Source organism: Callionymus lyra, chromosome 12, assembly GCF_982586985.1.
Source record: "Callionymus lyra chromosome 12, fCalLyr1.hap1.1, whole genome shotgun sequence".
In the NCBI taxonomy this organism is placed as follows: Eukaryota; Metazoa; Chordata; class Actinopteri; order Syngnathiformes; family Callionymidae; genus Callionymus; species Callionymus lyra.
This window is the reverse complement of record NC_141829.1, coordinates 18397280-18604431: the sequence shown is the minus strand read 5'-3', so window position 1 is coordinate 18604431 and position 207152 is coordinate 18397280. Positions and strand designations below refer to the sequence as shown.

General features: G+C 36.9%; 7 protein-coding genes across 16 annotated transcripts in view; all 7 read right to left on the bottom strand.

Annotated features, from left to right (window-relative positions):
* Positions 1 to 15702, bottom strand: part of srpx (sushi-repeat containing protein X-linked) — a 21828-nt gene extending 6126 nt beyond the window's left edge. The window contains exons 1-6 of the mRNA XM_087804837.1: positions 15559 to 15702; positions 8911 to 8967; positions 5928 to 6116; positions 3698 to 3874; positions 2088 to 2214; positions 1874 to 1995 (exon numbers count right to left, since the gene is read on the bottom strand). Coding sequence (XP_087660963.1) covers positions 1874 to 1995; positions 2088 to 2214; positions 3698 to 3874; positions 5928 to 6116; positions 8911 to 8967; positions 15559 to 15637 — 751 coding nt within the window. The 5' untranslated portion in view covers positions 15638 to 15702. The remainder of the gene's footprint in view (positions 1 to 1873; positions 1996 to 2087; positions 2215 to 3697; positions 3875 to 5927; positions 6117 to 8910; positions 8968 to 15558) is intronic.
* A 12191-nt stretch (positions 15703 to 27893) lies between these two features.
* On the bottom strand, positions 27894 to 55097 carry gsk3ba (glycogen synthase kinase 3 beta, genome duplicate a). 4 transcript variants are annotated; one of them, XM_087804841.1, is made up of 11 exons: positions 54448 to 55097; positions 47094 to 47287; positions 41424 to 41507; positions 35609 to 35719; positions 34428 to 34558; positions 34229 to 34335; positions 32943 to 33040; positions 32757 to 32864; positions 31036 to 31222; positions 30836 to 30940; positions 27894 to 30025 (listed from the first exon to the last, which is right to left on the bottom strand). In XM_087804841.1, the coding sequence occupies exons 1-10, from the start codon at positions 54533 to 54535 to the stop codon at positions 30837 to 30839; spliced, it is 1212 nt and encodes a 403-aa protein (XP_087660967.1). In that variant the 5' UTR covers positions 54536 to 55097; the 3' UTR covers positions 27894 to 30025; position 30836. The 4 variants fall into 4 exon arrangements, with proteins under 4 accessions (XP_087660967.1, XP_087660965.1, XP_087660968.1 ...); XM_087804839.1 differs by having other exon boundaries at positions 30842 to 30940; XM_087804842.1 differs by having other exon boundaries at positions 32769 to 32864; positions 54448 to 55095.
* A 2483-nt stretch (positions 55098 to 57580) lies between these two features.
* gpr156 (G protein-coupled receptor 156) lies at positions 57581 to 80619 on the bottom strand. Of its 2 annotated transcripts, XM_087804690.1 has the most exons (11): positions 80562 to 80619; positions 76258 to 76373; positions 70799 to 70950; positions 65918 to 66045; positions 65720 to 65849; positions 65531 to 65641; positions 65344 to 65469; positions 63597 to 63692; positions 63285 to 63521; positions 62775 to 62933; positions 57581 to 60658 (listed from the first exon to the last, which is right to left on the bottom strand). In XM_087804690.1, the coding sequence occupies exons 3-11, from the start codon at positions 70913 to 70915 to the stop codon at positions 59585 to 59587; spliced, it is 2178 nt and encodes a 725-aa protein (XP_087660816.1). In that variant the 5' UTR covers positions 70916 to 70950; positions 76258 to 76373; positions 80562 to 80619; the 3' UTR covers positions 57581 to 59584. The 2 variants fall into 2 exon arrangements, with proteins under 2 accessions (XP_087660816.1, XP_087660817.1); XM_087804691.1 differs by lacking the exon at positions 80562 to 80619 and having other exon boundaries at positions 76258 to 76405.
* Positions 67689 to 69107, bottom strand: LOC148068532 (E3 ubiquitin-protein ligase TRIM21-like). Its single transcript, XM_087804524.1, has one exon. It carries the CDS (start codon positions 69105 to 69107, stop codon positions 67689 to 67691), a length of 1419 nt encoding a protein of 472 aa, XP_087660650.1.
* A 782-nt stretch (positions 80620 to 81401) lies between the features above and the next one.
* Positions 81402 to 87559, bottom strand: LOC148068530 (leucine-rich repeat-containing protein 58-like). The gene is made up of 4 exons (XM_087804701.1): positions 86905 to 87559; positions 83977 to 84105; positions 83635 to 83912; positions 81402 to 82356 (listed from the first exon to the last, which is right to left on the bottom strand). Exons 1-4 carry the CDS (start codon positions 87360 to 87362, stop codon positions 82166 to 82168), a joined length of 1056 nt encoding a protein of 351 aa, XP_087660827.1. The 5' UTR covers positions 87363 to 87559; the 3' UTR covers positions 81402 to 82165.
* A 2366-nt stretch (positions 87560 to 89925) lies between these two features.
* fstl1b (follistatin-like 1b) lies at positions 89926 to 120244 on the bottom strand. Its single transcript, XM_087804843.1, has 11 exons — positions 120158 to 120244; positions 119998 to 120054; positions 103111 to 103212; positions 102914 to 103043; positions 100795 to 100827; positions 100586 to 100716; positions 98775 to 98893; positions 98497 to 98609; positions 95578 to 95688; positions 95384 to 95478; positions 89926 to 92019 (listed from the first exon to the last, which is right to left on the bottom strand). The coding sequence occupies exons 2-11, from the start codon at positions 120052 to 120054 to the stop codon at positions 91975 to 91977; spliced, it is 936 nt and encodes a 311-aa protein (XP_087660969.1). The 5' UTR covers positions 120158 to 120244; the 3' UTR covers positions 89926 to 91974.
* An 11585-nt stretch (positions 120245 to 131829) lies between these two features.
* myo1b (myosin IB) lies at positions 131830 to 206868 on the bottom strand. 6 transcript variants are annotated; one of them, XM_087804830.1, is made up of 32 exons: positions 206738 to 206868; positions 195594 to 195740; positions 192432 to 192547; positions 177965 to 178059; positions 172933 to 173037; positions 171271 to 171317; positions 169033 to 169096; positions 164439 to 164537; positions 161762 to 161865; positions 159037 to 159184; positions 158487 to 158605; positions 156889 to 156975; positions 156737 to 156802; positions 153606 to 153710; positions 151366 to 151428; positions 150370 to 150570; positions 150063 to 150289; positions 149187 to 149387; positions 147601 to 147694; positions 145630 to 145779; positions 145486 to 145554; positions 145322 to 145408; positions 144922 to 145008; positions 142762 to 142848; positions 140906 to 140992; positions 138768 to 138842; positions 138557 to 138691; positions 137023 to 137129; positions 136796 to 136928; positions 134570 to 134722; positions 132975 to 133105; positions 131830 to 132898 (listed from the first exon to the last, which is right to left on the bottom strand). In XM_087804830.1, the coding sequence occupies exons 2-32, from the start codon at positions 195717 to 195719 to the stop codon at positions 132766 to 132768; spliced, it is 3501 nt and encodes a 1166-aa protein (XP_087660956.1). In that variant the 5' UTR covers positions 195720 to 195740; positions 206738 to 206868; the 3' UTR covers positions 131830 to 132765. The 6 variants fall into 6 exon arrangements, with proteins under 6 accessions (XP_087660956.1, XP_087660960.1, XP_087660957.1 ...); XM_087804834.1 differs by lacking the exon at positions 140906 to 140992; XM_087804831.1 differs by lacking the exon at positions 142762 to 142848.
* Positions 206869 to 207152: the final 284 nt, after the last annotated feature.

Genomic DNA, 207152 nt, shown 5'->3' with positions numbered 1-207152 from the left:
TTGTGCATTATGAGGTTTCATGAAACAGTTTTGAAAGGTGACGAGATGGAAGTCTCAGCTCCATAATCGCTGAAAGTGATGTGTCGACGAGGCTTCTTGATACATCATGAGCTGTCTCATGATACAGTGTGTTTATTTTGAAAGGCCAATAGGTGTCACTCTCTGCTTTATAATCTTGATCTGGTGTTGATGAAAACATTGTATCATGATACAGTATCTTTTTTTTGAAAGACAACACAAGGCACTCTAATGCTGGGTCTCAAATCGCATACTTCTCTTTGTGCACTGGCGGTTAGTATGCATCAGTTTAGTGTACATACTAACTAGTACGCAAATTCTCCACAGATAGTATGTCTCAAATCAAACACTGTCGCTACACACTAACCGGAAATGACGCAACAGCTTCTTCTTTTACTATTTAACGATGGTTGCAACCAGCTGTTGGAACGCTATCGCCACCTGCTGGCAACACGTTTTGTAAGTTTGGAAGAAGAAATAAAGAAAAAATATTTGCGAGATATTTAAGCTGGTATCAGCACCGAAGACGTGTCATCCTCCTACTGCTGCTGAAAATACACCTGTACGTATATGCATATATATGCATATATATATGACGTAACTTCCGTTTAAAACATCACTAAGATGGCGGCCGTTTAGGGTAGATGGTGTCCATCGAACCATACTCAGTTTTGTGGGCGTTTTAGTACGCCAATTTAGTGTGCATGGCGCACTAAATTTCGCATACTAAGAATTGAGACGCACTTACGCACTCAAAATACTAACTTTGAGTACGCTAGTATGCGATCTGAGACACAGCATATGTCTCAAATCAAACACTGTCGTTACACGCTTACCGGAAATGACGCGACAGCTTCTTCTTCTACTACTATTTAACGATGATTTCAACCAGCTGTAGGAACACTAGCGACACCTGCTGGCAGCACGTTTTGTTTGGATCAAGAAATATGAGAAATTAAATATTCACGAGATATTAACGCAGGTATCAGCACCGAAGACGTAATTCTGCTACTACCGGCTGAAAATGCACCTGTAAGTATGTATCTATATATATGTACATATACAGCTGTTTAGGGTAGAAAGTGATCCCCACTCAGTTTTGTGGGCACTTTAGTACACCAATTTAGTGTGCATAGTGCACTACATTTCGCATACTAAGAATTGAGAAGCACTTATGCACTAAAAATACTAAGTTTAAGTACGCAAGTATGCGATTTGAGACACAGCTCAAGTTTTACGTTTATACAAAGACAGGGCTATCTAGTGGCCTTTCAAAATAATACCAACATTTTTATATTGAATTTAAGAGGATATAAATTGAAAAATATTGAATTGGGAATACTTATTTTTAATAACTGGAATTAGAATCTCAAACTCTATATGTAAAAAAAGAAAAAGAAGGATTCAATTATTTTTGTTCAATTGTTTAAAAAAGTGAAAACCAACCTTTCAATATGGACATTATTTCATCAATTATTCCAAACATTGAAAAAAAATGTTTTAACTTTTGAAGCGTTAAATTTAAACTTTCAATACTGGTATAATAGAAATATATAATTATGATTAATTATTTATAAATAGTATACCATTAAAAAGTGATTTAACGTTTAAATAGATCGTGGTTCTGCTGCGGAGTCTCAGTATCGCCTGAAAGAACCTTGAGACTTTCTAAAGACTGAATTAAATTCAACAAACGAAAAGAGCTTCGAACCGTTTCGAAGAGACAAATTTCTCTTCAATTGAAGCAATTAAAAGCTGTTGTTATTCAATTAGTCGAGGCAAACTGTTAATCCCTTCCCCGAAGACTCGAGAAAGAACAAAAGCTCTTCAAACAGAACTCTGCTCTTGCACTCACCACGCACTCTGACAGTGAAGCGGCAGGATCCTTTGTTCCCGGCTCGGTCGAACACGGTGTAGGACATCTTGTGCAGGGCCTCAGGGAGGTCTGATTTCGGCGCTTTGCCCTTCAGGATGACGCTACAAAAGAAAAAAAACTCCGCTTTTAATCTCTTACCTGAAGGACCGGATAGATGTGGGGGCGAAAAGGACTAGAAGAGGGGGCGACATACTCTGTGAGGATGCCGTCGGCGGTGTCGACTCCCTCAGGTGTGTCCCAGGTGACCCTCGCTGTGAGCTTCCCGGGTTCTGCCCACTTGTCCTTGACACTGGGACACTTGATCTTTGGTGGATCGATGTCTAAGAGAGAGAAAAATATACTACTGTCACGATTCCTACTAATGACATTTTATTTGGTGTTTGAGTCTCCTAATGATGTATTGTCACTAACAGTCTGCCAATCATTCAACCCTTTATGTACGCAGGACTTTCCACAGACCAGCGTCAGTTTGTTTTACAGTTCGGCCCAGTATGACTTACTCCCCTCCCTAGCTCCCTCGTTCGTTGATTGAGATTGTATTTTGAATTTCCTGGAATTTATGGATCTTTTCTGTTTGTCAGCGCTTTTAGTTTCTCGTTATTTGGCGAGTTTTCATTTGTTCATTGACTTGATACTTTGTTCCTCCATTTAAGAAGTTTGTCCGTCCGGCTGCCACTCCGTATCTGGACTTTTTGTTGGATTTGTATTTATTAAAATTTGGACTCTGACTGCGAGATAAGACCTGTTACTTTTGGACTTTTGCTAGAAGTGTGTTTTGTCGTCTTTCGCTCCTGGGCCTACTTTTTCAACATATCTGAACAACGACAAACAAGTGTTTTCACTTCAACAACACTTTCTTGATTTCGATTTTCCAGGAAAACACAACTGGCATTATGCGAAAATGGATACTTCATAAATAATATTTGTTTAAAAAGAGTAATGCGGCCAAAAAAAACTGTGCCAAATGTTTGATATTCTGGGATTAAAGGGTTAACTTTTATAGCAATTTTAACAGCATGACATCTATTAAAGGCATGAAGACTCACACAAAATGATTAAACGGTTGAAGCTGTTCTTTTTGTTGAGGTTTTGATAAATGTTTCAATCGAAATTTTAGGAAGGCAGCATTCCAAAACTAAAATTGTTTTAAATGAAATAAAGACTTAAAATCCTTGACTTGTTGCTAATCAAATATCACACAGGTTAAACACAGGATCATTTTAATAGTGTAGAAAATACAGAATAAAAATAAGTAAATAAATACAAATAAATGAATAAGACGAATTCAAAAATAAATAACATTATTATAAAGACATTATTATTGCCTGAGCTAAAATATGATAACATTATCTCAGTGAATAAAACCAGAATAGTGGGAGAACATAGAGTTGTTCAAGGTGGAACGTCTTTGTTGGTTTTATGTTGTTGCTAAGAAACCACAACAAGCCTTTAAGAGGCTCTTGGTTTTAAATGAATTATTCATCAGGGTCTTATGAGTTAGTCCTCGGGTTCTTCCTTCTCAATTAACAGTAATCAGCTGTAATGTAACAAGCAATAAAATCTCAAATTGAATCTTGTCCGTTAACCTCTGAAGCAGATGCCAGTTAATTTTATACCTCATTACTGCGACCATTTTGACCTTTCTAATGAAGATCGCTGACTAAGCAGGTTATATCTGTTTGAATGTAACTTTAAAGGACTTTGTTTTGGATCATATTGCTGTCGTTTCTTTTTAATATTTCACAAATAAATGTCTCTCTTGCTCACGTTATTATCTGTAAAAATAAGGAGATGTTTTCTTACCCACACAGGTGGGGAGTGCTGCGCTCCACACCTTGTTGTGTTGACAGGTCGCAGTCTTGGAGCCTTTCAGACTGAACCCGGGGCCACAAAAGAAGGTGCAGCGAGAGTTGAAGTAGGATCCGTCCGTGCACTTGTAGCCTCCGTTGACCGGCATGTTCATCTTCTGGCAGCGGATTTCTGTTGGGAAAATAAAATAGAATTGATGTATTAATCAATGTATTTTTTTTTTCAGAAGAAAGAAGACGTCATATGAACCAACATTGATGTTTTAAAATATTTTTAATTAAGAAGTGGTTTTCTCTTCCCGGAGAAGTTGTTTTAGTCAAATTTGGAATTTTATTTTCCACTTTGATTTTACTTTTATTATATTTATTTAGAACTTAACTGATAGAGTGCAATAAACACTTTTTATATATACAGTATATAAAATAAAATAAAAATGTTATCATTTGAATACTTTTTTTTTTCAAATAATTGAACATTTTCAAAAATGAGTTAATTTTGACACATAACGTTTGAAATTATGATTTCAGTAACTAAAAAAAAAGGTTTATAAATTCGATTTTGAATCATTTTTAATTGGTATGTTAGTGCCAACATCTGTGTATTGGATTAAATATATATGTATATATATATATTTTAAAAAAATAATTAATGGATGTTTTTTTCTTTACACAGTTATTACCCAATAATTCTAAAATACATGATTAATATTAATAAATGTATATTGTTGAAAAAGGTTATTCTTAGCCTTTTAAATGCAATATAAACATTTTGGTTTAAGAAAAAAAAACTTTTTTTTAAATTGAATTATTAAAAGAAACGTAACCTTTATTGAATTATATTATTAAAAATAATAATAAAAAAATCTTAAAAACAAGTTTGAGTGTTTGAGTTTGTTTTGTGTTGTACATTTCAAAAAACTGACATTTATATTCAAGAGAAGATTAATATTGCAGATCATTTTTATAATGCTTTGAAATTCTTTCATCATAAAGCAAGAGGGAGCTCAAGTGAAAATACACTCTCACAAACAAAATAAGAAAAAGAGTTTTGGTTTAAATAATAAATCGCTTTGACCTATTTAAAGTTCAAGATCTGCTGGATCTAATTATTTCACCCTGAGACCTCCAGAGGTTCTGAAGGTTTTGTTGATTTTTTAAATCCAGGCAATAATGATCTTTTCCAACGCCTGAGCTGTCAATCATTTTAAAATGCATCACATTAGGTCAACATGGATTTTAGTTTGCTATAAACAATGAAACTCTTTTGCTGGGCTATGAGAGCAAAACTATTTTAGATGGAGATTTTTATTTTCTATCAGGTTGTTAAGCTGCTAGAGTTGCTCCTCAGAGGACTTGAAGTCGTGCTCGAGTGTCGCTGTGTGGCCTGAAGAGATAGTTTTAATTCTAGCAGCTAAATTGGTATTTTTTATTAAATGCAGAGACTGCAGATTAAAAGTTCAGACCGTAGTAAAACAACAAGTTAAAGCTTGTTTCTATGGCAACCATACAATTAGCTATCATATAATGTATCTATCTTTTGTTTGTTTTTAGCGAGGAAATTATTGATAAGCATTTAGCTAACAAGCTAGCAGCTACTTAGCAGCAATGCTAGCTAGCATGCTATAAGACTATGACTGAGAGAATCCCAAGTCATTATTTGATTTTCTTTTTTTTAAAGGATGATTTAAAAAAAATAAAAATGAAATATATATATATATATATATATATATATATATATATATATATATATATATTCAATTTTAGCGACTTGTCTCATTTACTTAACGTCAGAGATTTTTATAGAGAAATATCCAATAATATAATAATAAAAACACTTTTTTTTAAGGCGCCTGTGTTGACACTTAAAGTTCGCCGTACAGATACATTTAAAAAAAGCGAAATACATTAAAACATCATTAAAACATCAAAAATTAAAAGTTGATAAATTGGCTTAATTAACCATTTGTGTCTTTTTCTTAATTGTGTAAACATGAATAAATACAATTATTTTAATAGCATCCTGAAATCAGAATCCCACGACCACCAATAAATATTTCTCTGTATCTCTGTTGCCGAAAACACGTTCCGTCTGCGTGACAAACCACCAGTTGTTGACCTTCAAGCGCGAATCCTTGAAAACCTTCTCAAAGATCAGGAACAAACATTGATACCCAGAGCTGAAGTCAAAGTGATTAAACATCTTCAAGATAAAAGTGATGGTTCACCTCTGCAGGCGTAGTTGGAGGACCAGTGTTTGGTGGCCATGCAGACCACTTCTGGACTCTGGATCTCGTATCCCGCCTTGCAGCGGATCTTGCAGCGTGTTCCCATGACGGTCTTGTAATGTTCTCCTCTGGGGGTGCGACAGCTCACGTCCCCATGTTTCACCTTAATAGGGGCGCACCACGGCGTGCCTGAGGAGGACGAGAAATGACTCATCATCTCTATATAAGAGACTTTTCTGCTTTGAATATGTTGCTGGTGCTGTCCTAGTATTATTATAGCCCTCGTGAGATCACAGTCAAACTGATGATGTAGAAATGTTTCTAAAATGCTAACAAACTTTTTTTTCATTTGTTCTTATTATCATTTTTGATTTAATCTCTAAATATAAGGTTCTTTAGGATTTTCACTTTGATTATGTCCCTATGGTGAGTTTTTCTAACCCCTCAAAATTTGAGTAAATAATGATTAATCTGTTATATAAAATTCTATATGTTTTCTCCTCATCATATTCACATATGGAAGTATATCAGTGCTATCATAATATTGAGAAGTTGAATTTAATTTAATTTCCTTTTTTAAAGCATTGAATTTAATAAATGCTATAGTGAAAGGTTTAATTTGATTTTATTGAATTATTGAGTTAAATAACTTCTACATTTAAAGGTTGCAGGGTTTTTTTTGTTATTGGAATAATCAAATAATTGTATTCAACTATTTTCAAAGTGAATTCATTTTCATTTTACACGTACATTTTAATATTCTAATTCCAATACTTAAAAAAATAATGTTCTAATTTCAAAATATTATAAATCTTAGCCTTTTAAATTCAATATAAAAATGATACGTTGTTTTTTTCCCACTGGCAGAACTCTACTAGAGGGTCTAAGCATGCATGAGGTAGAATCAAATCGACTTCCAAAAATGTCTTCTAGGATCTCTCTGTGTAATGAGTATTAAAAAAGAAGGTAAAGTTACATCAGAGATAGTAAAGCTATACTTGGTATTGACTAGTGGCACTATCTTACCAAGGTTTTATTGACAGACTAGATCAATATAAGGCATTTGATTTTGTTTATTGTTATTTTTCTTGCGAAATTGTTGTTTTCCATCCTATTTTCCGATATTGCTTCTCCACCATAAGCTCGGATCAAATCCTGTAATTTGTCGCCCACTGGCTCAGGACCGACTCGCTTCTATTAACTTCCTGGAAAACTGCAGCTTTCGAATTGTGGTGTAATGAGGTCTGTGATGGGGTTCGTTTTGTTGACGACAGGATGTTTTCACAGACTTTCTAAAAGCTGCTTAAAATCTCTAGAACAGGTATTTATTTTGTAACCACTTTTTTTTAGATTTACTGATCACAGTTCCTGGACATATTATTTGAAAGTTTTCAAGAAATCGGATCTTGGAAAATCGTTTTTTTGGTTAAATAAGAGCAAACCAAAGCAAAGAAATACAAAGGAATAAACAAACAAAAAGAGTTAAAAAATGAAGTTGGATAAACATAACTTAACATAACAATGTCAATCAAATTAATTAACCTTTCATAAAAATACAAATAAAAATATACATACAAAACAACTGTCTAAATATGATCATTATTCACTCAAATGATTTTAGTGGAAATACATATTTATTAATAAAAGGACAATGAGAAAAAGTGGGGAAAGTCCTTCAGTCATATTTATCATCAATACAATAATAAACATAATTGAAAAAACAATAATATTTAACTGTTAACAGACTAAAGATGTAAAATAATTAAAAACATGCAACCGATTTGACTGTATTTATGAGGCCCTCATGTGACCAAGTATGATCATATTTTGTATTCATTTTTTTTAATTAATATTATAAAACCTTTTGCTTCAATTTTGAATTAAATTGAAGAAATGGTGGGGAAAAAAAACACTTTTATTATATTTTATTTATTCTTTCAGTTGTAGCTTATTTAGCTTTGTTGTAAAATGCAATGACAGCATAACATATTTTTATCCTTTCTTTCTTTTAAGGGTTACTCCCTTCTTTCTATTGGCTCTAGTAATGGTTTGATGAAGCTTCATGAAGCAGTGTCAGTAGGTGGCGCCATCAGTTTAAAAATGATGTGATGTTTCATTAGAACAAAGGAAAAAAGTGCAGAGACCGCCATCTAGTGGACTCTAAAAATAATGACACTGCTTCACGAAGCTTCATCAGACCATCTATACCAGTAACTAAATCTCCCTCTTCCTGCGACTAACTTTACATTTTCGAGGGAATTTACGACGACAAACATCTACCCTTTATGTCCTGCCTGATGCATACATTTGTCATTTCCAACATCCCATAATTGTGTAGCCACTCATTGATTGATGTCATAGATTTAAAGTCATTGTTTTTGAGGCAACTCTGGTTTCCTCCCACGGCCCCTCAGGGCAATAAGCTGCGGTGAATTGAATTAAGAAACAGTTAAAACTCTCACGTTGATCGATCGCTTCGGAAAATATTTTGTCATCCCATAATGAGTCCGTGTCAGGAGAAGAAGTGGAAGTGGGCGATGATTTTTCTTCATTTGTAAACTTTTAAATCACTGAAAAAAGTACTTTAATCGCTTCTAAATTTCATGAAATCTACGACTCGAGTCGACCTCCGTTATTGAATCACTCGTCCTCCACCAATCACGTCGTCCCATATTTCTTCCCACTCGAGCCGCGACTCACTGAGCGAGTGTTGGCGAACGTCTCGGCGACCGCAGAGAAAATATTACGTTTACACAAGAGCTCCTTGGTTTTGGCTGCAGGATAATGTTCCACATGGAGCTGCTGACCCCTGAATTTTGGAGCTGGAAGCCACTTTGACGTAACACTAGCAGTTTACGAAAACCGGCACTCGGCAGAAAGTTTTTTAATAACAGAGAAACTTTTTTTTTTTCCCAGAAGGAGGTCAAGCAAGTCTTGCACAAACACTTCATAAAAAAAAAGTTATTTCTCGTTGTTGGTTCACCTTTGTATCTGTGAGAGTAGAAGTCCTCGTCGTCTCCATAGGCGACCTGTCCTGACCCTGGGGGAGCAGGAGAGAAGAGAAGCTGCTACAAGAACACAAACTATGTGCTGCAGATGTCGAGGGAAACGACTTGAGTTTTTTTTTTCTCAAGCGTTGCTCAACTTTGTGCATCTGAACCAGATTTGCGGGAGGGATCGCGATCGCACTCGGCATGTCGAACGAATTATCCGAAGCGGATCATGATCTCTCCCTCTGGGATGGCAGAACAAAAGGTTCTTTCTCTGTGACTTTTTTTTGCTTTCACAGGAAAAGAGACAGAAACACTATAACTACTGAAGCAGGTCTATTGTTTGTTCATTCAAAATTCAACATTTTCTCATTGAAATAAAGTTTTCAAGTTATAGGAAAGTGTCATTTTTAAGTAGAGATGAACTTTAACTAGCATAACCACGGTTCTATGAATGCATGCGAGTTGACCCCTAGTAGCTGAATAAAGGGTTTCTTAATGGGAGTGATCCCCTTTTTTTATAGGTAAAGGTAGCCTGCCACCTACTGGGTGGAAAGTGCATTGTTTTTTTCCCCCCCATTGGTGGAGCTCTCCTAGAGGGCCGAAGCATGTATGATGTAGAATCGATCAATAAATTAATTCCAAAATTTCCTTCTAAGGTGTGTGTTGTGTAATGAGTATTACAAAAAGAAAGTCAAGTTACAACAGAGATACTGTTTCGCAATCTGTCAACACAACACTGTTTACAGAATAAATTCTGTTTAAAACAAAAAATGTTCATGATTTAACTCGAGGAAAAGGAGAAAAATACTTTTATTTTGGGGAGTAAGCATATGTTTTTGTTTGTTTTGGGGAACCATGTCTAGCATGTTTTGAAAAAAAACAAAAACATGACACAAAAGTTGAATATTGAATGAACAATTTCACAAAAGTGACCGTACTTACCTTCATCCGGAAAAGAGCAGCTTCGCTAGATCCGATCGTCTTTGCTAACAACTCATGGCTTAACTTTTGGCTAAATACTTTCCAAAATGTTTTAATAACAGATGCCAAAAAATGCTTCCTTTATTATCTAAATAAATTCTTTATCTAAGGGGAAAAAAACCCTTTAATGTGTTTAGTGTAGATGACAATACTTTTTGAAATCCATTGATGTACTAATGTCTCTTTGTTGTTGGAACTTAAGTTCTTCTTCTATGTTCCTCTCTCAGGATCTAGATCAAATAATCTTTGAGTATTGGCTTTTTCATATATTTATATTTCAATTGTTTTACAGTTAATTATATTTCTTAAAGCAATACCATAGCAAAAAGTAGTATATTCATGTTTACTATAAGTACACTTGTTTTACACAAACATTCATGACGCCAATTTGAAGTATACTTTCGACATACTTAATAACAGTACACTAATGTATACTTATACTTTATGGAATGTACTAAAAGTACAGTATACCAATATTTTCTCCGGGCTTCTGTAAGAGGAACATTTATTTCTATTGATCAATATCTGGTGTCTTTAGAGTGACATCTAGTGGCCTTCCAAAATGTAGACAGTGTATCATGATACAGTATACTTGAATGTATACGTAAAATGTTCCAATTTAGTCCAAAGAAGTATCAAATGAATATTGTTTTAATACATTACAAGTACATATACCTTGTTATTAGTGCTGGTCTGATGAAGCTTCATGAAGCAGTGCCATGTTGTTTAGAGGTCAGTAGGTGGCGCCATCAGTTTGAAAATTATGTTTCATTAGAACAGTCGTTCAAAACAAAGGAAAATAGTACAGATACCGCCATCTAGTGGACTCTGAAAATAATGACACTGCTTCATGAAGCTTCATCAGAACATCACTACTTGTTATACTTCAAGTATACTCCTTTTACTACAGATATTTTGTATCTCAGCCACCAACACTCTTTCTCACAAAACATCAGTTGCTAACCGCTACAACTTTAAGGCTCTCCACGCTATTAAAAATAGTTCTATATTAACCACAAAAGTAAAGTTTATTCCTGACTCTGCTTATAAAGGAATATCAAAAAACTCACTAGTAACCACAGATTTTCCAATGCGAGATCAACATTTGAGTCAGCGACCCAATAGGCGGAAGTGTCGCGGGGTAACTCGGGGTTAGGAATCAATGAAAGCAAACATGATCTCGGGGTGGAGGCGCAGGCGTGAGTCCGGCCTCAGGGTGTTATGAAGCGGAGCGAGCGTGAATGTGTCGTCTGTTGAGGAGCCACAAAGGAAGTGTGTTCGCTCTCCTGCGGGTGAAAAGCATCAGCAGGGCGTTCCTTAATGAAGCTCTTAACTGTCACTGCATCCCCAGTCGGCTCGACGGCTTCCCTGACACTTTCATAAAGAGCCTTCCGGAGAGTCATCAACGCAGCTTCCTCGCCACGCTTTCAACGCCACATATTCGGATCACATGTTCGGATCAGCACCGGGCCACGGCCTCCGCTCTTCGTAGAGCAAAGTTTTAAAATGTAGATAGACTTCAGTAGCAGAGCTTTTCCTGGTTATTTCAATTCTGCAGTCGAAAAAAATCGAGTAAAATTTAGGATATACACTAATATCTTGAAGAATAATGGTTCAACAGCGAGTCAGAGACGGCGGTTTCATTAATTTCCATCATGGCTGGAAAGAAAGAATAATAGTACTATTTGGAAGAGAAAACTGATCCCAACAAGAACTTTTTTTTTGCGGACTCGTCTTAATGACGGTGTTGCAATTACACAGTTCTGACAGTAAGTGGCGCCAAAAACAAATACACCCAACCTAAGTAGTGATGCTTTAAGATGATTTTACTTAACAAGTTATGTGAAAAATAGCTTCACTTGTGTAGAAATATGAGGGGTTTTTTTTAACTGGAATGGAATAAAGTGGTATGTAGAAATATAAAATAAGTTTTAGGCCTATTTTACTCTAGTTAATACGAGAGTAATTTTCAGAATGTCTCAAAAACAAATCAATTTGTTTCTAAGAAATATTACTATATCTTGCTTGTTACTGGTTAAATACATCTTGACATTTTTTTCAAATGCTGAAATGGCTTTTATACTTTTTTTTTTCTTCTTATTCAACTAAATACTATCATTTTAAATTATTTATTGCACTGAGATGCATTTAGCCTGACACCTGCTTATATCCCAGAGTAGCTGGGACACACTCTAAGTAAGTCATTTTTCATTTATATAGCGCTTTTCCAGACCAGGGTCACAAAGCGCTTAAACAATCAAAACAATATTCAATAAAGTATATATTTTAAAGATCAAGATAAAAACTGCTGTAGAGAATCACCCCTGTAGAGTTGACGTAACACTTACAGTTGATGTTTAAGTGGCAATAAGGGTCCCTGGATAAAGTCACAGCCTACCGATAACGCCCTAAATCTTTAAGCCTTAAAATACATAAATCAATCTGGAAATTAAGCACATAATTAAATAATTTTTCTTGCTTTAACGGAAAATTTCACTAAAAACATTTAAGCATTTATGAAAAAAACATACATTTAGTTAATTGAGTTTTACTTTAAGAGTCTGTAAAGGTCAAGAAAACAGTGTTTGCTCAAACAACCGTTATTAAGCTCAACTCTGTAAAGGTCGACTCGTATTTACAAACCAATACAACAAACACGTCAGTCGCTTTTTTTTTTTAATTACACGTAAAAGGAACATGTGTTGAATATTCTATAACAGATTCTGTAATAATCTCTCATGTAGATGTGGAGTTTAATTGGGTGTTCATTTGGAAGAGTTTCAGGAAAAAACTGTGAAAGGTGAAAGAATAAAAACATGGCATTATCAGTTCATCAATTATTCATTTCTCTCGTAATTGGGCCATTTTCTTCTCAAAGCGAACTGTTTGGAATCTTTTGGAATTAAGTATTAATAATAATAAGAGTAGGTTTTGTCACCATAAAAAACTGTGTGAAACTCTCTTTGACAAATATTTTTTTCTTTAATCATTTTATATTTTTGAAAAACAGCATTTTGTAAGGGTGTAAAAAAATGTTTTCAAGATACTGTATAGATGTTCAAAAGCACTGTATCGATTGTTTTCTTCATCTGCTGTCAAATCATAGCTTATTTTTATTACAGCGATCTTATTGTTTATATTTCAATTGTTTCGATTTATTAAATTCAACAATTGGATTTGCAATATCAGACATTTTGATGTTCTAATTAAACTTCCGTTAGCAATTAGTCTCTCCTCTGCCTGAGGACGAGAGGATACAGTCTACTCCAGCAGCTTTTGAAGCTGATTACTTACTAACTTACTTTTGAAGCTGATGTTTGGACATATTTTGGTTTCAAAACAAATGCATTTAACAGGATCAAAACTGTAACAAGTGTTGTGAATTAAATAATACATAATTTATTATCAATTTTTTGTAGAATCAAGAGAAAATATTGCGATATATTGTAAACTTCTTTGACAATATGACAAGATTCAACAGCATCGTCACCTCTCGATCTTATCTCATATTTGTCGGATTTAAAATCATATTTAATTTTTTATCATATTACTTTTATCGTTATCATTTCAGTGTTTATATTAACAAAGTTTGTTTATTTTTGTGTTGCAATTAAACTTCCGACCTCTAGATGGCGGCAGTCATTACATCCGTAAAGAAGCAATGCAATCCTGTGGGATCCTGCCGATGACTGAGGACGAGAGGATGCAGTCGACTCCAGCAGCTTTTAAAAAGCTGATGTTTGGACATATTTTAGTTTCAAAATAAACGAAAGCAGTTATGACTAAGTTTGTCCCCGGGTCTTTTTTAATATTATCATCTGTTGTCACTTATAATAGTTACTCATGTATTTTTCCCATGATATTTTTTTTGAAAGAGTTAACTTGAAAACTGAAGTCAGTGAAGAAGCAGACGTTCTATCTGATGACTCGGCTCAGACCAAAGGTACTACAGCAGCTGACAGTCGATGAACGGTCGAGACTTCTCTCAGCTGGAGACTGAACTGCTGAGTAATGATGATGAATAGTCTTCCCCAGAGTTTTTTTTTCCTGCTTCCCAGAATACTCATGGAAACTATGATAAAGCTTTACGTTCACAAAGTTTGTGAAAGACGACCCTGAAGAGTTTTTCCACAGCGACAAGCCAAAACAACCAAACAGTAGCTTCTTTTTTGTCAGCAGCACGACACTCAAGAGTAAGGCATGCACACACACACACACACACACACACACACACAACTGATAAATGGGCTTCGAGACCCCCAGTGCAAACACAAGACTGTAAAATAGACTTCTCATAAAACGCTCTGTGGTTAAGAGTGTAACCATCAGCTGCTAAAGTTTAGAATATTTGGAGGCAAAAATGTGTTTGTCAGCAGTTCTTGTTTCCGCCCGTGAGGTAGAATACACAACATATGGTCGTTAGATACACACTTGAAGTCGCACACACTCATGTGCGTGGTTCGTTCTACACTGCAGGTCTGTTTCATTGGCTGTCGAAAGAGTTAAAATAGGTTTAAATGTATTTAACAGGATCAAAACTGTAACTAAAGTAAGTGTTTTTTTGTAAGTCAAATTTTTGGTAGAATTTGTTGGATTTAAAATCCTATTTCATTTTTAATATATTTCTTTTATGGTTTACATTTCAATAAAGTATGTATAAAATTAAATAATTCGATTTTTTTTTTTTTACATTTATAATAAATGTGCATATATTAACAGCGTTTGTTCATTTTTGTGTTGCAATTAAACTTCCGACCGTCAGATGGCAGCAGTCATTACGTTCTCCGCAGCTAAAGAAGCAATGAAATCCTGTGGGATCCTGTCGATGACTGAGGACGAGAGGATACAGTCGACTCCTGCAGCTTTTAAAGCTGATGTTTGGACATATTTTGGTTTCAAAACAACTTAAAGCAGTTACGACTTCATCAAGGGTCATCTGGTCTTTAAATTAGAATATATTTTCGACCCTACAGTAGCACAAAATATCGTATCTTTGCCCCTGTATCATGATACGTATTGTATCGCTAGATACTTGTCAGTACATACCCGTACTTTTAAGTCATTTTTAAGAACAACATGGAAAATATTTGTCTAAAACTTCTGTATTTTGTGATTGTTCATTTATTTAAGAAGGTGTTTTTTTTTGTCCAAAGTCACAGTTCCTTCAAAATACATCACTCAAACATCCTTGCAGGAGCCAAGGTCTCAAGGAGCTACTGATATGAGTTCCTGGCTATTTTTCTGGTGTTTAGCTTCATCTTTCCACCCAATAAAAAAAGCATCATTTAAGTTAAACACACATTAGTCAGAATAACTGAATATTAGATGAAAAAAAAAAAGCTTTTGCTATCTTTAAAAAATGTTCTTGACCGTCATCGGATCCGATCTCTGTCAGGAAGTAAAACTGGGGCTGACTTGCGAAACTCATCAGGGAAGCGTCCCCCACATGCACACTGCACTCCCCCCTGACTCCCCTGACTCCCCCTCTACGTAAACACCAGCTCAGACCACCACAGAGAAGCAACTTGGTTTATCACAGAGTCTAAAATCAAACACAAACATCGCTCTCTGATCTTAAGGAAGACGCGTCTTAAACTTCTGATCCGGGTCAAAGGTGAACATGACCCCTCTACCGCACCCCGACCCCGAGTCTGTACCTTCGTATCCGGAGCAGACGCAGACGTGGACCAGCAGAAACAGAAGAGCCCTCATGTCCATAGTGACTCTCTTCGACATGTGAAAGTCCTGCAGGAAAACTTCCAGCACATTCCTGCTTTTCCAAAGTCCCGCCTCTTGATCTACAAAAAAACAAAAAAAAAAAGAAGGGAGGACTTCAAGTCAGGATAGTTGAGGCTCTGCCCGGATCCGTGGTGGACTCATGGTTCCCCAGAACTAGGCTAATCCTGGGTCGTATCACGGCTGTAAGGACCATAAACTGTGGAGATTAAAAGGGAGAGTTTTTGGCTCAGACTCCAGCGTTCATCACCTGCACAGTTACTTTTGATTGTACGTTTATATTGAGACATTCATCCGCCAACAACCTTTGACAAGATTCCAGGTTTATTCTGCGTCTCTGCTCCGACCTTTTGGCAAAGTTTCCTGGATTTATACGGCCCTTAACAGCGTCAAATTTACGGCCTGTGTCCTTTTTTCAGGCCCTTGGTATGATATTCTGTGGCCCTCCATTTAATATCCAAGTTTAGTACAAATACTGCCTAAAGCGCCAAGTCGTTGATAAATAAAACGTAATGTTTTTCACTTTTTTTAAAATTTTATTTGAAATGTTTTTATTACTTTGTTTATACAATTGCTTTTTTTTCTAATCACAAACTATGAAAAACAATGGTTTCATTTTTAAATGTGTTTTTTTGTGTTTAAATGTTCAATTCATAATGAAACAACTAAAAACATCAAAGAAAATATTATTTTTTACCAGTATTTTAATTTGATTTGGCTTAGATGAAAATAGTTATTAACAAACAAAAAACTAAATGAATCAAAAAATGTTTAATCACATCAAAAAGTTATTAAGTTTTCATATCACAGTCCAAAAAGGAAACTCAAAGCACACCACAGGGTGGAGAACAAAAACAAAACAAAAAATGATAATGAAAAAACAAAGAGATCGGTGATTAGAAAAAACACCCGCTGGATAAATCGCTAAAAGAAGGCTCAGCACAAGGAAGAGAAAAAAATAAAAATAAAAGAACTGTAATCCACAAGGGGAGTGTAGAGAACATACATACTAGGGAGTGACGATTAAAATCTGGCGCCTGTTGCCGCAGGAGAGGTGGCTTTGAGCTCTGCTGCCAAGGTGGTTATTGGGTGACGAGCTGCAGCTGCTGTCAGCAACAGGCGCCATGGAACTCAAAAACCAAACAAAGTTATTTGTAAAGCGCCTTTCTAGACCAGGGTCCCAACACGCTTGAACAATCAAAAGCAATACAGTTAAAAATACATACAAATGCAAAAACTCTTAATGGCCAGAACAACATAAGACAAACACAGGAGTCCAAGAAAATCAGGGAAAATCCTGCACAAATAAAAATGTCTTGAGATGTTTCTTGAAGGAGTCAGTAGATCATCAAACACAGAGGGAGAGGAAGATCGTTCCAAAGCTTAGGAGCAACAGCCTGGAAGGATTTCTCTCCTCTGGTCCGGAGGCGTGTTCAGGAACCATCAGTAGATTCTGATCCACAGACCTCAGAGCCCGAGCTGGGGTGTAAGGCTGGATCAGATCACTGTTGTAAGGAGGAGCCTGACCATGAATAGATCTGTAAGTAAGAACCAGAATTTTAAAGTTGATCCTGAAAGAAACTGGCAGCCAGTGAAGAGTTTTAAGAATCTGGAAAATGTGAGTTCTTCTACTTGAGCAGGTCAGAATTCTTGATGCAGAGTTTTGTATTAACTACAGGTTACTGACATCATTAAGTTTAGAGATTTTTCTCAGTTTAAGGAAACAGTTTCTGGTCAGTTTTCACAAATCAGGGCAATCAGATCAGGAAGGAAGTTGACAAGACAAACACACAGGGATCAGGACTTTCACAATAAAATCAGGAAGTTGGAACTGGACATGACAATATGGATACATAAGATGCTATCATGATGTATTCCTACGCCGTGATCAGGAACTAGTTCTTTAAGTACTCCCTTTACTTTTTATTGTCTTGGTTATATTTGTGGTTTAAAATATATGTTTTTGTTTTAACATGTGAACTGTGTGTTTAATCTAAAGTGTATGTATTTAATCCATTTGTTCACTTTCTGTTGGGACTCAAACTTCTCCACATGTGGACAGAATAAAAGAAACATCTTATCTTGTCTTAGTTTGAACAAAAACACATTTACAAGAAAATCCTCGTAAATTGGAACAGCTTCTTTTTAATGGAATGATCCTCGTAAAGTCAAACTCTTTATCGTGATTCAAGATCAAAGGAAATGGATTTCCATTTAAAAGCCACATTTTTTGGTGATTATTAATTTACTTTTATTGCGTTCATCTGTTTGCAAAGCAGCTCGAATAATTATGAACAGATTACGACTATTTCTTAAAGTATTCTGAGTGAATTAAATCTTTATTTGTAATATGTTTCCAAGCCTCGAGCCTCGTAAAGTAAAAAATATAAACTCACTCATCTCTTGTTCTATAAGTATATAAGTATATAAGTTTATAAGTAAGTAATAACACATGTGAGCAACAATGAGTGTTTGTGTCTCGATCGTTTCAATCCTCAAATGATTCCAGGCTCACGACAGCAGGTGAGTTCGAATCCCTTAAACAGCAGTGGAACGACGACCATAACAAGAGTTGAACCTGAAGACACGATAGTTGTCGGTTCCACGCCTGACCTGCACGAGACCTTCGTGTCCCGGCAGCTGCCGGAGACCGACGTGTAATTACAGATCTGATGATTCTCGCAGATGCTTCTCCGCCTTTTTCCTGTCGACGCCGAAGTCAAAGAACTGTTTCGTGTTCGGACTCGCAAAACTACACGTGTTCGAATCCCACTTGAGGAGCGGAAGACATTAGACATTGACAAGTTTATAAGAGAAACCGAACAGAAGTTTATCAGTTTATTGAAACATTAATGATGAAATATAACATTTAAAATGTTGAAACTAAAAAGAAAAATCTATGAGATGCCAGTGTTTTATTTATTAATTTATTTTATTGTATTCTATTATTTCTATGATGAAAGGTGGATTTTTTTAACAATAGAATTTAAAAAAATAATATTTTCTAAATAAAAATTGAATTTTCTTTTCAGTTATTTAAAAATCGTTTTTCTAAATTCAAAATTTTTAATTTCTAGCTTATTAAAATTAAAAAGAATATGTTTATATTAAAAATAAAACTGCATGTGTTTAAAAACGATTCATTTGAAAAAAATATATATATCGATTTTCTTTAATTAAATTATTAAAAGAAAAACATATTCAACCTTTCAATAATTAAATTAAATTATTTTAAATAATAATTAAATCCTTATGTAAAATTCAATGAAATGATTTTAAAGATTCAACGTTTGACAAATTAAATTCGACTATTCAATATTTTCGATATACTTACAAAGAGAAAATGTCCGTCATGTTTCAAAATAGTTTCTTTCTTTTAAAAAAAATAGAGTGACATATTGCAATTACACTTCCCGCCGCTAGATGGCAGTGGGAAACGTTCTTTGACATTAAAGCAGCAACATGTAACATTTTAAACCGTATTAATGTTGAAAAAATTAAAAAAGAAAAAATGATTCATGTAGGAATGTTTCTGACCATAAAACTATTGTAGTGCATACCATTTATTTATTTTTTACCTTTCAAAAACTTTGTTCTTAATATTCTTTACTGCAAGTATTGCTTGTCATAAATAAATAAATTGAACCAATTTTCTTTTTTTTCCACATGCTTGGTTTAAGTTTAGTTTTAAGTTTATACATTATTTTTTTGTAATTTTTTTTGTAATTTTTTGAAGTTTTCTGTGTGGCTGGAGAGACTTCAGATTTCAGGAAAAAAGCGTAAAACACAAAACAAAACAGAGCAGTTTAGCATCTATTTGTGATTTGCTGGGATCTGTTTTTATCTTCTCTTATATAGTATCATTTAAACTGTAAAGGGTTTTGAGATGACCCACTTATGACTTAAAACGTTAATTAACATTAATAAATAAAATAAATATATGCATTTTTTACTTTACTGAATCAGTACTGTATTTTTTATTTACAATTTTCATCCGAAAATATTCCCATCATTTTTGTGTTGCAATTACACTTACCGGCCGCTAGATGGAGTCATTACGTCCTCCACAGCCAAAGGAAAAGTGAGGTCACAGAAATGACTGAGGACAAGAGGATACAGTTGACTCCAGCAGCTTTTAAAGCTGATTTTTTTTTTTTTTTACATATTTTGGTTTCAAAACAAATGAAAGCAGTTACAACTTCGTCAAGAGTCATGCGGTCTGTAAATTATCAGACACCAGACTCAAGTACTCGACAATACTACAAATACATAGTTGTTACTGCAGTATTGCAATCTATATGTATAGCAGATTAACTACAAATAAACTGATCTGATGCTTCAATATTTCGACCAGAAGTTACTAAATGATGTGAACATTTCATTTCCTTACTTGTGATTTTACCTCCTGACTTGTTTTCAATCTAAATCCAAGACGTGCCTCAGAAGTTTCTCTTCATCTTCCTCTGAGCATTGATCTGACTTCACTGCACCTTCTTCCTCTTCCTCACTTTCAATTGTTATCTCGCCCTCCTCCAGCGTAAAGTGCTTCTTCTGCGCTCGTCTCGGGAGATTTCTTTATCGTCTTCCTCGTCGTGATTACTTCTCATCCTTTCTTCCACAGAACAACATTTCTTTTCATGCTGCAGCTTTTTACGTCTTCCACTCATTTCTCGCTTCCTTAGTCCGTAAATCTGTTAGTAATGACTGGCTTATTATCTTATTATCATTATTATCATTATTTTATTATCATTATCTTGTTATATTATTATCATTATTATCATTATTATCATTATTATCATTATTATCATTATTATCATTATCATTATTATTATCATTATCTTATTATCATTATTATCATTATTATTATAATTATCTTATTATCATTATTATAATTATTATTATCATTATCTTATTATCATTATTATCATTATGATTACCATTTTCTTATTATGATTTTCTTATTATCATCATTATCTAATTATCATTATCTTATTGTGATTATCTTATTGTGATTATCCTATTATTTTATTATCATTATTATCATTATTATCATCATTATTTTCTTGTTATCTTATTATCATTATTATAATTATTATTACCATTTTCTTATTATGATTATCTTATTATTATCATTATCTTATTATCATTATCTTATTGTGATTATCTTATTATCTTATTATCATTATTATAATTATTATTATCATTATCTTATTATCTTTATTATCATTATGATTACCATTTTCTTATTATGATTATCTTATTGTCATCATTATCTAATTATCATTATCTTATTGTGATTATCCTATTATTTTATTATCATTATTATCATTATTATCTTGTTATCTTATTATCATTATTATCATTATTATTACCATTTTCTTATTATGATTATCTTATTATCATCATTATCTAATTATCATTATCTTATTGTGATTATCTTATTGTGATTATCCTATTATTTTATTATCATTATTATCATTATTATCATTATTATCATTATTATCATTATTATCTTATTATCTTATTATCATTATTATCATTATTATCATTATTATCTTATTATTTTATTATCATTATTATCATTATTATCATTATTATCTTGTTATCTTATTATCATTATTATCATTATTATTACCATTTTCTTATTATGATTATCTTATTATCATCATTATCTAATTATCATTATCTCATTGTGATTATCTTATTGTGATTATCCTATTATTTTATTATCATTATTATCATTATTATCTTATTATCATTATTATCATTATTATCTTATTATCTTATTATCATTATTATCATTATTATCCTATTATCATTATTATCATTATTATTACCATTTTCTTATTATGATTATCTTATTATCATCATTATCTTATTATCATTATTATCTTATTATCATTATTATCATTATTATCATTATTATCATTATTATCATTATTATCTTATTATCTTATTATCATTATTATCATTATTATTACCATTTTCTTATTATGATTATCTTATTATCATCATTATCTTATTATCATCATTATCTTATTATCATTATTATCTTATTATCATTATTATCATTATTATCATTATTATCATTATTATCTTATTATCTTATTATCTTATTATCTTATTATCTTATTATCATTATTATCATTATTATTACCATTTTCTTATTATGATTATCTTATTATCATCATTATCTTATTATCATTATCTTATTGTGGTTATCTTATTGTGATTATCCTATTATTTTATTATCATTATTATCTTGTTATCATCATTATCTTATTATCATTATCTTATTGTGATTATCTTATTATCTTATTATCATTATTATCTTTTTATCATATGTTCTATTGAATTCAACATTTTTTGTTTCTTTAACTATTTCATTATCTTTGAAAAAATAATTGAATAAAACAGTGTGTAAATTTAAAGGTTGATTTTCCTTTTTTATAGATAATAATTTAATTTAAATCTATGTTTTAAATAGTTTTTTGGGGTTTTCTTTTTACACATAAACTATATTTTACTCACAATAATCTAAAAAATTGTATTTTCTAAATTTAATATTTTTGAATTCAGTATGAAAATGTAAATACAGACAATACCAAATGAGTAGTAATAGTCTGACGAAGCTTCATGAAACAGTGTCATTATTTCCAGAGTCCACTGGATGGCGGTCTCTGCACTGTTTTCCTTTGTTTTTAAACATCACATCATTTTAAACTGATGGCGCCACCTACTGACTCCTAAACAACATGACACTGTTTCATGAAGCTTCATCAAACCATCACTATAAAAGAGCACTTGATAGCTTCTACGTCATCACGTGATCGGCTACGTGTCGTGTGATTGGTTAAAAGTTTGATCGAGTAGCTCTGTGCTCCTTTGATATTTCAATTTAACTAATATTTTTACATTTAATTTTAAAGGCTTAGATTTAAAAAAAAAGTTGAATTATTGGAATGAGAACATCAAACAATTTTTGAAAAAAAATCTTAATTTTAAAAATATTGAAATGTTCTGATTTAATTATTTAAAAAAAGAAAAAAGAAATGTAACATTTCATCATAAAAACTGATTTATTCAACCGTTTGAAAAAAAACGGAAAAAACCTTTAATATAGAGAAAATTGATTCAAATTATTCAATAAAAACCTCAATATCAAACTTATTTTAATAAAACTATTGGGCCTGAGGACGAAAGCGGACATAACAAAAGTTGTCTGTGTCAGCAAAACTTTTCATTTTGCCTCGTCATGAAAAACATTGATCGGCTCAGGAATCTGCTGATGTCAGCGTTTCTCGTCCTGTAAACAATGTCTTGTACTTTTTTTTCCCGTCTTTTACTCTTTTTTAAATACTACAACCCCTTACCCTTGATCTAAATTTGACTATATTTATTTTAACCCTAGCGTTACCTTAGGGTCAATTTATATATTTATTTTAACCCTAGTGTTAGCTTAGGGTCAAGATGACCTGAAGGCCCAAAAACAAATGTGTTTGTGGTATCCCTGGCTTCCATAAATACATATGCAGTGGTGGGTCATTTACCTTGACCCAGAGACAACACAAGGGATACCACAAACACATTTGGACCCGGGTCATCCTGACCCTGAGATAACAGGGATAATTGCGACAAAGCTCAGATGGTAGAGTGGTTGCCTGCAGTCCAAAAGGTTGCAGGTTCAATCCCAGCTCCAGACAAGCTTGTGTCGTTGTGTCCCTGAGCAAGACACTTCACCCTGATGGTGAACTTGGCGCAGGTGTGCAGCCTACTCCCATCAGTATGTGTGAATGGTTGAATTTCCCCTTGCGGGACTAATAAGGGATTCTAAAAAAAAAATAAAAAAAAGTCAATAAAAAAAAAATCCAAATCAACATGTCATCGTAAATCTGAAAAATCAAGCAGACATAAAAAAAAATTATCAACTCTAAACATAACTTGTTAAAGTTCTTATTTTTCAGAAAATGCTGGTCTAACATTTTTTTTAATAAAAAAAACAAACATCACATATAAAGGACATTTTAATTTATTTTGAAAATATATGAATTTTCTTTATTCAATTAAAGAAAAACAATTCAAATTACACATTATTGAAATTAATTATAAAGAAAATAATCCAATGTTTAAAAATATATATATATTTTAACAACAAAAAAGTTAACAAAACTATTAAAATTGATCAAATTTAAAATGATTAAAAAAAACAACCTTCACTGCATTTATTTCTTGTCATGAATATAAATTCAACAAAATAAATCCTATATTCACATTATATTTAACGTTTTTTGTACATCATGACTTTATGATGTTCATCTAAATTAAAACAAAATAAGTGTTACAGTGTCAGAGACGGCAGTTGCCTTTAGTGGCATTTATTTCTATAATGGCGGGAGCACTCGGAGAACCTCTTTGCGTTTATTCTTTCGATTCATTTGATGATTTATAATATTAAAACAAATGTATATTCAAACAACATGTATATTCAATTAAATTTACTTTATGATATCTTACATATATTGCATTATAACTAGTGATGGGCTGATGGAGCAGTGTCATGTTGTTTAGAGGTCAGTAGGTGGCGCTTAAAAATGATGTGATGTTTCTTCATAACGGTTTTTCAAAATAAAGGAAAATAGTTCAGAGACTGCCATCTAGTGGACTCTGAAAAAAATGACACTGCTTCATGAAGCTTCATCAGACCATCACTAAATACAAACCTTTTTCAACATTATTATTATTTTTTATTTAATTTCCACATTGTTGGAATATTAAAGGTATAATTAAAATCATAGGGAGATATTGTGCATCAATAATTATAATTTAACGTGTTGCAGCACAAATAAATGAGGCCAAAAGTGAAAGAGAAAAATAAAGAATGCATTCAAAACATGAAATTAAGTATTTTGTGTGAAACAAACAAGAGCAGTAACTGCAGTATCTGATGATGCAGCACATTTCCTGGAAAAGTGGGTGAGTGTTTGTTTCCTGAAGGAACATCACGTGATTCATCTCTTGTTTTGTTTAAATAAATGAATGTTGTGATATTTTATTGAAAACACTTTCAGTATTTTGTGTAGTTGAGGTTCTCGTAAGATAACAAAGAACATATTAGATAATACTTTATTCAACATTTAAAACCAAAATAGTGTGATTTTATAGGATTTTTTTTTATCGTTTTTGTTTGTCTCCAGTATATTTTGATCAGTTTCAAACACTGTCCAAGCGCCTCACAGTTGAAACTGCAGGCAACACTGACCTCTGCTGGTTAACAATGTAGTTACACGTGAACAGAACGACTGTAGTTGATTTAGATAATAATTACGTTTTATTTTATTTGTGTAGTTATTTTATCAGCGCGAATAATGAGAAAAGAAGACGAACTTAAGGTATAGAAGTAAAAACAATTAACTAACTAACAAAAATACTACTTTTCTGTTAATAGCTTTTTTTATTTGTTGTTCCAATCCATTTGAAAAGTTTATTTTCCGTCAAAGAAAGTATTTATAAAGATAACAATCATGATGAAATGCTCATGTATCGATTCATGTTTTTATCTTGACATGTTTATAAAATGAAATAAAATATCTTTCAATAAGAGGTTTTAGTAGAAAATGTGGTTAAAGTTTCTCCGTTTTTAACGGTATTTTTATTGTATTTTTCAACTGCAAAAAATCTTGTTTACCCAGTTTTTTTTAAGCTTCAGAAATCAATTTGCTTTTGTTCACATTCGTTTGTCGACCAGAATCTGACCTTTTCTTTTGCGGCATTTTTTTTTCTTTTTCATCTATAAATACGTCGATTTCTAAGCAATATTTTTTTTTCAGGCCTTCTTAAAATCCCATTTTTTAAATTTATTTAACATGTTTGTGTTCACATGGTCCGCACGCACATGGACATTGGTTTTGAAGCATTTATCCATATTTTAAGAAATTGGGTTTTGGGAATTTTTAAACATTTTCTTGTGAAAAAAAAGAGACATTTTTCACGATTATTTTATACTTTAAAAAGATCAACTTTTTGAAAAATGTCTAAAATGTGGGTTTACCGGGTCCTCTCAAATCAGAAATTAAATTGTGCTACGCTATCTTTTTTCCTGCATTTTAGACACTTCCGAAAATCCGTTTTCCGAAATGTACGTACAATTTTGATCTACGTCACTTTTCCCAACTTTTTCGCTGGAAAACTGTTATTTTTTCTGTAATGAACCCTCAGTAAAACTGTTTTTTCATGATTTTTTCCACAATTTCAAAAACAAAAATCTGTTTTTTTTTTCTAAATTTTTGACATTGCAGAAAATCCCATTTTTTTTTAAAATTTCTGTAACATTTTTTCATGATCACATGTTCCTCTTGGACCTGAACTTTGGTGTTGCTGTATTTCCTTTCCATTTCTAGAGACTTTACAAGATCTTTTTACGCTATATTTCAATCCAATTTCCCCCTTATTTTAAACCATTTCCATCTCAAAAGAGGAACAAAGAACAGTGATCGACGCGTGTGATTCTCTTCCGGTGAGAGCGACTGAGCTGAAGATGCTTCATGAAGCCTGAAGTGGACGATAAGTGGATGAAGAGACAAAAGATGGCGGCGCGTTCACCGTTTTTGCTGATGATTGAAATCACTTCAACGCTGTGACGTGTGAAGCTGCGAGAGCTTCTTCAGGTTTGAAGGAGACATCGCATCTGGTCCTGACCTTTGACCTCCCACCTACTAGAGCTATATTGCCCAGAAACACCCTGATGGCTCTGGACCGAGACTCTGCTAGAAGACCTAGTTCGGTCCGGGCTCTAACCGATGCTTCTGCCCATAGTATCTCGCTTTAAACAAACATTTATAAATTGCACTCGGAGAGTGAAGTCAGTGCATGAAAGGAGGGGCAGGTGTTCTTCAGAATGTTGTGAACAGGCGGCATGTTGAACAAGAACAGACGGGGAGGGATATAACGGACGTACCTATGAAAGTATATTAACGCATCAGGATATTTATTTATATATGTTTTTATAAAAGATTATTCATTTTTCGAACAATGTAATTGTATTTTATTGAATATAGTAACATATTTAAAGATTTAACTTTTTATTAAAAATAAAAATACATTTATTTTTTTACTTTTTTAAATTGTAATTGAAATCACTCAAAAACAAAAAATCTAAATTCAATTTTTTTTAAAGGATTTTCTGGTGGCAGTTGTGTTAGATTTAATAACAAAAAAAGCAATTTCATTTGAGTTTAGAAAAATGAGTAATGAATGAAGTATATGGAATTAAATAAATAATTTCTAAAAGGAAGTTTTTATTTAAAAATACATGTATTATTTAATTTAATTATTAAAAAAAAATCCATCATTCATGCGTAACATGAATGAATAACAAATGAAATCTTTAAAAGCAACATTTCAATGAAAAGAAAATAGTGCCGCAATCTTTTCCGAATTTTTGAAACAAAATAGTATTTTATTTTATGAATTTTTGACACTTATTTCTGAAATGTAGGTACAATTTGTTTGCGTTTACATGTTTCGCCTCAACACAAACTTTGGTTTTGCTGAATTATTTTAAATTTTAAGAGACATTTATTACATCTTTTGATTATAAGTTATTTGTTTCAGGAATTTTGACCATTCATTAAAAGAAAAAAAATCATCTTCGAACCAGATTTAAATAAAAAAAATTAAAAAGTAGTTTAAAATTTGATTGTCATTATCGGTCATTTTCAATCAGTCAATATATTGATGGCACCGATTGACTTCTGTAGGAGTCGTCTCGCCTGCGGTTAACACAAAACTCTGCAGCGAGACCCGCTCTAGTAGAAGAACTCACATTTCTCCGATCCTTAAAACTCTTCACTGGCTGCCAGTTTCTTTCAGGATTCGTTTAAATATTCTGGTTCTTGCTTTCAGATCTATTCATGGTCAGACTCCTCCTTACATCATTGTTTTTGGTTATTAAAGCGCTTTGTGACCCTGGTGTAAGAAAGGCGCTTAAAAAGGCGCTAAAGTAATTACTTACGTTCTTATTATCCACTCATAATAACTAACTAACATGTATACAGAACTGTACATTTCAAGGAGGCCCAAATTCTTTTTTTTTAATGTTCCAAAAACTGTCCGGAAAGTATCATAGGGAAGTGATCCAGGAAATAAAAATCTTTCTTTACCTTAAAAAGTCCTTTTAAAGTCTTAAAAAAAAACAAAAAAAAACAAGTCAATCTTCCCAAACGGAGCGAAGACGTCGGAAGAAACGACAGCGTTGGGGTCCAGGCTATCCTATGCTTTATTTAATGCAAATTACAGTACCAGGGAACTATTCCTCAGAGCACGCAGATGGAATATTTACAGAACCTTCACAGAACAAAGAAAGAGTGAAATCAAGATTTCAGTCACAAACGGAGGCATTCAAGTAGTAGTACTGAAATAAGGGATGTTCCTGCCTTTGTCTTTTTCAAACCCCCAGTTGTAGCACGTCTTTGTAGCGCCTGTGCTAGTATAAATACATCGTTATTATTCTTTTTTTTTTTGGTAACCTTTGTGTTTTCTTTAATTCCCACTGGAGTCCGGGACGGTGAGGGATGATGGGGGGGACGAGGGGTACACGGTGAGGCAGTTAAAAACGTACTGGTGAAGGATAGCAACTCATTTGTGAGGCGTAATTACAAGCGAAAGCGTCGCGGCTACATGACTCGACCCCTTCAGGTGCTACTGAACCCCACCCGCCCCCCCCCCCCAAGACACCACCACGAGAGAGGACGCTCGAGCTGAACGACGGACTCGAAGAGACGATATTTTCGTACGTCGTGATTTCGGCTTTTGGGTAACCGACGTGTCCCAGAAGCTCATATTTACAAAGACCTTTTTTTTTTCTCCTGTTTTTCGTCTTTCAAAACCACAACCTTCATGCCCAGAAGTCCGTGTCAGGACTGTGGGTTTTGTGCGTCTACTTAAATAAATGGACGAGGAATAATCCGTACAGATGATGATGATGATGATGAAGGGTTCGAAGGTCAAATATCAAGAGGGGGCGGGGCGGGGGGGTGAGGACGGGTGAGGCGAAGGTGTATGAAAGCAAAGGCACTCCAAACTATAGTTACACTATATATGACTAGTTGTCGTTACAATAATACAGCTGTCTTCTACTATACTGTACAGGTAAAGGTTGAACATATGGCTGAGAATAAAGCTGATCATCATGTACAATATACATTAACAACACCAGTGCGACGGGTGACTTTTTCTTTTTTTTTTTCTTCTTGAAGTCAGTGGTCACGAAGACTTCCTCGAGGTCCGGGGAACGAAAACAAAAAAAATAAAAAGAATCTTCACACACTGCCGGTACAAAGAACACAGCGCCATCTACAGCAGGTGGGCCGCCGTGGGGGGTGGGGGGGTTCCTGACAGGTGAGAAAAAAACAAAAAAAAGGGGAGGAGACGGAGGAGGGGACGAGCGACGGATCTAAGATCTATGGTCTTCTTCGCAAATATTGCTCCGCCGGATATGAGCGAAACCATCGTAAGTTTAATATACATATATCTATATATACTTTTTATACAGAAGGAAAAGTAATATATAAACTGTGTGTACGCACATTTCATTATTGTATGTATATATTATACAAGCAAACAGATACATGACACATCCATTGAAAAAAAAAAAAAAAAAAACTGCCCAAGAGTCCAAATAAAAACAGCTTCTACCCATTTTAAAAACCTCAAGAAAAGAAACGATTCAAACCCCTGCTTCTTCTTCTTCTTCTTTTCATCCACAGACATCAGGATCATCATGCATCCATGTGTGTGTGTGTGTGTGTGTGTATGTGTGTGTGTGTGTGTCAGTGTGAGTGTGTGTGAGAGCCTCATGCCTTAAAGTTGGGGTGTGAAGTGAGAGCAGGTGACGCCCCATCTCCGCCCGGATCGTCTCAATCAGGCCATGCACAAACAAATGATGTGAGGGGGTCGGGGGTCAGGGGGTCAAAGGTCACAGGACGCAACATTAGTTCTTGACTGTGAGTGAAGAAAGGGAGTGGAGGGGGGAGGTGTAGGGGGGGGCACAGAGTGTAGGAGGGGAGAGGGGGGGCAGCAAAGGACTTTAAATATAGATTGTCCTTTTTACAAACATTAGCAGGCGAACATGTTCTTCAGTTCAGACGACGAGCTCCTCAGGTGAGGAGGGGCATGTGACAGGTGGTGGGCGGGGGGGGGGAGGGGGTGTAAGGGTGGGCGGGGAGTGGGTCTCACCCCCCTGGCCTAGGGGCAGTCGAGGGCTGAGGGGGGCGGAGGGGCCAATGGGCTGAGGCCGGGACGGGAGGACGATCTGAGGGGCTCAGGAGGTGGAGTTGGACGCCGAGGCGGAGGCCGAGGTGGTGCTGGTCACTCGCTCTGAGCTGCTAACATCTGCAGGGGAGAAGAGGTCAGAGGTGAACCACACGACTGCAGGGGAGTCCGTCCATCAAGGCCAATGTTGACGTCACATGCACTAGACAGTGTTCGATAGAATCTTGCAAATACTTGGGGCACGAGGGGCAACGATACAATATTTTGAGATACTGTAGTAACAAGGATATATTCGTAGTATTGTCGAGTACTTGACTCTGGTGTTGCAGAATTTACAGACCACATGACTCTTGATGAAGTCGTAACTGCCTTTATTTGAATTGTCCAAAGATCAGCTTTTAAAAGCTGCTGGAGTCGACTGTATCCTCTCGTCCTCAGTCAACGCTGTGATCTCATTGTTCCTTTGGCCACAGAGGACGTAATGACCGCTGCCATCTAGCGGCTGGAAGTTTAATTGCAACAGAAATAAATGGGCAGACGCCCATAATATTTGCATTTTAATTGTAAATATATAGATTTTAAAAACTAAAATAAAACAATTGAATTATTTTATACACACTTTATTGAAATATAAAACATAACATAACATTTATGAAATGTTTAAAAACATTTAAAAACTAAAATTTTAAAGACAAAAAAAAAAATTATACAACATCGTAATAACAAAAATACATTTCTACATATAAATAAAAAATGGCATGTATAACTGTATACATTGTCAAATTTATCTTGTAAATTTCACAGCCACATTCAAGCAAATCAAAACTTAGCTGTAAACATGTTAAAAGAAAAATATTGAAATATAAAAGTAGCTCTTTTTTTTTTACGCGCAGACACAATACGACATATAAGAATATGATCTAGACTCACTCTAACCTGTGGTGGCTGAGGAGTTGGTCGGGGTGGAGGCGGCGGCTTGGCTCCTGGCGTGGGCGGGGATCAGGATGGAGGCCAGAGAGGGGTTACTGGAAAGCTCTGCAGGAGCACAAAAAAAAAGAAAAAAAAGAAGGTACATTTAGGAAAGCATCTTGACGGACAGGAATCTCTCGCGTCGCAGACTCTCTCCGCACCTTGAGTGGTGAAGTTGAAGAGCGACGGCTTCTCTCGGCCGTTGGGCAGCTTGACGTTGGGGTCGCGGAGCTCGTCGAAGAAGGAGTGGGCGCAGGCCTCCAGGGGGGTGAGGCGGGCCGTGGGGGTGTACTCCAGCAGGCGAGAGCAAAGGGCGATGGCCTCCGGGGGCGTGCGAGGCCGGAACACCTGGAGAGCAGTTAGACGAGCAGAGTTAAATATCGACAACTCTGCAGCCAGTGAGGAGAAAAAAACGTTTTAATAGGCTTTTAAACAGATGAGGCTATTTATCGTTGACCTCTGCTGCCATCATCTGGCAAGATAGTGCAACTGCACCTCTCAAGTGTGACTGAAAAGGAATAATATGTGATCAGATGTTTAGTAAAGATGCACAGAAATAAATATTGTTCTTTAACTGAGAGCTTTTCTTACTCAAATTTAAGACAATGCAATTCTTCAAATGCTTAATTTAATGACAAACTGATGAAAACATTAATATAACAGAAAATGAACAGTGTAAAATAAAGATTGAATACTTAACAAAATGTTATATATGGAGCTGCCTTCTGTAATATTTGGAACATTTTGCATTTAAGTCACATGTATTTAAACATACTTTCATGTGCAAGATTACTACAAATGAAAAGTATATACAGGTTGTATAAGTATAAGTGTTGATGGATATGCTGATAATGTTAATGTTTATCTATGTTTAGTTTGTTCATAGAAGTGAATATCCTATGCTCTTGAACGCACCCAAGCAACACTGATGTCATTGAACGCATCATAAGAAATTCAGCGATAAAATAGTAACATCAGCCTAAATTCAAATTGCACTTGTTTTCTACTCGCACGTATGTCGACTAAGGGTTGGGATTAAGGAATAGTCCACTAAAAATGGCATTTTCATGTCGACTAAAGATAATTTTCAGACATAGTGTTTCTTGTATTTCCATCAACGTTATTCACATCAACGCATTTTGACTAAAAGCCAAAAATGTAAGGAAGAATCTGGCGATGACATAAATATCACGATACGTGTGACGATACCATATATTGCGATATATAGTAACAACAAAATATTTAAAGCAATTTCTTTTTGGCTTTTACAACACAGGAATTTGCAAATAGTTTAAAAATCAAATGTGAAAGTGTTTGTAGGAAAGTACTTCTCAAAATATTAATAAAAAATGTACATTAACAATAAAGTGCATAAACGTCTCAAACAACCTGGAGCAACATGTAATATCCAGTATCAGTCAGTGTTGAATTTTTCTGCTTTAAATTGTTTTAAAGTCAAAATGAGTCCACACCTCAGCTTTAAAATCTGCTGGACTTCTCGCTGGATATTTATTTACCACTCATTGCTGCCATTTCATCGGTTTTCTTGTTACTTTGGCACGGAGGAAATTACAAATGTTGCCAACTAGTGGCCGGAGGTTTAATTGCACCATCCAAACGAATAAACTTTGGAAACATTTGAGTGTTAATTGTAAAATAAAACATAGAATGATTGTCTTTTACACACACACTATTGAAATATAAACCATAAAATAACTTTGAATTTAAATAAAATAATGTTTTTGTCATCATCTGGCAATAACATCCAGTGCATTCCTAACGTTCAAGTGATGAGTGATGACAGCGATGCATTAAATGATGAATGGATGAGACACACATCACGAGGCGGAGGGTCTGAGAGAAAGTAAAAGGGCTCCTGTACCTGTTGACTCACCTTAGTCCAAGGATGTGCCTTGATCTGAGGGAACTTGAACTCGGTGTAGTTGGGGTTCATCTCTCGGATCTGCTCCCGGGTGGGTGTACCCAAAACCTAAAATAAACACAAAAAAAAACATGACCCTCTTTAAGACTCGGCCGCGGCTCAGAAAGCGTGACGTGGTGACGCTACCTTGATGATCTCCACCAGCTGATCCACGCCGCTGTCGCCGGGGAAGATCGGTTGTCCTAGTAACAGCTCGGCCAGTACGCAGCCGGCTGACCACACATCTGACACATGGAGAGGTCCAGTTACACACCGGCATCAACATCACGTTGAACAAATACCATCAATGTTCTGCTGGATCTCATGTCACATAATCATCGTATTGTGCAAAAACAAAAAGGCTCTAATTCTTGTAAACATTTGTTAGAATGGTGGCCCTGTTGAGGCAGAAACTATCATAGTTTGTGTGTTCATTATATTTGAATAAATATGATTAAACATTACGGTAAATATTCATTGTTTTTCAGATTATGTGAACATTAAAGAACATATTTACATCACAGTGTGTTGCTTCATCTCTTGTCCCCATTTATATTTTATTTGATACTTTTTTTTATTAAAACATGCAAGGTTTAAAACAATAAGAATTGTGACACAATCAGATCTAATAACTTTTTTTATTACATTTTTCTTTATATATATATATATATATATATATAATATAAATAATTGTTGTTGTTGTTGTTATTTATACTAATCTCTTGACGAATTATATATCAAATAAACAACTTCAGAGACCAGTAGTAGTGATGGGTTGATGAAGCCTCATGATACTTGATGATTATCAGCTGTAACATGATACAGTGTCTGAACTTTGTAAGGCCACTAGATGTCACTCTCTGAATTGGTAGATTAGAGTCAAAGATTCTAAAGCAATGAAAAACCTGGCATCATGTTCACTAGTAACCTTTCCAACTGTATCATGATGCATTATCAGCTGTATCATGATATAGTGTCTTAACTTTGAAAGGCCTCTAGATAATACTCTGCTTTAGAATATTTGGCTCTGATATACTGATTCAATGACACTTTGCATTATTTTTTACTAAGAGTGACATCTAATGCACTTTCTAACTGTATCATGATACATCATCAGCTGTATCATGATACAGTGTCTTAACTTTCAAAGCCACTAGATGTCACCCTCCGCTTTAGAATCTTTGGCTCTGATCTAATTCAATGAAACAGTTTTCACTAGTGGCCTTTCCAACTGTATCATGATACATCATCAGCTGCTTCATGAAGCCTCATCAACCCATCACTAACCACTAGATGGCACCGTCAGTTTAATAAATGACGCCTGGTTTGGTCACATATTTAAGCTCCTCCCACGTACGTTACTTTAAGAGCGAGTAAAGAAAAACCCCTATCTTTGATTCTTGCTTGAGTTTGTGATCAACTTTCAAACGCACCGATGCTGGAGGTGTAGTCTGTGGCGCCGAAGATGAGCTCCGGGGCTCGATAATAGCGAGAGCAGATGTACGACACGTTCGGTTCTCCTCGCACCAGCTGCTTGGCACTGCAAACACACAAATCACAGGATCTCAGAACGGATGAGCGTGAGGCGGTGAACGTCCGAGCATCAGTGGCGTTAAACTTCTTCTTCCTCACCTTCCGAAATCACAGAGCTTCAGCACGGCCGTCTCCGGGTCCAGCAGCAGGTTCTGAGGTTTGATGTCCCGATGGCAGATTCCAAACGAGTGGATGTAGGCCAGACTCCTGAAGAGCTGGTACATGTACAACTACACACACACACAAGAGAGCAGGTGAGCCAACACATCAACAAGGGCTGAATAGAAATGAATGTCATCAGATTTGGAAAAATTCAAGACCTTTTAAATCAAAAAGGTAGAAAAAATAAATTAAAAAACAACACTTCCCGGGGGGGAAATTTCAGGTCTTGGAATTCTTTAGACCAAATATTTTCATTTGAAAAAGCCAAGAAAATCAGCAAATCTGAAAATTAGAACTAATAAACATCACAGGATTAGAAAAAAAAAAAAAAAAAAAATCAACACCCCTAAATGTTGTAAAATAAACTAACAAAAAAACAATTTAAGTTCAGGTCACAGAAAAATTCCAACAATTCTTTTTTTTCAATTGCAAAAATTTGAATTACTTCATTCTGAAAATTAAAGAATGAAAGAATAAAATATGTGCAAAATTATAGTTCAGTTCTCTGAAAAACCTCAATGTATTTTACTAAAGTAATGTCTCTTTAAATGAAAGAATAAAAGTTAAAAAATTGCAAAACCGAAGTTCAAGTCTTGGAAAGATTTATTTTTAGTAAAAAAGAAAAAAAAAGAGCCTGAAAAAAAAATAAAAAATGTATGTGCCTTCAGATGATATGAAAACAAATAAATTAGTTTTTCTAAAGTCTCAAAAACCTGGAAAAAAATAAATCTAAAGTAATACCAAAAATCAACGAATCCTAAAATTGAAGAAAAGGCAGCGACACCAAAGTTCATGTCCTGGTGGAGCCTGTGATGCTACTAGCTTTACCATTAGAACTCTTCCAGAGTTACTACACATAACTTGTCTTTAAATGAAAGCTGATGAGAACCTGATCTCAGTGACTTCACTCTGGACGTGAAGATGTTTTTCTCAGTGGATCGACGAGAGCTTTTAGATGTTGAAATCAAATGAGAAAACAGGATCAATAAGACTTGTTCAATTCCCGTTCCTCTCGAGGGTCATTCCGTCCCTTGTATTCGGGGTCACGAGGACCTCAGTGAGTCAACAGTTCTTTATTGATAATGTTGGTTTCCTTCCTTAAAAACATTTGGCAGTACCTTGACGTAAACCATGGGCAGCGTCTGCTTGGCACGGCTGTAGTGTCGGGCCACTCGGTAGACCGTCTCGGGGACGTAGTCCAGAACCAGGTTCAGGTAAACTTCGTCTTTCTGTTGGAAGAAGGACAGAGAACAGGCAATTTAATAAAAAAATAAAAAAAATAGGTTAAGTTACGTTCTTGCCAATATTGATATTGATATGTTTGGCTCCCTCCACTGTTAGAACAGAGTAATTGCATCATTGTGAAATATTTGCCTCCAGCTCTGCAGTGTTGCGTCTCTTTTTGGAAGCTCCAGGAAGTACACTTGGTATTTCACCGAGGATAGAAATGAATGCAACTGTCGTCTCTGGGCATCACTCAAGAGTTGTACTGAAAGTTTTTTTAGTTTTTTTTTTTTAAATGAAACCAATATTACTAGGGATGAACGATATGGTTTCTTTTTTCTTCACCAATATTGCAAATTTTATTTTGGGTCAAAGTAGAGCAGGTCTGCATATTATATTATATAGTTATGAGTAAAATTGGTGTATTCTTTGTTATCCATTTGCTATTTGTTCTTTTTTTGGAATTTTGTTCTCGCTTTTATGAAACTTGTGGCTCCTTCCATCGTCAGTTGTGTACTGGAAGTCTAATCTCCAGTAGTATTAATAAAGTATCCATCGATCCTTCCATTATAATGAATAAAATATCTTTAATTAGCTTTTTAACTGTAAAAATAGAAACCTGCTACAACAAAGGAACATGTAAAAGTATGTTTTTCCCTTTTTAGTGCAAGCAAAAAAGGAAGAAAAAAACGTGTCTTTTTTGTTTTCCTGTCGCTACCTGCTGTAGAGTAAGTTGTTTTTTTTAGTCAATCTGAAAATAGTTCATTAAAAAAATTCATATTTTATAATAAAATGGTTAAGCCCTCGTAAAAATTAAAGTAACCGCCGTCTCCGAGCATCAAAGAGTCTTTGACCAATTTACGAGCCGCTACTCTCTGCCTGCGGACACGACGACTGTCCATTTCTGCGTCAGACCGTCAGTACGTCTCAGTGATTTAAAGGTTTTCACTGGGATCCATTGTTTGGCGGTTTCTCTGCCCCCCCGACAGGAAATGAGCATCACAATGTCCCGTCCTCCTCCGCTGACAGAACATGAGGTCATTTCCTGGATGGATGAGGGTTCAACCCCAGAGACCCCCCTTTTAACCGTTATTCTAGGACTTCCTTCTCCTCGTTCATTCTGGAGCAGATCAAGTCTTAGGTGAGAACCACCATCAGAACTGAGACGTATAGGAGACTGGTTTGTGCTTTTAGTGGCCACACTGAGGTTTGACCTGTAATAACCCCGACTCAAGTGTGTGAGTAATGGAGCTAGAATGAACGATCCACGATCACTATTGTCCTTTGTTGGAAGTACATCAGTGTCATCAGAATATTGAGTCATTTAATTATCATTTGAAATATGACTTTGAAACTGACTATTTTTTTAAACTAAAATGTTATTTTTTTTAAGCATTTCATTCTTTTTTGAATGATTGAAATCAATAATTTCTATATTAAATGGTTGTTTTCTTAATTTAATTAACTTAAATAAATAATTATATTATATATCAAAAGGATCAGACTTGTTTGTATCTAATAATTTATTAAAAACATTTAAAAATGAATTGAATTAAAATTTCAGTTTGATAATAAAATTCCAAGAATTCATACATTTTATTATTTCAATATATATATATTTTTTTAATTCTTAGCATTTTAAATTCAATATAGAAATGTTGGTATAAAACTGCCAAAATTCAACATTTTTCTTGTTACACATGGAGTATGATATTCTAATTCAGATTATTTTTAATTAAATACATTTATTTTAATTTTTTCAATTGTGGCCTTTTTAAAATAAGTATAAAAATGTAATCACTTTGAATTTAATTAAAAAAGCTAGAAGTTAAAAAGATAATTCATGCATTTTCTTTTTTCTTAATTATTAAAAAGTAGAATAGCTAACTATTTGCAAAATAATATATTCATACATATTTTAATGCATTTATTAAATTATTAACTAATAAAAAACGAAAGAAAATATTGACTCTTCAATACAAAAAACGAAGTATAAATATTTGTAAAGGTTAAATTCAAAGGATCATCATCACGACACTGATATACTTCCATACATGCACCTGCAGGGAGCAGCTCTCTTTTCACGTGACGTCGCCGTCATGATTTCCTCGTCGGTCATGGAGCAGAAAAAAGGGTCTCTGATTACATGTGTGATGAATCCCCCCCTCGTCTTCGCCACCCAACCTCTCCTCGGCACCATCAAAGCTATATTTAGCCTAGCAACAGCGATGACTCACTTCCTGTCTCGCTACAAAAGCAGCTTCCTCGGCCCGGCCCACAGATGCGCCGCCAGACGAGGATCCGATTAACCCCTCGTTCAACCCCTGGACAAACAATTCGGCGAAGACGCCTCGCGCCTCCGCGGCGATGGAGACGTCGTCCATTAGACTTGATGAGTCATCTTCAGACCCGGCGAGGGAGGACAGACGCCTCTTGTCTCTTCATCTGATTGCGTTTCACGCGTCTAATTGTACGGATCCAGGAAATGATTCGCAGATAATCATTCGTTCACGGTTACGTCTCGATGAGAGCAACAAGTGTCGTCTCGTTCTGAGTCGGATCGGTTATCGTTGAAGATAACACGCCTGTACAGACAATAACTTCTTAACTATTCACTTTAACATGGATGTCAATGAATTAACCAGGAAGAGGCTTCGTGAAGCAGCTGATGCTGTATCATGATACAGTTTGAAAGACCACCAGATGGCGCTCTCAGTGAACATGATGCCAGGTTTCATTGTATTAGTAGATCAGAGATAATACATCAGAGTGTGACATCTAGTGTCCTTTCAAAATTAAGAGATTGCATTAAGATCAAGCTGATGCTGTATCATGAGGCCTCATCAACACATCACTAGTTACAACTCTGACCCGGCAGGAATGTTCATGTGCAAACTTGTCGTTTGGACAATTTAAACTGTAAATCAAACGCTTATTTTTGTCCAAATTTTCTATGATACAGGTTGTGATTGACTGACGAGGCTTCATGAAGCTTCGTCCTTTATTTGGAACGAAGTAGGTGGCGATCTTAGGTAGAAACCAGAGCAGACTGTAGCATCTTCACAAATGACTGCTTCGTGAAGAGTCATCAGTAATGATGGGTTGATGAGGCCTCATGACACGACATTGGCCGTATCATGACACAACACGGGCTGCATCATGACACAGTGCCTTCATTTCGAAAGATTAATGGAGCGCATTGAAATAGTAGATAAGAGCCAATTATTATAAAGCTATTAAATAGCATAAATTTCACTGAGAGCACCATCTAGTGGTGTTTCAAACTGTATCATGATACAGCATCAGCTGCTTCATGAAGCCCCATCAACCCATCATTATAGACACTGGAGTTCGTCCGTAGAGCACATTATGGAACAAACGTATTTATCTTATAATGAGCAGAAGGACAAATAATTTATGACAGAATCTATATTTAATGACCACCATATAAATAATTCAACACATCTGGTCAAAACAAACCTGGCGCACTGTGAGTTGACACGAGCGTGTCACATGCCGCCACCGCCGACACACCTGACTTTGTGTCACTTTACTCTCATTCCTACGCTCTTATCTAACAATAGCGTACGGCGGCTACAACGAAACGGTGTCGACTTTCAGCGTCTACGTTTTCGGGACCGAAGTAAAAGTTGGAAGCGCCTCATGTCGCCCACCTGTGTCCTCTACCAAGAACCGGCCACGATTCCCAGAGGTCGGCAAAATACACAGCGTAAGGCGAGAGGTGGCGACGTGGGCGGAGCTTACGGCCGGTCTATAATTAACAGACGCCAAAGCAAACAGTGCCCCCTTTTGCAGCAGTCGGCCCCCCTTCCCCTGATCTGCAATCTCTCGGCAGCTTCTGCTGGTGAAAGTGCGACAGGGAGTCGCTCCAAAGTGCAGTGTCATGATTACGACTGCGTGACCTCGCGTTCCTGGGCGTCTATATCCGACAGATGGCAGTTTGTCTGCGACTGAACGCCTGCCTCAGCGCTCCGGTCACCAGGGGAAGACCGGCGGCTGACGAATGGCGAGGCCGGGACCCGTAAAGAGGGAGTTCCCCCCCACACCCCGCCGCCAGTAGTCCGAGGAAACAACGTGGACCCGCTCCTGACGTTCTGTGATACACGATTCATTGAAAATAGCCGAATCATTTTTGGACTGTAGACGTTTATAAAAAGGTTTGTTGGTCATAATAAGAGTTTATTGCACATTAAGTCGTGTCACGTTGTAAAGAAAAGATGAAGAATTCAAAGCTTGACATGATTTTGAAGTTACAAGTAACAGTAACTCTAGTTCTATGAACCCTTTAAACCTTTACCTTTAGTTTCATTAAATCAGACCTGGGCCAAAGTGTCGCCCAGATGCCCTTTGACCGTCTTCATGTGGGCGTAGAACAGAGTAGAACACGAACAGAATGTTTCAAATCAAGTTTGATAGAATATGAAGTACTTTATTTAACTTGCTGTAAAGAATAAACGCAAATACACTAGATTAGTTTGATCAACAAATACAAACTGAGGTTAAAATTAGTTGTCGAGTTTATTTTTTTTTTCCCACCAAAATGATGTACTGGTGTTTTAGTTTTAAGTTTATTTTATTTAATAAGTCATGCTTAGCACTGTGTAATATGTTTATTTATTATTCTAAAAGGTGGACAAAAATAACACTTTTTCAATGTGCACATTTATTGTAATGTTGGTGGATTACAATATTTGTACTTGTCATAATCATTTTTTGACTTTTTTTTAACTCCATTAACTCAAATTACAACTTTCTTTAGTTCTTTGTTTAGGGTGTCGTTTTTCTTCATCCTTTCTTTTCTCGCAATATTCACAGTATTGCGGGGAAAGAAAGGTGCGTTATTTTTTTTTTAAGTTACGTAAATATAATTATTTAATATCCACTTTTTATTGGCATATTTAGGTTTATTGCATGTTGACCCATTTTACTCGTTTTGTTTAAAAAAATATATATACATTTTGCTTCTTCGACATTGACGGCCCCCCAACTAAATTTGAGGTATAAAAATGTGGCCCCTGAAAAATTGAATTGTCCACCCTGGCCTTAATTTATACAACGAAAGTTGCTGATGGAAAATACACTTTACATTGTATACTGTGTGTATATTACATATATATTACATTATTATATCAATCTGATCTAAAGTAAACTGTATTTTAAGCAAGTCAGTAATTTAACATGAAATCATCTTCATGCATCAAGTAGAAAAATATTTTGCTGAGAAATTTTGCTCAAAACAAGCGATTAAAAACAGAATAATAGACTAAAATTATCCATTGACGAGTGAATTATTGCACCTCAGGAAGTAAAGACAAATCCTTCTTCCTGGAAGTTCATGGAAAATGATCTAAACAAAGTTCGGCTCAATCACGCTCTCCTTTTATCATGTTTATTATTCATATGATAAAATAATCCTTCGCTCTCACGAGTAATTACAGAATCGACCGCGAGTGTTTCTGGGACGACCGAGGGAAACTTCTGACTCGAGCCAACACTTACTAGCTTCCGGCGCATCCGACGCCGTTTGTTCTCATCAAAGTGACTCGAGAAGTTGTTTGAACAAGTGATTAAAAAAAAACTCTACAGTTGATCGAGGACGTGAATCTGATCCAATCACCTCGGGGTCGTTTCTTCCAACCTACGTTTTTATTTAACGAAAAACCTGTTAGACGGCGACCTTGGACTGACCTTGTCTCCGCTGGAGTAGAAGAAGTAGCGCAGGCGGACGATGTTGCAGTGGTCCAGCTTCCTCATGATCTGCAGCTCGCGGTTCTGGGGAAACGAAGGAAAAGTGACGTTAAAATCTTTTTTATCTTTGATAAAGAAACTATTAGATTGACAACAATATGATGCAAATTCAATGTCAGCATCATATTCACCAGATAGAGTTAAAACTAAATAATAAGACAGGAAAAAAAGCGCTGAATCAGCAGAAATCTAGGCTTTGATTAACCGATTTAACTAGTTTACTTGAGGGTAAACTTGATGGAAACAAGTGTCTTGACGTGTAGAGTAACAGGTTATTTTATCTTCAGAGTTAAAACGCTATTTTTTTCAAAATAAAACACCTTCTAGATTTTACTCACCATTACTAGTATTTAACTACTTATTTATTCAAGTCTGATTAGATTATTTTCCCCCACTTTCTTTATCACTTAATTGTCCAGATACATTTTTGGTGACAACCTACAGGGGGAGAGAATCTCCCGCTTTTCCCCCCAGACATTTGTAAATCACTCGTCTTCGCTCAAAAGTGTCGATTAAGGACTTTTTTTTAAAGTCTTTAAATCTGTGCAGCAGATGGTTGTCACTGCTCTGATTAAAGTTTTTGGATCAAACACCATTTTTTTTACTTTTAGATAAAAGAAAGAAACATTTTGGATGTTGGACGTGGCCAAAAACACATCCTTTAAAAAGTACTTAATTAAAAACATTTATTTTATTCGTTTTTTTCCCCATCCTACTTGGGTCAAAAACCTGATTTATTTCAACTTTTTTTTCCGTCCAGCTTTCAACTGAACTAACCTCGAAAGCTTCTGTTAAGCATGAAGTGATCAGGAGGTTTGGATTACACTCACGAGTGTGCAGCTTAGATTCCTTATATTTCTGCTGTACATTTGAGAGGGAATTTAACACAAAAAATGCTGAGACAGAGATGGAATGGTTTTATACGAACCATTCAGTTAAATGTTCAGCTCCAGGTTTTTTCCCCACTTCTGTCTAACAAGCGACTCTTTTACTGCCTGGAGTTTATGTCAATCTAACGGAGAGATAATCATCATCATCTCCAATAAAGCGCAATTATCTCGTAAGCGGTTTCAGAAAATCTCCCTCGACTTGCGTTGTTCAAACGCCACGTCACAGTGTGCGGGTCACACACCAGCGCCTCAAACTATTGTACAGTGAAGGCAACACCCTGAGTTTTGTTTTTTTTGGGGTGTGTCCGTCTGCTCCACGACTCTATAGGGAGAGATGGAGGAGTGAGTGGTTGCTCAGACGAGTCGCCTGCCCGAACTATGGCTGAGAACAATTTAGAATACAAAACGTTTTCACTCAAGAGCCATTTCCGAAGAGTTACAGTTGTAATCCGATTATTTTTTTATTGTATTTTATATGAATTGTATTCAAAAATATCCTCAATACAAGCCATAAGGCAGCTGTGGAAAATAATCACCATAGAAGATCTTTATGAATTGTTTTACTTTGACGTACAAGAAACACTTAAAGCTTTTTTTTAAATGATACCCCATTGATATTAAACGACATTTTAATTATATTTTGGTTTATAGTTCAAAAAGTGTATAAAATAGAATAATTTGATCGTTATCCCTGTATCATGATACACAACTTACAGCCATCAAGCCTCAAGTCATTTTATTTCAATATAAACCGTCGTTCCTACAGTATTGCAATATATTGTACCGCTACCCCTGTATCGTTTCCTGTATCGTTATCCCCGTGTTGTGATACACAACGTTACCTCTGTATTGTGATACATACAGTATATTATCGCCAAGTCATTTTAAGTGATTGGCTAAAAATTCCACTAAATAATTGTTCGATGTTGACGACCCAAACCGATGTCAGTATTTAAGATAACTTTATCCTTGGAAAAAATAGTGACGTTTAACCATTGATCAAATATTAACAAACATAAGGAATAAGATCCGTTTATATAGTACAACGAACAAAATAATTTGCGCTATGTTGCGCAGATGAGATTTTAATAAAGCAGAGAGACTAATCTTCATCATCACAACTCAGCGCTTCAAGTTTCTTATTTGTTTATTTAAAGTATGTGTGCCAATAAACCCATATGTAAACATTTACACTGGAGCTCGTCTGCTTTCATTTACAACAGGTGTGATTCACGTCAGTTAATCCAGTTCAAAAATCATGTTTTCGCTTGTTTTTCTGATCGTGGAGAAGAGAATCAAAGGTGTATAGGCAGGGATGCATCATGGGAGGTTGCCGTTTGTGTGCACCATTAGCAAACGTTAGGTTGGATAATTCCTGAAGCTTCATTTCTATTAAAGATGAGACGCCATCTTTGAGTTTTGTGTTGATTAAAGCACTGGAGCAGCTTTTAGAGATTCACCAGGCTTGTTTTTTTGTGTGTAAAGTGAGCTTCTGAAGAGTGAGCGGAACAAGCCTTGAGGTCCAAGTTCATTGTTTACGGTAAATCTTAAAAGGACGCTCTCACAGAAAGACCCAAAGCAGCGAGTGCACGGAAAACATCTTCTGAGCCTCTCAGCGGGAAAAAAAGTGAAACATGGGAAGAAATTAAATCAGTAGAAAATTCCCTTTAATAACATTAAACGTGACGAAAAACCTCAAATTGAATCCCAAATAAACTAAATGTATACAAGTGTATTAAACATCAGATAACGTGACAAATAACAGAAAATTACTTCTTTGTTTTTGTCGTTCTTTGATTCTTTTGAAGAAGATTGAAAGCACATGTGGCAAGTCCCGGGGGCCAAATCTGGCCCACCAAGTCATTTTGTGTGGCCCGCCAGATAGTCGGTTCAAAATTAAAAGTAGATACATGTTCATGTCGTTATTCTGACCTATAAAGAAGTCAGTATTTAAGGCACGATGATGTTGAAGGGAAGACATTTGAGTGATTTGGTGAATGATGACGAATTTTGGATTGAAAAGATAACATCAAACTGTTGTTTGCGAATATGTTTTGACCCCTTGACACACTTTGATTCACAAGAACCATTATTGACCTGTAAGGCTTCAAACCTCTGCCGTTAAATCTATTCTAAATAAGAAGTAAAAAAGCTTGTTGTAATCTAGAGACATGACGAAAGAGAGCGTCTGCTGACTCGGAGCAGCATCTGCTACTTGACACCAGACAACGTGTTATGTTGAACCCACAAGTGTTCAGAACTGCAACCTGCTGCTGCGTTAAAACGCCACCGACCACAGGCACGACAGGATGTGACATCATCCCCCGGGTGGAAGTGCGTCTGAAGCTTAACTGTACATTTTATTTATTTTTTTTTTTTTTAAATAATCTGATGATAAACGGCTCCTTCAGTGTGAAACTGAAATTTGACTGTTTTAAATCCAGGGTAAGAGAAATCTTTGGTGAAACCAGTCGGATTAACGGTTGGAAAATAAAAAAAATAAACGCTCGTCTGCGTGGTTCTCTCTGGACAAGAGAGCTTAACACCATTTATCACGTGCACTTGTTAAACATCCACTTGTTTCCTTCACAAAGTCTCCTTGTTCCCATGAAAGCTTTTGTGTCTCTGGCTTCCATTTTACTGCTGCTGCTGCTGCACAGCGATCTGGACTGACTATAGGGATTAAAAATCATCGGGTTATTATTGGTGGATGCGGAAAATTTAGTGTTTGACCAAAGCTACACTTAAAGACTGAACAACTTAAGCAGCGATTGTGAACATACACTCGTCTTAAAGGCTTTTTTACACTCGTCTGTTATTCTACGGCTTGTTGTTCACAACAGGCGCTGACATTATATGGATTTTCTGCCAAATCAATGGAACCTCGGGCGGAGAAATAAAAAAAAAAAATCATTCGACTTGATTTCAAATGGAACCTGAAAACAAATCGTTTTTGTTTCAATAGTTTTCTATATTTTAAATAATATAGTGATATAGTTCAGAATAATAAATTGTTTTTCAATATTCTTAAACAAATATAAATTAAAGCATAATATATAAAAAATGACACCTAAAGGTATCTTATAATACAAAGTAAGTATATAATACCCAGGGCTGGTTAAGAAACCTTGGTGCTTTTGAGTCACTGGTCGAAATTCTTCTGAAGTCCATAGGACCGAAAATATACTTCAGCTTTTGTTACCAATAGGTTTAAATGGAAGTAATATCGTTTTGCAAATTTTCTATATATACAATAGAAATAATTTCTTATTCATTTTCTTCGGCAAGAAAACAGCTTTGATTGGAAATTTACCGAAGCTTAAAAGCTTTGTACTACGTGTAAAATATTGTTTTGTTTTTTTTGCTAGAATGGATCTTTTGTTCTATTGAGTCAATACTTGGGTGACTTAGGTCAGTCTGTCAAACTGAGCCTAAGAAACCTGGGTGTTTCCTTCCACAAAGAAAATTCTCTAAACTTAGAAAGATGATGTCACCACACGATCTGGAGCTTATAATCCATGCTTTTAGACTATTGTAACAGTTTATTTCGTGTTTGAACAAGAAGAAGCTGTCTCGCCTGCAGTTAATACAAAACTCCGCTCTAGTAGAAGAACTCACATTTCTCTGATCCTTAAAACTCTTCACTGGCTGCCAGCTTCTTTCAGGATCAGCTTTAAAATTCTGGTTCTCACTTTCAGATCTATTCATGATCAGACCTTCTATCAGTGATCTGATCCAGCCTTACACTCCAGCTCGGGCTCTGAGGTCTGCGGATCAGAATCTACTGATGGTTCCTGAACACGCTTCTGGACCAGAGGAGAGAAATCGTTCCAGGCTGTTGCTCCTAAGCTTTGGAACGATCTTCCTCTCTCTTTGCTCTTGATGGATCTACCGACTCCTTCAAGAAACATCTTTTTCATTCTTATTTGTGCAGGCTTTTAACCGATTTTCTGGAACTCCTGTGTTTGTCTTATGTGTCTTGATCTTTAAAGTATATATCTTAACTGTGTATCGTTTTTGATTGTTAAAGCGTTTTGTGACCCTGGTCTAGAAAGGCCCTTTAAAAATAACCTTCACTTACATTCAGTGAAGTTTAAGTTTTAATTTTCTTTAAACTGACTTCTGTTTCGTGGAAACATCGATTGTGGTCCACATAGTTTGACACCTGAACTTTTTTTGTAAAGTCATGACTTTATAAAGTCATTTATTTGACACATGATTTACCGTCATAAACAAATTAAAACGACTTTCCGTTTGTAAGCGACACATTAGCGACGATAAAGGTTGTCAGAGTTTGTAATCTAATAAAGGCTCGGCTGCCGCCGGTAAAACTTTAATGAGAACACACACAGCTGTCCTGCAGGCTCACAGGTCCTACACTTTTATCAGTGAGCTGTGAGCGTAGCACCGGGGACCCTGGGCCCCCCACCCCGACCCACGCAGGACAGCTGCCAGAGCGGCTGTGTGGGCCGGACCGGCCAAACAGAGCTTGACGGACGACTGGGTTTTAATGGGCACACGTTTATTTATAAGAGAGCCGACGACTTAGTGCACTTTCAGGCGGGATGACTCAAGATTTCCCCTTTAATGCCCTTTTCGATTCACGGCTTTCTCCGATCTTGGTGTCCGTGTGAACGAGTCGGACTCATGTTCGCCATGAGTCACGTCCCTCGCTGTCGCGTCGCCCGATTCGAGGGAAGACGCGCTTCAGTGGAATTACCTTAAATCTTTTGTCCTGAAGGACCTTCTTGATGGCCACGAGCTCTCCGGAGTCACACAGCTTGGCCTGGTAGACGACACCGAACGAGCCGTTGCCGATGACCTTCGTGTCGGTGTAGCTCACTTCCTGTGGTCGGTCTGGGCCTTGGCCCGGAGTCGCGACGACCGACGTTACCTTGCTGCCATCTTTGTCCCCTGAAAGGACAGGGAGGGACATTTAGAATCACAATAGCAAGAACTTCATGCAACTTCATCCGTGCAACTTAAGGAAACTAGCAAACACCAGTCCACCCACACACTGTAGCGAACACTACACACCCATGTACGCATCAGACACTCCATCTTCTCATTTCTACACGACAAAGTAGGAGCTAAAAGTAGTCAAAACACAACCAGGAAGTGAACAGCAAATAGGATTTAAAACATAAATGGATTTGAAATCCTGAATCTTTCTGTTAAACCTTTTTTTCTCAATATTATTCTGAGAAAATGTGCAACACTTTCAACAGGAAATATTTACATCTATAAAGGAACCTTGACCTTCATTATCGAGCAATCTGACCTCAACAACTGATAAGCAGATTCTCAAGTAGGACATTTCTTACAGCGATACATTACAAATTAAAACCAATTCTTACGAGTCTGATGAAAAGAAAAGACGACGAGTCAAGACTTTATCCAGTCTTATGGAAAGAAATCAAGGAAGTTTAAGAGGATAATGTAGCCAGGGTAGAGTTACACATTGTTAGATGGAGGCCATTTTCATTTAAAACAAGAAACTGAAAAATGGGGAATACACAAATTGTTTGTGGTTCTCGAAAAGTACAAAGAAACGTAACTTTGTGGTTATGTTTTTAAAACCAACCCAAATGTCAAAAAACAGAATTTTACTGTGGTTATCCCGATTATTTTTATTTAACCAGGTTTATTTATGTTTTTTTCCAGAATAAAAGTAGAACCACGCATGGGGCCGAGTTACGGGTTGAACAAAATGTACCAAATTGTCAATGATTTTGTTGAGATGAGGAGTTTGTTGAGATGAGGAGACAGTGTTAGCACTGGATAAGGAGATACCAGGATAAAGAGAAGACAAACGACAAGGTTCATTGACGTGGTGACCCAGTGACCAGGGTGATACTTAAGAGAAGTGTTGCTTTAAAAGGAGTATTAACTTGGATCTTGATCGTGTCAAATACAAGAAGAGAATTCACATCAGCCTTCTTTGAACTCATTTTCTTGCATTGGCTTCCGATTCCAAAAAGGGACATTTTCGAGGGTCCACGAAAACCTAATACCTGGTTCAATACAGGCCTGTCCCGCCTCACAAACGTTACACAACTCGCAGAGTCGAAGTCCACGCCAAGCAGTGTTACAGTCGGGCCGTCCTCGTTCATTAAGCCGAGTCACAAAAACTTCACTTTTCTTCCCAGAAACATAAACATGTCGGGAGTTTGACTCGTCAGTAATCGAAAGATGTGTCTCGAAAGCAGAAACTGTAGACGGACTCAATGAACACCGAAATAGACTTTCCAGGAGAGACAGAGAGTCTGAGTGAGCGGGAGAGCGAGGGGGGAGAGAGAGAGACGCTCCGGCCTACATATTCCTGCAGGAACATTTCTGCGACGCCTCTGCACTTCCTCCAACCGTGAGAAAAGTCTGATGCACATTTTTTTTTTTAAAAAAGAACAATAAACAGGTTAAATGTAACCATTTTAAGGTCAGATTACATATGAAACTGGGATTATTCGTCCGTCTCTTGAGAAAACATCTCGATCCATCCATATGGCGGCAGCCAGGGATCGGGAGGAGAAGGTCGGTGGTCTTTATCGAGCCGTCATGTCGGCTTGAAAAGGCCGGAGGCGCCGGCCGTCGATCCAGGTCATCGGAGCGATTGAGGCCAACAACGTGCCTCCACAGTTCCCCCCCAACATTAAAACAAACGGACCAGCGACGCCGGGGCAGCGGTTTCGGAGAAGAGGTCCAGCAGTTCCATCTCCGGTGTGTTACTTTAACTTCTTGCCCAAAAGAACGACAAGTATCAGAGATTCTCACAATGCATTACGTGACCGAGGCTTCGGAACCGTGTGAAATTCAATAAAGGGCAACAAATGGCGCCTGAACCGACTTTGGAAAAAGCCTGAGGTTGATCCGCTGGTTAATGGATGACCGTTTGTATTAGCTCTGTAAGTATGAGGATCACAACATGAAGATAAAGTCCTGCTGACTAATGAAAATGATATCATTTTTCCACCCTAAGCAAGTAATTATTATTCGTAAAGCATCTTTCTAGACCAGGGTCACAAAGTGCTTAAGCAATCAAAAACAATACACAGTTAAAATAAATACTTTAAAAGGTCAAGACGCGTTAAAAAAAAATCCCACAAGAGTCCCAGAAAATCAGGTAAAAGCCTGCACAAATAAGAATGTCTTAAGATGTTTCTTGAAGGAGTCAGTAGATCATTAAACACAGAGGGAGAGGAAGATCGTTCCAAAGCTTAGGAGCAACAGCCTGAAAGGATTTCTCTCCTCTGGTCTAGAAGCGTGTTCAGGAACCATCAGTAGATTCTGATCCACAGACCTCAGAGCCCGAGCTGGGGTGTAAGTCTGGATCAGATCACTGATGTAAGGAGGAGCCTGACCATGAATAGATCTGAAAGTAAGAACCAGAATTTTAAGTTGATCGTGAAAGAAACTGGAAGCCAGTGAAGAGTTTTATGATCGGGGAAATGTGAGTTCTTCTACTAGAGCGGGTCAGAATTCTCGCTGCAGAGTTTTGTATTTAACTGCAGGCGAGACAGATGCTTCTTGTTGAGACACCAATATAAACTGTTACAATAGTCTCAACGACTTTAAGGGATAATAGTGAGTAAGTACCCGACAGCTAAAACCAAAACTAAGACATAAAAATATCAAGGTGAGAAACTGCAACCGTAAAAAAATAATGTGTGATGAATTGAGAACTAAATTACTGAGCAGCAATGGTCCTCAATAAACCGGGAACATCTAATTACACCGTTGTAATCGACTTTTCATATCCAGAGCAGTTTAACCGCCAGTAACAAAATATTTGAACGTAAATTAAAATGTAGTCAGTTACTAATACATAACCTAATTTTAGACAAGATTAATCTGGAAATGTGTTGCTTTTTAGATGTAGTCACAAAAGATAAATAAATTAACAAAAACAATCTCAGGAAATAGGGTTGTATGAAAATACTGATTCACTTAAATATCGCAATCTTTTTTTCATGATACCATACAAATATTAAACAGCACTGTATCAGGTTTTTTTGGCTTTTTATAATTTAGTATATTTCAATTAAGAGTGTAAAATAAATCGATTTTTTTGAATGCAATATTAAGTTGCAACTATTAACAGTGATTTTTTTATTGAGTTAAAATTAAACTTCCAGCCGCAGCTAAAGAGACTAATGAGATTCCAGTGATGACTGAGGACGAGAGGACACATTTGACACCGACACCTTTTAAAGCTGAAATTTGGTTTCAAAACAGTTACAACCTCATCAAGAGATCTGTAAATTCGGCAACACCAGAGTCAAGTACTCGACAATACTACAAATTTATCCTCGTTACTACAGTATCACAATACACGCGCGTCTCTCTGTCAGGTTCTTGTGAACACACAGACCTCGTTGCAAAGCCACACCTCGACCACGCCTTGGTGGCGCAACAATGGAAGTATATTCAGAGAGGACCAGATAAATACCACCATAAGATCTGAACTTAAAAATCCAGCCTCCACATCCTTGTGAACCCTCCAGAAGGGATGCGTTCGAGCTGCTCTCATCCACACTGGGGTATCAAGGAAGGAGGAGGAGAGGATGTTTAATGAAGGAGCGAGAGTCGCCTTTGAAACCCTTAACAAGCTCCTCATTGTTCCTGGCCAGCTGTCTCCCACCCCTCAAAGACCACAAGGCTTCATGGCTCGGTCGACTGCGACCATGCATGTTGCATGGATGTTTGGACTTGACTGTGCATGTGGAGGGTGTCATGGGTTCGGTTGCTTGACCGGGTTGATCTCACACACACGTACATATTGTCGAGGGTGTGTGTGCTGCACGGGAGATTAATGTCACAAGACGTTGTAAAAAAAAAAAAGGGCGACACCCGCCAAGAGAGTCAAGTTCTACGTTCTAATTTGGAACGGTGACACAGCAAATATTAGGAAGCAACGCTCAAGAACCCGTTTTGATTTTATAATGACAGAAGACATCCAGGCACGATCTGGACACGGATTACAAATTATTAATGTTAACTAGACAGGTGCATAGTGAGACCTGTGACCTATTGAGAGACCCTCTTGGCCTCCAGTATTCCAAAACAATTAAAAAGTAGAATTCACCCTAAATTAAAGTTTTACCAATTTTATACTCACCCTCATGTTGACCAAAAGGGATTGTGATAATTTTCAGGGTAATCTTTGTATTTTTAGAGTTATAGTCGGCAATGTATGTCCGTATTACTACCGTCTGCACAGACAGTTTTAGCGATTTTTAACTAAGTTTTACCTGTCTTAGGTAGCATGTTAGCGTTTTAGCTTCTATTACAGCTTAAAATATAGACTTAAAAATGTAATGTTATGTCATTAAAAGAGGGACATTATAGATGGAGTTAATATTTTTGAATTCACCTAAAAATGTAGCCGCATGCACGAGCCTGCGCACGTGTACTGTATGGGAGGTCCAGTGGTTTAGAGAAGGAAAAATATGCGATATTCCCCTTTCTTCATCTCCGTGCTTCGGTGCCGACATGATCGGAGAAAAATATCACTGACAGGAAAACCGATGCAAGTCCCGCGAAACTGAGCGACATCAGAGAGGAGCCGCCGGCGCGTCGCTATATCACAATATCAATAATCAATCCCACCTACTTGTACACGCACACACAACAGTTTATAATGATGTGATGCTAACTTGGACAGGTTTACACTTGTTCCGCGATCTTATAAGAAAACAACTGAGATTAAAAGTACTGACATATGTTGCTTTAGCATAGGGGGTTGAAAGAGAAGAGTGATTTGATCTAGCAACTGTCGCCATAGCAACCGAGCCTAGCTAGCTGCGCCACACAGCTCACAGACAGACAGAGACCTTAACGACAACGAGACATAGAAGTACAAATTGACAACTAAAAGTGTTATTTTCGATATGCATAATCGCACCTGCCAATATCGCGATATCTATATTTTTGATACATCATGCAGCCATTATTTTTCTATACATCTCCTAAAAAACACGGATTACTCGGAAAAATTTCCTTCACTTAGTCAACACAATGGTGAGTCGAAAATGAGTCAAATTTGAATTTTGCGTGAACCATCCCAAAATTACTTTGAGTGTTATCCTATTTCCAGGTTTTTGGTTTGTGATGTTCCTAGAAGTGTGCATGTGTAGTTTTTAGTGCAATAGACAAGCTAAAACAGCTTGTACTTTTGCTTGTTATTAGAGCTAAAAGATGGACATTTTTATTAAAAATGATCTGTTCATCTATTCTAGCTCTGGGAAAACGCTGTCATTTCCACACATTTGGCTTCTTATTAATACAAAAAAAATGCCTTTTTAAACCACTGTGTTCCCTTTTGAATAAGGTTTGCCAGATAAAAGACATGGCTTCCAGTCCAAACACAATCATAACTCCTTCCCAACAGAATAGAAATCAATCCAAATACAACTTCATATAATGAAAAGAGGGAAGAACAAAACGAAATGAAGCCATTTTCTACGATTATAAGAAGCTCCTTCGGGTGAAACCCCAACAAACCAAGACGCAGGTTCTCTTCAAAATATTCAAAATTAGTGATTTAATATTGGGGATTTTTTTTTATTTATTATAAAGACCATGTGTAAATGAATCCTCAAGCAGCAGGTGGCGCTGGTATCCTGCAACACATTGAGAAAAATGTCTTACGTAACTAAAAGTCACAACCATTTAAACCCGTACAAGTAAAACAAAAGCATATACAAGAATAAAAGGTTTGTACTCGTCACAAAAATGAGTCATCGGTGTCAATAAAGTTTTGATCACATGACCAAAACCCAGGCGTCTCATTGGTCGACCGCAGCTCCACGGTACTTACAGATATAAATTAATAGATTAGAAGTGAATACAAAGGAGGAGAAGAAGAAAAAAAGTGATAATGGTTTTGATTCGTTATCGGTGTAACCGTTCGCACGCGTAGACGTCGCCACTCCCGCTATATACCGTATATATATATATATATATATATATATATATAAATAAAGGAAAATATTTGGCTGTCAATCAAAACATCAGAAAACCAAACGGACCAATGTCCAAATTGTGTCAAATGGTTTTAAAAAGCGTTCCATTTTTGTCTTGAATTAGGTCAAAAGTTCATACTAAGAAACTGACATTTAAAAGGATTAAACACACGTTTAAATCCCCTTTAACAGTGAAACATGTTGTCTTTGACTTCACTCCATAATAATTGTGTAATAACTGTAGCATGAACAGACCCCAACTCTGTGACCCCCCTGTATGATGAAACCCGAGGCATCATCCAGGTCAATATCCTGGAGTAGATCTTGACCCACCTCACAGGAGAAGAAGAAGAAGAATAACACCTCAAGAAACGGGAGTGTCCCCCCACATCTTTCTCACCCCCCACCCCACCCCTCATGGTGTGTCTTATTCGCAGTGGTTTCTTGTGCCAAGGCCCAGAGGGTGAGACTCCAGCCTCAGGGCCCACCACCACCACCATCATCATCATCATCATCATCAGTCCAGAAGAAGCCCCAAAAACCTTCTCCACCGTCTGATGCTGGACGTGTAAAAGGAGGGGTGAGCGAGTGCAGGCAAAAGAAAAACGGGGTGAATTGTCTTGTGCAGGGTTATTTTCGGGGCCTACACGAGCACCCCCTCATGACTTCATCCCTCTCAGCTGGATCGCCCGCTGACACACAATCCCTCTCTCTCTCTCTCATACAATTCTGGACTAACCTGAGTCCCGAGGACCCAGTTTCTGCAGAGACACCCTTTCCACGGGCGCACCTACCATTGCGTCAGTTGCGTAACAGTCTGATCCCTCACCCGGTGGAAGGAAGGTGGTGGGAGGGGAATTCTCAATCTAATCTACGACCATAGATACGACTTGAATGAGTTGGTTTTTTTTTTTTTTTGGAGTTTGAACCTCGATGTGGTTTCGGATCTGTGGGGGGCCCAGCCCAGCGGGGCCTTGGTAGGGCCAGCAAGACCCGGGGAGCGGCGATGACACACGGGCTAAGCTAACATGCTAACACCCTTTCCCCACTGACACAGACGTTACGGACGGAAGGCGGAAAGGGATAAAATAAAATAAAAAGGGGGTCACTTACTGCTGACTTTCATGCTTCCGAAGGCGGAGGGCTGCGGCACTGGTTTGCAGCTTTCAGCGAAGGATGTGGTCCTGGGCCGACCCGACATGATCCGACACTGCTTCAATTCTGGGAGGCTTTTTTTTTTAACGTGTGGTTCAACAAAAATCGCTTTTCATCCACACAAAAAAAAAACACCCGACACCCCCCCAAAAAAAAAAAAAATCCTCGTGTCCCACAAAAATCCACAAGTTTTGACCCGAATAAAGGCGTTTAAAAATCAGTGCATCGTTCCTCGAGTTCTATCAATGGCCCCCTGCATTGAACGGCTTCTCCTTCTTCTTCTCTGGTTAAAAAAAAACGTCGCGACGGTTCGTCAATCGTTCGGGTAACTCCGGACACCCGCTCGTTTCATATCCCGAAGAGGAGCCTCGGTGATCCGACTGCCATGGCGGCTCCCCCTCGCTTGAGAGAAAAATTCGGACGGAGTCGCGACGCTTCTTCTTCTTCTCCTCCTCTCCCTCCCGGGGTTCGCCCGAGTCCAAACCCCCCTCAAAAATCCCCGACGAGGACGTCGCTTTTTAAAAAAAATACGGGGCGAGCAACCGACGCTATCTTCGCTTCTTTTCTTTTTTCCTCCACCGGTGTGCTCGCTTCAAGTCGCGCCGTCTTTGTCGCTACGCACGGTCCCGGTACAAGTGGAAGGAGGAGTAAAGTGGCGTAAACCGACATGGAGAATACGGAACTGTGAACGCGCACGGGGGGGTGAATCTGGGGTGGCGCGGGTCGGAGCCAATCGGAAGGGGAGGATTGGGGAAGTGGGCGTCGCCTCGAGGTGGTGTCGGCCAATGGGAGGCGAGATCCGGGGACACCACATGGCATAATTTGCCCTGGCGCCGCCCGTTTGACTTAACGTGTGCGGTTTTTTTCCACGCCGAGGAGAGGAGCACCCGGGCGGGGATGGATCCTGAGCAGCGCCGGGCAGCGCGGTGGGCGGTGTTAGCACTGCAGCCTCGCGACAAAAAGACCTAAAATAATTGTATTTTTATTCATTTATTTTGACGATTTAATTGTGCTCTGGTTTCCTCCCACTTTATTTCAGCTGAAAAACTCTTACTTACTTTATACTTTTTATGACACTTGAGAAGAAAATACTAAAAATGTACCCAAAAGGAAGTAAGGAAGTAATTTGTATTTATAGAGTACTTATATATAGTACTTATATTTTCCAGATCAGGGTCACAAAGCGCTTAAACAATCAAAACAGTACTCAATAAAATATATATTTAAAAGGTCAAGATAAAACTGAGAACAACACAGGAGTTCGTATTTATATATATATATATATCTATATCTATATCTATAGATATAGATATAGATATATTTTACCAAAAAAACCACAGTATCGATTTATTGTATTTACTTAGGCTTTTAAAACATATGTTGTTTTTATCATGGTATTTTTTTAATATATTTATTTTTTATACAATTAACATGCAAATATTAAGTGTTTTTATTATTTTGGTGTTGCAATTAAACTTCTGGCCACTAGATGGCAGGAGTCATCATGTCCTCCGCAAATTAAATCTAGTGATGAAGCCGATGTCAAGTCGATGAAGCTTCATGAAACAGTGTCACGTTGTTTAGAGGTCAGTAGGTGGCGCCATCAGTTTAAAATTGATGTGATGTTTTATTAGAACAGTTGTTCAAAACAAAGAAAAATAGTGCAGAGACCGCCATCTAGTGGACTCTGAAAATAATGACACTGCTTCATGAAGCTTTATCAGAACATTACTATATAAAAATACCTTTACACTTGAGTTACTGTACATCTGATATGTATTAATGGGCGTATGAAGCTTAATGAAGCAGTTTCATGTTGTTTAGAGGTCAGTAGGTGGCGCCATCAGTTTAAAAATGATGTTATGTTTAATTAGAACAGTTATTCAAAACAAAGGAAAATAGTGCATAGAACGCCATCTAGTGGACTCTAATGAAACTGCTTCATGAAGCTTCAACAGACCATCACTAATGAAATCCTGTGAGATCTTGGCAATGACTGAGGACAGGAAGATACTGTCGATTACAGCGGCTTTTAAAAGCCGCAACCTCAGAGTCAAGTACTCAGGAGATACTTCAAATATATCGCTGTTTTCACATTTTCACAATATATTGCAATATATCGTATCGTTGCACCTGTAAGTAAGTAAACAAGTATCGCGTCGTCATATTCTTACTAATACACACTGCTAATCATAACACAACATCCTCTTGAAGCTTCTAATTCTTAATAACCACAAAAAATATTCATTAAGAATATCAGTAAGAAAATTTTACTGATATATCGCAATGTATTTTTTTCACAATACTATAACAATATTAAACAGCATTGTATCGATTTAATGCACCCTTCCACAACATATTATATTTTAAATAATATAATTTAATTAACTTTTACGGTTTATACTTTACTAAAGTTATCGTAAAATCAAATTACAATTAAACTTCCGGCCTCTAGATGCCAGTACTCGTTATCTACTCTATGATAAGATGGCGATGACTGAGGACCAGAGGATACAGTCGACTCCAGCGGCTTTTTAAGGAGTACTCGGGTTACACTACAAATATATGGTTGTTTCTACAGTATCATAATATATTATATCGTCGCAAATGTATCGTGATACATCGTAAAAAAAAAAAACTCAATATAAGATACTTAAACAGATGCTGGATACCCGCGGAGGCAACCTTTTTCCCGATGACATTACTGACATGATTCTTCAAAACTCTTTCATTTTCCTTGAAAGGAAAAGTCCTCCACACTCCGCTGCATCGCAAATGTGTCCTTTGTGGATCTTGTATTCCGTCATGTAGAAAATGAAAGTCCTCTCCGGCTTCTTTTCTCCGCTTTATGTACGTTGACAACAAGCCGCGGCGTCTCAAAAATAGAGCAACGGAGCAGAAGTAATGTCACACGGAACTCTATTGCAGGAAGAGATTGCTTAGCCATGAAGAAGAAAAACATCTCTAATAAATCATGTCCTGTATTGTGTGTCGGATTTAAATGCCAAACCTACAGAGTAATCTGTGTGGGACTCGAAGTTGATCTCTCATAGACATCACTGTGTTACAAGAACATCTCGGGATTCTCAACCATTTTTGACAACATATTTAATCCAAAAAAAACACAATGCAAGATAACATAACAGTAGAAAATATGAATAAAAAAAACATAAATATTTCAATAAATACAATGGAGATAGTTGCGTATCTCTCTATATTAGCACCACCGTATTGAAATGAATCTCCCGCACACATCATGGTTCGTGAAAGTGCAAAACAAGTGATAGAAGATGGTTCGCATCATGGCGGCAGATGTGAACTTTGGATGGTCCTGCTGAAGTTCTGGAAAACTTTGGTGATGGTTTCTTAGTGGTGAACATTCTGTTCCGTTCGTAGGCCCTCCTGCTGTTAGCACGCTTATAGTTGCTTTAAATCTGCCATGAAAGGAAGAGATTTGTGGATGTTTGCTTCCATATAGGAGGAAAATCTGGTCTTGATTCTAATGATCTGGATCTTCTGCTCCTCGTTTTTCATGTGTCTTTAACAGCCAGATCTTACCAATGTCTCAACCCAATGTGTTACATTGTGACCAAGCTTTTTTTATCAAGAGATACAGTTTCAAGAATGTCGGTGAAATACTGAGAAACAAGAAATGATACGACTTTGTTTGTGACAATGTTATTTTCCCAAAAGAGGCTGAATAATTGAATTTTTTCTACATGCACCATGAACCTCAGATTGTCTGTAATCCTATTTACACAGCTATAGGTCGTCTGCAAAAACAACATTCCAGATTTCCTTTTAAAAGAAATTTAAGATTTTTTGAAGCAATAATTCTACTAAGAAGTGTCTGGGTTGATGAGGCTTCATGAAACAGCTGATGCTGTATCATGATACAATTTGAAAGACCACTAGATGGCACTCACAGTGAAAATTATGCCAGAGCTAAATATTATCAAACGGATAGTGCCATCTAGTGGCCTTGCAAAATTAAGAAACTGTATCGTGATACAGCTGAAATAATACTATATTATTTTCCACGATACTGTATTTTCAGCAGCATTATATATCGATTTTTGAAAAAAAATTATGTTTTTGGCTTCAAACTCATTTTTCTATTTTCATTATAGTTATTCTTAAATTTATGTTTAATAACATTAGTGTTTATTAAATGTAATTACAATTAACACGCAAATATTAATGGAAATTGTTGATTTTAACATTTAAACTTTACGGTCGTTACGTCCTCCACAGCTAATTGAACAATGATATCCCGCAAGATGACGACTGGGGGCGAGAGGATACATTTGCATCTTTTAGAGCAGATTTTTTTTTTTAAACTAAAGAAAGCAGTTACGTTTTCACAGAGAGTCATTCATTTTCTACCGTTTTATCCCTTGTGGGGGTCGCTGGGAAACTGGAGCCTATCCCAGGTTCATTGGACGCGAGGCAGGGGACACCCTGGACAGAACGCCAGTCTGTTGCAGGGCACACAAAGACAGACAACCATTCACACACACACACTCATACCTATGGACAATTTCTCGAAGTTCTCAATCTACCTCTATGTTTTTTTGGACATTTTCTAGAAAAAAATATATTCTATGGTTAATATGTAATAAAGTGTGTATAAAATAAATGTATTACATTTTTAATTTGATTTCTAATTGACGCGCAAATATTCATTGAATTTTTGATTTTTACATTTAAACTTCATGGCCATTACATCCTCCGCAGCTAATTGAACAATGAAATCCCGCAAGATCCCGGTGACGACTGGGGACGAGAGGATACATTCGACTCTGGCACCTTTTAAAGCGGACATTGTTGTTTTTTAAAACAAATGAAAGCAGTTACGATGTCATATCGAGTGTCATGTGGTCTGTAAATTCTACTACAAATATATGTACTTGTTCCTACAGTATCGCGATATATGGAATCACCAGATTCTTCCCATCAAACACCTGGTCAAAAAGTCACGGGTTCCGTACAAAGATGCCGACCAGATAAAAACTAGTTAATGCACCTGGACATCTACACTTGTTTTGACGATAACGCTGATGTGATCCAGGTCCAAGATGTGAAGCGTCCCCCATTACACGAAGGTGGGTTTGAGGTCTTCTTTGAACACCACCGGGTGCTGCGAGCGATACAAACCGTAGCCGTCGTACTCGCTGTCCGAGGAGTCCGAGGAAGAGTCCGAGGTCAGCAGGGACCCCCTCTGCAGGCAGGAGTCGCAGTAGGGACGGTGGTAGAAGCAGAAGTCCGTGGAGCTGCTGGAGTCCGAGTCCCAGTACCTGCGACGGTCTCTGATGGCTCGGGGCTCGGGTTCTGTCGCGATCTCCGGATCGGGATTGTGACCTCGTGTCGGAAGAGGACTCGCCACGGCGTTTCTCGGCTCCTCTGGGTTCTGATCTTGAATGAGGGTTTGGTCTACGGCGACTTCTTGAGCATCGCATTCCGGGCCCACGTAGAAGCAGGGCGGGGTCGTCCCCCTCCTGGGCGAGTGGAACGGGGGTCTCCGCTTCCTCATGGCGTACGGCGAGATGCTGGGGTAGCGGAAGAGAACGGGGGTGATGGGGGAACGCGGCGAGAGAAGGGAACGGGGGGAACCCACGGATGGCAGCCGGGACGTCTGGCTGAGATTCTTGAGCGCCGACTCCATGACGGCGTCCATGCTCAGCTCTTGAAGCACCTCCTGTAACTTCTCGCTGCTCACGAAACCCGCCAGCCTGGAGTTCTGTGGGGAAGTGGGTCCGTTGCAGAAGGAGACCACCTCGGAGGGGCTCATGAGGCGCTGAGGTTGGAGGGAGGTAACGAAGTCGGCGGTTTCTTCCGGCGTCCTGAGGAAGGCGGGCGACACGAGGGGCACCTTGAGGTCCTCGCCGGGTCTGCTCGTGTCATCGTCCTCAGGAGGGGGTGAGGAGGAGGAGGAGGTGCAGGGGTCACGGGGGTCAGCACCGGCTGTCAGAGGCCAGTCTCTCTGAGGTAGAGGAGAGGTAGGGCTGCAGGGTTTCAGCTCCGTGGTCCAGGTGGAGGAGGATTTGAGGTTGGTCGAGGAGGAGTTCACGTCCTGGTCCTCAGACGGCTGACTGGCCGAGACCAGACGCAGAAGTTTGTCTTTGGCGCTGTTCACCTGCTCCTGTAGGCTGTCAATCACTGCGTTCTTCTGCAGATTAAAACATAAAAAAGCTTCTTTTTTTGTGCCTCATTTCCATGTTAAGTGAAGTCAATTTGTACCATCAGACTTTGAATAACACTACATTTTTACAGCATCAAAATCAGATTTTGAATTAAACATGGCATTTTTTCACACGTTGATAATTACACAAAAAAATAGACAGTAAAAATGTGATGTTTTTTCAAATTATAAATCAAAATCAAAGTATGATTTGGATCTAATTGAAAGTCTGATGACACGTGTTTACTTCCCGGGATGTTAACGCTGAATAATTTACAACTAATTCCTTACACTGAATGTATAAACCTTTAATTGTTTATGTTGTATTTATTTAAATATAATATTGTTTTATTTTGTATACTTTACATTCACCTTTTTCTACGTTGAATTGTTTTAAATATCTTTTCATACAGAATGATTTTATACAATAATAAACAGACGGCAAAAAAAAAAACACTGCTTGTTTCAATGCATGAAAACATTCAGTTTAAAATTCAATTTGTAAAAGAAAATATACTGTACGTAAAATTCATAGTGTGGTTTTGACTATGTGACAATCCAGTGCTAGAAATGCATATTCAAAGTCTGAAGGCGAACATTTACCTCAATATATTTGATCCACATCCCGATGCTCTAATAAAATAATACTAGGAAAAAACAAAAAGGTGGAGGAACACCTCCCTCTGTTGGTGGTATGAAATAACGTCGTATTCAGAAGTATTTATTCACCGACAACATTTAAATCAATAACCTGAGACTGGCTGGAGTTTACAACTATTTTACATTATCTCCTTTGATATTTAATCGTTTTTTGCAACCAATCCTCGATTGTTTTCTTCACCATTTGACTCATCTCTGCTACGATTAAACAGATATAGTGATAACAATGTTATAAAAGGACTTGTTTAAGAAAGATCATTCAAGTACTCACTTTAATTGAGAATTTTCCTTTTTTTTAATGTGTGGACCTGTACTTTTTTATATTACTTTACTCTATTTACTCTAAGTATTATTTTTACTTTTATATTTATATCACAGTGAGTCTGTCAAATTGTTTGATTAATGCGATGAATTCATTAATTACAGTCATAATAAGAATTGTATTGCTTTAAATCATATTGATTGCATTTTAAACTATCCCTTTATTATTTCTATTTGCAAGTTGCCGTTTTATAAACATCTTTTCCATGTGTGTATTTATTCCTTCTTGAGTTGTCTACTTACAGCAGAATGAACACATTACTTAATGAAAACACTTTTTAAAATTTTATATATATATATATATATATATATATATATATATATATATATATATATATATATATACATATTTACACCTGCGAAAATCATGATATTAAAGGGTAACTGATGTCTTAACTCTCCTAACTGACATGTTTCAAATGTTAAAGTCTTCCTCTCCAAGATGCAGTAAGTTCCTCACCATGACCACGTTTTGAACTTATTACTTTATAAAGTTCTCCACCGTCTGAAATCTAAGCGAACAAGAGGTTACAAGAGCAGAGTCCATTATAACGTAAAAATGGCTTCACTCTGCCTCCAGCTAGCTGTAATCACGCACCGCTTTGTTTATACAGCGAGTCGCTTAGAGGTGGAGACTTCCGGGATTTACGACGTGTGATGACAAACCGTGATGTTTGACCAATCACAGCAGAGTGGGCGTGGTCATGTAAACAAAAATTGAATCTCCCGGGGGAAAAAGTGTTTTCAGTGGGCGGGGCTTAAGGAACTTTTTCCAATATAAATATTTCAATGAAAAGAGAGTTTTGTACAAACAGAGACATACTGATAATACAATAGATTCCTCAGATCTATTTAAGAAAATCTTTAATCAATACATTAGTTGCCCTTTATAATAACATTGCGCTTGCCGTATTGCAACACTAGAGGGAGCCAGAAACATTGTTTTAAAAACAATAGACAGGGCCTTTAAACAGTACTTGAGATAAACTTTATATATGAATATTAGTGATGGGTTGATGATTCTTTATTGGGTTCAGAACAAAAACCTATGATGGTTTTCCACATATGTAAGAACCATGGGCTCAGGAACGGAGGTTAATCACCAGCTTATCATATATCGTACCTCGGTGAGCAGCTTCTTCATGGAGTTGTTCTCCCCGAGCAGGAAGTAGATTTCATCCTGGCTGTATATCGACGTCTGACTCTTGCTGGGGCTGCTGAAGTACTTCGCCATCTGACTGGGGTTGTTCTGATCCACTTCAAACTGCCTCCACTCAGTCAGCTGGTGGGCAAAAGAGGGGTGGGGGGGGTGTTACGCAACTGTACAATAAACCTTGTGAACATGACCCGACATGGCCGCCTCCGCCAGGTGTGTTTGATCAAGTCGTCAGCAGTGAGATATTCATTCTTTCGCGGTGACAAGACGCTGCCAGAGTAGCTGTCGATTCATAAACTCGTGGCTCCGTGAGTCACACTCGCAGACGTGCTAATCAGACGGACAACAGGAAGTGACCGATTGTTCCTTCAAAACAAGATGCGTGCGAGCGTTCATCCGTCTCGCTTCTTATGGTCGGACTCAGATTAGCTTCAGCAGCTCAACAATAGAGTTCTTGTCTCCTCGTTTTCACCTGACCTGAGGCACGAACAGCATACAGTTGGTGGCCAGGGTGCAGATGAAAATGGCCCCGGCCACGGCGCTGTAGACCAGGTTGGGCCACGCCTGAAGGAAGACGGAGACCGGGACCGCGGCGGCGGAGCAGACGGTCACCAACGTCACGGCGGTGATGATGGTGGGCGACTGATTGACAGGTGGGTGGCTCACGTTGCTGGTCAGCCCCGCCAAGTACGTCCCGTAGAGGAGGAGACATCCCTGATATACACATGGACGACACTTTTATTTTAGGCAAACACAGAACACTAGTTAGAGACTAGAAAAAACACTCACCTTCTTCACGGCGATAACTATAATCCATAGGTGTGAGTATGAGGACGAACAGGAGTCTTCCTGAGTCATCGACAAAGACGTACGCTTCTCCAACAGCTGAATAAAGAAGGAAATAGAATAAAAATAAAGATCGATAAAAGCAATTACTTAAAAAAAAAGAAGTTTAATTTAAATCAAGCATTAGAGAATAAATGCACCAACATAATATCTTTCAATATTAAGTAATTCGTTTTGCACTTCCAAGCCACCGTAGTTGTGCGACAGATGTAAAAACACAAAAGAAGGAGTATTGCTGTTAATATAGTTGCAAAAACGTGTTCCCTTCCAGCCAGCTGTAATCACGCCCCACTTTGTTCATACAACGAGTCCCTTGGAGGTGGAGACTTCCGGGATTTACAACGTGCAATGACAAACTGTGATGCTTGACCAATCACAGCAGAGTGGGCGTGGTTATGGTAAACAAAATTGAATCTCCGATTAAAACAAGTGTTTTCAGTGGGCGGGGCTTAAGCACATTTTCAATATTTTTTAAAATATATATTTGCAAAAACGTGTTCCCTTTATCTTTTGTGTTTAAGTACAGTCCACTAGATGGCGGTCTCTGCACTATCCTTTGTTTTGAACAACTGTTCTAATGAAACATCACATCATTTCTAAACTGGTGGTGCCACCTTTTGCCCTATGAACAACATGACACTGTTTCATGAAGCTTCATCGACACATCACTACATATCAGATGTACAGTAACTCAAGTTTTAAAAGTACTATTATCTAGTAATGGTCTGATGAAGCTTCATGAAGCAGTGTCATTATTTTCAGAGTCCACTAGATGGCGGTCTCTGAACTATTTTACTTTGTTTTGAACAACTGCTCTAATGAAACATCACATCATTTTTAAACTAGTGGCACCACCTACTGACCTCTAAACAACATGACACTGTTTCATGAAGCTTCATCAGACCATCACTACTATTATCTAGTGATGCGTATCATGATGCAGTATCGTGAAACCTCAGATAATCTGTAATCCTACTTACACAGCTATAGGTAGTCCGCAAAAATAAAATTCCAGATTCATTTTTTTCTAAAGAAGATTTGTTACTAGGTGTTACTTCGAGTCTACCAAATATTATAAAGCAGAGAGTGACATCTAGGGGCCTTTTAAAAGGAAGACACTGTATCATGATACAGATGAGATTGTATCCATCAGTACTAAAGTGAAGAAAAGACTAAAAGTGAACAAAGGAAAATAATTTAAAAGAATCTGCTTTTTTTAGTCGGTTGAAATTGAGTCAATAAAAAAGTTTGAAAGACTGAGGAGAATAGTTTTCCCAAAATAAAAGTAAAGAACCAATAGTTTAAAATGACCATCTACTCTTAACACACATATACAAAGCTGTTGCTAGAATGCGTTTAAAATATAGTGTAATGTATGAGTGATTTTTGTTCAATTTTTTTTTTACCGAGGATATCTTTTTTTCCAGGGTAACATATTTGGTCGTCTTTTGTTTTATGAAGATTATGTTTAACGTAACTAATATCTTCAATGTTTTTGGTGGACTTTTTATTGCTGTATTTTTTAAATACCCTTTTTATCTGAGTAATATTTCTTCCTGTATTTATTTACTTCGATAGCCTTAGAGAACAGGTAACCTTGAATGTACCATTTATTTATTAAATAATTTAAAAATAAACGTCAATGCTCTCCAGTAGTTTTCCAACTCAACAAGATTTTTTTCAACCTTACCTTCACAACCGCGCCAACAGATCGTGAGCACCTGACTGGGTCCGAGAGGTTCCACGCAGTCAGAATCATCAGGTCCGTCAGGATCAGTAGAGCAACCAAACCCATCAGCTGAATGTCTCGAATGATCTGAAACGTTTTTGTTTAAAAAAACCATTCCTTTAACTCTCCACAACACGGTCAAACCTACCACTCTCTTGTCAGGAAGCCTCTGGGTGAAAACTCTGTACAGCCTCCACGTCTTTCCCAGGATGGGTCCGAACACCAGGGTGCTGCCCAGGCAGAGAGTCCACACCCGTGCCTGTAGAAAAAAACAAACATAATCTGATCACATTGTAATATGACTGTTTGTTATCAAAGAACTGGAAGCTTATTATACCTGCAGAACAAGTGTAGAAGCGCCACCTGGTGGTTGTGTATCGAAGGCGAACAAGAAGCCGCTAGTATACGTGAGGAGACTTCCACAGAGGGTCAAGATATTCAAGTTGGGACTGGACATCTTCACGATCCTGGAGGGAAAGAGTGAACGATGAGGAAGTGTTTTTAAGACAGGTGGATGATGGTCTCTGGGGTCTACCTGTTGTTTTTGAAGCGCAGGGTGAAGAGGAAGAAGCCGATGGACACCAGGATGCCACAGGAGAGCAGAGTCCACACCACGGCACTCAACACAGGAGAGAGGGAGCGACCAGGAGCTTCCGTCGTCGTCTACAAAACATGTGAAGAAAAATGACCCATGTCGTGAGTTTGAGGGATGAAGGAACAACTTTATTTCTCTTCAACGTTCATCATCCAGGAGATGTCGGGAGATATAATAGAATTGCACCATTTTCATGGTTGATAGGAATATTCTGAGAAGAATACAATCACAAACTCAGGAGTGATTTTAGAAAAATCAAGGTTTTTTATTCAGTCACACCATTGGAGAAAGAAAAATGTACTTGAAAAAGAAAGTCATTATAAAGAAAATATATACCAGTTACTGCAAGTTAGTCTAAATTGGTAAGTAGAAAAGCACTCAAAGAACACATACCCCCGCCAAGGAGGTAATTTATCATTTTACTTTATAAAACACAGCATACAGTCAGTAGTACAAATAGTTTTATGATTCAAGAAAAAAACATTTCATGATGCTTAGAAACTACAAAGCTTTTGTTAGGATTACTCTAAATAAAATTCTCTTGGAAGGGATCAGATCGCAGTAGCACCCAAGATCTTAATTTTCTAGCAACTCTAAAACTTGTCGCATGAGCAACAAAAACACAGTCATACGAAAGTGAATTTAGTTTTGTCATTTGACTGTCAAGTTTTCGCTTTTCTTGGGGCATGAAACGTGTTCAATTCATTAAAGAATCCTTCAAAACTTCACTGGATCCAGATGGTTATCCACAAGTTCGTTGGTTCTTTTTTCTCATAATGTATGGCAAAATTTGTTTTGAAACCTTTCTAATTATTATTCAGAAATGACAAGTAAACATGTCTATTGGTAAAAGTGTTGCAATATTTATATGTATTTAATAAATACTATTATAAAAGTCGTCAAGTAGTAAAGATGAAATGCAAATAAGTAAAAAATAAAGAAAAATAAGTTAGTAAAGACACTTTAGTAGTATTAACTGCCCGAGGGCCACCAGAGGTAAATTCTTACCTAAAACTATGATTTATATCCTCTTATCGTTAATGTTTTTGTGGATATTTGGGTTGTTTCACTGTGAATTTAAGCCATTTTCGTGTACATTTATGTTGTTTTTTTCATTTTTTTCATCCTCACCATATAGTCGAAGCTATTAAAATGGTAAATGTGCTGATCCTTAACCAGCTGATCTCGATCTCTTGCCCACTCTCATAAAATGTAGATATAAAATGGAGGGACACAGGATATAATATCAAGTTTGAGAACATTGATTTAAGTAGCAATAAAAATTATATCCAATTTATTCATAACTTGTATTTTGGCTTCTGATGATCTCAGAAGTTCCTATAGCCAGACAAGAAAAATATATAGAAACTTGTACAAAACAAATACATACATTACTAAAGAAAAATCAGAAATTAACAAAAGTAATCATATCCTACAAAACAGTGATTAAATGTTCTATATGTACTAGTGATAGTTTGATGAGGCCTCACGATACAGAATCAGTTGTATCATGATACAGTGTCTTAACTTCGATAGGCCACTAGATGTCACCCTCTGCTTTATAATCGTTAGCTCTGATCTACAAACTCAATAAAACCTGGCATCATTTTCACTGAGGGTGCCATCTAGTGGACTTTCTAACTGTATCATGATACAGCATCAGCCGCTTCATGGAGCCTCATCGACCCACTATATGTACTATGTATGACCTCTAGATTGAGATGTTGACAGGTGAGATGGTCAGAGGCGCTGAGTTGACGCCCCCGTGGTTACGTCGAGGGTTCAGGAAAGGGAAAATTCTTTCTTTAAACGCGTACCCGGTAAACGAGTAAATATGATCAGAAGACTCGGGATCATAAAAGGAAACATCCCCGCGGTCCACGTCCACATACACGCCGACCCACTGAGCACCCTCGGTAAGAGGTACCTGGACCGGAAGGCTGCTGAGGGCCCAGTAGCTCTGATCCCGTCTGAGCCCAAGAGTCCAGTAGCCATTCTCCGGCTTCAGAACATCTCCCCCTTTTCTGTTGACGGACTCCAGACAGACGCCGACGTCCCACTCCGTCTTCCCTTTGACGCAGACTTGGAAGTAGAATCTTCCCGATGAGAATCCCTCTTTGCCAAGAACGCTGATGCCGGGATAGAACCTCTCGGGGTTGTCGGGGAGACCCACGGCCTCGTCCCTGTGATGCACTTGCTTCTTGTTGTCGGACAGAACCAGTTTGGGGTGAGCGGTGTCGGGATCCAGGGCCACATCCACGGCACACCGCTGCGCCTGCAGAACTTCCGCCCGACAGAGTCTTCTCTCCTGAGTCTTTATGATCTCCCGCAGATCCTCGGCTAATCTCCCGAACGCTCTCCTCACCGTGGTGACCTCGCCGACGCTCTCCGAGCCGAGGTCCGGCCCGTCATCGTCGGCCGGCGCCGGAACGTCCTCGAGTTCATCCGAGGTCAGCAGTTTCTTAAGAAGTAGGCTCTTCTTCTTCAGGTCCTCTATCTCCTCGTTCAGATTCTGAAGGATCTCCCGGGCCCTGACGTCGACCCGCCTCTGCGCCACCGCGACCTTCTCCACCACTTCTCCTTCGCTCCTGTGGATCGATTCGAGCAGCTTGTCGAAGATCTGCAAACACTCCGCCAGCTCCCGCTCCGTCTTCTCCCTGCTCTCCTTAACCTGTCGAGCCACTTCGCCGCTCCTGAGCAGTCGATCGTGAATTGTTTGTCCCACCCGGGCGAGAACCCGTCTTATCTCCTCCTTCTTATCTGTGTTTCCGTCACCGATGTGAGCGGCGAGGCTGTGATGTGTTTTTTCGACGACTCTTTGGACCCTATCCTCGTCGCCGCTTTTCCTCTCCGATGATTTTCCTGAATCCACCTCATCATCGCTCGCTTCGGTCCTTTTAAACCGGGAAGTCAGTTCGGCGATCAAGACGTTGACTTTCAGCTCCGGCTTCTTGCAGAACTTGTGTTTGCACATGGGACAGCGCAACACGTTGGTGTTTTTCCAGTATCCGTAGATGCAAGCGCTGCAGAAGTTGTGCCCGCAAGCTGTGGACACAGGCTTGTCGAACAGATCCAGACAGATGGAGCACAGTAGCTGCTCTTTGGAGAGCACAGCGCCCGCCGCCGCCATATCTGCACACACATCCATAGAGAGAGAGACAGGTGCAGTTTAATGGATTATCCCCTCTTTTTTTCTCTCTAAAACACTTGTACCCGCTGCCATAAATAAGTAAATACCTACAAACGGGTGTTTCGAATTTCAATGAGGGGTATTTTTCTGAAGTTGAGACACTTTTACGCCGGTTTACTCAATTAAACAAAAGGCAGACATGAATCCGTCGACATAAAGTAATATTCCTCACATTAAATGCAACTACAGCACCTCAAAAGTCGCTATTAATCAATAAAAACAAAAAAGGATGAGTTAAAGACGACTAATAAGAGGTTAGATGACGAATAAATAAAATTTAAAAGGGACTTACCTGATTGAAAAGCAGCAGCTGCAGAAACAAATGCGGTTGAAGAGTTGTGGTGTTTGCTGACCAGCGGTCTCCACTGCTCAAGTCTATTTGGATTGTAGCATTAGGGAGTCATGCGCTCTCCCCATGTAGCCCATTCTTTTCTTAAAGGTACAGATGATAATTAACTTTCACTGTTTTTACCCTTTGCAATATACTTCAAAACACAACTTTAGAAGACATTTCTTTGTCTTGGTTGTTACTTTACTTGTTCCAATTTTATTTTTTGTACATTTTGACAATGATTGTTATTGTTTTACCTATCTTTTAAAACATTTATTTTGTTTTATCTACCAAGGAATTATTTTTATTTTCGTAAAATTTGGTGAATTTTTTTAGATTACCATCTGGATCCATAAATCTGTTTAAGGATTCAATACCAACGGTGGAAGAAGCACTTAACAATCGAGGTTTAACGTATTTTTATTCATTCAAAGCTGCTTTAAGGTTGCTAAAGAGGATTGCTAAAGGCTAGCTAACGCTCTTACTTGAATATAACACAACAACCATGTACTTGAGATTGTGCAACACAATGGGTGTTTTAAAAAATTAGCATTAAATATAGAACATTTACATTTTAATTACATAGATCTGTAAATACTGTGTATTTATGTTTCCACAAATGGAACACACATGTGTGTATTTATTAGTAATGGGCTTCGTGAAACAGTGTCATGTTGTTTAGAGGTAAGTAGGTGGCGCCATCTGTTTAAAAATGATGTGATCTTTCATTAGAACAGTTGTTTAAAACAAAGGGAAAAGTGCAGAGACCGCCATCTAGTGGACTCTGACAATAGCAACACTGCTTCATGAAGCCTCATCAGACCATCAATAGTATTTAGCAGAAAAATAACTACATTTCTATGCTTCAAGAAGGCAGTAAGAGTTTGGACTTCCACATGTGTGTCGTTGCATCTGCGGAGACCAGAGAGTGACCTTTGATGCAAGATATAGTTTGACAAGAGGTATAAATGTTCCTCTTAAGTACAGGGGTGAAACACAAACGCCCCACATGAAAGACCCTTTCACTCAGGACCATTTTCTTTATATCTCAGATACCTTGTAATTAAGAAGAGGAGCAGAATTGACCACACTCTTGGAACCATCTTAAAAGAAATCGGTGAGAGATCGGAGAAACCTTTATTTGTCCCATGATGGATAAAAAAAAAAGAAAAAGAAAGGTTTTTAAAAGAAAAATGAAGGTTTTTGAGGTTGTTATTTTATTCTTGTTGATATCTACGTTAGACAGCAAAGATGATACCTTTGTGTGTTTGTGTTTGTGTGTGTGGTTGTTTGTAATTACCGAGCCCAGTCTGCACAGGCTCCGCAGAACCTCCAGACTCTCAGGCCGGTGGACGCCGGCGTTGTTGAAGCAGAGCGGTGATTCACACTGGGAGCTGCAGTTCCACTCGGGCTCCATGTCAGAGCCACTCTGTCCACTTTCACAAGCACATCCTGAGAAATAAAGATGAACATCAGGTGATGGAGATGAACATATCAGTCCACTTATTTACAGTGTATGGGTTTGAAGTGTTGTGGGAGTAACATCTCGTGTTGAAACAGCTGTGTTATATATAAAAGCACTATATTGTGTAAAAATACACTCAGCAATGACAGGAAATAAGTATATCAGAGGTTTATGTAGAGAAGTTTGGAGACAAAGGTGAGTTTGCACCTACAGGTATGTGGTGGAGAGTGATGTGGGAAGACAACCATTGAGGCTCATGGAGTAAGTAAAGGGAAGACAATATAAGGTAGAAAGAAATGAGTAAAGAATAAAAGAAACTAAAAAGTGATTCATAAAAAGATAGGTATAAATGAAAGACGACATACAGAGAAAGAAAGTAAGACAAAAAGACCGATAATGAAAGAAAGAAAAAAAGGGAAAGAGAGAATAAAATTAGGACAGAATGGAAAATAGAATGATATAAAGAAAGAAATAAAGACATAAAGAAAGATGGAAAAGACGACACTAAGAAAGACAGAAAGAGAGATAGAACTTAGAAAGACCTAAAGAAAGAAAAAAAGACAAAGAAAGATTGAGAGAATGACATTAAGACATGAAGAAATAGTAAGTAAGTAAGTAATATTTATTTTATATAGCGCTTTCCGAGACCAGGGTCACAAAGCGCTTAAACAATCAAAACAATACTCAAAAAAGTACATACTTTAAAGATCAAGATAATACTGAGAACAACACAGGATCGCAAGACATAAAGAGAGAATAAAAGAAGGCTATTAAGACAAAAAGAAAGAAAAAAACTACACAAAGAAAGAAAGTGAGACAAAAATAAAGAAAGAAAAGGTAATACAGACAAAGAAATATAGAAAGAAGGACCTTAAAACATTAAGAAAAACTAATAAAAACATAAAGAGAGATAGAAAGAACAACATTAAGACATAAATAAAAAGTAATAAAGACATAAAGTGAGTTAGAAAGAACGACATCAAGACAAAGAAAAAGTATTAAAGACATAAAGCGAGATAGAAAGAACAAAATTAAAACAAAGAAAAAGTACAAGAGACATAGAGCGAGATAGAAAGAACGACATTAAAACAAATAAAAAGTATTAAAGACATAAAGAAAGATAGAAATAATGACATTAAGACAAATAAAAAGTAATAAAGACATAAAGAAAGATAGAAAGAACCAAATTAAGATGTAAATAAAAAAGTAATAAAGACATAGGGAATGATGGTGGTTGTGAGTAAATAATATTAGTAATAATGTATTAACAGTGTATTATTAAACTAGAATGTAAAACTCTGACATATTAACGTTGTTTCAATAACAATCATTCTCTTTTAAAAATGAACCTGAGATACATCAGATCTGCTCACACTGTCATGTACGTTGCAGGTGGAACAAAAGGCGAGACATAATTAACGTGTCATGGATGACAAACACTTCCTATTAGCCTTAAAATAAGATGCATCTTCTCGTCAAGTCAGTTTCACAGTCGCTCCTCAAGTGGAACAAACTTCCTCGAGGTAGCAGAGCGTGAGGCATCGTAGAAGTGTGTCAGCGCCGGCATGTTCACCAGCTCGTCTGCACAGACTTGCCAGCTTTAATGATGTGGCGGGAATCACCCGAGAGTCTGAGCTGGATCCAGTCACCGAGCTGCTGCCGTGACTCAACGACTAGCTGCTGTCAAACACTCTGACAATATTCAGACCGGTGAGTGTTGACGTGAGTATCCTGTCCTGAGGCGTCGCATGACGTCGTCGTCTCTGGGGTCACCAGCTAATCTTGGGATGTTTCAACATTATTACGGATGACGCTAAAGATAGTTCTTTTTATTTGTAGGCAGTTGTGAAAGTTATCTGGATGTTTTTGCAAAGCGGATTTAGAAGAACCTGGCGATACGATGCGTATGACGATACAGAGACAAAGATACAAGATATATACTGTGGTAACAAGGATATATTTGTCAAATTTGTCGAATTTACAGACCACACGACTCTTGACAAAGTCATAATTGCTCTCATTTTGAAACCAAAATATGTCCAAACATCAGCTTTAAAAGCTGCTGGAGTCAACTGTATCCTCTCGTTCTCAGTCATTGCCAGGATCTAGCGGGATTTAACCCTTACTTTAGCTGCAGAGATCGTAATATATCCAGCAACTGTATTTTTAATTGAACAAACACAGTCAATATATGCATGTTAATTCAAAATATACATGTACAATTCATTTTTTTGGATTTTATATACACTTTATTTAATTATGAATCATGTATGAACTATAACAAAATAAAATATGATGTTAAAGGAAAAAAATTAATGTATACTATAGGAACAAGTATATATTTGTAGTATTGTCCGAGTACATAGATGACATGACTCTCGACGAAACTCAAACTCGTTTAAATTGTTTTGAATCTAAAATATGTCCAAACCACAGCTTTTAAAGGAGTCGACTGTATCCTCTTGTCCTCAGTCATCGCCAAGATCTCAAAGGATTTAAACGTTCCTTTGGCTGCGGAGGACTTAATGACTGCTGTCTAATTGTAAATTTTATTTTAAACACACTTTATTTAAATATAAAATATAAAATAACTATGATAAAAATAAAATTCTAAATAAAATAAATGATTGCTATAGGATAGGAACAAGTATATACAATATTGTTAGTATTGTCCAAGTACTTAGCGTTGTAGAATTTACAGACGACATGACCATTTCCAAAAATCAGCTTTAAAAGCTGCTGGAGTCAACTGTATCCTCTCGTTCTCAGTCATTGCTGGGATCTAGCGGGATTTAACTCTTACTTTAGCTGCAGAGAACGTAATATATGCTGCCACCCAGCGGCTGTATGTTTAATAGCGACACAAAAATGAACAAACAAAGTCAATATATGCATGTTAATTAGAAATATACACATATAATACAATTGTATATACACTTTTTAAAATAATGAACCATGTAAGATCTGTAAAAAATAAAATATGGATGTAAACAAGTATATATTTGTAGTTTTTTCCGAGTACACATGACTCTTGAGTGAAATCGACTGTATTTCCGGGACCTAGCGGGAATTAACTCTTCCTTTAGCAGTGTAGAACGTATTGAGTGCTGCTACCTAGCGGCTGTAAGTTTAATTGCAACACAAAAATGAATAAACACAGTCAATATATGCATGTTAATTTGAAATTAATGAAAATTAATTTGAAATGATTTTATGTTATAACTAATACTTGCTTACTTGTATATACTTTATTTAATTATGAACCATAAAATAATAATAATAATAATAATAAGAAAATAAAATATGATGTAAAAGTAAAAAAAAGGGATTTATACTATAGTAAAAGTATATATTTGTAGTATAGTCCAAGTACACAGACCACATGACTCTTGACAAAGTCAACACTGCTTTTGTTTTGAAAACAGTATATTTCCAATCATCAGCTTTTAAAAGCTGCCGAAATCGACTGTATCCTCCCGTCCTCAGTCGTCGCGGAGATACAGCACTGTATTAATTGTTCCGTGAGGACGTGAGACGTATAGTAAGTTCATGGTTCAAGTTAACACAGTGTCGCCAATAAAAATATATCGATATTTTCTCAAGACCTTATTCTCATGTTTATACACACTTTAAATCAATATAAACCATAAAAGAACTACGATTAAAAACAGTTCTGTTGATTAACGATACAGTATCGCGAAAAGAATATTGCGATATTCAAGTGTTTCAATATCTTCTCACACCCCTGGTCTGGAGTACTTCTATGTATTGGTTTAGAAAGTAAGTGTGCAGAACAATGAAGCTCCACATAACTGGGAAATGTCCGAAGTTCCTGTTCTTGTCTTGTCGTCATTTTCCAAGTATAGATCACAGTTCTGCTGCTTCCCACAGGAAACCCCTCACGGACAGAGGTATTTCCTGACCGAGTCCCGGCGCTGCAGGTCTTCAGCCTCACGATAAAAAAAAGCCCGCCACCCTGCAGAGGTCAACAAAGACCGACGCACATCCAGCAGTGAGGGGTCAGCGTATCGAGGACCGTCCTCTGGACGTGTTTTGACAGCTCGGATTAGTCACGAGGAGTGTCTTTAGAAGTCGGAAAAGACGCAAATACCTGAGCCGTGATATATTTTCAGAGCATCTCGTGCGTGAAGTGCATGTTTAACCATGTGGCGGAGTTTAAAAACGTACTCGCCGTCTCCTCAGGTGTCCCTCTTTTTGACCGAGGGTCTCGTCGCCATGGCTACGGCTAGAGTTCAGATATCGACGCATTCTTCCACGCTCAGTAATCCCTTTATAACGTTTATACGTTAAGCTGAGTTAGAATGCAATTATTAGGATAATCTGGGGGCATATGGTGCATTTGAAGAAAAAAAAGAAACACTTGATGCCACACTGGACGTGTTGTGTTTCGATAAAACATGTGAAACTACACAACAATAGCTGGTTGTTTGGCAAAAATTCAGTTTTTTGGGGGAGGATTTTGGGGAAGCTGGTCATATGAGAAGAATTGATATTGTTGCATGAAGAACTAAGTACAACAAAGTTAATCCCCGTTTCATATTTTGACCTATTAAAAGTGTTCAATATAAATCAAAATACATGTTTAATTCATACATTTAATTACTTTTAATGTAACTGCACATTGTCCTTTTAAATAAACTAAAATTGAAATTCTAAAAAAAACATACATTTTTGATAATAATATCCAGAAAATGATAAAAATGTCAAACATCTTTAAATAACGACATCTTTTGGTTGAAATAATCACACATAAGACATTAAAAAAAAGGTATAAATACAATTTTTCGCATCGTCATGATTAAAACAAATATTATGATGCAAAGATAAATAAGTAAGTAAGTAATTTTTATTTATATAGCAGGGTCACAAAGCGCTTAAACAATCAAAACAATACTCAAAAAAGTATATACTTTAAAGATCAAGATAATACTGAGAACAACACAGGAGTTCCAGAAAATCAAGGAAAAGCCTGAACAAATAATACTAGTTATATTTGTGTAAATTAAGTAAAATTACAATTAGGATTCGACCTTTTTAATTGAAAATAATTCGATTTATAGTGTATTTTATTGTGAAAAGTGAATGTACTATAATAGAGCAAATTTCTATTATTATTTTATACGCTGAAGAATAGAAGACGTCACTACCCACTGGAAATAATTATTTTGTGAATACTTTTCTTGAATTTTCCTTGACAATAATATGAATTAAAGTGGGGTTTTAAAAACATTATTGTTTTAAAACAATATTTCAAGCAGAAGACGGCGACGTACCTCGGCTTCCAAACGAGGTCAGCGTCCCAGCCGGGGTCCGGATCCATGGTTTTTTTTCGACTACGACGAAAAGTGGGAACCATGTGTCACCTCAGGTTCCTGCCTCGATCCCATCGCTGCAACAGTGGAGGAAACAAAGTGTGAGACGTCAAAGTTTCCACCAACGATCCTGTCAGGAGAGGCTCTCCACTCTGAGGCAGCTTTCATTGGGAAGGAGGGAGGCGTGAGTGAGAGGGAGGAGTGTGTGTGTGTGTGTGTGTGTGTGTGTGTGATTGTGTGTCCTCTCTATACACATGGGAACCCCAGGGGACTGGGTGGCTCACGGGGACATTTGGATGTCGGCAGAGCAAATAAACAGCAGGTTGTTGAAATGGAAAAAAAAAAGACGGATGATGGGAACGAGGGCTCGTCATCAAACAATAGGTTTTTGAGCTGATGTCGGATCAACGGAAAATATTTCTCCGTTCTCGAGCCGCCAGCTATCAGAAGAAGCATGAAGGTGTTATTAAGGTGTCACCGTGATTTACGACGTCAGCCTCCAAACACCGGGTCATTCCTGGCGAAGGAGTGTCACACGAACCCTTCTCAGAAAACGTGAACACATGTTCAAGCGGTGGCGAACAAAACCTGTGGCTACACAACTTATCTAGTGCATACATCGTCAAGTTGGCAAGAATCGATACGATACGTGTCTCGATACTGGGGCAAACCATACGATATATCGAGCAAGAATAAATTCGTAGTATTGTCGAGTACTAGATTCTGGTGTTGCAGGATTTACAGACCACATGACTCTTGACGAAGTCGTAACTGCTTCAATTTGTTTTTTAAACCAAAATATGTCCAAACGTTAGCTTTAGAAGCTGCCGAAGTCGACTGTATCCTCTCGTCCTCAGTCCCTAAGATTTCACCGTTTCTTTAGGAGGAAGAAGAAGTGATTCCTGCCATGTCGTGGCCAAAAAGTTTAATCGGAACACAAATATGAACAAACGCAGTTTATATTTGCATGTTAATTTAATGTTTAAAAAAATTGAGTAATTTAATTTTATACACATTGTATTTAAATATAAATCAACTAGGAAAGATAAAACAAAAGAAATAAAATATTGAAAAATAAATGAAAAAATGATGTCGTATATCAATAAAGTATCATCAAAGAACGTCAATATTTATGGTTGTATTTCTATTGTCATACTTATTCTAATTAAAGATTTAACAGAATTACTTCAATTTGGGGCCAAAGTTATTTAGAATTTACTATTTAAAAAATTCTACTTTATGAGAATATTGATTGTTGAAATATGTTTAATAATATACAAATAGAAAAAAAGGTCAAATTATTTAATATATATATATATAATATATATATACAAATATTATACAATTAAGCTAAATTACCTGAAATTACAATTAAATTATTTAATATAACCTTTAAAAAGAAATGTTGATGTAAAAGCACTTTAAAAAAAAAAACAAAAAAACAAATCATGATGATATTGTAACCACTTCCCACTATGATGTCATCAATACAGGTGAGATACTATATAAAGTTTGGTTCACTGTTAACACATATTTGAATATAAACCTTGCATCTTCCTGAGTATAACAAAAATAAACAATTGTATCTATATTTGTCTAAATAATGTAAAATTGCAAATAGATTCCACCGGTTTCAGTTCAAAATGGTAAAATTAAAACAACGACAATAATTGTTTTAATATTATTTTATATGCTGAATAATCAAAGGTATAACTACACACAGAAAAGGACGATATTTAGGAAATAATATCGCAATATTTACAATATTTTTATTGACGGTAATGTACCTGCCTTGTCAAACGATACAGTTGTCAACCTGAAGTGGCACAGAATTAAATTCTATACACATATAAAGCAGGATAAAGAACCTCATGACCAAGAAAGTTCAAGTTTGAAAGTTGTGGATTTTGTGGAGTTTCTACATTTTCTAAAACAAGTTTGTCGACTTCAGACTTTAAGAGTGAGTGTTTGGATGAGAGATGTGTGTCTATGTGGCTGCCCTTAGGACAGCCTGGCCTCCTGTCCAGGGTGTCCTAAGGGCAGCCACTAATCAGTGGAACAGTAATTGTGTTTTAATCAGTGTTTTAAAGCCAAGATGGACAAAAAATGTGTGTTTTTTGTGATAAATTACCTTCAAAAATTGTTTGATTACAGTTAAAATTGTTTGATTACGGTTGAAATTGTTTAATTGCAGTTAGAAATTGTTTGATTATAGTTGAAAATTGTTCAATTATAGTTGAAAATTGTTCAATTATCGTTGAAAATTGTTCATTACAGTTAAAAATTGTTCGATTGCAGTTAAAAAAAATTTGAACATAGTTAAAAATTGTTTGATTATAGTTGAAAATTGTTTGAAAATAGTTGGAAATTGTTTGAAAATAGTTGGAAATTGTTTGAAAATTGTTGAAAATTGTTTGAAAATAGTTGGAAATTGTTTGAAAATTGTTGAAAATTGTTTGAAAATAGTTTAGAATTGTTTGATTATAGTTGAAAATTGTTTGATTATAGTTGAAAATTGTTTGAACATAGTTAAGAATTGTTCAATTATAGTTGAAAATTGTTCAATTATCGTTGAAAATTGTTCGTTACAGTTAAAAATTGTTTGATTGCAGTTAAAAATTGTTTGATTGCAGTTGAAAATTGTTGGAAAATAGTTGGAAATTGTTTGATTATAATTGAAAATTGTTTGAAAATAGTTAAATATTGTTTGATTTTAGTTGAAAATTGTTTGATTTTAGTTGAAAATTGTTTGATTATAGTTGAAAATTGTTTGATAATAGTTGAACATTTTTTGATTACAGTTGAAAATCGTTCATGGCTGCTCCCCGGATGGCGTCAGTCTCTGGACTTGAGACCAGATGAGCCTCCATCATCGGCTCGGTTACACCGAAGCGTGGCACGACTCTCATGTTTCCACCGAGCTCAGGTTCGTGACGGACAGGTGGACGACCGGCGGCGCTCGGGTTACCAGGGACATTGAATATTTAATCGGGCGACACACGCCTGTCGTTCACAAAGCAGGAGTCAAAGAGCCGGGGAGGGTGACGCTGATGAAACCAGACACGAAAAACATCAGCATCAATAACACATGATATGAATCTTTACGTTCAATATATGAAAACATCAGCCGCTCCATGACCAGCAAATCCATGTTTTAAAAAGATTCTGATCTCCCTCGACTTCAACGAGGGTCAACCACCGAACCGGGTTCTCCAGAGATAAGGGATCAAATCTCAAGTGTTGTCAATGGTCTGAAACACGTGTTCTTTTGTTCGTAAAGAAGAGAAAGAAGAGACTCACAGTAGACGCCAAGAACACATCGGAGAGACTGGAAGATGTTTAAAGAGAGAGGAGAACCTGTGGGCCTCTTCCCACCGGCTGCTGCCCACACGACCAAACTTTGGTTTGGTAAGAAGATAGATGCAGATTTCCAACAGCTTAGACTTTTTAATGATATTTTTAAATCAAATTGAAAGACCAATGTGACAATAAACCAACATTTAAAAAACACCACATCATTTACTTAAAGGACAATATAACCCAAATGTATATTTGAATATATTACACGATTTAAAAAAGAAATGTAAGACACCGTTCCTTGCACAGGTTGCCTAGTATACAGCAATTGTTGTTTCATGATACTGTAAAGATATTAAACAGCAGTATTTGTTTTTTTTTGTTTTTTTGAAAATGTCTTATTATTATTAGGTGTTCAAATCATATTCAATATATATATATATATATATATATATATATATATATATATATATATTTTTTTTTTACCATTTATGGTTTTATGGTTTACATTTCAATAAAGTGTTAAAGTAAAAGAAGTTGATTTTATTATTCGTCAACAATTAAAAAGACAGCTAAAGGGAATCCTGCTATGACTGAGGACGAGAGGATGCAGTTCGACTTCATGTTTGGAAAATTTATGGTTTCAAAACAAATGAAATTAATAAATGAGTTATTTTAAATTCTTCGACACCAGAGTCAAGTTCTCGACAATACTACAAATATATACTTGTTACTACAGTATCACTATATATAGTATTGTTATCCTTGTATCATAATACCTTATTTTTATACTGGTTTCTTTGTGTATTTATTTACCAAAGTCATAAAAAAATGTTCATTTTACATTTGTTTAAACTCATCTTAATATAAAGGCTCTTCTTAAGTACACCAAATTAATTGAATATATATATTAAATACATTTATCTGGTCATGTTACACAGTTAAAACAGATGATCAAAGATGTTTACCTGTCGGTGGATCTTCACCTTCAACATCTCAGATTCCATCTTTATTACCTCCAAAGCCTGACAGGCTTCGAGCGACCTTTAATGTAACAAAACTCCACATTAAACTTTATACTACAGTTGATAAATTAAAGCAAAATAAAAGTTGGTGCTAGTTACTCATCCTGTTTGAACACTTGCTTAGCTAATAGCTATACACACATTTTATCTCTTTCTTTTTTATAAAAATGCCTCTGAGTAACAACTTCTTAATACAGTATATTACTGACCTTTAGTCTCACATTCATTTATAACTTAAATATATGAAACTTACCTTAAATGCTTCTCTAGGATCTTTCCTCCATGGAACCAAGAATGTTAGCATGACTCGCTTCGCTAGTGTTGACAAGCTAGTAGTGCTCGTTTTCTAGTAAGCATCACTAAATGTTAGCATTTGTATTTTATTTTAACTAGTTTTAAATAAATACGTTTGTAAAAAGCTTTAAAAAAAAGAAAAAGGTCCTAACTTTTGATTAACTTGGCTTTAAAAGTGATTAATCTGGAGTTTTCCTAATGCTAGACTATACAGATAGCGATGTGTTGCTAACAAGCTAACAAGCTACGTTATTGATTTCCTACTTTAACAGAATCCTTCAATAATGGAGTTTTTCATTACGTTTCTTGATGTATAAAATGGACACACAGAATACAGATAAACATGGATATTAATGGCAATGATGGTGAAATTAAAACTTTGAGAACTCAAAATTAAGAATAAAGTGACAATAATCTCTTTGAAAATTATTAACGAAAACAAATTCATTATTTAATTTTGAGTGAGACCAACAAAAACAAAACGTGTAGCAACATCAATTTTCTTTATTATATTTTATTTATTACTGTTGTAAATACAATTAATATCAAATATACCATCTGTTTTCAGTTCTTACACAACTCTTAAAAAAAAACTTTTACAATTAAAAAAAAAGAAAGAAAATCTGAATACAAAATATTTACTCTTATTCCAAAAAAACAGAAATAATTTGACTTGATTAATATATTGATTAATATATTAATCTAGTCACAGTTTATCATGAGCTTATTGTAATTGTATTAAAATCCACTCTACTACACAGTTATCAACGCTCTAATATAGATGATAGTGTAACGTCTTGCTCACCTACAAACACACATTTCGGGCGACGATGAAGCAAATCAAAAAGGAAATACTCTGAGTTTTCTTGGGAGAGACCGTGATGCAGGAGTTTCTGCAGGAAGGAGAACAAAAAAAAAAAAAAAAACCTCCCGGAACATCACGGCCAAACCCTGACAGGCAGCGTCGCCATTGTTTTCGTGCAACTGGTCCAGCCCACATCCACTTCCTGTGTGTGGCACAGACTCACACACTTTGAAAACCATTATTTGACTCAATTGACTTTTTTTTCTGACAAAACTAGAAATACTACTTACAAGAACCAGTGATGCGTGCATTGGGAATATTAAAAAAACACAGTTTAAGTCAGGCACAAGAGAGGGCAGCTTCACGCAGCCATGGCTGCTGCTGGTTAAAGAAGTGAATTAAGAGGGTTTTAAGGAAGTACTTTTTAAAGGCGATATCAAGGGGGTTGTTATCCCAACAGCACCCTCTGCAGGCGGTCAGTGGGAACCCTCTCGTCCTCCGACTCGGCATCGCTCTGCGGGTTGGAGCTGCAGGGCGAGGTGCACTCGGGGGAGCACAGGTAGTGCATGAGGGGGAGTCGGTACTTCCCGCAAAAGTCCACGAACTTGATGTGACGCACGCACGAGTCGAAGTAGACGCCTGCGGATAATGACAGGAGATCGCAGCGTTCATTACACAAAATACACTCTTTTGTTCCAGAATAAACTTGTAAAACTGTGTGTGAAAACACAATAGAGTCATCTTGTAAATGTGTATCTATGTTTTATAATCTGTAATCCATTATTTTACTTTACAGCAATTATGGTTTCATTTTATGGATCTGTTTAAAATATTTCAACTTTATTTTCCACTTTAATTATTTGACTTTTGGATACTTTGGGTCAAAAAACTATAAACTTGTACACTTGATCATTTTTAAACCAATTTTACAAAGGACAAAATGCAGTATATCATATATATATATATATAAATAAATAAATGATTATGAAAACTTAAATTTGAACAATGATTATTTGACTTCGATTTTTTTGGAAATAAAATAAAATACACAATTTATTTTTACTAGATTAAACATATTCAATAAGAAGTAGATCATAAGTATATTTATTTGTACTTTATTTAGTAAATTATTACTATTTTAACTTTTCATATTGTGCATATATTGGAACAAAAAGGATTATAATAGTAAAACATAATTTATAAATATACTTCACAAAAAGACAATACATGAAAAAATATTGTATATATTATTTATAGTATTTATTATTGATATATGAAATCTAGTGATATGCTGGTGAAGCTTCATGAAGCAGTGTCTTGTTGTTTAGAGGTCAGTAGGTGGCGCCATCAGTTTAAAAATGATTTAATGTTTCATTTGAACAGTTGTAAAATAGTGCAGAGACCGCCATCCAGTGGACTCTGAAAATAATGACACTGCTTCATGAAGCTTCATCAGACCATCACTTCTGAATTCCCACCACAAGAACTGTTCAAGTATCATATAAATTAATAATTAATTTGACTTCACCCGACATTTATAGGACAATAAATAACTAATAAAAAATGTAAAAATAAAACAAATTAAACGAAACACTTAATGGCACAATAAAAATAAACATGGTCATATACTTCATTATCTGCCTCGTAAAACCCGTGGAACGTGACCACACGGAACAATGTCGTTTTCTTAACATGCTTAATAATCTATATATATATATATATAAATAGATTAATTTGGAGTAATTTAGTCAAATATTCTCGAAGCCCTTGAAAGAATAAAAATAAAAAATATATATATATATTTAAAAAAACTGATGTTGACTGACGAGTAAAATGTTCTCTCCCGTATATCAACAACATAAAGTTTTAATCAATATTCATCTTGTTATTGATTGTATTACGAGCGTCATCTCTCACCAGCACACTTGGGATTGGGACACTTGCTGGCCAGGTCCAGGTAGTGCAGCAGGTTGGACGGAAGGTCGCAGGGAGAGTACGGAACGTTCCTGCTCTTCACCGTTCTCCCCGCCAGCTCCAGCAGAGACGGCGGGTCGTAGGTCATCTCCTTCACGAAGCGCACCACCAGGGGGTTCCCCCGGAGGCTGAGCTCCTGCAGGTGGACCAGGCTGAGGATCTCTCTGGGCAGGTACGTGAGCAGGTTGTTGTGAAGACTCAGAGACCTCAGAGAGTAGAGCCTGGAGAGAGAGGGGATTGGTTAGAGCCCAGTTCTTACCAGGAGGGGAGGGAGGTCCAGGTTACCTGGTGAGCTGAGGGGGGACACTCTGGATGCGGTTGTCGCATAGAACCAGGTAGCAAAGGTGAGGCAGGTTCGCTACTTCAGGGGGAATCGCCGAGATGAGGTTTCCTCCGAGATACAGCAGCTCCAGACTGAGGGTCACAAATGACAGGTTATTATTTATTTAGGTTTTATTAGCAGATAATATCAAACTTTAACTACTTTAACCAGTGCCATCGAAACATTGAGTGGTTGAATATACCTTTTAAAAAGTTGAAACTTTATCATTTTCTTTAGCTGAAATTTCAATGTTAAATGTAGTTTAAGAATTTTTTTTCTATATAGAAAGTTTGAACTTGTTTTATAAATGAATTCAATTTAATAATAATTTAAATATTTTAAAAGTTTTTTTAAGACATAATATAATATTTTGGGGGTATTACTTAAATACATTTAAAAGACTACGAATGAAAAGATATTGAATTTAGTAAACTTATTTTTTAATTATCAGAATTAGTGCAAATCATTTATTTTGAAAATATTAGAGAATATTTTTTTAAATTAAATTATTTAAAAAAAATCCCAAAATAAGTTCAACCTTTTCTTCTGATACAATTATTGATATCAATAAAAACGAATGCATCATTAAAATAAAGAATATTTTATATATTTAACTTTGGGATTAAAAAAAACAAACAAACAAAAACCTATACAATACATAATTTTTAAACATAATTAATAAAATAAAGGTTTAAAAATAACACAATACGTCATTATATGTATATTTTTAAATATATACAAGTAGATTTATTTAGATGCTTGAGATTAAAAAGAAAATACAAGCATAAAACCATAAATTCAATATTTTAAATAGGGCTTATGCGAACCGTCCACGTGGGGGCGCCAAAGATTGAAAGATCATTTGAATTTCTGTTAATATATAATAATAATTTTTAAAAATTTGAATAGTAAAATGTTAAATTATTCAAACGAAATGTGGACAATAAAAAAAGATAATGAAATAGAATTTAGGGGTTTAAAAGAGATCCGGGGTTCCAACAAAAGGGGGTTTAGAAGGTTACCGGGTTCACTGAAGGTAAAACACACAAGGATGTCTGGTCAGCGAAAGTTGGCGCTCGGTGCCCTGGACTGAACTGATGACACAGCGACACACAGGGGCCATTATACTGTCCTTGGTGACTGAAAACCTTGGCCCCGGAGCTCCCGGCGGAGACTTTACGTTTGACGACATCACGACAAACCTCATGACCCGAGATTACTGTACCTCCTGACCCAGTTCACGCCTCGCTGCCAGTCTCGCCGACGAACTTTGCCCTCTGACGTGTCACCAGGACATGTTTTTATTATTATTATTATTATCTCCAATGTCACTTTGACAAAGCGTTTATATTTAAAAAATAACTATTATTGGCTCGGACTTTGGCGTCCGTCTTACGTTGATGTTTGCTCAAAGGTGTTTATATACAGGAACTGTATGAGTCCCTGGAGATTTGACCTGGACTTCAGACCTGCTGATATGAGCCAAAACCAGAACGTGTCAACCTCACTGATTCGTCAATAATCCTCATGGCAGGAACAAGCTGGTAAATGACGACCAGAGCTAGCAACCTCTAAAAATAAAGTAAAAAAAACAACATTTTTTTTGTAATCTATCGTTTTTGGGTGAAAGGTTAAAGCTTGACTGACCATATCAACGTGCCGAAAAAGAGCCAACAAATCATATTGACATTAAACCATATGTAAATACTTAAAAATGAGGTTAAAGTCGTGCAAAAATACTTTACTACGACATTTCTAAGTAAGTAAGTAATAAGTATTTATGGAGCGCTTTTCAAGCGCACAAAGTGCTTAAACATGCGAAAACACTTTACTACGAGATTAAAGTCGTACAAAATACTCTACTACGAGATTAAAGTCGTACAAAATACTTTCTTAGAAGATTAAAGTCGTGCAAAAATACTTTAATACGAGATTAAAGTCACGTGAAAATACTTTACTACGAGATCAAAGTCGTGTGAAAACACTTTACTACGAGATTAAAGTTGTGTGAATATACTTTAGTACAAGATTAAAATCGTAGGAAAATACTACGAGATTAAAGTTGTACAAAATACTCTACTACGAGATTAAAGTCATACAAAATACTTTACTGGTCACTTAAAGAAACGGTGTCTTTGTAATAGCGAGAACATATAAACGCAACAGGTTGGTATAAAAAAAAATTGTGGGGTACGCATTATAAAACATGAATTGTTGCTTTTAATTGTAACAACACTTGTTTAAGTATCCAGGGCATCATTTAAAAAATGAATTTAAATAAATAATTATGTATATTTTGGTATAAAAGTTTTAACATCAAGTGGTTCTCGTTACTGCTGAAAATGACTTGAACTTGTAGGATTACATTACTTAACTAGGCTTAAAAGTGACAGTTTTCATCCATTTAACACATTTTCCTTACACCACGAAATACAAGTAATAATAACAAGATAAGTGTCTTTAAGGGGAAATGGACGCATTTATTTAAGAGTGTCTTAAATAGACATTGGACTCTATTGTATCATCAGTAAGTGTCTGTTTGTACAAAACTCTCTTTTCATTGAAATATTTACATTGGAAAATGTACTTAAGTCCCGCCCACTTAAAAAAAAAAGTTTTTTCTGGAGATAAAATCTCGTTTACCATAACTACAAGCACTCTGCTGCTGCGATTGTGATCAAGGTTCCTCACCACCGATCATCAATCCCGGAGGTCTCCACCTCCAAGGGACTCGTTGTACAATCAAAGCTGGCGTGATGACAGTAGGAGGAGGAGCGATGCCTTTATTACGTCATAATGGACTCCGCTCTCGTTACCCCTCGTTCGCGGAGATTTCAGACGGAACGTAATAAAGAAAAAGAGACATGACCCCCCTTAGATGGCTCTCCTACCTGCCCAGGTCCTCGATCTCCGCCGGTATGCTCTTGAGTCTGTTTCCTCCGAGGGACAGTGAACGCAGCAGCCGCAGCTTGGTGCACTGCAGCGGGATCTCCTGGAAGCGGTTCCCGCTGAGGTTCAGCACCTCCAGCGCCAGCGAGCCGAACTGCTTGGGCAGCGAGGCCTCGCTCAGCCGGTTGTTCTTGGCGATGAGGGTCCTGAGGCTCCGGAGCCGCGTGACGCCCTCGCAGATGGCGGTCAGTCCGTTGCTGCTCACGTCCAGGAACTCCAGGTTGGAGAAGAGGTCCAGCGCCGTCGGCACCGAGCCCAGTCGGTTATAGTTCAGGTACAGCTGCCGGGTGTCGCGTCGCCGCTCCTCGCTCACGCCCTCCGGGGTGAAGGACTGCAGGTCCAGGCGAGAGAAGTCCAGGACGGCGTCCCCGAGCCGCGCCGAGCCTTCCCGACTCTCCATTTTGACAGCTTTTTTTGTTGTTTTTTAAACCAAACTAACTCCGTCCTCCCGCCCCTGACTCGCTTCACGATGCTAACTCTGACCAGAGGGAAGTTTCCAGCGACATTTTCGACCGCATAATGGGATAAAAACCCCTAAAAGTTAAAACAAAAAACTCTTCCAAAGAAGTTTCGACCCGGACGAGCCCTTTATGAAGACTCGCGTTCCAGGCTCGCCCCTGATTGGTCGAGCTCGACTTTTAACGCCCGCCCACTCGTTACTGATTAGCCGAGAGACACGTCGCTCAATGTTGGCGAAAGATTTACAACAACTCGGTTTTTATCGGTTTGTAGAAGTTTTTTTTTTATTGCACTTTTTTTTTGTGTGTCAGCGCTGGTTCTTCCCGAGGAAGGTGGTGAGCGGAGGAGCCTCGGAACACCGTCGGTCTTGTTGGCCATTATGCAATAAGTCTGACACATTATGCAAGAGTCACTGACCGGGACGTGTCCAGCATGTTGAAAATCACCCAGAAGCTCCTTCTTTACACGTGCTTTTCTTCCTTTTATTCCTGGTTTAAACTGACTTAAAGTCACATTTAAATAAATCAAATCGAGGCATTGCATTTTCAGTAACTTTTGGAGCTTTTTAACCTTTGACTGTTGGTTCATCCAGATCCCATAGTTGACACTGAATTAGTCGATGAGCTGTTGTCTTCAGGTTTCTCGCTTTTACCTAGAAAGTTTCTTTTTTTTTGTTGGTTAAACTGAAACATGACCTTCATTGGTTTGAAATGTAACTTTATTTTTAAGGCTTTATTTTAAACTATTTCCTTTTTATTTCTGTACACTACTCCCTCCTGCTTATTATGTAAGTATAAATATATAAACCATACATAAATACTTCACTATGAGATTAAAATTGTAAAAATACTTTACTACGAGATGAAAGTAATGGAAAATACTTTAAACAAGATTTCTGTCATACAAAATACTTGACTACGAGATGAAAGTTGTATGAAATACTACGAGATTAAACCATACGTAAATACTTAACTAGGAGATTAAAATTGAACGAAAATACTTAGATACGAGATTGAAGTTGTGTGAAAATACTTTACTATGAGATTAAAGTCGTTTGAAAATACCTTACTACGAGATTAAAGTCGTAGGAAAGTACTACGAGATTAAAGTTGTAAAAAATACTTTCTTAGAAGATTAAAGTCGTGCAAAATACTTTACTATGAGATTAAAGTCGTAGAAAACACTTTATTACCAGATGAAAGTTGTATGAAATACTACAAGATTAAACCATATGTAAATACTTAACTAGGAGATTAAAGTTGAATGAAAATACTTAGATACGAGATTGAAGTCGTGTAAAAATACCTAACCATGAGATTAAAGTCTTTTGAAAATACTTTACTACGAGATTAAAATCGTATGAAAGTACTACGAGATTAAAGTCGTGCAAAATACTTTACTACGAGATTAAAGTGATAGAAAACACTTTATTACCAGATGAAAGTTGTATGAAATACTACGAGATTAAACCATATGTAAATACTTAAAGAACATTAAAATTGAAAGTTGAAAATACTTAGATACGAGATTGAAGTCGTACAAAAATACTTTAATACGAGATTAAAGTTGTGCAAAATACTTTCTTACAAGATTAAAGTCCTGCAAAAATACTTTACTACGACATTTTTAAGTTAGTAAGTAATAAGTATTTATAGAGCGCTTTTCATGACCAGGGTGACAAACCGTTTAAATACTTTAGTACGATATTAAAGTCGTAAAAAAATGCATTTTACGTCATTATTCTCATATAATATAATTTATTTAAGTTAATAGGTAGTGATGGTCTGATGAAGCTTCATGAAGCAGTGTCATGTTGTTTAGAGGTCAGTAGGTGGCGCCATCAGTTTAAAAATGATGTTTCATTAGAACAATTGTTCAAAACAAAGGAAAAATAGTGCAGAGACCGCCATCTAGTGGACTCTAAAAATAATGACACTGCTTCTTGAAGCTTCATCAGACCATCACTAGTAATAGGTGAAGGAAAATATCACAATAAGGGTAGAAATGAGCGTAAGTACATTTAAGTACATTTTTAATAGAATTGTTTTAATGTATTCTTACCGTGTTAGTTGCTTTGTTTTCTCTTCCTTTCATTAATAGTTGCATTTCTTTATTATTTGATACAAAAATGTAATAAAAAAAATCAATTAAAAATATATATATTATTAAATAAACATTCTGAACACTTTACATTGGATTCAAACTATTTTCTCTGATATTAGAGCAACTTCTCGTTTGATTTTAATTGTTTTTCTTTTAAGTAAATTCATAAAAAGGTCTCTACGGTTCAGAACAGTATTGAAGTGGTGGGGTCAAGACTGTAGACTCAACCGTTCTCTGAACCAGGCGGGAGTCGATCAGTTTTGCGTGCCCTGCGACAGCACAGGGACCTTTCCAGGGTGTCCCTCTGCCGCAACATCAACATGGTAATAAATAAATGAATGAATAAAAATGGAAACATAACCCGAGCAGGGATGAAGGAACAAACACAGACAAACATTAGATCGTAGAATGGGTTTTTTATTCGTTTACATACACAATCCTGCAGTCTCTACACTGTGTGGCGGGATATAAACTGTAACTGTGCAAAGCAACTTTCACACCGGGTCGTCAGGATGAGTCATGGAGCTCCAGGATAAACCACTTGCCACAATATTACATGTGCAGGCAAAAGGGTCGCGACCCCCCGCGGGGGGCAGGTCTAAGGCACTGATTAAAAAACGTGGTCTCTCCAGAATTGTAACAGAATACAACAAAAAAAAAAAAATGAAGGCAACAAGTCCCTCACACACACTCACACACACACACACATATGTGCACCGGTTATTAAAAGTAATACTGGACAGAGAGGCGTCAGTTAGGACGATGAAAAGGTATTGTGTCGTTGCTGGGTCCGGAGTAACGCGTCACCCGAAGAGATACATCAAAACATTTTTCATCAAAACTTTGGTTTGTAGTTTTCCACCACTCAACAGATCGGGAGGCGCCTCCACCGAAAAGAAAGCCGAGCGATCTTTGTCTCAGAAGAATATAAGACACGAATGGTTGGATATGAACCCCCGAAAAAAATAAAGCACCGAGGAGACCTCGAGGAGTCTCCCGCAAAAAAGCCAATGGACACACAAACAGTTGTTCAAATGAAGGACCAAACACTGATAACATTCTTGTCAATTTCACTAAATTAAATAATTTAAACATGCTCTTTTTCATAAGAACAATTTGAAAAATGTGTCCAAATATTTTTTTTTTAATGTAAAACAATCTATTCACAATAATTAAAATGAATTAAAAAATCTTTTTTTTTTACGACGGATTATTAGGGCCACTCAAATAAAAGATTAAAGTCATGGATAATACATTTATTACGAGAATTAAGTCATATAAAATGTTTTATTTTTTACGAGATTAAAGTACTGTAGTAGCTGCGAGATTACACTGTACGTGAATACGAGATTAAACCATACGTAAATACTTCACTATGAGATTAAAGTCGTAAAAATACTTTACTATGAGATTAAAGTAATAGAAAATACTTTCAACAAGATTTCAGTCGTAGAAAATACTTTATTACGAGATGTAAATTGTATGAAATGCTACGAGATTAAACCATACGTAAATACTTAACTAAGAGATTAAAGTTGAACGAAAATACTTAGATATGAGATTGAAGTCGTGTGAAAATACTTTACTACGAGATTTAAATCGTTTGAAAATACTTTACTACGAGATTAAAGTCATAGGAAAGTACTACGAGATTAAAGTCGTACCAAATACTTTCTTAGAAGATTAAAGTCGTGCAAAAATACTTTTCTACGAGATTAAAGTCCTGTGAAAATACTTTACTACGAGATTAAAGTCGTTTGAAAATATTTTACTAAGAGATTAAAGTCATAGGAAAATACTACGAAGATTAAAGTCGTACATAATACTTTACTACGAGATTAAAGTTGTACAAAATACTTTCTAACAAGATTAAGGTCGTGCAAAAATACTTTTATTAAGTAAGTAATAAGTATTTATAGAGCGCTTTTCAAGCGCACAAAGCGCTTAAACATGCGAGAATACTTTACTACGAGATTAAAGTCGTACAAAAATGCATTTTACTTCATTATACTCGTAATAAAAGAATGAAAAAGCTCTTAAAGTGGCCCTAATAACCATCTTGCTGATCACAAAATTAAGATTTCATTTTTCAGTATGAATTGAAACTTTAATGCCGACTTACTGATCATTTCCATCCCTACAAACTTCCATAATCTCAAACAACGTAAAAAACATCATGGATTTTCTGTGATAACTGTAAAAAAAGGTAAAAATATGTATTAAAAAAGCCCCGAGAGTAGTGCAGGGGCACAAAGACACGCTCAAACATGACAGTACTGAAGACAAGGGAACACTAGCGTACGCCTCGAAACGTCGACTCGAACACTTCAAAATGAATATCAAAGCAGATAAACATGTCAGTTTTAAGACAAAACAAACTTGGGAAAAAAAAGTAGATCAAGTATGGAGGAGGGGTGATGGTGCGAATCCTCTCCTTTATCACCGTGTCCTCACTGGACCTCTTTTGTGCTGGCCTTCATCTTCTCCACGGTTTCCTGTCGCAAATAAAAAAGACATTAGAAATGAGTCACGCAACAGTCAATGCTTACGACTCCACTCATCAAGAGACCTACTGTACGTACAGTATTGCATTATGTATTCTTGTTTTGGTATAATGTTTTTGAACATCACATTTTTTGTTTGATAATAGATTTCAGTCGTAGAAAACACTTTATTAGGAGATGAAAGTTGCATGAAAATAATTTACTACGAGATTAAACCGAACGTAAATATGACATTAAACCATACGTTAATACTTAACTCTGACATTCCGTTCTATGTTAATCTTTATCTTAATCTCCTTTGTCTTTGTTATTTGTCTTTGATTTGAATATTGATTGATTTATCTTAATACTTAGATTGTGTAAGTAAGTAAGTAAGTAAGTAATATTTATTTATATAGCGCTTTTCGAGACCAGGGTCACAAAGCGCTTAAACAATCAAAACAATACTCAAAAAAGTACATACTACTCTTTTTCTTTATTTTTCTTTCTTTTTCTTTCTCTTGTTCTTGTTCTTATTTTTATTTTATTTTTTATGAATAATTGCTGTATTGCTGTACCTAACCTAACCTAATCTAACTAGGACATTAAAATTATACGGAAAATACTATGAGATTAAAGTCGTTTGAAAACACTTTACTACAAGATTAAAGTCATAGGAAAATACTATGAGATTAAAGTAGTACAAAATACTTTACTACGAGATTAAAGTCGTGCAAAATACTTTCTTACAAAATTAAAGTCGTGCAAAAATACTTCACTACGAGATTAAAGTCGTGTGAAAGTACTTTACTACGAGATTAAAGCTGTAGGAAAATACTACGAGATCAAAGTCGTACATAATACTTTCTTACAAGATTAAAGTTGTGTGAAAATACTTTACTATGCGATTAAACACATTTTTTTGTTTGATAATAGTTTTTCAATCAAATATTGACAAGATTATAGGATTTCTGCTAGTTTGGTAATTAAAATAACATTATTGGTTGTTTCTTTTTTAGTTTTATGAAGCATTTAATTAAAGAAAATACACCCTCACCCCAAAAAAAGGTAAATAATAATTATTTATCTTCTAAAAATACTTGTTCTTAACATTTTAACACATTTAATCAGACTTCTTCAAAGTGGGGCCCCGAGGGCCGGACTGGGATAGGAGATACCATTAACACTAATAAAACAAATCTTTTTAGAAATAATTGAATGCCCATTTTAACTTATTATTTACCAATAGTTTGATTTATACAGCGTATTAATTTCTTGTCATTTTGGCAAGTATTTGTTCTTCATCAAAATGTTTTTGTTTCTAAACATTTTCAAATAAAGATCTTGTATATGAATATATAGTGATGGTCTGATGAAGCTTCATGAAGCAGTGTCATTATTTCCAGAGTCCACTAGATGGCGGTCTCTGCACTATTTTCCTTTTTTTGAACAACTGTTCTAATAAAACATCAAATCATTTTTAAACTGATGGCGCCAACTACTGATCTCTAAACAACATGACACTGTTTCATGAAGCTTCACCAGCACATCACTATGATTATAGGTAGTAATAGTGTCAGAGAAGAAGAAAGTTTAATGTTATTCACAATAAAGAAAAATGTTAGATATAAAATATATATTCAAAAGTCGACTAAGGTTCAGCAAACCAGAAGTTAATAATAACATAACTACACCGTCTGTGGCTTCAGGGAATTTTTTTTTTTCTCTCTCTCTGGAATATCTTCTCGACAGAAGTGTGAGAACGTGATGTCAAAGAAAATGTGTCTGAGGTGAGCGAGATTGTGCTGCCACGCTGTCACTCAAACCTCCCAACGCTCTAATCAATGCTTCCTTATCTTCCCTCCTGACCTTCACGAGAAGCGCCAGGACTTTTTTTTATCTCCACCATGAGGTTTGAAGAGTGTCAACCTGACCTGGAATCGATGAACACATTGTCGGCGTGTCAGCGATTGTGTCACAACAGGAGGTGAGAAAATATCGACAAACCGATATATGACGCAATTTTCTTTTTTTTTTTACGATACTTTTACGATAATTAACAGCAATGCATCGTTTTTGTTCGTTTTTTAAGCTTTCAAACCATGTTTTACTTTTATCATTGCTTTGTTGGTTAATATTTCAATAAATTGAGTATAAAATAAAATAACACCATTTTCTTTTATTTGAAATTTTTGGGAAAAAAATCGACTGAGGACGAGAGGATACAGTGGACACCAGCAGCTTTTAAAGCCAATTTCTGGACATAATTTGGTTTTTAAAAACAAATTTCATCACGAGTCATGTGTTCTGTAAATTCCGCGACACCAGAGTAAAGTACTCACCAATTTCACCAGCAATGTATCGTTTTTTCGTATGTTTTTTTAAGCTTTTAAACCACGCTTTATTGTTATCATCACTCTTCGATGGTTTATATTTCAATAAATTGTGTATAAAATAAAATAACACCATTTTTTGGTTCGCAATTAACACGCACAAATTTACGGAGTTTGTTCATTTTTGTGTTGCAATTGAATTCCTGGCCTTTAGATGGCAGCAGTCATTACCTTCTAGCAGCTAAAAGGAACAATGAAATCCTGGCGACGACCGAGGACGAGAGGATACAGTGGAAAATGCAGGAATTTAAGGGATAACTTTGTGTAAATGTAAGTGTGGTCGACAAAAAAAAGAAACTGAATGAATCCAAGAATTACTGTATTTACTGCAGTATATAGTGCATCTGAATATAAGTAACATCAACTAATTAAAACAAAAAAAATGATTTACAGTAGTCTTTAAGTATTTTTGTAAGGTTATGCTTATGGTACAACATTTTTTCTAATTTTTATTTTTTTTAAATAACATTTTTTTTTCCCCCAAATGGTTGTTTTTAACACTACAGTGAAACAATTGTATAAAAAAAAGGCAATGTTTCCTATCGGTGCTTTTGACGCCTTTCTGTTCGAGTCAGTTTTTTACGCTGCCGTCTCACCATCCATTCAATGAATTGAACAATGAAATCCTGGCGACGACTGAGGACCAGAGGATACAGTGGACTCCAGCAGATTTTTAAAGTGGATTTTTGGACATAATTTGGTTTTAAAAAACAAATTTCATCAAAAGTCATGTGATCCGCGACACAGGATCAAGAACTCGACAATACTACAAATAAATACTTGTTCCCACAGTATCAAAATATAATGTATTGTAGTCTTTACATTGTGATACCTATTTTTTGTATCTCTTGCAGGTTTCATATCGAGTTCTGGTTTTTGTTTTCGAAAGTGAGACCAGCGATTATCTTTCAAGCACAAGCCGTATTGAGTTGCATACATAATCGAAGAAGTCAAAGCACAGATGCTTCATCTCGCATTCAGACCTGGTGCTTGTTGAGCTCGGCCACACGGAGGTTCCACTCGTCCTCCGTCATCTCTGCCTCGGCATCTGCTGACTCATCCACGGTGGCCTTCTTATCTGTGGAGATAAATGGTCAAGAATTGCTCTGCGGTTGGAAAAAGAAAGTTTGTGCATTTTTGAACACATGCAGAAATGAATACAGATTTGAAGACTCACCGGTGCAGGTCATGGCGGTGCAGACCCAGTTGCCGCAAGCACAGACGCAGCGATTACACTCCACCTGAGTCTCTGCTCCGTCTTCATAAGTCTCGTCCTCCAAGGCACACTCTGCAGAAGCAGCGGAGGAATTAACAACAAAAAAAAGAAAAAAAGTGTGTGTTGTGTGAGCCTGAATCTGTACCGGAATGAAGTCGTCAGTTCCTGACATTCAGGGTTGAGTTGGGTAAACACTGAGTGTGTGTGTGTGTGTGTGTGTGTGTGTGTGTGTGTGTGTGTGTGTGTGTGTGTGTGTGTGTGTGTGTGTGTGTGTGTGTGTCCTGGAGCAGTGAACTCTGGAGAGGCAGAAGAGTTCAGCGCTCTGCCAGGAATCCTAATTTTCACCGTGACATTGCAAGAGCACTTCCTGTGAACTTTGAAGAAGTTCAATCATTTTGACGCGAAAAAATGCCGTAAATCTGAGCGTAATGATGGGAGTCTACCGACTCTTTCAAGAAACATCTGGAGAAGTTTTTATTTGTTCAGGCTTTTTCATTGATTTTATGGAACTCCTATGTTGTTCTCAGTCCTTTAAAGTATATAATTTATTGAATATTGTTTTGATTGTTTAAGCGCTTTGTGACCCTGGTCTGGAAAAGCGCTATATAAATACAAATAACTTACTTATTTACTTATATATTATCGTACAATTGGCTCAATAACAATTTAAATTAATTTAACCCTTGTGTTGTCTCAGGGTCAAGGTGACCCGAAAGCCAAAAAAAAAATCAAATGGGATTGTGGTATCCCTTGTGTTGTCTCCGGGTTCACCTCGATACCTCAGAAACATTTGTTTTCAGGCCCTCGGGTCACCTTGACCCTGAGATAACTCGAGTTAAAAACTTATAATTGCCCAGAGCAACTGTTTTCTCACACTAATGAGAGTGAATAACGATATCTTAGTTTGTTTATACCTTAGAGGAAAATGTCAAGTTATTATGATCCAATTAAAATCTTACTGATAATACAATAGAGTCTTCGAGTCCAAAGGTTAAATTGTTAGTGAGTTAATCCACTCATTTAAATCCTTAATGTCACGTGAAAACCTCTTATGAGAGTTTTCATTAAACACATTTATATTATAGGCTGTATTGTTATTTAAACCTGAAACTACTTGAATAAACAAAAAATAATTATATATAAAATCAAATATTGTGGCCAAACATGAGGTTAAAATGCTGGAATTAAAGGTAAAATCTTTAGAAAATGTAGGTTTTTCGTTTTGATGTAAAAAACAAAATGAATTGAAGAATTACAGTAATTATCGGAGCATAGAGCGCAGCTGAACATTAGCCACATCAGCTTAAATAACTTAAAAAGAAAAAGAAAAAACATTGTTTAACATGAGCTAATAACACTAAGAGATAGTTCACGTGAAAACTTTTTTAAATTTTTTTAATTAAATAAAGTTTTTTTCCCCAAATGGTGCTTGAACACAGCAGTAAAAAGACTGGATAAAATAACATCAAGAAAAGTTGTTTTAAAGATCAGGCAATTTGCTTTTTTCAGTTTTTTTTTGTCTTTATGCATAAAGTCCTTTTTTTTACGCTGCCGTCTCACCATCGATTCAATTATGGCAACTTCATGTACCGCGTCACTATTTCCTTCTTCCACCGCTACCCTATATGCTTCTTCATATGCATTTGTCCGTGTGTTTTTCATTGTGAGGTTGTAACAAAATAACTTTGTTTTTAACATTATTTTATAATTATAATATCTTAGTTTGCTAATATTAAAGAGCAAGATGTCCGTCTACAAAAAACATAGTTTTAATCACTTATTTAGACCATTAGAGGGCGATGTGAAAACAAATTATTAATTAGAAAAGTATATATTCATTGAAAACATTTGTATAATTATAAATTATAAAAAATATAAATTATACTTTATATTTAAACAGGAAACTACTTGGAAAACACAAACAGAATTAATAACAAATAATGTGGCCCTGGCAAGGAAAAATGCAATTTAAGAAAATAATTACTGTATTTACTGGAGTATAGAGCGCACCTGAATATAAGAAACATCAACTAAATAAAACTAAAAAAACTTTTATAGAAGTCTTTAAGTCACAGGTGTTGTGATTTTAGAGATGAGTTATGATGATTGTTTTTTCAAAAGAAGCTTTTTTTTCCCCAAAACAGTTGTTTTTAACACTGCAGTGGGTGCACTAGCGCCTACTAGAGGCTTGCAAAAATCCGTAGATTAGCCGCACCGTTGTATAAGCCTCAAAGTGTGTGAAAAAGGTACTCTGAAAGTAAGAACCACAATTTTAAAATAGATCCTGAAAGAAACTGGCAGCCAGTGAAGAGTTTTAAGGATCGGAGAAATGTGAGTTCTTCTACTAAAGCGGTTGAGAATTCTCGCTGTACAGTTATGTATTAACTGCAGGCGAGACACCTACTTCCTGTTAAGACACTAAAATAAACTGTAACAATAATCTAAACGAGAAGATACAAACACATGTTTGATTATAAGCTTTAGATAACGTTGTGACAACATTTTTCCAAGTTTTTAGAGATTTTCCTCAGTTGAAGGAAACAGTTTCTGGTCAGTTTTCTGCAGTGTTGAACTAGAGACATGTCTTTATCAATTACAACACACAGGTTTTTCAAACTCTTCAAAATGTGATGGAGCAGGACAATATAATCCATTAGTTTAGGTCAAAATATCAAGAAAATAAAGTCTTGAAATATAGTATCTAAGAAAATATTGCTGAAAAATAATCAAAGTGATCCAGTACTTCGAACAAGAGAACTCTGCCTATAGTTCTACTCCACGGGCCACTGCAGTCCTGAACAACCCCCTCGAGGCCCCCTTCTATAGCATCTCTGCCAGATTTAGGTCATGTGAAGTGAAGTATCAGCTATATAAGCTCACTCTTCTCTGGTGGGTTAAAGCCCGGCTTCAGGCAGTTGAGGAACTCATCAAAGCTCAGCTTCCAGTCGGCGTTCTCGTCCGAGAGCTCGATGAGGGCGTCCACGCACAGACTCCTGTGGCGGACACAAGTACACAAGTACACAATCAGAAAAAAAAAGCCTGACGCCACACGGCGTTGCGTTTCATGCAACTTCATCAGTCTGGAGACCTTCTCCTTTCGAGTTCGGCTCGTACAGGAATATTGATCGAAAAAAGCGTCGGGTTATTCTGGCACCGACCTGAGCAGCTTGTTGCTCTCCTGGTCTGCATAGGACTGCATCTCCACCAGAGAGTCGTTGTGCTGGATGAACTTCAGCAGCTCGGAGGAGTCCATCTGGGAGTCGCCGCTGTCGTAGTTCTGTGGAAGAAAAATATTTAAAAAATAAATAAAAGTCACCGACGCATGTCCAGAGTTACCATGGCAACAGTCCAAGGTCTCAATAATCGTGATTGTGGCGGCGTGCATTTAAAATGCGATATATATTCTCATGCCTTACGTGGACCGAGGCTTGTTTCAATTATGTAATGGATTCTTCACAGCGACTTAACATTCCGGCAGCTCGTTGAATTATAAATACGCAGATATTGTGCGAGAGCAGACGACACCATCGCCCGAAAGGTTTGTTCAATTAAATGATGAAACACGATTCCAGGTCTTTTTCCGTTTAATGTAAACTACACTAACAAATTTACACTTGTTAAAATATGAATATTTGTTGTATATATATATATATTTTAATTAGAGCAAAATTGAACATGTAACAGACACAAATATTACTTGATTTAAGTGTTTATATTTATTTAACTGAGCTAGGCAGCGTTAGGAGAAGCTAAACATGTATAGATGTGTACATGCTAGCTATTTATGCTACTGAGCTACATGTGTGTTTGAATTCTAAATAGTTTTTTTTATTGTTTTTAGGTTTGAGTTATTAAGCTTTCCCTTATTCCCAGTAACATATTATCAATAAAAAAACAATTAAAAGTGAGTTTTCTTAAACTGGAATATCAACTGAAGAAGCTTTTAAGCGGAATGCTATGCTAATTGCTAGCTTAGCAGACTGATAACCCTGTCTATCTTTGCATGTATTTCAAAGTTAAATCTCCCTTTATAACAAACTGATAAAATGTATAGTTTAAAGACATTTAACCAGAAATATTTTCTATATAATTTATATATTATGTCTCAAATTTAGTGGATATTAGTCATCAACCTAAAAATTAAAATAATATTTAAACAAATGTATGTCTCAGGTGGAAAACAATTGAAATTTCAATTTACATATGTCTTCAAAGTGTGTTAAAAAAATATAATAAAAATATTTTCTTTTAAAATGCAAAGTAGAACTAGTTGTAGTTGTGTTGAAAGACCCAATACACTAACATCATCCTCACCACCTTCAACAACACCAACTAAATAAAAAAAAAAGAATAACAAAATGAATAACAATATTTTCGTTGTTTGTAGCAATTGTATGTAAACCACAAATGCATCTGAACGGTTAAAAACAGACAAGATGAGATTGATATTAAGTAAAAACGATAAAGATTTAATTAAATAATCTATATATTGGCTTTCACCATGATCTCAAACATTCAGAGCAGAACAGGCGTGGCCCAGGGGCCATCTGTGGCCCTTCGACTTCATTTATGTGGCCCTAAGAAGGTCACGGTAAAACCGCACGACCATTTATGAAGTTTATTATGAACAAGACTTGTTTAACTCTAAAATAAAACTTTATTGGTTCAAGGGTATTTTTCCTTTTTTTATTTGTTCTTTTTGTGGATATATTCGCTCATGATATTTTCAAATCATTGTTTTAAGGTGGTTTTGTATCAAATTTTTAAGTAAAACACAATCTGAGAACTGATATGCCTTTTCTTTTTTTTTCTTTGTTTAGTCTTTTAAAACGATATTCCCACACACTCACTCACAGTATGTAAAGGATTAATCATTTCCCACTCTTGCTACAGTCTAGAGTAGATATAAACAGGTCGTTTTTACTTGGAAAAAAAACAACTAATTGAAACTGAATGGGGGAAAACCTACTTTAAAGTACTTGAGCAGGATCTCGGAGAAGTTGGATCCCTTGACAAACCAGCCGTCGGGAACGACCTCGGTCTGGAGCCACTGGATCACACGACTCCTCAACTCGTTGCGGTCGGCTGCGTAGCACACCACTAGGGGGAGCGTAAGAGGGGGTTGAATTAGATTTCCGGCTCACACCACCTTTAGATCGAGGACCGGTTCGGACTCACCTGGACTGGCAGCGGCCTGGTCGGTCTTCTTCTCTGAGGGGCGTAAGAAGCGAGAGACGAATGAGATCAAAGTCATCACTAACTGTTACATCCAGACTGTGAGGTCTGAAGGTCGATGAAGGAGATACCGTGACATAAACGCTACCCATCGATCGAGCCGGATCAATGTTTCGTGGCCAGCAGGAGCAAAGATGTAGCGAAAGTTCACCGCTGATAGGAATGTCAATATAAGATGCTGGAGTTTATGTCTCTGGATAAGAAGCCTTATCTTCCAGGCGCCTCACTGGGCTGTAGAAACGATAGCCTCACACGGTTCAACTGGAGGGTTTCCAAGTTTCATAAAGATTAGGTGACACTGAAGATAATTCATTTTTGTTAGCATATCTTCTGTCATTAAGTACTGAATTTATGTATTAATGATTATTCTTTGAGGTGCAAGATTTACTTACATTTGTAGCTCAGTGTTTACCTGGTTTTACTGCCATTGATTTCAGTCTAGATGCGCAAAGTATTCTGGGATACCACTCACTACCAAGAGAGGTCACAAAGAATCTCAACATTTTTATTTTTAAATAACTTGTCAACTTTATTTTTTGATGATGTCAAGTCTTAGGAAGGCTCTGTGATATCAGATTGTGTGGCTTTGTCCAAGTCTTGATGGAATTTTTCAGTAAAATACGTTAAAACATGGTACGGGTGAATCAATTAAGATGGCGTTTCCAATTTCCATCTGGATCAATAAATCTTTTTGAAGAATTCACCACTCTCTCTAGAGGAGATAAACTGTGTTTATGAATTAACCATTAAACAACCAACTATAAAAACACATTTAAAATATTTTATTTGCATATTTGGATATTTTCCTTTCAATCTTTTTTATTTCTCGGTTAATGTGTTTCTTTCCGCCCCTTAAAATACATTTAAAATTCAGTTTAAATTAACATTCATAAAGTAATGGCTAAATGCTTTTTGATATCCTTATTTACTTTTTTGTCATTTTTCCGCCATATTAAGGCTTTTGTCATGATGGCCGCAGCTAATTGAATTTTATTTAGATTTTGTTATTTAATTGGAGAATAACAGAGTCAACTCTATCAGTTCAAAACAAAGTAAAGTACATTTGACCTTAGAGAGAGTCAATCTAACACTATGGTAGATCATAGAAAACTACATAGAAAAACGTCCTCTTTACATGAAAGTTAAAAGGAAAAAAAACAACATCAACAGTCTATCTTTTTGCAAAATTGTTTTGGTAGCATTTAGCTTGACCGATTTGCAAAAAATGCATCATATTAATTTGCTTTTGAATTGCTTGCTTGTGACCTTGGCTCCAACAAGGGTTTGAGTGATGCCAACGTCTGTCTGCTATATCATTTAAAGAGACATAGTCTTGTAATAGCTAGAACACGTTAGCTGGGGATGGGTTGATGAGGCCTCCTGAAACAGTTCTTGAGGTATCATGATACAGTGTCTTCATTTTGAATGGCCACTAGATGTCACTCTCTGCTTTATCATCTTTGGATCTGATCCACTTATTCAATGAAGCCTCACATAATTTTTTACTAAGGTTGCCATCTAGTGTCTTTTCAAAATGAATTAAATGAAGACACTGTATCATCATACAGTGTTTTCATTTAGAGACGCCACTAGATGGCACTCTCTGCTTTATAACCTTTGGCTCCGCTCTAAGTTAACTACTACTCTTATTCTTATGTTTTGACTGAGAGAGCATTCTAGTGGCCTTTCAAATAAAGACACTGTATTTCTCTATATATATTTATATATTATAATGCATATATATTAGTTATGGTCGATGACGCCACATGACACAGATTTGTAGTGAGTGTGTTCATTTTAAAAGGCCACTTGATGTCACTCTATACCTAATATTATTAGTCTCTAATCTACCAATTCTATGAAACCATCATCATTTTTAATTTAGAGTGCCAGCTAGTGGCCTTTAAACTGTATCATGATACCTTATCAGGTGTTTCATGAAGCCTCATTAACCCATCAGTACAAGCTACATGACCCATCCTAAAAAATCCTTGCTTATGTCCCTGTTTCTTGTCTTCTATACTTATGTCGGGTCACGACGGTGAGGTCTTCTTCTGCCCACCTTGACAGTGTCCGTCATGTTCCACCTGGATCTTCAGTCCGCTCAGGCAGGCGTCTCTGTGCAGCTCACAGTGGTTCCTGTAGGTCTTGCCGTTGCTTCCGCACACTGACCTCTTGTGGGGCTTGCAGCTCTGCAGGAACAAGAACAACTTCCCTTTAAACATCGACCGTCTTCCTAGTTCTGGGCGGACCACTGACCTCTATGCACAGACAGCTGGGATCCCCCTTCTCGCTGACCGCACACTCTCGGCCGGCTCCGCAGAAGACGTTGGCGCAGACTTTGCTCTTGCTCTTCAGTTCCTGGAAGCAGAATCGGCAACTTTTAATCGTCACCGGTCGCACTGATGCGTCGCTGCAAGATTTAAAATCCCCATCTGGATGCTGCGACTCGCCGGATCGTACCACGCACCGCATGAATATGTTGAGTGGACCCAGACCTCTGAGCAATGCACGAAAAGCAAATGACTAATGCGATGCCAGATGTTAGTCTGAGCTGAGAGGGACGGACGTTATGAGCTAAATAGCTCTTTTTAAAATTTCTTTATTTGAAGATGATCTTCGTTTCTACAAAAAAATTAAGCAACTCTACTTTACAAATAACACTTTCTGGTGACATGATTCATTTAAAACCATTGGAAATCTAAAAATGTATTTATAGTTTCACTGATGATATCAGTATCCACGGGAAAAACCTCAATTAAACATACTTTAGAGATGCAACAGGACCTGACATGATACTTGTGGCTCCGAAAATATATAAAATGTATTTTTCAAAGATAAAATTTAGTTTCAAATTCATTTAAAAATATAAATCTGACACTTCTCAGTTTCTCTAATGTATGAATGTTGTCTAAAGTTATACATATTGTAATTATTCTCAACAACAACAAAACATTATTAATGTAATAACTACTTTTACAACAAAGTAACAGAGGTTTGTGTGGCGTAGGAAAGGTGTATGGACTTTATCTACAGATAAACCAGAAATGGTTTTAATTTTATTGTATATAAAAGAGGTGAAACTAAGAGAAATACGAGGGAATATTTAAAAACTACATTTTGGCCTTAAATAAAATATTATTTGTTTTTCTTATGCTTATATTGACCCATTTAATACTCAATATTCATCTTTTCATCATAATAAACATGGTTCCAGTTTGCATTAATCCAGCCAATCACAGAAGGCCTGACGCAATATTAACCAATCAGAAGCAACAAGAGGCGGGTCTGTCATTACAGCATCATTTGTCTTAACGCCGTCGCTCAGGATTCTTCTCTCGTGAGCCAAACTTAAATCTGGAGAGTTCTCGCTAAACTTTACGGTAAATTCCCCAAACACCATTTAATAACAGGAAATAAACGCTCGGCTTTCAAATTAACAGCATTGAATCAGTTGATTCTTGCTTGTAATCATTTCCTGTCACGGTCAAACTCTAAACTGTTTAAATCCAAGTTTGCCAATCATTTATTGTCTCCTAGATCATTAATCTTTTTCTATATCCATTGATTGTTTAAAACAGATTTCGTTTTTCTGCAAAAAATCTAAATTCCTGTTTCCAGGATCACGTCGACTTGTGAATGCAGAGCATCTTCTCTTCAGATCATTGATCAATATCCTTCATCTTCACAGCTTTTATTACTTTATTGATCGACTCCAAACTGAATATCAATGCAGTTGTGAGAAACAACATCCAGGTCAAACGTTTTAAACCGAAGCTCAAATATACAAAAAAAAAAAACTATATTCAGGTAGAAATAATCGCTGAAAACAATTTAATGTATTTTATTTCTATATTGAAGGTATTTATTGTATAATTAAAGTCAATTATTTGAACATTTTTAAAATGACTTTTTTTTTCACACATGGACTTTGATATTCTGATTCTAATATTAATAATAATTCTAAACATTTGTGATTATTTTAAATTATTTGAATCAGAATATCAAACCCACCTTGTAAAAATATAATTAAATCTAAAAGAAATGGACATTAAATTATTCAAAAAACAAATCCAATTCTACCTTTAAAACAATACAAATTATTTAATTAAATCATCAAATTAATGCAATAAATTGATCAAATAATCAATAAAACGAATTAAACTTTTCAATATAGAAATTATTTAATTAATAAAATAAAAAAAAGTTTTCTTAGTGCTTAAAAAGAAAAAAATAATTTCATTAAAAAAAACTATTTAGAATTTGTCCACTTAATCTTCTAAATATCCTAAAGGTACTGATATATTTTCATAAACTACAACTTAGATTGTTCTGAGAGGCGTGGATATGGATCAGAAAATTAAGATTTTTTCTCCACTTGTCCTCCTCTCTGATGATAAAAGGATAAAATTGTGATAAAAGGATAAAAAAGGTGTATACCGTTAAAGAAAAGGATGAGACGGAGAGACTGAAATAAACTTCTCCCTGTAATTTTATTCTACCTTCTGTGACCTCACAGGAGCCATAACACCGACCAATCACAAGACGCCAAGCAAACCTCCACAAACCCCTTTATGGACCCTCGTAACCTCCTCCTCTAATCGTGTGTGTTTGTGTGTCTCACTGGGTGTCGCCACATCTGGAGAGTGTGTTTTTCCTCTGGACTCATTCCCATGAAAATCTCCCCCCAAGAATCCCTCCCTCTTCTTCTTCTTTTTTTTTTTTTTTAAAGCTGCAGTTTCCTGTAAGAGCCGGACAAAAAAAACAAAAAAACTTCACGAACAAGAACGTGAGGTTTATGAAGCTAAAGCTTCGGGAATGTTTGGAACAAAAGCTCAGCCATGATGGCGAGGAGGAGGGAAGTCACATGACTGCAGAGTTTCTCCAGGTCGGACACTTCAAAGCCGTGGCCTCGGGCGAGTCGGACACTCGGGTGTTAGTGAGGAACCTGTGGGATCCTGCTCTGAATACTCAACCGGACCTGGTGGTCCTCGGCCTCAGCGCCGCCGGTGGACGTGTCTGACATTTAGCTAATTGAAATCACGGGCTTTGTCTATTGATCCCTTGTCTGTTGCCATGGCGACGGCATGTATGTGGACGGAGGAGAATGGGACATATTTATTTAATCGCAACCCGTTTGTTCTTTTTGACGAGAAGAAGAGAAGAAGATCTGTTCTGAGAGAATGAAATGTCCTTCTTAATGGATGACATTATCTCATGGTCACGGGTTTAACTCATGGTACGGAGGCCAAATCTGGCCTGCAAAATCATTTAAAGTGGCCCTTAAGATTGGATCGAACGTCAAAGTAGATTTAAAAAATAATATTTTGTGTTTAAAATAAGATAGGACAGGGGTGAGAAATTATATTTCCTCGGGGGTCATGTTATGAGAAAACTTTAAGATAAATAAATAAAAATAAAAATACATTCTAAAATAAGAAAAGTTCTTAATTTGATTGCATAAAATTTAATTTGAATTCATTTTATTTTAAGATTCTTGAAAAAATCATTGCACATTTTATATAGTTTACCATTTAAAATTTGCAAAATACATCAAATTATTATGACATAATTGTGTTTTATTCATTTAATTTATTATAATTTCATATACATTTTATTTAAAAAATATCATATAAAAGCACCACAAAAAAACATTAAAAGGCAGAAAAGAGGAGAGAAAAGATATTCAAATTAAGATCTATGTAGAAAAAATGCATGATAAATAAATATAAATAAGAACTGCGACAAGTAAATAGTTCAATATTTAATTTTATATACATATCATTTAAAGAACATCATGTAAAAGCACTATGAAAAGTATAAAACCAAAATCCATTAAAGGACAAAATAAAAATATATTCAAACAAAGATCTTTAGGAAAATATAAGTGTTGGGTTGAACTTATAAATGGCCAGTTTTATAGTGTTTATTTTAAACTCATGCGGGCCACATAGATGGAGTAGAGATCAAACTAGTACCTATTTAACATGTAAAAATTCATTTTTTTTTGCTCGATTTGTACAAAACCTCCATTCTTTTTGCAGCCAGCCTCCAGTGGACACTTGATGAACTGCAGTGATTCCCGTATTGGCTTCAGTTTGTAAAACTTGGTTAAAAGTTGGGTTTAATTAAATGTATTACTAACAGAATTAATTGCAAAAAACTTATCATAATAAATTCAATCAAACCTAAGATTTCAATTTTTATTGTGCATTTTAACATTTCATTTTTTTTCACTCAAATTCATTGTTATAAATCGTTATGCTGACGATATCCTCATAAATTATACAACGATCAAGCCATCATTTCTCAGTAGCAGACAGGTGTCATGAACGACTCCAGGCAGAGAAAAAGAGCTTGTTGGTATTGCAGTCCTCGTGTGTAGCCTTGTACTCAGTCACCATTTCTCAAGCCCTGCTGGAATCAACCCTTCAATTCACTCAATCAATCAAACCGCTGTACTTCAGCAACACACACTCATTTCTCTCCATCTCTTGACCTTCATCTGCCGCTCTGTTCATTCCTGCGAGCACCTTTTTTTCTTGTAGTTACAGAACATCCTACTTCTGACGCCACAACAATTAAGACACGGGACGAACAAAGTGTTTTAATCCGGGTAAGTACAAGAAAGGGAGTTAATACTGCAAATTAAACTTCAAACACCATTTAACGTGTGATGTTTTCACATTCAAAGTCAGAACAAATCGCCCTTTTTAGACGTACAAGAAAAAATGTTCCGTCTGCTAAGTTTCGCGTTAACTTTTCTTCTGGCCACACAAATCATTTTTATCTTTCCATCTCTTCCTCATTGTCTCTCAGTTTAACTCTATCTTTTTTTTTCTTCTCCTTCATTTTCTTCTCTCTGTCCTTTTAAGGAGGTTAGCGACGTTCCAGTGAGCAGCTGCCTCAGATTAATGGAAGCCGGTGACTACAAAAAAAAAAAGGAACATAGAAAAGGACAAGAGGAGAATCTCATTATTAAGAAGAAGAAAAAGAAGGTAGAAGGTAAAGATCAGAGCTTTTTTTTCATTCTCAAGTCTGTCATTTCCCCTGCCACTTGTTCGCCGACCTCACGCTGAGGCCGACAGGTATTAAGAGGCAGATGTATTCTGCTCACTCTCGTTTTAACTTTCATTTCCCTCCAGCTCAAACGCATGCAGGCGGCACAACCCCATCAGATAAAAATCACTCTTTTAAGAGCTTTTTTATCACCTCTTTCTAGATTAAAAAAATCAAAACATCAAATCCCTGTTTTATTCAGATTACTGTCTAGAATAATGGATGTTTTTAGTCGATTTCATTCAAAATAAAAATATAATTATCTCGTATAGCTAAGGTCTTTTATGTTAATATGCAGAAAGTAAAAAGGTGAAAAGGTAGTAAATGTGTTTCTGTGCCATTGACAGGATAATAACTCAATAGTACTCGACTGAGTTACTGGTCTAAATGTATATTTAAAATGTTTCAGCATTACAAAGAGGGATGCTGGGAGATAATGAATACATTCCGACTCACATTAATTCATGAAAATCAAATGCATCACTACATGGTGTCATGAATATTGATAGAAAACTGTTCTGTTCTGCTCTGAGATAAATTAAATAAAATAAAGCCCCCATTCCAACTCTCTATATGAGATAGAAGAACTGAACATATGGAAAAAAGAATTGTTGTAATGTTTAATCAAATTAAAATGAATTGAATTATGCTGATACTTTAAATTTTTTAAAATCCAATATGTAATGATGTACACAATTTTCTAACTGAATTAGCATTAGCCTACAATTGAAATGTACTTAACGGTCTCAACAATTATAGAGTAGTAGTGATGTGTTGATGAGGCTTCATGAAACAGCTCTTTATCACTGTATCATGATACAGAGTCTTCATATTGAAAGGTCACTCTCTGTTTTATAATCTTTGGCTCTGATTTACTATTTAAATGAAACCTGGCATTTTTTTCACTGAGAGTGCCATCTAGTGGCCTTTTAATATGAAGACACTGTATCATGATACCTCATTAATTGTTTCACGAGTTGTACATTTTTATAAAATTGCCCAAATTCAAATTGGACAGTGTTTGATCTTAGCGTTTATATGATATATATTAGTGATGACGCCTCATGAAACACCTGTGTAGTGAAACCACTGTATCACAATACAGTGTCTTAATTTTGAAAGACCACTAGATGTCACTCTCTGCTTTATAATATTTGGTTCTAATCTACTTATTCAACAAAACCTGGAATTATTTTTAAACACAAAGTGCCGTCTAGTGTTCTTTCATGATGTGTAATGGAAATGACACTGTATCATGATACAGTGTCGCTATAACAGACTGTTTCATGAAGCCTCAACAACCCATCACCAGTTAACAGAGTTACTTACCAAAGAAACAATATGGTCGTTATAAATATTGTCGCCATGACAAGTCCTTTGAAATTGTTTCTATAATCCTGTTCTTCTGGGCATCAAGCAGACGGTAAAACTGATTGGATTTCTCGGCTCAAATGGCAATTATCGTCAACTTCACAGTCATTTCCAATCTATTTTAACAACCATCTCATGCAGCTGAGAAGCAACTAATGAGAACTGTGCACAGCATGGAAGACTTGCCTCCAAAATAGGCTACATGACGATAAACGCGAGGAACATTCCACGGGCATTCCTCTGAGATTTAAAGGTATCTGGATAATGAATCGAAATGGCGATAAATATCCATCTTTGTTTGGCAAAAGCAAAAGAAAAGGTCAACAAGAGGTGATTTTGCTAATCCAGCAGAAAATGTGATGCATTGCTCTCGTAACGTCGTGTCTTTTACCTGAATGTCAGTGTTCGTCCGTGAATTGGTTCAGCAAGACAATCGATGCTTCTTCACCCTGAACATACCACTTCGCCGCCGCGGATCAATTCTATCTCAGCATCCCGACCGCTATTAGCATCGGAAATATAGACGTATGGATCGCGGACAGGCGGCGTCCGGCGGCTTCTCGCAGCACGTACGTTAAATGAAATACGATGTGAGCGGACTTATGAATTTAACCTACACCTTCACATTGATGAGAATCCAAGTGGTAATTACAACGTCTTTGATGGGCAGATCTGTAGGGAACCACTCTTGACACAATCCAAACAGATGATATATGTAGAAAATGTATGAAGTTATAAATTATCCATTTTCTTTACAAGCTGGTTGAAGCAGAATTAACTGTCATACATTAAGAAACATTCTTTATCATTTATTTAATGAATACATGCATGTTTTAAGATTATGCTCATCGTTCACCGGAATGATTAAATTGGTTGAATGAGTTCACTTTTGCAATGTTGGATAAATAAAGTAAAGATCCTAATTGACCAAAGGTATTTTCCAAAGGAGTCCATATCAGGAGCGCATTGCATCGCATCGCATCGCATCGTATCGTATCGTATCGTATCGTATCGTATCGTATCGTATCGTATCGTATCGTATCGTATCGAATCGTTTCCTTTCCTATCGTATCCTATCGCATTGCATTATATCATATCTTTGTTTTGTTTTTTTCTATCTAGCAAAACTATCTATCGGACCTATCCTATCGATCAGATCTTTGTAATCTATTGTATCATATCTATCTATCGTATATATCATATCTTTGGTATCTGTCCATGATATCTATCTATCGTATTGATCTTATCTATCGTATCTATCACATCTATTGGATCTATCTATCACATCTATCAAGCATAACTATCCATCATATCTATCCTATTGATTGTTTCCATGGAATCTATCATATTTGTCTATCTGTAAATCTGTCTATCTGTCCGTCCGTCCGTCCGTCCGTCCGTCCATCCATCCATCCATCCATCCATCTATCGTATCTATCATATCTGTCTATCTATCGTATCTATCTAACTACTATATCTACTACTATCTATTGTCTCTATCTACTGTATTTATCGTATCTTGATATCATATCATATTAATTGTATTTATCGTATCTATGGTATCCATTGTATTTAACATATCTATCTATCGTATTTACCATATCTGTGTATCGTGTCTTACAGTTGTATTCATCGTATTGTATCCTATCTATTGGGCTCGGCAAACAATCACAGAACATTTTTAGTATTTTTTAGGTCGCATAAATCAAATTGTTGATTCTGTTTAGTTAATCAGTATATTCGTTATATGTTTCCAAATATAGTGCCTTCTTGAGACAAAAGACACTTTTATCGCGCAACAGTTAAGTTTCTTTTCCAAAGGGAAGCTGATCAGTAACTGGCAGTTGTGCAGACCATACAGAGTGTATTGGAGCACATTCCTGAGCAAATGTTTCTCAGCTGGGGTCCGGGTGAGTTTGTATTGAGCCAAAAAAACCTCCTCAGTATGTAGGTCAGCGAGGTGCCCCTGATTTGTCCCTCCTCCCCAGACTTTTTCCTTCATAATCTGTGATGTCGCCGTGGCCCGAGACTGACCAGCGCATTCCATCTATCTGCTGTCATATCAGCTGAGGGAAAAAAAACTAGGCTAATGCGGACCCTCCCCTGAACTTACGTGACTAGACATCACAGGTGGAGCACAGACAGAACTTTGAACCTCTTATAACATATTTATGCAGGTGTACCGCCAGAGATTCACGAGTGGAAAAAAGAAACATTGGCAGTGAAAGATAAACACATCCGGATTTGAGTCTAGAATGACCTCAATAATTAAACCATCTGCGCTATTAAACTTTTAAAAAAAAATGTCTGTTTAAATCACAGCTGAATTCCTTTATAAAGATAATGTAATGCTGCAAACATTTGCACCTCCGGACCCTTTTTTTTTCTTTCAGGCAAACGTAAAGAGTGCTTTGAAGCTTTTGGCAGACAATCGCTTACGATCTCATTAAAGCCATTGAAACGATTTTGAGTACAAAGCTGTGACCGGAGAAGAGATTAGCTGCTCACCACTGATAATTGGAAAGAGCAGATCATTTTCAGACTTGTCCGATAATCCAACCTAGTCATTGAGTTTTACAGGATCTCGCTATTATTGTGAAGTAGAATGATCCAGAAAATAGACAAACCCAGATGCTCGGGAACAAAAGACACAAGGTCCATAACTTACTTCTTGTTTGCTTGGATTACTCCTACTTTTTCCAAGTACAGGAAATTAACTTTTCCTCCGTGAACAGTTAGTGTTTGTGTAACCATCTTAATATTGTCGTAACGGCATATTTAGCAGCCAATGTTTATCATGTTGAGATGGGGTCAAAGTGGTTCTAACCCCGGTGGTCCAGGAAAAAAGGTCTTTCTAGCAAAAACAAAAGACTCTTTCTAACAAACGACCACTTCATTCTGTTTTCCTTCTCGTCGGTTCTAATTCAGAATGTAAGGAATGCAACGACGAATGATGTCACTCGAGCCTCCAGGTCGACTCCCTCTTCGAGCGAGAACGACTACACCCCGAGACAAAATGCAAGTGTGTTTGGCGAAAAAAAAAAGAAAAGACGAAGGCGGACAAAGAGCCAAGAGAAAGTAGAAAGAAAGGAATACAGAAAAGCAGGAAATAAGTCACAGTCTGGGGCTGAGCCACATCTGTTGGCAGTTAAAGCGACAGCGAGGGACATAAAGTGCCAAGAACACGCCACTACCCCCTGCTTCCCCTCAACTGTTTGTCCCTTAACTGCTGTGACAACAGGGCTGGCTGTCCCCACCACCTGACCCACATCAATCCAAGACTCGTCCTCCAAACACTCTTAAACCTCGAGCATAATGTCTTCTTATGTGTGCTTTCCCTTTTCTTTCCCGACTCAGTTTTTCCCCTTCCAGAGGGCGAGAGGAAGGGAGGGGTCCAGGAGGGGGGGAGTACGTCAGTATTCTGGGGCCAGCACTGGGGTCTCTGTTCTAAATGTTTATGGCAGCAAATTGTCCGCTGAAATGTGCTCAACTGGGACAAAAAACAAAAAAACAACCCTCTGACTTCAATTATACCGAGGAATGGTGACTCACAAACAAGACATTCATAGAGTTTTCCAGGTTTCTTTTTTTGACCTAAATTCATTCGTTGAACATCTATTATGAGTCAATTAAATAAGACTTTACATGGTGGGAGAACAGTACAATCGACTTAAAAATGACCACCAAAGATTCATTTTTCTAACACAAAATATTCAAATGAATGACGGAGATGAATCTACGATGGCGCATTTGTCATTTAAACTGATAAACACAGATGTAATAATCCATTTAAACTGAGAAAGCTTTGGCGAAACCAAACCAAAAAATGCCGAAATGACAACATAATGATATGATGGTGAAGTTAATTATTGTTGTTGTAATACAGAGACATCTCTGTGGTTTTCCAAACGAAACATTCTCTATGGTTTTTCGTTGTTTCCAACTACAATAAAACCACCTTTATTTCTTGGTTACACTTTCTGGTACTGCGTAAAAGAGCTCCAGATGTGTTACACAAGCTTGAATAAAAAGCAGAAAATGAGAGCTTTTAGGTGACTAATGACACACGCATACATTTCGACGCACGCTAAACGCATGCAGCTGCAGCGATGCGGTCACTAAAAGGGAGCAAGACGAGGAGGGGCCATGTTGGAGTTTGTACGTAAGTCGGAGAGTATTTTGTGTTTAAGCTTCTTGGAGTCGTTTCTGATTTATTTTCAAAACCAGGCATGAAGCAACAGCAGTTTTAGTTTTGTTTTTGAACTGTTTCAAGTCCTACCACACTAGCTTCAAGCACCTGTTTGCAAGCAGAAAAATGAATAATACATTCAAGAATTGTTGGAGAATTTCCCATGGAGGTGATGTATAAAAACAAGACTAAGGCGGAGTGAAATGATGATGTATTCTATTCTATATTAATCTTTGTATCCTTTTCTTTGGGTTAATTTCCTTTGATCTATGTTTTTTATATTTGCACTTTGTCATCTCTTGCCCTTTGTTCCTTTACTTCCACTTTTTCTTGTTCTTTTTTTTTAATCAAAACTATTGTTGCTGTGAACTGGAAACCCAATATCCAGAGGGATTAGAAAAGTTTATCTAATCTAATATAATCCAAGCTTAAAAAAGACTACACTAAAACCATCTTGTGTCGACATAAATGAGACTTAAACACTGTTTAAGTTGAATTCAAACACTATAAAATGATGAAAAATATGTGCAACGGATTAAAACAGACCAGTGTGGTGCGTTCAATGACGTAGGAACTGTATGGTGCATTCAATAGAATCATTAGGACAATTCCTAGGAAAACCAACATTTAATAAGTAAGAGTAAATTAACAGAAAAAAATTAAAAACTTTTTGTAGTTTTTTTCGATAATGGAAACAAAAGGCAGCAGAAAGTGAATGAATAATAAGATTACTCTTTGTCTACAGCAGGGAACTCTAGAAGGTTAAAAGCTGCCAGTAAAGTAGAACTTTGGGAGAGTGCAATGCTTCCCTAGTCCAAAAGAAAAACTAAAACACACTTAATTTGAGTCCCAGTTTAGTTGAATGAAACTTTCTAAAACAGAACAAAAGCCCTCGTCAATTATTGATGGATTTGTCGGATGAAAATAGCCCCAAAGATTGTGGTAACTTGCAAAGTGTGTTGTCCCAGTTACAGCAGATGATGAGAAGCTGTCCATCGCTTTGAAGCCCGCGAGTTAATCTGTAATCCAACATTCCACTGCGTCATAAATCCGGAGCTGGATGTGAAAATTCCCCCGTCAACAGGTGGCGAGAAGTTAAAACTGTGTTGAAGCAGTATTCCTGTGACCTTTGAGCTAATTTTGAGCTAAAAGAAAAAATAATTTGAGTAAGTTAAGGTCAGTCCAATGAGTTTTAATTGGTAAAAATCTAGTGATACCATACGTATCTATCCATCTATCGCATCCATCTATCTATCACATCTATCGCATCTATCGCATCTATCGCATCCATCTCATCCATCGCATCCATCGCATCCATCTCATCCATCGCATCTATCTATCTATCTATCTATCTATCTATCTATCTATCTATCTATCTATCTATCTATCTATCTATCTATCTATCTATCTATCTATCTATCCATCTATCCATCTATCCATCTATCCATCTATCTATCTATCTATCTATCTATCCATCTATCCATCTATCTATCTATCTATCTATCCATCTATCGCATCCATCTATTTACGATATATTATGATACTGTAGTAACAAGTATATATTTGTAGTATTGTCGAGTACTTTACTCTGGTGTTGCGGAATTTACAGACCATGTGACTCTTGACGAAGTCACAACTGCATTCATTTGTTTTGAAACTGAATATTATTTAAAAGCCGCTGGGTACCACTGTATCCTCTCGTCCTCGGTCATCGCCAGGATTTCATTGTCCCTTTAGCTGCGGAGAATGTAACGACTTCTAGCGGCCGGAAGTTTAATTGCTACACCAAAACGAAGTATCGTTTAGAAAAACGCGATATTCAAGTGTATCAACATCTTCTCACACCACAAGTCCGATGTTTATCATCTCCACCCGACCGACAAACAGACGTCACCCCTGCTTAGTCATTTGCGTGAGTGCCTTTGAGGGCTAATGATAAGACAACGGTACAGCTGCTTTTTTGCGACGACCGCTTTCAAGCCAATCCAAAAGAGTGGAGGAGCAACACTGCAGGGACATGAAGCACAGCAAGCCCACCTTCCCCCCTTCTTCCTTTATCTCACCATCCTCCCCCTCCTCCTCCCCGGGTTCGCCACACAGCCAAGTCTTACCTCACCCGCAATCTGCACCGGCATAATTGCATGGCTCCATCCTCCTCTTGTTTTTTCTTTTTTTTTTTTTACCTCACCCTCTCCCTCGCCCCGCTGCTCCGGGATCCATGACTGGATGTGGAGCTGCAGTAATTAGAGCAGGCTGTTACCGGCAGAGGACACGGCGTCCCCTCAAACTCCCCTCCACCTGGGTGGATATTTTTATCCCACCTTGGCTGAGGGAACATCAGCGTGGAGGCTGGAGCAAAAAAAAAAAAAAAAAAACTTCTCTATCAGCTTGTGAACTTTTCTCCGCCTGCCTGACTTCCTGTTGTTGTTTTTTTCCAGCCGCGGTTGTGTTGATAACTGAATCAAGCGCCGGTGTCATTTCATCCCGTCGCGGCAGACGACGCCAGCTAATATAATAAAAAGAGTGTGTGTGTGCAGATGTGTATCTGCGTGTTTCCCCCCAAGGCTGCGAACGCTTGACTTTCACAGCATCGCAGCCTTCTTTGCATATCAAGCCGCTAGTGTGTTCGGGTGAAATATTCCTTTTTTTTTTACGCTTGATAGATATCTCAAACTGGAGCGCCCACACACACACACACACACACACTGTACCTGAAACACTCTGCTTAGCATAGACGAAGCAATTTTTCACCCTGGAGAAACACAAACATTCTCTTTGATGGTAAATCAAGATTCAGTTTGTTGCTTTTTTTTGATAGCATCGGCGACAACAGCATCATTCATAAACTTCTATCTTTCATTGGCTTCCGTCTAAAACACGGGAAGAATAAAGGTTTTATTGAACGTCATCAACACATTTATGATATCGACTCAGATTTTATGTTGTTTCAGTGAATACGAATCCATTTTTTTTTAGCTTTAGATGCTTCTCACTCACTTGTTAAACAAAACTACCTACTCAATACTAGTGGTGGGTGGATGAGGCTTCATGAAGCAGCTGATGCTGTATCATGACACAGTTTAAAAGACCACTAGATGGCACTGTCGGTCAAAAGGATGTCAGATTTCATCGAATCAGTAGATCAGAGACAAAGATTTTAAAGCAGAGAATGACATCTAGTGGCCTTTCAAAATTAGAACACTGTATCATGATACAGCTGATGCTTTATTTATTTTAAAACCAGTAGTGCCACCCATGCAGCTTTAGAAATGAAGACGAGGCTTCATGAAGCTTCATCAGCCCGTCACCATATATTCTGTTCAAATATATCAGTACACGTACGTACACACGTTCCAAAACAGCAGACTTTCTTAATAACGCCTGTGATGTGTTGATGAGGCTTCATGAAAGAGCATCAGCTGTATCACGATTCAGTGTCGTCATTTTGGAAAGGCCACTAGATGTCACTCTCTGCTTTATAATCATTGAATCAGGTTTCATTGAATATACAAATTCATTGAAACCTTGGATGATTTTCATTGAGAGTGCCATCTAGAGGCCTTTCAAACTGTATCGAGATACAGCATCAGCTGTTTCATGAAGCCTCATCAACACATCACCACTCCTGCTGTATCATGATATGATTTAAAAAGGCACTGTATCATGATATATTATGAAATGTTTAATGATGCCTCATCATTACATCTCTAATATTAATTCATTTTACATTTATTTTAATTATTTTAATTTCCTTTGTCCCGACTTTTGCTTTTTAAAAATTAGTTCACAGTTTTTACCCAGAAAATAAAAACAACTCCTTTTTAAATTGGAGCGTGGAAATCCCTGACTTGTGTTGATAAAATGACAATTAACTATGTTCAAAAGACTTAACAACAACAATAATCCTTAAAAAAAAAAGAAAAAGAGAATCATGGCCCAACTCAGGTTTCAAATAAATAAACTATTCTCCATGTGAATCTTAAGACTCTCAGCAACTAAGCTAACCTCTCTTAGAACTCCAGTTGTTGTGGTTTTCTATGTAACCTGTGGCTATGTAGCTCTAAGACACTGGAGATGGTTCTAAAATAAACCCAGAGTGTCAGGGATGCAGTGAAAACAAAGAGGAAGGTTGTTTAAGTGGGTCTCACCAGCATATAAGGTGAACGCCTGACATCATAACCATCATCTTATGATAATGACAATGCTTTCTACAGCAGTGACAGCCCTTCCCACGGTGGGTCAGCAGCCATATATCATCCGAAGGATCACCTCTGGGCGAACGCCTGTGTAACGTCTTGCTATTAACTTCGCATGGTAAACCCGACAAGCCCTGCAGTGTGTGCCGCGAGGTCAGCGACACATTCCGCTCGGCTCGTGATGAAGATGCAGGATTTCTTCCAGCTGGAAGAAGGTAAGAGAAGGTCGGACAAAAAAAGTTATTCTTTTAGCGCTAAAAAAAAAAAAAAGCACTTTGTGTGAGGTCGACATTGTGCGAGAGGAAATCTATTGTTTGTTTCCTGTGCGCGGGTCAACACTGGAGTCAACAAACAGCAAGTGTTCAACAGCTGTGTCTAGAGAGGCCGTTTAACGCCACTTGTTTAGTTTAGTTGTTTTTTTTTAACCTTTTAACCGCCGCTTCACTGTCACTGCATTACGTCTGTGTTTGCTCATGGGATGGACCACTTTGCTCCGCGGTGCGAAACCCATAAGGTGAGTATTTTCACAGCCTTTTGAGCGCATTCGAACCAAAATGACAAACAAACAAACACACAACCCCGTGGAGTGACCACCCAACCACGGTGTTTACACACACCAGCACATGGGGGGCTGCAATACTGATGATAGTTAAGAGAACCTCTCATGTACACACTTTAACCATCTTTATCTTTTCCCGGTAGAGTGTTGTGTACTTTTAATGGCCTACGACTGATAGATATAGTTCCTGAAATACACTTAAAACAACGTAGTACCTTCTTGAATGAGTATTTCTGGTGTCTTTTTGCTGTAAATCTAAATTATTCTTACAAGTTTACAAGTCCAAACACCCTTAGCTTTGCTTTAAGAGGTTAAAAAAAGAGGTGAATCGTATCAAAATTGACCTTCTTTAAACGGGAAATACTGAATTAAAAGAGTAAAGTGAAACGCTAATGTTGGGTAGTTACAGTTGGATTTTCTATTGTAACTACTCTTGAGTTAAAAGAAAAAGGTGAAACACATTGAGGTAGAAAAAAGCTTTTTTGCAAGACAGAAATGACACATCCCACTTTAATCTAAACCACCTTCTTATCGGACTATTGTTTACTTTTTGTTGTTTTTTTAACAGGTATCCTTTTGAAAACTGTTGCTCACGCGATTCAATGTTAACAAACCATGTTGTTTTTAGACACATGTTTTGAGATAAGTAGCAGTACATGATTAAAGTGAAAGTAAAGTACAGAAAATAGAGAAAATGCTACAAAAATATTTCTACATGAATTCCAAAAACGAATATATAACATGTATATTTGCCAGTAATGTTGCGAATTATTCCTTTTTTTATTAAGTACTTTAGCGAGCATAGCATAATGCTAACGTTAAGGGTTGATGAGGCTTCGTGAAGCAGCTGATGCTGTATCATGATAAAGTTTGAAAGGCTAGATGGCGCTGTCAGTGAAAATGATACCAGGTTTAATTGAGTTACTAGATCATAGACAGAGATTATAAAGCAGAGAGTGACATCTAGTACTGATACTGCATCATGAAGCCTCATCAACCCATCACTATCATTGACAGTGTGTCGTTTAAAAAACTGTTATCATTGTAAATATTGTACATGTTTGTCAAAATATTGCTCTTCAAAGTTTCCCTTTTTTTTATTTTGTTTTAGAAACATTGTTTAAACAAGTTGCAGGAAGTAATAGAATGGAAATCAAGGCATCCATTTTGTACAAAAATTTGAGGTATAAATATTTCCCAAATTATTTGCAAAAACTAAATTTCAACAAGCTAAGAGGAATGTTTGGTTTTACATTTGCAAGGCATTAAAAGGCTTTTGAGTTACCGTGGTAATTTGTTTATTTTAGGGCCAGCATAGCCAAAATGTTAATATGACGTCATGTGTGGAACTTTTTACTTTGAAAAAAATTAAATAAAATGTTAAAAAAAGGTTATTTACTTAGGTAATAAAGCGTGAAAGGGAGGTTTTTAAAAAAATAATAATAAAAAAAATAACGCACATTTAGAACTAAAAATCTAAACATTTGGTTGACTTTTCTCACACCAAGGTAATGGAATCATTCACTAAAAGCTATTATGAATCTGACTTAATCTCTAAACTAAACTAAATCCCATTTTTTTATAAACAAAACGGGGAGGTTGAGATTTTTAAAACAGATCCAGATGTTTTCTTCTTCCTCGGGAACACTGTTTGCGTGCGAGATTATGCTAATTCTGAATCTCAAAGTCACGCACCGTGATCTCGTGTTGTCAAATAATAATAATAAAAAAAGATGTTTAAAAAGACTTAAAGTAGACAAAAGAAAACTTACCTCGGCGTGAGAGGAAGCAGCGACTAACAGGAGAAGCACAGCGACGAAGCGCAACATCTGGTGGAAAAAATAATAATAAAAGTAACGTTCAGGGACACATGTAAAAAAACGTCGAGTTGTTGTTGACTAACTTGGTTTATATCGTGTTTTATTGTCTCACCTTGGTTTGTAGCTGGTCTTGGACGGAGGATCGGAGGTCGGTGTGTGAGTCCAGGAGCAGGAGAGAGTCTGGGATTTGAAGAAATTTGAGGAGCGATGAGGAATTCAGTCCGTCAGAGTTTTCTCCTCCTTCTTTCTGCCTCATGACCAATGAGAGGCAGCGGCGAGTGTGTGTGTGTGTGTGTGTGTGCGTGTGCGTGTGTGCGTGTGTGCGTGTGCGTGTGCGTGTGTGTGTGCGTGTGTGTGTGTGTGTGTGTGTGTGTTGGAACAATATCTATCACACACTGTTGTTTGAACGAGACTGTGGATGACACAGATTTCCAGATCATAATGTGTTCAATATGTTTGTAGATTTTTGTGTGTATTGTTCCATTTTTATTTTTATATCCTTATTATAAAAACTTTTTTTGTTTAACTCCCAATGAAGAAACAAACGGGGGAAATATTACGTGTATATTGTTAATATATTTGGTTTCTGATTCATAATTTCACAATTCATTCTAAACATGGACGATCATTTCTCATCATACTGAAAAAGAACAAACAAATAAACTAACATATATATTGCCTTTAGTTTATAGTAAGTAAATAAGTAATGGTTATTTCTAAAAACTGTTTATTCTCGTGTCTAAACAAGAAGGATCTGTCTCGCCTGCAGTTGATAAAAAAAAACTCTGCAGTGAGAATTCTGACCCGCTCTAGTAGAAGAACTCACATTTTCCCCGATCCTTAAAACTCTTCACTGGCAGTTTCTTTCAGGATCAATTTTAAAATTCAAATACTTGAAAAAATACAACAGGATTATTATAAAATGATAGGAATGTCATTCAAAATCAGGAAATGTAAATAAAAAGTGAAATAAGATATAGAAATATCTTATTTATGTTACTATTTCTATATTAGAATGAAGTGAGATGAGTACAAAACATCATTAATAAATATGGAGATAAAAAAAATATTCAATGTATTTATTTATTTTACTAATTTACATCTGAAAATTAAGTGTGGTTGGATTTATAGTTCCCACACCGTGACACGTTTCCAATTCTTTTGAGACAAAACACAATTTATGAATCCATTTTCTTTAAATTACAAAACAGACTCCAATTTATGTGTTTTTTCCTCTATTAATGTATTTAATTAAATAAAAAGTGTGCGATTAAAAACAGCCCTTTGACTGTATTTACCTGGCATTCACTTGAATTAAGCTATAAATCGTAGGAAATAATAATTTTTTACTTTAATTATTGACTTATTTTTTACTAGTTAAATCACTTTCTTAATCTTTTGTTTGTATTTAAATAAAACATGTTAGTAAAATATACAATAAAAAAAGGGTTTCAACTATTTTCTTTCCTTACTATTATTTCTTACCTCCCACCATATCAAGGCTCTTTTCCTTGTTTCTTTTTTGGTAGACAAAAATTATTATTTTTGTTCCGAAGCCAAGTATCGATAAAGACGTACAATTTTTGAGATAAAAATCTTAATCTTACGTTATTTTTAAGTGTCACCTGGAGACCTAGAAGTTGTGTTTCTGCTTTCGGAGAAAAACCTTTGACAGAAAACATCTGATAGTTGCTGAAGATTCATGTTTTTGGTCAAATAAATCAGATGTCAGTCAAAACCATGTGTCAATAAACCTCTGACCTTCATCCAACCAAGCAAGTGTTGCTGAAAGTAACATGATTTGTTGTAGTGATCAGTATTTATTAAACACTCAAGATCACTCTTTTATTTTCTCGGTCAAAAGTCAAGTCAAAAAGGTCGAAACCTTTGGAAGAAGTTCAAGAAAAAAATGAATACGATCCTCTAAGCATCCTCCACAAAATACAACTTTTCTGAAAAACCAGCTGATAAAAAAAAAAACAGAGTTTCTCGCCACAGTGGTTCTGGGCTCCGGCACCAAACAAACTTCTTGTGATCCGAGCGTCGGCGGGCGAGAGCCACCCTCCACTGAGCAGTAATTAAAGAGCAATTATGGCGGCGAGTGCTGTGAGCCATTGAACGCCACATCCCTCTGAACAGAGAGGGGGGAATGATTTTCTCTTTCTAAAAGCAAACCTTTACCCTCTCGCAGGAAATCTACTTTAAATAGATGCCGCTGCGACTCGGAACCTGAGGGCCTTTTAAATGAGATTCCGAGTGACCTGAAATTGAATCCTAAGAACATATAAAAAAAAGTGGAAAATACTGCATTGAACTCTCACTCTCTCTCTCTTTTTTTTTGAATACACAAAAGCATGTTATTGTTGTTGGATTTGTTGTTAGTCCCACTGGTTTAATTTGTTTTTTGTTGTCTGCATTTACGGCCCCTTCAGACTCTGCAGATTCTCTATATGCAGGAGAAAATGACATTGCGACAAAATAAAAAATGATTTTTTTTTAAAGCTGCTGTAAAGAATGTTCCTCCTCAATTCCTTCTTTCTAAAAATAGAATGACATTCATTTAAAGAGAGAAAGAAATAACTCTATTCATTTATCAAATCTTCATCAGAATGTTTTAAAACTACAATTTAACTTGATCTACTGCATTACTTTCAGCTGGGGGTTGACAAGTATATTAGAAGTGTAGATATAGACACAGTAAATATTTCGGACCACCAGGGGGCGCTCTGGGGAATTCCCTTTTTTTCCCAACTGAGGTGGTGTCGGGCCTCTGCTTCGAGTCTTCATACCTGGCACAAAACCGTGGAATACAATATTCAAAAGACACAAAACAATTCAAGTAAACAAGAAAAAAAAGTCCAAGAAATAGAACTTTAGTTGAACTGTTATTGTGTGTCGACATCATCCTAGACAAAAGAAATGTGTATATTGTTTTATTGGCAGTACAATGTCAGAGTTATTGATGTAAGAACTTGGTATTGGTTGTAGTGATGTGTTGATGAGGCTTCATGATACAGTATCAGGTGATACAGTGTCTTAATTTTGAAAGGCCACTAGATGTCACTCTCTGCTTTATAATCTCTGGCTCTGATCTACTCATTTATTAAAACCTGGCATCATTTTTCACTGAGAGTTCCATCTAGTGTCTTTCAAACCGTATCATGATACATCATCAGCTGCTTCATGAAGCCTCAGCAACTCATCACTATTAATTACAATACATCTTATATATATATATATATCATTACGTTTGTCCTAACGATTACGGCTTTAGCTCTAGCAGCTAGTGATGAGTTGATGAAGCCTCATGATACTGCTTTGTGGTGAAGACACTGTATCATGATACAGCTTCACCATTAACACTGAGAGCTGAAATTTAAAATCTACGTTTCAGATTTAACAGATAAATAATATTGGATGGAAGTAGTGATGGTGTGATAAGGCCTCATGAAACAGCTCATGATGTATCATGATACAGTGTCTTCATTTTGAAAAGCCACTAGATGGCACTCTCTGTTTTTATAATCTTTGTCTATGATCTACTAATTCAATTAAACCTGGCATCATTTTCAAACTTAGAGTGCCATCTATTTGGGCATTCAAAATTTTGGCATTCAAAATTAAGACACTGTATCATGATACAGCTCTGTCTTATGGTGCAGTGTCTTCAGCTTCACCATTAACAAGGAGAGCGTTTTAAAGCTAAAAATCTATATTTTAGATTGAAAAGATATCAAGATCACCTTGGATGGAAGTAGAAATGATCTGATGATGCTTCATGAAACAGCTCATCAGGTATCACGATACAGTGTCTTACTTTTAAGAAGCCACACTCGGTTTTATATATGCCACCTAGTGTTGTTTCAAACCGTATCATGATACAACTTGCGATGGGCTGACGAAGCTTCATGAAGCAGTGTCATTATTTCCAGAGTCCACTAGATGGCGGTCTCTGCACCATTTACCTGAACAACTATTCTAATGAAAAATCACATCATTTTTTTAAACTGATGGCGCCACCTACTGACCTCTAAACAACATGACACTGCTTCATGAAGCTTCATCGACACATCACTAGATAAAGCTGAAGCTACACCATGAGGCCTCATCAACCAGCAACTAGTAGCTGCCACTCAAATGAACAATAAACTGAATAAAACAAGGATTGTATCATCATTTTATAACTGAACGTTTGTGGTTTTTGACAATTCAAGAATAGTATTAACAGGAATTCGACTTGCATGACTTTTTTAAAATGTATTCTGCAGAAACTCAGAGAAACTGTAAAACGAGATTCTGACAAAGACCTTCGATTCCTTTCTTAGAAATGAGACACTTATACAAAGACGGCAAAGTCACCTTTCTCTGGATCCACCCGTCCTATCAAGTCCCGCCTGATCCAATCCCAGAAGTCCTTTGGTACTTTAGACGAAGTCCTTCACGGACGCTAAACGAGTTTCCCTGTGAAAGAGCAGAAAGTCGCAGCAATTGACGAAAAAAAAAAAAAAAAACGTTCAATATTTTTGTCATCTGTGTTTTTCTTTAAGCATTCACTTCCATCCTCGGCTGAAAGAAGCTGAAACAACAGCGGAGACGCGATGAATAGTTGATCGGACAAAAATGTTTAATCTCTCTCCTCGCCGGGGCGAACAATAGCCCACATGTACCGCTTCGACCCGACGGAACATCTCTCTTCTCCTGCTGCCGCTGATTTGGATTCATGCTCAGCCTCTATACATAAGAGCGAATCATGCAATATTCAGCAGCCAGAACAGGGTTCTTAGCTCCTCGCGTCTCTTTGTGTCGGCCCAGGGCTTCCCGAGAGGCATCTCAAATATTCACAAACATCAATCAATCCCTGAAAGGGTCAGAGCCCAGCCACGGACGGCAAGAGATCACACACACACACCAACACACACACAAACACACACATATAAACACACTGACACACACACGGGTACAGAGATATACAATATCTGCAGTGTTTGAACGCGTTCGTTTCCATCTGCAGTCGAAGGAAGTTCCTCATCAAATCCAATCCGTCGAACATCTCAGCAGGACATCAGAGCGACTGAGGGTCGGAATGTTTCAACAAAAGGCGGGAAGTAAAAGAAATACATTTTTTAAAGAGGAAGATATTTTAGTAGTGATGTTTCGATGAAGCTTCGTGAAGCGGTGTCGTGTAGTTTAGAGGTCAGTAGGTGGCGCCATCAGTTTAAACAATGATGTGACGTTCGAGTAGAACAGTTGTTTAAAACCAATTAAAATATCGCAGACACCACCATCTAGTGGACGCTGAAGATAATGACCCTGCTTCATGAAGCTTCATCAACACATCAAACTTTATGTCCACTACTGTGCTAATATATATTTATGTATCATTCTTTTTATTCATTATCTGCTTATATTATCATAATCCTATTTTGTTAAATTATCATTATAAAGTATAATTATTGTTTTTATTGTTTATTATTATTATATTTCTTTAATTTATTATTGTTTTTCTTATGTGTACTCAACCTCATGTGTTTTTTTAGTTAACTTGCATCCTTCCTTCCTTCCTTCCTTCCATTCTTCCATCCTGACCCTTCAATCCTGATCCTTCCTTCCTTCAATCCTGATCCTTCCTTCCTTCCTTCCTTCCTTCCTTCCTTCCTTCCTTCCTTCCTTCCTTCCTTCCTTCCTTCCTTCCTTCCTTCCTTCCTTCCTTCCTTCCTTCCTTCCTTCCTTCCTTCCTTCCTTCCTTCCTTCCTTCCTTCCTCAGCCAAATGTACAATTATCGAAAGATTAAAAATCTATTGTAACGTTAGTCACAATATATATTATATAGTATTTCCTGATCATGAACATTATTTTAATTGCATTTAATATAATGTATTTTTTATTTTTCTAATGTATTTCCATTAATGTTATGTCACTTATTTTATTCATCTATTTTTCTTTCTTTTTTATTTGTTACATTCAAGTTTATGTAATGTTTTACAGATGGAATCCATTATTATTATTTATATTATTATTTATTGTCATTGCCACAAAACAACAGTGGCAATAATGTTTTCATCCGGATACAGGTGTGTATATATATATATATATATATATATATACTTATATATATATATATATAAATGAACATCTCTCCCTTCATCATCTGGTGAAATAAAGCTTAAGAGCTCAACAAATACTGTGTGATCTGGCGAAGAATCACGAAAACACGTCCAGAGAGCAAACAAAAATAAAGCTGATGTTGGTTTGTGGTCAGGGTGTGATGACCTGAGAGGCAGGTTGTCAAAACAAATGATGATCCTGGAAGAATGACGCTCTATCTTCCGTCGTCCAATGGCGACGACCCTCAACCACCTGAGCTCACCTTTCTCTTCTTCAACCATCTTTTATTAATGAAGCTTCATGAAGTCATTTCAGAATTTTAAATCCAACAAGATGGCGCCGTTTGATCGATAATCTTTTGCTTGAGAACATCATCCAATGACACCTCACTTCATTTTAAAACCAGGGGCGCCATCTATGAAGCTTCGAAAGTGAAGACGAGGCTTCATGAAGCTTCATCATCCCGTCGTAATATATTCTGGTCAAATATTTCCGGATCAAATGACATACTCAGGTAAAAACAGCTGATTTTCTCCATAATACTAGTGATGAGTTGATGAGGCATCATGAAACAGCTGATGCTGTATCACGATACAGTGTCTTAACTTTCAAAGGTCACTAGATGTCAATCTCTGCTTTATTACCTTTATCTCTGATCTACTATCGCAATGAATCCTGACATTATTTTCACTGAGAGCTCCATCTAGTGGCCTTTCTAATTGTGTCATGATACAGCATCAGCTGTTTCATGAAGCCTCTTCAACACATCACTTGTGTTATGGAGAAAATCAATCGGTTTTTACCCATTTTTTTCAGTTTTTTGTATATATATATCATTGTCAGTAATGACAATCAAGTTGGGCCATTAGAGGGCGACGAGGAGACGCTTGTTTTTGGCCCGAGGCTGCAGTTCGCCTGAAGCCTCCTTCCAGCGTCATACGATCAAGGACACACTCTGAGAACAGGACCACAGCAGGAGGGGCTTCAGGGAGGAGGTGGGATTGTGATTCAGAGCCTCCTGCTGGTCTGGAACATGATTAAAGAGATGCATCAACATTCAGGAAGAGGCGTCTCTTGCTCTACATGGACGCATGTCAACAAAGATGGAGGACAAACCGTGTGGGAAACACTGAGGAAGGATCGATCGTTCGCTCACTCGTGTCAGTTATTTATTCATGTGTCGGCGATTTATTGACATTTTAAAGGATGAAGTCATTCAAAGCGCTGTAGGTGGCGCTGTAGGACTTAAAATGACCTTCTAAATATATCCACACACACACACATTTACATATATATACCTGTACATATACATATATATATATATATATATATATATATATATATCTCTATTAAGAAACATCTTAAGACGTTTTTATTTTTTCAGGCTTTTCCTTGATTTTCAGTTTTATCTTGACCTTTAAAGTATATACTTTATTGAATATTGTTTGAATTGTTTAAGCACTTTGTGACCCTGGTCTGGAAAAGCGCTTAAACAAATAAAAATGACTTACTTACATATCTATATACATATATACATTTACATACATATACACACACTAACATATATACATAATTTATACATATATATATATATAAAACATATGTATATGTATATATGTATATATGTATTTATATGTATATATGTAAATGTATATATATATTTATATATATATATATATATATAGGTACAGTATATATATATATATATATATATATATATGTGTATGCATGTGTATATATATATATCTATATATATATATATAGGTATATAAAATCGTAAATGCTACAAGACTGTTAAATGAGTAAAAGGGAATTATTTAAAACAAGTAAATGTTTATCCTTAAGGTCAAAGTTTTAAGAAGAAAATATACTTTAGTTCAGTATAAATACTTAGCAAGTTACATAAAGTCGTAAAGAAATATGTTAAAAAAATGACGATTTAAATATTCAAAGGATAATCAGGCCTTTAGAAAATACTTAATAATAATAATAATAAGAAGAAGAAGAAGAATCCATTGGAAAAAATGTGACTTCCTCGAAAACACTGGTCGTCTCTGAAACACACACACAAACTAATAAAAAGGATTTAAAAAAAGAAAATCATATTTTTAAATTTTAGGGTCACATGAGCTTAATCTAAAACAAGGAACAATCCTCAAACTCAACAAAGGAAAACGTTTTTAAAAATCCGGAAGGTTTGGTCCTTACTTGACCATGCTGCCCTCTAGCGGCCGTTTTATTGAGACGCATGACATGAACCTTGAACGTGTAACGAACTAAAATAATAATTACTATATAATGAACACATTTGCGTTACGTCATCAAAAATAAACATTTTTAGCAAAGTTTGGATGATTTCATTCGTATTTTTTTTTGTATTATTTCGACGGTTGGATGGAGATAAAACACACTTTATTATTTTAAGATTAAGTAAAAACACTACATTATGTGTTTTTAGTCATATTTAATGAAACAAAATGACTATGAGTTCAAGAGTAACAGCTGCAGATAGACATCAGTGTGTGGTTTTTCAAATAATGGATCCTCAGCGTTTAATCGAGAGATCTTTGCTATAAAAGAAAAAGTCAAGCGAGAGATTCATCTGAACGTTTGCTCATCGATCCAAGTCTCACTATCATGAGATCACTATCACAAACACACACTTTTCTAACACACGCTTTTATCTGCACTGGAGTAAAGTAGTGTGTGTGACGCTCGTGTCACTTTGTTGCTACACAATGTTCCGGGAGAAGAGAAGCATCTTTGGGTCGAGACAGTAAAACGTGTTGTGACACATTTAAACCTCAATAAAAATAGAATAATAAACAAGAAACTTCAAGAGCCGGTGTTTATTTATCACCTCAAATAAAAGCTAAAATAAAAATATGATGTAAAGTTTCTGTTTATTTAGCACAAACCAAGAAGTTTACATATAAATTCAATAGTTTATAGTCAAGTTTTGATATGTTGCTGTTGTTTAAACAGATGGTAAAAGGAAGAAGACATTTTCCACATATGTGTTTAACATTAGTTATTTCTTTTGTAGCCAAAGTATTGAAGTTTATAATTTCTTTAATATATTTAACGATTGCAAAATTTCAAATGTTTTGCTTTAAAAAAATATATAAAATATTGAAATTTAAATGCCTCTTTTCTTTTTTAAATAATTGAATTCTATAATAATAGGTTAAATTATATTTTCTTTAATAAAAAACGAAAAAAAAAACACAAAAACCAACAACAACCCATTAATTACAACACAATAAAGACATTACAATAGACGATACCAAAAGATTAATTTCAATTATGGTTGAACTATTATACTATATCAACAGTTTTATATTTAGTTTGAATATAGTTATAATATTATAAAATGAAAATATCGAATGTAGAAAATGTATTTTTATAATTAGAATATTTAACTCTATGTGTAAAAAAATAATTGAATTATTAAAATAAACCAAATTCAACATTTCAATATAGAAACGACTGAATCAAATCCTTCAAAAAACTACAAAATGACAAATCAATAACTAATATACTTCCATACTTAACGGCATGCTAACATTAGCTTAGCATATTAGCTAAAGATACGCTGTCCTCAGTTTGTCTGCAACTCCTCCATTGGCTCTAAATAGAATTGAAAACGTTGACATGTTTAAATAGTATAAATATATAACTTAGGAAACAAAACAAAAAAAAGCATATAGTAAAACATAATAAAAAAACAAAAACCTGTAATACTACCTTCCATCCAAGAGATGCCGCCAAACCACCAGTCATGAGTCCAGCGACGCTCAAACTAAATCGATCTGAACTTGATAGTTGTGTTTAAATTACACGTTAGATGAAGGATTTAACTGTTTTAAGCAAAAGTTTTTGAACAATTATTCAATTTCTGGAGTGTTTGGTTCCAACACGAGGGTAATTGAGCAAAGCTTTTGTAACAAGATGGATCTCCTTTCAACATTGATAAGTGTGAGTTAAAGGTCACTGGAGTAGTTGAGGTTAGAAACCCATGTGACCCGAGAAAAAGTGTTCTCTCTCCCCCTCCTTCTCTCCCCCCTTTCTCCCCCCACTGAACGTCCACTGGGAGGCTGGACTCCCCCCTTCTTTCCCAGCCCGGCCGGTGGTGGGAACATGGTACCGGTCGGCCCTAAATGGACCGATGTTTTCCTAGCACTCCGGGCTCAAACTGAGAAGCTTCTCCCCCGAGACCTGGTGCCGGCGGCCTCAGAATGTGACCCTGGACGAGTCTCTCTGGTCATGTGATGAAAAACATCTGCTCTTACGAAGCTCTGGAGGTTCCAAGAGAACATCTGAGGCTATTGTTCTGGGATCTGACTTGAACAGGAACGAAGATAAAATAAACACTCGATGAAACTGTGGATGACAGACGTGAATAAACATAGAAGCCAAACTGGAAAATCAGCTTCTTTTTTAGTTGGAATATTTTCAAATGTTGAAGTTACTGACTTTACCTGGAGGTGAAACAACAAATATCTGAAAAAAAAGACACATTTATCGTGAGTTATTCAAAAAGTGCCTGGAAAACTGTGAGTTTCTTATATGAAATGATATTCTACATCTATGGTAATACCTTTGACACACATGAAAAAACTGAGATGATACAATTAAGTCCGGTTAAAAAACACATTTTTCACTAATAAACTTTCACTTCCGGACTCGTCAGTATTTCTGTTCAGTTGAAATTGAAGTGTTAGTTTATAGAAATTGAATCAAGACTTTAAATATTTTTTTCACGCTAGAAGGCAACTGCTAAACTCAAGGCTAAACAAAACTAAAAATTATACGTTTTTGTCTCATTTTCTAACTCGATAAACATCTACATCTCACTCCCTCTCAGTGAACTCATTGTTTTTTCCCCCAATGAGCATCCAATAGATGTCAGTTTTGTCTTTGTAACACATTGTTCAGAAAAAACCTCTTGATGCAAGTGACCTTTTCTTGCATTTGGGTGAGTGTTTTTGAAAAAAACTACCTTCAGTGTGGCTTCATTCAAAGAAAAGTTGCTTTTTTTGTTTAGAAATATATATATATTTTTAAGGAGTTTCTTTGATCGTTGACATTTTCTTTTTAAATGAAGCAACTTATTTTTTTATTGAAAATCTCTGATTATAGAAACTCTTAAAAATTAAAAATAATTTGAAGCATTTTTTTAAATTAAAATATTTTTCGATTAAAGCAAACCTTTTCTTTATTGAAATGTTTTTCTTGATTGAAGAAACGTTTGATTTTTAGTTAAATTATTCTTGATTAAAGCAATAATGATACTTTTTCTTTTATTGAAAATGTTGTTTTTTTTACCTGAAGCTTAGTAGCTTCTTAAAATGACATTTATTTTTATTAAAATCTCTTTTTTCTTTATTAAAATGTTTTGATTGATTGAAGGAGTTTGCTTTTCTTAATAAAAGTTTGCTCTTCTTGATAAAAAACACTTTTTAAAAACTTTTTTAAAATTTTTAATTGAATTTTGTTCTTTACTAAGAAACTTTTTGACTGAAGCAAACTTTTTGATTCACACAAATGTTTCTATTATTAAAAATTAAGTTGTTTTTTTTTTACCTGAAGAAACTTTTCAGAATTGTTTTCTTTTTTAACTTAAAAAAATGTAATAAAAGAGAAACAAACGCATCGTTTCACACAAAAAGTACATGATTTGATCTTTGCATGTATTTATCACTGATCTTTATTTAATTTAAAAAAGATTAACTTGTAAATGTTACATCGACGTCTATTCAAACACTTCCAAAAGCTCTTCCTCAGCACAAGTTTACAATATCAGGCACACGAGAACGCTGACGTCATCAAGATTTCACTTCAGCAAACAAAAAAAAAACTGCATTAAAGCGGCGCGGCCACGATCGACATGGAAAAGTACAAAAAAAACATTCTCAGGACTGAAGTGATCTCGAACTAATCCTTCGCCGACGATCGTCGACTCACCTGGAAATGTAGAAAATTGTCATGATGCTGAAAAACACTCCAGTAAAGCTGCAGAAAAAAAAAAAAAAATCATCCTCAAACTCGGCAACGAAGAAGAACCGTCGTGCGCATCAGAACCACAGCTGGAAGCGAATGTACAGCTCGGATCGCAGAAGAAGAAGAAAATAAGCCGCCGTATTGCACATAAAAGCAGGTGATTTAGACACAGATCCATTGAAGGTGTTTCCCCCCCGTTTCTTAAAAAAAATTTGGCGTTAATTACGATTGTGTTTTTGGCAACGTTTGCGATATGGTTGTTTTTTTCGTGACGGCGACGCAGGGTTTTCGTGAGTACAGTGAAATAATAACCGTGTCATTAACAAGAGACGACGTCTTTACCAAACAAGTGCAGGATTTTCCCAAAAAACATCCCAAGTTTTTAAAATAAAAAAAAATGGAGTCGTCAAGGCCGTGTGAGGCTCCTCCCACATCTCTCATGTGACCTCCCAGTTACAATTTCTGTGGCAGCCCCCCCCCCCCTCCTCCCGACCCCCCGCAACAAAAAGTGGCACAAAGTTACAAATATATTGTGTTTTTTAAGAGGAGAAGTACTTATAAAAGAAGGAAAACGAGAGAAAAATTGTCAGTTCGGTTCTCCGGGCGCGAACACTACGCCGTGGCCGGCACCGACACCTCCAGCAGGCGGTTGTTCTTGCGCTTGCAGGAGACGCTGCTGCCGTTTTTGGGAACGCCCGGGACGAACTTCACGCACACTTTGTCCTGCTTGAACTGCACCAGGAACCTGGCGCACAACAACAACAACAAAAAAAAACCCTGTGTCAGCGAAGGTCACACACAAGGCAGATATCGCGACGTACTCGTCCGAGATGTCGACGTTGAGCTGCTCCGTGTCGGCGGCGCTGGAGCCGAGGTGGTGCAGTTTGGTGATGATCTCGATCAGGTGTTCGCTGCTCAGCAGGAAGTCCCCTTTCACCGCCGAGGCCGAGCCCTGCAGACCAGGGAATAAACCAGTTCACGTGGAAGTCGAGATTCATTGTGAAATATTATTGAAACCTCCATTAGCAGTTTTTTGAAAAAAAAAAAAACGCTGTTTCTGGCGGCCCCTAGTGTCAGAAAGGTGTAACTGCAATAACATATATTGTTTCGTTGCAAAAAAAACCCCAGCATTTTCTTAAAAAAAACAATAAGAATTATATTGTTGTGTCTGCAGTTTTATCTTCCTGGTCACTTAAAGAAAAGTCTCTTGTAAGTCTCCAGTAACAAACTCTAACTAAACTCTAATCCTTTTAAATGTACAGTGTACTTGTTTACAACATGCTAATGGTTTGCTTGTTTATTGAGGAGAAGAAGTGTTGTCCTTGAAGCGCTCTAAAAATATAAATTACTTACTTAAAGACGATGTCTGGAGATGTCTGGAGATCGACATAATAATCAACCCTAGTCGACACTGGTGCTAAGCTAATTGCTAAGCTAACGGCTAAGCTAACAGACAATCTTAAGACTTTTCCCAGCAGAACTTTCCTCAAAGGGATAGTAGTTCGTAGGTCACATGACAAGCCAGGAAAAGTTCTGAAGTGAAGAACATTGTTACAATACTAGCTAAAGAGTTGTACTACATGTATCCGGCATTTTCAAAATTTAACCAGCCACTACTATAAATAATGTAAATGTAATATTAAAGTTAAAATGTTACATAGTGCCGCTTTAAAATGACGTTTAAATGATTTAAGTTGATCTACTGATGTCATGTCAAACTCAATGACCTTGGGCCGAACTTGGCCAACAAGGAGGTTCAGAAGGAACAAAATTGCCTTGAAATAAATTAGAAATTTGCCTTTTTTTTGGTGTAATTTTTTGACTTTAAAGTTGTCGTTTCTTTTTTAACACCCAATGGTTACTGGAAACACAAGAGATCTAAAATATCTGCTGCCCCCCCGACCTTATCACGTAGACGAAGATTTGACAAATTGAATCCTTGGTTTGAACCAAAATTTAGCCTGAAGAAAAATTTTGAAAGGATTAGATTAAGTTGCAACTGTGTGAGAGACATTTTGTTGTGTTTTAGATTCAACAGCTTCAACCTTCAACAGCATGGAAATGATAAAAAGCTTCAGGATTTATCTTTTTTTTTTACTGATAGACTTTTTTCAGGAGCAGGTTGATGATGAATCCGGTGGTTTATGAGAGTTTTAAGTCATTACATTTTGTTATATCGAGGACAAACTTATTTTTTGTAGAAACACTTAAATATTTCCACAGAAATTGGACGATTAAATCTGAACTTTGACTTCAGATTAAAGATCAAACTTAATTTTCAGTTTCATAATTAATATGCAGCAGCATCAGGATCAAACTCTCGAGCAAAAGTTTTCTTGACAGTTTGGCCTCTTTCCGAAAAAACTTCCCCGGATCATGAATTATTCCTGGCGGGAGCGGTCAGAGTTGGACTCACCTCTTTGAGTCGGAGGGCGAAGAAGCCGTCGCTCTGGGTGCTGACGGAGACGCTGCTGACGTCCGGCAGCGCCACGCTGGCCTTCACCTGACCCGTCTTCTGGTCGGCCAGGACCACGCTCTTCTTGGTCAGGAGGAAGATCCGAGCGGCTCCCTGCCAATGGAGGGGGTTTTGTTTAATGGAATGATCCCTATTCCAGTGGGGAAGACGGCGGCGGGAGTCGACCCCGAGTATAACACAAGTGTCCGCTCAAGACTTGACAGTTTTGGGCAAAAAAAACACAAAAACTTCTGAAAAGAAAACCATTAACTCTCTGAGAACATTTTTTATTAATTCCCTTAATATTTTGTAGTGATTTGTTGATGAGGCCTCATGATACAGTACAAGTTGTATCACGATACAGTGTCTTAACTTTGAAAGGCCACTAGTTGTCACTCTCTGCTTTATAATCTCTGGTTCTGATCTATTGATTCAATAAAACCTGACATGTTCACTGAAGGTGCCATTTACACTGTATCATGACACATCATCAGCTGTATCACGACGCATCATCGGCTTTATCACGACGCATCATCGGCTTTATCACGACGCATCATCGGCTGTACCGCGACGCATCATCGGCTAGATCGCGACGCATCATCGGCTGTATCGCGACGCATCATCGGCTGTATCGCGACGCATCATCGGCTGTATCGCGACGCATCATCGGCTGTACCGCGACGCATCATCGGCTGTATCGCGACGCATCATCGGCTGTACCGCGACGCATCATCGGCTGTACCGCGACGCATCATCGGCAGTATCGCGACGCATCATCGGCAGTATCGCGACGCATCATCGGCTGTACCGCGACGCATCATCGGCTGTATCGCGACGCATCATCGGCTGTACCGCGACGCATCATCGGCTGTACCGCGACGCATCATCGGCAGTATCGCGACGCATCATCGGCAGTATCGCGACGCATCATCGGCAGTATCGCGACGCATCATCGGCAGTATCGCGACGCATCATCGGCTGTATCGCGACGCATCATCGGCTGTATCGCGACGCATCATCGGCTGTATCGCGACGCATCATCGGCTGTACCGCGACGCATCATCGGCTGTACCGCGACGCATCATCGGCTGTATCGCGACGCATCATCGGCTGTACCGCGACGCATCATCGGCTGTACCGCGACGCATCATCGGCTGTACCGCGACGCATCATCGGCTGTATCGCGACGCATCATCGGCTGTACCGCGACGCATCATCGGCTGTACCGCGACGCATCATCGGCAGTATCGCGACGCATCATCGGCAGTATCGCGACGCATCATCGGCTGTATCGCGACGCATCATCGGCTGTATCGCGACGCATCATCGGCTGTATCGCGATGCATCATCGGCTGTATCACGACGCATCATCGGCTGTATCACGACGCATCATCGGCTGTATCACGACGCATCATCGGCTGTATCACGACGCATCATCGGCTGTACCACGACACATCAGCTGTATGATGAGACTCCATCAATCATTATAAAAGTGTTTAAAGAATGAATGCAAAAATTGTCCAAAAATAAAAAATAAAAAAATAAAATAAAAATGTATATATATATTAAAAATAACATTGAACAGTTTAAAATGACTTGATATATTGCATTAAAAAGTTAAAAATAGGAAGTTACTTAAATTTTGCTCAAAGAAATACACAAATATCTTAAAATAAATTACAATAACTTAAAGATATACAATTATTTTAATTTTGAAGGAAAAATGAAGGAAAATAAAACATTTCAAGTGAAGAGACACGACTAATGCTAACGTAGAGCGACAGCATCGCAGCAGCTTAATGTCCGTTCAATTCAATTCGTAAAAGACTTAAACGTTTAGATTAAATTCAAACCCAAATAAACCGAAATAAAACAAAACCACAATTAACCAAATCAATGAAATTCGGTTATGGACGATTTAACTATTTTTATACATTTATAAAAGGAAAGAAAAAAGTTACCAAATATTTAGAAAATTCAAACTGAAGTGAAATAGTTTTGACACGTTTACATTTTAAAGACTTGTTGAAAATTAGATTTAAGGCAATTTAATACCAATGAAGGCCTTATTTTGTTCATAATGAATTGAATACATGGATCCATAATAAATGTTTTTCGACTCTGGGGGGAAATCGGAGTGCTTAAGGGAAGAGCAGGTGTCGAGTGCGACAGAAGTGTGACTCTTGCCTTTCCATTGGCCCGATTGATCTTGTTCACGACGTCCGCCAGGAGAACCTTCTCGTCCACGGAGCTGTTGAGCTTCTGATACTTTGGGTTCTTGCTGATCTCCAGGTAGTCTCCTTTGAAGGGCTGGCTCACGCTGGGAGAAGACGACAGGAGACTTAAAAAAACCTGCCACTCTTGAATCGGGCGCTTGACACGAACAAGATTATCCTGCGATGTGTCTCTGGTACCTGCTGGCGTAGAGAGCCTTTTTATCCTTGAAGATCTCGCTCGCCTCCAGCTTCTCCTGGTACACCGCCTTCTTCTCCTCCGTGAACTGGCCCCGGTACTTCTTGCACTAGAAAGTGGACGAAAAAAGGGATTCACTCATTTTACAATTCATCACTTGACTTAACTTCGACTAATTCAGTTTTTTCTTTGGTGGTTAGGAATTTAATTCGCCAGGGGCCGTCAGAAGAGGATTACAAAAAAATAGACAAACATTAAGAGTCCTAATTTTAACAGAAAATGAGTGTAAAATTGATTATCTAGAAATATTTCTGACCAACGTATTATCACTAAAAATATTAAAAAACGTTATTATTTATATAATAAATAACAATTTGCAACATTAAAATCTACCTTTCTTATCTTCTTTCTTTACATTTTCTCATTATATCAAGTTTTATTTGAATTAAGACACAATGAAGCTGCAAAATGATGTTATTATATATTATATTTGCTCTTTTTTATGGGTCAAATAGGTAGTACAAGTTAAAAACAACTACAGGCCCCGGGGCCCAACATAGTGCATTCTAGGTGAGGCCGCAGTCATTTTGTCTTGGATGACATATAAAAAAAATAATCAATAATATTTGTATCAATCTTAACTATGTAAATGATTACATTTGACGTTATTTTCTTCATTCCTTAACCAGCTGAAAATCCACAAAGATTCAAAGTTTTTGTTTAATATTTAATTAGAGAAAAAAACAACACGTTCAATTTTTACTGAAGACACATTTTGGGTTTATTCTTTAAGAACTATTTTTTAGTGATGGTCTGATGAAAATTCATGAAGCAGTGTCATGTTGTTTAGAGGTCAGTAGGTGGCGCCATCAGTTTAAAAATGATGTGACGTTTCATTAGAACAGTTGTTCAAAACAAAGGCAAATAGTGCAGAGACCGCCATCTAGTGGACTCTGAAAATAATGACACTGCTTCATGAAGCTTCATAAGACCATCACTACTTATTATACATCATTAGCTGTATCATGATACAGTGTTTCATTTTGGAAAAACCACTAGATGTCACTCTCTGCTTTATAATCTTTGTCTCTGATCCAATAATTAAATGAAACAAATTTTCAAGAGTGATGTATAGATGAGGCCTCATGAAGCAGCTGATGCTGTATCATGATACAGTTTAACAGGCCACTAGATGGCACTCTCAGTGAAAAAGATGCCTAGTTTCATTGAATTAGTAGATCACGGACAAAGATTATAAAGCAGAGTGACATTTAGTGGCCTTTTTTTAAATGAAGAAATGTGTCATGATACAACTGATACTGTATCATGACGCTTCATAAACCCATCACTAATCAGTGGCCTTTAAAAACTTTTGCATGATAAAGTGGCTTCACTACACAGCTGTTTCATGAAGCCTCTTCAACACATTACCACCATTTTTGTTCAAACCTCAGCACGGTTTAAAAAGTACTCAAAGGTATGAGATAAGAGTATACAACACACATCCCTAGTTATTTGTGAATTAAAGCAACGAACCCTCCAGTGATGGAAGATCCATCTGAGGTCCGAGTGGACGGCGTCCAGGAAGCGGTAGGGCCTGGCGGGCCAGTTCTGGTCGATGGGCGACATCGACGGCATGTTGTTCTTCAGACCCAGGAAGTACTTTTGCATCTGCCGAACAAAACAACCATGACTCGTTTTTTTCCACTGACACGGGGGCTGGAAAAAAAAACACAAGTGAGCTCACGATTCTCTGGATGGTGAAGTCGTAGATCTTCTTCCCTGCGTTTGCCTTGAAGAACTTCCTGTACTCCCGGCGGACCTGAGGACAACAATAATAAAAAATAAAAACATCATGAAGAGCCTCTGGGATGTTACTGACGGTTGCCGGGGCTGAGGAGTTAAAAGAGGACGACAAACGACAACGGGAACAAGAGACAGTTGTTTAGTCACAAACAGACGAACATCTGCACACGTGGAAGCCCAGCTGCTGGCGTCCATTAAAACGGGGGATTTTACACCAATCTCCGAACATCCAATAATTGTTATGACTAAGCACCGTGATGCCGACCTTAATTGCACAAATTGAGCTCCAAACAGGTGGATCGCGAACGCTTCCCAGCAGCGGGCGCAACAATTAAAATGATGAAAAGATTAGCGCTGAATCTATTAGCGGATGAACGCCGGCGATGCATCGGCTCGCCACGTGCACACCCCTCGTGCGCGGACACAAACAGGAAGTGAGACGGTTAGTTACGGACATTCAAACAAATTGTTAGTGGTTAAAAAAAACGTACGAGTTTAATCCAGATTTGTGATCTGAACGTTCCAGGAAATTGTTTTCAGTGTCATTTATATAATGATCCAAACCTTTCAGAGTAATGGCGTCAATATTGATACATTAGAGAATATTTACACTTGACTACACAGCTGTTGATTGGAGTTATTGCAAAAAAAAAAAATCCCAGGTAGAATCATCGCCTACGTATACGAACTAAATAATATATTTTGATAAAATTGTCTTTCATTTCATTGCTATAAGAAATAAATAAAGATATATACCATACTAGCCAATTAAGATCAAATGCTCTGGCTGTTACTAAGACACTGTTTCTTTGACATTTCAGACACAAACGGACCGACCCCTGGACCAAGGTTTGGGGATCAGTGGATTACATTTATCTGCTCTAGGAAAAATTACACATTAAATTAAATTATAATTTCTTTAAGACTTAAAATATATATAAAAAATATCTCAATATAGGATCAACAATGTGTTATATAGTGATATTGTAGGAGCAACAATATATTTGTAGTATTGTTTGAGTACTTGACTCGTTGGAGAATCTAAATCTTGTAACTGCTTTCATATGTTTTGAAACCAAAATATGTCCAGACATCAGCATTTTAAAGCTGCTGGAGTCGAGTGTATCCTCTCGTCCCCAGTCATTTTTGAGATTTCCTAGTTTCAGCTGCGGAATATGTAATGAATGCCATCTAATTTATTTGCAACACAAGGATGAACAAATGCTGTAAATATGTGCATGTTAATTGTAAATAAAACATGAATTATGAAAAATAAAAGTAAGTAAAGAACAAAACAAATAAATAAAATCAATGCAGCACAAACAGCTGGTTTGACTGAAACATTGTGTATCACTTTCAGGAGTATTTTCATAATACTTTGTTTTTAATTCCTCTTATTATATCTAGATCAAGAGTCTCCAACCTTTTTTACACCGACAACAGTTAAATGTTTAGATAGAAATAAGAAAAAAAAAAACATAGAATGACCTGCAAAACAACTAAAATTGAGTGCATAAAACAACATCTCACCATAACGCAGAATCAGCAAAGAACTATTTGTGTATTTGCATCTTTGACTGTATCCCGACGATGTGTGCATCTCCAAGCTTTTAGAGACTTTGTTTAGACATTACTTGTATGGAATGAAGACTTTGAAACAGAAGTTTTGCTTCTATAGTTTGTGTTCATTTTATACTAGTCAAGAGTGACACGGTATTGTTATGTCAGAGAAAATCTGTTTTCTTATTTTGAAAACACTTTTTTAGGCAGTAATAATAAATAGAACTTTTTGGTTTGGGAACCACTGATCTGAGGCATCAACACATTCACACAAACACACTCTTGACGTGACCCTGACACATACATGCAGGTGAGGCAGCTGGGTTAACAAAAAATGGGAACAAAAGGAGTAAAAAATGAACCAACTTGTGTCGTTAGTAAAAACAAGGTGTCGTCCACCAAACAATAACACATGCAGGACGTCCTGAGGGGGGAGAGGGGTTAGTTTGGGGGGGAGAGGGGTTAGTGGGTCAGGGGGGGAAAGGTGGACTGGTCGAAGGCCGCCGGACTCGTAGGTACCTTCAGTCCCTGCCAGTAGGCCCAAATCACAGCGACGGCGTGTTTACGCCGGGCTTCTTCCTTCAGCCTCCTCAGCTCCCTGCGTGCCTGTTCAAAAAGTTGGTGGGCAAACAAAATAAAGAAGAAGAAGAAGAAGCAAAAAAAAAAGATGAGAAGAGGAAGCAGGAGACAGATTGCGCCTGATGTGAGGCGAACACCACAAACAGTGCACGCCAGGTCTTGTGTGATCATTAGAGAGGAGCAGCTACTGATCCAGCCTGCAGACGCAACAGTGGTACTGAGGGGCACCAGGCTTTGAAGTTCAACTTTTTAAGTGAAGGAGAAGCTCCGAGACGCCGGAGTCGTCCCGCGGATGCAAAGCAAACGCAGCAGACAGAAGTGATGCTTCGACAGAAGAGCTGCATGCTGGGAGAGGCGGGCGGGAAGAGGTGACGACCTGGATGATGATGACGACGACGACGATGCCGAGAAACACAAACAAACCGTTTGTACTTCGGAAGAGTTTCAATGTCTATAATGAGGGTGTTTTCTTTACGCTTCTGTCTTTCAACGAGACAATAGTTTCAGCCAAAAACTGAGGAGCCCTTTGAAGATAGAAATACTTTTTAACTATTGATCTACTTGGACTCGAAAAACTGAAGATTTGCAGATTTTCCACAAAATAGTCAAAGACTTTCTATTGCAGGGTTAGTTCTGCAGTGCTGTCTAATGAGAGTATATCGATGCCATCAGTATATTTAACTGGTTAAATTTAACATTTCTAATGTCGAAACTCTGGTTTATGTTTTTAATTTAAACTGTTTTTTTTTAAGAATTTAGTTTATAATTAAACTTAACAATGTCTATGTTGAAAGGTTGCATTCTTTTTTATTTAGTTATATCATTTCTATGGTGAAAGATTGTATTTGTTTTCATTTAATAAAATGCTTCTATCATGAAAGTTTGATCATTTGTTTTTATTTATTTAATTTATATAGTGAAAGGTTGCTTTTTTTCCCGTTGAATAACTGAATTCAATAAAATAAAAAGTTGATTTCTTATGATATTTTATGTTTTTTGACATATAGATTTTTATATGAAATTAAAGTAGTATTTGGGTATTATCTGGTGGCAACATTATACAAACATTCTTATATTGAATTTAAAAAACGTTGAAAAATGTATTTTTGAATTATTGTAATTCAAATATCAGATTACATGTGTAAAAAAAAAAATTTTTTTTTTGAAATACACACTTTTTTAAACTCGAATAATAAACAAAAACTTTTTAACCGTTAAATTGAACAATTTCAACAATCTTGATGGCACTGATTAACTTCCATTCATCATCCCTCTATCTGACCTTCATGATCGGTCTCAGATGAAGCTTCAGATGGACTTTAACCTAAATGATATTCTTGAATAATTGCTAAATTGGAGAAACCTCCAGGCAATCTTCCAGCCCATCTTTTATTTAAAATCTTTGATCCCGTTGTTTACAGCCAATCATAAGTCCATAGTTGCATTCGGTATCTGCGACATCGCCTCTTTTCCACATCCATAACATTGACCTTCTGCCAATTGAAGGCCTCAGAAATACCAAAGTGGACGGGAGAGCGTCGCCTCTGTGGCAAATCGAAAAAAGGCCAAGAGCCAATCTGAGGCTCCCGACTGGATTTCATCGGCTCTCCAATGCAATCAGTTTCATGATTTCAATTTCAAAGGTGGTCCTAAACTCTTGGCCAACACTGCAGGTCTTTGATGGATATGATTGGGGTATTTCGAGGGGGGGGGGTGGGATGGAACGGTGGAATAATGGAGGCGGCGGGTCACAACAAAACAACAAATAAAACAGTCAAAAAAGACTGCCCAAATACCTTGGTACCCTGCCAGCCGGCCCAAATGACCGACACAGCACGTTTACTCCGGGCCTGGTGCTTCAGCTGACGCAGCTCCCTGCGAGCCTGGTGGGAGGTTTGATGGAGTTGTGGAGGAGGTTAATGTCATATCACTCTTAACTTCTGCTAGAAGCTTCCTTTCACAAACATGAGCTGCATTGTTGCTCTAGAAAATAAGGTCCATGAAATAGTTTTCTGAAGTTTTCCCAACAAGACAACACAGACAAACTGATGAATATGAGATGAATTTAAAAAAAAACCTGGAGATCTAAAATACAGTGATAAGCATGTTTGTAATTACATGTTAGAAACATGTTCTTGTTTACAAGAACATGTTGTAGTTCCCCTGTCGTGAAGCATACACACTAACATCTGTTTTAATAAAATAAAATGAACATCTTTTTTTGTTCAAATGTCTGAAATACATGGGTCGAATCCTCAATTATTTATTTTTTACTCTCGTCTGTCTGTGAAGAAGTTCTCAATTTTGTGTTAAACGGGTTGAAGGTGTCGATGCTTTTATTTTGTCATTATTAATAAAAAGATCAAAGATCATGTAGAAACTAAACTTTTTTTTTTGAGTCATGAAGTATGTACTATGAAGCCTTGCAGAGTAATACTACAGTGACTTGCAAAGTAATATTACAGAGATTAAGGTAGTAATAACACAGGGACTCGCCGAGTTATTCTATTATAATTCAAAAACTAATACTTTGAATCCTTACGCAGTATTACTATTGAGCCCTTGCAGAGTAATACTACAGTGACTTATGGCGTAATTCTATGGTGACTCACAAAGTAATACTATGAAGTCTTGTGAGTAATGCTATTGAGCCTTTAGGAGTAATACTATTGAGCCTTGAGGAGTAATATTATTGAGCCTTGAGGAGTAATACTATTGAGCCTTGAGGAGTAATATTATTGAGCCTTGAGGAGTAATATTATTGAGCCTTGAGGAGTAATGCTATTGAGCCTTGAGGAGTAATATTATTGAGCCTTGAGGAGTAATGCTATTGAGCCTTGAGGAGTAATATTATTGAGCCTTGAGGAGTAATATTATTGAGCCTTGAGGAGTAATGCTATTGAGCCTTGAGGAGTAATGCTATTGAGCCTTGAGGAGTAACATTATTGAGCCTTGAGGAGTAATATTATTGAGCCTTTAAAAGTAATATTATTGAGCCTTAAGGGGTAACATTATTGAGCCTTGAGGAGTAATACTATTGAGCCTTGAGGGGTAACATTATTGAGCCTTGAGGAGTAATATTATTGAGCCTTTAAAAGTAATATTATTGAGCCTTAAGGGGTAACATTATTGAGCCTTGAGGAGTAATACTATTGAGCCTTGAGGGGTAACATTATTGAGCCTTGAGGAGTAATATTATTGAGCCTTTAAAAGTAATATTATTGAGCCTTAAGGGGTAACATTATTGAGCCTTGAGGAGTAATACTATTGAGCCTTGAGGAGTAATATTATTGAGCCTTAAGGGGTAATATTATTGAGCCTTGAGGAGTAATATTATTGAGCCTTTAAAAGTAATACTATTGAGCCTTGAGAAGTAATACTATTGAGCCTTTAGAAGTAATACTATTGAGCCTTTAGAAGTAATACTATTGATCCTTTAGAAGTAATACTATTGAGCCTTGAGGTGTAATACTATTGACTAATACACCCATAGTAATTCTATTGAGCCTTGCTGAGTAATAATATGATGACTCACATAGTAATAATACGGTGACTTGCCGAGTAATTCTATGGAGCCACATATTTAAAGTGACTCCACAAGAATAAAACAAAAAAACTCTCTGACAACTACTGGAAGGGCTTTGTTGTAATGAGATTAGGAGGTGTTTGAACGAACATTCTAGTGGTTACATAGCACGAATTGTAACCAGTTACACAACGGTTACAAGCCTCGACTACACGTGCCAAAAAAGCTGTAAACATTGAAAGCCCTAATTATAAACTAAACAGGACGCTGCTTCTAACAGGAAGACCAGAACAAGGGGTCATATGAAGTGGGGATGTGGGGGTGGGGGAGCTGCTACTCTATTGGTACGGATCATGGCGGGACAGGAAGTGGTGAAGATGGGCGACAGGACAGCTGGGACAGTAACACGCTGACAGCCGGATGGAAATACCTTGGTTCCCTGCCAGTATGCCCAAATAACTGTCACGGAGCGTTTACACCTCGCCTCGTGTTTTAGACGTCTCAGCTCCGTCCGAGCCTAGAGGTGTCGTGGTGGGCGTTAGGAAATTCAATTGGAAGATGCGAGAGAAAGGGGGGGGGAAAAAAAAGAATTGAAAGAGTAAGAAGGTGACGTGATCAGTGAAGGCAGGAATAAAAAGAGCTGCAGGTAAAAATCACACGTGTGAGGCCATATTCAGAGAATATCCAAAGAGCAGTGAAAAAGGGAGCATTCGAGCTGTAAGAGCAACATTTCTAACAATAACAACTCATTCACAAACTTTCAAGAAAAGGTTTTTTTCTCCCGCTGTAATCACGACACACTTCCAATCGGCGACGCAACACGTCAGTACCTGAGTGCCGTGCCAGAAAGCGCTAATGGTGGTCACCGCCTCCTCACACCTCTTCTGGTACTTCAGCTCCCTCAGAAGTTTGCGCGCCTGACAGAAAACAAGATTAAAAATGGGGTTTTTCGATTGTTTTATTTCCGTCGTGGTTTCACGAAGAGAACACTCACCTGCCAGCCTCGGGTGTAGGACTGCACCACGGTGGTGGCGCTCTTGATCCTCTGGTATTTTTTTTTTTGCTATCATGAAAAGGTAGGAGAACGTTCAAACTTTTTTTGTCAACAAATTCAGCATCGATCGACTGAAAGACTCACCGCGTAGCGGCGGTACCACGCCGACACCACAATTTGACTCTGTTTGAGCAACAGGAAGTGGCTGCGACGCTTCCAGCCGCGGTAGATTTTCTGAATGAGCGTCGCCAGGTCCTGCAGGCACTGCCTCCTCCTCTCCTCCAGGAAGAAAAGCTGCAGGAAAATAAACACAGTTGTAGGAAAAGGTCGTGTTTTTTGCGGCATTAGGGCTGTAGCAATGAGACGTGAAACTCTCCCAACTTTTTAGCTAGTTTTGTTCTCCATGCAAGTCAATGAAGAAACTACGAAAACTTTTTTTTTACTACAAGGCAATTTAAATCCTTTAATTTTCCCATCATTTTACAGTGTGTCTTATAACGGCTTATGCATTAATTCAGGTTGAATTTACTGTCCTAGAACCGATGTTATGTGATACATGGCGAGTCAAAAATGTATCAAAATGTTTAAGTACGACTCTGGTTATGGTGATAAATGTAATAGGTAGTGTTCAACATAACATATACATATATATATATATATATAAGGGAGTGTGTATAATAACCCAAAATAGCACCTGTTAAGAGACCTGCAAAGGAAGCAGATTTCAAACTCAAGGTAGGGAAGTGGAGGACGGAATAATATGCCTTATAATCCCATAAATATGTCACTTCTAAATGATCTGATTTCTAACCCCTTTTAAATGTTTCATTTGATGTATGTTTTTTTTGGCATTTTGTAAATAAACCATTGATGACACAACTTGGCGAAGGTAATCGTTTCAGAAGAACTAAAAAGCACAAAATATACAAACATGCTCCTTTTGTATAATCATTTGTATCACAGTGTATTCGGTAACAACAATGAACGTTCCAGGTTTGTAACCGAATACAGAACATCACACAAGACGTGGCACAGTGTGATCGTAACACATGCGGCCCAGAAGCGATCCCCGAGTGGACACAACAGCAAAGCCAACGAAACACTTGCCAAGTGAACCAGGAATTCCTACAGCAGTTCTGACCGCGAATGCAACATTCAGCCCAGAGTGCAGTGTGTTGTAACGATAATGTTATAAGTTGTATTAGTCCTAATACCACATGTAACAGTATTTCTTAACATTGAAACACAAAACTGATGAAAACCTTTCATTTTATCCTTCCTAGATTTAAAGATACTCGTTTGTTTTTTTTAACGTTGCCATATCAAACCACCAAACCAATATGTACCAATTGCACTTTCCCATATGCTTACGTCAGATTTGACCAAATTTAAATGAGGAAAAAATTGAATAAACAGTTTTTTTCTTTCGTTAAACAGTTTTTTTTTTATATCAAAATGTGTTTTTTTTAAAAGGCTTCATTAACTGCTGCTTACTAGCCATGGAAAAGTTCTGGCCCAGCTAAATTTTGTCGTTTTAAGATCTAACCTAACCTAGCTGAATCTATACCTATCCAGTACATAACAAACCATCTAAATTATAACCCCCCCCACACATTTAACAAGATCACTTAAAATTAAACTGTGTTTAACCATTATCTGTTGCCGATAAATGCTAGTTATAGCAAATATTTTAAAAAGATTAACAATTTCGAGACCCACCCCTAAATAAAGTCGAACATTCAGCTGTTGCTTTAGTCAGTCGAGTGCGACACAAACACGAACGACAAAAATTCCCCAACGATGAGATCATGCTATTTTAAGGTTTGGTCTATAGTTGGTTCGGCAGAATGTCCACTTAAATGCTGCGGGCCTCGGCTGTCGGAGGGGAAAAGCCCCAACTTTCGGGTAGAGAAGAAACCGATTTCCCATGTAAGATAAGTGAAACCACGTGTAGCAGTTAGATGCTAATTGCTAAGAGGGGGGGGCTTGACGTGAAGCCCACCCTGCAGCTTGTGAGAAAGTTGTGATGCGGAGCAGAAGTATTCCGAGAGATTGTTGGAGGCTGGCTCTTACACAAGGGAACGTGATGTAGGTTTGACATCCATTAATACGTACCGTTCTTGGGTTCCGGATGAAGATCTTGGAGCGACCGTAGGAAAACTCCTCAGCTGGGACTTTCAAATCTGCCATCAGCACCTCCACACCTTCCCTGTGAGGAATCAGATGAAACATGAAAGGTCTGAACCTCGGTAGGTAACGCAAGATCTTTCATGGGCAACCAAAGTGTAAAACAAGGACACGGATTTGACAAATAAGTTTTACGAAAAGCAGCATCGAGAGAACCCGCGAGGAGAAGGAGAGTCACTGAGCAGAGTGGAAATCGGTGCGTTTCTTTCATCCAAAATGGTAGATATATAAAAAAGAAAAAGTGGAGCTGATGTGAGACGCCGGAGCCAGATAAGCATGAAATGCCTCCACATGTTCCTGTTCAAAGACCGCATCTGTGCATTCCTGAGGGATCCTGGATAACATTCACACTGTCAGACTTGTATCAGATCATGGTGTTTAATCTTCGTTTGTTCCTCCCAGCATGCATGAAAACTGCCGGAGCAACCGGATCTTGGAAAATCTTGCAGGAGCCAAGGTCACAAGCAGGGCCCAAATGAATTTGATGATTTATTTATATTTTGCAATAGTTAGACACCCTGTGAAACATAAAACTGTATACAGGGAAATTATGAGCCATTTAATAAGGTTCGACTTTTATTCGGCAAGTCCTCTTTTTGGGGGCTCCTGCGTGTCTGTGCGGGTTTCATAAAATCCTTTAATGTCCAGGATTTTTATTTTAAGCTTGTGCAGTGTGTAGTTTATTTTGTATTAATGGTTAATATAATAAAAAGATTCATGAAGCAGTGTCATGTTGTTCAGAGGTCAGTAGGTGGCACCATCAGTTTAAAAATGAAGTGAAATTTCTTTGAAAAGTCATTCAAAACAAAGGAAAATTGTGCAGAGACCGCCATCTAGTGGATGCGGAAAATAATGACACTGCTTCATGAAGCTTCATCAGACCATCACTACACCACTCTTGATCTCAAAGATGTGGGTTTGATTCCTGCACACTGCTTTATAATTTTTACGTGGTTATTATAGAGTAGCAGACTTTCGCTCTTTGCAACAACGATGTAACATTTATTATGTTTAAAATTAAAATACACAACCATTTGGCTTGATGTACATTTTTTCCATTAGACATAATAAAATACATATATACTCTTTTTCTTTCTTTTGTTAAGACTACATTTCTATTCTTACACCATCAAGACGAGAGTTTGTTAAAAATCGGGTTATTTACACAGAACTATTATTCTATATTGTTATTGAAGAGATGTCATTTGGTGCAGACAATTTTGTTGTAAACTGCTTTAAATAAATATATATAATGGTTATCAACACAAACTTTGTTCACAAAGGGGCCTGATTACGATTATTTTAAGAAATTAAAAATATGGATTTAACACAGTTAATGACCCGACTGCTCTAAACTCCACGTGTCATGTTTTTGGTGATTCAGAATTTGGTCAACCTTTAAAATTGAAAAATAAATCCCCCTGTATTTGCACTGGTTTCATAAATGTTTCTATACACATTATGTGAACCTTCTTTACTAACACAGACTTGATAGAACAAACTACGAAGCTCACCTGGCAGGTCCTCTCCAGTGTGGCCAGGTGCGCTTGCACAGCATCTTGTAGCGCTCCAGGCACGGCTCGTAGGCCTGTCGGAAAGCGTAGCCTGCCCTCCGTACGCGAACGTTCTCCATCAGGCCCAGGTATCGCACTTGATGGCGGACGAGAGACTCCGTGAAGATGTGAGACGCCTTCTGGTCGTTGGGTTTGACGCACCTGGACAGTAGTGAATGAGATATTTTTTAATTTTTTTTACTATCAACAACATGATTGTCATATATTCAAATGTAACCGTTAGATATAAAATGTTGAAACTTTCTTTATTTCAATTTTGTTTTTTATAAATATATTACATTATTTTAATGAATTATTTCTTTTTGACAGTTCAAATGAATCCATTTTTTTTCTTATAATAATAATAATAATAATAATAATAATAATAATAATAATGGTATTATTGTTCCATCAGTTTCTATCTACTATCACAGAACTATTTTACTCACATTTTTATATTTAATTTAAAAGGCTATAAATTAAAATAATTTTGAACGTAGAATTTTTTTTTTGAATTGGAATAAAATTATATATGTAAAAAGAAAACAAACAAACATTCATTTGAATATCCAAATCAAAAAATGTAATTACTTTACTAACCTTTAATTTTCAAAAATATTTAACCAAATTATTTCAAATTATATATTAAAAGCAAAAAAACAACAATATTAAATTCAATTATTCAATATTGTGATGGTACAGATAAACCTTAAAATTGCTTTAAATTGAGTTCTTCCTTCGAGCAAAAATAAATAAACACAGACTTTTCTGCCTCTATAACCGTATACAAAACCAGTCAACAAAAAAACATTTCACGGCATCAAGGGAGAAAATTACCGGATGTAATTTGGATTCTTGGTCTGCAGGTTCTTCATCAGCGTTCCCACTGAGGCTTTGAACTGGAAGCCAGCAGTCAGTGGTCTCTTCAGGTTGACTTTGGCAGGGTTGCCTTCAGGAAACAGCTGCTTGATGAGACTGTGGTTGGCCTTGTACATGGCTTGGGATAAATCTCGGTACAGAAGGTCGTTGTTCTTGTCTACAAAGCCCTCAGTGCGGTACAGGACCTTATTGGGAACAAGGAGGGAAAATCGTTATTCCCGGTTGAAAAGATAAGATTACTTTCATTCAGAAGTGGCCCGGGTACCTTGCCGGCGTAGTGCTGGATGCGAAAGCAACTGTGTGGCAAACTGTGGTCGGTGAGGAACTTGGAGTTCTTGCTGAGGCGACTCTCGAAGTGCTGGTGCTCGGCGCAGATGGTGTTCAGTTTGTCCAGGAAGGTCTCGTCGGTGACCGTCCCCGGCCGCAAGCACTCCTCGTCCAGCATGGCCAAGATGCCGTTTTGGTTCTAAGAAGTGCAAAAAAACACAAAAATAATGATTAAAACAGACATTTTAAGATGCATTATCAGGGAATGACTGACAATTGTGATGTAGATAATTAACATGTTACCAAACTCAATCACACAAGAGGCTAAAATCTTTCATCAGCCCAGTTAGTACCGACACAGGAGGAGTCTTGACACTCTAGTCTCTCTCTCTGAATCCTTCTTTACTGCATTTTGTTCATGACCTGGGCAGTTTAAACCCACATATTTCTTCTCCATTTCTCCCTGAGCTCCAGGGCTGCTGCGAAACCAGGATCTCCTCCACAACTACATCAACAGATTCTCTCCATGAGCCTCCCTGCTGCCCTACTCTATATTTCTCTCACTGTATCCGCCCTCACTCTTTCCTCCATCCATCTACCTTCCCATCCACCCTTCCAGCCGGTCGATCAGGAGGCCGTCAACCCCGAGTCTGGTTCTGCTCAAGACTTCTGCCTTCTAAAAGATCTGATCCACAGACCTCAGAGCCCGAGCTGAAGGTGTAAGGCTGGATCAGATCACTGATGTAAGGTCTGACCATGAATAGATCTGAAAGTAAGAACCAGAATTTTAAAATGGATCCTGAAAGAAACTGGCCGCCAGTGAAGAGTTCTATGATCGGGGAATTGTGAGTTCTTCTACTAGAGCGGGTCAGAATTCTTATTATTGAGCATCCCTGCATTGTCTGTGAGACTAAAGCGATCACGTGTAATCCAGGAACTCAACATTTAGTCATCCATGCATCCATGATAGAAGCCTTTGTTATTTCTCACTTACGTTCTCAATGAGGTCACAGATAACAGCGTTATTGAAATACTCAATGTTGGTCCACTCGATGCCCTGCAACAAAAGAAAATTAAGGTCAAAATACAATGGAATTAATTGCGTCACGGTTGATGAAAAACTCAAAAAGTTCGAAAGGCTACAAAACCTACTTACATGAACTTGTACATTTTAATACCTACCTTTTAAAGTGTGTTTAATCATAATCAGTAACGCAACATTTAAAAAATCCCAAAGGAAAATAACTTTTTTTTGGGGGCTCCTGACAAGACGGTGATTTATAGAACGAGCCTCGACGTAATGATGATGAAGAACATCCAGCTATAGACTGGGTTTATCAAAACATCTGCCGCCAAATGAGATGGCAAATGAGACGCTAAAGAGAGTCTGAAGATTTATGTGACGCGTGTCTCCTCCAGAAGATCCTGGTGTTTCTTGAAACCTCACATGTACAGCCTTTTGTTCCCCAGCCAGAGTGCAAGATAAACATGGAGCGTTTAACATGTGAACGTCCTCAACATGCATTGTGTGGGAACATTCATTTTGGCTGATGTAAGCCATGCATTGAGAGTGGGGGGGGGGGGCTACAGATGGGGGGTTCGGGGGGGTCTAGAGGTGTGGACTGAACCGATGGCCCAAAGTCCTGATTGGACCTCTCTCTTGTGTGTCCTGCCTCGCGGTATTTTCCCATGGAGTTCACTGGATGGAGGCCAGATGGGAGATGTGGGGTGACCAGCGCACCACTCGAAGTCTTCGAAAAACAAACAGGGTCCATGAGGGGACTATTTACTCTCGCTGGAATTGAAGGATCACTTCCATTTTAGACACTCGGCGGGGAGAGTCGGTGGAGAGGCTTGGTGTGTGTGACATAAAGCTCTCTAAACACACTCTAACAGGCGAGTGACCCGTTCAGATCATAGTTCTTTTCACGGTGATTTGTCGAGTGTTTTTAAGTACACTTAAGCTTGTGATAAATGTTGGTTAAATACCTTTTAATTCTATACGCCTATCTAAACACAAGAGTGCACACGAGGAAAATCCTGGTTTATTTCAACAGAATAAGGAAAACTGTGCAGTTTATTCATTTTATTTTTTATCACCAATGCAGTTTCATGTGGTTAAAAACAATCTATTAGGAGCTTCTTTGGATTTTCTTAAGTGCAGTTAAGAAGGAAACAGCATCAAGGAAGGCGATGAGGAGGGTGCAGGCAGGGTGGAACGAGTGAAGAAACTAAAGAGTAGCAGCTACAGTTAAGTGAAGCTATAAAGACATTGGTTTTACCTTTAAATAGCGGCAGCTCTTACTAATGTGTGGATTTAAGTGGTTCTTAAAAAGATGTTGGACTCTATTGTACTCGTCAGTATGTGTCTGTTTGTACAAAACTCTTTAATTTAAATAGTTACAGATATTTATTAAATGTGCTTAAGCCCCGCCCACTGAAAACCTCACTTTTTTTTTCTGGAAATGGAATCTTGTTCAGTCACCAAGGGACTCGATGTATAAACAAAGCGGTATGTGATAAAAGCTGCCTGTAGAAGGAGTGAAACCTATTACATAAAAATGGACTCTCGTAACCTCTCATTTGCCAAGATTTCAAACGGGGGAGAACTTTATAAAGTATTAAGTTGAAAACATGGTCATGACTCACTGCATCTTGGAGAGGAAGACATCAAAATTATAAAAGCCTAAGTCAGGGAAGTTGGAGTTTGACATCAGTTGCCCTCCACTACTTTAAAGGACACCTTTAAACAAAATAAAGGGTAGGACCAAGAGTCAGAGTTGGAGATTCTCTGGTTCTCACTTGGAGTGACTAGAGAGGAAAATGTTGGAGATGAGGTATGGTTTGTACTCATGAGGAGAACATGAAGTGTCGGTTTAAGAATGTTGGAGACGAAGACAGCAGGGAAAAGCAGAAAAGAAAATCAATCAATGAGGCTCGTGGATGTGGTGAATCATGACATGAAAAGAAAGAGTAACTCAATTCAAGATGAAATGAGATCTCACTCCTCGTTTTAAAAGGCAAACAGCAAACGTGTCCATATCGATTTTTGGAAATATCCCTGAAAAACCAACGAGCTAAAAGACAGTTTAAACTCCTGAAAATATTATACAACAATTTAAAGTTTGCAGGAACAACAATCGATTAACGTAAATATATTGGGATTGATTATGTGTGGGCTTCCACCGACACCAACGTTTCACACACTGTTAAATCAGAAATACAGGGACTCACCTCTCGGACGTACTCCTCCTGCTCCTCGTGAAGGGTCAGCTCTATGAAGATCTGCTGCAGCTTCTCGTTGCAGTAGTTGATGATGAACTGCTCGAAACTATTGTCCTGTGGTAGAGAGTGAGCTTCAGGTACTTGTCATAAAAGGCTTTTAACGTTGACAACCACCCATTGGCAACATTATATGGATTCTTTGAGAGGATAAATATTAGGGATGCACCAAAAGGAAAGTTCTTAGCCGAAACCTTGAAACGAAAATGAGGTAAACAGGGCAGGCAACACCAAAATAACCTATAATGTAAATAAAACTATTGGATTTATAACCATAAATATGAATCCATTGCAAATGCATGAATTAGTATAAATGCATAAAACCATTTACAAAATAAAAAATATTTATTTAGCACAAAATTCTATCAAAGTTATTTTTAGTAATGTTTTTTTATTGTAGTGTGTGTTACATGTACTTCTTTGTAAAATGATCTTCTTATGGAAGACACTTTGGGCTTTTATCATTTTTAAAACATTCACATGTGAATGAACAATTTTACAAATATGTAAGCGTATCTGTACCGTGATTTTGCTCATGTGCAACTCGATGCACAATTGCGCAACTCGATCTACAAATGTGTAAGTACTTGATGTACACATGGTAATGTGATTTACAAATGTGTAACGCGATTTAGAATCGTGTTACTGAATGTATAAAGTGTATCCCGATGTACAAATTGGTAACTCGATGTACAAACGTTTAACTTGATTTACAAATGCGTAACTTGATCTACAAACGTGTAACTCAATCTACAAACGTGTAACAGGATTTACAAATGTGTAATGCGATTTAGAAATGTGTTACTCAATGTACAAATGTGTATCTCGATGATTTACAAATGCGTTACTTGATCTACAAACGTGTAACTCAATCTACAAACGTGTAATGCAATTTACAAATGTGTAATGCGATTTAGAAACGGTTACTGAATGTACAAATGTGTATCTCTATGTACAACTGTGTATCTCTATGTATAACTGTGTAGCTCGATTTTCAAATGCATAACTCGATTTGCAAATGCATTACAAATGCGTTACTCTGTGAACAATCGGGTAACTCTGTGTACAAATGGGTAACAATATAACAAAGATTTTACTTGGTTGAAAGTTTTTTGGGCCGACAAACCAAAACTCTTCGATGCATCCATAATAAATATACTTTGTAAGTTCTGAAATTAGAGCTTTCAAATGTTAGTAACATCGTTATTGTCCTCTAAATCTTTGAGACCGTCACTTCCTCAAAATTAATATCTACATTTTTTATTGCTGTCATGTCCCAGCAAATTAATGTAATTTTTAAGTATCAATTACATTCCAGATTTGCAAATCTTTCTTTACATCTTTCATATCAATTGGTTTCTAAACCATTCCAATAAAAAACAATTACGACTTCAGTCAATTACCACTGCGCTGAGTTAGTGGCTGCGATATTATTGTTTGCGTCGCTTTATATCCACTGCGATGGTCAGGGCGGCGTGTTAGGGCAGAAAGCTCATCCAAGTGAAGGATCAGCTGAGGTTTTTCAATCACCAGGAAATGGGACAGACTGCCTCAAGGAGAGACGGTATTAATCTTAAGACTCATTTCCTTTTCGCTGAGAAACCATCAAGTCACCTTCACCCTTTAAGAAAAACACTCACACACGCCAATAAAATGCTCGGCTTAACCCGAGAAAGACAGCAGACGGACAAAATGCAGGCTTATTAGGAGATATGACTCAAGTGCAAATGCATCTTGAAGCAAAGTAGTATCTCCAAGAGAAAAGTGGCCATCGCAAAACTTTCTCTTTCTACAGGAATTTCACTTTAGATGATGATTTATTCTGTAGAATATATGAGCTTTTAGGAGAACAATTCAGGAGTTATTGTATTCTCTCCAACCACCCACCACACATTGACCTTCGACCCTTTGTTTAACATTTTCTTTTTTCCAATCCGTTATTCCAATTTGTAGGTAGACTCTTGTTAAGGCCAATGTTTGGTTGAATTTCACTTGAGCAATTCTTTTTTTTAATATATATTTTTTATTTTAAGTTTCATAAAGTCATATCAAATGAGCACCTTGGGGGAGGTATGCACCACCAAAGTGCTAGTCTAGAGCTTTCTTAATTTGCCTCTAAAAGTTAGTTTGGGAAAATAATTCTGCATTAAATTAACATTTTTTATTGTCATAAATCTATACTACCATCAACATTGTACTCCTTACAATTATAATGAAGTACATTATTAAGACAATTCTCTGAGAGAAGATGCATGTTTATAAAATTGACTTTAACGGGAAGTATGAGTCAGATAGTAAATTGATTCCTGAAGGATTCATCTATGGCAAATAGTTCTGTGTAAGTCTTTCCTTTAGCACCAGTTTTATCATTAGTTGGAGTCGATAAGGTGTGTATTAGCGGAGCCTAAACACGGACAACTTCATAAATCACAATATTAACTAGAAAATCTATCTTCTTTGATGTTGACTCGACTATAAGGTCAAATAAAATAACTTGCAATGCAGAGCATCAGACCTTCAGCTACAAAGGTGTCATTGAAAATAGAAATAAACATGGAGAGAGAATATATGCATTGCTTCTAAACAAGCAACATCAAGTCTGCTACATGTCCTTCTCGTCGGCTTCCAAGCTTCCAGCCGAGTGCAGATTAAAGAGGAGATGATGCAAAAGATTTTCCCTTGGCATCTTCTCTACTTAGGTGCCCACGCGTCACAGCAGGTGCCGCGGTATTGACAAGAATTAGGAGGTGATTTAAGGTGAAAGCGAGTCTAGATCACAGCATGCACACACAGCAAGGGGGGGACGGCTCTGGCGTTACTTACTCCATCCTGGTGACCGAGACAGAACAACAGAGGAGAAGGAGGACTTGAGAGTGAGTGGATTAAATAAAAAAATGCAGGATAATGACACGAACATGGGATGGAAAATGTAAATAATGGAATGAACTACTCGTCCAAAGGGTTTGCATGCACTTAAGCGGAAAACAATGCAGGTGATACAATGCTCTTCTAAACAACTGTTTTTAAACCAACAACTCAATGGGATGCGAGTCAATATCGTGTTCAAAGCTGCCGTCTCTTACCTCGAATATCTCAAAGCCATAGATGTCCAACACGCCCATGACCTTGTGTCGAGTCTTGGATTGCGCCTGAGAGAAGACGGCGATGATAGTGTTTTTTTAGGGGACGGTTATTTGTGAGATGTAATGCAAAACAAATTAAGAGTACGACTCACTTTGATGCTCTCGTTGATCCGAGTAACAAGCCAGCTGAAGAGACGACTGTAGAGATTTTTGGCAAGAGCGTCTCTGGCATAGTAGGCCTAAAAAACATGGGATCAAACTAAAATGTTTAAATTGATAAGGCTGGAATTCAATACATTTGTTTTTGAGAGTTTTCAATGCGATACATGTGTAAGAGAGTTTCTTGATGAGAAAGCTGTGATTAAAAAACATGTTTTTGGCCCTGAAACAAATTGTCGTGCTTGGGCGATATACAAGAAAAAAGTTCTGAGAAAGCTGTAGTCTCGGCACGAGTTTAAACTGGTTTGGCTGGCAACATTATGCTTAATTTATTATAATAAAAACAAAACAAAGACTTAATGTCCCCTTTAACCATGTTGACAAAAACATTATTTGATTTAGTCTAAAAACGCAACATTTAAACTTTAACCAAGTGTGATGCATTCAATAGTATAGGATTGCCAATGGTGCATTCAACAGCATGGGAAAACTTATAATCTTATGAAAAACAAACATTTACTGAATAATACTCAACTAAACTAACAAAATGACAACAGAAAAAAAAAGAAAGATCAAGTAATTTAATAATCCTAATTATTCAGTATATACTACAGTTTATTGGAAAATAAGAATATTTTACATATTCCATTTTATTTAGTATTTAAGTACAAAATATTTTCGGAAATGTTTAATTGGTATTATTTATTATTGTACCAACTGCAAATTCAACTTTAGGAGTTTTCCTGTTTTTTCTTTGTCCTTCTTGTGAATATTTCTTGACCCCAAATTAATTTGAGCAATTATTTTGTCATTTAGAATAAAAAGTTATTCCATTTTATTTTATCAGTTCCCATCATTCGTTATATATTTTCTTTTAAAAATAGGTTTCCATCAAATTTTGTAGCGATGGTCTGATGAAGCTTCATGAAGCAGTGTCATGTTGCTTAGAGGTCAGTAGGTGGCGCCATCAGTTTAAAAATGATGTGATGTTTCATTGGAACGGTTAAAACAAAACAAAGGGGAAATAGTGCAGAGATCACCCTCTAGTGGACTCTGAAAATGTTGACACTGCTTCATGAAGCTTCATCAGAACACAACTAATATTTTGGCTCATTGCTTCTCTCTTTTGGTTTGATGGCCCCTCACAAGTCACCGTACAAATTAATGTGGCCCCTAAATACCGACCCCTGACTCAGACAAGATTTAAATGTTCAGACTGAAACAGGATCAACTAAAAAGAAAGGAGGAAAAAAAAAGAAATCAGGGGAAAAATGTTTTTTTGAAGCTAAAGATAAAATCCAATTTGTAGACAAAACCCCCAAATACTTCAGTCTTTCAACACGTCTCAATGCCACGAGGAAAGCTTGCATCAAACCATGGATGAACTCACTAACCTCTAAAATGTGACCTACATATGACAGTGCTCGCAGAAAGAGCCTTCATCTATAATAAAGAGGATTTCATGTTACGTTGACAGGAATGGGAAGTGGCAGCAAGTGGAGCTAGTGAAGGGAAAGAAATGTCCCCGGATCTTTTCTACAACTTGGACGGATGAACACCGCCGTGGGTAGATGCATACTGTCCCTCTCACCTGGGCCACGTTCAAGGTAGTAGACACCTTCTCCATCTTGGCCTCTACGGTTCTGTAGCTGAATGCCCTCTCGAGCACCGACTGTTCGGTCCCCAGCAGCTCGCACATCTCCTTCAAATCTGAAAAGGCATCGTCAAAGACAACATTTTTAAGAAAATGTCGCCACATCATTCTGAGGAATAAGAACAATCGCCTGGACCTCTTGAAAAATGTCAATTGAAAAAAAATAAAAAAACGGAGGTGAACGGATCAGTGAGCAACATGAACACATCTCTGTATATAATGGGTTTCTACACTCAAGTGCCAGTAAGATGGATCACGCCCCTGTAACTGAGGGAGAAATGTAAATGCAATATTTGCTTTAAAAGAAAAGCGCTCTGTTCACCGACTTATCATGAGAACGGCCGACAGGGGGCAGTAGTATCACAGCGGGTCAATTAAGTTCAGGGTCAAGATGTTTAAACAGTGCAAAGAATCATCAAAGGAACACCGGATGTTATCCAACTGGTTTTGTTGGGGTTTTTTGCCTCAAGATTTAAATAGCTTCTACCATTTTTGTCCTTGATGCGGCTCTCGTCTGAACCGTTGCAGCGAGATTCTGGCTTGAACTCGATGTTGCCTAGTTTCAAGACGGCGGCCACCAGCTCGAACACGGACTGGATCTCGTCCTCCATGAAGCCGACAATCTGCATGGCATTCTGGGAGAAAAAAATAAATCTTTATTAATAAATAATTTTGTCATATGTACTGTGGAAACCTGTGCAATACTATTATGACTTTGTTGCCCACAATAAATGCCAACAAAAATATATATAAAAAAAATACTGAATTACTTAACTAAATAGAATAAAATGTACTATTATAAACCAAAAAAGTAGTGCAAGCCTATGTACAGTGTAGTGCATAAAGTAAAAGTAAATTTTGTGCAAATTTGTCGATGTTGAAATTGTACTGCGTAATGTTTTTGCATGAAATATGAAAGTAATCTATTTAATTATTTCACTGTATCTAGCGTGATTTTCATTAACCTTTACACATTTTTAAAACACCCTGTTCAATTTAACATCAAGAAAATTATGATAACAAAGAGGTATTTAGATTTTATTTTATTTTTTTAATTTAAAAAAAACAAAAATAGAATTGGACAAAGGAGGATGATCAAGATGCATCAAAATGGAGGAGGAAGACTCAAAGCAGTATTTGGATGTTTTTAAGCTTCTTTTTGGATGAAGATGAAGACAAAAACATATTTAAACTATCACTTTAAGGGCCTGGTGTGTAAAGCATGACATGGTGACCAACATATTGGTGTTTTTGTTTAAATGGAGAGTGAAATTTACTGAGCAGGTGGTCAACAATGTATGTCCGGGCGGTAAAACAATGAGGCCGTCTCTGAGCGAGGGGTAAAGCGTACTATTGTTGAGCAGGAATGTTCTTTGTGTATCCGCTGCAACAATGTTGAAGCTATGAAAACATGTTTTTTTTTTTTTTTTGTAAAGACAGTTTTGTAAGGAAGCATGCCAGGTCAGACCCTGATAAGTGGGTTTAAAAAAACCAGGAGCTGCACAGACACAACATGTTATACAGAAGATAAACACCTGCTGTGAGGAAAAAGAGGAACTCGGACAGGAAATGAACCACATTTCTACTCAAGCTTCTTTTGAAAAAAAATAAGAGAACATTGGGAGAAATTTGGATTCAAGTCCAGCTATAAGTCCTCCTGCTGGTTTGGAGTTTATTGAATTTCATAACATCAGAACACAACGTCTGGTATGAAGCTTAGGAACAATCCAATCTTATTTCTAGGAGGCAGTTGTTCAAAAAAATGTAATCTGGATCAAAATGATACGGATTTGGAAATCAATTTTTTTTCTTATCTAAGAAGATATCCGTTTTACTTTTTCAAAGCAACATTTGATCGGATAACCCTGATCCAGATAAACCAATTTAAAGATGACCAAATCTGGATAACCATACTCTTAGTGTAAAACATATGAAAATATGCTACAAGCAATGTCAAGCAAAAAGGGGCTCACTTGAAGTACCGTATATTCCGCACTATTAGGCGCACCGGATTATAAGGCCCAGCTTCAATGAATTTAGAACTGTCTTCATAAAAAGGGCGCACCGTATTATAAGGCGCATAGAATAAAGGATACAGTCAAACGTTCGACTGGGGTTGCGTTATGCATCCACTAGATAAAGCTGTGCTTAAGGGAATGTCAACAAAACAGTCAGATAAAGTCAAACTTTAGTTCTGACAACTCCATTCACTTCCAAGGTAACGATGTTCAAATTATGTTTAAAAGGCTTCAAGCAGCAGCGCGCAAGACTGGTGTTGTGAGCAGACAAATGTGCGCAGCAGAGAAGTAGAGCACGTGTATGACAGCTTGAGCGCAGGTTTGACATGTTGAACGCACGTGTATGACTGGTTGAGCGCGCAGCAGAGTGATTTTGAGTGTACAACAACCAAGACACACTCGCTTAAACGCTGGCAGTAATCTTACTCCATAGACGTCTGCCAGGATGTGACGTGCATTGTTATTCCCACCCTGTGATGACGCAATGAAGTAATTCTGCCCACAGTGTGTCGGCTCAGTGTCATGAAAGTGTTTGTAAACAAGTCACCCACAACAGGTAATGTTCATATATAAGGCGCTCCGGATTACAAGGCACACTGTCTTTTTTTGAGAAATTTAAAGGCTTTTAAGTTCGCCTTATAGTGTTGAAAATACAGTATTTGGATTAGTTTAAGACAAAGTACACAAAAAGACATAATCCACTTCTATGTGTTATTATTTCAAGTCTACCTACCTGAGCCATGACACATAACAAATATAGAAAATATAAATTAAAACAGATTATTTGACCCAGTTTTGCCACATTTCCTTTTTGAAATCCAACTTCTTGTTAGGATGTCGATAATCCTGTTTTTCAGATCCTACTGAAAGGCTTTGAAAAAACAAAAATTGAATGTTTGATCCAGATTAAAAGTAGGATTTGATTCCATCATCCAATCTGATTTTGGAATCCTTCTTTCCTTATTGAACAAACCATTCTCAAATTGTGATTTAATCCACTAAACAAAATGTGATCAGGTTACCTTTGAAACAAATGGTCCTAACAACATAAAACTAACTTAAGACGACAATCAAAGACTGAATCACTGATTTGATTGTTGTGTTGAATTAATTCAAATTTTTTTAAATCCATTCCTTTGGAATGTTGTTCTGAAAAATGTGGTTTTATTTTACTGAGATGTGGCGTCAACTTACTCTGAGTGTCCTAAAGTTTGCAGCGTCATCCAACCCGGTGACGGCGGCCGAGTCCAGACTCAAGTAGTTGTACCTGCTGTAGTCTCGATCCAGCTTCAGTTTCTCTGTTGAAGAAAAATGACGTTAAAACCACTTTCATCAGAATCTTCATGTTAAACAACTGTTAGACCGGATGGTCGTCATCCATCTGGACGGAAACATTCCTCTCAAATGTTTTTTTTTTTTAATCTACCAATGTGGTTTTAATATTGATTAAAGTGTGAGATTAGTTTCTCGTACATCCCAGTGAGCAAATGAAATTGCTAATTTTGCCTCCAGAGTTTAAAACCTCTCAATCAGTTGAGTTGCTCATCATTTCCTCGGCTCACATTAACATTTCAGGGTGAACAACTTGCAACGAAACAAAGTAATCAGAGCACATGATCATAATTATATATTCTGCTTCAGGGGCTGTTGGAAATTGAAGACTTTAAAAGTAAGAGGTTGAGCTGAAGCTTAAAAGATATACGGAAAGTGTCGACAAAAAGGTTAGCGATAGGTTGTTAAGGCCTCATGAAACAGCTGATGCTGTATCATGATACAGTGTCTTCCTTTTAAAAAGGCCACTAGATGGCACTATCTGCTCTTATAATTTTTGGCTTTAATCTACCAATTCAATCACTTTTAAACTGAGTGTGCCATCTAGTGGCCACGATACGGCATCTTCTAGTGATGGATTAATGAGGCCTCGTGATACAGCATCAGTTGTATCGCGATACAGTGTCTTAGTTTTGAAAAGGCCACTAGATGTCCCTTATCTGCTTCATGATCTTTGGCTGTGATCTACCAATTTAATGAAATTGAAGCCGAGAAAATGGCATAATTTTCACTGAGAGTGCCATCTAGTGGCCTTTTTTTATTTTTGCAGGCTTTTCCTTGATTTTCTGGAACTCCCGTTTTGTTCTCAGTATTATCTTGACCTTTAAAGTATATATTTTATTGAGTATTGTTTTGATTGTTTAAGCGCTTTGTGACCCTGGTCTGGAAAAGCGCAATATAAATACAAATTACTAACTTACTTACATGATGCAGCATCAACTGCCTCATGAAGCCTCATCAACCCATCAACAACAATTAAACAACATTAAATATTCTACAAAAAGTCGACAAATGTATAAAAATATAAAGATTACTGGCATCATTTAACACAAGAACCATGTGAGAAAAATGATCCGACAGCTACACTAACGCCGCTTACAACGATTTCCACGACCTTTTATGTGCTGATGGTGAGTGCTGGGAGATCAAATGGCCTCTCTAAACGGCCCTCATGTGTGGCAAAGAAATCCATTCCTCTTGTGGGTGCATGAGTCAGGTTTCATTAGTGGCAGCATTAACTACGACTAAATCAAGCGCCCTCTCGTCTGTGCGGACTGAAAGTCAGCGGCTATTATGTAGTCCTGTGTTCTGAACGTGAAAACAATGCCCTCTGCCTTTAGGCAAACAGAGCTCACGGCTCGTCTTTTGTTCCCCCTGATGTTTGTCGAGCAGGAAGAAGGTGCCACTAATGCATTGGTCATGTGTGACTCCAGCACCGGAGCCTTCAAAAGGGGGAAGTCCAAGATGCGTCTTATTTTTGGCGTCTTTCCACTATAGAGTTCAGGCCCGACTCAACTCAGCTAGGGGGTGTTTTCCACTGACCCGGCTACCTATTCACCATGGATGGGGGCCTTCATAACATTGTGATAAACGGATGTGTAGAACAGTGTTCACGTCATTTCATAAGAGACAACAATGGAACACTTTGAAGGAAAATGTGTACTTGCTGCTTAGTCTGTGGCTTTTTCTGTGGAGTTTTGGAAGCCATATGGTATTTTGAAATAGAGAACGAGATTGCTCAAGGTGCTAAGTGAGGTATTAGGGTAAGCTAATGGTAGCTGTTATGTTATATATATTGTAATAACCATGTCTGTGTTCATTGTTGTAATTGCTTAGTTGTTGCCAATAATTATAACACGGTTTTCACGTCACAATGTTGTCTGCGTGTTGAATGCATGGGACGGATTGGACGCTCGACCAAGCCTCCGATTGGTTGGATGAAATTGTTCCTGTTTTCATGAACGCACAATCGGTTGAAAACTTCAGGATTGTGATGTGTGTTGAGACTTCATGAAGCATGATGCTGTATCATGATACGGTTTGAAAGATCACAAGATGGAACTTTAAGTTTAAAAACGCTGACACGTTTCATTGAAATTAGTAGATCTGAGAGTCAAAGACTAAAAAGCAGACAGCGCCATCTGGTGGCCTTTCAAAATTAAGACACTGTATCTTGATCTGATGCTGTATCATGATGCCTTATCAACCCACTACTTTAGGATATCCGAGAAAGGTTTATTATCTGTGCAATTGGAGCGGCAAGATGCAGCTTTTTCGTGAGGTTTTGGTCTCAGCGTATGCTGGTGTGTGCAGGTTTTTTTCTTTTGAGAAGCAGAAACTTTGATACAGAGTGAGTGTTGAAACTAATACAGTGATAAGACAAAGTTACTCATCTGGAAACAGCTGGCTACAGTCTATTTGATTCATTACATCCTGTGCGCTCAGTAGTGTTTATATTCCTGCCAACTGTCTCATATGCATAATTCTTTTAACTTCAAACTTTGCACGATGGTTGTGGAAAAAAAACAAAAAAACTTACTGAGTGTGACATCGGAGGCCCCGGACAGGAGCTGATAGAAGATGTGGAAGTTCCTCTCTCCTTTTGGCTGTTTTACTACACGGGACTTCTCGAGCAGATCTTTAAAAAAAAAAGAAAGAAAAAAAAGAAGGAAACAATGAATCACTGGTCTGGTTCAGCCGCGTTACACACAGGAAACATTGAGGATGTTTGAGTAGAAACCTTAAATACACAGATGACCTCACATATCGACCCAATTCTGAAGACAATTATAAGGAAGCATCAGCCGGGAGTGCACACGTGCTGCAGGGAGTGCTTGAAAAAACACCCGCGGATATTGAGCGTCAGCCCTTTCTTCATGGTTTCCCAACCAAGTGCATCAGTACCTGATTAAAAGGGCAACCCTCATCTGTTCACCACATTAAGCAGAGTATGATTTAATTACAGGGCAACTACACGGCCCGGCAGCTGTGCTACTCCGGATCCTCTCGCCGGCCACTTTTAGAAATCATCTTTTAGAGTCAAAAGAAAATGTCCTCCGAGCTCACATCTTGCATACAATAATAAGAACCCATAACATAATTCAGTTAACAAAGTACCGACTGACATCATTATGCTCCGATGCACCCAATCATCTTTCCAGATCCAGTTAGCTGTACAAATGCCAAAACCACGCCACTGAGAAACAATGTTGAAAAACATCTTTGCTTGACTGCAGAGTAATCTTATTCACATGGGAAAAGCTTGACGGTCCCTCGGCTGAGTTATAAGCGTTCTTCAACTTCTGCACCATTAAATCATAAAACTGTTAGGAAGCTCATGGCACTCCTTTAAGGAATCTTAAAACGTTCATTCTCATTTTGTCTTGTAGCGCTGCTCCATGCTTTGAATTCGCCTGCTTGATATGCCGTCAGTTTCCTTTTTGAGAAACGACAATGGAGCGACATCTATTGTGGTGAAAGAAAAAAAACCTCTCATGAGTATTGCCATTTTACATTATACAAAGCAAAAACCAAAATCTCGTACAAAGTGCAAAACGGTTCTTGAAACCAAGCCTTGTTTTTAAGTAAGTAAGTAAGTAATATTTATTTATATAGCGCTTTTCGAGACCAGGGTCACAAAGCGCTTAAACAATCAAAACAATACTCAAAAAGGTAAATACTTTAAAGATAAAGATAATACTGAGAACAACACAGGAGTTCGAGAAATTCAAGGAAAAGCCTGAACAAATAGAAACGTCTTAAGATGTTTCTTAAAGGAGTCAGTAGACTCCATCAAGCGCAAAGAGAGGAAGATCGTTCCAAAGCTTAGGAGCAACAGCCTGAAAAGATTTCTCTCCTCTGGTCCTGAGCCGTGTGCGTGGAACCATAAGTAGATTCTGATCCACAGACCTCAGAGCCCGAGCTGGGGTGTAAGGCTGGATCAGATCAGTGATGTAAGGAGGAGCCTGACCATGAATAGCTCTGAAAGTAAGAACCAGAATTTTAAAGTTGATCCTGAAAGAAACTGGAAGCCAGTGAAGAGTTTTAAGGACCGGAGAGATGTGAGTTCTTCTACTAGAGCGGGTCAGAATTCTCGCTGCAGAGTTCTGAATCAACTGCAGGCGAGACAGATCCTTCTTGTTAAGACATGAAAACAAACTGTTACAATAGTCCAGACGAGAAGAAACAAACGCATGGATTACAAGCTCCAGATCATGTTCCGACAACATTTTCCAAGTTTAGAGATTTTTCTCAGTTGAAGGAAACAGTTTCTGGTCAGTTTTCTGCAGTAGAAGTAAAAGCTGACTATATATTTTTTTTTATTTCAAGTTATTGAAAGATAAAAAACTGAATTGGTTGTGAAGTGAAAGGAGCCTTCTAAAAGGTGGAAATTATTTTAGTTTTTCTTAGATACTTTACTTTTTTTAAACTAAATACAGGTCATTTCAGCGTAGTTTTTTGTCTTAATACCCCAAAATAAGACACCTTTCTAGATCTGAGTTTAATGTATTTCACCGTTAAGTCGAATAATACTACATTCTACAGGAAATACCAGAAAAAAACAAAAACAATCCTGTTTTAAATCCCTCACCTGAGCAGGTCCTTCTTGTTAGTTCAAAAGGGAACCATTGTCACATCTCCATGACCGTGTAAGCCGACCCCAAAACAAAGAGATATTTATTTCTGGCTCATTCTTGTTTAAAATGAGCGATGATAAATTCTGTTTTAATTCCGTTTAATGCCATTAAACCTCATCCATAGATAACATATGCTTAATATAACATACACACTGATCTTAACTCCACTTGTATCATAAGTTGTGTGTATCGTTTATCATTGATTATCCAGAAGTCATTTGAATCCTGCAGATCATATTTGCATCTGTGAATACTTGTCACTACCTTGTTCTAGTTGTTGTATGGAGATAACCGAGTCATCTCTCAACTTCTGTTTTTAATTTACGCAGCATTTTACCCCGGGGTTTAAACCCATCAAGTCATTTTATGTGGCCCGCAGGAAGGTTGGCTCAAAATCATAAAAAGATGAACCTTCATGTTGATATGTTGACCTATAAAGATGCCTGTGTTTAAGATAAGATAAGGAACAGAGAGTATGGATTTCAATAATACAGTGATGTAAAGTGTAAAAGGGAACTTGAAGTTACAGAGCTTGATGGATTTGTTGGAAGTAGGAGGACAATTCCGGAGATAATTCTAATTCTAGAAAAAGATTTTGGTCCTTTGTGTGATTGAGTTTGACACCCCTGGTTCAAACAAACAAATATCACCAATAAACAGAAGACGTCTCAGATGGATAGATGTTGATTTTGGAGACGGAACTCAGTGATACAGAGAATGTTGTGTCTCTAAATGGCCCAGTAAATGGACACAAACATATAAAACAATTGAAAAACCATTATGAACAAGCAAAATAAACATTTCTTGTGAATCAAATCTGCAAGAATGAGATGAGATTCTGCACTTGAAACTCAAGAAATCACTTGGAAATGGCGAAGGAATATGGACTTCTGAGAGTTGGATCCAGCTTATACCCCTGTGGCACCTTCCGGCCACGAGAACCACCGGGGGCCGCTCAAGAGAACATCAATAAAATAAAAACCTTGACCAAGTGGCTGTCAGAAGCGATGCAGAGCCGACATGAAAAGAGGTAGAAAGTAGAGACTTGCGCTTTATTTCTCAAGCTTTAAGGGCTGTGATGTAAACAACTGCCTGAGAAGAGATGCGTGAAAACATTCCTTTAAAGCCCACAGACAATGTGAAACGGAGTTATTTTAGGAGGTTGGCTATGAATTAAAGATGCAAAGAATCAACCTAAAAAAAATAGACATATTTTTTCGTTTTATCAGTGGATCATTAAAACCTATGCTCGCCTTTAGTTTCAAGGGATCTTTTGGAACCACAGAGAGAAGTCATTTTCAACATCCTCAATCTACGAGTTTTGTCTGCACTAGTCACATGTCACTCTCGGGATCTTGACAGACGGTCCCTTGTGTCGAGTCAGAGACAGAAGATCTCTTGTGTCTCAACTCCCCCCCCCCTTTTGTTTCTGTGACCTCCGCCAGGGACCTCAGCGCAGACAAAACAATTTGGAGAGAACTATGATAAAGAAAAACCAGAGAAATAGCTGAGGGGATAATCAGATAGGAAGGCATGTTTGTATTGGTCTTGGAGGATTTGTTTAAGAGAAAAAGAGCTTATGTGCCAGACACTGTGGCATTGGTCTCATAAATTACACTTACTATTTTCACACAATATATATAATGTTGAACAATTTGAATTTCCTAAATTGTGTTATATGTATAAAATTCTAATTCTTTTAGTGATTCCATAACATTACAATTACTTCCATAATAGTCATACCAACATTTATTTACCTTTTAGGTGATACTTTTTAGTTAAATATGGAGATGTTGTTTAAATCAGTGGTGGGTTACTGAATAACCTCAGGGGCCACATTTTATACAGTGTCTGACTTGAGGGGCCAGCAAGCCAAAATAAAGAAGCGGAAATTATAAAATCAAGTAATAAAATCCACCTTAATATAATAAATGTATTATTTTATAGTCATTTATATACATTTAAAAGGACAATAAATCATCACACATATAACAAAAGCAGATGACATATAGTCATATTTAGAGACAAGTAATTATTTAAAAAAATAAAAAATAAATACATACATAATAAAACTGTTAGTTTCTAAATGATCTTTGACCTCATGAGGGCCACATAAATACAATCAAAGGGCTTGCATGTGTCCCCTGGGCCACACTTTGCCCAGGTCTTATCTATAGGATGGGAAAATTTATAAAATCTTGCTGGTGTCGCTTATACATTTCCCAACATTTTTGAATCCCTATATTTTGGGTTTGTTGACATTTTCTGCTCAGTTTTTTGGGGAAATGTGATTAATCAAGTTAAAAATTCAAATTAGATTGAAGAGATAATTACACATTGGTGGTGTTCTATGGTGCCATCTGGATTTGGGAAGGTTTTGACATTTTGTTAATTACATAAATGACCTCTGACCTGGGTTGCTCACGTGCTTAGCGTCGTTCAGAATCAAACTGAAGGGTTTTTAAGCGGAGCAATGACATCTCTTCAAAAACTCACAGTTGCTGATGACGCCGCCAAGAGGATCTCCCTTGAAGTCGAACTCGATGTCCATGTACTTCCCCTGTTGATGAGAACACGGTAGTCAGAGTGGCGTAGTCTGCTGAAACGATACGTTGAATTTACGGGGGGCTTGTTCGTGGAACATCTCTGTCAGTGACAAACGAGGCCCCGTCTGCCAATCACAGAGTTGAGAGCTTTTGAAATATTCACTTGCCCCGAAGAAAAAGGGACTTCTTCCGCTGCCAATTGCTTTTCTTTCCACTGACAGACTCAAACTATTTCAGTCCCTCTCAGCCCGCAAGTAGGATGTTTGAACAGAGAGGCCCTGTGTGCTTCACCCTCTGATGTTTTAAGAGACAGCTCCTCGGGACACGCTCGGCTCTACTGCTGAGTCAGCTGCCGTCAAATTTAATAAGCCCACCGAGTTTAGCGAAAGAAAAAAAGAAAAAGAAAAGGTGGACGATTTGACTCTTCGGATCGTGGTGACCTGATGCTAATGTGATGGACTCGCCTGAAGGTTTAAAGCCAAGGTTACCTAAATATAAACAGATCAGGGTTATAATCCCTTATAATACTCCGTGACACGACCTGACAAAGCACTGGCCTGCATTCGTAAGAACCATGTCGGTGATTAAACGCTGCGTGACGTATAAAAAGATGGGCAATACATAATGGACAAGGATGGCACTCCTTTATGAAAGTAAGAATGTGTGCCAAGCCACAGGGGCCAATACTTTTTTCATCATCTCTCACAGAGTAGCTGCACGGAAGCTCCACTGCTCATGTTAAGGGAGTCAGTCCACTTTAATATCTCCATTGTTGGTGAACTCTAAATGATAGTAAACAGAAGACAGTCACAACAAAAGCAGATGCAATGATTAAATTGTATCTAAAAGCCTTTAAGCCGGAGTCTGTCGTGACATTTTTATTACTATTGTCAGTCAAATAACATTGGACCTGCACTCATTGATCAGAATAGGGTGTCAGTGTTTATTCTACACGTGTACTCGAGGGTTCTTTCTCCATTCAAACACATCCTAATCCCATCGCAGAAAATCCCTTCCAGAAGTTATCAGACAAAAATGATTTATTCTTGTTGAGCCACTTCAAATAGATTCCTAATAATAAGAGAAATCACACAACTTAAATAACCATATTTTCGAGACTATAACGCACTACTTAAAATCCTTTAATTTTCGTAAAGAGTGTGCCTTTTTAAGCCTTGTGTATTAAATACGGTTTTACTTACTGAACTCGGATATATTTACCTGGAACACGGGGCTCATACATTTGTCAAAATGATAGTAAACTACAAACCTGCAACGCAAGACTCTTTAGTAATATGCCTATGAGGAATAACACTACAAAGCCGGCTATATTTATTTTGTAATTTAGAAACATCTTTAACCCCACTATAAGTGCAATAAACACTTAAACTTTTATGAACAAATGTCAAAAGATACGACTTGTATCAATAAACTGGCTGTTAGTCAATAAAGTTTTGAGACATTACCACAATCGTCCCTTAAATCCTACATCACATGGCCAAAACATGCACATCTCATTGGTCACTCACAGCCCTTTAGATAGTGGTGAGAAATTAACGAGAAAAAAAGACCACCAAACTATTGATTAATTATCATTAATTATTCTTAAAGGTTATGATTTGTTTATCCATGTAACCTTTGACACTCCTAGATCAGATCAAAGTCACCGGTCTACAAGCTAAACTGATAACTGATCTGTTGCTTCAAAGGACGATAATTAAACAGCAGAATGGTATTAAGGAAAAGGCAAGTAAGTAAGTAAGTAATATTTATTTATATAGCGCTTTTCGAGACCAGGGTCACAAAGCGCTTAGACAATCAAAACAATACTCAAAAAAGTACATACTTTAAAGATCAAGATAATACTGAGAACAACACAGGAGTTCGAGAAATTCAAGGAAAAGCCTGAACAAATAGAAACATCTTAAGGTGTTTCTTAAAGGAGTCAGTAGATCCATCAAGTAAGTATCGTTTACATTTTGTGAGCGAGTTGTCGCCACTGAAAATGCATCATATCGTTATATATCAAACACTTGCAACTTGCTCGTGAAATGTAAACAATACTTATTTTTCTTAATAAAAACAAATATCGATAATTCCAAAGCACATATTAGATGAAGATTGTAGCAGTGAAACCAAATTAATTCTGTCTACAATTGACTTTACTACAGTTTGAATTAATACTCACGAATCTGGAGGAGTTATCGTTCCGCACCGTCTTGGCGTTTCCGAAGGCTATAAAAGAACAAAGAGAGAAAAATCTGTAAACTTCGACTAATTAATCCAAACGGGTGAAACGAGAGACTATAATTTGCTCAAAGCGTCTGAGAGGGCGACGTCTTTATTTACACATTTGAGTTTTTAAATTGTAGCCATTAGCTCACAGGACATTATTGCAAATATGCTAATCCTCTCAGTCGTTTCCTTAAAACCCACTTACACTTTTTTTTTTACTTCTTCTTAAACACGGTTAAAGATTCAAAAGCCATTCGAGCAAAGATGTTTCCTGCCAGTGTTAGCATAAATGCTTCAAATGCTGATAGCAGATTAATAAGGTGTGTTTAAGTGCTTCATTAATGTGTGTGTGTGTGTGGGGGGGGGGGGGGGTATCTGGCAGGCCATGAGTGAAGTAATAATGAGACAGAAGAGTGATGGAGGGAACCTTCGATGGAAAGAAAGAGAGGGAGAGCAATAATGACCTCATGAGAGTGATACAAAAAGGTTTCAATCACGGCGCTAGTTTGGAGAAAAGTGTGCGTAAAGGGAGGAGAACTACTTCTGCTTCTTCTCAGCATTAGAGCAGTTAAATGTCCTCGAGCTAAACTCTTGCAGATGTGAAGAGTTTCTGCAGCGACTCCGCCGGGCACACGGCTTCATCATTCACGGGCATTTCCTGTCCACTGCCCCCAATTAAAGTACATCTGTTACTGTGCCAGCTCCGACTTTTAGGAATACGACTGCGAAGTGGAGAGTGCTCGGCCTATAAAAGAAATATGGAATGTGCTCCGCCACTGGGATCCTGTCTGGACTTTTATTCAAATACATTTTGTCGGGAACTTAGACAAAAACTAAATGAAGAAACTGAATAATAATTACTGATAATATAGCAGTATATTTGTGTGTGGCTAAAAGAGAAGTCAAGTCGTTCTTTGTTGAACACAAAACTGACATTGTTTAAATACATTCTTAAATTAAGATGAATGAAAACCCATTGAACAACCATTTACTTTTGAATTTGAATTGAAATTTGAATCACATAACACCGAAAAAACACTAAGGCTGTGATAAAATAACAAAATAAAAAACACACCAGAAGAAATTTGTGTTGACAAGTGATTTATAATTTAGGAAAATATTTTAAAAATCTGAAAATACATCTCCATCTTTTTTGAGAAGACGCAACAGCTATTTTATTCAGAATTTTCTGGGTTTAAAAAAAATCCATCAGGGTATATAATTGTTGATCTTTTCGCCCAAATTAAAAAGACAATTTCTTTTATTTTAAGTTGGAAAAAAAAGGCGATTTAATGATATATTTTAAACATTTAATCGTTAATTATTGGACAAATATTATATTATTATTGGTATTTTCGATGTATTTGTAATTTAATTGTTTTTGTTATTTTTAACATGTGGTCTGTATTTCTCACTATAATGTATATGTACAGTATATATAATATTTTGTATTCTCTATGCTACACAAATTTCCCCAATGTGGGAAGAATTAAAAGGTACGTTAAATCAGAATCATATCAAACAAGGTTAATTCATTTAATTCAACTTTGATAAACGCCATTAACACATCAGACCCTCAGAAGACGTCAGATGGTGACACCGGCACTCGACTCACCTTCTAGCACGGGATTGGATTGTAGCAGCTGTTCCTTGACCTTGTTGACCTCCTGGCCCTTCCCACAAACCGCTGCCACATATGACATCACCAATTTACTGGCCTCTGGAACACACATATATACACGTATTAGACACACATGAGGTCATTGCCTGCTAAAGATAATGTTTGGACACTTTTTAAAAACTCGCCTCCCTTCTTAAACCACATCGTCAAGTCTAACTGGAGATCTGTGGTGACCATCGTTGCATCACGTTAACATCATCGCACCGACTGAGCTCAGACTAAACCATCAATTCTGTTTCCCCGTTTCCCTCGGAGACCAGCGTCAGACAGAGATGTGGAGGAAAATTTGCTCTCAACCATGAGAGAACTTCTGGCAGATGCTGTGTTCGCCTACTCAACATGTTTCGATCCTCTCCTTGAAACCATTCATATAAACTGACAAGTTTTTGAGGATCAGCTGTAGGAGTTTTTATGTTTTTGGTAGAATAAATGTAATTGTGTGGTTTAGTTGTTAAATGTATTGTTTTTCAGACAGGAAACTTTTACTAGGATACAATAATTACCATTATCACAAAATGGATAAATAGATTTAAGGAGTCAAGGAACCTTAATATTACATCACTACCATCTGGGCCTATTCATCTCTTGAAGAATGTTTCACTTTAAAGAGCCGCAGTGAGAACTTTTCCTGCTGTGTGTGCGTTGTGCAAGTCATTTAGGGAACACCAGGGCTGTTGACATACACTAATCTAACAATATATATATATATATATATATATATATATATATATATTCAAAGGTACGATATCATTCGATACACTAGATATCATAGTTTTGTAGACGAATTTAGGTGACAACATTTTAGTGACATCTTGTGACTGTTCAAATGTCTTTTCTAAAAAAAGAAATAAATGCAAACATCAGCATCGAAAACTACTGGAGTAGACGGTATCCTCTAGTTCTCAGTCATCGCTTTAATTTGGAGGGATTTCATCGTTTCTTTAGCCAAGCAGGACGGAATTAAGGAGGTTTAATTGCAAAAGAATGCCGTGACTATTCGTATGTAAATTGTAACTAATGTTAATAAAATGTATTGAATCATCCAAGTTGTTTTATGGTTTATATTTCAAAGCAAGTGTCGAATAAAATAAAATGCGATTGTTGTGCCAAAAAAGAAAAAGGAAATTGGAGTGGATTGAAATAAAATTCATCGATACAGTGCAGTTGACTATAAGTTGGGAAAAAAATATATGGATATACATCGATGTATCGATTTTCTTTTCCCCCCCTCACACCCCTAACTACCACCTGCTGCCCCATCCAGATGTTTCATTTGCCAAAACAGGAATTGCATCACATAAATATATAATGGGGAAAAAAAAGAAACACAATATGGCAACCACTAGTTTTAATATTAATGTGGAAAATTTGGGTTTTAGACTTTTATAAAAATTAATTTTCACCAAACTATTTCTTGAATCAGCCGATCTATACTGATGTTAGAGTTGGAGTTCATAAAGCAAAGTTCAAGACCACTAGAGAACATCAATAGCTCGGGGAGCAATACACAAAATAATCTGTAAGGTGCTGCTACTCAATTTCCCAAAGAGATCAATGAAAGTTCAATCTATTCATTTACCGTCTACTTAAAAATGACATTAGATTCATAAAAATAAAAGAAGTGAAACGCATTTGCCCAAAGGAATTCTGTCAATCAAGTAACTGTGTGTGTTGAAGGAAGCTTACATTTGTTTGACATGTTTTTGTAAAAATATGTTGATGTCAAATGGCTCAAAAAAGGCTCTGGGGGGGGGGAAGCGACATGATTTGTCTGACGTCAACTGGCATCAGGATCATCGCTTCCGTCCAGAAAGATGATCCATAACTAGACGAGTGCAATCCGCCAAAGGAAGGAGATTGAGTGCACTTGCTGGTAGACGGTTGAAGGATGTCTGCTTAATCTACTGGATGTGGTACTGTCACATTTTAAACCATCCATCATTGAAATTGCTACCTGCAGTAAATGTCTTAATGGTCCTCAAGCTTTACGCTGCTGGTGTTTTATTAAAATGTCCGTCTGGATCTCCATGACCCGCACCGATGTAGCTGGCGTGCTCCCGATGGCTTTATTTCGCAAAGATTCAGAAGGAATGAGATTACTGAAATCCAAATTCATCTTTGCCATTTGGCAGAAGGACGACCTGGAGGCTGGGCTTGAGGATAAATGCCGAAAAACCCCACAAAAAACACAATCTGTAATGTCCTGTGCAGTACATTGTATTCTAAAATTACAGAACGTTCTTAATATCTACATAGACCATATCAAAAACTATTATTAACCCAACACATCTAATACATGTGAACTTATGTTTAAATAATGGCGTCACTCTCCTATTGATCTACGCCATTCAATCATAATTCAAGTGTCAAGCCAGGTCTGCATAAAGTAACTGGAATTATTACAGTAGTAAAAGGGCAATAAAGTGTACGTAAGAGTTTATTCATGAGAAGCCGGAGGATGTGGAGAATGGGTCACCTATCTTTATACAATGTAATTAAAATGATAAGATATCAAGAGCTCATGTAACAGTGCATTGCTGTTTTATTTGTGTTGATTTTTGCATCTTTTAAAATCATATAGGAAATCAATGAAAAATCTCTTGGAATAAAAAAATTTGTATAATCTCAGTTTGATAAAGGTTCAGGTTACCATTTTGCAGGTTTGATAAAGAAAGAAAACAGTTAAAAGAAAATTCAATTGAATGGCCCACTAATAAAAATGACTATCTTATCACGGATAACGCCATAAATGATTAAAAACTGGGGAATTTTCAAGGTGGTATTATAAAAGAACATTACACTGGTGGGAAATGGAACAGAAGGAAATAAATGGAGAACTAACATGGGCTTTGCAAATATAAAACTTGTTTGTCATACGAACCATATTCCAATAATGTTGATTTATAGCACCAATGACAGTGCTAGTTCCGAACATTGTTTCTAAAGTCTAACTAATAGAGCAAATCCTCATTTCTGACTTGATAAAACCATCCTCAGTTACCTTAAATCTTTGCACGTATTGTTGTCGGATATTTACTTCCGCTGTAAAGGCTTTCATTGCCACTGGGGGGTTTCGTTGATACGAACATATGCCGCGATATTTACTCGTCCAAGCAAGAGCAAAAAAATGTTCCATAAATAAAGTTAAGATGGAAGCGTTGACACCGATTACACTTTCAAGTAAAACAATACATCAGTCGTCTGCTTCAGTTTTGTTTCTTCAATCTTAACAAGTAAAGTATTTGATGACGTAAACAAAAGATGACTTCAGAAAAAGTACTGTCTCCTTGCATTCCTTGTGTAGTCCATTGTGATTGTTCCCTGGGACAGTTTATGACCCGGAGTGCCAAAGTACACATAATGTACCACCATGACGAGAACAACTTAGAAAGATTGTAGTACTGATCTATATCCGAGCTGCTCTGTACCAGCACCCTTATCAGGCACTTGCCATCAAGGAAGTTTTGACTAGAAGTTCAACATGTCATTGCAGGGCAAAACAGGTTCTGGCAAAAAGACGACGATAGATCCCCAAAACATAAAACTAAAATTAAGTGTTGCAGTTCGCAACCCCGGCCTCTGTTTCGAGACCTTTTAATTTACGATCTTGTCTCTGTCTCAATGGTCTTGGTGACAACTTATTCCAAATCAACAACCAAAGACAATGACTTCTAAAGGTAGTCCTTTGGATATCAACATGTCTTAATTGTCTATTCCTGAGTCAACTCATGAATAAGGTTGGGTCTAATGTATCATGTGTAAGTTTAAATAATGACGTTAATCACCCATGTATGAAATGGATGCTAAGTATTCTCGCGTGCAGTTGGTTCAGAACTCTGTAGCGAGAATTCTGACCGGCTCCACTAGAAGAACTCACATCTCTCCGATCCTTAAAACTCTTCCCTGGCTTCCAGTTTCTTTCAGGATCAACTTTAAAATTCTGGTTCTTACTTTCAGATCTATTCATGGTCAGACTCCTCCTTACATCAGTGATCTGATCCAGCCTTACACCCCAGCTCGGGCTCTGAGGTCTGTGGATCAGAATCTACTGATGGTTCCTCGCACAAGGTTCAGGACCAGAGGAGAGAAATCCTTCCAGGCTGTTGCTCCTAAGCTTTGGAAGGAACTTCCTCTCTCTTTGAACTTGATGGAGTCTACTGACTCCTTTAAGAAACATCTTAAGACATTTTTATTTGTTCAGGCTTTTCCTTGATTTTCTGGAACTCCTGTTGTGTTATCAGTTTTATCTTGACCTTTAAAGTATATACTTTATTGAATATTGTTTTGATTGTTTAAGCGCTTTGTGACACTGGTCTAGAAAAGCGCAATACAAATAAAAATTACTTACTTACTTATTCTTCCATCTTCAATGATCATTTTTTAATGGGTTTGGCCAAGAGACAATTTTGACTTTTTAGTCACTTCTTAGTTTCCTCTTGTCTTGGTCTAAGAAACTGTGTATTTTGATCCTTTGAATTATTTTGAATTTAGCCGTTAAGACTTAAATTGAGAAGTCAGTATTACAGGTAAACTAGAAACCCAACAGTTAACCAAACTATAAAGATTTTTCCTTTGGAGTGAACACAACTATATATTCAATTTTACTGCATACAAAATATATATTCAACAAGTTACCCCCCCCCCAAAAATTAAAACGTGTTGAATCATGAAATAAATAGGGTTATTAGAATGAAGAAGAAAATGAGCCTAAAAGATAAACCATAATGGGGTAAAAATATCCTTCCACTTAGAGGTATATACTCCAACATTGTGTGTTTTCTATTCAAATATAATGAGCTGAAAGGGAGAAAAACAACATCTGCGCTACTGTGCGAATATATGAAAAGGTGATTTGTGAGGAGAGAGCCTGAGGACGATGTGGGTGGTTTGACCACTGAAGTCGCATATTTACACATAATGAGTAAGAATAATAAAGAGAAATGGATATGAGCGCTTCCCGACTCACCAGTTTTCCCTGCTCCGCTCTCTCCAGTAATGAGGATGCACTGGTCCTTGTCCTGGTCTCTCAGTGAACGGTAGGCTTCGTCTGCCAAAGCATAACTGCAAGAGAAGAAAAAGATGCTGATTAGATATTTTTGACTGTAAATAGGCTCAGGAATACAAGTTGAAAGTATTGACGATGAGAAAATAGTTGCGTCAATTTGTTGTGTGTATTCTAAAGCTTTTTAAACATCAATCTAAAACTGCAGAGTTGCCATTGATTCCTCTGGAATGGATCTCTATTGTTCCTTACGTTGAGTCGATAACAGCAAAGCTGGATGATAAAGTAGGTATATCTCAGTTAATATAGACATTAATCTTATCAAGAGTCAAATAATGAAAATGTGCAGATGTTCTAATGTTATAAAATACAATCTAAGCAAGATTTGAATTGGATAAAGTGTTGTCAAAAGTATCGAAACTCAAAAAGTATTGATACTAAAATGTCTGGATACGATACTCAAAAGTGTATGTATATGTATATATATATATATATATATTAAAATCTATTAAATGTTAGTGTTTTTCGCTGGCATTTTTCTTGTTAATAAAAATGTGGGTCTCTTTTTTAATCCTTGTGGTATTGAAAGTGATATAAAGTATCAAATATTTTCCTGAGCGTCGGTATCGAGCTGAACCTTTTAGTATTTTGACAAACCCAATTGGATATTGGTGAAAGTTCAACTCTCTAGTAGGACATGAAGTAAGATTTATTCTAGGGGGAATTGTTGTCCTTTATTTTAAATTTACACCGGTCATTAAATGAATGAATAAATCGAAAACATGACCCAGTTTCAGGCTTTTCTCTAATACGGCAAAATGACATTCCCAAAAAACGAGTGCAGGTAGAACAGCGGTTTCATTTATGCAGCCTTGGTCAATAGACGCACACTCTCTGCTGCAGATTTTCACTTCCAATTTTCTTTCCAGGAGCCGAACACTAACAGGAGCGTTTCACATTAAGAATTTTCTCAAATCTGGGCCAGATGTGAGCGAGCAACAAGCTCCTGGGCAAATAATGAAAGCAGGCCTTGCTCTTTGACCAGTTTTAGCTTTAAGACACGAACTTACTGCAATAATTCTGACATTTGCTCAACGTCCAAATGTATGTCAAGGTTCAGTGCACACAAAGTTGGCCTGCAGTAATAATACCAACAACGCAATCCCAGAACTATTGGCCAACGCTTCTACTTATCATACGCAATAGCTACAATTACCATTTTTTATCCATAACTTTTCTTTTCTAGACTTTTGGCTCCCACTATATGGCTTTTATTTATGATATATAAACTTGCTTTCCAACAACTAAATTATACTTTTTTCGTAACTTACGTTCCTGCTACCTTTCAGGATTGGTTGGCTAACTTGGTAGTGACTCGCTTTTCTGTAGTATATGGACATTTTCATTCACTTGTATGGCTTCTCACTGCTGCTGCTGCTGCTCATCTACCAGAATCGTAAAGAACTAGCAACCCAGGCAACTTGACTTACTCAAATACAGCATAAAAATTGAGTCACTACAAAAATGATTTGACCCGACAATGGTGGCAAAACTTCATATTATAGCTTTGAATTATTATTTCTTTGAATTCTTGAACCATGACTAATGTTCTATTGATTTGATTGTGTGTGGTGTGTTCAGGAAATATTCTACTTGTTTGAGGTTATAACCTGGCTCAGAAAAACAATAAGGAAAACCACCTTTGAAAAGTCGTATATGCCCGTTATGTTATTTTTTCATTTTCCTCCATTTGTAATTCAGTTGGAATGTGTTTTTGAGGCTTTACAGCTCAGGTACACAAGTACTCTGTACAAACATACCCACTGGCATTTTAGCCCCCATTGCGTCGAGGCAGCGGCAACTATGCCTCTCCATCCCAACTTCCCTTTGTACCACGGGAAATGCTAATGTCCGGAATACCAATGGAAACAACAACAGAATCTGAATTCCACACCTCATTGCCAAAAATGGCTAAAGTATTGGGTGAGCACATCTAAAGACAAAGTCAGTCCTGATCCCTGAAGCAACTGGAATGTCAACTGAGAGGCAAAGACAGAGTTTCTTTAGTAGTGTTGGATTCCAGTGGCTGAAAAGTTGCCGGGTTTTTTTTCACCATCAAGCCAAAATAAATAGTTGAAATCGCATAGAGGTAAATATAGCTCGGGGCAAATCTGTTGGCATGAATTCAAATATAATTTCCCAAGAGTTGCATTTGATTTGCATTCCTTGTCTGCTGGTTATTGGGGAAACGGTGGAAAGAAAAATATTTTGCTCGGTAACATCTTTATCCTTCATTAAACAAGAAAAAGGAAATCAACAATGTTGTCCCATTTATGGTAGACACAAAACAGTGGTAAAGTAGTATTAAATGAGACACAAAACAGTGGTAAAGTAGTATTAAATGAGACACAAAACAGTGGTAAAGTAGTCTTAAATGAGACACACAACAGTGGTAAAGTAGTCTTAAATGAGACACACAACAGTGGTAAAGTAGTAATAAATGAGTATCAAAACAGTGGTAAAGTAGTATTAAATGAGACACAAAACTGTGGTAAAGTAGTCTTAAATGAGACACAAAACAGTGGTAAAGTAGTCTTAAATGAGACACAAAACAGTGGTAAAGTAGTCTTAAATGAGACACAAAACAGTGGTAAAGTAGTATTAAATCAGACACAAAACAGTGGTAAAGTAGTAATAAATGAGAATCAAAACAGTGGTAAAGTAGTATTAAATGAGACACAAAACAGTGGTAAAGTAGTCTTAAATGAGACACAAAACAGTGGTAAAGTAGTCTTAAATGAGACACAAAACAGTGGTAAAGTAGTCTTAAATGAGACACACGACAGTGGTAAAATAGTCTTAAATGAGACAATACGGTGGTAAAGTAGTCTTAATTAAATGAGACACAAAACAGTGGTAAAGTAGTATTAATTGAGACACAAAACAGTGGTAAAGTAGTCTTAAATGAGACACAAAACAGTGGTAAAGTAGTATTAATTGAGACACAAAACAGTGGTAAAGTAGTATTAAATGAGACACAAAACAGTGGTAAAGTAGTCTTAAATGAGACACAAAACAGTGGTAAAGTAGTCTTAAATGAGACACAAAACAGTGGTAAAGTAGTATTAAATGAGACACAAAACAGTGGTAAAGTAGTCTTAAATGAGACACAAAACAGTGGTAAAGTAGTCTTAAATGAGACACACGACAGTGGTAAAATAGTCTTAAATGAGACAATACGGTGGTAAAGTAGTCTTAATTAAATGAGACACAAAACAGTGGTAAAGTAGTATTAAATGAGACACAAAACAGTGGTAAAGTAATATTAAATGAGACACAAAACAGTGATAAAGTAGTATTAAATGAGCAAACAAATTAAGTATTTTTGTTGTTTCTTAATAAAGAATATAATCAGGCCTTTCTTTGAAATAACCATTTATATTAAAATAAAATCACAATCGACACCTACAGCAGAACGTACTGGTGCCGCGACTGAATTCAACAAGACATAGACAAATGAGTTAATCGCTGAAATGGACCGTGTACTATATTTTAACAGAGCAGCAAATGTACTGATGAGTCCGTCCATCACAGAGAAGTCTCTGGAACATATCATCACACACTGAACTAGCAGTGAACTCCCAATTTGTAAAGCAGTAGGATTGCCAGTAGAAAGCCATGAGAAAGTGTCGTCCAGAGATGGACGGCCAGATGAACACATTCCAGGCCACGATACAGAGTTTAAGCTCCGTCTGGCTGATAGGGCTCCAGGTTCCGCTCCGTCACACATCAGTTTGGACTCCAGCCGGTGATGCTAGCGGGGAAGAGATCTCCAGTGAATCTCCTAATGTTTGGATCTTCTGTCGGCCAAATGTCGGTATTAGAGGGAAACATCATCTCGTCCCAAACTGAGATAACTTAACCTTCTATATTTATAACCTTTGACAAAAAAAATTAAATAATAAAAATTGTACTATGTTTCAGTTGTTTTATTAAATTTAAATAGTTAAAATCCCATTTATTCAGTTTTTCTTGAGGCATATTTTATTTTCTGCACTAAATACAACTTAGACAAATGTGTGATTTGCAACTTTACAAACCCTTTTATTTATTAATAAGCATTATACATTTATTTTCGTGTTTTATCATATATTTATATACTGTATATTTTAATAACTTTTATTAATCTATTAAAACATACGTTTAATTACATTGTTGATATTATTATATCTATATTATCTATATATATTATATTGTTATTATAATTGATAACTTGAATTTAATATAAATATACACACATCTGATTCGTTACATAATGAAAAAGAAAATACATTTCACTTAAATTTTCTTATTTATATCATCTTGATTTTTCTTTAAACATTTACATTAATCAGCTTATTTATGTTTATTTATACATTTATTTTGGTTTCCTTAAAGACATTTTTAACAATTAATTAAAATTAATATTTTTTCCCACCTACAACCATCTTTTCTATTATTAATACATATATTATCTTTTAATTTCAAATGAAAAAAAGTATTTTTTAAAACCTTGTATACATTTTTTGTATGAGGTCAATTTTTGTAAAACGTAAATTTGGTTTTTATTGAGAGTTCGGAGTAAATTAAATTAAATTAGCACATTTATGGTTTACTTTAGCTCACTTAACAAGACACTTAATTTTATCCATCTCATTTTATTTTATATGGCATTTCCACCATGTTCAATGTAAAATATTTCCAAAATTAAAACCTTCACTTCAGCCCACTTTTGTTTAAGAGTCACTTATTTTATACATTTAATTTTTTTATTTTACATTTTATTTCCTCAACACCACATAAAACATGTTCCATTTCCAATCAGGATTCGTGAGTACACACTCCCTCCATGTGTGACTAAAAATGCACCCCTGAAGCCCCTGCTTTGCATTTTCTGTATGGACAGGACGCCGCAGGACATTACGTCACTGTGGTAAGAAAAAAAAAAAGGCAGCGCGGCGCAGCAGATGTCTGCCTTTGTGAAAACACTTCTGCTGCCTGATTTGTCCCCGACAATGAGCAGCCCACCACATAATCATCCGGCCTCCACAGTGGGCTTGTGGCCTGGGCTGGTACAGGGATGGACGGGGGGGGGGGCATTAAAGTGGGACGTGCCTCTTCCAGACACACATGTGAGACACATGAATATGAATTAAGCTCAAAGATTAGAATAAGAAAAGAGCTCGACTGGGGAAAAAAGGGCACGTTCATGAAGCCCCAATGAGCCCATCAAATAAAACGTTGAATTAAAGATGAATATATATAATTGTTGCCATTAGAATCAAGCCTTTTCCCTTAAATAATACAAATCATTAATGTGAGGTTGTGTGAACGTCAACATCGAACTAATGAAAGGACTTTTAAAATCAAAGTGCGGCGAGGAAAAGAGTGCGGACCATATATATTTGAGCAGGAACCTCCCCTTCACATCTGTCTACGGGGCTATAATTTGGACTTACACGTGGCAGTGGTGAACAAAAAGCCACAATGACATGAGGTAAGCGGCAGAAAATAGAGCAGTCAGTTTCGATCTACTACCAAACGTCTGCCAAAATGAGTCCAAGGAGGCGATGATGGGTCGGGCAGGCATGTGACCTGAATGTTAAACGGGTGTAATGCAATCGGGGCGAACGTGCCACACTATTAACTAGTCATTTGTTCCATGCTAATGTGGCTGTAATGTGCAAATTGGGGGGCGGCTTTCCCCTGATGGTGCACGTGACAATGGCCCGGCTTAGCGTCCGGTTTGACGGCATCATGTCCGTGGAGAGCAGAGCTCAGCAAAAGTGTGGCCCGTGTGGCCCCGTGCCAAAAGTCACCCTGCCCTCATGGGGTCAATGGGGAATATGAGCATCTACGAAAACCAGAAACACTTTGTCAAACCCTAAAGGGAATATTTATTTTTTAAGTAGCAGTTATTCTTTTCACAGCGTCACAAGACAGTTGGTAAAGTATGACGTCTAATAAGTATAAGATTACTAAAATATAGGAGAAGATATCTTTAAAATTAAAAAAATGTAAATTATATTTTAAAAAGTGTAACCCAATTTAATGCATCATTAATCATAACAAAAAAGAGCTTTTCAGAGCCCTTAAGCTTTACCGATACTAAAAATCAATATCACATAACGTATAAAATCACATCTCTAAATAAAGTGCAAAAATAATGTACATTCAATGTGGATATATTACGGTTGATATACTCCATAAGTCGCTGCTTAAACAGTCCACGAGTTAATGATATGTTCATAGAATTGTTGTTTATTATTAAGACAAGTTTTTTTTCCACCATGAAAGATGATAAATAAAGAAGTCATAATTTAAGTGAGATTTCTGAATTATAACTTTAAAGTGCCAATTCTGAGATTAAAATGGATGATTTTGAGATTGAACATATACTGTAAACTGTATTACCAATGTTGTAGAAAGAACAAAGGACCTCTTTTGAGTAAATGAAATAATTATGAATTAAATAAAGTGGGATTAATAAGATAAAACTAAATAGAACAAGTGACATGTATAATGAAGTGGGCAAATACAAAAAAAAAAAAAAATCTGTTGACAGTGTATTTGTGGAGACATTACATCATAAAAGGAACCACATTTAATTATACAATTTAAAAAAGAGAGGTTACAATGAACTTGATAAATAATCAATTAATACAATTAAATTAAATATTATTCACAATTTGGACAGCAGACGGGTATAAATATAATATAACAAATAAATTACTCAGAATAAAGTGAGATTTACGACTTACAATCATCGTTCTGAGACTAGAATGCTACTTACGAATGAGTATATAAAATGTCCCCTCCAGGTTTATTTAAATCCTTTGGCCAAAGTGTGGCCATTTAAAAGAATACATCGAGTCATCTAGGGTTCATCTCAGGACTCACAATAGTGACATCACCAAAACAATCTTTTTTTCAAGGCTTCACAAAAGCTCCAAAATGTATTTTCCCCCATTTTAGGTCAGGAGAAATACAAGCCTTGAAGTTAAATTAAGCTGCCTGGTATTGCTTTATAAACGGCTGACTCCAGTACAGTTGCCTGTGATCTCAGTGTGGTCCCAGCTATGCTAGGAAGCCTCAGGATATCCGCGTGGCTACAAAAAAACAACAGCAAAGGAAGCCATTTTTTCTTCTTTTTCTTGACGATCAGGTTGAAGTTGGGCCTCGACTAACCTGCCGCTGTGGGTGGTCAGGGAGTGGGAACTCACGCTAAACACCGGTCCTGAACAGATGTGGGCCATCTGTGTACTAGTTAAGACAACAGCGACCATAAAACAGGTGATGAGGACGAGTATAAATGGAACAGACCAGGGTTACGTTTCTACAAACCTGTGATTAAGATTAAAAAAAAAGGCTTTTGATGCTTTAATAACAGTGAATGGAAAACTTCTGGGACTAATCTCTAATTTACTTACATGTATGTATGAGAAATGATGCTGTCATAGTTAAGGGGGTCTTTAATTTAGTTTACGGCATCTCAGTTTAAATGTTCCAGGGAAGCTCTGGGTAGTATTTATTCATTGGTCACATGAAATATGCTTGCAGAGGTGTTTTTTATGATGTACTCAAAGAAGTGCATCTTTCAGCATATTCCAAAAGTTGCTACCCCCAGTTTTTCGGGACAATTTACCGGGTGTTTAAAGTTCAAAAGGAATCCCGTCCAAGGATTTCCTGCCTGTAAACCAAACCTGACCACAAGACAAGATGATGGAAAACCCTTGGCCAAATGCTTATTTTGACTGTCGGCTCCTGTTAGGAATAAAGTGGGTCATCTGCCGTTTTAGGTCGCAGAGGGTCAGCCAAAAACACAGGAGAAAAGAAGAATCAGGATGTGAAGATAAAAACAAATAAAAAAAGTACATCTGCTTTATATTAATTCAAGTCACTTTCAAGATTATAATCACATGTTCCATTACCATCTGCATTCAACATGCCTTTCTAATGTCGTTGTGTAATCTTCAAATCTGCAGTGCTTTCTTCTAGAAAACACGCCTGCATAGAAATAAACCGTTTCGCCCGATTTAGCACAAATTTACTTGGAGTATCCTCAAAGAAGATCGGACCTCATGTGACCCAATCGGCCCCTTTAGGCAACGGTCTTGACTACTGACCATTCAGTGAACTCCCAACCACGAGATGGACTAATTCACAGATAAAAAGAGAACAAAGGACGTCTGTTGGTGGTTAATGTTGGTCTATTACAAAAATTACTTGAGGAGTTCAGTGAAGAAAAAAAGTTATACGCAAAACACCAACCTTTATACTACATTGTTGGCTTATAGAACATCAACATATATTCATGTTCTTGTTAATATTGTGACCTATAAAAATGCTTGTGTTTTAGATAAAACAATACAGATATAACAAATATACCAGGACTTCCAGTAAGAGTAAAACTAAAGTTAAATGGACGGTAATTCAGTGTTTACTGAACACAAATTAAAAATCAAATATTGCAATGATACTTCCTGTAAGACAATAAAGTAGGTAAACCTTTTTCAGACCATGACTTAGATTTTTTTTTATTTTGGCCCTTGTTTGATTGAATTTGAAACCCCTACATTTCATTCAGAGCAACAATTGTAAAAAAAAAAAAAAAATCCTACGGCATTAAGATGAACACTGACATAAAAAACAAATAAAAAAGGTTAATCTTGCAGTTTTAATGTATGGTTTCATGCGTTTAGGAAAAGATACGAAATATTGAGGAAAAAAGCCATTTTTAAATAGTTTCAAACTTAAGGCCCATGAACCACCAACTTTGGAGACTAAAAAAATGAATTAAATGGTAAATCAGGAGCATAAAAACATTAACAACATGAATATATGTTGATAACATATCCCTCAGAGATTACAATATTAAATCATTGCCTTTACAGTAATCGGTTTAGAGCACAAGAAGTTAAATATAGAAAAGTAAACACACTATAATAGACTTTAAATGTCCCATTCAGAATGATATTTCGCCAATTTTGTTCCTCTGAAAAAATCCAAATTCTTCAATCAGCTGACTCCATGTAAATGGTCACATGACACATGCACAAAATGAATGACAGCAGCAGTCGACGACAATAAGACTTCCATCTGTTTCTATATGTGATGAGCTGTCCTCTGCGCCGCTCAAACTTTAGCACTAAATAAAAACAAATGAGCATTACATCAGCCCAAGTCAAAAAACACAAACTCTAATTTAGCACCAATTATAGGCAACAAACCATAAACTTTACATTAATTAGTTTAACAACACTATAAAATGAGGTTGAAGCACACGCCAAAGGGAAAATGCACATTCTGCTCCACTTTAAATCGCCTAAACAAGACACATAAATGATGATGTATTTTCCACCTATGCTGCTCAAATCTGGGGGATCCAAGTGGAATCGGATGCGGAGGCGCCAATGTTCTAAATGAAAGAGTCAAGATTTTACATCAGTTTCAAAGTAAAATCTATAAAAATAAAACCTTATTTTAGAAAAAAAGAAAAAATACGAGCCGACGTTTATCCAGTGTTGTGCTCAACTGTGGCTTAGTCTAGGCTTGTAACTGTCGTATAACTTGTTACACACATTAGCGCTATATAACCACTAGAGAGTTCTGTCTCCATTCAAACAGCTCATGCTCCCATTATAGCAAAGCCCTTCCAGTAGTAATCAGAACATGATTTATTCTTGTAGATCCACTTCAAATTGGTACCAAATTATATCAAACATAACAGATGGATCACATCATTTAATGGACTATTTTTTGGACTATAAGGTGCACTCGGAATCCTTTTCTCAATAGTGACAGTGTGCCATACAAGTCCACTTACTGACCTTTTACCGATTACATGTGGTACACGACCCTTTTCAGTATCATCTTGACCTTTAAATTATATATTTTATTTGAGTATTGTTTTGATTGTTTAAGCGCTTTGTGACCCTGGTCTGGAAAAGCGCTATATAAATACAAATTACTTACTTACTTAGAAATCTGTTAAAATCTCGTTGAACTACAAAGCTGCAGTATTACTCCATGGTAGTATTACTCTTCGAGGTGTACTTCCACCAAGCAGCACTACATCTTGTCATTTACAAATAGTGTATAATTACAATAAACAACAATTCTTGTACTTGTCGTATCTTTTGAAGATCTTTCATAAGAGTGTGTGAGATGTCGCCGTCGATGGTCTCAAAAATGTCTTGTTAATCATTCTGTTAAACATTATTTTCAACCACAACTCAATGATTCAAATCATCTCATGTTAAAAGGAAACACGAAACCAGTATTTACCTTCCTAACTGTCTCCATGTGGGTGGTAAAAGTAGCTCACACATGCCTGTCATTGGTCCTCAGGTTCAATGAGCCCACCAGCCCGCCAACACAAACCTGAGTGCTCTTGTTCTGCCCACCTGTGTCCAAGTGCCCACTTCACTCTACCTACGTACACGATCTGGCCGGCAATTTATCAACGCCTACTTGGAACTCCAGAAGCGCATAATACAAAAACAACACTTTACTGCGTGTCACCTTTTCAAGTAGATGAGGATTAGAAGATTTGCCACTTTCTTTAACAATAAACCCACAGTTTCACGCTGTGGATAAATAACCTGATGTCTAAATTTAAAATCAAAATGACTGAAATATAGCAAATAAATACAACTAGAAAAGCACTAAAACAGTACATACCATTGCCAAGGATCTAATTTGACATTACCTTATAAATAAAACAATTTCTGTGATTAAAGAATTACTTTGAGCCCAATCTCGAAGATTACACATTTTGTCACCAAAAACCAGTTAAAACTGGATTTAAACTAGAAAGTGCATTTCCAGAAGAAAACGCAGTGTGAATGCCGATCCTGCTGTGCTGTGGAAGTAGTAGTGGAATTAGTAGTAAAAGTCGTAGAACATTAAAAGTAGTAGAATTAGTAGAAGAAGTAGTAGTGGAAGTATTAGTGGAATTAGTAGTTAAAGTAGAAGAAGTGAAATTAGTAGTAAAAGTAGAAGAAAAGTAAAAGTAATAGTAGAATTAGTAGTAATGTAGAAGTAATAGTAGTAGAAGTAGTGGTGGAAGTAGTAGTTAAAGTATAAGTAGTAGGTCAAAGTGGAAGGAGTTGAAGATTTTCCCCATTGAAATGAATGGGGTAGAAAAAGAAGAATAGAAGAAAGAGTGAAAGAGATAAAAGAGAACTAGAACATAGCCTGCATTTCGGAAACAAGGTGAATTGATAAAAGTTTGAATGATTCAAATCGGATAAAATTTGTGGGAGGAGGTCTAAAGCGTAGGTTAGAAGCAAACAGGATCTCAACTGTGTGACTGCTTCCCAGCATTCACACAATTAGTAGTTTGATTGCATACTTCATTATAAAAACTACCTATACAAGTCAACAAGGAAACTTTTCTAAATTGATGGAACCATGAACCACTGATAAAAATATCGAAATTAATCTCAAATGGACTGAATATTTCTTCAAAATGTACCCAACGTTGTGCCTTTAAAAACAACAAGTGAACGTCAGTAAATACCAACATTCTTCTAACCATTTTTAAAACCGGGTGTAAACGGAAGAGGCACCGAGAAGCCAAACACTGTGACAAAGCAAAAATTTCACAGTCATGCTGTCAAGAGGCCTCATGCCGCAGCTGAAATCCCCGACATATGTCTTACACTGGGGCCTCTTCGCTCCATTAGCCAGCCGTGGTACACCTTCTGCAGCCAAAAAGCTCCTGTGGCACCGAGTATTGACTGCTGTGAGCATTAGGGGTCTCAATACCTCATTAAACAACAGGGAAATATGATCCTACCCCCGGAGAGACCGTCCCCCCCAAAAAAAACAGACACTCAAATCTGGCTTGGCTGGAAGAGGAATAAATGGGTGACTTCAGGGCCATCTGTAATGCCGGCGTGCTGAGAAAAAAAGGCCATTAATTAGTTCATCTGAAAAAAAAAAAGCCTTGCCCAAGAGCGGAGGGGAGGAAAGTTTGCACCATAGGGAGTGTCGTTTAATTAATAGGTCCTTCATGTGGGCAGAGAAGTTTGGTACAGTAGCCATGGAATGAAAATGATTGATGATATACAGGACTGCTTGGAAAATAGGTGGTTGGTTTGGACGGTTACTTCACAGTACACAGAACATGGTACAACAAAGTACATTTACAGTTCATTTATAGGTTGGTTAGATGAAGGCCACATAAAAGGTTAAAGCTTAACGTGGCGGTCAACCGCTTTAAAACATGATTCAAAACTTATTCATCTTTTCTATCATTCTATTAATAGGAGAGCAAGAAAAAAGGATGTTGAAAGGTGATCGCTTCATACTACTAAACCAAATAAAAAGGGACAATCATCATAAGCTGAAACTTGTTTTCTTCTGCACCTGAATGGTGTTAAACGTTTCACATTACAAGTCGGTGAGAAAAGAAATTCAAAGGGCTGCTTTACAGACCTTCCTCCGGCATTGTGAGGGGCAGCCCACCCTCCAGTCAAACGTTTTATCGAAACCCATTTGAAGCTGCTGCTTTTATATTGCGTGACCGTCTAATGAGAGTCAACGGCAGGAAGTTGGAGGTTATTTGAGAACTCCTGCCGCTTCCCAAATTTAAGCCCGACTTTCAAACCTGTCAGTCAGCAAAGGCTTATGTAACTAAACAGTGAGACAAACATGGGAAATACAAATATTGTTTTTTTTTTAAATTGGAAATATGACTTTACAGAAGAGAAACCCAAAGTTTTTTCAGTAGTGCTTACAGTATACTAATATATAATAGAATATAATATATAATAATTTATATTCTGGAAGCATTCATAGTTAAGTTTAAATAGTCGATGTAAATACATATTTTAGATGTATAGATTAACTTTAAAAACTGTGGAGCTACTAGAGAGGCTGCCGTTCTCTTGCAGCGCCTTTTGACGAGTATATATATATTTCAAAGTTGTACATTTAAAGGCGTCTGTGTCAGATTGGGATTACCTTCTTCGTTAAACTAAATACTGAACATAAAAAAGAGCTCTGATAAAAGGCAATCTACAAAACCTCAGTCCAGATGGTTCAAACGACAGTTTAATGAGCAAAATATAGATGTTTCGAAACAATTGTGGACCGGCATCAGGGGTCTAAGGCTCAAGCCTATTAAAATAGTTTAATCTTCTTAAAGTCTAAGGTTTGGGGGTCATAATGGATGACCGAACCTTGTCATTTAGTCATTCTTCGCATGAGACAATTGGCTTGGATTTAACAAAGTGACTGAAAGCATATACTAGTTTAGCATCCAAATATATTAAAGTATACAAATAAAACGGCTTGAAAAATTGCTGCCTTGCATTTCGTATTAGAGTCATTAAAAGAGAGTCACAGAATCAAAGATTTGAATACTTGACTCAGTCTTGGCTAGTGATTCAATATATGAACAAACTATTATAAAGACAGTATCTATTGTTTCATTTAATTTTGGTATCAGATGGAAAGTATCTTGCAACTATTAACTATTAAACTTTTTAAATTGCTTCATATTGTAGTGATTAGGCCAGCATGTCATTTACTTGAACTTGAAAAAAACAACAACTTTATAGTCAGCCAAGAAGATCAGAGTTGACCCAAATTACCTGTCTTTTCAGATTTTAAATTATGTTTTTTTTTTTTAACAAACATCCCCTTATCCCAAATATCACCTTGACCCAGAGGAAACAACAGGGATAGAGCAAAAACATTTGTTTTCTTTCCTCTGGGTCACCTTGACCCTAAGATAACAAGGTGTTAAGATGAAAAAAACCTACATTCATATATGAAAATACTTTAAATTATTAATATGTGTTGATTTTATTACAGAGCTTCATTAGAAAATATAAAATATTTTATCCAGTTTATGTAAAACATCGTGACACTTCTAAGTCATACATTTAACCAGAAATGACTCCTGTTCCTGGACAAAAGAAAAGAGACACTTCAGAACCGTCACTGATTCCTTCTGTGGGGATTCAAGCCCAAGCGGAGGGGCAGCACAAACTAATCGACAGCTTTGTTTTAGCTTGGCAACCTCGCCGAGACTCATCCTTCATGCTGCCAACAGACAGATGGCAAGTGGAGTCGGGTACAAATCTGTCCATTCAAAGGGAACCCTTGTCATGGCCACTTTCTATTTCGGTCACTGGGTCATTTAAACTGGGAAAAGTTGGCAATCTGAGACGTCAATTTCGAGGATGGATATAACTGGTTCTAGGGTCGATTTGATTAAAACAATTCAGAGATTGGTTTAGCAGTTACGATGGAGAGCCTGGTAAACTGATTATTAAAGCAGACCCTACAGGAGCATTGCTGTGGTCTTGAAAAAAAAAAAACATAAAAAAATAATCCAAACTGTAGAATTCCTACCCTCGGAATTAAGTGAACTTACATGTGTGGACTGAGCTCATAGAAGTTCCTGTTTCGATACTCCTCCACCTTGTCTGGCGTGAAGATGGGAAGAGATCTGTATGGATTCATGGAGATGACCACGCTGCCAATGTAAGTCTGCAGGAAAATAACAACAATAGAATTTTATTACCATCAATACACAACACGCTGCTTCATTCTTAAGAATCAACGTCCTTATCTCACATCTTCGGTCTGAATAAAAATCCCTTATAAAACATTCAGAGCGTCGCTGTGGAACCGATGAGGCTTCAGATATTGCTGAACACAATCATAACAAGGCATAATCTTCATACTCCTACGCTGCAAACAGAGCAGGGGCTCGCAAACATCAACCTGGAACACTCGCTTTGCTGTCCGTGGTAATGGTCTGTTGCGTAACGCACTCTGACAGGAGTGGAGCATCGCCTTTTTTTTTCTTTTTTACCCGTGGCAACACTACATCCTCCCACAGGCCTGATCTTTTTCGTTGGGAGGCAGAATTTGAGCTTTTTAAAGTGCAGAGGACTGGTGGAGAGTCAGAGGGTGATTGTAATGTAAACAGTGTAGAAATGCGGACAGGTTTTCGGTAACGTGCTGCCAAGAGAACAAATTTACTCTGACAACTTAATAAAACTTTGTGTCTTTTGAATTTTAGGCTTAATATGATGAAATGATTTCCTCAACAATGTAGAAGACACTATTCAAAAAGTTGCTGAAGTGGATCTATGTAGCTGTGTGCAATGGAATTAAAGAAAACATCTTTTGACTTATGGTGAATTTAAAAAAACAACAACAAATAAATCAACATTTCTTCAAAACCCAAGACATAATATTATATAATGATGCAGTCATGTCGACTTCCATCTCCTGCTCTATTGCACAAGCATATTTTTTACAAATAGATATACATATAAACACAATTTTCTCTTGTTTAAAAAGGCCCTTCTCCACAGCGAATCACTTTGAAGAAGCCAATTCACTTTTCTGAAAATGTTCAAAGTTAGAAGTGTTTAAAATGTGTTGCTGGTCTAGAGTTCCTTCTCATCTTGTGTAGACTTTGAAGGCACTATGGCAGCTAAGAAGAGTAACCACAGCAACAGGCTCCTCTCCATGCACTGCAAAACGTTTTGAAACATCCCTTGTTCCTTCTGCCATAAGATGCTACAATAGAAGTTCCCCTCATGCTTTAGATGCAACTTTTGAATGGCAACTTTTACATCATTTATTTATGTCTCTTTATATTTTATGGATGTTTTTTTAAGATGGATGCGTTATTGCTGCTAGACAAAATAATTTCTTCTCTGGGGGACTCAATAAAATATCTATCACTCTCTATCATAAAATTCTTTCTAGACCTTTACAAGATTATTGCTTGTTATTTTAAAGAAAATATCCAGTATCAACTATAAAAAGGAAACACTTTTTCTTGACATTTTTATACAGTTTGTGTCCTAAAATGTATGTGGGAAAGCGAAAACTGGGGCCCGACTGCGGGAAGCTTAAGAAGTCCCCCGCAGCTGTCGGAATGTTCATCCTGTAATGCTAAAAACCACGGAGAGTACAGTAAACAGTGAGTCAGTATACTGCGCTACTTGAAGCCCTGCAACATAATTGAATCCACCAGGTTTGATACAATGACATACTTGTATATTATAACGAAAAATGGAGGCATTTGTACAAACGTAAAGTCATTTCAAGGTGTAGCGCTGCCGTCTGGGTAAACAGAGCCGGTTTTCTCATGATGCGAGCCGTGGAACGATGGCTTTGGGGTCATTTAGAGGAAAGGGAGCGAGTGGCCTACAAGTAAAACTCAAATGGAAAACGCTAGTTTATCTTGACACGTAACCACAGTAGTAGACCCGCTTTCATCATGTTTTCCTTGCAGCTCAAGAAATTGCTGTGCCATGGAAACCATTGCTATACGAGGTGACATCATCCCCCAGTGAGCCAGGACCAACCAAAAGCAGAGCTGTAATTATCCGGGCCGACATCTAGAGCGGCGAAAAACTGCAGAGGCAGCACATGCAAGAGGATGCTAATAACCTTAATGGCAGATATAAGGATGACGGCCAAACTACTAGAAGAATAAACATCCTCTTTCGAGAGCTCGTCGCCGCCACTCGGCATTTCACGCGTCGCTGGATAGACATCATTGACTTTGCTCTATGATGCGATTTATTGATTGGGTGGTTTTTGTGGCTTTGGCTTCCGTGCCACTTGCGATGCCTCGGCTGATGTTTTTTTTTAGTAAGGTTCCAGTTTTCTTTTAGTGGTGAATCATGAGCAAATCTGCAGCTTAGGACTATTTAAATTACTTTTATTTTGTAAGATAGTGATACGTTTGATTTTATTAGTTTAATATAATGCAGAAAGAGAACATTTTACTAGACAACAATGATTTTAAAAGTAGAAAGGTTAGTAGAAAGTAGTGACGGGTTTATGAGGCCACATGAGCTGCAGCTTTGAAAAGCCACTAGATGGCACTCTCAGTGGAAATGATATCAGGTTTAATTTCACAGATTATAAAGCAGAGTTCTCGTTGAAAATGAAGATGACGCTGTATCATGAGGCCTCATGAACCCATCACTAGTAAAAAGCTATCTTAAACTTTGTTATGTCAATACATACTTAATATAAAACCAAAACTATAATAAAGTTTTATCTATCTATCTATCTATCTATCTATCTATCTTTAGACGCAAGATAGCTCAGGCGGTACAGTGGTTAGCTAAGAGGTTGCGAGTTTAATCCTAGCTTGAGTTATGTTGATGTGTCCCTTGGCAAGACACTTAACCCAGATTGCTCTTGGTGTAGGGCTGGTCCGCTGCATTGCAGCCTACTCCCATCACTTTGCGTAGGCGTGAAAACATGAACAACCTACCAAATAAATGATATTACAAAAGCTAAAATAGTTATCGAATAGCGTTTGCAGATCACATTTAACTAATCCATGCCAATAGTCACAATTGTGATGAAGTAAAACAAGGGGTGTCTAGCTTGAATTAAACTATTGAGCATTCATTTATAAGGGGGATATATAGGACATTTAATCATTCCCATGGACTACAGTAGATAACCAGTATGTGTCTGCACCAACTTAGAAAAAGAAGAACTCAAGAACACAACATGTACTCTAGCCGAAAAATAAGAAATACCAACTTACATAGATCTCGTTGTGGTCAAAGCGTTTCTTCAGGTTCTCGAGGAAGGAGTCTTCAGAGAGGGGCTCGAGCAGGACCATGTCGCCGACCCCAATCATGTTGTCTAGAAGTGACGTTTTCACCTCCATCTTGGCTGCTGGTGTCCCCCCCTGCATGCCAACAACACAGGAAGAAAAAAAGAAATGTGGATGAAGCAGGTTTTGGGTCAAGAAAAACATAATAAATTGTCCCCTTGGAAGCAATTATTCCAATGTTTATCAGCCACCACTGACAAGGTCTTCTGTAACTTTCAAGTGGCAGTAAACAATCCTTTACATAGCCAAAGAAAACAAAACCCTACAGTGGACTTGTTTGCACAGCAGTGTTTGGACTCCAGGGGGGAGTTTTGATCTGCTCTTTTGCCATGTTCCCTCCAGGCATTTAAGAAAGTCGCATAGATAATTATATAACACAGAACTTTGCAATGACAGACTATAGTTAGAAAAAAAGTTAATCTTTCCCATATCTAGAAGTCTTTGGGATAAAAACCACCAGTTTTATCCAACTATATTGTATTTAAAAGCAAAAGCAAATACAGCACCTCAGTGCAAATGCACCTGGACAAAGACAGTGCTAAGGGTGGCAGTTTCGGGGCCAACGTTAGCATCAATCGCTTTTAGGACAGTAATCCAATTGCTATTGGGATGGAGATAAAAGAGGCGCCCGGCATACATTCATGGCCTTAATACAGGGCTTTGCAGAATAAAAAGGAAGAAATGTCTCCTGTTGTGACAGCCCATACACACCGGGCCAACAAATGAGGCCATCCAGCCAACAACTCCACCGCACTACCACTCCAGTTTAGCATGATAGCCACAGGCTGGCACACCATAGCGTCCAAAATTCAAATAAGGACGTGAATTGCATGCCATTATTTTTTTTTTTACTGTAATACTTTGCATGATGCTCAAAATAACAATGACCTAGCAGAGTCAGAAATGTGACATATACATAAAAACAAATACATTCTTGATAAGGAAGAAAGTGGCCACACACACACAAGAAAAACTATCTGTAAGAAATGCAATTATACTTGAAAAACTGTACATGAATTAAAAAAATAAAAACACGAAAGCAACATTTTTAAATATAAAAGGTACGTGGAGTGAGATTGACAAGTATTTAAAAGCAACAACAATAATATCCTTCATTGTATCAGAGAATAAATATTGAACATTCTATACTGTTGTGTTTTCAAACCCCATTTTATTGTTCGGCTGAACAGAAAATATGCAGCTTATTAACCTTCCCTGGAAACTTTTTGTATTTATTTTACTAGCACAAAATGAATACTTAATATATGCAAAGCGACTCAAGCGCAGCAAACAAATCCACATTTACATCACATGAATGTTTTGAAATTCATTTTCCTTTCCACCGATATGGATATTATACATATAATTAAAACAATTATAATAAACTATGTAGAATAAAAAGTCGTAAATGGATACACGTTATTTAAATGAAGAAAAAAACTAAGAAGTTGTTTTTTGTAGTCAATTGTAAAAATAAATAACCCAATAGAAAGTACTTCATTACCATTATCAATAACTCAACCATACAACATGGTGGGTTTCTTTTAAATAATTTAATATTAAGGGAAACTTATAACGGACTAAAAAAACGATTGCAAAATCTGCAGTGTATCTGCATCGATATTTTTCTCAACCACCCCTTATACTCTAAACCTCCGTTTTTCCTTCGACTACAAACTAAATGAACTAGAAAAGATTCCTAAAGTCTGAGCTTGTAACAGGGAAACATTGCCAGCTGGAGCATTAAATGATTTGTTCGGGGGCTGCCATAATCAATCGTGGAAAAAGCAATAACTATGAAGTCATTACAAACCCTGCATGAGAGCGGGACCTGTAAACAAACACAACACGGTGAAGCGGCGTAAACAAGCGTGCCATCGAACGTCATCCATCTGATGGCGAAAACCTTCTAACACCGTCTTAAAAAAATAACTGGAAATCGTTTCACACATTATTCACGTGGTCAGCGTGATGCCCCTGAACTCCTCCACTGGTAACCCACTACCCTACATTTGGAGGTAGCGTCCCGACAGACAGCTTCTAAATCCCATTAATAAGCGTTGCTTCCTGCTGCTAACTGTTGACTCCAACGATTGAGAAAAACCTGACAGCCTTGATTAAACCGCGAGGATTATCTTCACTGCCGAGTGAAGGAGGGATAAACAAGACAGAATATTACGTAAAAAAAAAGTTCACATAAAGGTCATTCAATTATAAAAAAAAACCCTGTCTTTCTAAGATCGTATATACCAGCATGAACATTCAAGTCATCTCAATATTCAAACAATCAGGACCACAGTTTGAGATTTTCTCACAGGGAAAGTGGATGAAAGAGTCGCTGCTTTATCAATCTTTCTGATGCATTTTTCACGGAAGAGATTGGTGAAATCTCTCTGATGCATGTTTTGGCGGTAAGCAGAGGTTTAGCTGGCATTAATCTCAAAAAAAAAGAAAAAAAAGGGAACAAATACACTCTTATCGGGTGTACTTTACCTTACATCATTTCTGGTACAGGATATTTTGTGACCTCCGTGTCAGAGACTGTGACCTGAACCATTTCCATCCGTGGAGATTGTATTCTTTTGTCACTTACAAAGCAGTCTTAGTTCATGGCAGACTTACTGAATAAAGTGACTCCTATGGATCCGACATTTTGCTTTTAAACAATATATAACCAACCAATTTATATCAGAAATACTAGAGAAATGTTTACTTTTTTTCCACCGACACTGACCTAGATATTGCTTCAGAGCAGGCAGTCGGAGACACCATTAAATGTTCATGCATTATTTACAGGCACTAGACTGTGGTTACTTGCACTTCTGTGTCTAAAGCTCACATTTATTCTCCAACCTCACAAGGTCAAATGTCAAGCATCTAGCAGAGTATCAATAGAGCAACCAATTTAATGACATTTTCAAAATAAAAACATCTGAAGGCCACATGGAACGATAAAATTAAAGAAATGTTTTTAAAAGAGGATTAGTCAGTGAGTGCCATGATCCCTTTTTAAATATTAAGACTTCAATAAAGAAGCCCAAATCCTGTCAAGTGTAAACACCATTGTGAATTATTCAGAAAGTCTCATAGAAAAGCTAATTTAAAAAGAAATCTTAAATAGGAAAAATGTCAGATAGAAATCCCATCTCCTGACCATATAGTCGATTTGGACATTTACATTTTTTTGGGGGCGTCCCGTAAACTCTCAGCCACTGTTCAAAACTGCACTTTGTCATCCTTTGCACTTTGTTCTTGCTTTCATGACTAGAAACCCAATTTCCAGAAAGAAGATCTCCAGAAAGATTAATAAAGTCCATCTAATCTAAATGTCAAGTTAAACATAAATTGTAACCTGCCTTTGAATAGTTTTGAGATTTTGTAGTTTGCATTTTTATCATTGGTTCATCTTTATAGAAATTCATATGACAGAAAAGATGGCCACATTTTTTGTGATAGAGACCTAGGGTGGGATACCGAACTTCGGTTCTTTTGTGGGTCCAACCTAAAATTATTTGGTAATTCAGAGTAAAAAAAATTCAATTGAATCATTTTGCTTGGATATTTTACGTGGATTAAAGATAGATTTAAATTGCTTAGTAAATTAAACCTGTCATTAAAGATCAAGTTTGAAAAACACCTTTGACATATTTTGCAATTTTGAGAAATCTTTAAAGTTGAAAAATTCAACTCAATATTTATAATATTTTGCTTTTCGTTACAATTGATCTTAAAATTTAAAAAAAAATGATACAATTGATGAAAGGAAATAATCGTTCAGCAAGTGTTATTGAAGTGATCGTTATCGGTTTTGATACATTTATCGTCCAAAACAAAGCCCTACAGAGGTGTGGGGCTCACTTAACCGTTGCCAAACTTTGCACATCGCTAGCTTTTCAGAAAAAAACGAAATTTATTTGTTTAAAAGTAACTTTGATAACCTTAACAAACACCAATAAACGCCTACGATCTACAGCTTCGATCATTCTTCCTGGGGCCCGTTCCATGTTTTTAGACTTACAATTCCTCTGAGGAACAATAATTGATGGAGAAATATACCAGGAAGATTGAAAGTCCCTGCGAAGTAAATCCTCCCCTCATCAGGTCGACCTTCTCGCCGCCGGCGTGTCACAATATCACGGCCCGCCGGCAAAATGATGGAGATTAAAACGCTTCTTAGTGGGACGGGCCGGCGGGGTTGATGGGTCTGAGCCAAAGAGCGGGACTGGACATGGAGCTTTACGGGAGCAGAGGTCAATCTGCTGCACAGAAACATAATCTGGAAGTCCTCGTCATCAATCCGACATCAGCGAGAGTGAGCGAAATAACCATCGCAGACGCTCGCTCATAAGAAAAACATCAATATTACGTTCAATGTTGTCATTAGTCTCACTTTAAATAACTTTAAACCTACACTGCGGTGAGGCTGTTGCGTGCTAGACAGGCTTTAAAAACCCCTTCAGACAGCCGGGCCCGGTTAAATATTAACCGGTTGTCCAAACAAACATCGCAATATATTTACTATTCGACGCAAACTGCCGCGAGTCTGCATTTGCAAAACATGAGCTCACAATGGTAGAATGACAAAAGCGAAAGGAGCAAACATGCGCAGCAGTAATTAATTCGCAGGAAGATAAAAGCGTGATTGAAGAGAGGAGCAGGTGACTGACGGGGACAATAGTCTGACGCCGTTTAGTAAACATCGCTGGGATCCACCGAGAGAGGAAGGAGAATAATATTACTCGTCTACTGTCTGTGCTATTGTGGCAAGTCAAATAGCCTCGGGTGGGAACTTTGAAGGATTGTTTGTGCAGGATTAATCAAATGTGATTATGACATACATGCTCACGCAAGTGGAAATACGAAGATACGAAATTAAATGAATGATTGGTTATCGTAGTGTAGGCAAATATCTAAAACTTTTCTTCCGGGATACAAAGTTGTCAACAATCCAAATGTGACATTTAATATTAAATTATAACCCAGGCATAATGATAATGAGAAAGAATGATCATGTATAAATTGTATTTATTATTAATTTGCATTTTCACATAACACTTCCCTCCTTTTTGTGTGTAATTTTTTGTGTATATATTAACCCTCAAAACATTTATTTTCAAGTTAATTGAAAAAATGTATCTATAAAAGAATAAAATTGCAGCTTATTTAGCTTAATAAATGTCATGGCCAAATGACGCATGTCCTTTTTTTTTTTAGGGATCTTTTCGTCTATCTTTTTGATTGATGGCCCCCATCAACAACCACAGAATTTAATGTGGCCCTTGAATAATTTGTATTGCCCACCCCTCTAAAATTAACAATTACACCAAAAGGATAACATAGTCCTGAACTTAATGTTTTTTTTAAGAACTAGGAGGACGGGGTGGTATCGGCGTATCTGACGATACGATACGCATCACGATACAGGGTCAACAATATTTCATATTGAGATACTGGAGTAATAAGGATATATTTGTAATATTGTCCGAGTACTTAACTCTGGTGTTGCAATATTTACAGACCACATGTCTTTTGACAAAGTCGTAGCTGCTTTCCTTTGTTTTGAAACAAAACATGTCCAAACGGCAGCTTTGAAAGCTGCTGGAGTCGACTGTATCCTCTTGTCCTCAGTCATCACCAGGATCTTGAGCATTTTTATCGTTACTTAATGACCGCTAGAAACTGGGGGCAGGATGTTTAATTGCAACACAAAATAATAATGTAAATACAATATATATATATATATATATATATATATATACACACACACATACACATTTTACACAAAACTTATTGAAATATAAACTGGAAAATTACCAAGATAAAAATAAAATATGATACAGTTTATCGGTACAGTATCGTGAAAAAGAATCGATATTTGCTCACAAGCCTATTTGGAATGTAACACCAGCAAAGGGGCGTCCATTATACTTTAAATACATGTCAAATGTTTGCAATAATTAAGCCGTCTGGAATATATAGATTTCATCAAAAGTACTCAATGATGAAGTTCATCTTGTACAGACGTACTTGGACGACTTCACTGTTTTCGGTGCATTTTACATTCAAACGGAAGCTCAATGTGTTCCACATATAAAACTGTAAATTCAGAACAAAAGCAACATGGTACAAGTTGTCAGAAAATCCAGAGGCATAAAAATGACTAATGCGTCCTTATGATTCACTCTTTTGTACGACTGCGCCCACACCATCATTTTCTATAGAGCAAAAACAAAACTCTCTACAGACTTTCAAGACAAAAACAGGCGAACGCTATTCATCAAATATTAGTCGATAAACTCCCCCTTTAATCTCTATATTTTCATCAACGTACGACAAAGCGATGCCTGGTGTTTCTCAAATTTAAGGAGCCATTAAAAAGGGGCTAAATTACAATTCAATGAACATGGGGTTCCGCTCTCATCGTACGTACATTTACGGTTCTGATGAATACGTCGCAGAAACCCTCAGACAGCTCTGCATTAGCAGGATCAACACAGTCTGCACGACAGGCTACCAAACACTTAGTCTGGCTTGGCTTCACACAAAGTGAATGGAAGCAGCAGCTGTCCTGGACTTAAAGCAACAATGATCCCCAAGCAAACGTACAGCAATATTACAGCGCCACAGGAAGAGGAAGCGCGCCGAGACCGAGCAATTAGATCCGAGGAGTTCGCAGGCAAACGACACGAGAGGAAACTCATCTGTGGGGGGAAAGTTACACGTCGTGTCGTTTAAACTCTGTGGATGAACTTTTCTTGAGAACCTTTAGATGGTCTTCTGCATGAAAAAGAACATGCAAGTCATAAAACTACAAGATAAAAGTAGGGTACATGACTTTTAAATCGGAATTTCCAAGATTAATTTGATTTACGTCGCCATCATAAAGGGTCTTGGTTGGTTTTGGGGAGGAGCATGTGGTCTTCATTGAAGCGACCTAACACCAGCCACACGCCTCACTTGACTAAGCTGCACACAGAGATAAGGACAAATTGTTTTCTCTATGGCCAGGGCTGAAGGACTCTGGTCCCTTTAACACACACGACCACAACTCCCTGGTTTCTACGGACGCTGGAAGTCAATGAGAAAGAAAAAACAAAGTATTAAAAGCACTAAACTATACTTTTATTTTTCACATGGATATAACAACTAACATGCATGTTATACAATGACAGATTGCAATGAGAGTATTTACTGTAAATCAACTGTATAGTGTTTTGAGATAACTTTGTTATGATAAGACACTTTAAATAAAATTGAATTAAATCTGTTTTTGTAGCCAAAGTTTTGAAAATCACTTTGTTTTTGTTTTTCTAGAAAACTTTGCAACTTGTATAAGAAATAAATGAAAGTTGGATCTGGATTTTGCAAGCGTTTTTAAAGGGAATTGTTATTCACTTAGAAGGTTCTCAAAAGTACCAAAACTCAAAACAGTATAGTTCCAAATACGATACCCATTTAACATCGAGTATCACGGTTATGGTTATACATGTTAAGCATAGACAAGGAATGAACACATAAGTTATTTAAGTTTAAGTAAAATACACCCTCAAAATATTGTTCCAATCATTTTTATTTCACTACATCACACCCAAAACTTCCTATCATAGTTAGAGTTTCTTTTTGCACAACTTTTTTATCATTATGCATATTTAACATGGTATTTTGCTCACTGTTCCATTATTTGTGCATTTTTTGTGTTAATAAAAACATTTGTTTTAAACGAAATGTCTTTTTTTCTTAACTAGTAATATTGAAAAGGGCATCGAGTACCCAATATTTGCTAAGTAATTTTATCGAGTGGAAAAATAGTACTTTCGAGTCAATCCTATTCACAGATTTAGGAAAATGAGAGAGAGAATCCGAACACATCACAAAAAACACCAACTTAATAACAAATTAATACATCATTGTTTTAAGGTCCCGAGGGACGACTATGTGGAGATTTTAAGACTCTGGAATGTTTTCTTTATTTGATTGCGTTGTGTTTTTTTTATAAAGCAATATGGCGGAGGTATGCTGTGGTTTTCTCATTATAAAAAAAACACACAGGGGACCACTTCACCAAATCAAGAGAACATTTTCCACTAACATTTAAGACGTCTATTTTAAAAATGTCACTCTTCGAGTTGCAGAAACAAAAGGTGAGTCATGTTCAGGAAAGCATTTATTAACGACTTATTGCAATTACAACCAGCACAACTTTATACAAATTATACAGTTAATGGTTAAACAAACTTAGAATAGAAAGAAACTTCAATAAATGTGACTCCAGTTTGGACCATTTTTTTTTGCTTAACCTCTGTGTTGCCTTTAATTTTCCAACATTTTTTTTTAATTCTGGGGAATAAGATGCTAAAAACTGATTTATCTTATCAAAGCCATTTAAGTAGCACGTGTAGAGTAATCAAAACACAAGCTGAAAAACATATCGATTTCGGATCAACTATTAAAAGTTCACAGCGTGAGGTCAATCACGACAGAGGGCCGGTCATTGGTCGCCAGGATGTGGCCGAAAATAACCAATCGGGAAGCTTCTCCATCACGAAACGCTTCTTTTAGACCAAAGTACGACTGCTTTACAAACCATTTGGAGTGCAAGCCACACATATTTACTTTCTAAAAGTTACATCATTTTTTGTTTGACCATGGAGCACCGGGTTTTACATTATAAACTAAGGGCAAGAAAAACAACACCTTTGTCAGAAACATATCTGATGTACATAAGGATAGTTTAGGTGGCTTTTAAATCAACATATCATATATTTTAAAGCTAGTTACTGAGATTTTCTTCATGTTTAACTATTGAGAAAACAATATTTAGATCGGCTCCATAAATAAAGTCTATCCATCTATTAAAAAGAGACCTTGAATGGTAGCAGCGAGAAAGAAACTATAAAAAGAAAAGGTTTGAACTTAATCATTATTATCCACAAATTTTAAAGCCACACAGTGACCTTCAGTCAGTGGATCCATCTTTTAAGCCGAGATTGATCCCTCGTCTCTGAGCAACATCGACCCATCATCCCCCACTTCTGCTTCACGAATACCAAGTTTAAAAGAAAGTAAGAAATGTGTGCACGTATGAAGGGAGGTTTGGGTTTTATTCAATCAAAGGAAAAGTAAGTCCATAATACTACTTATGATAAAAGAAAACCTTTTTCTTTTTTTTTCAATCAATGAAAAGGGTTTGAGTGCAAAGAATATAAAGTTGAGACTCAAAAACATGCATTTGAAACCCTTTTTTAAAATTAAAATCAATCTCTCCAAAAAGTAGCTTCAATAAAAATGTAGGATAAAGTTAACAAAAAGGGCTTGGTATTGACATTTGGTACTTTAGTGGAATCAACCAAAAGTTACAAAGTTCAAAGAGTTCAAAAATGGATCATGTTTGAATAGTTTGTAAGAAAAACTTGATTTGTTTTGATTTATCACTTAATAGCAAGTGTTCTTTAGCAGTAGAAATAGTTTGATTATTAAGAAAACTGATTTAGTGGAGATTATACCCAACGTTGAAAAATTAAACCCAAGATTGTACCATGTAGTATTGATCCAACAAAATTGGTATCGAAAAAAGTATCTGTATTGATCATTTCGATCGGTATATAAAGTGTTGTATTTGTTTGTTATTGAACTTTTTCTTTTTTTTTTAGAACTGAAAAAAAGTTTGTAATATAAACTAAAAAGTGCTGGGTATCGAGCCTTGGTGCTTTTGTGGCACTGACCGAAAATACTTTGGTAGTACCAGAGTTTCAAAACCCATTTAGTCTTTCAGTGTGTAACCCAAACAAGATCAAAACGTGATACTTTGTTGATATTTTTGAAGAAAACTGACAACGAAAGTAAGTAAGTAAGTCATTTCCATTTGTATAGCGCTTTTTCAGACCAGGGTCACAAAGCGCTTAAACAATCAAAACAATAATCAATAAAGTATATACTTTAAAGATCAAGATAACACTGATAACACAACAGGAGTTCCAGAAAAATCAAGGAAAAGCCTGAACAAATAAAATCATCTTAAGATGTTTCTTAAAGTTTGTTTTTGCAATAGAAATTATTTGACTTTTACCATGAAGTATTGATCCGACAAAATTGGTAGACTTTTTCTTTTTTTTTTAAAGAACTGAAAAAAGTTTGAAATATAAACTAAAAAGGGATGGGTATCGAGCCTTGGTGCCTTTGTGGCACTGACCGAAAATACTTTGGTAGTACCAAGTATCAAAACACGTTTCATCTTTCAGTGTGTAACCCACACAAGATCAAAACGTGACACTTTGTTGATATTTTTGAAGAAAACTGACAACGAAAGTAAGTAAGTAAGTCATTTCCATTTGGAAAGCGCTTTTCCAGACCAGGGTCACAAAGCGCTTAAACAATCAAAACAATAATCAATAAAGTATGTACTTTAAAGGTCAAGATAAAAATGATAACACGACAGGAGTTCCAGATCCAAATCAAGTAAAAGCCTGAACAAATAAAAACATCTTAAGATGTTTCTTAAAGTTTGTTTTTGTAATAGAAATTATTTGACTCGTACCATGAAGTATTGATAGTATAAAATGGTATTGAAAAATAAAGTATTGTTCAGGAACCAATATCGAAACATGTTTAAAAATAATAACAACAACAATACATTTGAAGTATTGAATAAAGTTTGTTTTTAAGCCTTTTTTTAAAAAAAAATTTCAAAAGAAAATAAAAAGTTGTTATTCATTGAATAACAAAAGACACAAATCTACTAAAAACGATTAGTATTCTAAGCGTGACTAAGTTGAAGTTCTTGCGATGACACATCTGCCACTGTTCTCCCGCAGATACAAAGAGACTTAAACGCCACAGATGGAGGCAATTAGAGACTCTTTTTTTTCTTCTTCTTTATTGAATCGGCGTTTAGATATGACGTGGACGCCAACGAAAAACGACTCACAATTAAACGTCTGCTCCCGAATACACAAAAGAACAAACAAAAAAAAACATAACTCGGAATGAATGAGCCGCAAGGAGGGGAGGGGAGAGTCCGTGAACGCAACTTGTTTCAATAAAAGTTAACTTAAAAGCTTCTCCGTCAAACTCACCTCGTTTATCCCTGGAACTGAAAGTTTCTCCCTCGTAAGAAAAAGAAAAAGGTAGATTCCAAAGATGCGTGCGTGAGTCTGGACGTGGCTCTGGACACTTTTTGAATGGAGCTGGAGATGGACTTGAGAGAGAGAGAGTATCCGCCCGGAGCAGGGAGTGTCCAGAGCGGCGTCTGTGTGGGCCGAGCAGCGTCCCCTAATCACCTCCAGCGTGCTGCGTTCACGGGTCGTCGGAAACGGGCGAGACAGCGGTGATTGAACAAAAAAACAACAAAAAAAATAAAAATAAATGCTTTGAGGGAAATAACAGGGATCATCAACACTTTTTAAAAAGTAAACAACAAATAAAAAAATAAACTTATTTTATAACTCACATTTAAATCGCTTAAAAAAAACTTTTCAACTATTTTTTATT

Excerpts from the sequence above, each read along its gene's own strand:
- gpr156 (XM_087804690.1), bottom strand. The coding sequence starts at position 70,915 with ATGGAGCCCGAGTGGAACTGCAGCTCCCAGTGTGAATCACCGCTCTGC. Across the intron at positions 65,470-65,530 it reads GGCTTCCTGACAAGAGAGTG|ATCATTCGAGACATTCAGCT; the intron begins GTAGGTTTGACC and ends AAAACGTTTCAG. Across the intron at positions 60,659-62,774 it reads TGAAGAAGCTGCTCACCGAG|AAGAACGCAGTGATTGACAG; the intron begins GTACGATATATG and ends TTTAATCTGCAG.
- LOC148068532 (XM_087804524.1), bottom strand. The coding sequence starts at position 69,107 with ATGGCGGCGGCGGGCGCTGTGCTCTCCAAAGAGCAGCTACTGTGCTCC.
- LOC148068530 (XM_087804701.1), bottom strand. The coding sequence starts at position 87,362 with ATGGAGAGTCGGGAAGGCTCGGCGCGGCTCGGGGACGCCGTCCTGGAC. Across the intron at positions 84,106-86,904 it reads GAGATCGAGGACCTGGGCAG|TCTGGAGCTGCTGTATCTCG; the intron begins GTAGGAGAGCCA and ends TGTGACCCTCAG. Across the intron at positions 83,913-83,976 it reads GTCCCCCCTCAGCTCACCAG|GCTCTACTCTCTGAGGTCTC; the intron begins GTAACCTGGACC and ends CTCTCTCTCCAG.
- fstl1b (XM_087804843.1), bottom strand. The coding sequence starts at position 120,054 with ATGTTGCGCTTCGTCGCTGTGCTTCTCCTGTTAGTCGCTGCTTCCTCT. Across the intron at positions 100,828-102,913 it reads ACATGACGGACACTGTCAAG|AGAAGAAGACCGACCAGGCC; the intron begins GTGGGCAGAAGA and ends TACGCCCCTCAG. Across the intron at positions 92,020-95,383 it reads CCGAGCTCAACAAGCACCAG|GAAACCGTGGAGAAGATGAA; the intron begins GTCTGAATGCGA and ends TATTTGCGACAG.
- gsk3ba (XM_087804839.1), bottom strand. The coding sequence starts at position 54,535 with ATGTCGGGTCGGCCCAGGACCACATCCTTCGCTGAAAGCTGCAAACCA. Across the intron at positions 47,288-54,447 it reads CGGAAGCATGAAAGTCAGCA|GGGACAAAGATGGCAGCAAG; the intron begins GTAAGTGACCCC and ends CTGTCCTTTCAG. Across the intron at positions 34,336-34,427 it reads AAGCTCTGTGATTTCGGAAG|TGCCAAGCAGCTGGTGCGAG; the intron begins GTGAGGAAGAAG and ends GTGTGTTTGCAG.
- myo1b (XM_087804830.1), bottom strand. The coding sequence starts at position 195,719 with ATGGAGGTGAAAACGTCACTTCTAGACAACATGATTGGGGTCGGCGAC. Across the intron at positions 156,803-156,888 it reads GGATCAACGAGAGCATCAAA|GCGCAATCCAAGACTCGACA; the intron begins GTGAGTCGTACT and ends GTCTTCTCTCAG. Across the intron at positions 134,723-136,795 it reads TCAATCGGGCCAATGGAAAG|GGAGCCGCTCGGATCTTCCT; the intron begins GCAAGAGTCACA and ends CTCCATTGGCAG.